Below are 288358 nucleotides of genomic sequence, written 5' to 3' on the forward strand. Positions count from 1 at the left end.
GCCACACTCAATGCCAGCCCATGAAAACAGCCAGGAGTGGGGCTGTACCCTTCAAAGCCACAGGAGCAGAGCTGCTCAAAGCCATGGGAGCCCACTTCTTGCATCAGCTGACCTGGATGTGAGACATGGAGTCAAAGGTGATCATTTTGGAACTTTAAGGTTTGATGACTGCCCTATTAGATTTTGGACTTGCATGGGGCCTGTAGACCCTTTGTTTTGGCTGGTTTCTCCCATTTGGAATGGGTTATTTACCCAATACCTGTATCCACATTGTATCTAGAAAGTGACTAAACTGATTTTGATTTTACAGGCTCATAGGTGAAAGGGACATTCTTTGTCTCAGATGAGACTTTGGACTTGGACTTTTGACTTAGTGCTGGAGTGAGTTAAGACTTTGGGCGACTGTTGGGAGGGATGATTGTGTTTTGAAATGTGTCCCCACCCAAATCTCATCTTGAATTGTAGTAACCATAATTTCCATGTGTCATGGGAGGGACCCAGTGGGATGTAATTGAATCATTGGGGCAGGTTGCCCCATGCTATTCTCGTGATAGTGACTGAGTCCTCACAAGATCTGATAGTTTTATAAAAGTCTTCCTTCTTCCCTCAGCTCTCATTTCTCTCTCCTGCTGCCATGTGCAAAAGAACATACTTGCTTTCCCTTCTGCCATGATTGTAAGTTTTCTGAGGCCTCCCTGGCCCTGCAGAAATGTGAGCCAATTAAATCTCTTTCCTTTATAAATTACCCAGTCTCAAGTATTTCTTCAAAGCAGCATGAGAACAGACTAATATACTTTGTCATAATATTCTGCAATTACAAAGTCATAAACATTTAAATTACTGTCATAAAGCTAAGAAGAAATAACTTGCCATATTCCAAACTCCTGGAGGAGCTCAAGCTTTGCTTTCTAAGTAATCCCTTCTCTGCCTTACTACTGGGTGATCACTAGACTAGGATCCCTGAGTGAGATGACTCAGTTACATTTTGGCTCTATCAGCAGCCACATGGCATTGGCTAGGGAAAAATAAAGATCAAAATAGTAGGCATTTGCACCACTAATTTTCTGCCATCTTGTATTTTCATAATTTGTGATTTATTTCCCTTTCTGACACCATAAGCTAATATAGTAAACATTGAAGAATACAGGAACATTATTAACTGGGCACATAGGAGTCTTTTTCCTTGTACCAAACATTCTCAAGCACTAAATCCAAAACTTAAAATGCAATAAAATCCATATACCACTTACTCATCACTCATAAATTATTTTTCTCTTCTTCACATGTTAACACCCAAAATCAAGCAAAAGCTATTAATAAATCTAAGTTCCAGTGAAATTTGCTCGTGCTGCTGAACAAATCTAAGTTAAATTATAGATAGATATTAGTAACTTAAGGTAAGAATTCCCAAAACTAGATGTATGGGGTGAAGAGTTAACTATTGATAACAGTAGAGAATCTCATTTCCAATTTCAGGGATAAATAATATTAGGGGAAATCCTGAGAGACAACAGTGGAAGTACAGAAGTAAAGATGAGAAAATAAATTACTAACTAGGAAGATTCTTCAATGAATGCTTCCTAGAGTATGGTCTATTATAGATAAATTGAGCAAACAGAGGATGGAGATAACAGAAATTAAAGGTACAGAGTACAGTGCTATCGTTTAAATGCTTTTGTCCCCTACAAAACCAATGCTTAAACTTAGTACGCAAAGCAACAGTGTTGGCAGGTGAGGCCTAATGGGAAGTGTTTAAATGATGAGGGCTCTGCTCTTATAAATGGATTAATGCCACTATAAAAAGAGCTTGTGGGGGTGAATTAGCTATTTTTTGGCTCTCCTGTCATGTGAGGACACAGCAAGAAAGCCTCATCAGATACTGATGCCTTGACCTTGGACTTCCAACCTCAAGAATTGTGAGAAACAAATTTCTGTGCTGTATAATTACCCAGTCTATGGTATTCCATTACAGCAGCGATATGCAGACTAAGACAGTGGGAAAATATGCCTTCTTCATTGCAGAAAGGGTCAGAGAACAATAGTTTTCATTAACCAGAAATGTCATTATCTCATATATTCTCCATGTGCCATGCAATGAACATGAGATGAATGGTGCCAGTTCTGGCTATGTACAGTATATTAGAACTTGTCCATATCATCTCTGAAGTTTCCATATGAATTCACTCTCCTCTCTGGCCCCAATACTAAGTCTCTCCTTTATTCCACTACTTTCCAAAGTAGAGAAATCAACCCTAGAACTACAGAAGCCCTTTCTGCCAACAGAATTTTCTGGAGTTTATGGTATTTGTTCAGGGCAAAAGGAAAATCAGGCAAAACCACAATATAGACTACAAAATTGCAGAGGAGAACTAGGTCTGAGAAGCATTCAAGTGGGAGAGGAAGGAATGCCACAGTTGTGAAAATGTGTTCTGGGTAGGTGACTGCAAAGTGAGGGGTAGAAATGTCTAACCCAACTGGAGAAAGCCTACTGGTGCCAGAATAACTGCTGCTTCCCAGAACACCCACCCTCCCCTAGGAATGTGGAACAGACTGCAGAGCATCCAAACAATACCCTTACGCAAGAAGCAAATAGACTAAGAGTGCAACCAGATGGCTTAATAGGCCATCAGTGCCTGTTTTTACCCTCTTTTCCCATTCCCTTTTCTTCTTATGGCTTAAAAGACAAGTCATGCATGTATTGCAAAGGCAGAGATCTGCTTCTTCTTGCTATTACCCAAGATGGCCTCACATGTATCCCCTGAATAAATCTTTGACTACCTACCAATTTGGAGTGGTCTGCTCCTTTCTTTGGTCTGAGCTTGCCCTGTTCTTATGAAGGGTAGATCTTGATCCAGCAGGGAGTTTTCCCAACAGTCACCTTGTTATTTAACTATATTCACTCACTGTGCAAGTATCCCACCTCCATTATTCCAACTTGTTTACAGAATTCAACTCTCTTTAAAACCTATTATATACATAAATCACAATGTATATGCATTAAGTAGAACACACTCTATGAAATACAGAATAACATGGAAAAAATTGATATAGTGGGGAAAATAAAGCATAATAACAAGATTGAGGAAGGAGATAAGCTTTGACTCCTAGTTTCAACAGTTCAGTGAAACAAAGATCAAAGCTGATATCTGACTTTCATAGTTTCATTCAGATGGGAGTCGGATAGACAAGTGTTAGCTTTGCAAAGGATAAAATAATTTAGTTTAGGCTTTGGAAAAATCAGATTCCTGTGTTTTAACATAAAATGTTCAGCCCAAGCAGGAAGCATGAGAAACCAATCAATGCCCTTGTGCTAATATTATAAGTGGCAAGGCTCTGGAATAAGATAGACCTTGTTTGAATCTGGCTCCAACCCTAACTAGTCACATAATTTTGGGAAAATAGCTTAAATGGTTGCTACAGACTGAATTGTGTCACCCAAATTCATATGATGAAGCCCTAACCCCCAGTGTGATGATATTTGAAAATATGAAGCCTTTGGGAGATAATTCTTTTATGACATCAGGGTCTTCATGATGTGATTGGTCCCTTTTAAAGAAAAGGCATCAGATCTCTCCCTGTCTCTCTGTGTCTGTCTCTGTCTCTCTCTCTCTCTCTCTCACACACACACACACACACACACACACACTCTCTCTCTCTCACTCACTCTCTCTCTCCCTCAACGCCCACCAAGTAATGACTCAGTATGAATATGGCTGTCTGCAAGCCAGAAAGAGGGCCCACACCAGAAACTAAGTTGGCTGGCACCTTTATCTTGGAACCCCAGCCTCCAGAACTGGGGGAAATGCCTGTCATTTAAACTACCCAGTCTATGTTATTTTGCTATAGTATTCTGAGACTCAAGTCGACTAAGACAATAGTCTTCTCTAAAATGGGGAAACTCTGCCTCATAGGGTTGATTTGAAAATCTAGTGACATAAAGCACATACATTATATTTTACAGTCTTCTAGTGCATCATGAGAAATCAATATGCGGTAGGAATCATTGTTCTTAGCAAGATAAAGACATTTAAATTATTGATACTATTGAGTATCAGTAGTATCAATAGCATTGAGAACTATTTCACACTATTGAGTATTTAGGACATCAAGGTCTTCAGGATGTGATTGGTCTCCTTTAAAGAAAAGGCACCAGATCTCTCTCTCTCAAAAGTGTGAAATAACTTTTCACGCTTCTCAAGATACTCAAAAGTGTGAAATAACACAAATAGTTCCACACAACTGAAACTTTGGTATATGCAGAAGGGTATGGAAAATGAGGTCAGAATGGTAAAACAGTAAGCTACCTTTTTTCATAAAGGGAGGAATGGAAGTTTCACTGTGAAAAAAACAGGTACATAATTGGGAGATTTTATGCAATAAGAGGATGAATTGAAGGCAGCACACTCATTCCTCAGCTAGAAATTAGAAAAAACAGATGATGATGATGATGATGATGATGATCTTTATTATTATTATTATTTTGAGATGGAGTCTTGCTCTGTTGCCCAGGCTGCAATGCAGTGGTGCAACCTCAGCTCACTGCAACCTCCACCTCCCAGGTTCAAGTGATTTTCCTGCCTCAGCCTCCTGAGTAGCTGGGACTACAGGTGCCTGTCACCACACCTGGCTAATTTTTGTATTTTTACTAGAGATGGGGTTTCACCATGTTGGCCAGGCTGATATCGAACTCCTGACCTCGTGATCCACCCGCCTCAGCCTCCCAAACTAGAAAAAAACAGATTATTAAGTATTAAGGAATTTTTCTGCTGGTTGTCAAATATTTTGCATTATAAAGGCAGCAGAGGAGGTGATATTTATACCACAGGAATCGGCAATTGCTACAAATCAGAGCTCTTCTATAGTTGTTATAGTTAGATTAATATCTACGGTTTTGCAACTACGTTCTATTTGTTACATTTGTTCTTTGTTTCTTTGCCCCTCTTTTCCTGCCTTTTATGGTTTTAACTGAGCAATGATTTTTTTCTTTTCTTCTCAACATATGAATTATACTTTTTAAAAAGTTTTTTATTGTTTGGCTTAGAGTTTCAAAAATATAGCTTTAACTAACTTAAATCTATCTTTAAATATTACTATATTGCTTTATGTATACAACACATACCATATAACAGAAAATCCCCATTCCTCCATTTTTTCCCTGGCTCATTTCTTGTATTTATATACTATAATGACTGAATACATCATTACTATTATTACTTTAAAGAAAGTTATCTTTTAAATCAATTCAGAATCAAAATTTTTAAAATTTAATTGACTTGCATTTATGCCTTCTCTGATGGTTTTCTTTTCTTCATGTAGATCTGATCTCCTTCACTTTTGAATAATAATTTTGCCAGATATAGAATTCTAGATTGCCATGTTTTTTCTTTCAATACATTTAAGCATTTCATTTTATATTCTTCTTTCTCTTATTGCCTCCAATGTTTCTGACAAAAACTCCACAGTGATTCTTGGAATTGTTTCTCTATATATAATACAATATTTTACTTTCCTGACTTTGATCAAGATTTTTCTTTGACTTTTCTGCAGTTGAAATATAAAATGTCCAGATATGATTTGTTTTTCAGCATTTGTCACAGTGGATAATATCTGAGCTTCCTGCATCTGAGGTTTTGGCTCCGGTTGGTTTTAAATATTTCTTGGCAATTATTTCTCCAAATACTGATACAGGAGATAGAAAGAAATTATCTTAGGCAGATAGTGAGGGCAAAAGAGTCCTTGGCAGAACTTCCCTTCTAACAAAAAGAAGCCCAAAAATCACTTATTTTCTAATAAAGAGCAGCCTGAAAGATCGAACTGCAAACATAGAGAAGGAAGCTGGGAGCCTGCATGGGGGGATGCTGGCAGCTGCACCAATAGAAAAGGCTACCTGGTACCAGGCGTGTTCACCATGGGGTTCCACCTTTCCTTTTTTGTTAGCATGTGTACAGTAAGAAAGAAATAAGCAACATGGAGTAGCTACCCACCTGCATAATAAAAGATGGGGGTAGGGGCAGCCAGAGATTTGGGCCCTATGCAGATGGCACAGCTGGTCCTAACCAGTTTTTCACACCCTGCATAGATCAGACACCGTCTCCCCACTAGCTCATCTATAAAAATCTCTGCATTTCACAGCAGATCAGCAACCATTTTTCCAGGAATCCTCTCTGTAGCAGAGAGCTATTCTCCTTCTTTTGTCTATTAAAATTCAGCTCTAAACCTCACACTTTGTGTGTGTCTGCATCCTTGATCTCTGTGGCCATGTGACCAAGAACCTCAGGTGTCACACCAGACAAAGAGACCATTTCAGTACTTTTTATGCTTCCTTCTTTCTTTCTTTCTGGCTTTTCGATTATGTATTTGCTACATCTTAAGATATCCCACCACAGTTATTAGATATTCTGTGGGCTGGAGGGTTTAATATTTTTTTCCTTTGCATTTAGTTTTGGAAATTTCTATTGATCTATCTTCAAGGTAACATTCTTTTCTAGATTATGTCTGGTCTATTGATTATTTTCAATTTCTGTTACCATTGTTTCACTTCATACATTTTTGTTTGATTTATCTCTTAGTGTTTTCTTCTCTCTGCTTATGTTACCCATCTGTTCTTGTATGCAGTCTACTTTTTCCATTAGAGCACTTAACACATTAATCATAGTAATTTTAGATTCCCTGTCAGCAAATTTCCACATGAGGATCATATCTGAGTCTGCTTCTAATGGTTCTTTTGACTCTTGAGACTCTGTTTTTCCTTGTCTTTAGCATAACTTGCTTTTTCTTTCTTTCTTTTTTTTTTTTGTCAAAAGGAAGACATATATGATCAGGTAATAGGAACTGAAATAAACAGACCTTTAGTATGAGATTTTTTGTTAGTCTGGCTAGTTGTTAAAACGTTATTTACTTTTTGTCCTAAATGTCGGTGCCAAAGGCTTCAGAATCCTTTACTGTCCTTTTTGTCTCTCCTCTTGCCTTTGAACTTCCCTGAGCATCCTCCTCAGAGAGTCTACCAAGAGTAATCAAGAAAAATAAGGGAGGATAATATAAATGGCCAGTATCAGGAATGTAAAGGGATGGCACTACAGATATTAAAATGGTAATAAAAAATTATGAAAAATATTATGCAAATAAGTTTACTTACGTAATTCCTGTAAAACAAAAATGTATTACAAAAAAAATCCTGTGAAACACAACTTACCAAAACTGTCTTGTAAGGAAATAAAACAACTAAATATTTTTATATCTATTAGAGAAAGAGAAGTTGTAACAAAAATCTTTCCGTAGTGAAAGTTTTGGGAATAGACACTTTATGAATTCCATCAGACATTTGAGGATAAAAGTTTACCATGTCTATACAATCTGTTTTAGAAATGCCAGTTTGCTGTCACACCAAAATTAAAGATATTACACAGAAACTAAACAAAAACCAACTCTCACATGAAAATAAATGCAAAAACACTTTTAAAATATTGAAAAATTATACTTACCAATATACTTATCAATATGACAGAAACTAAACAAAAACCAACTCTCACATGAAAATAAATGCAAAAACACTTTTAAAATATTGAAAAATTATACTTACCAATATACTTATCAATATGACAGAAACTAAACAAAAACCAACTCTCACATGAAAATAAATGCAAAAACACTTTTAAAATATTGAAAAATTATACTTACCAATATACTTATCAATATGATAAATTATAATGCATCATTAAAAGTGTTTTATCTCAGGGATATAAGATTGGTTCAACATTTAAAACTCAATCACCTTTCCCTCTTCCTTGAGAAAGAGAAATCTATTTACTTGAGAGACAAAAGGAGAAGGCACCTGATTGAGGTGGCTGATGGCCATGAATGCATAAAGCAATCTTGCTAACTGAGGCTCTCAACAAATGGGTTTTGTTCTGACTCTTAGGGATAATTAGAGAAAGGTTTTAACACTCTCCATTTCCATTTTCCTCTCTGAGATCACAATAATTATTACAAGGCTTTATCCAGGGGTTTACAATGGACTTTAAAAGTCCCAAACGTGGTTTCTTGGTGTGATTGTGTAAGAGAAAAGCTTCAGCTGACTTAAATTTAAAAGAGTTTAACTGAGCAGTGAATGTTATTCAGGCAGCCTCCCAAGCCAGAGTAGGCTCAGAGACTCCAGCACAGCCACATAGTGGAAGATTTATGAAGAGAAAAAGAAAAGTGAGATACAGAAAATGGACATGAGATAAAGAGCTGGATTGGTTATAGCTCGGAGTTTGCCTTATTTGAACGCGGTTTGAACAAGTTGGCCACATTTGATTGGCCAAAACTTGGTGATTGACACAAGCATATACTACAGTCTGTTTACACTTCCATTTAGGCCATCATTCACGCTGTATGAGAAACCTTTAGGCTGAACTTAGAATATGTAAGAAGGCAGCTTTAGGCTAAACTTGATTTAACATTGCTTTTGATTTAACAAAGCAAAAATAAAAATAAGTAATTATTTTTGCTTTTCTCCTTAGAGGCTTTCTGCCGTCTCCTAGACTGACGACTGGGTACAGATTGACAAACGTTTTCTATAATAAGCCATACAGCAAAATCTTTACACTCTGCAGCCGGATGGACTCTGTTGCTAGTCAACTCTTCATTGCACCATGAAGTAGATATTGACAATGCATAAGTGAGTAATCACAGTTGTGTTTCAATAAAATTTTACTTACAAAAGTGGATGGTGTGTTAGTATTGTCCCACAGGCAGTAATTTACTAACATCTTGGTTAGAACATTAATCGGGTGGGAACTTTTCCTGAGGACTTTGAATGAGCATCGGAATTAGTACTTCAGATGATAAAAAGTCATGAAGGTCCATCCAAGACTTTTACCCCCTTATCAGGAGCTCTCGTATGTTCTATTAGTGAGCTTTCTGTGTGATGGCACAAATTGCAAATTATTGCCCACTGCTTCAGAATCAGCACAAATGCACATTTTTAAAGCATTTCTTTGCTTCATCTATTACAATTTTATCTGCACAGTATGGATTATGGAGCAATGTTCTGAATTGTCTTCATTGGTGACAGTAATTTGTATGTTGTATGCTGGAGTCCTAACCAAAGGCATTACTCTACATGAAATGATTACCAAAAAGGGGAAACAAAAATGTCCTGAAACATGGTAATTTCTACCAAGTTTCCTCTACTCTCTGACCTTTGAATTGGGGTAACCTGACCTTCCTAATATCCCTCTCTACCTACTATCTTAAGACCAACTTAGTGTCTCTACATTAACAGCAACGTAAACCTATAAAAGAAAACCATGAACACTCGAAGGTATTTTTGTGGCCATCCTTCCAGATCCTCCTTGCTTTTTCTTAACTTACTTTTGCTTTGATAAAATTATCATATGGCTCCAAATCCAGACATCAACTATCCTCTCCATGACCCTAGTTTGTACTAAGGCGATCAGCTTTCTTCTGTTCTGTAGATGGCCTCAGATCATTTGTATTATTTGTGAAGGAAACCAAAAATACTTCTCAAAATACTTAGGACTGTTAAGTTAAAGACAGAAAATGGAGGGGAACATGCTGCCTCAGGCACTATTTGCCTGATGGCAGGACATAAATCCGTATTTACTGGAGAAAGCACTTGCTTTTCAGCCCGGAGAAGGCGCCACCAGGAACCTGAGGAATCTGGGAACAGATTTTACTACCTTCCCACGTTTTCCCACCTTTTAAATGACTGGAACTGCTTTCTCCTTTGCTTTTCACTATATAGAACGTATGGCTCTTTATTGAAATACTATTTAAACAAGGTTTCTAAGCCACAGCCTGGAGAGAGAAATACTTTTGAACTGAGGCCTATCCCTTGTGATGAGTAGAGCACACATTAATAAACTGCTTGTTTTTCTTTTGTTAATTTGACGTTTGTTTTCAGGAGAGTGTCAACTAATAACCTAAAAAGGGAAATTTAAAAAAAACTTGTTTTCTCCCCTACAGCTGTATTTCGGGCCCCATTTTCCACTCATGGCCACATCCTGCTTGCAGATCTGCTGCTGGGTTAACACAACATCATCTGCCAGTTGGTGTCGTTTATTTGACATCTTGGGGTTTTAGTACTCTGAAGGACACCCACTGCCCTTAACAGAAAAAATACTGCTGAGCAAAGGGTTTAACAGGACTCTCGGTCTACCAGAAGTTCAGTGCATTTTCCAGGATTTTCAAGGCTTCGATGCTGTCATGTTGTGAGCCCACTATCCACTTGTGTTTTTCCATGAATAATGAAGGAAACCTGAGGAATCATGAATGTAATCATTGAGGTAAAATAACCTAGTCATAGTCAAGAGGACAGCTAGTGTTAAACTCCTTTATATATATTTGAGAAAGGATTTATATATTCATAATAACTTTCTGATCTGGAAAGCCCTAGGTTTGTCAACTATTAATAACTGGGTGAATGCTTCAGGTAGTATTTAAACCAACTGCTATTTCATAGCAGACATTCTCCCATGCAGGAGATGCAGTAAAGTACTGGTAGCAATAGATGCTCCTACCAAGATCTCCCCCTGCAACCGCACAGGAAAGGAGGGAGAAGAAACCACCTTGCTTCTCTCATATTTGACAATCATTCATCGGAATAGAGGTCCCTAATGTCCCACATGTAAGTCTGCTGGTTAAGAAAGTTCTAAGATTGGAACTCCATTCAGATATCAACATTTGTAAGAAAAAAAATTTTAAATATAACTTTGATACAAATTTTACTTTGATTAAGATACCTACAGGAAAGAAACTGTTCATTTTCTCTAACAGGATGGAAAGCAAAAAATATGGGTGGGAGGAGTCTGCACGTTGTTTCACAACTTCTCTCTCCCCAGGGCAAAGCAGAGTATGAGGAAGCCAGCACTAGTCAAGTGACTCTAAGAAGGGCCATTTTCCCTTGTTGTCTTTGAAAATACTTCATTTTCTTAGCATTTCAGGAGATTATAACATCCTGTATTTCAGTTTCTGAGAGCTTTACTGACTGATTTCCCTATTCAAAACAATCCTCATTTCCTACATTTCTGAAGATCTCAAGATCTGGACTACTGTTGAAGAAATTCCCAGTAAGGTGAGTACTGTGGGTATTTTTTATAGAAAAGATCTAGATGCTTCCTTGAAAGCCACAAAATCACAAGGGAAAAATCGATATTGGTTCTTCAGGGCAGTGGGGTGAGGGCAGTAGGGCTGGTATCAACTATATTCAGAAAAGTGAAAACTGCAGTTAATACTTCCAATTCTTTACTTACTTCAAAGATAGTAGATATCCTTTATTCTACAACTGGGGCATGAATGAAGGAATATGCATTTTGACCATTGCAGATTTTAAAACAAATTCTCTGAGTATATATTCTCTGAGGTTAGAAAGCTTGGTGGCCATTGGGGTCTGGGCAAAAGACAAGATAATGATTTCATTCTTTTTTATGGATGCATAGTATTCCACGCTGTATATGCATAACATGGATACGGCTAGAGAACATTACCCTAAGTGAACTAACACAGGAATACCAAATACTGCATGTTCTCACTTATAAGTGGAAGTTAAACATTGAATCCATATGGGCACAAGATGGGAACGGTAGACGCTGGGGACTGCTTGAGAGGAAAGGTGGGAGCAGTATGTGGGTTGGAAGGCTATCTATCTGGTACTATGTCGCTACCTTGGTGATGGGATCACCAGACAACAAGCCTCAGCGACACACAGTTTACTCATTTAACAAGCCTGCACATGTACCCTCTGAACCTAAAATGAAAGTAGAAGATAAAATAAGACAAGATAATGATGTGCACAAAGTATCAGGAAATAATATTAAGTAAAAAACACATCTAGACATACAGCTGTATTTTACGGTATCTCAATTTTACAAAACATGTTCTCACACAAAAACATATGTGAGAACATTTTGTAAATAATATTATTCTACAAGTGCAAACACATAGTAGAAAATGTATCCATTTTGCAAACACAATTATTCAAATAATTCAAATAATTCAAATGTGTCAATATTTTCATAAGTATGTTTAACTTTTACATTAGCATCATTCTATACCAGATGTGAAAGGCAGTTTTTTATTCATTTTAAGATTACTTCCTGCCCTCCTGAAAGTTAATGATGTTTTATTTTTCTAGTGGCAATGTATAGGGGAGAGGCATGGAAGTCAATTTGAAATAGATTTATATTGTCAAAGTTCAGAATTTTTAGAAGACTTTCTGTATAGCCTGGTGCAATATCTCAGTGTACTTGACTAGAATATGAGATTTTAAATGTTGATTTCAGGATTTATATATGTTAGATAAATATTGCTATCAATTATGTTGCTCAAATTTGTAAAAATGTTTTTTTACCTTGTTCATTTAGTATTGGAAGATATAATATAGAACCTCCTATTATAAGACGGTATTTTCTTGTACTCCTCTCAAATTCATATATATAATATATAGATATGCTCACATGCATAGTTGTATAATGTATATTATGTGTGTATGTGATCATGCATACATGTTTCCAAACATAAACATACACATATAAATATATATATTTGTGGCACCGTGTACATATGTGTGTATATGAAGATAAATATATTATATAACATTATATTATCATGAAGGACTATACAATAATGAAAAATAATATACATTTATTATTATTAGATAAATCTATAATTTAAATTATTGTATCTTCCCAGGAATTCAACCTTTTACCATGTGGTATCTGATAATACTCTTTGTCTTAAGATCTTTTAAAAATGATTCTAGCATAGATAAGCTGGCTTTCTTCTAGTTTCTCCTTGCATGATAATTTAAATTTTTTTTCATCTTTCAGTGATCTTTTACTGACAACATACATATAGAAATTTTAAATCAAATTTGATAAAAGTTGTCATTTAACTAGTTAACCTCTTTATGTATAGGCTAATAATTAACATATTTTGGCCTGCTTCTGCTATCTTCACTTCAATTTATAACACTTCTATATTCTCCTACTTGTCTGTTTTTAAAACTTATATTTCCATCTCACCCTTTAAGACAATTACATTAGTAAACTCATATTCTTTTTCTTCCCTCCCTCCACCATGTTGGTATACTTTCTGTTTCTCTTTTCTTTGATCAGGGCTTTCTTTTTAAGTCATAGGCACACATAATCAAGTTCGTTTTTCATTCTTACTTGTCTTTTGGCCTGCAGCTTTTTAAAATTTTTTTTTAATTTTCTATTGAAAAGTACTTCCAAAAATGTTTCTGTGTGCATCTTTGTCTGGAAAAACTACTGAGGCCTTCAGGTTCAGAGAATAGTTTTTGAGGATCTTATGTTTAAATATCACTTTGTTTAGATTGAAATTCTAGTTTTAAAATTATTTTTTCCTTCAAGACAAGATGAGAGCATTTCTTTTGTACCTGGGGGGCTCGGTATGTTTTGAAAATCAGAACTTGGAGGTTTATAAAGATTACTTAATGCACATTTTTCTAGAAACCCCAGTGTTATCAGTGTCATTACTACAAAAGCAAAAGCACTAATATTTCAGCATCAAAACATATGAATATTTGTGTTTAAGTGGAATAAATAAAAATCATACATAGCCTTCTGTAAGCTCACATCTGGTTTCATTTTGCAAATAAATCGTGTTGTCATACTCACAAAACAAATCAAAACTTCCCATTTCTAAACTTTTTGTTTAGCAATTTATATGGGACTTTGGGCCAGCATTATATAAAAATGATTCCATTCTCCTCTTTCAAGTAGATTTGTTGTTGAGAATCAGTTTCAATCTAATTTTTGGATCTTTGCAGGTGATCTAAAGCCTTCATTCTCGGAGGCTTATGGAGTATTTATTTGTTTTTTATGTTCTTCAGTTTCACTATATGTCTTTGTATATATTTTTTCCTTCATTCTATGCTTATCAATCTGAGGACACTCATGTTCTCTCAAGAAGAAAGCAATTAACAGCCCCAGGAATTTAAATATCTAAATTACACAAGAGGTACACAAATACATGTTTTCTATAATTAAAATATTTGTTTTTGTATTTATTTTTATCGAGGTGGAGTTTTGCTCTTGTCACTCAGGCTGGAGTGCAGTGGCATGATATCTGCTCACTGCAGACTGCACCTCCCGGGTTCAAGCAATTCTGTTGCCTCAGCCTCCTGAGTAGCTTGGATTATGGATTACAGGCACCCACCACCATGCCTGGCTAACTTTTGTATTTTTAGTAGAGACGGGGTTTCACCATGTTGGCCAGGCTGGTCTTGAACCCTTGACCTCACATGAACTGCCTCCCTCAGCCTCCCAAAGCGCTATGTTAATTTAAAAAGGAAACAGGAATCCATAGCATGCTTTGAGTGTCATCATGTGCTAAAGTGCACTGGTGCTAAAGAGGTCCAGAGGAGTAACACTCTGTCCATAAGGGCACTCTGAAAATTTCTAGAAGACAAACTCTCAGTTGAGTCTAAAATGTTGTAGGAGAGGCAGTCAGATAGAGGAATGTGGGAATGGCTTTCCAGGCAATGAGAAGAGAATTAGCAAAGTCATGAAGCATGAAAATGTTTTATACTTCTGAAATGTAAGATATAAGGAACACACAAGTGCCAGAGGTTAAAAAAAAAAAAAAAAAGAATGCAGATTATTCAAAGTCTTCTGAAACAATACAAGAAGCAAGGAATGTATTGAAAAGAAAATGGGCAAATATTGAAAGATTTCAGTGGGATAAAAATGTGGTTTATAGAGAGAAATGTGGATCTGTGAAATGAAAATGAATTAGACAAATCAAGCCTAAAAGAAAAATCAAGCAACTATTGAAATATTCCAGCCAATAAATCCTGTGTTCCTGCAATAGAGAAAATGTAGATGTTCAGGAAAGTGATAGTTTTATGGGCACAGAGGACAAATATGGCAGGGTCCAACACCAAGGAAGAGGATACTGATGAGAGCTGACAAGAGAAGAGTTAAGGAGAATAGGGTCGGCGCCCCAGCATGAAACTGTAGTGCTGCGGCAGAAAGTTATTCATATAAGGTGGGAGGCTGCAGCCCATTTACACCTAGGCCACTCCAGTCATAGTGGTGGGTGTGGGAAGATTTAAGAAACAACAGGCAGGTTTTGGGGGATAGGCTCCAGCCCCAGTAAAGGATGGGAAGAGCAACCAAGCACTTTGACACTCCACAGCCCATACTCTAAACACTGAGACAATTGCTTGTTCACAGACCTCCCTCTAACACCTGGACCCAATTCAACTATCCTCATTCAATGGGATGAATTACTTGGACATTCCTAAAGCAAAAGTTCTTCACTCAATTTCTACAGTAACTCATTTGGTCATTAAGTCCTTCTTTATCACACATATTCATGGACAACTCTTTCTTTTATTATTATTATTATTATACTTTAAGTTTTAGGGTACATGTGCATAACGTGCAGGTTTGTTACATATGTATACATGTGCCATGTTGGTGTGCTGCACCCATTAACTCATCATTTAGCATTAGGTATATCACCTAATGCTATCCCTCCCCCCTCCCCCCACCCCACAACAGTCCCCAGTGTGCGATGTTCCCCGTCCTGTGTCCATGTGTTCTCATTGTTCAATTCCCACCTATGAGTAAGAACATGCGGTGTTTGGTTTTTTGTCCTTGCGATAGTTTGCTGAGAATGATGGTTTCCAGCTTCATCATCCTGATACCAAAGCTTGGCAGAGACACAACAAAAAAAAGAGAATTTTAGACCAATATCCTTGATGAACATTGATGCTCAATAGAATACTGGCAAACCAAATCCAGCAACACATCAAAAAGCTTATCCACCATGATCAAGTGGGCTTCATCCCTGGGATGCAAGGCTGGTTCAACATACAAAAATCAATAAACGTAATCCAGCATATAAACAGAACCAAAGACAAAAACCAAATTATTATCTCAATAGATGCAGAAAAGGCCTTTGACAAAATTCAACAACCCTTCATGCTAAAAACTCTCAATAAATTAGGTATTGATGGGACGTATCTCAAAATAATAAGAGCTATCTATGACAAACCCACAGCCAATATCATACTGAATGGAGAAAAACTGGAAGAATTCCCTTTGAAAACTGGCACAATGAACAACTCTTTCTTATGGGCCACTTATTCACATAGGCATACATCTTCTTTTAAATTCTCTGTATACATGTGTAACACTATATACCATTTTTCTCTTGCAGGCTCACTTATATCTTTAGAGATGGCAAATAACTACAAGAAAATTGTTCTACTGAAAGGATTAGAGGTCATCAATGATTATCATTTTAGAATTGTTAAGTCCTTACTGAGTAACGATTTAAAACTTAATCCAAAAATGAAAGAAGAGTATGACAAAATTCAGATTGCTGACTTGATGGAGGAAAAGTTCCCAGGTGATGCCGGTTTGGGCAAACTAATAGAATTCTTCAAAGAAATACCAACACTGGGAGACCTTGCTGAAACTCTTAAAAGAGAAAAGTTAAAAGGTAATTGGGAAGAGGGAACACCCACTCCCTGCAATGATCCCCACCCTTCCCAACCTTGATTAGAACGCCACCTTGGTCGTAGCTGATACATCCTTTTCCCAATTTGTGACTCACTGGCCATGGCAATGTTGGTACTTCAGATGCCAACAAGTTGACAACTTATGGCATTCCATTACTAAAGTGGATTGACGTATATCGGAGTTGAGGTGCAGTAAAAGAACAAAAAGGAGAGGGAGTTGAAGAGAGACTGAGACTTCTAGTACATTCGAAAGATTACATAATGACAAAATAAAATTATAAAAATTGTTGTTTATATCTGAGATATGTACATTTAGTCAATTAATGTGTTCATTCTATTGAGAATATTCAACACACCATCATCCTTTATAATACAAAAGATAACAATACTTAAATGTAAGCATTGCTCCCGGAAGTGTGAAGACCTCCCCTCTTGTCATGTTATTGAGTTAAAATAATTAAAACAAACTCAGCCTGGCGCTGTTGCTCACGTCTGTAATCCCAGCACTTTGGGAGGCTGAGGTGGGTGGATCACGAGGTCAGGAGATCGAGACCATCCTGGCTAACAAGGTGAAACCCGTCTCTACTAAAAAATACAAAAAATTAGCCAGGCGTGGTGGCAGGCACCTGTAGTCCCAGCTACTCGGAGGCTGAGGCAGGAGAATGGCGTGAACCCGAGAGGCGGAGCTGGCAGTGAGCCGAGATCGCGCCACTGCACTCCCGCCTGGGCGACAGAGCGAGACTCCGTCTCAAAAAAAAAAAAAAAGAAAAAAAGTCAAAACTCACCATATCTCACCTCACAAACCTATTTAACATCTCCTTTCACTAGTTTCTGTAATTTAAATAGATTATCTGGAGAATATGACTAAGCAGTCAGCATCATGAGAACCTTACATTTTAAAAGGAAATGATAGAATAGGATTGGGAAAGGGTTTGACTGAGCACATGGAGTTCAGAGGACAGGAAGGATGTTCTCACTGCACAGGGGAGGAGTGATGAAAGCACTGAGGAGTGTGAGTCAGTGTTTGTGCCTTTGTTTCTCCTGCTGGCCTCCTGGAAGCCAGACTAGGCTAATGCAATAGAGATAGACTAAAATACACCTGAACCCTCAAGCAGGAGCTAAGAGCAAATAGTATTGAAACTGCTTCGGGTGTCCCCGATCATCTGCTCTGGGTTTATACATCTTCCTTTTTTCTGCATTAGTTGCAAATAAAATTGAATCCATTCCAGTCAAAGGAATAATCCCATCTAAAAAGACGAAACAGAAAGAAGTGTATCCTGCTACACCTGCATGCACCCCAAGCAACCGTCTCACAGCTAAAGGAGCAGAGGAGACTCTTGGACCTCAGGTAAGCTTCAGGAAGAGGAGCAGGCTTCAAGTCTCACAGTGGAAGCTCTGCTGTGGCTGTTCCACTCAATCTGTCCAGCAGGCAGTTATTTCTTCATATGTTTCCCATCAAGTTTCAGATTTATCAAATTACATAATAATTGATCATCTTTCTGCAAGGCAACAAGTTAAACGCTTTAGTAAACATAATGTAAATATACATAAAATAAATATAATATTTTCATCTCCAATAGAGAAGGATGTTAACTTGAGAGTCAGATAAAAAAACGTTTGCCTATGTTTACAAAAGCCTAGTTTCTTAACTGCAAGTCAGCATATCCCAAAACACAAGTAATTAAGGAATGATGTGTGTTACTTTCTCTGCTCCCTTTTTAAAAATGAAACCATCTATGCCATGTTCTTTCAATTGGCCTGGGGATGTACTTAAGTTTCCAAGAAAAACAATTTATATACAATAAATATATTACCTTGTAATGAAAATGTGCTCTGCTTCATTTGACACTGAAAGTAATTAACAAGAAAAATAAACTACTTGTAGAAAAGAAAAAAACCATCTGAAGAAGAGACTGGAACCAAAAGGAGTAAGATGTCCAAAGAGCAGACTCGGCCTTCCTGCTCTGCAGGAGCCAGCACGTCCACAGCCATGGGCCGTTCCCCACCTCCCCAGACCTCATCATCAGCTCCACCCAACACTTCCTCAACTGAGGTACACTCTTCCTGGTCCCCTTTTGATTCATTTTCTTCAACCCAAAATGTAGGAATCTGATTTCATCTTCTACTGAAAAATGACATCAATCATCAGCCAGTAAATCAAATGTATAGACTGAGAATTCACTGCATTTTAATCTTTTGCTTCCACAGGCATATTTGATGAACTTGACATTATCTCTGACTGCAGGAAGTTTTCTGTCCTGTGCTGTTTGGGGAAGAGACAGAGAACTGCGGAATCTGGAACTTTCAGCAACAGACTCACTGTCTACTGCCCCCATCTATTATACACCCATTCCCTTTGCTCACTAATTTGTTCAAGTTTCTCTGACATACACCATGCTCCTTTTTCCTTTAGGATTTTCACACACCATATTTCTTTCACCTTTAAACTCTTACCTGGCCAACCCTATCCACCCTCTGGATCCCAATATTGAGATCTTATCCTCAGGGAATCCTCACTTAGACCCCTGTAACAGGTTAAATCTTCATGGTGTTCTGTTTCCTAGGAACTTCTTTCTTTTCTACTGTTTATGACAACTGAAGTTAATAAGTGTTTATCTTTCCCACCTACTCAAAGTAGTTCCAAGATTAGGGCTAGTTTGTAATTCTGTGGACCACTGTAAACGAGGGCCTAGTTCAGTGTCTGCCTCATGGGAAGCTTCCAATAAATACCTTTGCTCAACGAAAAAATGAAAACCCAGTGGCTCACGCCTGTAATCCCAGCACTTTGGGAGGCCGAGGCAGGTGGATTGCCTGAGGTCAGGAGTTTGAGACTAGTCTGGCCAACATGGTGAAACACTATCTCTACTAAAAATACAAAAAAATTAGCTGGGTATGGTGGCTTACGCCTATAATCCCAGCTACTCAGGAGGCTGAGGCAGGGGAATTGCTTGAACCAGGGAGGTGGAGGTTGCAGTGAGCTGAGATCGCACCACTGCACTCCAGCCTGGGTGACAGAGCGAGACTCCATCTCAAAATAAAAAAGTAAAAAAAAAAAAAAAAAAGGAAACCATATTCTAAGATATGAACCACTACAGCTAAGCAAATGACAAATAAAGGTCATCTGACTCAGTCAAAGATACCTATTGTGAGGCCAAAAGGTTGTAAAAACAAAGGGAAGTGATGGAATAGGGAAGAGAGCTCAGGAGTTTGGGAAAATGTAGGCAGGCAGAAGACGATACACCAAGACTTACAAATGAAAGAAAGTAAATTACAATTAATAATTGCATGATTCTGATAATCCTTATAATGCTGTACTCATCTCAAATTTGGACAGGTCAGCCTTACTATATGCATGTATCAGCAATAGTCTAAAAACTAATTGAAACTCTAATGAGCTTTATTATTAAAAAAATGTTCTATATTTCTGATACACAATAAAGGGGATCAATTATGAAGGGCAACAAGTGATGAAACCACACCACCAACCTTAATTTGCTCTATTCCCTTTTTTCTTACATTTGATTTTGTATTAATGTAAGACTATTTCAGAAAAAAAGGAATAAATGCAGACAAACCAGATCAAACTTAATTAACTTTACGTGAAATTCCAGCATCCATAACATGCCACATTTCTCTATATACCCTCTCATATTTACTCCTATGTATACACATATTTTTTCTGAAAATATCATCATACAATGTAATGTCCTATTATGTCTCTCTGAGCAGTTATATGATCCCCTTCATGCAGGTCTTGTATTCATGTGGCTCCTTGTGATGTTGCATATCAGTTACTATTAATATTCTCATGGATGGATCTACGGTTACTGATTAACTTGTGTTGGGAAAGGACTTTTCTGTTTTAGGCTGAATGGGTCACATGGATGAAAAGTCAGATCAAATAAAGTCCAGTCACTCACAGATGATCACTGTATATGGTATTCCAGATCAGACCACTCCAGGAGCTGCTGGTTTGTGAATGAAACAAACCTACCTATTCCTCCAGTGCTTTTTCTTGAAATTGAACAACTTTCCCTTCATTAATGTGTTCTGCTGCAAATTAAGGAAACCTGGATGTTATAGAGAAAGGATATTAAAGACAATCCACTCTGATCCTTGCTTTTCTGTCAGCATGCTACCTCCTAGAGCCCTGACATTGAGAAAGACTGCAATGGTGGTAATGACACTCTGTAGAGTGTCTGTAGCCTGAACCTACTGAGATGAGGGCATTCTGAGGGGTTTAGCCCACAGGTGTTCTCACCTGCTTTAACAGCATTTATCTTAGGCAGGAAAAGTATGAGTTGTATGCTAAAAATTGCCCTGTCTACATTGGTAATAACTAAACACTGTTGATGTATGTGGTTTGTGGTGGACACCCTTTACCATTTTCAGCGCTATTCAATTGTATTTTGTCTATTTTTATGCTCTGGCATTTTAAGCTGGTAAGAGTAAAACTACAACTCATTATTTTATCCTAAATTTATTTTAAGTTAATTCATGATGATTGGCTCAGCATCCACTTGTCTTTTGTTGCTATTATATCTTACATTTTAAGGATTATTCTGTTTAAAGAAAGTCTTCTTTTACTATGTGGTCTCCTATATTACTTCCTCTGGCTATGAGACTACTTCAGAATATCCTCTCCTTCCCTGTATCCTGGCCCCAGCTCTACACATCTACAACTTTTGGGGGCCCAATGTTGTGCCTTGAGGTCACTGAAGAGCAATTCTGTATTCCTCACTCAAAAATTTCTTTTTTGTATTCCTTTTGTATCATGCGCAGAGCCTAAAACCATTGGCCAACCGTCACGCAACTGCCAGTAAAAATATTTTCCGAGAAGACCCAATAATCGCGATGGTACTAAATGCAACAAAAGTATTTAAATATGAATCCTCAGAAAATGAGCAAAGAAGAATGTTTCATGCTACAGTGGCTACGCAGACACAGTTCTTTCATGTGAAGGTTTTAAACATCAACTTGAAGAGGAAATTCATTAAAAAGAGAATCATCATTATATCAAATTATTCCAAACGTAATAGTCTCCTAGAGGTGAATGAAGCCTCTTCTGTATCTGAAGCTGGTCCTGACCAAACGTTTGAGGTTCCAAAGGACATCATCAGAAGAGCAAAGAAAATTCCGAAGATCAATATTCTTCACAAACAAACTTCAGGATATATTGTATATGGATTATTTATGCTACATACGGTAAGGCATCAAAGCTATTTTGTGGCATTTTCTACAATAACACTTGAAATTAAAAGCCCTGATGTGCTAAATGGAAGTTTGCATATTACTTAACATTAAAACTCAGGACTCTCTCAAAACTACTGACAAGTAGATAAAGTCTTCTTCGAGGTTAAGACCAGGATTAGGAGAACTATTAATGTTCTCATTCTTTCCAAAATATCACCCTGAAGTTCTTTAGTAAAACATTCACTGAGAAACCTTGAGACTTCATCAGCTGTGACTATCTATTATGAGTCATAACGATCAAAGATAGTGAGGGATCTAGATCCATACAAACATAATACTAAACTTATTTCTTTGATTATAATCTCAATTGTAGCAAAAATCACATTGTTTTCATTTTGAATACAGTATTGTTCTTTGAGGCTTGAGTTCCAGTTTTGACAATCAGGGCAAGAAATGAATTGACTGTTTATACCTGGAAATCAATTGCAGTAAACAGGTAGGACAATGTTCTGACCAAATGAAATGCATTCATCAAAAAGTATTGAAGGGCTGAGAAATATAAATTTGGGTGATACTTGGAGAATCAGGTAATCTGTACTCGTATATTAGATATGTCGCAAAAAAAGAGCAGAAAAAATTTTCTGATATGTTACTGTCAAAATTCACGAAACTAGTTAGCTTGAGACATTCCAACTCAGAAAACCATCTATACCTGGCTATTGAGTCCAGTAATTTCTTAGATGACTGACAGCTCATGATCTGTTATATTTATTTTCTAGAATGACCTCTTATTTTACCAGCATTGCTTTCTGTACACACTCTTAAAGAAATTCTTAGAAATACACATCCAGAACGATGAGTAATAGCCTTGATGAGCAAGAAATTGGAATGTTTGAGCTTAAGGACCTGAGTTCAGGATGGGAGCAGATGTTGAAAGAGATTCAGTAAATGGAGAAAGTCAAAAAAGTAATTAGATAGTTACTAGAAGCTTGTTTTTTATTACAGATTCCTCATAACATAGTGAATGATGAGTTGTGACAGATGCCCATTCTTTTTGCATAGGGGCAGAGGCCAAATAAGCCTACCAAGGACTTCAGTTTCCTTTGTATCAAGGTGCTTTGGGAAGCATAGCAGTCTTGGAGGTGAAAGAAGTTGAAAATGGGAAGATAACTCATTGCTCTAGAACTGTAATAGAAATACTTAGAACATTAAGGACTTAAACAAAAAGGATATTGAGGGAGAGCTCTGTGAGATGGTCTAGACTAAGGCATATGTATTGTATGTCGATACAGTACTAGGAGTTGCTGTCTTGCATCTTGTTTTTAATCTGTCACAAGAGACTTTCCTATATGCACGGTAGTTACTATGTTCTCACAAACATGATATTAATTTTTTGTTGCAGAAAATTGTAAATAGGAAGACGACAATCTATGAAATTCAGGATAAAACAGGAAGTATGGCTGTAGTAGGAAAAGGAGAATGCCACAATATCCCCTGTGAAAAAGGAGATAAGCTTCGACTCTTCTGCTTTCGACTGAGAAAGAGGGAAAATATGTCAAAACTGATGTCAGAAATGCATAGTTTCATCCAGGTGAGAAATAAAGAAACAAATATTAGTTTTCCAAAGATGAAAATCATTTGCTTTAAGTTTTAGGAAGCCATACTTCTGTTGTTTTACACTTAAAATTCTGCAGAGTTCATGAGAAACCAAATAATGCCCTTGCGCTTACATTTAAATAGAGAAAATTATTAAAATATATTAAGAGATGGACAATTATCTTCTTCAAAAAGACATGAAACTTGTGCTAAATATTAAAATATTTGAAGAAACTAGGAGGCCACGGGCCTAATTGCAGTTAGTTATCAAAACCAAGTTCTTTGCAGTAAGATAGGCTTGGTATATATCTTGCTCATTGGTTGCATGATATTGGAGAAATAGCTTACATGTTCCTCACACAATTGGTTTGAAAATTAAATGAGATCATGGATATACATTTTGTAGCCCATTGCCTTCCTTGTACCTTGTGACAAACCAGTATGCACTAGATACTACTGCTCTTAACAAGGTAAAGACAGACATTGGAAAGACTTCAGGCAGAGAAAATGTTGCATACAAACATTAAAAGTGAGAAAAAGCATAGTGAGTTCTGTACAACTTTGGCATATGTGGAAAGGTATGAGAAATTCATGCAAGACAGGTAACAAGCAGCCCTTTTCTCATCTGTCTTATGCCATAAAGACAAAAATGGATTTCATTTTAAAAAATAAGTGAATAAAGATTTTATTTTACTAAGAATGTTAGATCATTTTACATTTTAGCAAAAAAATATATTGGCAGTTGCCTGGAGGAATACATTAGATAGAGGCAATCTTTGAAGGTAATGACATCTATTAGAATTTAATAAAGGATGATATTCTCACATATTTAAAGATGTTTTGCTTTCCCTAATATTAAAAAACATTAAACAAAAAAATGAATACTTTCAGATACAGAAAAATACAAACCAGAGAAGCCATGACTCCAGGAGCATGGCACTACCCCAGGAACAGAGTCAGCATCCAAAACCTTCAGAGGCCAGCACAACCCTACCTGAAAGCCATCTCAAGACTCCTCAGATGCCACCAACAACCCCATCCAGCAGTTCCTTCACCAAGGTACAATATCCTGGGTCCCATGACTCTTATCTCCCAAATATAAATTACAAGGATCATTAGATTGTTGAAAGAGTTTCTCTTCTAATCCCTAACTGTGTACAATCTCTAGATAAAATTAAATCACCCATGTATTTATTGAATGCATACAGTGAGATACTACCACATGATAGTCTTTGCTATCTAAAAGATATTTATTTGTGCAACGATTGCTGACCACAAGAGGGCTAGTATCTTGTCTTGCTCCACCTATGGGAGGGGTAATGGCCAGAGAAGTAGAGATGAAGACAAAGAGTGTGTTATGACCCACATTCCAATTTCTTTCACAACTTTCCCCTTTGCTTATTGGTATTATTTCTGAATTTATTTTCAGCATTCCAAGTTGAAATAAATATTCGAAGTATATATTTGGAAACATGCTATTTCATTGTTGGGAATCTATTTCTCCCATCTCATCACTGGCAAGAATTTCCTTAAATTTCAGACACCAACTTAAGTATTTTCCTCTGGCAAGTCCTCAATGATACAAGATAGCAGAACTGTTGAGTCCTCCTATTGTTTGCTTTTACAGGGCCTCCTGTCAATGAGAGTAAAGTACTAATTTCACAGAAGTGAACAGAGAGGCTTATCATATAAGATGTTTTCCATACTTCCTTGATCTGGGGTTTCCCTTAATAGGGTCAGTGTAGCACATGATATATTTGTAGAAAAGAAAAAAACTACAAGTCCCAGCATAGAACATGTAACGACAATGTTCTGTGTTTGAGCATTTAACTAGGTGTTTGGTCTTACATGTTGTTCCTGATGTACATTATCTCATTCCTTCTTCATAACCATCAAGAGGATGCTACTTTCTGTCCCAATTGACATAGAAGAAAATAGACACACTCAAACATAAAAAAAAAGTCTTCCTCAAGTTCTCAAAGACAGTGTTAGAGTCAGGATTCATATCCAGCCCTATTGAAATGTAAAACTTGAACAATTTATGATTATATGGGGCTTTAGATTAAAAGTTGAGATATACTAATGTCAGCAATTTATTTTACAAATTTCAGAATTGACAGTGTCATTTAATGAATATGTTTGCATAGCCCAGGCTCTGCAGGGCTTCTCAAAAATAATGAGGTACCCAGAATGAACAAAGTGTACTGTCATACAGAAGCCACTCTCCAGAATTAGAGTCCTCTCATTCTTCTCTATAACAGAGTGCTTTTTATATATTACATAACTGAATTCTAGAAGTGGTAGAACTATGGAAAGTAACCTATTAATGAATGGTAAAAAAAATCAGTGAAAATAGAGAAAATTATATGATTGAGGAGACCTATGTCCTTGCTTTTGGAAAAAAATGTTAAAAAACATTTACTGCAAATGCTCAAGTAGATTGTTAAGTATTTCTAAATATGATTAACAGCCCTGAGGATTCTGGCTAACTTATGCAGACTACAAAACAGCAGAATTCTGCATCTGGAATTGTGGATTTGAAAGAATCCTTCTAGCACAGTGATTAGATAGATAGATAGATAGATAGATAGATAGATAGATAGATAGATGAAACATAAAGCTGGATTTCCTACAATCTAAAGAACAGACAACAGGTACCCATTTGTGTATTTCCTTGACTAGAAAGACTTAGTTAATAAACACCCATCAGACATTTTCAGAGTGAAGTTTGTAATTCCGGTTTCTGTGTATGCAGAAGAGGAGATTTAGGGAATTTACATTTATACAGATATTCCAGAGAACATTCACAAAGAGAGGGTCCTGTTAAAATGGATAAAATATTTATTATGTTGTGACTCATATTGAAAATTATTGACCAGAAAAAAATAATCTATTTTCCTCCCAACAATTAAGGACACAAACACTGAAACTCCTGACCTCAATCTCCTAATTCAGCCCCAGAGCAGAGTGAGCCTCAGCAAACTGCAGTGAAGAACTCATTTCCATATGGGTTCCAGCATCAGGTTTCTCAGTTATGCCCAAAAACCACATCATGCAGTTTCTTACACAAGATACTATCTTGTATTTCCCATTCCTGTGCTTCACAACATCATAATTACTAGGGTGATTGGATCATGACAGGTAACTCATTGATCCCAACTGAATACAATCTTTTTAATAAAATTTATTATCATTAGTTAAGTATATTCTTTGAGACCTTATTAGATTTTGTCTTTTGGTGTTTACAAAGTATATGTTCATGAAATCATTCCTGACTCAAGAGGATTACTGTCTTTTGTTGGTCCAGGTGTAGAGAGAGATTGTGGGGATATAGCCAGATAAAGGAAGATGAATACAAGAATGTGTTCATTACCTATATTCCAGTTACCTTTCATCCTTTCACTTTGTTTATGGCCATACCTCAGGTTTTATTTTAAACTATCCATGGTCTTTTCCAAATCAGAAGCTTTGACAAAGATTGCTTCCTTTGCTGGGATCATTTTCTCCAGTCTCTTCTCTAACCCACCTCTCCAGCCTAAATCCCTTCCTAGGACAAGTTCTCACTGGTACCTGTGGGGGTTTGTCCTGCAGACCCTGACCCAACAACAGATGAATAACATACACTGACACAGATATTCTGCCTGTCAGTTCGGCTAAGGGTCCAGACCCATCACAGACACCAAAGAAGGTGCTGTAAAGAGTAGCAGCCACAGCCTCCACTAGCCAGCCCTGCGGGCATTTATTTAGCACAGATTTAATTGACAAAGGCTTTGAGTCAACACACCTGTAGGTAATTAATCTGATCACCAACCCCCAAGTAAAGAGCGATTATGCACCCACAGTTGATCAAAGGTTGGTCTTAAGACCACAGAAGTAAACAAGCTATTTAGATAAACTACCTCCTTTGTACCCACTTTAAGCTATTTACTCAAGGTAAGGATTAGGCTGCTTTCAGCCATAGCCCTATCTTGAGACTTTTACAAAACCTTCCAGCCTTCCAAGAAGATTTGTGTCTATGTCCTAGAACTTCATCTTAAAATTTTTCCACCAGCCTGACTGAACTACAACATGTCCCCCTTTTCTGTTTTCTGCATCAGGTTCTCTTGACTGAAGCATACAGATGTGTGCAGCAACAAGTCTGTTGGGTGGGGCGGTCATTGCTATTATTCTGGCTTTGCATCCTAGAATTAGCAAATAACATAAGATAATCATGAATATAATTAGCAGCATTCTTTTCCAGTCAGAGTGACCCCCAGGAACAGGTGTCAAACCAGTAGAGATAATCTTGCACACCCTTCCATATGGCTGTTTGTTGGGTGTGTGGATCTATAGTGTGAAAGGATTCTAAAATTTTAGTTTTAAGTTGCTTTATGTCTGCTGCCAAATTGTCATGAAAGGTTTCCCAGAGGTGTTGTTTCACCTCATTCCAACCATGTATTGATTGATTCCATGGTAGAGAAATGATACAGATATGTTTATGCCCCCAGTTGCAGTTTCATTGCTGTTGGAATGCCAGTGCGTCTTGTTGCTCCCCCACATATTCTAAGGCAGCCTCGAGGGATTGCAGTAGTGCAAGAATCTTTTGATCTATACCTTGCTGTAAGAGAAGTTTATTAGACACATTTCTGGCCATATTATCTATAAAAGCAGCTGTTTGTACTGATTCAGTAATAGATGCAACAGCCATACTAGCAGTTGCCAGGATGACTATGGCTGAGACCATAAAGGCTATAAGTGTGCCTACGAATCTTTTGAGTCTGACCTGGGACAGGGGACGTTCTAAGGTGGCAAGGGCAGAGGAACCTTGCCAATCATGTGTCAAATTGACTGGTAGGAATGCCTCAGATTGTCTCCTTAATATCATAACACTAGCAATATTTAAATTAGATATATTGTCATTAGTGATACATGAGGCAAACCAAGCCTGTCCCTGCACCTGGGTCACAAAGGCGGAGTTTTGGGGTGTCATGGAAATATCAGTTCCCATAAGGAAAACATATGGATGGGGAGTGCAAATTAGGCACTGATCAGTGTGATTACAAGTGAAGGCTATAGTGTAATTGTGACTGGAATTATGATATGTCCCATGCCAGGTGTCAGAGGAGGTGCTAAGATGTCCTAGGCACCATAAAGTGTCATGGGGTGGCAAGGACTTTACTTGGGGTCTGGGATAACCCATCCCCCCATCAGCCCAAATCACAGGGGAACGTGATGAGGTTACAAAACTGTGATTGATGCCATGATGGATGAGGACATCAGTAAGGCTGCCCTGCAAACAGCTGTGTGGGCTCCAGTCTAAGATGTTATAATTGCCTAGTTGGAGGCTATAGGCTTGTTCCCCATGACAGACCTCCCAGCTAAAGTGGAATTCATTACTTTCCTGGCTTTTTTTGTTTTGTTTTGTTTTTATTATTATACTTTAAGTTTTAGGGTACATGGGCACAATGTGCAGGTTAGTTACATATGTATACATGCGCCATGCTGGTGCGCTGTACCCACTAACTCGTCATCTAGCATTAGGTATATCTCCCAATGCTCTCCCTTCCCCCTCCCCCCACCCCACAACAGTCCCCAGAGTGTGATGTTCCCCTTCCTGTGTCCATGTGTTCTCATTGTTCAATTCCCACCTATGAGTGAGAATATGCACTGTTTGGTTTTTTGTTCTTGCGATAGTTTACTGAGAATGATGATTTCCAATTTCATTCATGTCCCTACAAAGGACATGAACTCATCATTTTTTATGGCTGCATAGTATTCCATGGTGTATATGTGCCACATTTTCTTAATCCAGTCTATCACTGTTGGACATTTGGGTTGGTTCCAAGTCTTTGCTATTGTGAGCACAGGAAGGAATGTTTGGGAAAGCGGCATTAATTGCATTACCCAGTTTGAGGCTGCCTGCAGCTAAGACTGTTAAGGCATTTCTTTTGCCATGATGTAGCCACAATTGGGTTTGGGCAGGTACACATTAAGGGTTAGAACCTTTATAACTTACACACAGTGGAAGGATAGTGGAGTGATATGTAGTGTTATCTGGCACCTTAGTCCAATGTGTGCCATTATTGAGAGACCCCATTGGGTGTAAATCTAACCCTCCTAGCCAAGCAATCACGTTATTAAAGGCTGGAAAGGGAGTGTCTGCCCAAGTGACAGGGCGAAAGAGAGGCAGATCTAAGATATGAGCCCAGTAGAGTTTAGCAGGTACAGGTTGCAGACAAAGCGAGAGCATAAAAAAGGAACAATACCCTAAGTGATTTGCAATGTACAACAGAAAGCATAGCAAGAAGCAAATTATCTGGAGTGAATGGTGTCTGTGTCAGGAGCAGGATTCATTCAGCCTCCTGAGTTGTCCTCTTCAGCATCCCCCAGGTAATGTCCGGGGCTTGTGTCATCCGAGGAAGCCACATTGTCCAGGGCTGCGGGTCCTGCAGGGTTAGTTCCTTCATTTCTGGTACCAGGTTGGGTCCTAGCCACGCTGTGATATGGTTTGATGTGTCATGCTGGAATCCAAAGAGGACCTGAGGGTGTGTGGACACAAGCATACCCTCTTCCCCACGTTAATAATTCACTTGGACCACACCGTACATTACCGTTGACATCTTTCCATAAAACTGAAGGTTTTATGCCTAGAGAGGTTTCAGCAAAGTGCTTTTCTACAGCTGATTGAAATGTGTCATCTCAATTTTTAAAATTAAGCATAAATAAGGCTTGTGCCAATAGCGTGGCAGGGTATTTACCCATACTCCCCCTTTTCTGTTTCTTGAGCATATTTTTAAGGGTGGAGTCGGCACGTTCTACCATGGCTTGTCTTTGGGGGTTATATGGGATGCCTGTGGAATGTTGGCTATTCCACATGTGACAAAATTGTTGAAATTGTGAGCTGGCATAAGCTGGACCATTATCAGTTTTAATTTTTGTGGGCTGTCCCATAAGTGCAAAAGTTAATGACATCTCCAGTGGATTTTCCAGGAAGAACGTGTGCACTAATTAGATGAGTGTTAGTATCAACGGATACATGTACATATCTTAGTTTTCCAAATTCAGGGATGTGTGTAACATCTGTTTGCCATAACTGATTAGGTTCTAGTCCTCTAGGGTTAACACCTGTTGAAGGAGGAGATGTGCCTGTGAGCTCGAAATCTGGGCATTGTAGGATAATTTGTTTAGCCAGTCTCTGGGTAAGTTGAATTTGCTTAGATAAGTTTCTCCAATTTTGGTGGAAAAATTGATGCCATTAGGTGGCTTTGTCAAGCAGTGATGTCATAACCTGAATGTCTGCTTGTTCATTGCCATAAGCCAATGGGCCAGGCAGTGAGCTGTGGGCTGGAATGTGTGTAATAAAAATAGGATGTGTACGTTGATCTAGCAATTGCTGAAGTCAGAGAAAAACAGCATACAGGGCGGGCTCCAGAGTGGACTTAATTAGAGCTGTCTCAAGGTTCTGCAATAAATAGAGTAAGCAGAATCGCTAACTATATTGATGGGCTGAGTGGAAAAAGTTTCCAAGGACAATATCAGAGCCCCAATCTCAGCTCTCTAAGTGCTAGTAAACCCAGATCGAGTGATTGAATTACGTGGTCTCCACCAGACTAGCGCTTTTCCATGTTTACCCAAACCATCAGTAAACAGTGTTAAAGCATTAGGTGTGTGGGGAGTGAACTACTTTTGTAGTTAAAACATTTACTAGACTTTTTGGGAATGATGAAAATGGGTGAATCTCAAGGACTATTAAGAGAGTATCATCCATAAAATGAATAACCTTGCAATCAGGAATTTTTTTTTCTACTGGGGAGCAAAGTTTGCTCTTAATTGCTCCTTAACTAACTCATGGGCCTTTTGTGATTTTTCTCCCTTTAGAGGTTACCGTTTTACTTAAATTGGATTTGGAGAGAGTCACGTTAGGGGTAAGAGAGAGATAACAGTGGCCATTATTAGAAAGAAGTTTTTTAAATTTTAAATTTTTTCTTAAATCTTAGCATAGAATTATAATCTGGGATGTCGCTTGTATACAAGGAGCACATGAAATTTTGCTGTGGTCCGCCTGCGGAGCTGGAGAGCTAAGCAGGTGGGCCCCAGGGTGGTGGCTGCGTTGCGCTTGCCTAGGCGCCGCTTTTGCCTGTGTCGGTTTTTTTTTTTTTTTTTTTTCCTGTGCCGCTCCCTCCCGCTGCCTGTTGGGTGGACCTTTCTGCAAGTGCCTCCTGCCCCTCCCCAGCAGTCTAGCTCCTGCAGCTGGGCCTGGCTTCCTGTCGCAGCAGCTGTGCAGGCTGAGTTCCTAGGAGCATTAGCTGGCTGCGGATTTGTGAGCTTCCCCGCTGCCGAGCCTTTCTTTCTACCTACTGCTTGCTTGGCCGCACAACTCTGGCCTCTGATGCTTTTCAAAATCTTTTTATAAGCGTTAAAAAAAAAAAATGGGTTTATGATTGCCTCGTTGATCTTGCATTACTGGGCAGGTGAACGGCTCCCCTTTTAATGCCGCTTAAGACAGGGTTCCATACCTAGAGCATATCCCATTTTTTTTCCCATCTATTGGAGGAGGGAGCTCAGGCAAAACCTCCATTCATCTTTGTTATTTTGGCTTGGTGATATTGGGGCTGAGGGAAGAGGAAGTGGTAAGGCAGGTGATGGTTCCTCCTCCTTCCCCTTTTTAGGCTCTTCTGGTTGCAATGAACCAGAGCCGCTCTAACTAAAGCCCATAGCGTTAGGGCTGTTACTGGGACCCATTGCCCTTGAGCATAATGTTGTTTAAGATTTCTCCCAGAGGGAGGAGCCAAGATGGCCGAACAGGAATAGCTCCCGTATACAGCTCCCAGCGTAAGCGACGCAGAAGATGGGTGATTTCTGCATTTCCATCTGAGGTACCGAGTTCATCTCACTAGGGAGTGCCAGACAGTGGGCGCAGGTCAGTGGGTGCACGCACCATGCGCGAGCCGAAGTAGGGTGAGGCATTGCCTCACTTGGGAAGCACAAGGGTCAGGGAGTTCCCTTTCCGAGTCAAAGAAAGGGGTGATCGACGCACCTGGAAAATCGGGTCACTCCCACCCGAATATTGCGCTTTTCGGACCGGCTTAAAAAATGGCGCACCAGGAGATTATATCCTGCACCTGGCTCCGAGGGTCCTACGCCCACGGGTCTCGCTGATTGCTAGCACAGCAGTCTGAGATCAAACTGCAAGGCAGCAGTGAGGCTGGGGGAGGGGCGCCCGCCATTGCCCAGGCTTATTAGGTAAACAAAGCAGCCAGGAAGCTCGAACTGGGTGGAGCCCACCACAGATCAAGGAGGCCTGCCTGCCTCTGTAGACTCCACCTCTGGGGGCAGGGCACAGACAAACAAAAAGACAGCAGTAAACTCTGCAGACTTAAATGTCCCTGTCTGACAGCTTTGAAGAGAGCAGTGGTTCTCCCAGCACGCAGCTGGAGATCTGAGAACGGGCAGACTGCCTCCTCAAGGGGGTCCCTGACCCCTGACCCCCGAGCAGCCTAACTGGGAGGCACCCCCCAGCAGGGGCACACTGACACCTCACACGGCAGGGTACTCCAACAGACCTGCAGCTGAGGGTCCTGTCTGTTAGAAGGAAAACTAACAAACAGAAAGGACATCCACACCAAAAACCCTTCTGTACATCACCATCATCAAAGACCAAAAGTAGATAAAACCACAAAGATGGGGAAAAAACAGAACAGAAAAACTGGAAACTCTAAAACACACAGTGCCTCTCCTCCTCCAAAGAAACGCAGTTCCTCACCAGCAACGGAACAAAGCTGGATGGAGAATGACTTTGACGAGCTGAGAAAAGAAGGCTTCAGATGATCAAATTACTCTGAGCTATGGGAGGACATTCAAACCAAAGGCAAAGAAGTTGAAAACTTTGAAAAAAAATTAGAAGAATGTATAACTAGAATAACCAATACAGAGAAGTGCTTAAAGGAGCTGATGGAGCTGAAAACCAAGGCTCGAGAACTACGTGAAGAATGCAGAAGCCTCAGGAGCCGATGCGATCAACTGGAAGAAAGGGTATCAGCAATGGAAGATGAAATGAATGAAATGAAGCGAGAAGGGAAGTTTAGAGAAAAAAGAATAAAAAGAAATGAGCAAAGCCTCCAAGAAATATGGGACTATGTGAAAAGACCAAATCTACGTCTGATTGGTGTACCTGAAAGTGATGGGGAGAATGGAACCAAGTTGGAAAACACTCTGCAGGATATTATCCAGGAGAACTTCCCCAATCTAGCAAGGCAGGCCAACGTTCAGATTCAGGAAATACAGAGAACGCCACAAAGATACTCCTCGAGAAGAGCAACTCCAAGACACATAATTGGCAGATTCACCAAAGTTGAAATGAAGGAAAAAATGTTAAGGGCAGCCAGAGAGAAAGGTCGGGTTACCCTCAAAGGGAAGCCCATCAGACTAACAGCGGATCTCTCAGCAGAAACCCTACAAGCCAGAAGAGAGTGGGGGCCAATATTCAACATTCTTAAAGAAAAGAATTTTCAACCCAGAATTTCATATCCAGCCAAATTAAGCTTCATAAGTGAAGGAGAAATAAAATACATTACAGACAAGCAAATGCTGAGAGATTTTGTCACCACCAGGCCTGCCTTAAAAGAGCTCCTGAAGGAAGTGCTAAACATGGAAAGTAACAACGGGTACCAGCCGCTGCAAAATCATGCCAAAATGTAAAGACCATCGAGACTAGGAAGAAACTGCATCAACTAACGAGCAAAATCACCAGCTAACATCATAATGACAGGATCAAATTCATACATAACAATATTAACTTTAAATGTAAATGGACTAAATGCTCCAATTAAAAGACACAGACTGGCAAATTGGATAAAGAGTCAAGACCCATCAGTGTGCTGTATTCAGGAAACCCATCTCACATGCAGAGACACACATAGGCTCAAAATAAAAGGATGGAGGAAGATCTACCAAGCAAATGGAAAACAAAAAAAGGCAGGGGTTGCAATCCTAGTCTCTGATAAAACAGACTTTAAACAAACAAAGATCAAAAGAGACAAAGAAGGCCATTACATAATGATAAAGGGATCAATTCAACAAGAAGAGCTAACTATCCTAAATATATATGCACCCAATACAGGAGCACCCAGATTCGTAAAGGAAGTCCTGAGTGACCTACAAAGAGACTTAGACTCCCACACATTAAAAATGGGAGACTTTAACACCCCACTGTCAACATTAGACAGATCAATGAGACAGAAAGTCAACAAGGATACCCAGGAATTGAACTCAGCTCTGCACCAACCGGACCTAACAGACATCTACAGAACTCTCCACCCCAAATCAACAGAATATACATTTTTTTCAGCACCACACCACACCTATTCCAAAATTGACCACATACTTGGAAGTAAAGCTCTCCTCAGCAAATGTAAAAGAACAGAAATTATAACAAACTATCTCTCAGACCACAGTGCAATCAAACTAGAACTCAGGATTAAGAATCTCACTCAAAACCGCTCAACTACATGGAAACTGAACAACCTGCTCCTGAATGACTACTGGATACGTAGTGAAATGAAGGCAGAAATAAAGATGTTCTTTGAAACCAACGAGAACAAAGACACAACATACCAGAATCTCTGGGACGCATTCAAAGCAGTGTGTAGAGGGAAATTTATAGCACTAAATGCCCACAAGAGAAAGCAGGAAAGATCCAAAATTGACACCCTAACATCACAATTAAAAGAACTAGAAAAGCAAGAGCAAACACATTCAAAAGCTAGCAGAAGGCAAGAAATAACTAAAATCAGAGCAGAACTGAAGGAAATAGAGACACAAAAAACCCTTCAAAAAATTAAGGAATCCAGGAGCTGGTTTTTTGAAAGGATCAACAAAATTGATAGACCGCTAGCAAGACTAATAAAGAAAAAAAGAGAGAAGAATCAAATAGACACAATAAAAAATGATAAAGGGGATATCACCACCGATCCCACAGAAATACAAACTACCATCAGAGAATACTACAAACACCTCTATGCAAATAAACTAGAAAATCTAGAAGAAATGGATAAATTCCTCAACACATACACTCTCCCAAGAGTAAACCAGGAAGAAGTTGAATGTCTGAATAGACCAATAACAGGAGCTGAAATTGTGGCAATAATCAATAGTTCACCAACCAAAAAGAGTCCAGGACCAGATGGATTCACAGCTGAATTCTACCAGAGGTACAAGGAGGAACTGGTACCATTCCTTCTGAAACTATTCCAATCAATAGAAAAAGAGGGAATCCTCCCTAACTCATTTTATGAGGTCAGCATCATTCTGATACCAAAGCCTGGCAGAGACACAACCAAAAAAGAGAATTTTAGACCAATATCCTTGATGAACATTGATGCACAAATCCTCAATAAAATACTGGCAAAACGAATCCAGCAGCACATCAAAAAGCTTATCCACCATGATCAAGTGGGTTTCATCCCTGGGATGCAAGGCTGGTTCAATATATGCAAATCAATAAATGTAATCCAGCATATAAACAGAGCCAAAGACAAAAACCACATGATTATCTCAATAGATGCAGAAAAAGCCTTTGACAAAATTCAACAACCCTTCATGCTAAAAACTCTCAATAAATTAGGTACTGATGGGACGTATTTCAAAATAATAAGAGCTATCTATGACAAACGCACAGCCAATATCATACTGAATGGGCAAAAACTGGAAGCATTCCCTTTGAAAACTGGCACAAGACAGGGATGCCCTCTCTCACCACTCCTATTCAACTTAGTGTTGGAAGTTCTGGCCAGGGCAATTAGGCAGGAGAAGGAAATAAAGGGTATTCAATTAGGAAAAGAGGAAGTCAAATTGTCCCTGTTTGCAGACGACATGATTGTATATCTAGAAAACCCCATTGTCTCAGCCCAGAATCTCCTTAAGCTGATAAGCAACTTCAGCAAAGTCTCAGAATACAAAATCAATGTACAAAAATCACAAGCATTCTTATACACCAACAACAGACAAACAGAGAGCCAAATCATGAGTGAACTCTCATTCACAATTGCTTCAAAGAGAATAAAATACCTAGGAATCCAACTTACAAGGGATGTGAAGGACCTCTTCAAGGAGACCTACAAACCACTGCTCAAGGAAATAAAAGAGGATACAAACAAATGGAAGAACATTCCATGCTCATGGGTAGGAAGAATCAATATCGTGAAAATGGCCATACTGCCCAAGGTAATTTACAGATTCAATGCCATCCCCATCAAGCTACCAATGACTTTCTTCACAGAATTGGAAAAAACTACTTTAAAGTTCATATGGAACCAAAAAAGAGCCCGCATTGCCAAGGCAATCCTAAGCCAAAAGAACAAAGCTGGAGGCATCACACTACCTGACTTCAAACTATACTACAAGGCTACAGTAACCAAAACAACATGGTACTGTTACCAAAACAGAGATATAGATCAATGGAACAGAACAGAGCCCGCAGAAATAATGCCGCATATCTACAACTATCTGATCTTTGACAAACCTGAGAAAAACAAGCAATGGGGAAAGGAATCCCTATTTAATAAATGGTGCTGGGAAAACTGGCTAGCCATATGTAGAAAGCTGAAACTGGATCCCTTCCTTACACCTTCTACAAAAATCAATTCAAGATGGATTAAAGACTTAAACGTTAGACCTAAAACCATAAAAACCCTAGAAGAAAACCTAGGCATTACCATTCAGGACATAGGCATGGGCAAGGACTTCATGTCTAAAACACCAAAAGCAATGGCAACAAAAGACAAAATTGACAAATGGGATCTAATTAAACTAAAGAGCTTCTGCACAGCAAAAGAAACTACCATCAGAGTGAACAGGCAACCTACAAAATGGGAGAAAATTTTCACAACCTACTCATCTGACAAAGGGCTAATATCCAGAATCTACAATGAACTCAAACAAATTTACAAGAAAAAAACAAACAACCCCATCAGAAAGTGGGTGAAGGACATGAACAGACACTTCTCAAAAGAAGACATTTATGCAGCCAAAAAACACATGAAAAAATGCTCATCATCACTGGCCATCAGAGAAATGCCAATCTAAACCACAATGAGATACCATCTCACACCAGTTAGAATGGCAATCATCAAAAAGTCAGGAAACAACAGGTGCTGGAGAGGATGTGGAGAAATAGGAACACTTTTACACTGTTGGTGGGACTGTAAACTAGTTCAACCATTGTGGAAGTCAGTGTGGCGATTCCTCAGGGATCTAGAATTAGAAATACCATTTGACCCAGGCATCCCATTACTGGGTATATACCCAAAGGACTATAAATCATGCTGCTATAAAGACACATGCACACGTATGTTTATTGCGGCATTATTCACAATAGCAAAGACTTGGAACCAACCCAAATGTCCAACAATGATAGACTGGATTAAGAAAATGTGGCACATATACACCATGGAATACTATGCAGCCATAAAAAATGATGAGTTCATGTCCTTTGTAGGGACATGGATGAAATTGGAAATCATCATTCTCAGTAAACTATCGCAAGAACAAAAAACCAAACACTGCATATTCTCACTCATAGGTAGGAATTGAACAATGAGATCACATGGACACAGGAAGGGGAATATCACACTCTGGGGACTGTGGTGGGGTGGGGGGAGGGGAAAGGGATAGCATTGGGAGATATACCTAATGGTAGATGACGAGTTAGTGGGTGCAATGCACCAGCATGGCACATGCATACATATGTAACTAACCTGCACAATGTGGCCATGTACCCTAAAACATAAAGTATAATAAAAAAAAAGAAAAGAAAAAAAATAAATTAAAAAAAAAAAAAAGATTTCTCCCTACTTGCTCCCAGAGCTCTACATCTAGCATGCCTTCTTTTAAGAACCATGGATTATGGGTAACAACAGTTTGCATTAGTTCCCTTAATTGAGCCTGTGAAACTGAGGCTCCGCTAGCCTTAAGCGGCTGTTTCAATACTTTTATATACTGTTTCTGTTGAGCTGATAAGTGTTGTCCAGTGATGAAACCCTGGTCTGAACAATCCCCACCCCCACCAAACTTGGAAATCCCAAGCGGGCACTAATGACTTACTGACTCACTGACCGTGCAGTTTTTTTCACCTTCGTTTTTGGGAGGTCCGTTGCACTCCCTTTGCAGCGTTCCTCACACAGGGCACCAGCTGCAGGGGTCCATCCTGCAGACCCTGACCCAACGACGGATGAATAACAGACACTGACACAGATATTCTGCCTGTCAGCTGAGCTAAGGGTCCAGGCCCCTCAAAGACACCAAGGAAGGTGCTGTAAAGAGTAGCAGCCACAGCCTCGACTAGCTGGCCCTGTGGGTATTTATTTAGCAGAGACTTAATTGACAAATCCTTTTGAATCAACAAACCTGTGGGTAATTTGGTTGCCGACCGGACCCTTTAGAGAGCAATTATGCACCCGCGGTTGATCAAAAGTTGGCCTTAAGACCACATTAGTAAACAAGCTATTTAGATAAACTACTCTACCTTCCTTTGTACCCACTTTAAGCTATTTACTCAAGGTAAGAAGTAGGCTGCTTTCAGCCATAACCCTATCTTGAGACTTTTACAAAACCTTCCGGCCTTCCAAGAAGATTTGTTATAACTTCATCTTAAAATTTTTCCTACCAGCCTGACTGAATTACCACAGGTACCCACGTTTCAGATTAGATGAGGTCCTCCCATTGTTGGTTCTCTCAGGTCCTTCATTTATGAGTTTCCTAGCACCCTTTACTTTTCATGATAGCGTTTGAACAACTGGAGTGAAGGAGTGATTTTCCCCCTTTCTATACCATAAGCTCAGATGGTAGGTAGAGTCTACCCCAGAGCAACAGAATACAAGAGGGGAAAGGTCAGTTCATGCTATGTGCATCAATTCTTATTCCAGATTACCTTTTCCTCTGACATGATGGGGTACTTACCTGCACTCAGGGTTCAGAAGCCTGTATTTATGGTGAAAGGGCAGGAAACTTGGAGGAAAAGCAAAAGAATTAAATCACTATTTTTACATTCATTTCTCACCCAAGCCCTAAGCTGCATTCTGACCCAGCAACAGACACCTCCACCACCTTATATACACCCTGGAAGATAAGCTTCCTATATACAAGCTCTCTATTTTGTTTTCATTGTTATCATTGTAGTTCTTAGTTTTAATTAACTATATTGCCTCAATAGTTTATTCAAGTATTATTTGAGCTAGCAGCCTGTGTCTTTTTGCCAACTTGGCACAAGTGGCTATGAATGGAGCCCTTGCTCAATCATTGCAACCGCAGATCCATATTCTCTTGGCCACTTCAATATCCACTTAAATGAACATCTCCAGACAACAATGCCTTTCTCACTTACACTGATTGAATGGGATTATGTAGGAATTTCTAAATCTTACCTGCCAAAATCTTAATCACAACCCTTGCTAAAGCTGTACAGATTATTCTGCTGTACATGAACATCTGTAGAGCACAGCAATCCCAGGAGGATATTATGCCTTTATGGCCTCAAATACCTAAACACATCATGCAGCCATTTATTCTTGGGTGTCCAACTACCACCCGAAAAAAAGAGTATCCAACTACTTACTTATGGCTCACTAGGTGAGCAGGAAAGTCTTGTGCCACTCATCATGGGTTTGCCAAAAGATTTTGTCTGATATAGGTTCTATATGGATTGGGACTTAAAACAAGAAGCAGCCTATTCTTATCATTGATGTCTTATGTTATGTTAACCTAAAGCCAAAAACTCAAATTGACATGAATCAGGACCAGGGATGGTAAGGAAAAGAATTACTCTGAGAAAATTTTTTTAATAATTTAAAATACTAGTCAACCAGAGTATATATTTTCTCATCTAAATTCCACCATTGTGATGGACTGTTTTATTTGGCTGTTTTTGAGAAGATAGTAACTCAAGATGTTTTTGTCAATAAGTGGTAGATATGAATAAAGAAGTTTCTTTAATAAAATACTTTCTATACCAATTTGATCTAGGGTTTCCATGAGAAAGGTAAACAGGGAGTATGAGACATAAGTGATCAGAGTAGACATCCAAATCCCTGCAGAATGAGTATGATACCAATCATAAATGATATTCTACTTTCTGAGTATTTACAGGGTACTGGTTTTTAAAACCTGCATTCTATATGTATATGTATATTATCACATCTCTTTTTCATAACACAGTCATGAGAATGCTACTCACAGCCTTATACATAAGAGAAAACTGAAATACATAGGATTTAAAAATATTCCCCAAGTTCACAAAGATAGTGAGTGTGCTAAATGTAAATTATATGTACTTTATGTATCTTTTCTTATTTGTTCTTCCTTACACTAACTTGATGATGTCATTATTAGTCACATTTCATATTTCTAAATACTGAGGAAATGAGAGGTTAAATCTTCATTTAAGATACTGCTTTTGAGGGCCAAGATGACTAGCTAGAAACAGGTAGTGTGTACCACTCTTGTAGAGAGAAGAGAGTAGCAAGTAAATGCTAGATCTTCAACTGGAACATCCAGGTGGACCATTGAGATCCACCGAGAAAACAACTTTACCCATGGAGAATAGAGAAGAGTGAGACAAGACAATTGCTCACCTGGGAATGGCACGGAGCCAGAGGAGGCTTCTCCACTGCAGGGAAATGGTGAGTGAGTGAGAGTCTCTGGGGACCCATACTTCTGCCACGGACCTTTGCCACCCTGGGCTCAGGAGATACCCCTATGAGACCACCCCACTGGAGCCTTCAGATTGAGAGGGAAAGCTAAGTGGAGCCTGGGCAGAGCCACCACTCAGGCATACAAGGAACCCTTGGAGCCTTGGATCCAAGTATCCTGGAATTAGCGGCTGCAGCTCTGGCAATAGGGGAGGTCAGGCTGCCTCACAGGCCTTCAGAAAAGGAGCTGAATCCAGGGGACTAAGCAGCACTGGACTCTAAGCCTCGCCTCCACTGCACCTCACAGGATAAAGTCCACTAGCCTAGTACTCCAGCCACCCCCCTGCCTGAGCTCATGGGCCGGTAGCAGCTCTGCACTTCCCTGGGTTGGAGCCCCCAGAGGGAGAGGAAGCCCACCATTTTTGCTGTTTCACAGCCATTGTCACGGCTGCCTTCAGGCCCTGGAGAGTGTGTGGTGATTAGGGACTGGCTGGATCCCCAGCACAGCACAGATGCCTCATGAAAAAGTGGCCAGACTGTTTTATACGTGGATTCCCGATGCCAGTTCTCCTCACTGGGCAGGACCTCCTGACTTCAGACTCCAGTTACTCCCTACCTGGGCTTTGGTGACTATAGCATCTCTATACTTCCCTGGGATGGAGCTCCTAGAGGGAAAGGTAGGCTGCCATTTTTTCTGTCTTGCAGCCCTTGCACCAGTTGCCTTCAGGTTCTGAAGGATGGGCAGTGATTAGTGATGGGCGGATCCCCAACACACTGGAGCCACCCCACGGAGAAGTGATCGGACCGTTGTATCCGTGGGTCCCTGTTCACATTTCTCCTCACTGGGTGGGGCCTTCAGGCCTAGGACTCGAACACAATTACCCTGCCCCCTCCTGAACACTTCAGTGGAAAGCAGCTTTGCATTTGTCTCAGGAGAAAATCTCAGAGACAACCCACAACTCCTCCACCATTGCAGCTGCAGTGGCACTGCCCTAACTGCTCTCGAGCTGGGAAAGAAACAAAGGGCCTGGTCACTACACTGGCACCTCCAGCACACAGCAGCGAGCATTGGAGAGGAGTCCAGTCTCTCTTCCCTATGAGCTCCCAGCCCTACTCTTCATCAGACAGGGCTCCTGGCTTTGAACTGCAAAACAGCTGCCCCACCCATGGCTAAGCATACGGTCTGCTAGTAACTCTGTGTTTCCCTGGGGAGGGGGTCCCAGAGGCAACTGACAGCCCCACTGCAACGGCCACAGCAGTGGTTCTGCCCCTGATCCCCTTAGTTCAAGGAAGAAACAAAGACCCCGAGAGTTTCACCTGCGCTTCCAGCACACCACAGTCACCATACAGGCAGCAAAGCACAGTCCCTCCTCCCTATGAATCCTCAGTGCCCCACTCCTCAACGAGCTGAGCCCCTAGTTGTGGCCAGCAATGTAACTTCCCATTCTCTAGCTGAACATTCCCAGTAGCAGCGGCTCTGCATCTCTCTGAGGTGCAGCTCCCAGAGGCAACCAAAAGCCCCTCTGCCACTGCTGCTGCAGTGGTACTGCCCTGCTGCCTTCAGACTGGGGAAGGAACTGCAGTTGCCCTAAGGAGAAGAACTCAGTCTATCTCTCTTGTGACCCACCCGTAGCCCTGCTCTTCACCAAACCGGGACCCTCTGGCTTGGGCCCACAGCACAGCTGCCCCATCTTTGGCCAATTGCACTGGCTGATAGCAGCTCCTCGTTTCTCTGGGGTGGACCACCAAGAGTCAAGTGAAAGGCCCTCTGCCATAACCACTGCTAAGGTTTCTTCTGCTGCAGCCTTCAAGCTGGCGAGGGAACATAAAATCTGAGCTCATCCCAGAGCTGCAGTGTGCCAAGCCAAGATCTGGAGCCAGTACTCAAGTGGGAAAGGAGCCCACACTTTCAGAGCACTGAGAGGGAGCATGCCCTGCATATGGCAGAGCAAGAGCCTACCTACTGGCCAATACACTTAAGCACCACCTACTGGATCACAGCCCAAAACTTCAACACCAAAAATATTTTGCTAATATAGACCCCTGTGTAACCATGGACAAGAATTTAGCTAGAAATTAAAACCCTGCACAAAGCCTCAGCTCTCTAACAACATCCAGGAAAGAAGGTTTCTAACTACTCAAAAGAAACAGTGCAAGAACTCTGGCAATTCAGAAAGCCAGAGTGTCTTGTTTCCTCCAAAAGATTGCACTAGTTCCCCAGCAAGGGTTCTTAACCAGGCTGAAATGGCTGAAATGACAGAAATAGAATTCAGAATATGGGTAGGAATTAAGATAATTGACATTCAAGAGAAAGTTAAAACTCAGCTCAAGAAATCTAAGGGTTTCAATAAAATGATACAGGAGCTGATAGAAAAAATGGCCATCATAAAAAAGAACCAAACTGATCTGATAAAGCTGAAAAATACATTACAAGAATTTCATAATGCAATTGCATGTATTAAGAGCAGAATGAAATAACCTGAGGAAAAAACCTCAGGGCTCAAAGAAATAGCTCAATCAGAAATGAAATAGAGAAAAAGGAATTAAAAAGAATGAAAAATCTTCTGAGAAAAATGGGATTATGTAAAGAGACAAAGTCTAGAACTCATTGGTGTCCCTGAGAGAGACAAGGAGAAAGCAAACACCTTTAAAACATATTTCAGGATATCATCCATGAAAAATTCCCCAACCTTGTTAGAGAGGCAAACTTTCAAATTCAGGGTACATAGAGAAATCCTGTGAGATACTACACAAAAAGACCATCCCCAAGACACATAATCATAAGCTTTTCCAAGGTCGAAATGAATTTAAAAATGTTAAAGACAGCTAGAGAGAAGGGGCAGGTCACTGGGAAGGTCACCTACAAAAGGAACCCTATCAGACTACAGCAGAACTTTCAACAGGAGCCTGACAAGCCAGAAGAGCTTGGGACCTATATTCAGCATTCTTAAAGAAAATAATTTCCAAGCAAGAATTTCACATACAGCCAAACAAAGCATCAAAAATGAAAAAGAAATGAGATCCTTTTCAGACAAGCAAATGCTGAGGGAATTTGTTACCACCAGACCTGCCTTATAAGAGATACTGAAAGGAACACTAAGTATGAAAAGGAAAGAACATTACCAGACACTACAGAAACACAATTAAGTACACAGAATAGTGACACTATGAAGCAACCACAGAAACAAGTCTGCATAATAATCAGCTAACAACACAATGACAGGATCAAATCTGCAGATGTCAATATTAACCTTTAATGTAAACAGGCTACACACTCCACTTAAAAGTCACAGAGTGGCAGGCTGGATAAAGAAGCAAGACCCAATGGTATACTGTCCTCAAGAGACCTGTCTCACATGCAATGACACCCATTGGCTCAAAATAAAAGGACAAAGAAAAATCTACCAAACAAATAGAAAGCAGAAAAAAAAAACAGAGGGTGCCATCATAATTTCAGAAAAAACAGACTTTAAACCAACAAAGAGTTAAAAAGACAAAGAAGGGCATTTCATAATGGTAAAGGCTTTCATTCAACAAGAAGACCTAACTACCTTGAATATATACACACACAACACAGGAGCACCTAGACTCATAAAACAAGTTCTCAGAGACCCACAAAGAGACTTAGAGTCACATACAATAATAGTGGGAGACTTCAATACCACACTGGCAGTATTAGATCGATCATTCAGGCAAACAAAAAAAAATAGCAAAGATATTCAGGAACTGCACTCAATACTTGACAAGATGGACCTAATGGACATTTATGGAACTCTCAACCTAAAACAATGGAACACACATTCTTCTTACTGCCACATAGCACACACTCTGAAGTCGACCACACGATCAGATATAAAACAATCCTCAGCAAATTCAAGAAAACAGAATCATACCAACCACCTTCTCAGAACACAGTGCATAAAAGTATAAATCTATAGTAAGAAAATGGCTCCAACCATACAATTACATGGAAATTAAACAGCCTTCTCCTGAATGACTTTTGGGTGAATAATAAAGGCAGAAATAAAGAAATTCTTTGAAACTAATGAGAACAAAGATAAAATACATCAGAATCTCTGGGACATTGCTAAGTCAGTCTTAAGAGAGAGGTTTGTAGCACTAAGCGCTCACATCAAAAAATTTAAAAGATCTCAAATTAACAACCCAACATCACAACTAGAAGAACTAGAAAAGCAAGAACAATCAATCCCCAAGCCAGCAGGAGAAAAGAAATAACCAATATCAGAGCTAAACTAAAAGAAATTGAGATGTGAAAAAAACAGACAAAGATCAACGAATCCAGGAGTTCATCTGTTGAAAAAATTAATAAGAAAGATTGCTAGATAGACTAAAAAAAGAGACAAGATCTAAATAAACACAATTAGAAATGACCAAGGGAAATTACCACTGACCCCACAGAAATACAACAATCCTTCAGAGACTACTATAATCACCTCTATGCACACAAGCTATAAAACCTAGAAGAAATGGATAAATTCCTAGACACATACAACCTCTGAAGACTAACCCAGGAGGAAACTGAATAACTGAATAGACCAATAACAAGTTCTGAAATTGAATCAGTAAGAAAAAGTCTACCAACTAAAAGTAGCCCATGACCAGATGGATTCACAGCCAAATGCTATCAGATGCATAAAGATGAGCTGGTACCATTCCTACTAAAACTATTCAAAAAACTGGGGAGGAGGGACTCCTCTCCAATTCATTCTATGAGGCCAGCATCATCCTGATAACAAAAGGCAGAGACACAACAAAAAAAGAAAACTTCAGGTGGTTATTCTTGATGAACATACATGCAAAAATCCTCAAAAAAATACAAGTAAACAAAATCTAGCAGTACTTCAAAAAGCTAGTCCAACACAATCAAGTAGGCTTTATCTCTGGAATACAAAGTTACATATACAAAACAATAAATGTGGTTCATCACATAAACAGAACCAAAAAGCTACATAATCATCTCAATCGATGCAGAAACAGCTTTCAATAAAATGCAACATCCCTTCATGTTAAAAACCCTAAATACTCTAGACATTGAATGAACATACTTCAAAATAATAAGAACCATTTCCAACAAACCCACAGCCAACATCATACTTTATGGACAAAAGCTAGAAGCACTCCCCTTGAAAACTGGAACAAGACAAGGATGGCCTCCCTCACCATTCCTATTCAATAGAGTACTAGAAATCCCGGCCAGAGGAATCAGGCAAGATAAAGAAATAAAAGGCATCCAAGTAGGAAAAGAGAAAGTCAAACTATCACTTTTTGCAGATGACAAAATCCTGTATTTAGAAAAACCCATAGTCTCTGCAGAAAAGCTCTTTGATCTCATAAACAACTTCAGCAAAGTTTCAGGATACAAAATCAATATACAAAAATCAGTACACATTCCTATAAACCAACAACATCCAAGCTGAGAGTCAAAACAGGAATGCAATTCCGTTCACAATTGCCACAAAAATTGACAAAAGGATTTATTGTATTCATCAAGGTTGGAAATCACCATACTACATTTTTTTCTAGAGCAGGCTATTTGTGGGATGAGAGGGTTTTCTTAGAATGTAGTCTGTTTTGTATATTGTGTCTTATGTGACAGGCACTGTGTACATCACTTTGGATCCATTTTTCTCATAATCTTCAAATCAAAATAATGAGGCAATCATTTCATTTTTTACATAAGGAAACTGAAGCTTGGAGAGGTTAGGCAATCACAGAGAGGCTAACCAAGGAGGTAGTTATTAACAATAAGAATTACAAAACACTGCTCAAAGAAATGAAGGAACACAAACAAATAGGAAAAGTTCCATGCTCATGGATAGGAAAAATCAATATTATTAAAAATGGCCAGATTTCCCAAAGCAATGTACAGATTCAATGCTATTCCTATCAAACTACCAATGACATTCTTCACAGAATTAGAAAACACGATTTTAAAATTTATATAAAACCAAAAATGAACTTGAATAGTCAAAGCAATCCTAAGCAAAAAGAACAAAGCTGGAGGTATCACTTGACCCAACTTCAAACTATACTGCAAGGTTACAGTAACCAAAAGAGCATAGTACTGGTACAAAAACAGACACATAGACCAATGAAACAGAATAGACAGCCCAGAAATAAGGCCGCCCACCTACAATCACTGGATCTTTGACAAAGTTGACAATGACAAGCAATGGGATAAGGACTCCTTTTTCAATAAATGGTGCTGAGATAACTGGCTAGCCATATGCAGAAGATTAAAACTGGACCCCTTCCTTACACCATATACAAAAGTCAATTCAAGATGAATTGAAGGCTTCAGTGTAAAATCTAAAACTATAAAAACCCTGGAAGATGACCTAGAAAATACCATTCTGGATATAGGGCCTGGAAAAGACTTCGTTTTGAAGATGCCATAAACAATTACAACATAAAGAAAAAATGACAAATAGGACTTCATTAAACTAATGAACTTCTGCACAGCAAAAGAAATTACCAACAAAGTAATCAAACTATCTACAGAATGAGAAAAAAAAAATTGCAAACTTTGCATCCAACAAAGATCTGTTATCCAGAATCTATAAAGAATGTAAACCAATTTACAAGAAAAAAATGAGCCACCCCATTAAAAAGTGGGCAAAGGATGTGAACAGACCCTTCTCAATAGAAAACATACACATGGCCAACAAACATGAAAAAATGCTCAACATCACTAATTATTAGAGAAATGCAAATCAAAACCACAATGAGGTAACATCTCACACCAATCAGAATGACTGTTATTAAAAAGTCAAAAAATAACAGATACTGGTGAGCTTGCAGAGAAAAGGGAACACTTATATACTGCCAGTGGGAGTGTTAATTAGTTCAGCCATTGTGGAAAGCAGTGTGACAATTCCTCAAAGAACTTAGAACAGAACTCCCATTTGACCCAGCAATCCTAGTACTGGGCATATGCCCAAAGGAATATAAATTATTCTACCACAAAGACACATGCATGCATATGTTCATTGCACCACTATTCACAATAGCAAAGACATGGAATCACCCTAAATGTCCATTGACGTTAGACTGGATAAAGAAAGTGTGGCACATGCACACCATGGAATACTACACAGCCACAAAAAACAATAAGATCATGTCCTTTGCACCAACATGAATGGAGCTGGATGCCATTCTTATAAACAGAGCTAAACAATGAGAGAACACACGGACCCAAAGAGGAGAACAACAGACACTGGCGCCTACTTGAAGATGGAGGATGGGAAGAGGGAGAGGATGAAAAAACAATTCTTAGTGGGTATCAAGCTTAATACCTGGGTGATGAAATAATCTGTCCACCAAACCCCTGTGACATGCAGTTTACCTATGTAACAAACCTGCACATGTACCTCTGAACCTAAAATAAAAGTTAAAAAAATAATTTTTGGTCTTACAGTCAACATTCAAATCCAGCCTTAATGAACTCTAAAACTTAAGTATTTCATGGTCATATATTGCTTCCAGAGTCAGAATGTAGATGTTAAAATTTCTGAAATATTTTTCTATATATTTAAAGTCAGACATCGTTATGGTTTGAGTTTGTTTCCATAATTCAGGTTCTGCAAGGCTTCGCATGAGAAATTAGGTAACTGTGACTCACTATTTCGTTCTTTCTCTTTCACTGCCATGTTAAGGCCTATGAATCAGATGCCTATATCTTCAGTAAATGGGCAGGCAACTTGAAGCTAAGGTAAAAGGAAAACTGAGTCACTATCTTCCAATCTAGTATCTTACCCATTACCATATTGCACTCTGACCAACCTTCTTTCTGCATCACTAATACATGTGTACCAGTTGAAGACAGGACTCCTATGTAAGGAGTTCTCATTTTTACATTTTGTTTTGTTGCTGCTTTTGTTCTTTTTGACTGGTGAATTCCAATAATTCATATTTCTCTGTACACTTTCTAAAATTACTATTTGTGGATAGTGCTATCAATCTAACCTATTTGCCATCTTACTTCAGGTGGTTAGATGGAGCCCATTCCTGGTCATTATCAGCTCTGATCCATTTACTCTCTGCTACTTCAAAGACAAACATTTAAAGACAATCCATTTTCTGACGCATAATGGCTTAGACAAAATGGAGTGACAGTTTCTAAGTTCTTTTGTCTAAATATGTAATACAGCCATTTCTACATTCATAGGAATTATTCTGCTGTACATAAACTCCCTTAATACAATAATTTTAGAAAGAGGCATGTATCTCCATGGCCACCTACACCTAAATGTATCATGGACCTTTTCTGCTTTGGTGACCCACTCCAAGGTTGTCTCACCACTCAATCTATGATTCACCAGGTGAGCAGGAAAGCCTTGCCCATTTACTCATCAAGGGTTCACTCAAAAATTTGTGTATGATATAGGTTCATTATGCTTTGGGATCTAAACCCCGAAGAAGACAGAAGCATGACCATCTGTCATGACTCATCTAAAGCATAGATCACAGAATGGCATGAGTCATGATCAGGGATGCTATTAGGGAGAAATTACTATGAGGAAAATAATCAGCAATGATTTAAATTAATATTCAACCAAAGCTAAGATCTTAGGCATCCAAATTCTGCTTCTGTAATGAAAATGTTTTTGTTTATATTTTATTATGTATATTTGTTAATGATTTAGGGGGTACAAGTGCAGATTTGTTACATGGTTAAATTGCGCAGTGGTGAAGTTGGGACTTTTAGTGTATCCATCACCTGAATAGTGTATGTTGTACCCATTAGATAATCTCTCATCCCTCACCCTACTCCCACACTTCCACCTTTCTGAGTCTCCAATGTCTATTATCACATCCCCTCTACGTCCAATATCACTTCTTGGCCTTTCCACTAAGATAACTGTAATATCTGATCTTATCAGTTTTGACTTATTTTGAAGAGATACTTGTTCAATTCACTTTTATCAATGAGATTAGACTACTAGCTTTGGTAGAAGGGAATAGAGACTAGCTTATTTAATATTTTACCCATACCTCCTCAATGAGATTTTCTACAACTGGGTCAACATAAAGCATAAAATATCTGTGAATAGAGCAAACACACAAACACTGCATATACTATAACAATGAAAATAATAATGATATTTCTTCTTATTGAGCATTTACTGGATTCTGAAGTAAAGCTGTGTTTATTATAAAATGTATAGCATATATTCTTTATTGCATATCCATGAAGATACAACCTATATCTCATTTCACATATGAGAATCATGAGGTTCAGAGAAGTTAGAAATCTCTCCCAAGCTAATAAAGATAATTAGTATTAGTTGAAAGATTCATATTCAACTTAGTCAACTAAAAAGTTTTTGTAGTTGAGGGAGTATGTTTCTTCCAGTGAGAGAGAGTAGATATTAAAATATCTGTAATATATCAATAAGCATTTCAAATAGTGTTGAATTTTACATTTGTTTTTATAATCCAGACTCTTCAAGCTTCTAAAACAGGATGAGGTGCACAAGATGGCTAGGGTTTGTTGTCCTCACTTGGAAACCCTCATAAGCAAACTGATCTTTCAGCACTTTCCTTCCATCTCCTTAAGGACAAAAGAAAAATATTATGGAAATCTACAAATAGAAATGAATGAGAGTGATTTGATATTGGAAGTAGAATGTCCTTAATTATTTTCCTTAGTAAAGAGAGTGATTTGATATTGGAAGTAGAACGTCCTTAAGTGCTTTCCTTAGTGCTTAGAGAGAATCACATGTGATTTTCCAGACACCCATTATCCTTACATTAACAAGATATATATATATATATAAAGACATGTTCTGGGAATGCCCTAGTGAAATCTGAAACGGTTGTGATTGCTGTTGGGAATCCTGAAGGATTTTGGATACCTGATGCAAATCACTGGATAAACAGAATCCTGACTGGAACTGTGCTTTCAGAGAGTGCTGATAGCAAAATGAAGATCAGTATCCCCAAACAACTGACAACTGATTTTTCTGGGTCCTGAAGTGCAAACTACAGGAATCCTTTGTGTATTTGCTTGATGAAAATGGCTTTCATCCATTTGGCTAACATTGTTCTGAAACTTACTACCCTTATAACTTAGGAGCATTACTTAACAAAAATAACTCCAGCAGAGGTGCTTGACCAAGTTAGCCTAGATGAGTTTTCACCAGAAACAGAGCCAGGACCCAATCACACACCTACAGAATTTCAGTCAATAAAACGAAGGCCAAAATGCCATTTGTGAATGTGCAGGTGAAGAGGTTAGGATATCTAAAGTTATGCTGCTAGCCAGAGAAAATGCAAGAAGGAAGACAATGTAAAAAGAATAAAAGAAAAAAATAAATTAAAAAATCAAACCAGATAGATGATGATATAGATACGTATAGATATAGAGGCAGATACATAATCAGGCTTCATCTCATAGTGAAACCATTAATCAGAAAAGTCGATCTTTTCTTCAGAACACAGATGCCAGAATCACCCAAACATATGACTCCAATAAGATAGTATCCTTTCAAAGTGTATAGTCTGCATAGGTAAAATTCAGTCATCGGAGAACCTCCAACTCTGAACCATCCTCAGATGTCACAGAAAATGTCACAAACCCCATCTGGTAGTTCTTTAACCAAAGTACCAACTTCTTGTTGCCATTCTTTGTGCCTCCCTTTATTATACTTAAAGGGATAATCAGTATCTTGACAGAGCTTTTCAATCAATCTCTGACTAAATAGTTTTTTATTTTACTATATTTCTCATTCATTTATTAAGTATATAATCAGAGATGCTACTAGATTCTAGGATTTTTATGATTTACAAGGGATACATTGATAAAATCATTCCTGACCTAAAGACATTATTGTGATTTATGATCCAGATATAGAGAAAGAGTGGAGGAGAGTACACAAAGATGAAGAAATACAAGAGTGTGTTCCTCTCTTACATTTCATTGTTCATTCACAGATTTCCCTTTTGCTTCAGAACCATAACTCACAGTTTATTTTCAACATTCTTACTCTTTCCTACATGTTTTTGTTTCATACATGGTACTCCCTTTGTCTGGAATCTTTTTCTCCTATTCCTTCACTGGCCTTTATATATTTTTGGGCCAGCCTAAAACTGTCTTCAAGCAAGACCTCCTGATAACCCCATCCAAAAATAAGACAGATCATCTCTTTGTGTCCTTCACATGTCCATTTATTTCCTTTATAATACTTGTCACCACAGTAATTATAGTATATTTTCAACCCTGTAAGTAATTGAGATTATATATGCTACCTGCTCAGGTAAGTAAAAACAAAGGTCCATGAATGAGTTTATATCTGTGTGTATGAAATCCTATTCCATGCTGCCTTTTACTTACCAGTAAGTTGGACTGTGTAGTCACCTGCCTCTGTGCCACAGCACCCTCTATCAGCAGTGAACAAGAAGTCAACTTAGAGAAAGAAAAGGGGAGTATTAAGTCTTTATTCTCTCATCTAGTTTTTCACCCAGGCCCCAAGATCCACACTGACCCAGCCTACAGCCTCAGTGACTCCCCCACACCTATGAGTTGAAGACAGACTTATTCTTTACAGGAGTTTGCTATATGTGACTGGATTTTTCTTTATTATTTTGTTATTGTTACCCAAAGTTCATATTTTCCTGAAGAGTGTCTACAGATTTTATCTGGTGGATCAGTAAGCAGGCAGTCATCTTGGCAGAAGTGGCCTCAAATAGACCCCATGCCTAATCATTTCCAGCTCAGATCCATTTTCTCTTATACTATATGCTAGTTTCTGTGTATGCTGAAATGTGGGTTAAGAAAACTAAATGTATGCCAGCATCCAGAGAGATTAGCAGAGGGAAGATTCTATAAAAAGGGATTTTCACACACACACACACACACACACACACACACATATACACACATGTATTACATCCAACTTATATAGGAAAATATTAAGCAGAAAAAACCAGTTCTTTCTGTCATAAAGTGAAAGACTAAATTACCCAAATTTATGACTCCAGAAGGATGAAACCCACCCAGGAGCACAGTCATCGCCTGCAAACTTTAGAATCACCTCACCAACTGTGGCCCCTCCTCTTTCTTCTGACACTTCCACCAACCGCCATCCAGCAGTTCCTTAAATAAGGTACCACCTTTCTATTTGCATTGCTGTACCTCTAAAATATAATTGTAGGGGTAATCAGAGTCTTCAAAGGGATTCTCATTTAAATTCTGACTATATATTATTTCATTATTTTACTACATTTCTCATTCATTTATCAATATATAATTGGACATGCCACTGGATTCTAAGTCCTTCAATACTCACAAAATATGCATTCATGAAATCATTTCTGTCTTCAGGAAGATTACTGTTTTTCATTGGTGCAAATATGGTGTATGTGAGGAGGTATCCAGACAAGGAGAGATGAATACAACAGTATGTTCGTACCTTCTATTCCAGTTTCCTTTCACAATTTTCCACTACGACTAATGACCATAACTTAGGATTGATATTCAAAATCCCTGTTTCTTTCCATAGCTAGTGTCTTGGCATATGCTACTTCCTTTTTTTAGAATCCCTTACTCTCATCTCTTCATTTGCCCCAATATATTTCTGGGCCAACCAAAATCCCCCTTCCTCAGAAAAATACTGCACTGATATTCTCCTCCTGCCATAGAACACATCATGCCAAGGTGTCCTGAACATTTCTCTTTATTTTATTTAGAACATTTATTAAAATTCTAATAATAAAGTGTTTTTCAACCACACTTGATAATAAGTACAGTTTATAGATTTCTTGTCCAGAGAACATCAGACAAAGGTGAACTAATGAATTTATATCTAAGTGTTCCAATTGAATCCCAGCCTGCTTTTGGTCATGATATGACCAGTGGAGTCACCTCCACCTAGGGAACAGAAGACTATGATCTACAGTGAGAGGGAAGGTGATGAAAGAGAAAGGCAAGAGGAGAATCATGTCACCACTCTTTTAGTTGAAGACATGTCACCATACAGACTAGTTGAAGACAGATTACCTATATACAGGAGTTCTCAATTTGTGGTCGTTTTTTGGTTTGTTTATGTTTTTGTTGTTTTTGATAAGCCCGAGAATCACATTTTCCTCAATAAATTATATGTAATTTATTTGAGAGTCAAAGCTAGCACGTCCTCTTTAGCCATCTTGGCTTAGGTGACCATGGATGGAACGCATATGTAGTCATTACCAGCTCAGACCCACTTTTCTGTTACTTAATAGACATAATTGAACATCCCAGGACAACATTCTGGAAAAGAACTTATTTTTCCTGCATTTTGGCTTTGAAGGGACTACGCAAAGTTTGCCTAGGTTCTACCATTTTAAATACGCATTATGGTCTGTTTCTATAGCCGTTAGATTTATTTGACTGCATCTAAACCTCCCTTAGCCCAGGAATCTCAGCTAGGGTCCTATGTCTCCTACACCTAACCTCCCATATAGCCATTTCTTCTTTGATATCTAGCACTTCCACAGGATGCCTGGAAAATACATCCTGTTACTTCCTCTGTGATTCACTAGCTCTGAAAGAAGTCCTTGCTTTTGTATATCATAGATCATCCCAATAATACTGTGTTTGTATTAATTATTAATTTGTATAAATTTTTCTATGCTTTTGGATTTAAAGTCAAAAGCAGACCATTCTTATTTTTCATCTTTTGTCATGACTCTCCTAAATCAAAGAGCCCAGAATGGTTGGGAAAACAAATGGAGATATTACTGGCTCAGAATTACTATATGGGAAAAAACGAAGCTATTAGTTTTATTCCCAATCACTACAACTTTATCTGGGTTTTCCACAAGAGGATCAACATAAATCATAATTCATTTCTGGATCAGGCTGACATAAAAAACTTGCATAGTCTTTAAATAACAATGAAAACAATATTTTTCTAACTGAGCTTCTACTGGGTAAAGCTGGAAGTGAAAGTTATGTTTTTATGTATATGATTGCATTTACTCTTCAATACACCTCTTATGAGCACAGTAGAAAGACCATGTTCCAGGGAAAAAACGTGTTCTGCTCTAGACAAGTTAAGTTTGAGATTCCCACAGGACATCTAAGAATTATCCATCTGATATATAGAGCTTAAACTTGGGTAATTTTGGCTGGGCCTTTTACTGAATTACATCAATAGAGACATAGTTGTTAAAACAGTGGATGTGACTAAAAGTACCTAATAGAATGGAAATAATGATGTCTCTCATTTACTGAGTATGCAGAATGACTCAGACTATTCTAAGGGTTTTTCAATAATTATCTTCATTAATCCTTTATAATCCAATTGTTTCACATATTAGCTCATTCAATTATTTGTGGTACACAATGAACAGAAGAGGGAGTTAAATTTGAGGGTGGCCAACATACCTCATAACAGTCCTAAATTACCAAGGATGTCCCTAAGCAAATCAGAACACAAAGGTAGCTGTCTTTTGTGAGAAACATCTCTGTGTAGACAGAGATGGTTGGATCTACATGACAAAGTTTATGCTGTTTGTCACATATATTCATGTGGGATTCTTGGAACAAATAAAGGCTAATATTGGAATGCAAAAAGATCAGAATAAAGGCTAACACATTCAGACACACAAAAATGCAAAGGCTTTCTGATTGCTCCAGTTCTCAGGGCCATTAGTCAAAAGTCCCAAGCCTTCCTTGACAGCAGTTGCACCAGGAATACATTTTGTACGCTCCTCCTACCTTTCTGCCCAATGAGAAGTTTCCCTTTAGCCCTTGTCGTTGGACACACCAGCTCCTTTCTCTATCTTATTGTTCCCTGACATCTCCTGCCCTTTCACGTGGGCTCATGCTGGGTAGGAGTGAATATCGCATTTCATGGTCCCAACAGAGGGGGAAGATGTGACTCCAAGGACAGGATTCATTAAAGGAGATAGATGAGAATGAGAAAAGAGTGCTTCAGATGGAAATAGAAGAAGAGATGTGGCTCACAGGGAGGAGAGGCAGTGTGATTGAAGAAAGAAATGTATGACTCCCTGCATCTCAACGGGTTTATTTTTATCTCTTTATGCTTCAAGGTCACCAAGGACAAGGATATCAAATAACTACTGTTCAATCTTTACTCAAGTGTGGAAATTTTGCCTGAAGTCCTCCACCTAAAAACCTGATGCCATTGGTAATGATGTTTATGAAGATAAGATCAAAGCACAGAAAATAATATATGTATATATATCTGGTTGAAATACTATATATATATATATATATATATATATATATATATATATATATATATACCAGCTATTAATTCTAGGAAATGGAGTATTAAGGGTGCATTTTATTTCATTAGTTTTACTTTTATGCATTTTCTTCATATCATATTTTGCATTCAGAATTTTCATAATTTGAAAAAAAATAAACTTTTTTTTCTTAAAGAGTGCTTCCATAGGAGTTTCTTTAATCTATCTGTGAGTTATGTAAAAGCAAATAAACTGTGGCCTGCAAGTCAGGGTGGGGCACACAGATTTATAGTTTGGATGGGATCTTTAAGGAATAGGCCCTGGTTAAGACTGAACTGACTGTGCCCTGCCCAAAGAATCCAGACCAAGGGGCAGGTAGGGGTGAAATCCAGCCTGTGATTCTGTTGCAAGCACTGTGTCCTGGGAAGGAGTTGCTCTAGCCAAAACTAGAGATATCTTTTCAGAATTGGACTCCTGGAGGGGGAATAATTGGGTAATTTTCTTGCCAAACCAGGCACTTTCTGGTGATGTGCATGAAGGCACTTGCCTATGTTAGAGGAATTCCTGGCCCTGTTTGATGTAAATTATCTGGTTCTATACATTTCCTTCAGCACCAACAGCTCCTCAGGAGCTCTCCCACCATATTCCCTCTTCTCACATTCCACTATATGAATCCATCAGAAAGTTGCCCAGGCAGACAGTTAACTTAGGCAAACTGAAGAATAATTAATTTATTTTAGAGTAGAATGGCAGAAAGTCAGTATCTAAAACTTACAATGTATTTATGGATCATATATTTGGCACCTGGTGTAATTATTTTGTGTCATTTAATCTTCACCGTAGCTCTAGAAGGTTGACAGTTTTCTCCTTTTTACTCTCCATATATAAAGAAAAAAGGGCACAGAAAGCAAATTTACTTTCGAAGTGACACTTAGGTGGTCTTATATAGTCCTTGATTTAACATCCAGGTCTGTTGTTCTGGCTTGGGTTAGGTGTGCTAATGTTAGGAGAACAGGGATAAGATGCAAATTAAACAATGAATAAGACGGATTCCACCTAAGATGGAGAAAGCTGAAAAGAGCCTCACTCTCACCCTTAAAATTATGAAAAAGTAGATAAATGCAAAATAGCAATCTTCTGTACTCATCAGAGAACTGTGGTGATCTGAAGCTATATATGCCCAATTAATCTAAGGAAAAGAGGCATTAAAGTTCTGCCTTTATGGTTTGGACCAACAATCCAAGGAATAAATGTAGTTTTTTTTTCCTCTTGCCCTGCACCTTTCCGATTATGTCTTTTATCAGACATAAAGGTAAGAAAGTATGATAGATTCAGATACCATGAATAAGTTTTTTCAGACATTCTTTATTGCCAAATATCATTGCTAATATTCATATGTGTGTGTGTGTCTATACATATATATATATATATATATATATATGATAATTTGGTTCACTTGGGAAAATCAAATTTTGAAGGATGTTTTGAAGCCACCGAATTTTTTCCTCATGTGCAGTGAAAAAACTGAAATTCAGAGATTGAGTGAAGTGGTCAAAATCACATCATTCAGCTAGTTAGGAAACAGATTTCATCTTGAGAAGATGTCACAAACTGCTAAAACATCCTCCAAATTCAAATTTGACTTATGGACACTGAGAAAATAACTGCTTTATATGCAAATGATATTGGTATTCTGAGCTACTCAAATACATAATATTCATATTACTTTACATAAACTAGGTATAATGGACCACTCTTGAGTATGTAGATGATGGTAATTAACAGTTAGAGAATGGGTCATTTAGGTGCTTTGTCTAATGTGTTTGCTGATTTCTCCCTGAAATTTTAACTTCTAAGGACAGTCATGTCTGTAAATGAGATAGGAAAGAAATTATCTTCCACCCGAAAGAATTAGCCTGTTCACTGTGTTTTAATTTAAACAGCGTCAACCTCTAATGCCTTGACCCCACTCTATCTTATATTTTTATATCTTACTACACATCAGAGCTCCTACTTGGGACCACAAGTAGGTGAGAATCTGGGGCTTCCCCTAACTTTGAAATGTGTGAACCAAAGAGAAAGACAGAACAGCTCACAGAGATCTAACCTACCCTCATAGACATCTTAGAGATCAGTTTGTACCAAGTGGTTCTCTGCAAGAGGCAGTGAAATAGCTCTGAGAGGATCTCTAGTGTATTAGCAAATGATTATGATTGGAAGAGGCAAATCCAACACTGTTAGCAACATTATTTCTCTAAAACCACATAGTGAGGCATGTATTAGAATTTTATGATGATAAGAGCACGTGAGATCAACCACTTAACAAATTTCAAGTTTACAATACAGTATTAGGAACTATAAGCACAGTGTTGTGCAGCAGATCTACAGAGCTTATTCATCTGGCATATCTGAAGTTGTATACCCATCGAATAGCAGCTTCCATTTCCCCCTTCCTCCAGCCCCAGCTAACCACCATTTTATTTTCTGCTCCTGTAAGTTTGGCTATTATAGATACTCTACATAAGTGGACTCATGCAGTATTTATTCTCTTATGAGTGGCTTATTACACTTAGCATAATGCCCTCAAGTTTTATTCATGCTGTAACTATTGCAGAATTTCATTCATGCTGTAACTATTGCAGAATTTCCTTCATTAAGAAAGAATAACATTCCATTATATATACACACCACATTTTCTTATCTATTCATTCAAAACTGGGACATTTAGGTAGTTTTCACATCTTGTCTATTTTGAATAATACTGTAATGTACATGGGAGCGCTAGTAATATCTCTTCAACTCCTATTTTAATTATTTTGCATAAATACCAAGAAGAATAAATCTTGGGTCATATGGTATTCATATTTTTTTCTTCCAACTTTTATTTTAGATTTAGGGGCTACATGTGCAGGTTTGTTACATCAATACATTACATGTTGCTGGGATTGGCATACAAATGATTTTGTCACCTAGGTAGTAAGCACAGTACCTGATAGGTAGTTTTTCAGTCTTCACCCTCCTCCCACCCTCGACCTTTAAGTAAACCACCAGTGTCTATTGTGCTTCTTTTTGTGTCCTTGTGTACTCAATGTTTAGCTCCTACTTATTAGTAAGAACAAGTGGTATTTGGTTTTCTGTTCCTGTGTTATTTTGCTTCAGATAATGCCTTGCAGCTGCATCTATGTTCCTGCAAAGGACATGATTTGTTGCAGGAAGTCAGGGACCCCAAATGGAGGGACTGGCTGGAGCCACAGCAGAGGAACATAAATTGTGAAGATTTTGTGGACATTTATCAGTTCCCAAATAATACTTTTATAATTTCTTATGCTTGTCCTTACTTAAATCTTTTAATCCTGTTATCTTCATAAGCTGAGGATGTATCTTATCTCAGGACCACTGTGATAATTGTTAACTGTACAGATTGATTGTAAAACATGTGAGTTTGAAAAATATGAAATCAGTGCATCTTGAAAAAGAACAGAATAGTAGCGATTTTTAGGGAAGACAACCGTAAGCTCTGACTGCCTGCGGGTTTGGGCAAAACGAGCCGTATTTTTCTTCTTGCAGACAGCCTATAAATGGATGTGCAAGTAGGAAAGATATTGCTAAATTCTTTTCCTAGCAAGGAATGTTAATATTAATACCCTGGGAATGGAATGCGTTCCTGGGGAGAGATCTATAAATGGCTGCTCTGGGAATGTCTGACTTGTGCAGTTGAGATAAGGACTGAGATACACCCTGGTCTCCTGCAGAACCCTCAGGCTTACTAGGGTTGGGGAAACTCTGCCCTGGTAAATTTGTGGTCAGACCGGTTCTCTGCTCTCGAACCCTGTGTTCTGTTGTTTAAGATGTTTATCAAGACAATACATGCACCGCTGAACATAGACGCTTATCAGTGGTTCTGCTTTTACCCTTTGTCCCGTTCCCTCAGAAGTATGTGATCTTTGTTAGACCTTTACTAGTGGTTCTGCTTTTTGCCCTTTAAAGCATGTTATCTTTGTACCTACTCCCTGTTCTTACACCCCCTCCCTTTTGAAACCCTTAACAAAAACTTGCTGGTCTGAGACTCAGGCGGGCATCATGGTCCTACCGATACATGAAGTCACCCCTCGTGGCCCAGCTGTAAAATTCCTCTTTGTACTGTCTTTATTTCTCAGCTGGCTGACACTTGTGGAAAATAGAAAGAACCTACATTGAAATATTGGAGTCAGGTTCCCCCAGTAATGATTTTGTATTTTTATGGCTCCGTAGTGTACCATGTTGTATACGTACCACATTTGCTTTATCTAAACCACTGTTAATGGCCATCTAGATTGATTCCATGTCATTACTATTATGAAAAGTGCAATAAGCATACACATGTACTTTGGGAGGCTGAGGTGGGTGGATCATCTGAGGTCAGGAGTTCGAGACCAGCCTGGCCAACATGGTGAAACCCTGTCTCTACTAAAAATACAAAAACTTAGCCTTTTGTGGTGGCAGGCACCTGTAGTCTCAGCTACTTGGGAGCCTGGGGCAGGAGAATCGCTTGAACCTGGGAGGCAGTGGTTGCAGTAAGCCAAGATTGTGCCATTGCACTCCAGCCTGGGGGACAAGAGCGAGACTCTGAATCAAAAGATAAAGAAATAAATAAACAAACAAACAAAGAAACCATATACAAGCACGTATCTTTTAGTAGAACAATTTATATTCCTTTGGGTATATACCAGTAATGGGATTGCTGGGTCAAATGTTAGTTCTGTTTTAAGTTATTTGAGAAATCTCCAAACTGTTTTCAACAGTCGCTGAAGTATTCAGCAAATAGCATCAGGATCACTGGCTAGCTGTATGAAGAAAATTAAAACTGGACCTCTTCCTTTCACCATATAAAAAAATATGGCATATAATTGGCATTTCCACCCTCAATGTATAAATGTTCCCTTTTCTCTACAACCTCACCAGCATCAGTTATTTTTTGACTTTTTAATAGCAGCTATTCTGACTGGTGTGAGCTGGTATCTCCCTGTAGTTTTGATTTGCATTTCTCTAATGATTAGTGATATTGAGCATTTTTCACATGCTTGTTAGTTGCATGGATCCTCTTTTGAGAAAGATCTATTCATGGCTTTTAACCATTTTTAATGAAACTGTTTGGTTTTTGCTTGTTGATTTAAGTTCCTTATAGAGTCTAGATATTAGACCTTTCTCAGAAATCATAGTTTGCAAATACTTTCTCCCATTCTGTAGACTATCTTTTTATTCTGTTGATAGTCTAATTTGCTGTACAGAAGATCTTTAATTAGATCTCACTTGTCAATTTTTGTTGTTGTTGCTACATTTGCTTTTGGAGTCTTTGTCATGAAGTCTTTGCCAAGGCTAATGTCCAGAATAGTATTTCCTAGATTTCTTCTAGGGCATTTACAGTTTTAGGTTTTACATATATAAGTTTTTTTTAACTTTATATTGAGTAGATTTTTTATATGGTGAAAGGAAGGGTTCCAGTTTTAATTTTCTGTATATAACCAGCCAGTTATCCTGACACTGCTTGTTGAATAGGAAGTACTGTTTCCATTACTTGTTATTGTCAACTTTGTTGAAGATCCAATGGTTGTAGGTGTGCAGCTTTATTTCTGGGTTCTCTAACCTGTTCCATTGGTCTATGTATCTGTTTTGTTCTAGCACCATGCTACTTTGGTGACTGTAACTTTGTAGTATAGTTTGAATTTGGATAGTGTGATGCCTCCAGCTTTGTGGTTTCTGCATAGGATTATTTTGGTTATTTGGGATCTTTTTTGGGTTCCATATAAATTTTAGAATAGTTTTTCTAATTCTGTGAAAAATGACATTGGTAGTTTGATCAGAATAACATTGAATCTGTAAATTGCTCTGGAGAATATAGCCATTTTAACAATATTGATTCTTCCTATCCATGAGAATGAAATGTCTTTCCATTTGTTTGTATCATCTCTAATTTCTTTTAGCAGCATTTTGTAACTCTTGTTGTAGAAATCTTTTACCTCCCAGGTTAGCTGTATTCCTATGTGTTTATTCTTTGTGTGGCTATTGTGAAAGGAACTATGTTCTTGGTTTGGCTTTCAGCTTGGGTATTATTAGTTGTATAGAAATGCTACTAATTTTTGTACATTGATTTTGTATCCTGAGACTTTGCTGAAGTTGTTTATAATTTCTGGGAAATTTGGGGCAAAGGCTATGGGGTTTTCTGGGTATAGAATCATATTACCTGCAAAAGGAGGTAGTTTGACTTCCTTTCTTTCTATTTGGACGTCTTTTATTTTTTTTTCTCTTGCCTGACTGCTCTGGCTAGAACTTCCAGTGCTATGTTGAACCAGGAGTAGTGAGAGTAGGCAACTTTGTCTTGTTCTGGTTCTCAAGAGGTATGATTTCAGCTTTTGCCTATTTGTGATATGATGTTGGCTGTGGTTTTGTCATAGATGTCTCATTTTGAGGTATGTTCCTTTGATACCTAGTTTGTTGAGGGTTTTTAACATGAAAGAATGTTGAATTTATTGAAACCTTTTCTGCATCTATTTAGATAATCACGTGATTTTTGTTTTTAGTTCTGTTTATGTGATAAATCACATTTACCAATTTGCGTATGTTGAACCAACTTTGCATTCCAGGGGTAAAGCTTACTTGATCATGGTGGCTTAGCTTTTGCTGTGCTGCTGGATTTAGTTTGCTAGTATTTTTTTTTGAGGACTTTTGCATCAATATTTATCAGGCATATTGTCCTGAATTTGTTTTTCCTTTGTGTTTCTGTCAGGTTTTGGTATCAGAATAATGCTGACCTCATAGAATGATTCAGGGCAGAGTCTCCGCTCCTCAATATTTTGGAATAATTTTGGTAGGATTGGTATCAGCTCCTCCTTATCTATCAGGTAGAATTCAGATGTGAATCTGTCTGATCCATGGCTTTTGTTGGTTTGTAGGTATTTTATTATGGATTCAATTTCAGAACTTGTTATTGATCTGTTTAGGTATTCAATGTCTTCCTGGTTCAATCTTGGCAGGTTGTATGTTTTCAGGAATTTATCTGTTTCTTCTAGATTTTCTAGTTTTTCAGCATAGAAATTGTTCATAATGGTCTTTGAGAGTTTTTGTATTTCTGTGGGTTCCATGGTAATGTCCCCTTTGTCATTTCTAATTGTATTTATTTGGATCTTCTCCTGTTTTTTTTTTTTTTTTTGTATATTAATCTGGCTAGTGGTCTATATATCTTATTCTTTCAAAAAACCAATTTTTAGTTTTCTTAATTATTTTTGTGAATTTTCACATCTCAATTTTATTTGGTTCAACTTAGATTTTGATTATTATTTTTCTTCTGCTAGTTTGGGGGTTGGTTTCCTTTTGTTTTTTCTAGTTCCTGTAAATGTGATGTTAGGTATAAATTTAAGATATTTCTGACTTTTTGATGTAGGCCTTTAGTGCTATAAACTTTTCTCTTAACACTGCTTTAGCTGTGTCCCAGAGACTCTGATATATTGTATTTTTGTTTTCATTAGTTTCAAAGATTTCTTGATTTCTGCATTAATTTAATTTATTACCCAAAAGTCATTCAGGAGTAAGTTGTTTAATTTCCAAATACTTCTATGATTTTCAGAGATCTTCTTGGTATTGATTTGTATTTTTGTTGCACTGTGATCTGAGAGTGTGGTTGATATAATTTCTGTTTTTTGAATTTCCTGAGCATTGCTTTATGGCCAAGCATGTGGCCAAGCATGTGGCACAGAGTATGTGCCATGTGCAGATGAGAAGAATGTATATTCTGTTGTTGAGTGGAATGTTCCTTATATGTCTGTTAGGTCAATTTAGTCAAGTGTGAAATTTTGTTCCTGAATATCTTTGTTAGTTTTCTCCCTCAATGATTTATCTAACAATGTTAGTAGGGTGTTGTATTCTCCCACTATTATTGTGAGGTTAGCTAGTTCTCTTCATAGGTCTCTAAGAACTTGTTTTATGAATCTGGTTGTGCCAGTGCTGAATGCACACATCTTTAGGATAGTTAAGTCTTGTTTGTAGAATTGAACTTTTTATCATTATGTGATGCCCTTCTTCATCCTCTTTGATAGCTTTTGGTTTAAGGTCTGTTTTTTTTTTCCTGAAATAAAAGAGCAACCCCTGCTCTATTTTGTTTGTTTTCCATTTGCTTTATAGATATTCCTCCATCCATTTAATTTAAGCCTGTGTCTTTACATGTAAGGTGGGTCTCTTGAAGACAGCATGTAATTGAGTCTTGCTTCTTTATCCAACTTACCATTCTGTGCCTTTTAAGTGGAGTGGTTAGCCTGCTTATGTTCAAGGTTAATATTGATATGTAAGGATTTGATCCTGTCATAGTGTTATTAGCTGGTTGTTATGTAGACTTGATTGTATAGTTGCATATTGTGTCAGTGGAATATTTACTTAAGTGTGTTGTTTTGTGGCAGGTAGCAGCCTTTTGTTTCCATGTTCAGCACTCCCTGAAGGACCTCTTATAAGGCAGGCCTAATGGTAACAAATTCGCTTAGTGTTTGTTTGTCTGAAAAGGATTATGTTTCTTTTTCACTTACAAAGCTTGGTTCGGCTGGATATGAAATCATGGTTAGAATTTCTTTTGTTTAAGAATGCTGAATGTAGGCCTTTAATCTTTTCTGGCTTGAAAAATTTCTGCTGAAAGGTCCACTGTTAGTGTGATAAGGGTTCCCTTTGTACATGATCTGCCTCTTCTCTTTTGCTGCCTTTCATATGTTTTATTTACCTTGATCTTGGAGAATTGGATAACTATGTGTCTTAGGGATTGTCATCTTGTGTAATATCTTGCTGGGGTACTCTGAATTTCCTGAATTTACATGTCAACCTCTCTAGCAAGGTCAGGTAAATTTTCAGGGACAATATCTTCAAATATGTTCTCCAAGTTGCTTGGTCTCTCTCCCTCTCTTTCTGTGATGCAAATCAGTTGTAGGTTTGGTCTCTTTACATAAACTCATATTTCTTGAAGTTTCGTTCATATTTTATTATTTTTTCCTTTATTTTTATCTGACTGAGTTGATTTGAAGAACTGATCTTCAAGCTCTGAGATTTCTTTCCTCAGCTTTCCTCAGCTTCTGCTGTTAGTACTTCCAATTATATTATGAAATTTTTGTAGTGAGTTTTCAGCTCTAGTAGGTTAGTTTGGTTCTTTCTTAAAATGGCTATTTTATCTTTAAGCTTTTGTATTATTTTATTGGATTTCTTAGATTCCTTTGATTGGGTTTCTGCTTTCTCCTATATTTCAAGAATCTTCATTGCCATCTAGACTTTGCTGGGTAGGTAGCATGGTAGTTTGGAGGTAAGACACTCTGGTTTCTACAGTGCCAGAGTTCTTGCACTGGTTCTTTCCCATCTGTGTGGGCTAATATTTTGCTAGTCTTTGCAGTTGCTGTTCTTTGGATGGGGCTCTTTTATTTTATATTCTTTGATGTCCTTGAGTGTCTAGCTGTGCTATAAGTTGGGTTTAGTTGATCGGCTTTGTTTCTGGATAATTTCATGGGTCCAAGGATCAGCTCAGCACTGTTAGGCTGTGTGCTCTACCCCTAGGGGTCTGAAACTAGGCCAACACCTTTTTTTCTGACCACTTGAGGTAAAGGACCTGCTGCACTGAAGGGGCTGAGGTGTTCTCAGTCTACTGTCTAAACCATCTATGTGGGGACATGCTGGCAAAAATGCTTTGGTGGGACAGCAATTGTGGGTCAGTGCTGCCAAGGCCATGCTGAAAGTTGGTGCAGCGAGGCAGAAACTCTGAGAGAGGCCAGCAGATGGGGACACTCTGATCAAACCAGCCCCACCCTTTGAGCAGATAGTTCATTTCTATCCAGCCCTTGCAGCCAACAAAGGCTAAAGCCACCTAGAGGAGTATGGCAAGACTTAAGGGATGGGCGTCCATGTCCATGCTCCACTGCAGCCATTCCTGTGCCAAACCCTCTGTCTGCGCAATCTGGAGTTCTGTCTCTGCCAACTCTCTTGGCACTTTTAGCCAGCTCAGATGTCTGTGGGAGTTATGGGATCTCCTACAGCTAGGATTCTGGAAGTCCATGGTGAGAGTGGGCCACTCTACACCTATTTCATGCAACACTTTCCCACATTTTTAATTTTTTAAGAAACCTCTATAATGTTTTCCTTAGTGATTATACCATTGTGCATTCCCATAAATAGCATATAAGGGTTACAATTTCTCAACATCCTTACCAACACCTGTTATCTTTTTTGTTTGTTTGTTGATACTAGACATCCTAACAGTTGTGAGGTGATGGGATATTGTCAGAAAGTCTTCCAAAGTGGCTACAACAATTTACATTGCCACAAGCAGTGTAGAAAAGTCCTAATTTCTCCACAACCTCATCAACACTTGTTATTACATAATTTTTTATTCTAGTCAGCCTAGTGGGTATAACCAACCCAGTGGGTATAAAGTGATTTGCATTTCCCTGATGACTAATAATGTCAAGCATTTTCAAAAATACTTATTGGCTGTTTGTATATCTTCTTGGAGAAATTTCCTATTCAGAGTCTTTGCCTATTTTTTATTTAGGTGGTCTTTATTATTAAGTTGTATAGTTCCTTATAAGTCCCTTATTGAATATATGATTTGCAAATATTTACTTTTATTCCACTGGTTGTCTTCTCATATTCTTGATAATGTTATTTGATACGTAAAAGTTTTTAATTTTAATAAAGTCCAATTTATATTTTTTTGCTTGTGCATTCGATATCATATCTTAGAATCTATTGCCAAATCCAAGGTCATGTGGATTTACACCTATGTATTATTCTAAGATGTATATAATTGCAGTTCTCACATTTAAGAGTTTTGATCCATTTTGAACTAATTTTTTCATATGATATGAAATAATGAATCCAGTTTATTCATTTGTATGTGACTATCTAGTTGTCCCAGTATAATTTCTTGAAAATGACTAGTCTTTTCTTTCTAGAGAGAAAGCTGCAATACCTGTGGATTTTAAAATAGTGTCTTCCTGGCAAAGCTAATTCAGATAAAGTCTTTACAGTGGCCTCCATTTCATATGACTATGCCTTATAAAAAGGGAAAATTTGAACACAGAGAAGGACATACTATGGAGAATACAGTGTGAACATAAAAACAGATAGTAAGGTTATGCATCTATAAGCCAAAGAACACTGAAGATTTTCATCAAACCGCTAGAACCTACGGAGTAGGCACAGGACAGATTCTTTCACAGCCATCAGAAGGAATCAAATCTGCTCATGCTTGATCTTGGACTTATAGCCTCCAGAACTGTGAAACCATAAACTTCTGTTGTTTAGGCCACCCAGTTTGTGGTATTTTCTTTTAGAGGCCCTAGAAAAGTAATAGTTTGGAAAAGTGACATGGGGTATTATTGTAACAAATACTTAAAAATGTGGAGATGGCTTTGGAATTGGAAAATTGGTATCAGCTGGAAGAATGAGGTATATAATATAATGAGTTTAAACTGGAAGAATGAGGTGTGTAATATAAAAACTATAGGTTGCCTTGAAGAGATTATTTGTAAACATGAACATTAAAGGAGGTTCTGGTATGGACTTAGAAAGAAAGAGAGGAGAGTCAAAGAGAAAGCCTCTATGATCTTTTAGAATAAACATGTCATCATCAACATCATCAACAGAATGTTGCTAGAAATATAAATGTTAAAGACGGTCTGATTAGGTCTCAGGTGGAGATGAGGTAAATGGGAAGAAAGGCAATCCTCATTATATAGTGAGAGAGGACTTGGCTCTCTTGGCTGTATTGAGTTCTGTTGAATAAAAAGTAGACTCTGTAAGTGATGAACTTGGATACTTAGCTGAGGAAACTTCTAAGCACAATGTTGAAGGAATACCCTAATTTCTTCTTACTGTTTAAAATAAAATGAGGAGAGAGATAAACTGAAGAGAAAATTTTTTGAGAAAAATAAATGAGAATTTGAATACAAGCATTTGAAAAATGCTTATTCTATTCACATTGCAGAGAGAGAGACTCTGAAGAGAATACCAAGACACACCCCCACTGGGGCTGGATAACCTCTTGCTAAAGAGCTCAGGTATATGACAAGTGGACACCATCAACCATTTCAGCTGACATGCTGTCAGCCTGTACCAAAGGATGTTGAACCTGGATCCAAAGAGCCTTAAAATCTCATATAATTTTCTCCACTGGTTTTTGGACTTGTTTGGGACCTGTATCCCTTTTCTTCTGTCTGGTTCTTCCCTTTTAAAATGGAAATTTCTATGCTATGCCTGGCAGATCATAGTATTTTAAAAGAGATAACATATTTTCTAGATTTTCAGGTTCACAGATGGAGAGGACTTTTGCCATGGAATTAATCATATCCTGAGTCTCACCCATATTTATTTTGATATTTAGTTGAGATTTTGGACTTAGTTAATTTTAATGAATGAGTTAAGACATTGGGGAATGTTGAGGTGAGGTGATTATATTTTGCATTTCATCAGGATATGAATTAGTGAAGGTCAAGAGCGGACTTCTGCTGGTTGAACTGTAACCTCCCAAAGTTTGTGTGCTCAGTTCCTCACTTCTCATACCTAAAAATGTGACTTTATTTGGAAATAGGTTCATTACTGATGCAATGAAGTAAGCTGAGAGCATTAGGCTAATTATTGTCTAATTCAATAACACTGGTGTCCTTGTTTTTTAAAAAGGGAAATTCCAGAGGCATATTTACAAGTGGAACATCATGTAACGATGAAAGTAAAGATCAGAATAATGCATTCATAAGCTAAAGAACACCAAAGATTTCTGGCAAACCACCAAAAGCTAGGGAAGATACATGAAACAGTTGCTTTCTCAGAATAAGTCAACCCTGCTGACCTCTTGATCTCAGGCTTAATTCCTCCAGAGACATGAAACAATAAATTTCTGTTGCTCAAGCCACCCAGTCAAAGGTACATTATTACAGCAACCCTTTAAAACTAATACATTCTTAAAGGACCATCTTCCTTTTCATCAGAGCATTTATCTCAGTTTATAACATTTATTAATTTCCTGTTAAAAAAAAAACTACCTTCCAAGTTCAAGTATAATTTCCATAAAACTTGTATTTGTTTTTAGTTTCCTCTTTTATCTACAGAACCTTAAAGATTCTCTGGTAGCTATTAAGAACACAATAGAATGGATAAATGCATAAATGTGTGAATGAGTGTATGGCATGCTGGCTTCTCATCAATGCTTCATGATGAATAGTCAACTTCCACTCATGATGTGAATATGACCATGTATCAAGATGGCCAAATTTAATTTTTTAAGGCACGCTGAGACAGAAGAGGATAAGAGAAATTGTTAGATATTGTTTCTGATAGAACTTGAGCAGTTCTAGGCTGAAGAAACAAGGTGATCACCTTGCATTTAATAGAAAGAAGAATGATTTAGTTATTAGATTAATTTAATATGACTGTCTAGGGGTAGAATGAGCTGTGTTATGAGATGGTGAGTTCTCTGTTGTGACCTTTCTTTTTGGGAGGCCATAATAATCTATTATTTCTTTTTTTTTAATTTTCTAAGTTGACAGACAACATTATATGTTTTTATCAGGTACAATATGATGTTTTGAAGTATATATACATTGTGAGGTGGTTAAATCTCTCTGATTAACAAATATATTACCTCACAGCCAACATTTTTGTCATGAGAAGACATAACATCCACTCTCTTTATATTTTTCAGGAATACAATATTTCATCTTTAGCTATAGTCACCTTGCTATAAAATAGATTTCTTGATATTTATTACTCCAATCTAACTATAATTATATCTTTTGACCAACATTTTCCCATTTCTCCCTCCCCTACAACATCCCTACCCTTTGTTTACCACCACTCTACTCTCTACCACTATGAGATCAACTTTTTGAGATTCTACATATGAATGAGTGATACAGTTTGGCTCTGTGTCCCCACCCAAATCTCATCTCAAATTGTAATCCCTGTAACCCCCAAGTTTTGAGGGAGGCACATGGTGGGACCAGGGGCCAGTTTCTCCCATGCTGTTTTCATGATAATGACTGAGTTCTCATAACATCTGATGGTTTTATAAGTGTTTGACAGTTCCTCCTTCACACGCTCTCTCACCTGCCATCATGTAAGATGTGACTACTTCCCCTTCTGCCATGATTATAGGTTTCCTGAGGCCTCCCCAGCCATGTGGAACTGTGAGTCAATTAAACCTCTTTTCTTTATATCTTTTTCGTATGAATTACCTAGTCTTGGAAAGTTCTTCATAGCAGCGTGAGAACAAACTAATACAATGAGATAATGTGATATTTTTCTTTCTGTGCCTGGCTTATTTCACTTAACAAAATTTCCTTCAGGTTCATCCATGTCATCACAAATGAAAGGATTTCCTTCCTTTTTATGGTTAAAAGTATTATATTTTGTATACATATTTTTTCTTTCTTGTTGTGGGGGTTCAGGGATTTTTTTTTTTTTTTTTTTGGCATTTGGGAGACATCATCTTCCTTCCCCAGGAGAGGGCAGAGAGAGTTGCCTGGATGTTTATGGGCAAATGGGTGCCCCAAAAGCCCATGAAAGCAAGTAAGATCATTGAGGATTATGCGATCTTGTGTTCAAGTCTTATGTGGTCTCCACCTTTCTGAGTTTTTAAGAATAACAGCAGAGGTTGCAGTAAGCCGAGATGGTGCCACTGCACTCCAGCTTGGGTGACAGAGTGAGACTCTGTCTCACAAAAAAAAAAGAAAAGGAAATCTTTGGCCACACATGGTGGTTCATGCCTGTAATCCCAGCACTTTGGGGGGCCAAGGCGGGTGGATCACTTGAGGCCAGGAGTTTGAGACCAGCCTGGCCAACATGGTGAAACCCCATCTCTACTAAAAATACAAAAATTGACCGGGCATGGGGCAGATGCCTATAATCCCACCTACTTAGGAGGCTGAGGAGGGAAAATCACCTGAATCTGGAAGGCAGAGGTTGCAGTGAGCCAAGATGGTGCCATTGCACTCCAGCCTGGGCCACAAGAGTGAGACACTGTCTCAAACAAACAAACAAACAAACAAAAAACCAGGATAACAAACACAAACACAAGTCTATTACATAGTCGTACATTTCTCAGCTTTGTCTTTAAATGCAAAGGCTGACCAAAAAGCTAGCAGTGCTGCAAATGTGATGCCCAGACCAGCACCTCAGGGCTCCATTCTCTGTTTCCATTATCAGCCTACACATGTGTGGACCTGCCTCACTCCATTAGGGCAATAGGAATATTCCATCCACCTGTGCTAGTTGAGTAACGCAAATGACCTCTGACCTGGTTTTCTCTACTGGCCTTTCACTTTGGAGTTCAGTAGTGTATGTCAAGTTTGTTAACTTAAACCACACACACACACACACACATACACAATTTGTCTCTGGCCAAGGCCAGAGACAGGCACTTCAAAGGAGGAGGGGTTGGGGTAAGAGCTTTATGCTGAATAGACAGGCTAAACATACATATTCAACAGGTTACAGAAAGAGCTATAAATATGCACGAAGGTGGTTGCCCAAAGCTGTGGGGTCCCATCTCTTGCTTCAGCATGACCTGGATGTGAGACATGGAGTATAACATTTTGGAACTTTAAGGTTTAACGACTACTCTATTGGATTTTGGACTTGCATGGGGCATGCGGCCCTTTTGTTTTTGTCAATATCTCTTATTTGGAACGAATGTATTTACCCAATACCTGTAGCCCCATTGTATCTAGGAAGTAACTAACTTGCTTTGGATTTCATAGGCTCATAGGTGGAAGGGACTTGACTTGTCTCAGGTGAGACTTTGAACTTGGAATTTTGTGTTAATGCTTGAATGAGTTAAGAATTTGGGGGACTGTTGGAAGGGCATGATTGTGTCTTGAACTGTGAGGACATGAGATTTGGGAGGAACCATGGGCTAAGTGATAAGGTTTGGCTCTGTGTCCCCACCCAAATCTCACCTTGAATTGTAATAATTGCCATGTGTCATGGAAGGGACCCAGTGGGAGGGTAATTGGATCATGAGGACAGTTTCCCCCATGCTGTTCTTGTGATAGTGAGGGACTTCTTACGAGATCTGATGGTTCCATAAGGGGCTTCCCCCTGTGCTTGGCACTCATTCTCTCTCCTGCTGCCCTGTGAAGAGGTGCTTTCCGCTATGATCGTAATTGTCGTGAGGCCTCCCAGCCATGCTGAACTGTGAGTCAATTAAGCCTCTTTCCTTTATAAATTACCCAGTCTTGCATATGTCTTTATTAGCAGTGTGAGAATGAATTAGTCAGTAGTCTTGACACATGCACATGCATACAGAACAAACATTCATGTAGTATATGACCCATGTTCACTTTGTGGTGTAGAGTTAATATTGAAATGTATTACAATTAGAACATATACATCAAAAGGTCTTTTCAGGACACAAAGGTACACAATTGCACAGTCTCTGCAAACTGGCCAGTCAGCCCATGTTTGGTCATCTTCTTATCAGGATAACAATATTGAAATCAGTATTTTGTCCAATCAAAGCTGTAGCTATGGCTGATGGAACAGGAGCTCAGTTAATCAGCACCTGTGAGCTGGATGAGTTGTAATTGTTTTAATATTGCTTATTTCAAGGTCAGTGCTTGTTTGGCTGCTAGATATTTAAAAAAATAACTTTGTCACACTTAGACCATAGTTTATCCTTTTTTAAACATTTATTTTAGGTTCAGGGTTACATTTGCAGGTTTGTTATATAGTTAAACTCATGTCACAGGAGTTGGTTGTACAGATCATTTTGTCACCCAGGTACTAACCCTAGTACCCAATGGTTATTTTTTCTAATCCTCTCCCTCCTCCAACTCTCTACCCTCAGGTAAACCCCAGTGTATGTTGTTCCCTTCTTTGTATCCATAAGTTCTCATCATTTAGATCCTGCTTATAAGTGAGAACATGTTGTATTTGGTTCTCTGTTACTGTGTTAGTTTGCTAAGGATAATGGCCTCCAGCTGCATTTATGTTCCCACAAAAGACATAATCTTACTCTTTTTTATGGCTGCATAGTATTCCATGGTGTATATATACCACATATTCTTTATCCAGTCTACCACTGATGGGCATTTATGTTGATTCCATGTCTTTGCTATTGTGAATAGTGCTGCAATGAACATTCACATGCATGTGTCTTTATGGTAGAATGATTTATCTTCCTTCATGTATGTACCCAGTAGTGAGATTGCTGGGTTGAATAGTAGTTCTGTTTTTGGCTGTTTGAGAAAACACCACACTGCTTTCCACAATAGTTGAACTAATTTACACCCCACCAACAGTGTATAAGCATTCCTTTTGCCCCACAACCTTGTCAGCATGTTATTTTTTGATTTTTTAATAATAACCATTTGGGCCAGGGGCGGTGGCTCACATCTGTAATCTCAGCACTTTCAGTGGCCAAGGTGGGTAGATCACCTGAGGTCAGGAGTTCAAGACCAACCTGGCCAACATGACAAAGCCCTGTCCCTACTAAAAATATAAAAAGTAGCTGGGCGCAGTGGCGGGCACCTGTAATCTCAGGTACTAGGGAGGCTGAGGCAGGAGAATTGCTTGAGCTCAGGAGGCAGAGGTTGCAGTGAGCCGAGATTTCACCACTGCATTCCACCTTGGGTGACAGAATGAGACTCCATCTCAAAAAAAAAAAAAAATTAAAAATTAAAAATAAAATAATAGCCATTCTGACTGGTGTGAGATATATCTCATTGTGGTTTTGATTTGCATTTTTCTCATGATCAGTCCTATTGAGCTTTTACTCATGTGCTTTTTGGCCACACATATGTCTTCTTTGAAAAACATCTGTTCACATTCTTTGCCCGCTTTTCAACAAGGTTGTTTGTTTTTTTCTTGTAAATTTGTTTAAGTTCCTTATAGATGCTGGATATTAGACATTTGTCAGATGCATAGTTTGCAAAATTTTCTTTTATTCTATAGATTGTCTGTTTACTCTGTTGATAGTTTCTTTTGCTGTACAGAAGCTCTTACGTTTAATTAGATTCCATTTTTCAATTTTTGCTTTTGTTATGATTGCTTTTGGCATCTTTGTTATGAAATCTTTGACCGTTCCTATGTCCAGATGGTATTGCCTAAGTTGTCGTCAGGATTTTTATAGTTTTGGGTTTTACATTTAAGTCTTTAATCCAGCTTGAGTTGATTTTTGTATATGGTATAAGGAAGAGGTCTAGTTTCAATCTTGTTCGTATGGGTAGCCAGTTCTCCTAGCACCATTTATTGAAAAGGGAGTCCTTTCCCCATTGCTTGCTTCTGTCAGCTTTGCCAAAGATCAGATGGTTGTAGGTGTACGGCCTTATTTCTGAGCTATCTATTCTGTTCCACTGGTCTGTGTATCTGTTTTTGTACCAATGCCATGCTGCTTTGGTTACTGTAGCCCTGTAGTATGTTTGCAGTCAGGTAACATGATGCCTCCAGCTTTATTCCTTTTGCTTAGGATTGTCTTGGCTATTCGGGCTCTTTTTTGATTCCATATTAATTTTAGAGTAGATTTTTCTAGTTCTGTGAAGAATGTCAATGGTAATTTGATAGGAATAGCATTGAATCTGTAAATTGCTTTGGGCAGTATGGACATTTTAGTGAAATTAATTCTTCTTATCCATGAGCGTGAAATGTTTTTCAATTTGTTTGTGTCATCTCAGATTTCTTTGAGAAGTGTTCTATAACCCTCAATGTAGAAATCTTTCACCTTCCTGGTTAGCTGTATTCCTGGGTATTTTATTCTTTTATTGGCAGTTGTGAATGGGATTGAATTCCTGTTTTGGCGCTCCGGTTGGCAGTTGTTAGTGTATAGGAATACTACTTATTTTTGTACATTGATTTTGTATCCTAAAACTTTGCTGAAGTTGTTTATCAGCTGATAGAGCTTTGGGGCTGAGACTATGGTTTTTTAGATATAGAATCATGTTATCTGCAAAAAAGGATAGTTTGACTTACTCTTGCCCTTTATTGTTTTTTCTCTTGCCTAATTCCTCTGGCCTGGACTGGAAGTACTAGAACATTATTTATTCTTTAAGTGTTGGAGTGCACGACTTAATCTTTGCCTGGCATGGCCCTAGGTCCTGTGTATAATTTGGTATTTTTTGGCCATGAAGAGTCTGTTCTGTCAGTTTTATGATCTCTGTTTTAACAATCCTGATCAGTTGTTGTGTCTAAACCATAAAAGGGAGGTAGGGTATAGTGAAGTGTGTCTGACCTCCCACCCATCATGGCCAGAAACTCAGTTTTAAGGTTTTCCTGGGGTCCCCTTGGCCAAGAAGGGATCTGTTCAGTCAGTGAAGGGCTTAACATTTTACTTTTCATTGATAAGCCACACGTCTTTCTCCATGCTTTTTGTATGTGTGGAACAGTCCTCAGTTACCTGGACCCAGGTGTTTCTAACTTAGGGGTTCATCAATCATGCCCTGTCAGGTTCTGTAGATTCAACTAGAACTGGCCAGAGCTGCTGACACCAGTGTGCATAGCCTTCCTTACAAAGGGCCATTTGTCTAGCCACCAAAGCCACCTTTTGCACTCAATGTGCACTGATTCTGCATGGATGTCCTTTCTACCAGGTACCGTCTTACCCAAACCACACTTTCAATTTCCCCAGCCTGCCCTGAGGGCACAGACCTGGGCTTTCTTCCTCTATAAAGAAAACACTTTTATCTTCCCAGTCAAACTGAAACACAGTTGTCTACACCCATGTCACATGTTCAAAAAAAGAGTACCTATCTTTTTGTTTGTTTGTTTGTTTGAGACAGAGTCTCGCTCTGTCGCCCAGGCTGGAGTGCAGTGGTGCGATCTCAGCTCACTGCAAGCTCCACCTCCTGGGTTCACGCCATTCTGCTGCCTCAGCCTCCCGAGTAGCTGGGACTACAGGCACCGGCCACCATGGCCGGCTAATTTTTTTTTTTTTTTTTTTTTTTTTGTATTTTTAGTAGAGACGGGGTTTCACTGTGTTAGCCAGGATGGTCTCGATCTCCTGACCTCGTGATCACCCGCCTTGGCCTCCCAAAGTTCTGGGATTACAGGCCTCAGCCACCGCACCCAGCCAGGAGTACCTATCTTAATTGAAAACCTTTGAGCAGTGGGCAGCCTTCTCACATTTTGGTGATGGCACTTGGGCTGGAACTGATTAAATTTCTGGTCTGGTGTTGACCATATGGAAAGGGTCACATGAACCTGGCAATGAAAGAATCCCATGGTCTGTTCTACATTCTTCCCTAATGGAAGTTAGCAACGCAGTCCAGTGATTTTTAGTATAAATTTAAGTGCATCTGTATGTTTGTCAGCATGTGCCTTCACATTTTCTTTATCCATTCATCCACTAGTGGACACTTAGGCTGAATCCACATCAATCAATGTGAATTGTGAATAGTGCCATTCATAACCGTGAATCGTGCTGCAATAAATACGAGAGTGTAGAGAGCTCTTCAACATACTCATTTCATTCTTCTTACTATAAGAAGTGGGACTGCTACATCATATGGTATTTCTCTTTTTAATTTTTTGAGGCGCCTCCATACTATTTCCCATAATGGCTTTATGAGTTTACATTCTCACCAACAGTGTAAGGAGCTCCTTTTTCTCCACATCCTTGCTGACATTTGTTATCTCTTGTCTTTTTGATAATAGCCGTTCAAACTGGGATGAGGTGAAATCTCATTATGGCCTTGCTTTGCATTACTCAATGTTTGGTGATGTGGAGAATTTTTCATATACCTGGTGGCCATTTGTATGACTTCGTTTCAGAAATGTCTATTCAGGCTTTTATCTACTTTGTAATCAGGTTATTTTATTTTGTTTTTGTTTATTTTATACCAAGTATTGAGTTCTTTGAATTCCTTATATGTTTTGAATAATCACATGAAGAAGAATAAAATTAGACTCTTATGTTTCACAACATGTGAAAGTCACTCAAAATGAATTAAAGACTTAAAGGTAAGATCCAGAACTATGAAACTACTAGAAGAAAACACAGAGAAAATGCCTTAGGACATTGGTATGTGTAAGAATTGTTTGAATAAGACCTCGAAAGCACAGGCAGCAAAAGCACAAATGGATAAATGAGATTACATCAAACTTAAAAACTTCTGCACAGTATACAATCAACAGAATGAAGGGACAGCTTACAGAATGGGATAAAATATTTGTAAACTATATATCTAACAATATGTCACTACATTTCAAACAATAGAAAGTCATGGACTCTGTCAGGGTTAGTGTAAAGGAATGTCTACTCTAAGAAGTAGTAAAACTAACTTTCAAAGGTAGCTTAGTTTCATGAAACTGGTTTCAGAGAGGTATGAAGATAAAGTTTCCCTTCTGTGTTGAGAGTATACGAGAAAAAACAGAGTGAAGGGAGGCCAAGGGAATCAGCCTATCATTCTACCACATCACATCAGTCATATTTCATCTCCCACACAGTGGTACCGATATTTGTGGACGAGTATGTCTGCCCACTGTAAATCTCTTTTTCATTAATAATCAGATGCAGAATTCTCACTTATTATTTCATTTATCATTTTCAACTTTCTATTTTAATCTTGCAGGACTTTTACAGAATTTGATCACAAGCTCTCTCAGCTTCCTTTTTCCAGGCTTAAGTGTCCTCATACTTTGTCATCTCTCTTTCCATCTACTGATCTTTCCCATAAAATGATTATTAACCGTCTTCATTAAAGATTTCTCCAGATCTCCTCTATCTTCCATGAGGTGAGATCGTGGGTAGAATACTGTATAGTGCTCCACATGCAGGCATAGCACTGGTTATGCAGAAAGAACTTTCAAGAAGGAATGAAAATTGAAACCTACAGAAAACACAACAAAAAACTGGTTTCCTCCAGGGACAGTTAAGGGTAGCATGGGGCACAAATAAATAAATTTGCTACTTTCAAAGTAGGCCTAGGCGTGATCTAGAATAGAAATTTAGAGCTGTAAAGGAACTTAATTGATTTCTGCAGGTCGGTTAGTTGCTTCCGCACATTATGTGAAGTTACTGCCACCTTGTGGCAATACCTAAGCACTACACTTTCTGACTTTGAATAACCTAGAAAAATATAATGCATAAGACAACAAGCCCTTTCGCTAAAGCGCCTTAAATATTGCCTAACAGTTTATATCTGTATAGATCTGTGGCTTATATTATCACTTACATGGTTTCATCTCGACTTCATAGAAATCATGTAAACATAGAAACCATGTTATCCATGTTGCGTGCCTGCGTGCGTGCGCGCGCACACACACACGGAGTAAAAGATGTCGTATAAGTTTTGCTGTTAGAGTTGAACTTAAAAATCTCTAAATTGTTACATTTGGAGGCTCTCATTTTGGGGGATCCTAGTGTGAGATGCTCCTTTGTTGGTCAATTTTAATTATACAGACATAAATAAAGGATATATTAATTATAGAGAAAAAGATCAGAAATGTAAACAAAATGCAGATAAGATGGAGACATTCAATGATTTGTCCAATAATATAAAAACAGTTTTTGTGTGCGGGTAGTTTGTTGTCATTAGTGGAAGGAAATAGAGAGAAGGATAAATAATATTTGAATTTGAAAGAGCGGATGTATGAATACAAGACTCCCTTGAAGAAGAAAGGATCGTCTGGGACCACAGCAGGCCGGGGACAGGGAGAAGAATGAGCAGGCTGTGTGGAAGAACAAAACGACCTAGTATCCCAGTTTATTTTTTTTCCAGTGCTATGATTTCTTTCCTTTATCTTAAAATCTTTGGTAAACATGTAAATGAGGTTTTGAGAAGTTAAGATTGAAATTCCATGTTCATGTTCGCTGCAATTGAACTGGAGAAGTGAAAATATGACAAATGGAAGTGGCAGCCCTAAGGGCTGGAACAAGAGATGCAAACAAAGGCTGGGATGGATTTGTGGAATTTGTAACAAACACTTCCTAGGAGTGATTTCTCAGTAAAAGGGGGCAACGAGGCTGGTGTAGTAAGTTAGCAAACAAATTCCAGCAGCCTTCCCTGGGGGACTTTCATGCTGAAATGCAATCCCTAGTGTTGGAGGTGGGGCCTGATGGGAGGTGTCTGGATCACGGGGGGTGGATCCCTCATGAATAGCTTAGTGTCATCCCGTTTCCCTCATCAACATGCATTCCCAGAAATGCCATGAAAGGAAAGACCAAGTCTTGACTGAGAAACGGACCGGGCAGATGAGGGACTCCCACATATACCTGTTTCCTGCTCTTCCCGAAGACATTTTGCCACAAGCATATAATTCAGCTTCTGAAAAATACGGTCTTCCTCACTGCAGACACCATGCCAGCGTTTTAAATCAAGTTGGCTACTCGTGCTGTTTAGAGTATGCAGTTTGCCTGTGGCAATATTAAACTCATCTGGAAGAAAGCACTTAAACCTATCCAGTTCCTCATCGGTGATGTTATCCAGGCTGGTTAGCAAGAGTATCTCCTTATATTTACTCTCCATCTCACGACTTTTCAGCTTATAAGGGATCCAAACTATGTAAGATTATACCACCAAAAGTGATTCAACATTCAAAATGAAGCAAGGTGAGCTGTTACTATTTTTTAAAGGGAAAATAAAATGTTTACAGTACAGTAAAAGAGATTTTGGTGAAATATAAGAAATAACTTTTTAAGCAAGATAGTCCTTCTTCCTGGGAAAGACATCTTCAGAGGGTATACAACCACCTCCAGAATTCTTAGAAAATGGGATCCATTTTCCTGTTATTTTTAAAACAGAGTTATTCAGGCATAACTGACATACAACACAATGCACATATTTCACATGTGCAATTTAAATTTTTTGACATGTATACAGTAGATAAAGCTCAATTTTTCAATTTCTTCTTTCATGGATCATGTTTTTGGAATCATATGGTTTGGATATTTATTTTCCCCAAATCTCATGCTGAAATGTGATTCCCAGTGTTGGAGGTGGGGCTTGACGGGAAGTGCTTGGCTCATGGGGGTGGATCCCTCATGAATGGCTCAGTGCCATCCCCTGGTTGATGAGTGAGTTCTCCTCTGAGTCACAGAGATCTGATTATTTAAAGTGTGTAGCACATTGAAGACCTAATGTGACCAGTAACCCATTAGAAGAAAACAGGATAATCTCAATATGTTGAGGTAGGGGAAGGTGTCTTAAGCACAAAAGGTGCAAGTCAGGAAGGGAAAGTTTATTAAATTTGATTGCATGTAAACTCTAAATTTCTTTATAAAAAAGAAAAATTAAACATAATACTTCCAAATCCTGAAAGAAAACATAGGCAATGTATATAATTCAGAATGTGTGTAGAACTACATATTGTCCCATTTGTACAGCCCATGTGAAAAATGGACAATAGGTATGAATAACCACGTTACTCAAATGTCCAACACACATATGAACAGGTGCTCAAAATTACCAGTATTTAGTAATTTTACTTTAAAAGTAGCAACCTATATGGTAGAGGACTTGAGCCAAGAACAAGAAAGGATGTTTATGAGCTGAAGATAACCAACTGTGACTTTTAGGGGAGGCTCCCATTGATAGAGACAATGTTAATGAATTCTGAGTTATTACTTTTAATATGAACTTATTATTTTTTCCTATAGACAGGTGATAGCTAGAGAAACCCTATTTATACATGTAGAATTTATAAGCAAAAATTGAAAGTATTTATAAAGTATTTTAAGGGACATTTTCAAAATAAGGAACACATTTCAAATACTTAAAATGATTAAACTACATGAACGCCCCTGTCTTACCAGTGAAAGAAAAGAAGGAAATTTGCATTTCCTGAGCATCTATTATATGCTAAACACAGTCAACTCAGCATGTTTCCCTACTTATCTATAAGAATGCAACCCTCCTACAACCCTATTACGTGCTAACATTCACATATCAATAACAATTTATATATAAGAAAATTAAGACACCTTTTATCACATAAATATAAAATTTACATTTTACTCCATGATATCTGTTTACTTAAAACATATTTTAAAGTATTTGCTATAGGGTAAAATGTATACCCAAAGAAAATGCAGACAATTGATTTGGTGGCTTCATGTCCCAGGGGTGTACACACTGTAGTTGAGAAGTATGGTCCTGTACCATGCATAATAGCTGACACTGGGTAGCAACTTACTGTGTACAAAGTGCTTTCACATGAAGCCTGGAAGACACAAAGAAAAGAAAATGTTGAGGGAGCATATAATCATCTCTGAATGGGGATGATAATTCCTATCTCCAGGTTGTAAATACACAGTATGGTATGCCTGATACAAAACAGCTGGCATTTATTATAGTCTCTCAATTGTTACATTTTAAATTAGGTGGCATGAGTTACCTGGAACCAAACAGCTAGTAAAAGACAGTACATATTACTGAATTCAAGTCTTCTGAATCCAGGAGCTCTGCTTTTTCTTATGCCAACAGCCTGCTTATCATACAGAGAGTATGGAATGATTCTCTGTTTAAAAAAATTAAAAAAGAAAGAAAAAAAAAACTAGTGTTATTTGCTTCGAAAACACCAACCCTCAGATATATAGTAGTGTTATAATTGAAGCATTAGCAATTATTTTCTTTGTCAAATCATTTATTTCTTTTCAACCAGAATATTGGCAAAGCTTGCTCCTTCACTCTGTTCAGATTTCTGCTTGTTTTTTTCTAAGCTCATCCTTCAATGAACACATGCTGCAAAATAGCACGATACCGTTACTATTACCTCATACCATTTGTATTTCTTCATAGAATTTATCTGCTTGTAATATATAAGCATTATATTATATATGACATTATAGTATAAATGCTGTTGCTATTTGTTTATTCTTTAATGGCCAGCCTGCTGAAATAGAAGTGCCTTGTGGTCAAGCATTTGTGTGCTGTTTATTGCTGTACTCCTACCACCTAGAGTAGTAGGTCCTCAATAAACATTTGTTAAATAAACATATGTTGAATCAACTGTCTAGGCATCCCATCTAAGACTTCAGCCCTGGGAATCTCTACTTCCTAGGCTCTATTCATCCATATGGCTTGATTACTCAAGAGCCAGAGTTACCTGAGAATGCACAGAGCAAATGTCCTCACTGCACATTCTTGAAGAGGGATGTTCAAGCCAGAAATAGCATAGATAAAAAACAAAATTATAATCAAACCATATCTATCTACTTGTAGAATGATTTCAAAAGACAGCAAGGTTAAGAAGGCTTTTCAAAATCCAAGGCATTATGCCAAATATATAACATATATTTAATAAAAGTGGAAAATTTGGAAACTTCCATCTCTGGTGGGAGTAATCCAACTTCCTATGGTTCCACTGTGCAAGATACCCTAGATTCTAAGAAGGAAGTAAAACATGGTGTATTGCAGGGAAACTTCAAGTAATTGAATTTGTGTGAACTTTCAGACTAAGCTGATAGAAAATCGCATGGTTTATTTTAATGTTTCTGCTATTAGTTATTTTTTCACGATAATTTAACTGGTGAATCCAGTTATCTATTTAGACAATAGATGTATTTTTATTCTGGCTATGTCATAATATTCTGCAATTACAAAATCACATAACACTTAAATTACTGCCGTAAAGCTAAGAAGAAATAACTTGCCATATTCCAAATTCCTAAAGGAGCTCGATCTCTGTTACCTAAGCAATCCCTCCTCTGTTTTGCTCTTTTGTGATTCTTAGGCTGGAATCACGTTTTGGCTCTATCAGCCTAAGGAGCAGTTAGCCACCTGTCACTGAGTTAGGGAACAAAAAGACCAAGGCGATAGGTATTTGCACCATAAACTTCTCCTATCTTGTATGTCCATAATTCTGTATTATTATTATTATTATTATTATGTTTTGAGACGGGGTCTCGCTTTGTCGCCCAGGCTGGAGTGCAGTGGCATGAGCTCGGCTCGCTGCAAGCTCCGCCTCCTGGGTTCACACCATTCTCCTGCCTCAGCCTCCCGAGTAGCTGGGACTATAGGCGCCCGCCACCATGCCCAGCTAATTTTTTGTATTTTTAGTAGAGACGGGGTTTCACTGTGTTAGCCAGGATGGTCTCGATCTCCTGACCTTGTGATCCGCCCGCCTCAGCCTCCCAAAGTGCTGGGATTACAGGCGTGAGCCACCGCGCCCAGCCAATTCTGTATTATTTTGCATTTCTGACACTCATGACTTGATACCTTAAACATTCAAACACATAGAAGCACTTATTTGTGTGAACAGCAGTTTCTTTCCTTGAACCAAAGATTGTCAACCCTTAATCTAAAACATAAAAGGAAATAAAATTCAAACACCACTTCTCCATTACTTGTAAATTTTATTTCTCTCTTCTTAATATATTAATACCCAAATTCCAGCCAAAATATTAAGGATGGATGTGGTGGCTTATGCCTGTAATCCCAGCACTTTGGGAGGCTGAGGTAGGTAGATTGTTTGAGCTCTGGAGTTTGAGATCAGCCTGGGCAACATGGCAAGACCTTATCTCCAAAAGAAAAAAAAAAGGTTAAGAAATCTAAATTTCAGTTAATTTTGCCCTTATTGCTAAGTAAATCTGAGTAAATTATAGATGTTAGTAATTTGGGGTAAGAATTCCCAAAACCAGCCGGGCATCGTGACTCACGCCTCTAATCCCAGCACTTTGGGAGGCCGAGGTGGGTGGGTCACTTGAGATCAGGAGTTTGAGACCAGCCTGGCCAGCATGGTGAAACCTTGTCTTTACTGAAAATACAGAAATTAGCCAGGCTTGATGGTGCATGCGTGTAATTCTGGCTACTTAGGAGGCTGAAGCAGGAGAATCACTTGAACCTGGGAGGCAGAGGTTGCAATGAGCCGAGATCGTGCCATCACAACAGAGCAAGACTCCGTCTCAAAAGAAAAAAAATTCCCAAAACCAGATGTTTAGGGTGGAGAGTTCATTACTGACAACAGTAGAGAATCTCATCTTCAATTTTAGAGATAAATTATATCAAGGGAAATTTTGACAGCCAAAGTGAAGTCCTGAAATTAAACAGAGTAAAGAAATTATCAATCTAGTAAAGATCCTCAAAGAATGCTTTCTGGAGAACAGTTTTAGATAAAATAAGCAAATAAAGAATGAAGATAGCAGAGATAAAGCCGGAGAAGTAGAAACTATCAATGTTTTTACCCCCTTCAAAAATAATGTTGAAACTTAGTACCCAATGCAACAGTGTTGGGAGCTTGGGCCAAATGGGAGGTATTTAGATCATGAGAATTTCACTCACGTAAATAGACTGATTAATGCCACTCTAACGGGCATGTAGGGGGTGAATTCGCCCCGTTTGTCATGTGAGGACACAGCAAGAAGGCCTCACCAGATACTGATGCTTGACCTTGGACTTCCACCTCAAGTACTGTGAGAAATACATTTCTGTTCTGTATAAATTACCCAGTCTATAGTATTCCATTACAGCAGCACTAAATGGACTAAGACAGTGGGAAAGTATGCATGTCCATTACAGGGAGGGTCAGAGAACAGGAGTTTTCATGAACCAGAAACTTCTTTCACTCATATTTTCTCCATGAGACATGCAATAAACAGATGAATGATGCCAACTCTGGCCTTGTACAGTATATCATGACTGGTTCACATCACTCCCCAGGTTTCCATATGCATTCACTCTCCTCTCCTGCCTCAACACTGAGTCTCTTTTATTCCACTCCAAAGTAAAGAGGTCATCCCTAGAACTACAGAAGCTCTTTCTGCCAACAGAGTTGTCTGGAGTTTATGGCATTAGCTTTGAGCAACAGGAAAAGTAGAATACAAAACTGCAATACAGAAACTACAAAATTTCAAGGAAGGACTGGCTGAGAGAAGCCTTGAGGTTGGAGGGGAAGGAATGGCATTGTTGTGAAAACGTGTTCTGGGAACTGAGCTTAAATTGAATTGTAGGAGGCTGCAGTCCCACTGGAAAATGCATACTGGCACCAAGATGACTGCTGCTTCCAGGAACATCCTCCCACTCCTTAGCAATGTGGAACAGATTGAAGGAAGCTCAAACAATCCATTTAAGCAGGAAGTAAATAGATTAAGAGAGCAACCAGATGGCCTAAGGCACTATCGGTATAGCTATCCCCACCCCTCAGCGCCCCCATCAGCTTTTCCTTCCTTGTTTCTTCTCACTGTCTGAAAGACTACTCAGGCGTGCACTGCGAGGTGGAGATCTGACTTCTCTTGTTCCCGCTTAAGACTGCCTCCTGTGTAAGTTTCTGCTATCTAGATCTTTGACTACCAACCAGCCAGGAGTGGTCTGCCTCTTCTTTGGTCTGAGCTTGCCTTGTGCTTATATTGTTGTACCCAAGCGAGTTAAGAAAATACCCCACACTTTGAGACGAATTAAGAGTCCTTTAGTAAGCCAGTGGCCAAAGAGACGGCTAATGCTCAAAATTCTCTCGGCCCCGAGGAAGGGGCTTGATTAACTTTTATACCTAGGTTTAGGAAGGGGAGGGGGACTCAAATGCAATAATTCTACAGAAGCAAAAACATGCCTTAAAAGACAAATGGTTACAAGAAGAGCAACGGTACCAGGTGCAAGGTTGTAAATCTTTCATTGTAATTAGATATAGGGTCTATGCCGGACACGAACTCAAGGTTTTATGTTGTTATCTTTTTGAGAAAAAGCCTGGGAACTTCATACATTGTTGGTGTTACTACCTTATCAGTTAATTGGGCTCTTTTGAAACGCTGAGGATCTGTTTACCCAGGCCAACTCCTTACTAAAGGGGGTTGGGTAAGGAGCCCTTAGTGTCTTGTAAATTAAGGGGTCAATTGGAGTTTGTCCGACCTTCCCAGCTAGAGAGAGTCTTATTTACATGAGAAGCAAGGCTGGGTGATTAAAGAGACAAGCAGGACAAAATTCAAAGTAACGAGTTAGAGTAAAAACAAGGTTAGGCATTTCAATATAGGGTGGTTCTTAGTCCAGCAGGGCGTTTTCCCGATAACCACCTGTTTAACTACATTCACCCTTGGTGCAAGTGCCAAAAAACAAACAAACAAACAAAAAGACCAAGGCGATAGGTATTTGCACCATAAACTTCTCCCATCTTTTATGTCCGTAATTTTGTGTTATTTCGCATTTCTGACTGTTTATAGAATTGAATTGGCCTTTACCTTATCATATAATAATATACTTTAATTTTAATCACAAATACATATGTTAAGTAGAACACAATCTAGGAAATACAAGATAATACAGAGAAAAATGGAAGTATTGGGGAAAAGGAAACAGCACAAAACCAAGTGTGACGAAAAAGATAAACTTTGACTTCTAATTTCAACTGAGAATCAATGGACAAAACATCAAAGCCATTATCTGAAATGCATGGTTCCATTCATGTGAGAGTTGGAGAGACAAATGTTAGTATTCCAAAAAAGAAAATAATTCGGTTTAGGCTTTGGGAAAATCAGATTCTGTGTCTTAACAGCAAAGGTCCAGCCCCAGCAGGAAGCATGAGAACCCAAACAATGCCCTTGTGCTAATATTGTTAAGTGGAGAATCTGTAAAGAAATAATGAAGAAAATGACATTCACACAAGCTTAAAAGGACATGGATGTTTTGCTAAAGAAAAAAATATGTGTAGAAATTAGTAAATCAAGGAAGTAATTTTGCTTAGCATTCAAGTGCATGGGCTTTGGAATAAGGTAGATCTGGTTTGAATTTGGCTCCAACACTAACTAGGCGCCTAGTTTTTAGAAAATAGCTTCAATTACTGCTACACACTGGATTATGTTATCTAAATTCATATGATGAAGCCATAACCTCCCAGTGTGATGATATTTGAAAACGAGGCCTTTGGTGGGTAGTTTATGAGGGTGGGGTCCTCATAATGTGATTAGCACCCTTATAAGAAGAGGTATCAGAGAGTGCTCTCTCTCTCTCTCAACACTAGGTGAGGACCCTGCATAAATATGGCTATGTGCAAGCCAGGAAGAGGGCTCATACCAGAAACTAAGTTGGCCATCCTTGATCTTGGAACCCTCAGCATCCAGAAGACCCAAATCAACTAAGATAGTAGTCTTCTCTAAAAAGGGGAAACTTTGCTGCATAGAGTTGATTTGCAAAACAAGTGAACAATGCATATGCCACAGTCTATTGCATCATGAAAAACCAGTGTGCAATAGGTCTTTTTGTTCTTAGCAAGGTAAAGACATTTGCAATACTGACAGGAGAAATGTCACCTACAAATACTCTAAAGTGTGAAGTGACATAAATGTTTCTGCACAGCTAAAACTTTGGTATATGTGGAACAGTATGGAAAATGAGGCCAGAAAGGTAAAATAGTAAGCTGCTTTTTGTCATAAAGAGAGAAATGGAACACTCATTGTTCAAAAATAGGTACATAATTGAGAGATTTTATTCAGAATAATGCCTGATTAATATAAATTTAGTCACTGTAATAATGTAGCTACATAATTTATATATATGTATATATATTCGCACATTTTTTGCTTTATCAGGAATTTTTGTATATTCTACTAATGACTTTTCTGTATGATAGCACAAATTGCAATTGTTGGCCACTGCCACAAAGTGGGGGAAAATGCACATTTTTAAGCATTTCTTTGCTTCATCTATGAAAATTTCATCTTTGTGGTATGAATTATGGAGCATTGTCCTGAGTTGCCCTTATAGGTGACCGCAGTTTGTGTGTTGTATGCTGGAGTCCCAATTGAGGACATTACTGCATATAAAATGATTATAAGTAAAAGGCAGAAAATGTTCTGAAGGGTCATAACTTCCAAGGGTTCTCTACCCTTTGACCTCTGGATTGGGGTTCCCAGTGACTGCCTTAATATCCTTCTCTACCTACTGCCTTAAGGCCAACTCAATGTATCCACGTAAAGAGTACCCTAAAGCCAGTAAAAGATTATCACGAACACCCAGAGATGTTTATGGCCATCATTCCAGATCCTCTTTGCTTTTTCTTGACTTACTCCTTTTTTGATAAAGTTATTCATATGGTTTCAAATCCAGAATTCAGCTATTCACTTCATGGCCCTAGTTTGGATTAAAACAATCAGCTTTCTTTTGCTCTGTAGATGGCCTTGGACAGTACATATTAACAGTCTATGGGGCCCCTTTTCCACTCATGACCACATCCTGCTTGCAGATCTGCTGCTGGGTTAACACCACATCATCTGCTAGTTGATGCCATTTATTTGACATCCTGGGGTTACAGCACGCTAAAGGGCACCCACTGTCCTTAACAGAGAAAAATACACTGCTGAGCAGAGGATTAAACAGACTCCTCACACTACCGGAAGTTCAGTGCATTTTCCAGGATTTTCAAGTCTTCGATGCTGTCATGTTGAGAGTCCACTATCCACGTTTGTTTATCCAGGAATAATGCAGAAAATCTGAGCATTCGTGAATCTAATCATTGAGGTAAAGTAACCTAGTCATGGTCAAGAGGACAGCTAGTGTTAAACTCCTTCATATAAATTTAAGGAAGGATTTACATATTCATAATGACTTTCTGATCTGGAAAGCCCAGGCTTGTCAGTTATTAATAATTGGATGAATACTTCAGGTAGTATTTAAACAAATAGCGATTTCATAGCAGACATTTCCCCAACCAGGAGATGCAGTAAAGTATTGGTAGCAATAGATGCTCCTACCAAGATCTCCTCCTGCCACTGCCACTCTGTGCACAGGAAAGGAGGGGAGAAGAAGCCATGTTGCTTCTCTTATATTTGAGCATCATTTAAGGGAATATAAGTCTCTAATGACTCACATGTAAGTCTGCTGGGTAAGAAAGTTCTAATGTTGGAACTCCTTTCAGCTATCGAATTTTGTAAGAAAAAAAACTTATTTGTGTTTATATACATTTATGAGATACAAGTGTAATTTCGTTACATGGATATATGCCATATTGGTGAAGTCAGAGATTTCAGTGTGCACATCACCCGAAAAATGTTAACTGTACCCATTAAAGTAATTTCTCATCCCCCATTTCCCCTCACCACATGCTCCAGCCCTTGCCAGGAAACTGTTCATTTTCTCTGACTAACAGAAACGAAAGCTAAAAACACTGGTGGGAGGAGTCTCCACATTGTTTCCTACTCCATTTTCTCTGGGGCAATAGCAGAATAGGAGCAAGCCAGCACTAGTCAGCTAACTAAGTGACTCAACCAAGGCCTTTTTTCCTTGTTATCTTTGCAGATACTTCATTTTCTTAGCGTTTCTGGAGATTACAACATCCTGCGGTTCCGTTTCTGGGAACTTTACTGATTTATCTCCCCCCTCACACAAATAAGCATTGATTCCTGCATTTCTGAAGATCTCAAGATCTGGACTACTGTTGAAAAAATTTCCAGTGAGGTGAGTACTGTTCCTGATTTTGTAAATATGATCTTGTTCCTTCCTTGAAGTCCCCAGAATCACAAGGGGACAATCAGTATTGGTTATTCAGGGTCATGGGATGATGGGAGTAGGGCTGAGTATTCAGAAAAGTGAAAACTGAGTTGCTTGATATGAATCCTTCATTTACTTAGGAAGATAACAGGCATCTTCTATTCCACCACAACTGAGGACTGAACAAGAGAAAATGCATTTTGACCGTTGCAGATTTTAAAATTAATTATCCGAGTGTATACTGGCATAAGTTGGTACTTAGAAGAGGGCTTCTGTTATTTTGGCTGGAAGAAGTGTTGGAAACTCGGTAGCTGTGGTGGGTTCTCAAGATAGTGACATGAAAAAAGTATCATGAAAGAATATTAAGTAAAAAACATATCTGAGCATAGAGATGTATTATATGACATCATCCCAATTTTACAAAACATAAGAACAAATGTACACAGAGTAGAAAATTTTTTTCAGTTTCACAAACACAGTTACTCAAGCACATGGTGTCTTAATATTTTCATAAGTATATTGATCCTTTACTTTAGCTCCATTCTGCACCGGGTGCTAGCGGCAGAATTTCAATCATTTTGGAATTACTCTCTGCCCTCCTGAAAGTTAATGATTTTTTTTTTCCTTGTGGCAAGGTATAGGGGAGTGGAGGGGAAGGCAGTTAGGAAAAGGTTACTATTGTTTACTTTTCAAATTTTTAAAAGATGTTTTCTATAGCCTGGTACAATATTTCATGTGTGCTTAAATGGAATGTGAGATTCTTAAATGTTGTTTTCAGAATTTTATTAGATAAATGTTGTTAATTACGTTGTTCAAATTTATTATATCATTACAGATTTTTTCACCTTGTTCATTTAGTAATTGAAGCATAAACTGAAATCTCCTATTATAAAGTTTGCTTTTTTGGCCGGGCACAGAGGTTCATGCCTGTAATCCCAGTACTTTGGGGGAGACCAAGGCGAGCGGATCACTTGACGTCAGGAGTTCCAGACCAGCCTGGCCAGCATGGCGAAACCCTGTCTCTATTAAAAATACAATAATTAGCCGGGTATGGTCATGTGTGCCTGTAATCCCAGCTACTCAGGAGACTGAGGCAGGAGAATCGCTTGAACCAGGAGGCAGAGGTTGCAGTGAGCCGAGACTGTGCCACTACACTCCAGCCTGGGTGACAGAGCAAGGCTCTGTCTCAAAAAAAAAAAAAAATTTTTTTTCTTTGTAGTGCTCTCACAATCACATACATGTTATGTGTATATATAATATACATTCACACACAAATATATGTATATATAATCATGTATACAAACAGGTACACACATATATGTGTGTAGTGATGTCTGTACATGTGTGTATATGAAGAGAAATATATACTAATTATAGTACCATGAAGCACTATAAAATAATAAATAATATCATTAGATAAATTAGATAAATTCATAACTAAAACATAATTTTCTAGGAGTTGAAACTTTTATCATGTGGTATCTGAAGTTACTTTTGGGCTTAAGGTATATTTAAAATTACACAAACATAGATAAACTGGCTTTCTTTAGTTATTCCTTGCAAGATAATTTTTAACAATTTTTTTCACCTTTTGTTAACAATATATATGTAGATTTCTTAAATCAAATTTGATGAAAGTTGTCACTTAACAGGTCAGACCTTTTAGGTATATGCTGGTAATTAACAATCTGCTGTCTTTACTTCAATTTATGACACTTCTATATCATCTCACTATCTAAGACAATTGCTTTAGTGAATTGTCATGTTCTTTTTCTTCCCTCCCTTTACCATGCTGTTGTAATTTCTGTTTCTCTTATATTTGATCAGGGTTTTCTTTGTAAGACATTAGGAACACCTAAAAAAGTTTATTTTTCACTCTTCTTATCTTTTGGCTGGCAGAATTTTTAATTTTATTCATGTTTTCCTATTAAATATTATTTTCAATAGATGTTTTCTTGTGGTATGAGTCTTTGTCTTGCAAAAAGACTGAGGCCCTGAGTATCACAAAATAGTTTTTGAGACTCTTCTATTTAAATATCATTTTGCCTAAATTAAAACTCTAAAATGTAAAATTATATTTTCCCTTAAGACAAGATGAAAGCACCTCTTCTGTGCTGTGGAGCTAGATACATTTTGAAGTTAAGAATCTGGAGGCTTCAGAAAGGCTATTTAGTGTATATATTCTAAATAGTGTCTTACTAGAAACTCCATTGGGATATAAATAATTACTCCAAAATCAAAAGCACTAATATTGCAAAACAAAACATGTGAGTGTTCACATTTCAGTGAAATAAAGATTATACATAGCCTACTGTCATCCCAAATCTGGTTTTATTTTGCAAATAAATTGTGCTGTCACACTTGTTGGAAACAAGTGCTCAGTGCCACAAAGAAAAACCAGCACTTAAACAGGAAATTTCTCAGCAAAGCATATTTGCTTCTACAGAAGGGTGCTGCCTGCGTCAGTCACAATGCACATTCTAAGCTGACCGGATTGGCTACTGCTTTAAATTCTATAGGGGTAATTAGGCGGGAAGGAAGACACTGTCCTGTACCAATTAGGCGGGAAGGCATGTCTGGGGCGGCAAAGGAAGGAAGGGTTGTTTACAGAACAGGAAAGAACAGGAAAGTTTGAAGACGAACTTATTGTTTCTAGCACACTCACAAAATAAGTCAAAACTTTCCATTGAAAATTTTTTTTGGTTTTGCAATTGATATGGAACTTTGGACCAACATTATATAAAAATAACTCCATTGTCCTGCTTCAGGCAGTTTTGATATAGAGATTCACTTTCAATTTGATTCTTGAATCTTTGTAGGTGATCTATTCCTCATTACCGAAGGCTTACAGAGTATTTTTGTTCATTATATTCTTCAGTTTCACTATAATGTGTTTTTGTATAGATTTTCCCTTCATTCTCTGGACCTTTTCAGTCCAAGGATCCTCATGTTCTCGTAAGAAGGAAGCTTTTTTTTTTTTTTTTTTTTTTTTTTGACGGAGTCTCACTCTGTCACCCAGGCTGGAGTGTAGTGGCACGATCTCCGCTCACTGCAACCTCCGTCTCCTGGGTTCAAGCAATTCTCCTGCCTCAGCCTCCCGAGTAGCTGGGACTGCAAGCGCTTGCCACCACACCTGGCTAATTTTTGGTATTTTTAGTGGAAACGAGGTCTCACTGTGTTAGCCAGGATGCTTTTGATCTCCGGAACTTGTGATTCGACCACCTCGGCCTCCCAACATGCTGGAATTACAGGCGTGAGCCACTGCGCCTGGCCCAATTAATAGCCCCTGAAATTTAGATATCTTGGTTATACACAAAGACATCATTCCTAAAATTAAAAAATTCATTAATTTAAAAGTTTTGGAATCCATACCTTGCACTGTCATCATGGAAGTGTACAGGTGTTAAGAGGTCAAGAGCAGTGACACTCTGTCCATAGGGAGACTCTGAAATCTACCATGAGACAAAGCCTCAGTTGAGTCTTAAGGTTGTATGGGAAGTAGTCAAAGAAAGAAATGTGGGAATGGCTTTCCAGGCAGTAAGAAGGAACTAGCAAAGTCATGAGGCATGAAGACACAAGGTGTCCGGCATCTTTGTGAAGCATAGATACAAGGAGTACAAAGGTACTAGAAGTAAAAAAGATGCAGCTTATTCAACACTTTCTGAGACAGTATAGGAAGCAAGGAATTTTGGGGAAGAAAAAGGAGAAATATTGAAGGATTTCAGTGGAATATAAATGTGGCTTATCGAGAGAAAACTGATTGTGCGAAAAGAAATAATTAGACAAATCAAGTCTGAAAGAAGAAAAATAAAACAACCAATAAAATCATTTCAGTGAATAAATACTGTGATGCTGCACTAGAAAGCATGCAGATTTTCAGCAAAGTTATGGTTTTATGGGTACAGAGAACAGAAGCCATGGTCTAGCACCAAAGAAGGGAGGATGCTAATGAAAGCCAACTAGGGAAGAGTCAAGGAGAATAGGGTCAGTGCCACAGCATGAAACTGTAGCGCTGTAGCAGAAAGTTATTCATATAAGGTGGGAGGCTGCAGCCCATTTACACCTAGGCCGCTCCAGTCATACTGGGTGTGGGAAGATTTAAGAAACAACAGGCAGGATTTGGGGAATAGGCTTCAGCCCCAGTAAAGGATAAGAAGAGGAACCAAGGGCTTTGACACTGCAGAGCTCATACTCTTAACACTGAGGCAATTGCTTGTTCTCAGACCTCCCTCTAACAACTGGACCCAACTCAACTATTCTCATTCAATGGGAATAATTTCTTAGACATTCCTAACCCAGCAGTTCTTCACTCAATTTCTACAGTAACACATTTGGTCGTTGAGTCCTTCTTTATCACACATATTCATGAACAACTCTTTCATATGGGCCACTCACTCACATAGGCATACATCTTTTAAATTGTCTGTATACATGTGTAACACTGTATATACCATTTTCTCTTGTAGGCTCACTTATGTCTGTAAAGATGGGAAAAAAATACAAGAACATTGTTCTACTAAAAGGATTAGAGGTCATCAATGATTATCATTTTAGAATGGTTAAGTCCTTACTGAGCAACGATTTAAAACTTAATTTAAAAATGAGAGAAGAGTATGACAAAATTCAGATTGCTGACTTGATGGAAGAAAAGTTCCGAGGTGATGCTGGTTTGGGCAAACTAATAAAAATTTTCGAAGATATACCAACGCTTGAAGACCTGGCTGAAACTCTTAAAAAAGAAAAGTTAAAAGGTAATTGGGAAGAGGGAACACCCACTCCCTGCAACCATCCCCAAACCCTCCCCAACATTGATTAGAGCCCCACCTCGGACATACTTGAGATGTGTTTTCCCCAGTTTGTGACTCAACAGCTGAGACAATGTTGGTACTTCAGAGGCCAACAAGTTGACAACTTAGTGCATTCCATTACTGGTGTAGATTGAAGTATTTCAGAATGTATATTTGGGATCAGTGAAAGAACAAAAGTGAGAGGGAGTTGAAGGGGGACTGAGACTTCCAGTACATTAGAAAGATTATATAATAATAAAATCATAAAAACTGTTTAAATTCAAGATATGTACATTTAGCCAATGAATGTATCTGTTCTATTGAGACCATTTAACCCATCACTACCCTTTATAATTTAAAAAAATGCAATACTTACATGTGAGCCTGCCTCTCAGAAGTGTGATCTCCTCTCTTGTTATATCAAGTTAAAAAAAAGGATTTGAAAAAGTCTAAGTCCAAAATCAGTATATCCTTCCTCATGGAAACCTTTGGCTGGTTTCTATAATTTGAATATCTTTACCTGGGGAATGTGACCTAGCAGTCTCCATCATGAAAACATTAGTTTTTAAAACAAAATGATCGGAGAACCGCATTGGGAAAGGGTTAACTGAAGCACATGGAGTTCAGAGAACAGGAAGCATGTGCTCAGTGCACAGGGGAGGAGTGAGGAAAGTGCTGAGGAGCATGAGTCAGTGCTTGTTCCTGTCTTGTGACTGCTGGTCTCCTTAAGGCCAGGCTGGGCTAATGCAGTAGAGCTAGACTAAAGCACAGCTGAACCCTCAAGCAGGAACTGAGAGCAAATTGTATTGAAACTGCTTCAGCTGTCGGAGATCGTTTATATGTCTTCCTTTTTTCTGCATTGGTTGGGAATAAAATTGAATCTATTCCAGTAAAAGGACCAGCCCTATCAAGAAAGAGGAAGAAGGAAGTGGATGCTACTTCACCTGCACCCTCCACAAGCAGCACTGTCAAAACTGAAGGAGCAGAGGCAACTCCTGGAGCTCAGGTAAGCTTCAGGAAGAGGAGCAGGCTTCAAGTCCCACAGAGGAAGCTCTGCTACGGCTCTTCCACTCAATCTCTCCAGCAGGCAGTTATTTCTTCATGTTTCCCATCAAGTTTCAGATTTACCAAATTGTATGATAATTGATCATCTTATTGATGCTCAAAGCAATGCACCAAACACATGAGTAAACATAATGTAAATATATATAACATAAATGTGATACCTTCATTCTAGTAGAGTGGAGTGTCAACGTGAGAATCAGGTAAGTACTTTGTCCATGTGTATAAAAACCTAGTTTCTCTAATCCCAAGTCAGCACATCCCATAACAGAAATAATTAGAGAAATAATGTGTATAACATTCTCCTCTTTCTTCGTTTAATGAAACCATCTATGCCCATCTCTTAAACTGGCGAGAGATGGGCAGCAACCTCTCAAGTTTCCAAGAAACATCTTCTTAGGAATAATAAAACTACTATCCAATAATGAAAATGTGCTCTACTTCATTTGGCACTGAAAACGAATAACAGGAAAATCAAACCACTTTCAGAAAAGAAAAAAATCAACCAAAGAAAAGGCTGGACCCAAAGGGAGTAAGGTGTCCGAGGAACAGACTCAGCCTCCCTCTCCTGCAGGAGCCGGCATGTCCACAGCCATGGGCCGTTCCCCATCTCCCAAGACCTCATTGTCAGCTCCACCCAACAGTTCTTCAACTGAGGTACACTCTTCCTGGTCCCATTTTGCTTTGTTTTTTTCAACCCAAAGTAAAGGACTGATTTCACCGGTTACTTAAAAATTGCATCGATAATTTGCTAGTTAATCCAATGTACATATTGAGAAACCACTACATTTTGATCTTTTGCTTTCACAGGGATACTTGATGAACTTGACATTATCTCTGACTGCAGGAAGTTTTCTGTTCTGTGTTGTTTGGGGAAGGGAGAGAGAGCTATGCAGTACAGAACTGTCAGCTGTGGGCTCACTGTCTACTGCTCCCATGTCCTTCATACCTCTTCCCTTGGTTCACTATAGTATTCCATGTCAGACCTCTCCAGCACCTGCTAGTTTGTGAATGAGGTTATCCATACCCTCAGCTCTTTTTCTTGTAGATTAAACAACCTCCCCTGCATTAAAACTGTTCTATCGCAGTTTAAGGAGACTGGGATGTTAAAGAGTAAAGATGTTAAAGAAAACCCTTTCTGAGCCCCAGGTTTCTGTTAGCATGCTACCTGCTAGAGCCCTGACACTGAGAAAGGCTATGGTGGTGGGAATGACACTCTGTAGAGTTTCTGCAGCCTGAACCTACTGAGATGATGGCATTCTGAGGGGTTTATCCTACTTGTGTTCTCACCTGCTGTAAGCAAACTGAATCTTGGGTAGGAACACTATGAAATGTGCTCTTTAAATTGCCCTGTCTACACTGGTGATAACTGAACACTCTTTGTGTCTATAGTTTGTGGTGGGCACCATTTTTCATTTTTTTTTTATTTTTATTTTTTTTTAGTATTTATTGATCATTTTAAATGTCATTTAACTTTGTCTATTTTTAGGCTCTGGCACTTTAAGCTGGTAAGAGAAATAGTATAAGAAATTATTTCATTCTAAAATTTATTTATTTATTTATTGTTGTTGTTGTTGTTGTTGAGACAGAGTCTCGCTCTGTCACCCAGGCTGAAGTGCCGTGGCATAATCTCGGCTCACTGCAGCCTCCACCTCCCGGGTTCAAGTGATTCTCCTGCCTCAGCCTCCCAGGTAGCTGGGATTACAAGCGCCTGCCACTACACTCAGCTGATTTTTGTACTTTTAGTAGTGCCAGGGTTTCACCATGTTGGCCAGGCTGGTCTCAAACTCCTGATCTCAGGTGATCCACCCGCCTCGGCGTTTCAAAGTGCTGAGATTACAGGTGTGAGCCACCGCGCCTGGCCCTAAAATTTATTAAGTTACTTCATGACACTGGCTTTCAGTATCCACTGGTCTTATGTTGCTCTTATGCTTTATTTCTTAAGGTTGATTCTGTTTACAGAAAGGTCATCTTTTCACTATATGGTCTCCTCTGTTACTTCATCTTGCTATTGTACCAGTTTAAGATATCTTCTGCCCTGGCTCGCAATCCCTCTCTATCCTGACTCCAGCTCTAAACATCTGTGCAAGTTTTGGGGCCCTGTGTTATACTGAGGTCACTGAATAGCAGTTCTGTATTTCTCAATTAGACATTTTTCTTTGTTCTCCTGTGCTATCATACACAGAACCCGAAAACAGTGGCCAAATGTCAGGTAACTCCCAGAAGAAATGTTCTCCAAAAACGCCCAGTGATAGTGAAGGTACTGAGTACAACAAAGCCATTTGAATATGAGACCCCAGAAATGGAGAAAAAAATAATGTTTCATGCTACAGTGGCTACACAGACACAGTTCTTCCATGTGAAGGTTTTAAACACCAGCTTGAAGGAGAAATTCAATGGAAAGAAAATCATCATCATATCAGATTATTTGGAATATGATAGTCTCCTAGAGGTCAATGAAGAATCTACTGTATCTGAAGCTGGTCCTAACCAAACGTTTGAGGTTCCAAATAAAATCATCAACAGAGCAAAGGAAACTCTGAAGATTGATATTCTTCACAAACAAGCTTCAGGAAATATTGTATATGGGGTATTTATGCTACATAAGGTAAGTCCTCAAAATTGTTTCGTTTCATTTTTCCACCAACACCTGAAATTAAAAGTCTTGATGTGTGAGATGAAGCTTTGCCTATAAACTGGATATTAGAATCCAGGACTCTGAAGACTAATGACAGGTGGATAAAGACTTCTCTGAAGATAAGACTGGGATTAGGGGACCTGTTAATATTTCTTTCCCATGTTCTCCTTCCCAGAGCATTAAACTGTAGTCTTTACAATAATGTTCACTGAGAAACCTTAAGACTTTATCAGTTGTTATTATCTATGCTAAGTGATCAAGGACATTGTGAGGTCTACATCCATACACACATGATACTAAGTTTATCCCTTTGATTATTATCTCTACTGTCATAAAAATCACATTATTTTTATTTTGAATGAAGTATTGTCCTCTGAGGCTTGAGTTCTGGTTGTGACAGTCAGAATAAGAAATAAATTGACTACTCATGGCTGGAAAACAAATGCAGAAAGTAGGTAGGACAATGTTCTGACCAAATGAAACTAATTCATCATAAAGAAATGGAACAATTGGGAAATACGAATTTGGATGATACTTGGAAAATCAGGTAATCTAAATTTGTCATTTATATATAAATAACAAAAAAAAAAAATAGAGTACAGAGTGCTTTTCCTGATATGTTCCTGTCCAAATTCATAACCAGTTAGCATGAGACATTCCACCCCGCAAAAAAGCATCTATCCTCTGCTATTGATTCAAGCAATTTATCTGATCAATACTTCATTACCCATTATATTTGTTTCCTAGAACAACTCATTAACCTGCGTTACTTTCTGTACACAGTCTTTTTTTTTTTTTTGAGACGGAGTCTCTGTCGCCCAGGTTGGAGCGCAGTGGCGCGATCTCGGCTCACTGCAACCTTCGCCTCCTGGGTTCAGGCGATTCTCCTGCCTCAGCTTCCCAAGTAGCTGGGACTACAGGCGTGTGCCATCACGCCTGGCTAAATTTTTTGTATTTTTAGTAGAGACGGGGTTTCACTATGTTAGCCAGGATGGTCTTGGTCTCCTGACCTCGTGATCTGCCCACCTCGGCCTCCCAAAGTGCTGGGATTACAGGCATGAGCCATTGCGCATGGCCTATATACACACTCTTAAAGAGATGATTCTTACAAATCCAGTTCTAGGATGATGAGTAATGAGCAAAAAGCTGGAATGTTTGAGCTCAAGGACTTGGTTTCAGGAGGGGGTACAAATATTGGAAGAGACTCAGTAAATGCAGAAAGTAGAAAAAGTAATTAGAGAGTTACCAGAAGCTTGCTTTTTCTTACAGATTCCTCATAAGTCACTGAATAAATAGTTGTAGCAGATATCCATTCTTTTTGCATGGGGCCAGAGACCCAGAAAGGCTATCAGAGATTTCAGCTTCCTCTGTATCAAGGTGCTTTGGGAAGCAAAGCTGCCCTGTAGGTGAAAGCAGTAGAAATTTGGAAGAAAACTCATTGTTCTAGAACTGTCATAGAAATATCTCAGATATGAAAGACTTAAACAAAAAGGATATTGAGGGACGGCTTTCTGCAAAGATGTGGCCTAAGATATGTGCATATCTGTACTAGGAGTTGCTGTTGTGCATCTTGTTTAACTCTCTTAGAAGGGACTTCAGCCTATATGTGGTTGTTATTAATTACATTCTCAGGAACAGAATATTAATTTTCTGTTACAGAAAACAGTAAATCAGAAGACCACAATCTACGAAATTCAGGATGATAGAGGAAAAATGGATGTAGTGGGGACAGGACAATGTCACAATATCCCCTGTGAAGAAGGAGATAAGCTCCAACTTTTCTGCTTTCGACTTAGAAAAAAGAACCAGATGTCAAAACTGATTTCAGAAATGCATAGTTTTATCCAGGTAAGAATTAAATAGGCAAATATTAGTTTTCCAAAGTGGAAATGATTTGCTTTAAGTTTTGGCAAAAACAAGTTTGTAGGTTTTTTTTACAGAGTTCAGCGGGAGGCATGAGAAAACAGATATTCTCCTTGTATTCACATTTACTTTTTTTAATTTTTTTTTTCTGGATGGAATGATGTGATAGGATACAATTTTAAAAAGAAAGAAATCTGAACTTTATCAAAAAAATTGAACTCTGAATTTTATGTAAACTTTTAAGTGATTGTAGGGTTGGGATTTAAAATTACATGTTCTCCATTTGTGAATTAGAAAACGTCGTGTGTGTGTGTGTGTGTGTGTGTGATACTTTCTAGTTTGTAACATTACAATACACATATGTGTGTATTTAGTCCATAAAAATACCTAATTTGAAACTTAAAATTATTTGCAGTGATCAAAATTATGTCCCACTGACAAAGTTTTATACAGAGGAAGCTCTCCAATTTGTTAATTTGAATTCAAATATTCACGTGTTAAGTTTCCTTACAGTACATGATTTTACGCTGTTGCCATTTTGAATGTTGTAAATTATTTTTTATTTCAGTAGGTTTTTGGGAAACAGGTGGTGCTTCGTTATAGGAATAAGTTCTTTAGTGGTGATTTCTGACTTTTTGATGCACCCATCGTCCAAGCAGCGTACACTGTACCCAGTGTGTATGTAGCATTTTATCCCTCACCCCCCTCCCACTCTTTCCCCTGAGTCCCCAAAGTCCATTGTATCATTCTTATGCCTTTGTGTCCTCATAGCTTACCTCCCACTTATGAGTGAGAACATACAATGTTTGGTTTTCCTCTCCTGAGTTACTTCACTTAGAATAATGGTCTCCAATTCCATCCGGGTTGCTGTGAATGCCGTTATTTTGTTCCTTTTTATGGATGAGTAATAGTATTCCACGGTGTATACATACCCCATTTCTTTATCCATTTGTTTACTGATGGGCATCTGGGCTGGTTCCATATTTTTGCAGTTGTGAATTGTGCTGCTGTAAACATGCATGTGCAATGATCTTTTTTTGTATACTGACTTCTTTTCCTCTGGGTAGATACCCAGTAGTGGGATTGCTGGATCAAATGGTAGATCTGCTTTTTAGTTCTTTAAGGAATCTATACACTGTTTACTATAGTAGTTCTACTAGTTTACATTCCCACCAGCGGTGTAGAAGTGTTCCTTTTCACCACATCGATGCCAGCGTCTGTTTTTTAAAATTTTTTGATTATGGCCATTCTTGCACGAGTAATGTGGCATCATTTTGTGGTTTTGATTTGCATTTCCCTGATCATTAGTGATGTTGAGCGTTTTTCCTTATGCTTGTTGGCCATTTACATATCTTCTTTTGAGAATTGTCTATTCATGTCCTTAGCCCTTAGCCCTTTTTTTTTTTTTTTTTTTTTTTTTTTTTTTTTTTTTTTTTTGAGACAGAGTCTTGCTCTTTTGCCCAGGCGGGAGTGCAGTGGCGCTATCTCGGCTTACTGCAAGCTCCGCCTCCCGGGTTCACGCCATTCTCCTGCCTCAGCCTCCAGAGTAGCTGGGACTACAGGCGCCCGCCACCGCCCCCGGCTAAATTTTTTGTATTTTTAGTAGAGACGGGGTTTCACCGTGTTAGCCAGGTTGGTCTCGATTTCCTGACCTCGTGATCCGCCCGCCTCGGCCTCCCAAAGTGCTGGGATTACAGGCGTGAGCCACCGTGCCCGGCCCTTAGCCCACTTTTTGATGGGATTATTTGTATGTGCAATGCTTGTTCCCTGGTGCCATAAATAAATAGCATTTGAATATCAATTTAATTTTTTCAGCAAGGCCATTTTTATACTTTTTGTAGAAAGGGTACACTCGCCAGCAGTTTTGCCACAAGAGTATACGGAACAAAGGAGACAGGCTCATTTATAATCTGACGCGGCCACCCTCCTGCTGCGTTCGGTTTCCATTGGCTGGGACGGGACCTCACCTTCTGTATTTGTCCCGACTGGCTAGCACTTAGAACTTTTTAAAAGAGGCAAAGGCATAGGAGAACAAAGGAAGGAGGAAGTAACTTGTGGAATATTGAGAAAGGTAAAAACACCTTTAAATAAGGAAGAGGAACAGGCTATGACCTAATGCTTGCTTGGATCAGTATAAGCATGTTAGGGCAAATATTTAGGCTAAATTGTGGGAGCTAAGAACATAAAGTATATTGATTTTTTATTATGGCTAGCAGATATTTAAGAATGTTTGTACAGGTCTTTGAATAAATTTTGCTTTTAAGAGAAGTTACTATTTATTTCTAATTAGATGGGGAGGAAAGTTTTTGAAGAGGAACCTCTACTTTTTACAATTTCCCCTCATTTCATAATTCTTCTTTAAACTTGTTTAATATGTTTTGACTTAATTTTTTTTTGTCCTTTTAAGAGAAGTAATTTTTCAGAATAGGGTGGAGGAGAATTAGGAGTTAACTCTGCAAGAGTGGCAGAGATAAGTTTTTGTATAAAATTTCAAAGGCAGGGAATAATATAACAGCCTACAAGAATAAGTACACCAATAACAAGAGCAAACGAGGTGAGAATTGAAGTTAAATTTTTTTTTTATCCGCTGAACCAATGTTTTATTATTTTAGAAAAAGAGTTATTTATTTTAGAATTGTTGGCAAGTTTATCGGATAGGGCTGTTAATCCTTGTAGCACTTTTGTTATAGTTCTATCAGGGGCAGTATTAGGAATAAAGGTATAACATTGAGTTTTAATTATGACACAAACTTCTTTTTTTGCTAATATTATATTTAAAGCTATTTTATTTTTCTAGACCATCTGGCTGGTAGGTCCTAATTGCTTAGCTTTCTCTTTGATGGCGTCCTCAGTGTAATTTATGAATCGTTGCTGATTATAGTAGATATAGTTTATTTAGTCTACTTAAAAAAAATTTATAGTTACTTAACAGAGCAACATGGATTTAAACTCTGCAGCTATTTGATTTTGTGCTTTAAACTTATTTGGCACTTCTCATAGGACCTTAATAGCATTTATGTAAACCTAACGTTTAAAGGACTCATGAGGAGTTTCCTTTGGCCTGCAGTGTCTTGTTTTTACCTTTTTTTTTTTAGGTTGGTGAAATGCCAGGGTGCAGGGGATAGCCAGTTGGATTAGAGCATAAGTACTGCTCCAATTATTTGGCAGAGTGTCTAGTAAAAGTCCTCTACAATATCACCATACATTTGCTTGGGGATGGCTAAGCGTGGACTGATGGGCAAGCTCTTGGAAAGGCTTGAGCTCCTTGCATCCTTTTATGCTTCTAAGGAACACCAAATTTTACTCTTGCCGTGAGAGGCACAAAGTAAACTTGGCATTCAGAGGTGGAAGCAGGCTTGCCCTCGGGGGCGGACCCCCGGGGTATTGAGTTTCAGGAAATAACAGATAGAGAGCTCAGCATGATGGATTATCCTAAACTGTGGGATTTTGCAAGAGAGCCACCATATGTCCATTTCTGGTCAATGAGGAGACCGTCCGAGTGGAAAGGGGATAATCTGGCCCTCTGGGCTACCATGCGTACAAGCGTGATAATAATTTTTATTTAAAGTGCGAAGGGAATATTTAATTCATTCCAGCCAGGCATTTGCATCTTGATATTTTGTCTTAATGGCTAAGGTCTGTCTTAGATGTCTTATTTTTACAATAGACAACCTAGTTTTATTATTAGATGTAGGGGCAACTGGTGTGGGATCTAGAACCGAGGCTACTGAAGAAGGGGAAGATGGGGGAATAATGCGTGTTTTAAAAACACCTAGGGGGTCTTTTTCATTTATGTCAATCCCCATGCCATCTAAGCGACCAAGGGCAGGTCTAGAGTTAGTTAAGGTGGAGGTGGTGATAAAGAGAAGGACAGAGTTACATTGATAAGGGCTGACAGTTAGAAGGGGTAGCCCTTTTGGTGAAATAGATGAAGGGTTTTAGATCTGCACAAACCTTTTTTGTGGAAGTCTAACTTTGCTCTTGAGTAGTTTAAAGGATGTAGTCCCATTTACTACAAGGTTGCCAGGCTGTAGGAGCAGAAAATCGATGCCTTGGCTGCAGGTGCTCACAATGATGAGTGCTACGGGTAATTGTGTCAATTAGAGGGCCGGGACATAAATATTTGTGTGAAAAGGCTAGCTGTCGTTAATCTTTTTTTATTTCCACAAAGTATGAGAAAACAAGCATTAAAGACAATGGTCTAAGGTGAGTTAGACTTAGTTATATTTATAACAAAGGAGCTAATAACAAAAGAAAAAAATATATAAAAGATGTATTAAAATGAAGCTTTCTTTAACTTAGAAGGGCTTAATCTTAGTACAGTAACCCATAATTCTAACGAAGAAGATGTTTTCTTGACTCAAATATGATGGGTCCATTCTTTCTCAGCTGTGCGGACGGCGGTCTCAGTGGTTAATACATAAAATAGGGTCCTTCCCAGGCTCGAGTTTTTTTTTTTAATCTTTTTTCATCTTTTAATAAGAACATGGTTTTCAGGCTGGTGCTGGTGTACTGGAAATTCTAGGGGTGGTACCTGTGCTAAAAGACTTTTAGTTCTGAGGGAAAAGAAAGTGGAAAATAAGCATATAATTTTTGTTGCATATCCTGGGGCTTGAAGCCCCATGGTGACGCCTCCCGCTCCATTCCTGCTCAGCGCCGCCCAAGGGATGCTGTGGCCCTGGCCCCTCTTGAAGTCTTGGCCTTCTTGTGGCCTTCACCACCCCCGCGTGCTATGGCCTTGGGGATGAGGGGCATTGTGACTTACCTGGCCACCCTCGGGACTTAAAAAAAAATAAACACCATTTTATATTTGACTATTTTTTGTATAATTTTATACTAAATAAGTTAAATTTTACCTTTATATTAATGTGCTATTAATGTTAAATTTAATTTTAGTAAAATATTGTAGACATTATTTATCCAATTTTAATGTCTGACCATAAAGTAAAACTTTTATAGACTCATTTTAATTTTTTATATTTGTTTTTTTCTTGATGATTTGCTTGAGTTCCTCATAGATTCTGGATATTAGTCCTTTGTCAGATGCATAGTTTGTGAATATTTTCTCCCACTCTGTGGGTTGTCTGTTTACTGATTATTTCCCTTGCTACGCAGAAGCTTTTTAGCTTAATTAAGTTCCATCTATTCATCTTTGTTTTTGTTGCATTTGCTTTTGGGTTCTTAGTCCTGAAGTCTCTGCCTAAGCCACTCTCTAGAAGGTTTTTCCGATATTATCTTCTAGAATCTTTATGGTTTCTGGTCTTAGATTTAAGTTCTTGATCCATCTTGAGTTGATTTTTGTATAAGGTGAGAGATGAGGATCCAGTTTCATTCTTCTACTTGTAGCTTGCCAATTATCCCAGCACCATTTGTTGAATAGGATGTCCTTTCCCCACTTTGTGTTTTTGTTTGCTTTGTCAAAGATCAGTTGGCTGTAAGTATTTGGGTTTATTTTTGGGTTCTCTATTCTGTTCCATTGGTCTATATGCCTATTTTTATACCCAGAACCATGCTATTTTGGTGACTATGGCCTTATAGTATACTTTGAAGTCAGGTAATATGATGCTTCCTGATTTCTTCCTTTTGTTCTTTTTCCTTAGTTTTGCTTTGGCTATGTGGTCTGTTTTTTGGTTCCATATGAATTTTAGGATTTTTTTTTCTAGTTCTGTGAAGAATGATGTTGGTATTTGGATGGGAATTGCATTGAATTTGTAGATTGCTTTTGGCAGTATGGTCATTTTCTTTATTTCTTTCTTTTTTTTTTTTTTTTGAGACGAAGTCTCGCTCTTGTCCCCCAGGCCTGGAGTGCAATGGCGCGATCTTGGCTCACTGCAACCTCTGTCTCCCGGGTTCAAGCGATTCTCCTGCCTCAGCCTCTCGAGTAGCTGGGATTACAGGTGCTTGCCACCACGCCTGGCTAATTTTTGTATCTTTAGTAGAGATGGGGTTTCACCGTGCTGGCCAGGCTGGTCTCAAACTCCTGACCTCAGGTGATCCACCTGGCTTGGCCTCCCAAAGTGCTAAGATTACAGGTGTGAGCCACTGCGCCCGGCCAATATGGTCATTTTCACGATATTGATTCTACCCATCCCCGAGCATAGGATGTGTTTCCATTTGTTTGCGTCGTCTATGATTTCTTTCAGCAGTGTTTTTAGTTTTCCTTTAGAGGTCTTTCACCTCCTTGGTTAGATATATTCCTAAGTGTTTTATTTTATTTATTTTATTATTTGCAGCTATTGTGAAAATGGTTGAGTTCTTGATTTCATTCTTAGCTTGGTTGCTGGCCGTGTATAGCAGAGCTACTGATTTTCATGCTTTAATTTTGTATCCTGAAACTTTGCTTGAAACTTTGCTGAATTCATTTACCAATTCTAGGAGCTTTTTGAATGAGTCTTTAGGGTTTTCTAGGTATACAATCATATCATCAGCAAACAGCAACAGTTTGACTTCCTCTTTGCCGATTTGGATTTCCTTTATTTCTTTTGTCTGATTACCTGGCTAGGACTTCCATTACTATGTTGAATAGAAGTGGTGAGAGTAGGCATCCTTGTCTTGTTCCAGTGCTTAGGGGGAATGCTTTCAATTTTTCCCTGACCAGTATAATGTTGTCTGTGGGTTTGTCATAGACGGCTTTTATTACCTTAAGGTATATCACTTCTATGCCAATATTGCTGAGGGTTTTAATCATAAAGTGATGCTGGATTTTGTCAAATGCTTTTTTTTTGCGTCTACTTAGATGATCCGGTGATTTTTGTTTTTAATTATATTTGTGTGGTATATCACATTTATTGACTTGTGTATGTTAAACCATCCCTGCGTCCCTGGTATGAAACCGACTTGATCATGGTGCATTATCTTGACATGCTGTTGGATTCTGTTAGCTAGTATTTTGTTGAAGATTTTTGCATCTATGTTCATCAGGGATATTGGTCTGTAGTTTTTTTGTTGTTGTTGTTATGTCCTTTCCTGCTTTTGGTATTAGGGTGATACTGGCTTCATAGAATGATTTAGGGAGGATTCTCTCTTTCTCTATCTTGTGAAATAATGTCAATAAGACTGGTACCAATTATTCTTTGAATGTCTGATAGAATTTAGCTGTGATTCCATCTGGTCCTGGGCTTTTCTTTATTGGAAATTATTTTTTATTACCATTTCAATATCACTGCTTATTATCACTCTGTTCAGAGTTTCTATATCTTCCTGGTTTAACCCAGGAGGGTTGTATATTTTCAGGTTTTCTACTTTATGCACATAAAGATGTTCATAGTTGCATTGAATGATCTTTTGTATTTGTGTGATATCAGTTGTAATATTTATCATTTTGTTTTTAATTGAACTTATTTTGATCTTCTCTCTTCTTTTCTTTGATAATTTCACTAACGGTCTATGAGTTTTGTTTATTTTTTCAAAGAACCAGCTTTATGTTTCATTTATCTTTTGTGTTGTTCTTTGTCTGTCACAATTTCATTTAGTTCTGCTTTGATCTTTGTTATTTCTTTTCTTCTGCTGCATTCGTGTTTGGTTTGTTCTTGTTTCTCTGGTTCCTTGAGATGTGACCCTAGATTATCTATTTGTACTCTTTCAGACTTTTTGATGTAGGCATTTAATGCTATGAACTTTCTTCTTAGCATCACCTTTGTTGTATCTCAGAGGTTTTATAGGTTGTTTCTCTATTATCATTCATTTCAAAGAATTTTTTAGTTTCCATTTTGATTTCATTATTGACTCTATGATCATACGGGAGCAGGTTATTTAATTTCCATGTATTTGCATGGTTTTAAGGTTGCTTACAGTTGAGTTCCAATTTTATTCCACTGTAGTCTGAGAGAGTACTTGATATAATTTCAATTTTTTTTTTAAATTTTTGAGACTTGTTTTGTGGCCTATTATATGGCCTATCTTGGAGAATGTTCCATGTGCTGATGAAAAGAATGTATATTCTGCAGTTGTTGGGTAGAATGTTCTGTAAATATCTGTTAAGTCCATTTGTTGTAGGGTATAGTTTAAGTCCAAAAATTTTTGTTTGTTGACTTTCTGTCTTGTTGGACTGTCTAGTGCTTTCAGTGGAGTATTGAAGTCAACCAGTATTATTGTGTTGCCATCTGTCTTATTTCTTAGGTTCAGTAGTAATTGTTTTATAAATTTGGGAGCTCCAGTGTTAGGATTGTGACATTTTCCTATTGGACTAGTTCTTTTAGCATTATGTAATGTCCCTTTTTGTCTTTTTTAACTGCTGTTGCTTTAAAGTTTGTTTTTTGGTGTCCATTTGCATAGTATATCTTTTTCTACCCCTTTACCTTATGTTTATATGAAACCTTATGTTTATGTGAGGCCTTATGTGTTAGGTGAGTCTCTTAAAGACAGTAAACACTTGGTTGGTGAATTCTTATTCATTTTGCTGTTCTGTATGCTTTAAGTGGAGCATTTTGGCCATTTATATTCAATGTTAGTATTGAGATGTGAGGTCCTATTTTATTCATCATGCCATTTGCTGCCTAAATACCTTACTTTTTTATTACTGTGTTATTGTTTTATAAGTCCTATGAGATTTATGCTTTAAATGTTTTATGTTCTATTTTGGTGTATTTCGAGGATTCATTTCAAGATTTAGAGCTCTTTTTAGCAGTTCTTGTAATGCTGGCTTGGTAGTGGCTAACTCTCTCAGCATTTGTTTGTCTGAAAGAGACTTGATCTTTCATTTATGAAGCTTAGTTCACTGGATACACATTCTCGGCTGATAATTGTTTTGTTTAAGGAGGCTAAAGATAGTACTCCAAACCTTTCTAGCTTGTAGGATTTCTGTTGAGAAATCTGCTTTTAATCTGATAGGTTCCTTTATAAATTACCTGATACTTTGCTTCACAGCTCTTAAAATTCTTTTCTCCGTCTTGACTTTAGAGAGCCTGGTGACTATGTGCCTAGGCGATGATCTTTCTCCAGGGTGTTCCCCGGGTGTTCTTTGAGCTTCTCGTATTTGGATGTCTAGATCTCTAGGAAAGCCAGGGAAGTTTTCCTCAATTAATCCCTCAAATATGTTTTTCAAACCTTTAGATTTGTCTTCTTCCTCGGGAACACCAGTTATTCTTAGGTTTGGTTGTTTAACATAATCCCAAACTTCTTGGAGGCTTTGTTCAGTTTTTTTTTTTTTTTTTTGAGACACACTTTAGCTCTTGTTGCCCAGGCTGGAGTGCAATGGGGCGATCTCGGAACACTGCAACCTCCACCTCCCAGGTTCAAGCAATTCTCCTGGCTTAGCCTCCCAAGTAGCTGGGATTACAGGTGCCTGCCACCACGCCCAGCTAATTTTTTGTATTTTTAGTAGAGCCAGGGTTTCACTATGTTGGCCAGGCTGGTCTCATACTCCTGACCTCAGGCGATCCACCTGCCTCAGCCTCCCAAAGTGCTGGGATTACAGGCATGAGCCACCATGCCCGGCAGCTTTGTTCATTTTTAATTCATTTTTCTTCATCTTTGTCAGATTGAGTTAATTCACAAGCCTTGTCTTCAAGCTCTGAAGTTCTTTCTTCTACTTGTTTGATTCTATTGCTAAGACTTTCCAGTGTGTTTTGCATTTCTCCAAGTGTGTTCTTCATTTCCAGAAGTTGTGATTTTTTTTTATGCTCTCTATTTTTTTGGAGATTTTTCCATCCATATCCTGTAACATTTTTTAAATTTCTTTAAGTTGGTATTCATCCTTCTCTGGTGCCTCCTTGGGTAGTTTAATAATCCACCTTCTGAATTCTTTTCTGGCAATTCAGAGATTTCTTCTTGGGTTGGATCCACTGCTGGTAAGGTAGTGTGATCTTTTGGGGCTGTTAAAGAACCTTGTTTTGACATATTACCAGGATTGTTTTTCTTCTTCCTTCTCATTTGGGTACACTATATCAGAGGAAACATCTGGGACTCAAGGGCTGCTGTTAGGATTTTTTTTGTCCCACAGGGTGCTCCCTTGATGTGGTGCTCTCCCCCTTCTCCAAAGGATGGGGCTTCCTGAGAGCTGAACTACAGTGATTGTCAACACCCAGCAGAGCTACTGTGCTCCAGGCTCCAGGCTGGTACTGGGTAGTGTCTGCAAAGAGTCCTGTGATGTGGTTCGTCTTCAGGTCTCATCCATGGATATCAGTACCTGCTCCTGTGGAGGTGGCAGGGCAGTGAAGTGAACTCCATGAGGGTCCTTGGTTTTAATTTTGTTTATTGGGATAATTTTGTGTTGGTTGTCCTCCAGCCAGGAGGTGGAGCTTTTAAGAGAGCATCAGCTGCAATAGTATAGGGAGGATACAAGCTTGCCCTAGGGTCACTTGAAATAGGATTTGAGTTTCTCAGGTGGTGGGTGGGGGGGCCACAGAGCTCCCAAGAGATTATGTCCTTTGTCTTCTGGCTACCAGGGCAGGTAGAGAAAGACCATCAGGTGGGGGCAGGGTTAGGTGTGTCTGAGCTCAGATTCCCCTTGGACAGGGAAAGCTGATGCTGCTGTGGGGGATGGGGTGTGATTCTCAGGCCAATGGAGGTATATTCCCAAGGGAATTATGGCTGCCTCTGCTGTGTCATGCAAGTTGCCAGGCAAGTTGGGGAAAGCTGGTAGTTACAGGCCTCATCCAGTTCCCACACAGCCTGAAAGGCCAGTCTCACTCCCACCATCACCCACCAACAACGCTGAGTTTATTTCCAGGCAGCAAGTGAGCAGAGCTGAGAACTTGCTACCAGCCTCCCTGCTGAGAAAGCAAGCAGGGTTTTCAGAGTTCAAGCCTCCCTGCCTGCTGTGGCTTCTGTGCTGGTGTCTGCACTCCCAGATCACCCCCACCCCTGGGTTCTGTCCAGGAAATTTTGTGTTCGGTCGAAACTTCAGCTGGAAGTTTTCTTCTCCCTGTGGTATTTCCCCAATTCTACTGGCAGCCCTCCTGAAGGACCTTTGTGAGACAAAGTCAGTAATGGCTTCCCTGGGGACTGAGAGAGCCCATAGGGCTCTTCCCGCTGCTTCCTCTACCCCTGTATTTCGCTCAGCTCTCTAAATTCACCTTAGCTCCAGGTAAGGTCAAATCCTTCACTTGTGATCCAGACCTTCAGGTTCCCCAGTGAGGATGTATGTTCATGGGTGGATGATCCCCTTTCACACTTTCACACTTTGGGCACTCACAGTTTTTCTGCTGTCTCCTGGAGCCTGCAGCAGCAGTCCGCTTTTTTTCAAACGTGCCATTTTGAATATTCCACTCACATTTAAATGGAAAAGCCTATTAAGATATATTAGGAGAATGATGTTCCTCATAGGCTTCAAAAGGATATAAAACTCGTGGTAAATAATAAAATATTTGAAGAAATTAGGAGGGTGGGGAACCAATATAATGCAGTGGCCAAAAGCAAGGACTTTGGAATAGGAAAGACTTGTTCTACATCTGGCACATTAGTTTCCTGATATTGGGAAAAATAGCTTTTAAATATTTCTCATAAGATTGGTTTAAAAATTAAATGAGATAATGGAAAAATATTTCTTATTCCATTGCCTTGTACATTATGGGAAATCAATGTGCAATAGGTCCTATTGCTCTTAGCAAGATAAAGACAAACACTGGAAAGATTTCTAGGGAGAGAAAATGTCACATGCAAATGTTAAAATGTGAAACAGCATAGTGAGTTCTGTATAAATTGGTATATGTAGAAAGGTATAGGAAAATGATGCAAGACAGGTAAAAAGCAGCCCTCCAACAAGCTGGCTTTTGTCATAAAGACAGAAATGGAGTCTCCAATGTAAAAACATCAGTAAGTAGATATTGAAAGATTTTAGGAAGAAGAGTACTTGATCATTCCACATTTTAGCAAAAAAAATATTCTGACAATTGCCTGGAGGGATACATTAGAGAGAGACCATGTTTGGAAGTAATGAGACCTATTAAAATCTAATAAAGGATGATATTCTCACAAATGAAAAGATGTTGTGCTTCCTCTAATATTGAAAACCATTAAACAGAAAATGAATACTTTCAGATAAAGAAAAAAACAAACCCGAGAAACAATGACCCCAAGAGCATGAAGCTACCCCAGGAACAGCGTCAGCTTCCATATCCTTCAGAGGCCAGCACAACCTTCCCTGAGAGCCATCTTCGGACTCCTCAGATGCCACCAACAACTCCATCCAGCAGTTTCTTCACCAAGGTACAATTTCCTGGGTCCCATGCCTCATGTCTCCCCACCATAATTTACAGGGATCATTAGACTGTTGAAAGAGCTACTGCTGTAATCTCTGTGAATGGATTGGTACAATCTTGGTATGAAATTATGTCACTCAATCATTTATTGAATTCATACAGTGAGATAGCACCACATCATAATCTTTACTATCTAAAAGGCATTCATTTATATAATGATTTCTAACTTTAAGAGGATTACTATCTTGTATTGCTCCAGTTGTAGAGAGGGTAAGAGAGAGTGGCCAGACAAGCAGAGACGAAAACAAGAATGCGTTCAGATCCTACATTCCCGTTTCTTTTACCCATTTCCCCTTTGCTTATTAGTAATATTTCTGATTTTATTTTCATAGTTCCAAGTTCCTACCCCCATTACATATTTTGACACATGGTGTTTTCTTGATGGGTATCTGTTTCTCCTATGTCATCACTGGTGAGAATCTCCTTAAATTTTACATGCCAACTTAAATGTTTTCCTCTGGCAAGTTCTCGCTGATACAAGATACTGGAACTGATGAGTCCTCCCATTCTTTGCTTTCACAGGGTCTCCTGTCAATGAGATTAAATTACTAATTTCATAGAAGTGAACAGAGAGACTTACTTTATAATGTGTTCCCCATACTTCCTTGATCTGAGGTTTTCCTTAACAGGGTCAGCATAGCTCAGGTTATATCTGTAGACCAGAGCAAACCTACAAATTCAGCTTAGAACATGGAACAACAATGACAATAATTATATTTCCACTTTTTGAGCACTTAACTAGACGTTGGTTCTTACGTGTTGTTCCTGATGTACGTTATCTCATTCTTTCTTCATAACCATCAGGAGGATGCTAATTCTGCCCCAATTCACAGAGAAGAAAATAGAGGTACAGAAAGGTTAAAAATCTTCCTCAAGCTTTCAAAGAAAATTAGAGTCATGATTCATATCCAGTCTTATTTAAACCTAAAACGTGAAAAATTAATGATTATATATGGCTTTAGATTAGGAGTTTATATATGCCATGTCAGTAATTTATTTATTAGTCACGTAACAGTTACATAGCCCACGCTTTGCAAACCTTCTGATAACAAATGTGGCCAGTGGTGATCAGAGTGTGTTCTAATAAGTAAACCACCCTCCAGAAGTAGAATCCTTTCATTCGCCTCTCTAACAGAGTGCATTTTCTATATTAAATATCTGAATGACAGAAGTGGTAGAACTATGGAAATTAAACTAATATTAATAAATAACAAAAAAGGTTAAAAATAGTCAAAATAAAGGAAGTTATACTTCCTTGCCCTTGGTAAAGAGTATTTTTAAAAAATCACTTACTTGGTAATGCCAAGGTAAGTTCTTCAATATTTCTAAATACATTTGAGAACCTTGAAGGATTCTAGCTGGCTGATGCAGACTACAAAACAGCAGAATTCTGCATCTGGAATTGTGGATTTTAAAGAATCTTTCTAGCAAAGTGATGATCAAAACATCTAAAGCAACATAAGGCTGGGTTTCCTGGAGCCTGAAGAGCTGCAGGAAAGAGAAAGAGTAATTTAATCAAGTAAAATGTATGTGATTAAATTTCTCACTATTAATTAAGTATATTCATTGAGACCCTACTAGTCTCTGTGTCTTTTGATATTTACAAGGTATGCGTTCATGAAGTGCTTCCTGACTCAAGAGGATTACTGTCTTTTGTTGATCCAGGTGTAGAGAGAGATTGTGGGGAAGTAGCCAGATGGAGGAAGATGAATACAAGAATATGTTCATTATCTTTATTCCAATTACCTTTCATCCTTTCACTTCGTTCATGACCACATTCCAGGTTTTATTTTAAAATATCGATGGTCTTTTCCAAATGAGAAGCTTTGACATATAGATTGCTTCCTTTGCTGGGATCACTTTCTCCAGTCTCTTCTTGAACCCAACTCTCCACAGGCCCCAGCCTAAATCCCTTCCTAGAGCAAGTCCTCACTGGCAACCACGTTTCAGATTAGGTGAGATCCTCCCATAGTTGGTTCTCTCTGGTCCTCCCTTTGTGAGCTTTCCTAGCTCCCTTTATTTTTCCTAATAGCATTTAAACAATTGGGGTGTGGGAGTAATTTTCTCCTTTTATATACCATAAGCTCAGATGGTAGGTAGCGTCTACCCCAGAGGAACAGAATACAAGAGGGGAAAAAGTCAGTTCATGCTATGTGCATCAATTCTTATTCCAGATTACCTTTTGCTCAGCAGTGATATGACCCTTGTAGTCACCTGCACTGAGGGTTCGGAAGCCTGTACCTGTGGTGAAGGGGCAGGAAACTTGGAGGAAAAGCAGAAGGATTAAATCATTATTTTTTACAGTTGCTTCTTACCCAAGCCCCAAGCTGTATTCTGACCCAGCAGCAGATACCTCCAGCCACCATGTACACATCCTGGAAGAGAAGCTTCCTATATTTAAGGATTCTCTATTTTGATTTTTTTTTGGTTTGTTTTCATTGTTGTAATTTTTAGCTAGCTTCAGAAAGCTGTATTTCCCTCCATAGTTTATGCAGGTGTTATTTGAAGAACAGAACCTGTGTCTTTTTGCCATCTTGGCACAGGTGGCTGTGGAAGGAGCCCTTGCTCAGTCATTGCAACCTAAGATCCATTTTCTTTGTGCCTTTTCAGTGACTAAAGTGGCATCTCCAAACAACTATGCTTTTATCACTCATATTTCTTTGAAAGGATTATGTGAGAATTTCTAAGTCCCACCTGCTAAAATATGAATCACAACCCTTGCTACAGCTGTACAAATGATTGTGCTGTATGTGAACTTCCCTGGAGCACAGGAATCCCAGGAGGATTATATGCCTTCATGGCCTCATGCACCTAAACACACTACGCAGCCATTTATTCTTGGGTGTCCACTATCGTCTGTAAATACAGTTGTCTGTCTAACTACTTTCCTAGTGACTCGCAGGTGAGTATAGTCTTGTTCCACTGATCATAGGGTTTCCCAAAGATTTTCTCTATGGTATACGCTCTATATTCATTGAGATTTAAAACAAACAGGCTATTCTTATCATTGATTTTTTTTTTTCTGTTCTGTACACCTAAAGCAAGAAACATAAATTGACATGAATCAGGAGCAGGGATGGGAGGGGAGATAATTGCTCTAAGAAAAAAAATTACATAGTGATTTAAAATATTATTCAACCAAAGATTACATTTCTCTCATCTAAATTCTACTCTGGTTATGGGACTGTTTTACTTAAATGAATTTGAGAAGATAATACTCCAAGGTACTCTCGTGAATAAGTGGCAGAAATGAATAGAGAAGTCTCTTTAATAAAAAGCTTCCCATACCAACTCGATCTAGGGTTTCTGTCAACAAGGTAAACAGAATATGAGACGGCAGTTAATCAGAACACACATACAAATCCCTGCAGAGACAGTGTAACAACAGTGACATAAATCGGATTTCTACTTCGTAAGCACTTACTAGGTGCTGGTTTTAAAACCTGTATTCTTTATGTATATTGTTGCATTCTTTCCTCATAACAGTCATGATTGATGCTATTCTCAGCCTCATTTTACATAAGAGACAACCAAGATAAATACAGTTTTAAAATATTTCTCAAAATTCACAAAGACAGTGAGTGTGCTAAATGTAAATTATGTGCACTTTATGTAGTTTTTCTTATTCATTCTTCCTTACATCACCCAGATGATGTTATTGTCAGTCACATTTCACATTTCTAAACACCAAGGATCTTAGAGGTTAAAACTTTACTCAAGCTGATAATGATTTTTAGTGTTAGAGCCAAGATTCAAATCCAGCCTTAATGAACTCTAAAGCTTGAGCATTTAATGATCATATACTGCTTCCAAAGTCAGAATATAGATGTTGAACTGTCTCATATATTTACACATATTTAAAATTAGACATTGTTTTTGTTTGGGTTTGTTTTCATAATCTAGTCTCTGCAAGGCTCCTAATGAAAAATCAGGTGCTGTAAGTCTCTGTATCATCCTATGTTTTACATTGCCACGTTAAGACCCCTGTGTTCATCTGCACCCAATAATCAGATGCTGTATCTTCAGTGTAAGTCAAAAGAAAAACTAGATGACAATTTTCCAAGTTAGTGTCTCATCTAGGTGCCAACTGCACTGTGACCACACAGTTTTCTAATCACTCATCCATGTGTACCAGTTGAAGACAGGCCTCCCATGTACAGAGTTCTCAATTTTTCATGTTGTTTTGTTGTTGTTATTGTCCTGTTTGACTGGTAAATTCCAAAATTCTATACTTTCTAAGAGTTTTATATGTCGTATAGAGCTACCTATCATGACTGTTTGCCATCTTGCTTCAGGTGGATAGACAGAGGCTATGCCTAGTGAAGTCATTATCTGCTCTGATCTTCTCTGCTATTTCAAGGACAAAATTGGACATCCCAGGACAGTCAGTTTTCTGACGCATAATGACTTGAAAGAAAGTTAATGACAGTTTCAAAGTTCCCAATTGCCTAAATATGTGATACAGCAATTTCTGCAGCCATAGGAATCATTATGCTGTGCCTAAAGACCCTAGGACAGGGATTCTAGAAAGAGGCACGTGTCTCCATGGCCGCCGATGCTTAATAACACAGTGCATTACTTCTGCTTTGGTGACCAGCCCAAAGGTTGTCTCACCACTCACTCTAAGATTCACCAGCTGAGCAGGAAAGCCTTGTCCTTACTCATCATGGTTTCTCCCGAAGATTTTGTATATGATATGCGTTCATTGTGCTTTTGGATTCAAAACCTGAAGAAGACAGAAGCATGACTTTAAGTCACGACTCCTCTAAAGCATAGATCATATAATGCCTGAATCATGATCGGGTATGGTAGCAGGGATTATTTACTATGAGAAAAACAATCAGCTACTATATTAAAATATTACTCAACGAAATCTACAATCTGCTGAAATCCAAATTCTGATCATCTAAATTCTGCTGAAATAATGAGAATATTTGTTTCAACTTATTTTGAAAAGAAAATTACTCAAGACAGTTTTATCAATGCTATTAGGCTGCCACATTGTAGAAGGGAATAAAGAGGCTTTTTTGATAATCTTCCTATACCCCCTCAATCAGGAGCTCCCTACAACTGGGTCAACATAAAGCATTAAATATCTTTAAATAGGGCAGACATTAAAAAAAATGCACAGAACATAAAATAACAATAAAAATATTGTTCTGCTTATTGAGGATTTATTGGATGCTGGTCTGTAAAAACTGTGTTTGTTACAAAATTATGCCATATATTCGTCATTGTATCTCCATAAAGATAAAATTTTCATCTCATTTCACATATGAGATTCATGAGATACAAAGAGGTTAAAAATACCATTCAGGCTAATAAAAATAATTAGTGTTAGAGTAAGGATTCATATCTAGTTTTAGTCAAGTAAAAAACTTTGGTAATCATGCAAATATGTTTCTTCCAGTATGGGACAGTATATATTAAAATTCTGTCATATATCCATAAATATTCATATATGTAGTGTTGAATTTTGCATTTGTTTTCATAATCCAGATGCCACAAGCCATAATAAGGTGCATAACGGGCCTATAGGGTTGGGTGTTCGAAACCATAACAAGCAGGTTTTATAGCCCTTTTTTCAATCTATTTAAAGACCAGAGAAATATATTTTATAGACGGGTCTCTATATATTGGAGATGGGTCTCACTCTGTCACCTAGGCTGGAGTGCAGTGGCGCAATCAAAGCTCACTGCAACCTCAGACACCTGAGCTCAAGGGATCCTCCTGCCTCAGCCTCTCAAGTAGATGGGACTAAAGGTGCACGCTACCAGGCCTGGCTAATTTTTTAAAATGTTTTGTAGAGATGAGGTCTCGCTATATTGCCCAGGCTGATCTTGAACTCTTGGCCTCAAGTGATTCTCCTGCCTCAGCCTCCTGAGTTGCTGGGGTTACATGCACAAGCCACTGCATGCAGCTTAAATGTTCTTAAAGTCTTTCATTAGTGACATTAGGGGAAGTCACACATGATTTTCCAGACACCCTCTATCCTTTCTTTAACAAGGTATAAAAAGACAGGTGCTGGGAATGCCCTAGTGCAATTTGGAATGATCCTAATTACTGTTGGGAATCCTGAAGGATTCTGAATATCTGATGCACACACACCACAGGACCAACAGAATCCCGCCCCTGGAACTGTGCTTTCAGGGAATGCTTCCAGCAAAGGGAGGATCAGTATGCCCAAACAGCCAACACGTGAGTTTCCTGGAACCTGAAGTGCAAATTACAGGAGTCAGTTTGTGTATTTGCTTGATGAGAATGGCTTCTATCACTTTGGTTAATGTTGTTCTAAAATTTGCTGCCCTTATAAACTGAGAGGGTTATTTAACAAAAATAACCTCAATGGAGGGGCTTAACCAAGTTGGCCTAGATGGATTTTCAGCAGAAATAGAGCCAGGACTCAATCACACACCAATAAAATTTCAACCAACAGGATGAAGGCTATAATACTGGTTTGTGAGTGTACAGTTGAAGGAGTTAGGATATCTAAATTGACACTCTTCTTCCATAGAAAATACCAGAGAGATGACAGTGAGAACAGAATAAAAGGAAAAATAAGAAAACCAAACCTATATAGATACAGACATGGATACATTAGGTTTTTGTTTGTTTGTTTGAGATAGAGTCTCGCTGTCACCCAGGATGGAGTGCAGTGGCATAATCTCAGCTCACTGCAACCTGTGCCTCCCGGGTTCAGGTGATTATCCTGCCTCAGCCTCCCAAGTAGCTGGGACTACAGGTGTGCACCACCATGCCAGGCCAATTTTTGTATTTTTAGTAGAGACGGGGTTTAACCATGTTGGCCAGACTGGTCTTGAACTCCTCACCTCAGGCAATCCTCCCGCCTCGGCCTCCCAAAGTGTTGGGATTACAGGTGTGAGCCACTGTGCCTGGCCGGGTTCTATCTCATTCCGAAAACCACAAGACAGAAAAGACTCAATCTTTTCCTGAGAACCTGGAGGCCAGAATCACCCCAGTTGATGACTTCAATAGAATAAAGTCTTCTCAAGACTTGAAACTGCATCTGCAAACTTCTGGCTTCAGAAAACCTCCAGGAGTGAGCCATCCTCAGACTTCACAGAAAATTACATAAACCCCATCCAGCCATTTCTTAGCCAAATCACTAGCTTACTATTATCATCCTTTGTGCCTCTTCAAAGGTGTATTTGCATTGTATAATGCAATAGGAACCATTGCTGAAGAGGTACAAATTAGTACAGACATTTTGAAAACCAATTTGGTGCTATCTTAAACCTGAAAACATGCATACTTTACCAATGCTGCAAATCCAACTGGGCATATGAATAAATAAAATGTATACAAATAGTCACAGCAGCATCATGTGAACTGGAAAAATCTTGGAAGAACCCATGACGTATGTCAAGAGAATGGGTAAATTAGGGAACATGATGTTGAATTGAAATTAAATAAGCTGCAGATGCATGCATCACAGATGCATATGAGGCATATAATAATTGGAAAAAGCAAATCACAGTAAATTTTAAATAGTATAATAACATTTTTGTAAGCTCTGAAACTAATAAAACTAAATATCATATTGCTTAAGAATAAATGCCTTGTGTGGTAAAAGCTATTTTTAGAGCTATTCATCATGATTCAAGACTGTCCTTACCTCTGGGAGCTAAAGCTGATAGAGGATGAGTTCAGAGAGAAGCATGTTGTTAATCTTTTCTTTCTTAAATTGTTTGAGTGTTTTCATAGCTACTCATGCTACGAAGTATGTAGTTTTAAACACTGAACAAAAAGTTTTATGTTCTAAATTTAGAAATATACTCCTTTCAATAAGATTCCATTAATACATGTGGCATACTTAAATAGAGAAACATTTTTAATGAAACGATTTTCATCTCACCTTGATCTGGGGTATCCATCAACAGAGTCAACATAAAGCATGGAAAATGTGTGCATCAGGCAGAAATTCAAATCCTGCACAGGCCATTATTAACAATGGCAATAATTATATTTTTGCTTGTTGGGCATTTACTAGGGTCTAGGCTCTAAACTTATTAGCTATGTATATTATGTAACTTATTCTTCATTACAACCCCATAAATATGATATTGTCAGTCTCAATTCACATATGAGAACACTAGCGTTCATAGTTTTGGAATAATGTTTCTACCAGTGTGAGAGAGAAGATTTAAATTGTCTCCAGTATATTTACATGTGTGTGTACACTAACATTTCAGAATAGACAGTGTCAGGCTTGGGTTTGTTTAATAGCCTGAACTCTGCAGCCTTTCAGTGATGGAGGAGGTCCACGAGAGTGGCCAGAGGCTGTTCTCATCAGAGAGCCACAGCACTGCAGCAGGCTCCTGCAGCCCTCTCACCTACCACTTTTTCAGCTAACGGTGCGATAGAATTATATTAGTGAAAGCCAGAAGTGAGAAAAACAGTGACAAATGGACATCACATGTAAATGGTTAGAAATGGGTTTTCACTATTATAATTAATGGTATTCAAAGTATATGATTTTGCAGACACTCTCTGTCCTCACTTGAACAAAGTGTAAGAAGCCAGCTACTGGGAATTCCCCAGGTGGAACGTGGAACCCCTGTGATTACGATTGAGAATCTTGACGATTTCAGTTTGCCTCATATAGACAGCAAGGGCAACATAATCCTGACTCTGGAACTGTAGCTTTGAGAGGATCCTCGCAGCAAAGATCAGTTTGCTGAACAAAAAGATGGAGAGGTTGGTGTACTAGAGCCTGAAGAGCAGATAACTATTACCTGTATGTGTACTCATTTGATGAGACAGGTTTACTTATAAATACTCCTCAGTTTGGCTGATTTTACTCTGAGTCATGCCCCCCTCATCACCAGGAAGAGTTATCTACCAGAAAATGACATTAAGTGGTCTCAGATCAGCATACAACACAGATAGATCCAAGAATCTAAGGCCAGTGAAAGAAACTTCAGTCATCTGAATCTTGACCATTTCAGACTGAAGACTATAATCCTGGTCCTGTGTAGGCTGAAATGTGGGCTGAGGAAACTAAAGTTATGTCAGTATCTAGACACATTAGCAGAGGGAAGAGCCTATAAAAAGGGGGATTTTGAAAAAATCATATATGGAGCCCATACCTACTCGTTAATAGTTCAGACCCATTTTTTTGTCTTCTACTTCAAAGACGTAAGTGAATATTCCTGGAAAATTCTGATTTCTCCTACATACTGGCTTAAAAGGGACATGTGATGTTTTCTTAGCTCCAACCCTTCTAAATAAGCAATGTGTCCATTTCTGTAGCCATAGGAGTTATTCTGCTGCACCTAAACCTCCCTTAGCTTAGTAATCTCAGCCAGGATCATATGTCTTCTACCTCCGGTACAGCCATTTTCCCTCTGGTGTCCAGCCAGCCCCATAGGAGGCAAAACCTGTCTGACTACCCTCTATATGATCCAGTAGCTCTGCAGGAAAGCTTTATTCTTATTGATGATAGGTTCTCTCACAAATTTTGTGTGTGATATGGATTATTCCTGGTTTTGATTGGAAACCCAAAGCATAACAATTTTATATTTGATATCTTCTGCCATGTCTCCCTTAAAATAAACAACAAAATGATTTGAATTATGAATAGGAATAATTGCTATTTTTTCCTGAATAATAAATCCCCCAGTATTACTATACCAATGTGTTCATCCTCTATATTCCAGTTTCTTTGCGATCCTTTCTCCTTTGCTCTCTCACCATACATCAGAGTTCAGTTTCCGTATCCATGCTCTTAACCACATCGGGGGTTTGGATACTTCTTTTGATGTCAATTTTTTCCATCTCAGTTCTGTCCCCAGATATCTTCAACCACAAGGTACCAGTCTAATCTATTCCTTGAGCAAGTTCTCACTAATACCCTCCTCCCAGAATAGATCATATTTTCTCATTGTTTGCCTTCATAGGTACCTTTCTATTTCTTTAGAGCATTTATCATAGCTATAATAAACCTATGACTTTCTTCCCTACTCAGCAATAAATGTAGATTATAGATACCCTTTCCTAGGGGAAGACAACACAGGGGTGGGAAAGTGAGTTTACACTTGTGTGTTGTCAACACTTACCCAGCTTGCCTTTTGTTCTGCCCTGATATCACCCCCTGTGTTACCTACAATCCAGCGTTATGGGGCCTATACCCAAGGCAAATGGGCAGGGAAGGTATGGGCAGGGAAATACTGACCCATGGCAACTTGAGGGATAGGGAACACTAAGATTTACATTATTATTCTCCAATATCATTTCTCACCCAAGCCCCAAGCTGCCCCCGGCCCAGGTTGCAGACCTGAGCACCATCACACATGTCAGTTGAGGACAGGCTTTCTACATGTGGGTTTTCTCAATTTTTTAGACAGTCATTTTTTTGGTTATTAATTTCAAGATTTCATATTTCCCCCTATATAGTCTTTCCTGGTTCTTCTTGGGCAGAACTAGCTGCTTGTAACTGTTGCCATCTTGGGACTTACCATCAAGGCCACAGGTAGAGCCCATGTGTAGTCATGAAAATCTCAGGCCCACTGTCTCTCTGTTACTGCAATGACATACATAGACATCATAAGACAACTACTCTGTCCATGCATACTGGCTTGGAAGTGACACTTTCTAAGACCTTGCCTGCCTAAATATGCAGCACAATCATTTCTACTTGCATAGGAATCATTCTGCTGCTCTGAAAGCACAAGATCCAAGGCAGACTCATCCACCTAAACATACACCACGTAGTCATTTCTTCTCTGGGATCCAGCCATCTTCACAGGAGGCCTGCAAAAATGGTGTCTGACCAATCAGTCTGTGATTCGCAACGTAAGCCGGGAATCCTTGCTCTTATACATCACAGCTTCTCCCAAGTAGTTTTTCTATAATAGAGTTCTTTCTGACTTTTTAATTCAAAGCCGGAAACAGACTATTACCTTTGATTTATGCTGTTACGTATCCTGAAGTGAACAGTACACAAGGGCATAATTCATGAACAGGGTAGGGTAGAGGAGGATTTATTCTGAGGGAAAACAAATGCTTGCACTTTTAAAATATTATTCAAACAAAGATTATAATTTCATCATCCAAACTGGGCTATTGTGATGACAGTTTAAGATTTCACTTATTTTTAAAAGATTATATCTCAAGACAATCTTGTCAATAAAATTACATTGCTACACATGGCAGATCTGAAGAGAGGGGCTTCTCTCCTATTATGCTTCCTATATTACCTCCATACAAGGTTTCCATCAACAAGGGCATCATAAAGCATGAAATATCTGTTCACCGGAGCAGACATGCAAACCCCTAATAGATCGTGGAAAAATAATAGCAACAAAGATTTATTTATTGAGCATTTACTGAGCTCTGGACTCTAAAACCCATTCTTTGTGCACATTACCTAAATTATTCTTTATAACACCATAAAAAAATGCTATGGCTAGTCCCATCTCACATGTGGGAAAACTGAGGTGCAAAGAAATCTTCCTCAGGGTCACACAGATAGTATTAGAGTCAGGATTCAAATGCAGCCTTATTGAACTTAAAATGTTAACATTTAAAATGTGAACCTTTAATGAGCATAGATTGAATCCACAGTAGGTGTGCAAATGTTAAAATGTCTGCAGTTTATTTTTAAACAATTTTGAAAATACAGTGTTTTGTTTGGGGTTTATTTCCATAGTCCAGGTGCTCAGTGGTGGTCAGAGACTGTTCTAATCAAGAAGCTGTTCTCCATGTGAGCTCACTACAAGCAGTTCTTTTGTGTACCTCTCTATCAACAATTGCCACTTAAAAAATTAGGTTACTGAATGGGAAAACTGCTAAAATAATGTGCCACATTGGCCAAATAGGATGAATATTTTTTGGACTTCCATTGGTTTAATTAAAAGTAGTCAAGGTATGTGATTTTAGAGATATTCCCCAATTTTACTTGAAAAATGTATAAAAATATAGCTAATGGGAATGCTTTAGGTGGAATATTAAATTCTTCTGAATACAGCTAAAAACTCTGAAAGATTCTGATTGCCTGATCCATACTGTAGTGATCATAGAACCTTCCCTGAGGAATTGTGAATTTGAGAGAATCTTCTTATTATGGCTATGATCAGAGATCCCTAAAGGATGGAGATCTGGGTTTCTTGTATGCTGAAGAGCACTTGAGAGAGACTGGTTTGTGTATCTAATTGATGAGAAAGGCCTAGTTAATAAATGTCCATAAATGTAGCCAACTTTATTGCAAGCCATGCTGCCCCCAAAATAGCCCTAAGAGTTGTACCTGACCAAATAACTCAGTCCAGTTTTACAGGACGTGAAGACTGAGTATTCCATCCCCAGACAATGCAATTTCAGTTATCTGAGTTTTTAATCCTGACTGGGATGAGAGAAGGCTGAGTGATAGAAGTATCTGAATATGTGGTATTATTCCTCCTGCAACTCAGGGAAAAACAGAGAAACTGGCAAAGTGAACATCCTATTTAAAAAAGAAAAAAGGAAAAGATGTGTTTCATCTGATCTTGAAAAACATTAACTAGAAAAAAAGAACAAACATCTATTTTCCTTTAGAAAAGTGAAGACACAATCTCCAAAATGAATGACTTCATGAGGATGCAGATACTGAAGGAAGGGAGTCATTTTCCAGGACCGTTCATGACCAGCATAGGCCCAGCTGAGAGCCATCCCCACACTCCTCAGATGCCTCCATCAACACCAAGCAGCAGTTTCTTAACCACGGTACAAGTTCCCTCTTCCCAATACATTCCCCTCACTACAATGTAATGACAAGGATTAACACAACCTTGAAAGCACCTCACCAATCCCCTACTACATACAATGCTTTAATTTAACCAAATCAGTCATTTATTTATCAAGTGTGTATTTTGAGGTCCTATCCAAAATTAAAATTCTATTTTTATCATCTCTATTCCATAGCAGGTATAATTAGATATCTTTTTAATTTTATTTTCCTTTTGGCTTACCTTTTTGTTTTTCCCTCAATACACCACGAAAATAATACTTTAAGGTAGAACAAGGTGGGAAAAAACAGAGCCAACCATAACACTATCACTGATTCTTTCTCTTTCATTTATTATAACTCAAATAATACCATCTTTAAAAATTTAGGAAAAGAAGGTACATAAGCAAAAATAATTAATTTTTAACTATCAGAAATCTTTATCTAATGCCACATTTCAGTACATGGTCTTTCTGACTTTACACCTTTCATTATGTATATACAAAGAGTCTTATTATATTCTCTCAGAGTAAATCACATTACGCATATTTTTCTATAACTCATGCTTTTTATTAATATATCTTGAACTGCCATTCAACCATACAATATAGATTTAAATTACTTTATTGTACCAGAAAAATTGCATGGTTATTCCATACATTATAAAATGATCCTACGTTATTTGGCTTATGTTGTTTCTAGTATTCTGTGAATTTACAATGAACATAGTAAGAACAAATGTCTCTCAGATCTTCTTTCATTACCCTCAGAGTAGCTTTATAATTATTTCCTTAGGTCCTGTGCACCTTGTGTCAGGGTACTAATGTCATGGCTATTGTAAGGTGATTTGATACTGATTAACTTCATTGGGAACGGGTTTCCTAATGTTATGGAAAATTGGCCACATTGATGAGTTTTGTGTGTGATATGCGTTATTCCTGGTTTTGATTTGAAAACCAGAAGGATAACATTTTTATATTTGATATCTTCTACCATGTCTCCCTTTAAATAAACAACATACAATGATTTGAGATATGAACAGGAATAATTGCTATTTTTTCCTGAATAACAATTCCACCAGTATTATTATTACCAATATGTTCATCCTCTACATTCCAGTTTCTTTGCAATCCTTTCTCTTTTGCTCTCTCACCATACATCAGAGGTTAGTTTCACTATCCATGCTCTTAACCACATCAAGGGTTTTGATACTTCCTTTGATATCAAATTTTTCCATCTCAATTCTGTCCCCAAATAAGTTCAACCACGAGGTACCAGTCTCATCTATTCCTTGAGCAAGTTCTCACTAATACCCTCCTCCCAGAATAGATCATATTTTCTCATTGTTTGCCTTCATAGGTACCTTTCTATTTCTTTAGAGCATTTATCATAGCTATAATAAACCTATGACTTTCTTCCCTACTCAGCAATAAATGTAGGTTATAGATACCCTTTCCTAGGAGAAGATAACACAGAGGTGGGAAAGTGAATTTACACTTGTGTGTTATCAACCCTTATCCCAGCTTGCCTTTTGTTCTGCCCTGATACCTCTGTATGACCTACAATCCAGCGCTATGGGGCCTACACCCAAGACGAATGGGCAGGGAAGGTATGGGCAGGGAAATACTGACCCACGGCAACTTGAGGGATAGGGAACACTAAGATTTACATTACTATTCTCCAATGTTGTTTCTCACCCAAGCCCCAAGCTACCCCCGGCCCAGGTTGCGGACCCGAGCACCATCCACACACGTCAGTTGAGAACAGGCTTTCTACATACAGGTTTTCTCAATTTTTTAGACAGTCTTTTTTTTTAGTTATTAATTTCAAGATTTCATATTTCCCCCTATATAGTCTTTCCTGGTTCTTCTTGGGCAGAACTAGCTGCTTGTAACTGTTGCCATCTTGGGACTTACCATCAAGGCCACAGGTAGAGCCCATGTGTAGTCATGAAAATCTCAGGCCCACTGTCTCTCTGTTACTGTAATGACATACATAGACATCATAAGACAACTACTCTGTCCATGCATACTGGCTTGGAAGTGACACTTTCTAAGACCTTGCCTGCCTAAATATGCAGCACAATCATTTCTACTTGCATAGGAATCATTCTGCTGCTCTGAAAGCTCAGGATCCAAGGCAGACTCATCCACCTAAACATACACCACGTAGTCATTTCTTCTCTGGGATCCAGCCATCTTCACAGGAGGCCTGCAAAAATGGTGTCTGACCAATCAGTCTGTGATTCGCAACGTAAGCCGGGAATCCTTGCTCTTATACATCACAGCTTCTCCCAAGTAGTTTTTCTATAATAGAGTTCTTTCTGACTTTAATTCAAAGCCGGAAACAGACTATTACCTTTGATTTATGCTGTTACGTATCCTGAAGTGAACAGTACACAAGGGCATAATTCATGAACAGGGTAGGGTGGAGGAGGATTTATTCTGAGGGAAAACAAATGCTTGCACTTTTAAAATATTATTCAAACAAAGATTATAATTTCATCATCCAAACTGGGCTACTGTGATGACAGTTTAAGATTTCACTTATTTTTAAAACATTATATCTCAAGACAATCTTGTCAATAAAATTACATTGCTACACATGGCAGATCTGAAGAGAGGGGCTTCTCTCCTATTATGCTTCCTATATTACCTCCATACAAGATTTCCATCAGCAAGGGCATCATAAAGCATGAAATAGCTGTTCATCAGAGCAGACACGCAAACCCCTAATAGATCGTGGAAAAATAATAGCAACAAAGATTTATTTATTGAGCATTTACTGAGCTCTGGACTCTAAAACCCATTCTTTGTGCACATTACCTAATTTATTCTTTATAACACCATACAAAAATGCTATGGCTAGTCCCACTTCACATGTGAGAAAACTGAGATGCAAAGAAATCTTCCTCAGGGTCACACAAATAGTATTAGAGTCAGGATTCAAATGCAGCCTTATTGAACTTAAAATGTTAACATTTAAAATGTGAACCTTTAATGAGCATAGACTGAATCCACAGTAGGTGTGCAAATGTTAAACAATTTTGAAAATACAGTGTTTTGTTTGGGGTTTATTTCCATAGTCCAGGTGCTCAGTGGTGGTCAGAGACTGTTCTAATCAAGAAGCTGTTCTCCATGTGAGCTCACTACAAGCAGTTCTTTTGTGTACCTCTCTATCAACAATTGCCACTTAAAAAATTAGGTTACTGAATGGCAAAACTGCTAAAATAATGTGCCACATTGGCCAAATAGGGTGAATATTTTTTGGACTTCCATTAGTTTAATTAAAGGTAGTCAAGGTATGTGATTTTAGAGATATTCTCCAGTCTTACTTGAAAAATGTATAAAAATATAGCTAATGGGAATGCTTTAGGTGGAATATTAAATTGTTCTGAATACAGCTAAAAACCCTGAAAGATTCTGATAGCCTGATCCACACTGTAGTGATCATAGAACCTTCCCTGAGGAATTGTGAATTTGAGAGAATCTTCCTGTTATGGCTACGATCAGAGATCCCTAAAGGATGGAGATCTGGGTTTCTTGTATGCTGAAGAGCACTTGAGAGAGACTGGTTTGTGTATCTAATTGATGAGAAAGGCCTAGTTAATAAATGTCCATAAATGTAGCCAACTTTATTGCAAGCCATGCTGCCCCCAAAATAGCCCTAAGAGTTGTACCTGACCAAATAACTCAGTCCAGTTTTACAGGATGTGAAGACTGAGTATTCCATCCCCAGACAATGCAATTTCAGTTATCTGAGTTTTTAATCCTGACTGGGATGAGAGAAGGCTGAGTGATAGAAGTATCTGAATATGTGGTATTATTCCTCCTGCAACTCAGGGAAAAACAGAGAAACTGGCAAAGTGAACATCCTATTTAAAAAAGAAAAAAGGAAAAGATGTGTTTCATCTGATCTTGAAAAACATTAACTAGAAAAAAAGAACAAACATCTATTTTCCTTTAGAAAAGTGAAGACACAATCTCCAAAATGAATGACTTCATGAGGATGCAGATACTGAAGGAAGGGAGTCATTTTCCAGGACCGTTCATGACCAGCATAGGCCCAGCTGAGAGCCATCCCCACACTCCTCAGATGCCTCCATCAACACCAAGCAGCAGTTTCTTAACCACGGTACAAGTTCCCTCTTCCCAATACATTCCCCTCGCTACTATATAATGACAAGGATTAACACAACCGTGAAAGCACCTCACCAATCCCCTACTACATACAATGCTTTAATTTAACCAAATCAGTCATTTATTTATCAAGTGTGTATTTTGAGGTCCTATCCAAAATTAAAATTCTGTTTTTATCATCTCTATTCCATAACAGGTATAATTAGATGTTTGTTTAATTTTATTTTTCTTTTGGCTTACGTTTTTGTTTTTCCCTCAATACATCATGAAAATCATACCTTAAAGTAGAACAAGGTGGGAAAAAACAGAGCCACCCATAACACTATCACTGATTTTTCCCCTTTCATTTATTATAACTCAAACAATATGTTTAAAAATTTAGGAAAGGAAGGTACATAAGCAAAAATAACTTTTAACTGTCAGAAATCTCTATCTAATGCCACATTTCAGTACATGGTCTTTCTGATTTTATACCTTTCAGTATGTATATACAAAGAGTCTTATTTTCTCTCAGAGTAAATCACATTCACATATTTTTCCATAACCCATGTTTTTTATTAATATATCGTGAACTGCCATGCAATCATACAATATAGATTTAAATTATTTTATTGTACTAGAAAAATTGCACAGTTATTCCATACATTATAAAAATGATCATTTTTTATTTGGCTTTATGTTGTTTCCAGTATTCTGTGTATTTACAACGAACATAATAAGATCACATGTCTCTCAGATCTTCTTTCATTGCCCTCAGAGTAGCTTTATAATTATTTCCTTAGGTTCTGTGCACCTTGTGTCAGGGTACTGATGTCATGGCTATTGTGAGGTGATTTGATACTGATTAACTTCATTGGGAATGGGTTTCCTAATGTTATGGAAAATTGGCCACATTGATGAGTTCATTAGAGTTAAGTCCATCAGAGTTAAAGCCATCACTCACAGGTGGCCAATATCATCTTCCAGGTCAGATCACATTGCTGGTCTGTGGAGGCAGCCGTCCTGCCTCCATGTTCTGGTCTCTAAGACTCCCTTGATCCCTTCTTGCCTCCATACCTCCTCTTCCAGATCAGCAGCCCCTCCAAGTCAAAGTGCTCTCCTACAACTCAGAAACAGTGCAGGCCACTGTGGAGACAGGAGGTTAAAGAAAAGTCCCCTCCCGCCTAATTTTTCACGTCCATGACTCTTTTTAGTTCCTGCCATTATTCAGATTGGAGAGCCTCTAACCTGGGCCCCTTCAGATTAGGAAAGTTTGTGGAGTCTTCCAGTGGCTGCCTTAATGATGTTTTTGCAACATAGTGCTGCTTCATTAGAAAGGGCTTTGCAATTTGGTTCTTTAAAATGCCCCTATCTACTAGAATGAGTTCCAACTGAAATCTCATGAAATCTAAGGTTTGTGGTTGAGACTATTCCTTACTCTGAATGCTAGTAATATGATTTTTTTCTCTATTTTTATTTTATTTGGTCACTGTCATATTAGGCAGGAGGGAACTTTTCTTTAACCTCCTCTCTCCACAGTGGCCTGCACTATTTCTGAGTTGTAGGAGAGCACTTTGAATTGGAGGGGCTGCTGATCTGGAAGAGGAAGTATGGAGGCAAGAAGGGATCAAGGGAGTCCTAGAGACCAGAACATGGAGGCAGGACAGCTGCCTCCACGGACCAGCAGTGCTCAATATGACCTGACCTGGGTAGAAAGGAGTAAAACTGAGATTCTTCTAAAATCTCATCTCTTTTGGGAGTCACTTCATGGCAGCTTTGCCTTTACCCTCTGCTTCCCCATACCTCTTGATAGGGGATATGCCTTTTCTTTATGGGTTAATTCTCATTAAAAAAGAAATATTCTTCCTTCCACTCTCATAAAACAATGAAGATAATAAAATTACTCCTTACATCTTTTTCATTTCTTCCGTTACCTAAATCATACTATCTCAGTGATCTTTGTCTAGTTTTCCCTACTTTACCCAGTTAAGGTGATACTTGAGGACCAACACTGAGGCTGAGATGACTCTCACTAGAGAATGACCCTGTTTTTCCTGTTTTAATTGTGCCTATGTTTTGGTCTCTACCTTCTAAGTTGAAACCAAGACTGAAGACTGAACCTGAAGAAGTTTCCATAGAAGACAGTGCCCAGAGTGACCTCAAAGAAGTGATGGTGCTGAACGCAACAGAATCATTTGTATATGAGCCCAAAGAGCAGAAGAAAATGTTTCATGCCACAGTGGCAACTGAGAATGAAGTCTTCCGAGTGAAGGTTTTTAATATTGACCTAAAGGAGAAGTTCACCCCAAAGAAGATCATTGCCATAGCAAATTATGTTTGCCGCAATGGGTTCCTGGAGGTATATCCTTTCACACTTGTGGCTGATGTGAATGCTGACCGAAACATGGAGATCCCAAAAGGATTGATTAGAAGTGCCAGCGTAACTCCTAAAATCAATCAGCTTTGCTCACAAACTAAAGGAAGTTTTGTGAATGGGGTGTTTGAGGTACATAAGGTAAGCCCACACCATTGTTTTATAAAATTTCTCCTGCAACCTCCAATTTTTAAAGTCTTAACTTGTCAACTGGAGTTTGGTCAACTTACTCAACACAGAAAATCAACCCCTTCACCCTTCCCCCAGCACTAGAGATAATTGAATAGAGTTCATTTCAGGATATGGGGTACGTTATATTGTAACATTCCTCTTCTTAAGGTATCATCATGCAAGTTATTTAGACAGTCACTAGGAAACTTGGCATTTTATTAGTTTTGATGATCTATTCAGAGCCACCCTTGTCCAGGACAGTGCAGAGTTTATATCAACACACATATCCTTAGGATTTTGTTTCTTTGAGTTCTTCTCCATCTGTATCAATGACAACTTAATTTAATTGTGAATAAAAGAGTTGCTCTCCCAAGCCTGAATCCTGATTGTGACAACCAGAGTAAGAAATAAAATAGACTACTCTGCTTTAGAATGCAGCTATGTCTAACAGTTAGCTAGAATTCTGATCATTTGGACTCCAAAGTTTCTTGCCTCTTCTCATTCATTAATTCATCAGGAGACTGTAGAGCAACTAACTTCTGCATTAAATAATAAGAGAAATACGAAGCAAAAAGACTAAAAAAGTCACGTAGCTTAACTGCTCAATTTATAAATGGGGCAATAAAATGCAAAAAAAAGAAAAAAAGCTTGGTGAATTCTTAGGCTTACAGTGTGCCTTTCAGTCTCTACACATCATGTAAATATTATGCTTAGCTGATTTAACTTCTTGTTTGAAGTACTGTTTCATACTCCATTATACATGTCTTCTAGGGTGGCTTACTTTTAATTGTGCTGTTTTCTCTACACTCAGTTTAAATGACTGTACATATATATGTGGTTGTAGAGTTAATGAATAATGAGCTACAAACCAGAACAATGTGACTAGATAGATAGGATGATCTAGATTTGAGATCTGGGCAGATTGGGAAAGAGTGACTATATGGAGAAGAAAGAAGTAGTTACATATTGAAATAACAGTCTACTTAATGAGGACGTGCAACATTCTTTCTCAAACTTACAAAGTGCCATAAAAAGCCTCTATTCTCTGCTCTTGGGCAGGTGTGAAAGAAACCTACCAAATTAATCAGATTTTTCTGTATCCAGGCTCCTTAAAAAATCCCAGCTGTGCTGATGTGGAAACAGGAAGAATTAGGAAAGTAATCAATTTTTTTTCCTAGAAAAAATCCAGCAGACAAAGAACTTCAACAAAAGAGGCTCAAGGGAGGAGTTGAAAGGCAGGATTCAAAGACCAAGTATCTTAAGCTATTTGGTACCTGTTATTCAGGACCTACAGCTCTGTTTACTCTATCAAAGACAAAAGTTTCCAGAAACACCCTGTATTTCTCATAGATTTGAAAATTATTGATCCAGTTTCAGAAGATAAGTGTTAATTTTCTTTTGCAGAAAAATGTAAGGGGTGAATTCACTTATTATGAAATACAAGATAATACAGGGAAGATGGAAGTGGTGGTGCATGGACGACTGACCACAATCAACTGTGAGGAAGGAGATAAACTGAAACTCACCTGCTTTGAATTGGCACCGAAAAGTGGGAATACCGGGGAGTTGAGATCTGTAATTCATAGTCACATCAAGGTTGGAACTTTATAGGAACATCATTTTTCCAAGTGGCGAATCATTTTGTTTATACTTTAAGAAGACTAGACTGCTACTATTACAGAGAGTCTAGCAAGTGGAAAAGGAACAAAGCCTTGCACTTTACTGGGTGTAAACTTCCCACCATTGTTTTTAAAGAAGGATACTTGTAATCATAATAAAAAAAATTACAGAGACTTTCAAAGGCCATGATACCTAAGTTAAATAAGAAAGAATTGGTTGCTTTTACCACAATGTGGAGATAATTTAATAAGAATTTGGGTTTGGTTAAGGCACATTTGTTTCAACTAGCTGGTTCTGTGACTTTCTAGTTGACTAAAGACTTACACTAGGAATCTCAGGTTCATCATTTGTGAAATGGGAGAAATACTGTCTACCATAGAGGGTCATCAACTTAGCTCACAGCAGCCCTGAATTACCAAGAATGCATCTGAGCAAATCAGATCACAAAGGTACCTGCCTTTAGTGAGATACATACACTGGTTTACATCAGACAGAGGTAGCTGGGTCTACATAACAAAGTCCATGCTTTTTGCCACACTGACCCATACATTCATGTGGGATTCTTGGAACACTAACAAAGGCTAATATTAGAAGGCAAATAGTTCAAAACAAAGGCTGACATATTCAGGCACACACATGCTCTCAGATTGCTCCAGTTCTCAGGACCAGCAGTCAAACATTTCAAACCTTCTTTGATAGCAATTGCACCAGGAATACCTTTTGTACTCTCCCCCTTCCTTCTGCCCAATGAAAACCCTCTCCTCAACTCTTGTCATTGGGTGCACCAGCTCCTTTCTCTCTCCTGTTGTTCCCTGACATCTCCTGCTCTTTCACTTGCACTCATGCTGAGTAGGAGTGAATATCTCATTTCACGGTCCAAATTAAACAGAGAGGCATGACTCAAAGGTCAAGAATTTATTAAGGGAGATAGATGAGAGCGAGAAAAGAATCATTTAGAAAGGAATAGGGGAAGAGATATGGTGCAGGGGGAGGAGATACAGTGTGATTGAAGGGAGAAATGTAGGATCATCAGCATCTCAACTGGTCTGTCTTTATCTCTTTCTCCTTCAAGGTCATCAAGACCAGGAAAAACAAGAAAGACATACTCAATCCTGATTCAAGTATGGAAACTTCACCAGACTTTTTCTTCTAAAATCTGGATGTCATTGACGATAATGTTTATGGAGATAAGGTCTAAGTGCCTAAAAAAATGTACATATACCTGGTTGAAATACAACACTATACATACACACCACCATATATACTAGCTGTTAATCCTATGGAATGGGGTATTGGGAGTGCTTTTTTAATTTTTCATAGTTTTTTTTTAATAAAATGGCATATTTTGCATCTACAACTTCTATAATTTGAAAAAATAAATAAACATTATCTTTTTTGTGAAAGGAATGCTTCCCCAGCAGTCTCTTTAATCCATCCATGAGTTGCTTAAAAGCAAATAGTCTGTGGTCTGCAAATCAGGGTGGGGCACACAGGCCTCAAGCAATATTTGGATTTATACTTTGGGTGTGATCTTTACCGGGTAAAGCCCTGATCAAGAATGAACAGGCTGTGTTCTGCTGAAAGAAACCAGGCTAAAGGGATAAGTAAGCGTGAAATCCAGTTTGTGGTTCAGTTGCCAAGTGCTGTGTTACTGTTTTAGCCCAGAGCAGTAGATATCTTTTCAGAATTGGTCTCCTGGAGGGGGCATAATTGGGTAATTTTTCTGCCAAATGAGGCACCTTCTGGTGATGTGCATGAAGGCACTTGTCTGTGTTAGAGGAATATCTGGGCCTGCCTGATGTGAAATATCTGGTTTTATGCATTTCCTCAAAACACCGACTGCTCTTCACGCACTTTCAAACCATATTCCCTGTTCTCGCAATCCACTATAGTGATCTGATACATTAGAAAGCTGCCCTAGGAAGAGCTGCATTAGGCAAACACTGAAGATAATTAATTTTATTCAGAATAGAATAGCAGAAAGTAAGTATCTAAAACTAAAATTTAGCTAAATTTATTGATTATATATTTGGTACCTGGTACTTGGCAATTATTTTGTGACACTTAATCTTCATATTAGTTCTAGAAGGTTGATTGTTTTCTCCTCTTTACTCACCCTATAATATGTGACAAACACGGAATAGAAAGGCAAAGTCACTTTCTTAATGACCCTTAGATGGTAAATTAGAGAGCTTGATTTAGAACCCAGGCTGCTCTTCTCGTTTGGGGTGTGTACGTTAGGAGAGGGTTGTGGGGATGTGGTGGAAGCTGTGAGGAATGGAATGGGGAAGTCTACTACTGTTGCAGGAATTTTCCTTTGTTCAGCTAAACATGGGAATCCTTATCATGGGGCCATGAAAAGTTAGGCTCGCAGACAATTTGAAGTGTGAGGAGGGCAGCGTTTATTGGGTGAAAAGGAAAAGAGGGAAACGGTCCTTCTGCAAAGCCAGACTCCCTGCTTGTGGGCTTCCCACCTGGCAGTTTGAATTTCAGGTTCCACCCAGGAAGAGGAGGGGCTGGGCTCTTCCCCACTGGAAATGGCGCAAACTTCTGTGGCTTCACCCCAGTGCACACTCCTCCCAGTGTGCAGGCTGGAGTTTCTCTGGGGACCCCTTCCCACCTGGCTGTCTCATTGCCCCCTCTAAAGAAATGCATCTAACTGCCATTAGAATAAGGATAAGGATAAGGACAAAGACCGATCTTAACTGCTTCCTGCTGACAGGGGGTGCTGTTTCGGCAAAACAGCAGTCAAAGTCCCTCAGAGGCCTATTTAAGGGTTCCCAGCAGAATGGGCCATTGTCCGCCTCTCCAGTTGCATGACTGGAGTTTGATGGCCTGAAGGCAAGAAGAGACAAATTGTGTTATTAGAAAACATGTATCTAAACAAGGGGAGGGGTAAGGACAGCTCAAAAATCCTGAGGCCTTTTATCAGTTTGCACAAGGAGAGGGAGGCCAAAAGCCCAACCGGCAAAAAAAAAAAAAAAAAAAAAAAAAAAAAAACTACCCTTTAGCTGCCATGTTGGGCTTCTGGGTTCCCTTCCCCTGAGCCCAATCCTAAGCTGACCAGTTTAAGGTTTTAAACTCTTCCCAGTTTGGAGGATGCATCTGACGGGAGTGTCCCGTAGTACGGAGACACAATTGCCTATCAGTGAAGAGAGAACTGAGGGGGGAGAAAGGAAAAATGAAAGGTGTTTTTTCAAAGGAGTCCCAAAGGTTCAGGATGCTTTCAAAAGGGGTACAGATTGAAAATGAATGGTTACTCATCTAAAAAGAGGGGAGCAGGCATCCCTGGTTCCCGTCTCTTCCTAGCAGATACCCATGGTACATGAGGGAGAGAAGGAAGAGCATCCTCTTTCCCTCTTCCATCCTCACATCCCCAAGTCCCAGCAACCTTGGCAGTCAGCACCATGGGTGGTAAAGCGGCTTGTACCCATGAAGCAGGGGAGCCTAGGGGATACCCATGTATGCCCTATTCTCCCCTGCTGTCAATAGCCTTGATTCCCTAGACCTAATTTATGAATTGAGTTTGGGACAAAATGTGTCTTGAAGGATGTTGCATGGACTCTTTATCATAAGCCGAATGCTAAACTGAAGCTGTGGAATTGAGTCCTCCTCCAACAAGGAAGAGAAAAAGATGTCTTGTGACACACCTAGATAACTGGTGGCTACAGTTAATGCTTGCTAGGATTTGGGTGCATGGTGCTTGGCTTTGGTTAGCTCCCTTGGTGTTACTTTCCCAAAGAGGAAACCTTCGAGTGATGGGCATCCTATTTATTCCCATCACCTGGCAGGATTTTGCAGGATTATTGCTCAGAACTAGGATGCTGACGGAGATTTTTACATTACCCATACCTTTTGTTCTTTCTGAGCTGTAGCTGGAGCTTGCTTGTTGGTTCACAGGAACAAGCAAGGTTCATCTAAACTGTAGGCAAAAACTTAAAAACAACTAGTGAGTTTAGAATTTAATGGCAAATGTATGATAAGTTTTGAAACACAATTTCTTTCTCTCTAGTCCTCATTTTTGGAAAAAACAAACAAAAAAACATAAATCATGATAGGACTGAGTTGTTTGCAAAATAGATTGTAGTCTTACACTTGGTCTGATTATTTGCATAAAGTGCAAGAGGAATAATTATTTCTACATAGGCCTTTTGGATTGGCTTTGATGGAACTGTTTCACAAGGAGTCTCAGATAAGACCTTTTAAAGCCAAGCCCAGTCATGGGTTTGTATCCTCAAATGCCTGTGAGTTGAGTGATTCTCTTCTCTTAAGGTCCCAAGATAAACTTGGAGTTCTTGGACCTGTTAGAAAGTGACATTCTTAGGCTGGGCACGGTGGCTCATGCCTCTAGACCCAGCATTTTGGGAGGCCAAGGCCAGCAGATCACTTGAGGTCAGGAGTTCGAGACCAGCCTGGCCAACATGGTGAAACTCCATCTCTACATACAAACATTAGCCAGGCGTGGTGGTGCATGCCTGTAGTCCCAGCTACTTGGGAGGCTAAGGCAGGACAATTGCTTGAACCCGGGAGGCGGAGGTTGCAGTGAGCTAAGATCATGCCACTGCACTCCAGCCTAGGTGACAGAGCAAGATTCTGTCTCAAAAAAAAAAAAAAAAAAGGAGTGGGGGATGAAGCTGGCCTCCTTGACCTGGGGAGGGAGAGACTTCATGGGCCCATGGCAGTAAACACAGCCATGTACCTGGGGCACCTTGGGATGTGTATCCCAGCCCCAGCAGGGAGGGGAGGGTGATGAGGAGCCACTGCTCACCGGTTCATCTGGAAAAAGGAAGTAAAAGGCCATGGAGACAGGTCGACCATCCCAACCCCTGGAAGCGACAACGGGGGTGGGGGCATGATTTCCCCTACCCTCAGAAGTCTGAGGATGAAAGGCTCAGAAAGGAGAGGGAAAAAGATTCCTTGGTTTGCAACTCACCCACCGATTCTCGAGCCCCATTTTGGGCACCAAAAATGTTGTGGGACTTTTCCTTATTTCAGCTAAAGACAGGGGTCCTTATCACATGGCCATGAAAAATTAGGGTCACAGACAACATGAAGCATGAGGAGGGCAGGGTTTTTTGGGTGAAAAGGAAAAGAGGGAAAGAGGGATGGTCCACAAAGCCAGAGTCCTTGCTAGTGCACTTCCCGCCTCACAGTTTGAATTCCAGGTTCCATCCAGGAAGAGGAGGGGCCAGGCTCCTGTCCACTGCAAATGGCGCAAACTTCTGTGGCTCCACCCCAGTGCACACTCTGCCCAGTGTGCGGGCTGGAGTTTCTCTGGGGACCCCTTCCCATCTGGCTGTCTCACTACTGCGAAGGTCCAAAGCTATCTATGCCCAATAAGGAAAAGAGACGTTAAAGTTTACCATTGTGGTCTGCCGTCAAAGAGTGAAATAATAAAAACGTACTGTTTTACACTACCTTTCTGCTTATGTGTCTTTCATTATAGTAGGCTTAGATGCCAATTAGACATTTTTATATTTTTTTGCCCAATGCTATTCTTATACACACACACACACACCAAACACACACACACACATATATATATCTGTGTATGTATATGTGTGTGTATATGTGTTTAAGATTATTTTGCTCATTTTGGGAAACCAGATTCTGAAGAAACTTCAGATGCTACAGAAGCCAGTTTTCTCATCTTTGAGAATACTGAAGTTCAGAGAGATTGAGTGAAGTGGTCAAAATCACAGTATCACTCAGCTAGTTAGGAACAGATGCCATACTAAGATGTCATAGACTGCTAAAACTGCCTCTAAATTCAAATTTGACTTAATGAACTCTAAGAAAAAGGACTGTTTTATACACAGATGATGTTTGTATTCTCAGCTAGTCTAATATTTCATATCACTTGAGGTAAGCTTTCTGTAATTGCCTATTCTTGAGTACCCTGGATGATGGTGATTTGGAGTTAGTGTCATTTAGGTGGGCTGCTACATCCCCACCTTTGCTTGCTTTCCTTAACATCATGCTGATTCCCCTTTGAACTGTACTTCCTAAGGACAATCTATCTTTAAATGAAATAAGAAAAAAATTACCCTCTGCTCAAAAGAATTTGCCTCTTCAATTTTGTTTTCACTTCAATAGCTTCATCCTCTAATGCCTTGATCGCACCGTGTCATATTTTTCCACCTTACCACATATCAGAGCTTCTCCATGGGACTCAAATCAAGCAGATGAGAAGCTGGAGCTTCCCCTAGATCTGTAGTGTGTAGACCAGAGAGGATAGAACAACTCACAGAGATGCTAATCTGTCCTCATAAACATTTTACAGACCAGTTTGTATCAAGTGGTTTTGAGGTATGCAATAGCACCAAAGCCGACATTTTAGGTTAAATACCTATATGTGGAATTACTGGGTCAAATAATATGAACATAATTACTAGTAATGTTGCCAAACTGATGTTTCAACTAACACTTCTGAGGACATTTTCCTTAATCATATCATCATCACATTCACAAATCCTGGACATTATTAACCTAACGGATAAGGAATATTCATTGTTTTAAAGTCCCTGATTTCTGTGAGTCTCTTTAAAGTTTCATCTTTCTTATTTATTATAAAAGCAATGAGTATTTATTCCAGAGAAATAAAAAAAAATCAGAATATCAAAAACATCCATAATTCTATCTTCCAACCTGATGCATGTTTTCCATGTTTATCATGGCATAATCTACAAACAATCATACTTATTTCTGTGAATTTTTACAAATGCATGTAGTCATGAAACTACCACAAAAGTTAAGATAGAGAATAGTTTCATCATAACAAAAATTTCCTTCCTGCTGCTTTGTTGCCGGCCTTCCTCTCAACTCCAAGCTCCTAGAAACCACTGATCTAGTCTTTACTATACTTTTGCCCTTTATGGAATGTCATAAAATGAAATTAAAATGTATGTAGAATTTTGAGTCTGGCTTCTTTCACTTAGAGTAAAGATCTATCCATGTAGATGTGGGTGTCAGTAGTTATTCTTTTTATTGCAGAGTACAATTCAATTATGTGGATCTACCAAAGTTTGTTTATTCATTTTTCAGGTGAGGGATAATCGAGTTTTTTGCACTTTTGCATAATTACAAATAAACTTTCATGAATATTTACATGCAGATTTTTGTGTGAACATACATAATTATTTCAAGTGGATAAAAAACTTACAGCAAGCTTGCTGTGTCATGTGGTAAGCATATGTTTAAATTTATAAGAAATTTCCAAACTCTTTTCTAATGTGACTTTTCATTCCCACCAGCAATAAGTAAGAGTTTCAATTGCTCTGTATCCTTCTCAGACCTTAGCATTGTAGATGCATATTAAGTTTTTAAAAATGGACAAACTCTTTTGCATAAAGGTTATACCATTTGACATTCCCACCAGCAGTGCACAAGAGTTTCAGTTTTTCCAAATCTTTGTCAGCACTTGGTATGGGTAATCTATTTTAATTTAAATTTTAGCTGTTCTAATAAATATATAATGGCATCTCACTGTAGTTTTAGTTTCCATTTCCTTAAAGATGAATTATGTTGAGTGTATTTTTATGTGCTTATTTGACATCCATGTATCATCTTTTTGCCCATTTTAAACATTTAATTGGTTGTTCTGCAATTATTGAATTTTGAGTGTTCTTTATAAATTCTGGATACAGGATCTTTTTGTTTTTTGAGACAGAGTCTTACTCTATCACCCAGGCTGGAGTGCAATGGCGCAATCTCAGCTCACTGCAAACTCCGCCTCCTGGGTTCAAGTGATTCTCCTGCCTCAGCCTCCCGAGTAGCTGGGATTACAGGTGCCCACCACCGTGCCCGGCTATTTTTTTTTTTTTTTTTTTTTTTTTTAGTAGAGATGGGGTTTCACCATGTTGGCCAGGCTGGTCTCAAACTCCTGACCTCAGGTGATCCACCCGCCAGGGCCTCCCAAAGTGCTGGGATTACAGGTGTGAGCCACCGTGCCTGGCCTGGATACAGGGTCTTCAGCAGCTGTGTGACTAACAAATATTAAGCCCCAATCTATGGTTTGCCTTTCAATGCTCTTAATGGTACCTTTTGAAGAACAGAAGTTCTTCATTTTGATGAAGTTCAAATTATTAAGCATTTATGTTATGTAGATTGTGCTTTTGGTGTGATATCTAAATCTTTAATCTTTGCCTACACCAAGATCACACAGATTTTCTCCCATGTTTTCTTGTAGAAGTTTTATGGTTTTAGCTGTTTATGAAAAGCCAATGATCTGTTTGGAGTTTATTTTTGTATAAAGAGTGAGGAATGGCTCAGATTCATTTTTTTAAGTATGGATATCTAATTGTTGTTGTAGCTTTTTTTTTAGTCTTTTCTCCACTGAACTGTGTTGTACTTTTGTAGAAATCAATAGACTGTAAATGTGCAAGCCTAGTTTTGGCTCTCTAGTTTTCCATTGGGCTTTATGCTTATTCTTTCTCCAATAACACAAAATTGTGTTATTATTTCTATACCTTTTAAAATATTTCTAAATCATTGCCCTATGGGACAAAATATACATCTTTAATTATTCAGTATCTACTTTCAAATAATACTGCGCTGCTTCACATGTTGTACAGGATCTTCTAACAGTGTACTCCTAATTCTTCCCTCTTGTATTTTGTGCAATTGTTGTCATATAGTTTACTTTTAAATTTGTATAAACATCATATAATACATTGATAAAGTATTTTCGCTTGAGACAAGGGATTGACAAACTAAAGGAGATAGTGGGACTGTAATGAATGAGAAACAGATGTTTATTGTGATCATCTGTTGATATTCTGAATTTGTTTATCCAGCAATTATTCTATCCTAATTTGGTGGAGAGAGGAGCCTGTGAACTGCAGCTTTCAGGTAACTTACAATCTGATTGAAGAGGCTGTATCACATATTCTTCAATTAAATGCTGCTTAGACCAGTTGGCTTGAATTGGTCCTTTTTACTTCTCTATGTTTTTTTTTTGGCCTTAATAACCTGGATGGAGAAAAAAAACATGCAGTCTGAGATGCAGTCGATGAGTGGCCCCTCCACTGTTTGCAGTCACTATGGCCTTCTGAAGTGTATGTATCATCTTCTCATAAAATTATTTTGTTCCCACCCTTCTAATACATTGGTCTGCCTTGGATCATACTCCTGAAGTGAATATCTGACCTGAGAAATACACTCCCACTTAGCAAGGTCACATACGCATATTTCTCAAATCTTGGCCTCCACTCTTACAGAGATAGCAGGCAGTGCAACCAACACTGAGACCTGGGGAAGAGCACCAAGTAGTGGCAGGACACGGGTAGGAGGGTGTGGTGGAAGGTCAAGAGTAGGGGTTTACATGGACTTAACTGCACTGGACTATGGTAGGTGCAGACGTGGTGGGACTGGCTAGGGAAATGTGTCCTCAAAGTATTTATTGTCTGTCTACTTTCAAAGACATTAGTCAGAATGACTTTTCCGACTCTGGGCAAGCTTTCTGCTTTAGACTTGTAGTATAAATAAGGAGCTCTTTTTTGGGCTCTGTGGGCACAACAATATGCGCCTCTGCCTTGAAAAGCCCATGTTCTCTTAACTGTGTATCTAGAATACATGTTTCCTAAGAGGGAGGTTCCTCAGTTCTGTGAGATGAACGTGTACTAAATATCAATGTCTTCCACTCTATATCCTGTTCAATGGCTCCAGTCCGGCTTTCTGATAGAAAACAAAAAATATCACCCCCTTGGAGAGTTGACTTTGTTCCATGCAGTTCCCACCTTTATGGTGCTATGAACTCCAGATGTCAGCTGTAGTTTTTCTCCATTTTTTGACAGTGTGAAGAATGTAAGTCGAACCTTATCTCCTTCCTTACATTTCATTGTGTCCTCGTTTCTAACCCCCAGTACTTCCATTTTCCCAGTGTTGTCACTTAGGTCAAATAATATGTTTTTCTTCTTTTCTGTTACCTATAAAAGAAAATCAACACCCAGCCTCTGATAATCGGATTAATGAATGCCGCATCAGTCACACATCAGACATGCCAGAAGAAGGCTCTAAAAAGAAATCAGTTGATTCTTGAACAACACAGATTTTACCTGTGCAGGTCCATTTATATGGGAATTTTCCTCTGTCTCTGCCACCCCAAGATGGCAAGACCAACCCTCCTCTTCCTCCTCAGTCTACTTAACATCAAGACAATGAGGATGAAGAACTTTATGATGATCTACTTCCACTTAATGAATAGTTAGTATATTTTCTTTTTTATAATTTTATTAATAACATTTTTCTCTAGCTTACTTTTTAAGAATATAGTATATAATATGTATAACACAAAAATATGTGTTAAGTGACTGCTTATGTTGTCCGTAAGTCTTCTGATCAAGAGTAGGCTATTAAGCAGTTAAGTTTTTGGGGAGTCAAAAATTATATGCAGATTATCAACTGCTCAGGGTCAGAAGCCCTAATCCCTACATTGTTCAAGGGACAACTTGAAAAAATGTTTCTGCTTTGAAACTAGCAGGTATATATCTAATAGATGTTAGCAAGTTCACACAGAGGAGGCAGACGTGTCTTACTTAGAACATGTTGTCTCCTATGCCTATCTTTCCAGTCCTAAATTCCCTTCCTTTAGGAGGAGGCCAGGGTGGCCCATAGAAGCAACAACTGCTGGATAGAGAAGATGGAGCTTCTCCAGGGCCAGCAGCCAGATTAGTCAAGGGAAAAAAGAAGACCCTGGGTTGGAAGAGAGCTATTTATTCTATTTGTTTATTTTTTGAAATGGAGTTTCGCTCTTTCACCCAGGCTGGAGTGCGATGGCGCAATCTTGGCTCACTGCAACCTCCAACGCCCTGGGTTCAAGCGATTCTCTTGCCTCAGCCTCCCGAGTAGCTGGGATTATAGGTGTCCGCCAATACACCCGGCTAATTTTTGTATTTTTACTAGAGACAGGTTTTGCCATGTTGGCCAGGATGATCTGGAACTCCTCAACTCAGGTGATCCATGCGCCTTGGCCTCCCAAAGTGCTAGGATTACAGGCATGAGCTGCCGCGCCCAGCCTGAAGAGAGCTATTTAAAACAAGTCCAGGAGAGACATGAGGTAATGATGCAAGACCCAGCCAAGAGTCTAGTAAGTAATCAAAGACAAGAAACAATTCACAATCAAGTCTAGATCCAAAGGGAACAGGAGGTTGGTCAGTTATTTAGGAGATTGATCGTATTTTAGGTTTAATTTTATGGACTAAATCAGTATATATGAGTGGATAGCTGGCCAGATTGAAAGCTGAAAACTGGGATAAAGAACATGACTTTCCTATCCAAGGTCATTTTACACTTGAGTTTTCCAGGAGGACTGGAGAGTCTTCCTATCAATTCCTTCTGAAACTAACCCAGGGCAGCAGAGGTTATTCTGAGGCTCTGAATGCAGGGGCAGCAGGTTCTCTCTCTATGGTTCTTTAGGTCCTGCCCTAGACCAGAAAAAGTCATCCCACAAGGCTAGTTCCCTGAGGCTCAGAATCATAATAAATACTTTATTATTTCTCACTTCTAATAAGTATCCTGGAGGAGCGCCTCTGCCCCGCGGCCCTGTCTGGGAAGTGAGGAGCGCCTCTGCCCGGCCGCCGTGCAACCTTCCAAGTGTGAAGTGACAGCCTTGTGTGTGATCTTTTCTGTCTTCCCCCAGTTTGCATTTTTGACATTAAAGTTTACTTTTTAATTAAAAAAAAAGTCTCCTCAGGCTAACTCTTTCTTCTGTTTTCTTCATTTAATCACAGTTCTTTAATCCTGCCTTGCGTATTGGTTTTTCAGGTCATTAATCTGGTTTATTACTCAACTACACTTACTTTGCATTCACAACAATAGTCACTTAAAATAAAGATAATCACAACTATAGTCACTTAAAATAAAGATAATATGTACAAAGTACAAAAATAATGCAGAAATAAAAATTATGTGAATGAACTAATTCCTTTTTCAGAGGCTACTGGGGTAAGTTGAAATAGGATCGTGACATTTTTGACAATAAAAACAATTTTTGAGTTTTTGTATGAATTTTGGCATGTTTACTCTGCAGCTCTTTAGAACTTTGTATTTTTTTATTTTGTCTATATAGAAAGACATTAAAACCATTTCCAAAGTTTCTTTAAGATCAGATGGGAAATACGTTATTCTTACTAATCAATATGAAATTAGATATGAAAACTTACCTTCTGGACTACAAACAAACCATTCACAATTGTTCCAAGGGGCTGAGTTTGAAGCGTGTTGATCTTCGGGGTTTCACCAGCTTTTCTGATAATGTTCAGCGGGACATTAACCTTTTGGTCAGATTCAGCATCTAACACACGTGAGGCGCTATTTACCTCTAAGAAACCACTGTGCCGATAATATCTTGCTATTATAATTATTCTCTTTGGAATGAATTTATCTTTCAGCAGTGTATTAAAAACTTTTACAAAGAAGAATTCCTTTTCTGTAGCCACTGTAGCATGAAACATCTCCTGCTTGCCTTCTTGGGTCTCAAACGTGAAGGGCTTCTTTGCTTTCAGTACCATAACTGGCAAACAGCGCTTCTGAAACCCTTCTCTGATAGATTCCTGCTGGGCCACCATCTGTTTCTGTTCAGGCTGAAGACAAGAGAAGAAAGATATCAGCTGTGAGTCAAAAAGGTACTATTGAAAGGACCTTACTTCACCTACAGTGCTAAACCTCAGAAAGCCAGCAGAAGATAGGTGGAATCAAGGGAAGAGATACAGAGGGGATACGAAGAGAGTTGAGGCCTAGAACGATCCAGATAGAACAGAGAGTGCAGAAGGAAGATTTCGACTCCTGTATTCAGATAAGACGGTGTAACACGTTTTGGAGGTAGGATCCCTGAAACCAAATCCTTGCTTTGCCATGTACTATATATAAAGACTTCATCAGATTTCTGAAATACTGCTAAGCCTCGGGGTAAATCTGACAAATCTGATTCCATCTTCTATCAATTCCATTCGGGCATGTGTCCTTGTTTCTCTATCCAATACTGTCCTAAATGTTCATTTTACTCTGGTATAAAAGTGAGGGAGCTCAGTGACCAGCACAGGGCTCCCCAAATTCCTAGGGAGCATTGTACATAACAAAATGCAGATTACATTTAATGTGAGTTAAGGGGGAGACCTAGTTCAGAGATCTTATGAGTGAGTTAAAGGAGAAATTTAAAAGGAGAATTAATACTACATTTATGGATTTACCCTTAAATAATGAATTATGCACTAAGGTTTATATTTAAAAAGTACATCTTATTATTTGAAATTATAAAAAAAGAAATAATTTAAATACCTAAAAAATAGATTTGGTTAAATAAAATAGGTATAGTCACAAAAAGATTACTGTGCAAATATTAAAAATGCTTTAGAGAAATATGATAAACTGTTATAACTGATTCAATAAAGGGAAAGGTCCTAAACAGATAAACAATCTGTTTCTTATTGGATAAATAAGCAGTTAAAGCACACACACAAACACACTAGAGAGATATTTACCAACATCAATGTATTTTTTTCCTAGACGATACAATTATAGATAATTTTATTCTCTTCTCTGTGTTTTTTATTTTTCTGAATTAACAGAGATAAGACACCTCTTTTTGGTTTGTTTTGGGAGAAAATACTACTTTTTAAAAGCCACTTGCCATTTAGAACCAAAGGGAAATACAGGGCAAAACAAACAGAGGCATAAAAAGCCAAGCGTAGGAGTCTCTGAAGGGTGTCTCTGATGTGACCTGGAGCTTGGGGCAGTGGAGCTTGGGCCAGTAAGGGGCCCTGATGGGCAGCATAACTGACTGCATTTGGATCAATGCAGGGAAAGGTCAGCTCCACTGAGGTCCACTACAGAAGTCCTTCTCTTTGGTCCATGTATCTTTATTTGGGTCTTCCAGACTGAAAAATGCATATTTTCATTACTGATGAGGGAATCACACCATTTATACTTGAACCTTGTTTTCCTGAAAAATCCAGAAGTTTCTGGGCCAAACCCAGAGGAAATGGTTCCTCTAGACAAAGAGAATGAAGTATATATCATCAGTTTTTAGAGCTCACACAGGTATAAAATAATGTAATACCTGCTTCATAGGAAATGAAACTGCATGTGTGGTGGATTCTGTGCTGGGCCTTTCTAACGTTGTCTGCCACTCCCTCAGGACTAAAGTAATCATTCTCACCAATGACACTCTCCAGCCACTACTCTCTCAGCTAAATGGGGCCACCTCACCTTGTCCATGCAGGTGTATAAAGGGCTTTTTTACATTACTTTTAAAAAAGCAATTTGCTGTCAAGAACCAAGCAGAAAACAAACAGAGGCATGCCAGACCGAGTGTCAGAGTCTCTGAATTGGATCTCTGATGTGACCCAGAGCCTGGGCCTGTACAAACCACAGACTCCCTCACAAATCTTGGGAGCCCTGAAAGACATTCTCAGCTCCCGAGCTCCCTGTAGGGTAGGCCAAGGCCTCTATTGCAACTACATTGGACTTGACATTCTTCCTCTTCTTCTCCTTTCACTTCCTCACAGATATTAATTCTGAAAGTGCTCTAAAATAGACTTCCTGTAAACAACGGTCTATCTCAGAGTTTTCTTCTTATAGAATCCAAAACATAACAAAGTGTTAATGTGTCCAGAACCTGGCAGAGATTAGAAGCTCAACAGGTGTTTAATCTGATGAATCAAAGGTAGTTCCTGTTTTTGTGACTCAGAATGCTTTTCATGCTGTGGCCTTGCTTCCCTTATTTGCATGCTGTGAGATAAAGAACAGAGAACAATATGGGAAGTGACAGTGACAGTGATGCTCTTACAAGGACAAAGACCACTCCACTCTCCTTATCCTACCTTAACATGAGGAGAGACTTTTGGTGCAGCACGTTGCTTTGCGACATCATTTCTGATGGCTGCAGATGCAGCAGGACTCATTTCAGCTTGACTTAGTGGCTTTGGTTTTGTTACCGATTTGTATTGCTTATCAACTGATTAAAAAATGAAAGACATGGCCAATAAGCATATAAACATATGAGCAGTGCACATTTTCAAATGTCACCAGGAATAAATACTAAAACCATATTAAGATATCTTCAAGAACAGCTAATTTTTCTTAAAAAAAAATCATATTTTAAAATGAAAGAAACTGGACCTGGCACAGACACCAGTAATCCCAGCACTTTGGGAGGCCAAGGCTGGAGGATCACTTGAGGCCAGGGGTTTGAGACCAGCTTAGTCAACATAGGGAGACCCTATCTTTACAAAAAATATTTTCAAAATTAGCCAGGTATAATGGCACATGTTTTTAGTCCCAGCTACTTGGGAGGCTGAGGCAAGGATAACTTAAGCCCAGGAGTTCAAAGCTGCAGTGAGTCATGATTGCACCACTGCACTCCAGCTTGGATGACACAGTGAGACCCTGTCTGTCTCAAAAAAAAAAAAAAGACAAGAAACAAAAACTATGAAGTAGTAGTCGTCTTAAATTGGTATAACACTTTGGAAAATGGTTTGGGACGCTATTTATTAAAATTCAATATCTACTTACCTTAACATCCAGTAATACCATTCACAGGTGTACAGTCAAGAGAAACACACATACAAATACAAACATACAAAGATAAGTATATAAGGCTTATAATGTACATAAATATTCATAGCAGCATTATTCATAATGGCCTCCAATGACTAAAATAACAATAAAAATACACCAATTCTCTCTCTCTATATATATGTATATCAGTTTATGTGTATATGTAATTATCAATTAAATGGAATCTTATGTAGTAGTGAAAATGAATAAACTGCTGCTATGAAACAAGGGCTGATTTCTTTCTTTTTTTTTTTTTTGAGACGGAGTCTCACTCCGTCACCCAAGCTGGAGTGCAGTGGCGCAATCTTGGCTCACTGCAACCTCTGCCTCCTGGGTTCAAGTGATTCTCCTGCCTCAGCCTCCTGAGTAGCTGGGATTACAGGCTCATGCCACCACGCCTGACTAATTTTTGTATTTTTTTAGTAAAGATGGGGTTTCACCATGTTGTTAAGGCTGGTCTTGAGCTCCTCACCTCGTGATGCGCCCACCTCAGCCTCCCAAAGTGTTGGGATTACAGGCGTGAGCCACCGCGCCTGGCCACAGATTTCTAATTATGTTCTACAAGGCCTTGCATTTTCCTTCTGTCGAGGGGACCCCATCCTGCCCTCTGAAGATTCTCTGTACTGCAGCCATACTGGCCTTCTTTCAGTCCTCAAGCAAGTCAACACCTGCTGTCAGAGGGATTTTCACACAGTGTTCCCTCTGACTGAAGGTACCTTTAACTCCTATGCATTTTTCACAGCTTAGTGCAAGTCACTTCCCCATGGAACCCGCTTTGACCAACACCAACTCTAACTCCTGGCTTATGTTAATGCTCCTTTGACACATGCTGCTGAAGAACCATCTTCCTTTCCATCAGAACATTTGTCTCAGTTAGTTACCTGTCTCAGTTAATTTGCCTGTAAGAAAAATATCTACTTTCCCTTTAGAGTATAAACTGTACAAAATTTGGATTTGTTTTTAAAACCTTGTTTTATCATAAGAACCTAAAAGCTTTCCTTGTACCTATTAGCAATTCAATGGATATTTACTGAATGGATGAAGAAATGGATGGATGGGTGGCATGTTGGCTCCTCACTAATGCCTACAAAATGCAGTCGTATACTCTGGCTGGGCTCCTCCACGTCTATGGTCAGGTTATATGTTATCGTGAAAAGCCAACTCCTACTCCTGATTTTTAAAAAGACCATGTAACAAGATGGCCATGTTTGATGACTTAAGGCACTCTCAGGCAGAAGAGGGCCTGGGAAATTATTAGATGTTATTTCTGATAGAATTTGAACAATTCTGGACTGAAATAGCAAGGCAATCACTGATTTTACTAAAAAGAGAAACGATTTAATTATTAGAGCTAAGAGTAGAATGAACTGTCTTATGAGGTAGTAGGTACTCTGTCATTACCTTTCAAAGATCAGAAAGTGGTTGACTGTCTGACAGGGATATTGTAGCAGGATCTCTGCACTAGGAAGAAGTTAAACTAACCTTCCAATGGTAAGTTAGTTCCATGAAATTGGTTTCAGAAAGGTATGCAGATAAAGTCTCTCTTCTATGTTCACAGCATCGGAGAGAAAACAGCATCAAGGGAGGCGGAAGGAATCAACCTACCATTCTACCACATCACATCAGCCATATTTCATTTCACACACTGTGGTACCAATGCAATATTTGTGGACAAGCTTGTCTGCCAATTATAAATCTCTCATTTGCCTTAATAATCAGGTGCACATTGTTACTGATTATTTCATTTATCATTTTCAGCATTTTATTTTAATCTTGCAGGACTTTTGTGGACTTTGATCACATTTTCTCTTAGCTTCCTTTTTCTACGCTTATGTGTCCTTATATTTTCTCATCTTGCTTCATACAAAAGCTTCTCCTGTCTACTAATTATTGCCTCTGTCTTCATTAAAGATTCTCCAGGTATCTTCTACCTTCCATGAGGTGAGGTCATGAGTAGAATAGCATATAGCACTCTACATGCAGACATGCAATGGCAATGGAGAAGGATCACTTAACCAAGAATGACAGATTAACTGTTCAAAAAATAAAACAAAAACTGTTTTCCTAAAATAATAGAAATAGCATGGACACACAAAAATTTCCTACATTCAAAAGCGGCCTAAGTATGTCCGTGGATAGAATTTTAGAGCTATGAAGGAACTTAACTGCCTTCTTGTATAGCATGCAAGAAGCATACTTTGTGTTTTGTTGTTGTTGTTGTTTGAGACAGGGTCTCACTGTTGTTGCCCAGGCAGGAGTGCAGAGGTGTGATCTCAGCTCACTGCAACCTCTCCCTCCCAGGTTCAAGTGATTCTCGTGCCTCAGCCTCCCAAGTAGCTGGCATTACAGATGCCCGCCACCATGCCTGGCTAATTTTTGTATTTTTAGTAGAGACAAAGTTTCACTATGTTGGCCAGGCTGATCTCGAACTCCTGAACTCAAGTGATCCACCCGCCTTGGCCTCCCAAAGTGCTGGGATTAAAGGCGTGAGCCACTGCGCCTGGCCCAAAAGCATACTTTGAATCCTACAACTGTTACATTTGGAGACTCTCATTTGGGAGAGTCCTTGGATAATCTACTCCTGAGTTTCCAAGCTAGTCCCAAACTGGATCTTTTTTAGCTAAGCAGAATAACAAAATCCCAGAATCATTAGAATAGCAAAATGGGGAGAAGATTGTAGAAGGGGAAATTTTGTTCTATCCTGGTCAAAGAGAAGAATTAATTCTTGATTTATTACCAAAATAAAAGATATTTCTAAATATCTCAGCCTATGTTTGCCAATATGCCTAGATTCCTGGCTCATCCCAGATAAGAAAAACACAGGGCAATGTTTTGGTTGGTTACTTGGAAGTAACATGTGTAGTTACTGCCATCTAAGGGCCATCTCTAAGAACTACACCTTCTAACTTAAAGCCTGGGAAAACCACCACTCCTTTCTCTTTAGTGCCTTAGAAACTACCTAACAGTTTATATCTGTATAGAATTATGAATGTACATAGTATCACTTATGTGGCTTCATTTAGCCTTCCTATAACTCATGTGTGAGAAGCCATGTCACCCTTGTTGTACACCCACAAATGCTACTAAAAGCTATTATAATTTTTGCTGCTACTGTTGTACTTTGAATCCTAAAACTGTTGCATTTGGAGACTTTCATTTTGGAGAGTCCTTGAGTGATATGCTCCTCTGTTAGCTCCTTTTTGTTCTTCAGACATAAAGCTGGGACATATCAATTGTTCTTAGTAAACAAAATCAGGAATTTAAACTAAATGTAGATAATTCAGATGGAGATGAGTGATTTATTGAATAATGTAAAAAAAATCTTTGTGTTGTGGGTAATTTATACTGTCACCTGTACTGGAGATAGAGAGGAAAGAAAATCCCTGAAGGTGGATTCTCCCTCCCTTCTGAAGAAGGAGGAGATCATCGCCTAAAGAAGGATAGTCTGGGACCACAGAAAGCTGGGGACAAGGAGAGGAATAGACAGACTGTGTGAAGGAAAAAAGGTGCTCAATATCCTGGTTTACAGTTTTCCAATGCAATAATTTATACTTTCAAGACTTCAGTAGAATGTGACAGCATTACATACTGTGTAAATGGAGTTGGGAGAAGTTAACTTTGAAATTCTACGTCCATATTCACTGCAACTGAACTGGAGACAAAGATGGGCAAGGAGAAAAGATGTTAAATGGAAGTGGTAACCCTAAGGCTGGAAGAAGAGATGCAAACAAAGGCTGGAATGGATTTGTGGAATTTGTAACAAACACTTCCTAGAAGCGATTCTCAGTAAAAGGGGGCAAAGAGACAGGTGCACTAAGTTAGCAAACAAATTCCAACAATGTGCACTGGGGGTCATATCCCAGGGATGCCATGAAAGGAAAGGCCCAGGCTTGGCAGAAAAAGGGACGGGGCAGGTGTGGAACTCCCACATTACCTTTCTCCTTCTCCTCCTGAAGACGTTTTGCCAAAAGCATATAATTCAACTTCTGAAAAATACGAATGGTCTTCATCACTGCAGACACCGCCCCAGCATTTTGAATCATCAAGGTAGCTACTTGTATTCTGTTTGCAGTATGTAGTTTGCCTGTGGCAATATTAAACTCGTCTGAAAGAAAGAACTTAAACCTATCCAGTTCCTCATCAGTGATGTTATCCAGGCCTGTTAGCAAGAGTATCTCCTTGTATTTACTCTCCATCTGACAACTTTGGGATCAGCCTATAAGGAATCCAAAACATGTAAGATTACACCACCAAAAGTGATTCTACATTCAAAATAAAGCAAGGTGAGCTATTAATATTTTTTAAAGAAAAATAAAATATTTGCAGTAGTAAAAGAGATTTGAGTAGGACATAGGTAAGAACTTCTTAAGCAAGGTGATCACTACTCCTGGGAAAGACATCTTCAGAAAGTATACAACACCTCTGGAATTCTCAGAAAACAAGATACATTAGCTGGGCGCGGTAGCTCACGCCTGTAATAATCCCAGCACTTTGGAAGGCCAAGGTGGGCGGATCACCTGCGGTCAGGAGTTTGAGACCAGACTGGCCAATATGGCAAAACCCCATCTCTACTAAAAGTACAAAAATTAGCCGAGCATGGTGGTGGGCGCCTGTAATCCCAACTACTCAGGAGGCTGAGGCAGGAGAATTATTTGAACCTGGGAGGTGGAGGTTGCAGTGAGCCAAGATCGCGCCATTGCACTCCAGCCTGGGCAACAGGAGCGAAACTTCATCTCAAAACAACAACAACAACAACAACAAAAAGGAAACAGGATACATTTTCCTGTTATTTTTAAAATAGATTTATCGAGGCATAACTGGCATACAACACGGTGCATACACTGGAAGTATACAATCTGATAAATTTTGGCATATACATATACCTGATGAAGTGCAATTAATCAATCTGTTCTTTCATGGATCATGCTTTCAGTGTCTTATTTAAGAAATCTTTTCCAATCTCAAGATTAGAAGATTTTATGTCTTCCTGTAAGAATTTTACGGTTTGATCATTTCACATTTGGCTGTATGTACTGCTTTGAGTTAATTTGTATATGATATAAGTGATGATTCAAAGTTCATTTATTTTTCATATGAATATGAATTTTCCCAGAATCATATGTTAAAAAGACTGTCATTTTTAATGATTTTTTTTTTTACCTTTGCAAAAATCAGTTGTCCAAATATGAGTGAGTCTATTTCTGGATTCTTTATTCTGTCCATCAACCTATTTTTGTAACTTGTTGCCAAAATCACGTTGTAGTAATATAGTTGTTTATGTATAGTATCCAAAATAATACACAAAACATTATAAATAATAATTCAACAGTTTATAACTATAAGATTAATATACAGAAATGCATTCCTTTATTTTAGTACCACTCCAAGAGAGAAAAAAATTACATAAAAAAAGTAATTTCCAATAGCAACAAAACTACAAAGTACATAAGAACATCGAATACAATATATTTAAGAGTTTTAAAGGGAAACTTATAAAACTTTATTGGGAGATTTAAAGGACCTACTTAAGTGGGTGTATGTCTGATATTTTAAATGGGAAGATTTGATAAAATGAAGACAGCAGTGTTGTCAAATTAATCTATAAACTCCTATCCAAAATCTCAAAGGGTTTTTCATAGAATTTATCAGAATGATCCTAAAACCTAAATGAAAAAAATAAAGACAAAAACCTGCAAAACAAGTTGAATATGTTTATCAGGATGTACTATCCCTACTACTAGGTATCAATACTTACTACAAATGTATAATTATTAAATCAGTATGGCAGTGGCGTAGAAAAAAATGAACTAATAAATAGAGTGTGGAAACAGGACCACATGTAAATTAAAGCTTGGTATATAATCAAAGTGGCATTAAAAATCACAAGGAAAGAATGGCCAACTATAAAAAGTGTTCAGACAAATGACAATACACAGGGAATGATATATTCAGCCTTTCTCTTATATCATACACAAAATATATATCTGGTTGGATTAATTATCTAAATAGAATAGTAATGATGTTGAATAAAACACAGAATTTCTCAATACATTGAAGTAGAAGGAGGTTCCTTAAATAAGGCACAAAAAGGACAAGCCAGAAAAAAAAAATTTGTCAAATGTGATTGCATGCATATTCTCAATTTCTTTGTAGGAAACACACACATCCGTGCACACACACACACTAAACAAAGTGATTATACAAGGCAAAAACTGGGCAGATACCTGCAATACACACACACACACACACACACACACACACACACACACACATATATATATGGCTATACCTGCTATATATATATATATAGAGAGAGAGAGAGAGAGAGAGAGCTAATAGAGGTTTTGCTTTTGGAATACATGGAGAACCATGTATCAATAAGAAAACAACAGTCTATTTGAAAAGTGTGCAAAAGATGTGAATGAGCAATTTGCTCAAATATCCAATAAACATAAAAAAGATGTTTGACATTATTAGCAATTAATGACTTCCAGAGCAGCAACATATAAAGTGGAAGAAATAAGCCAAAGAACAGGAAAAGATGTTTATGAGCTGAAAATAACTGATTGTGAATTTTAGGGAAGCTTGAATACCCCCATCAGTAGAGTCAATGTTAATAAATTCTAAACTATCACTGTTAATGGCCTTATAATGTTTTTTCCTATATGTTGGTAAGCGCTGGAGAAACTCTACTTATACATGTAGAGTTCATGAGTGAAAATTAAAACTATTATCAGGACCATTTTCAAAATAAGGAATACATTAAAAATATTTGCAATGATAAAGCCATCCAAATGCCCCCATCCTACTGATGAAAGCAAGGAAGGACACTACCTTTGTTGAATATCTACTGTGACAATCAGCTTGGATGATTCCTACTTTTCTACTTGTCCATAAGAAGCTAATCTTCCTATAACCCTCTTATATAATAACAATCACATTTTAATCACATTTTATGTGATTGACTCAGTTTTTTCTCTGAAGTTATGTTGCCTTATAAATGAAAAACTTGCATTTTACTTCATAATATCTGTTAACTTAAAAAATGCTTGTATTTGCTATTGGCATAAAAGTCAGCCTTACAAATAGGCTGATAGACAAACCCCAAAGGAAGCCGAAGCTTAAGGAACACCAGCTCAGAGACACCAGAGGACATGGCTAAAGTGAATAAAAGAGAAATGAACCCATCCTTTCAGAGCTGATGTCCATGTTTGCAGGTTCAGGTTCTCAGAGGTGTGCACAGCATGGCTGGCCTTTCCTCAGTTGTCTTTTTCAGCAGAGAAACGGTTAAGTCTCTCGTCTCTAACCCAGCTCCTCTATGGTGCTTACCTCCTGATCCCTGGGGCGATCAGCAAACCGGGTCTGCCACCTTCTTTTCAGAGAGCTTAACTAGCAGAGGACTCAGGAGAGCATGCCCAAATAACCTAGGTGACTTTCAAAGCTACAAAGACTCTGACACTTCTGGACGGCTTCACATGTACCCCTAATAAACACTTCCCTTCACCCCCAGGCCCAGTGTGGGTAGGAGTGACAACTGGAGCTCTAATTGGCTGAGCTGGTTTGGGTTCTCACTAGCAGCCACAGAAGAAAATGTCTATAGAAACTTGTATCTGAGTCATGCCACATAGGAACTACACTGATTGGAAACAGAAAGTGGCCTAGAAACTGTAAAAAATGACCGCAGATGACTTCTTGATACACTTTGTGACTAAGGGGCCTGGTGATGACATTTTTCTGGTATAAACAAGCACACTGATCTCAGAGGGTATCTAAAAGTGTTGCCAGTAGGGCAGTGCAGGTTCTTGTCTTCAAAGCATAAGAGAATCTGAAAATGAGACCCAAGCGAAAGTATAGACATTTTATTGTGGAGCAAAACCAACGACACCCTCAAGGGAGGAGTGCAGGCACTCAAAGATTTGAGTCACAGGCAATGTGGTTCACGTACTATATGAATAAGCACAATGAAGGTATGGAGTACTCTGTAATCAAGGGGAGGGGTTTTCTGGGAAATGGGCGGGCAATTCCCGGAATCGGGGTGCCACCCTTTTCTTGACTAAAGATGGTTAATCCGGAACTGTCATGGCGTCAGGTGCATGATGGGAGTGGGAATTTCCCCATGGAAGTTTTATGATATTAAGGGCATAATGAAGCTAAGGGTCAGCAGTCAGCCAAGTTTTCGACCATCTTGGCTTTAACCAGTTGCGGCCAGTTTCTTCTGTGTTACATTCTCATCTGTGCCTAAGTAGGAAGTTTGCAATCTGTCTTCATTGTCACAGGCTGTTGTAACAGTTCCTATCTACTAGTGGGGCAATCCCTCTGCTAACCTTTTTGACCGCATTTTTATTGCTTGTAGCCACCTGCAAGTAATCATGCCTCATTCCCTCACTGACTGCTTGCCTCAAAAGCATATATACAGTCTTTCTTCCTAACCCAGGCTCCTAACCCTAAATTCAGAGCTTGAGGGCTTGATTCTAGTCAGCAATTTACTTGAGGTTTTCCTTTCTTATTCATTGAATTAACAATTATGCACTGAACATCTAATATGATGTATTAGATTCTGAGAATATAAAAGTTAGTAAGACAAAGTTCCAGATGTTGAGCGGCTCTGCCAAGTCATGAAAACAGACATGTGATTTAATAATCACAATAGGACATGATGATAAGTGTTATAATTAAAGCATGCTCAAGATGCTCAAGGAGCAGAGGAAGAGCACCTAACCATGCCCAGGTAATCAGCCCAGAGCTGCAGGACCTCCTTCACTTTCTACTGCAAGGCTTGTTTCTACACTTTTGCCAGCTTTCAGCTCAAATAGCACCTTATCTGTGGGGCTTCTCTGACCAGCATGTTCTCTACCTCTTCCCCACATTATCTTTTCCCACACGTGTTACTGACCATCATCTGACATACGGTATATGTCATTTGTTTGTTTATTCTCTGCCTCATGCTCCTAAAATGTAAGGCACATGAGGGAAGAGATTTCTGCCCACTGGCTCACTGCATCCACTTCACCTGACACAGTGCCAGGCACAGAGAAGGTGTTCAGAAAATATTCGTTGAATGAGTGAATGCATGAATGAGTGGATCACACAAGGCGAAAGAACACCAAAGAGAACAATATGTAAGAATTAAAAAGATGTGAAGTGTATGAATTTGGTAACCTACTGAGTAAACGAGAGAAAGCTCCCTGTTGAGGAAGAACCCAACAAGCACCAACCCCAGAGAGGCGTACTGATTTGAGGCTTCAGGTCCTGTAAAAGGTGAGTTAAGTGATTAAGCTGGGAAGTGGTCTCAATGAGGAGCAGGTACACTGCTGCACCTGGGGCAGAGAGACAAGTACTCATCGTCCAGCTTTGTTTTACCAAGAAATTTAATCAGAGAGATACCCAACTTGGTGACACAAGACACAGAAGGGAAAGGAGGCAACTGTGCTGAAAAAGGAGGTTTGTTAACAGTCTCACGGAGAAAAGTGGGATCCCCAAGCCCTTTCCTCCCTGACTTCTAGAGTACTGACAGCAAGGTTTATGCCATAAGCAGAAGACTGGAGGCTCCTACTGTAGCAACTGGCCCAAGAAGGGAAAAACTCTCACCGTTACTGACATTTTGAGTTTTCCAATACAAAGACTCAGGCCCTTTCGTGCCAATCCTATAATTAAACTAACTCATAAATAAACCAGGCCAACGCAAAAAGAATTCAAGTCAGTTTTGTGTGTATACATGTATGGACATTTCTTTCTTAAATATGAGTAAACAGACATAAATAACATTCAGAAAAGCCTCCAACTTAAAAAAAAAACAGAAAACAAATCAGAAGAAGGAACTTAAGGACAAAGCAGAGGGTAGAAGAAGAAATATATATGGTCATCAGAGAGATAAGAAAAGACATTGCATCCATGAAACAAAAAGACAGTGCTAATACTTGTAAAAAATGAACAAATTACAGAAGAGATTTTATAAATATATTTTCTAAATGTGATAGCAGAAAAGTTTTAAAGCTAATAGAGTGATAAAGCTGAAGATCTCTTTCTAAAAGTATGCCTAGAAAAGAATAAAATGGAAAAACAGGAGAGAAAAAAAATAAGAAATATACAGGTTTATGCCCCGATGAATAATAACCAGCTAATAAGCATTTAAACAAGAGCGAATGGAGAAAAAAGCAAGTTATCAAATAAATACCGAATTTGATGAATGAGAAAGAACACACACAAAAGCATGTCACTTTGCATTTTTTTTCCAGTTTTTTTCTTTTTAGTAGACTTTATTTTTTAAAGCAGTTTTAGGCTCACAGTAAAATTGAGCTGAAGGTACAGGTTTCCATATACCCTTTTCCCTCACACATGCACAGCCTCCCCATTATCAACATTCCCACCAGGGTGGACTGAGCATGACACATCATTATCACCCAGACTCCAGAGTTGCCACTAGGGTACACTTGGTGTTGTACATTCTGTGGGTTTGGACAAATGTATAATGAGTATCCACCCTCACAGTATCATACAGGGTGGTTTCCCTGCCCTAAAATCCTCTGTGCTCTGTCTAGTCATCTCTCTCCCGACAAATCCTGGCAACCACTGATCTTTTTACTGTCTCTATAGTTTTGCTGTTTCTGGAATTTCATATAGTTGAAGTCATACAGTATATAGCCTTTTCAGATTGTCTTCTTTCACTTGGTAATCTGCATTTAAGATTCCTCCATGGTTTTTCATGGCTTGATGGCTCATTTCTTTTTAGCACTAAAAAATATTCCATTGTCTCCATTTATCTGTTTATCCATTCACCTACTGAAGAACACGTTGGTTGCTTCCAAGTTTTGGCAATTACGAATAAACCTTCTATAAATATCTGTGTGCATGTTTTTATGTGGACTTAATTTTTCAACTTTGGGTAAATATCAAGGAATGCAATTGCTGTGTTGTATAATAAGATATAATAAGAGTATGTTTAGTCTTGTAAGAAACCACTAATTGGTTTTTAATACAATGATTTGGTCAATAAATGTTTATGAGCAAACGAAAGGTATCTAATAAGTACTGCATTGAACAGTTTTAAGAATAAGGAGAAAATCTATGACTCTGAAGACTTTCATATCTTGTCCATAGATTTCTTAAAAAGGTATACTTTAGAAATACATCATATAAAGAATTGTTCAGACTTGTTTAGTGATGCCTCAATTTCAGAACTTTTGTAAAGAAATCACAAGTAAAAGCAAACACCTCAATGCAATTAAATGCTAATTTTAAAAAATGTATCCTTTAAACAGTGGTTTCCAAACTTTAGCATGCATTAGAATTTCCTGGGGGAAGCTTGTGAAAAATACGGATTTTAGGCCTCACCCCCAGCATTTCTGACAGGTTCCTGGGTGATTCTGATGCTGTTGGTCTTGACACAACACTTAGAGAACCACTGCTTTAATATCTAATCTCTGGCATTTAAACTAATAAGCAATGTCCATATGCCTTTGCATTTTCTAATAGTAAATAAACAAAAGAACAGTTCTGATATGCCTTCAACAAACTTTAAATCTTCAGACTCTTGAAATGTTTTACTTAAGTGGAATAGAACCTATAACTTATTCATCTTGGCTCACAGTGATTCCCATGAGTTCAAAAGACAGAGCCACAGGCCAGTCTAATACTAGATAATCTATGACTTCATGAAAGCATTTGTTCACAAAATACATAACTATTAGGGTACAGGGACCTTGCTTTTATCTTCTCCATGCATCTTCTCTACAGAAAATTCAATAAGAAATTATGAAGATTTTTATACTCATAATGATAACTCAACTTATCATGAATGTACACATAAATATCACAGTGAATCATCATACTCAAGACTCAGATTCAGGAACTTCATCATCAGGGCAACAGTAATATTCCACAAAAGATATTTGCCCCCCTTCATTCTAAAAATATACCATAATGAAAGAAATCCTGTTATTTGTGTGAATAAAATACCTTACAAGATAGGACTAACGTTTTTGTAAAGGGGATTAGCAAAGAAATAAAATCTGTTGACCTGGGTCTGATTACAATGAAATGCTTGCACCACATAAAAATCTTTGGAAGTCAAATTGCAAACTTTCTAAATTTTCAAAAGTAGATAACCTGAAATAATGCTTGTCAGGAGACATGATAATCTGTAGGACCTCAGTCGTCACATCCAATCTGGGAAATGCTTCAGAGCCCCTCTGACTGCAGAATAATTTTATTAATAACATTGGTGCTGCAGAAGTCAAAATCCAGAGGCTCCTCAGGCTCTTGAGTATTGATTTTGCAGTCTGTCACCATTCGTCTTTCTTCCAAAAATAGCATCCAAGGGTCACCATAACCTTGGTAACACATTCAAAGTGCAGTTAAAATCCCTGGCATAGGACTTGATCCAAAAATAAAAGGACAATTAAGTTAACTTTAAAAAAAGTCTAAAAGGACAATTAAGTTAACTTTAAAAGTAACAGACTCTTCCTGACACGTAAACTCTTAAAATACTCCAGCCTTTGCAGTGTGGCCCAGATGCTAGAAAGCCCTTCCCAGCCAAGTCCCTGGGGAAGTAAGCTCCAGCTCCCTGAAAACAGGAGGCAGTGAAGCACTCTTAATTTTTGTTTTCAATTTCATTGATTTCAGCTCTAATTTTTTAAAACTGTATTTTCTTATGCTTACTTTGCAGTTAATTTACTCTTATTCTTCTAGTTTCCTAATGTGGGAGCTTAGATGATTGATTTTTAGGTCTTTCTTTTTTTCTAGCCACATGCTTTTAAAATTACAAAACACCAAGGAGAGAGAAGATCCTAAAAGCTTCCTGAGAAAGAATAGATCATATCTGAGGATTAGGAATAAGAATAGAATTGGCATTCTTGACAACAACACTAGAAGCTAGAAGAGAGTGGAGCAATTCCTTTAACATTTGAGGAAAACAATTTTCAGCCTCGTCTTCTATACCTAGCTGATAATTATAATAATCACATGTACATGTAAGGAAGGAACAAAATTATTCAGGAATCTCCATGTCTCAGTTTGTTTGGGCCTCTATAACAAAAATACTATAGACTAAGTGACTTATAAACAACAATTTATATACACATTTATTTCTCACAATTCTGGAGGCTGGGAAGTCCAAGATCAAGGTACCAGCATATTCAGTACCTGGTGAAGACTTGCTTCCTGGTTCAAAGACAGCCATCTTTTTTCTTTTCTTTCTCTCTTTCTTTTTTTTAAAGGCAAGGTCTTGCCATGTTGCCAAAGCTGGACCCTAAGTCCTGGACAGCAGGTGTGCACCACCACACCTAGCAAGATGATGGCTTTTTGCTGTGTCCTCACATGGCAGAAGAGATGAAAGTGCTCCCTGGGCACTATCCCACGTAGTATAAGAGCACTAATCCTATTCACGAAGCCCATACCCTCAAGATCTAATCGCCTCCCCAAAGCCCCACCTCCTAATATCATCACATTAGGGGTTAGGATTTTAACATATGAATTTTGGGGGTAACACAAACATTCAGTCCACAAGGATGATGTCACCCCAGGATAATGGTGACCAGAAGCCCTTGAACCTTGACTTGTACACAGCTAGACTGAAACTTGTTCAAAACAGGGGGACGGAAAGCTCAAAAAAGAATATTTCCTAAGGAAAAAGTGTGTGAGATATATGTGTAAGTTTTGCAGGTAGTGGGTGGTTGCAGAGAAATTACCTGAATTTATTTTGAGAGAAATTTTACTGTTTTGGATCTTTTAAAAGAATTAGCAATAAGCACGTCAAGATGGAACAAATTATTAAAGATATGTCACTGACTTCAGAAAAAAATAAAGATGCATAAAGAAGGAATCTAAACATACTACATGGCTTAACTATTAGTTTTATTTAGATAGTTATGGTAATGTAAAACACCAAACAGTGATTTAATCAACAATTGTGAAATGACCATATTGGGAAAGTGGAAAGAGAGATGATGTACATGTATTTGTAAGATGTAGGGTTCCAACAATGTAAGAAAAGAGGTGTAAGAAAAGTAAATTTGTATCTTCTATTGCAGCAAATCAATAGATAATGGAGTGGCTAAAATTGAAAACTAGGAATGTAGCAATATTATGAAAGGTTAAAAAATGTTGCCTTGAGTGAGTGGGAATTGGGAGTGGTAAGGTATGAGGCAGGGGACTACTCTTTATTATCATCCTTGTAATATTATTGAATTTCAATCAATAGTAATATATTAACTGAATGAAAATAAATTTAAAACATAAATAGCTCTACTAAATGCTCATTGAAGTATCTTCCTATTCTAAGGATTTATATTCTATACCATTTAGCTCTACTAAATTTTAGCTCTACTAAATACTCACCCAAGTATCTTCCTATTCTAAGGATCTATATTCTATACTATCCTAAGGATCTACATTCTACACCATTAATCCAAATATGACCTATGATAAAATATAATAATATTTCAGAAATAGAATTCTTTACTTCCAGCTAAGTGAATTTGGAAAGGTCCAATTAGAGAAAAACAATAGCACTTGGACTAGTCCTATTGGAAGGAATAAGAGTTTTAACATGTGGAAATACAAAAAGTGGAATTCTAGGCCAATGGAATTGAATAGTCAATATTTATGGACCACCTATATATAACCAATTATTGATGCATTCTCTAGAGTCCCTAATTGCCTCTGGCACACAGAGCTAACCTTTACCACTCAGCCAGTAAGCCAATAAGTGAGAGATCTTTTTCACAGGCTATCTCATGTAACCCTACCACTCTATGTGGTAAATATATTAATTGAAACCCATAAGTGAGGGAACAGAGTTTAAAGAAGTTAAGTCATTTGCTCAAGGGTACCCTGCTAGTATGTGGTAGAGTCAGAATTTAAATCTGGTTATTTTCTAAAATTCCAATTCTCTTTCCATCACTCTGCCCTGCTTTTTGGCATATTTGTACATAATTTATATATTCTATATAATGTGATCAAATGAAAAAACCCTGGAGAGGCAGGGCCTTCCCTCCTCCAAGCCCACTTATTTCTGGTTCTCGCTCACCACATCCTTCCCTTCTCCTTTCACACAGCTCAAAACACAGCTAGACTTCCTACTGGAGAGAAAGCAACAATCTTGAACTGTTCAAGATTCCTACTGCAAACAACATAAGCTTCCCTTGATAGTTTAAGGAGACAGAAACTTTATTAAAAATATTAAACCCAGGCCAGGCACGGTGGCTCATGCCTGTAATTCTAGCACTTTGGGAGGCCAAGGCGGGGGAATCGCTTGAAGCCAGGAGTTCAAGTCCAGCCTGAGCAAAAAACGGCGACCTTATCTCTCCAAAGAATTTTAAAAATTAGCAGGGCTTGGTGACACATGCCTGTAGTCCCAATTACTTGGGAGGTTGAGGCAGGAGGATCACTTGATTGTCTAGGAGTTTGAGGCTGCAGTGAGTGGTGATCAAACCACTGCACTCCAGCCTGAGTGACAGAGCAAAACCCTGTCTGAAATACACACACACACACACACACACACACACACACACACATACAGACACACACACACATCCCTCAGAGATCACTGGAGAGTCTGAAGGACTGAAGGAACAAGGTCAAGACTAAACTCACAGAAAAAACAAAAATGTGTTTCCCACACCTTCTCCCTCCACCCACATACACACACACCAAACCAGGCAACAAAACTATTCTGGATAAGTTCACTGTTTCTGCTCCCTAAACATATAATGCCAAGACCTGACTACACTGCAATTGCTAAATCTACAGAACAAATGCCACTTCCGTATGTACTTCGCAATTGCTGCTATTGCCTAAAACCCAGATGTCTGAAGCCAGCCGCATCAGCAAGATGGAAACTCCATGGAGAGCCAGGTTCTCATGTTGATGACTTCTAAATCAAGCCTCCCTTGGAAGCATCTGACAGGGCAAGCCTAGGTCACCTGTGTCCATCTGGGCTGCAAGAAAAAAAAAATGAGAATCTGACTCCTGTCTTCTGAGTTGGGGACGTGAGAATTATTACATGTGAATTATTTAAAAGGTTCTGGGAAGGTACAAATGTGACACATGGCCACTAAAAACTCATTCAAGAGAGATAAGGATTCCAGAATTATTCCCAGATTTCTGGCTCAGGAAAGTAGGTGAATGATAGTGTCATTACAGAGACAGGGAGTACCCAAGGAGGAGTAGGTCAAAGTAAGTGAGGAAAATGTGGGTTTAGCGGTGGAGGTGTTGCGTTTGAGGTGCCCAAGAGATATGTAAATGGAGATGTTTAATTGAATATATAAGCCTGGAGCTTAGACGAAAGGTCAGAACTCCAGACAGTAACGTGGGCAGCATCCAAATACAGATGGCAGCTGATGCTGCAGAACAGGATGAGACTGTCAGGAGAGGCCATCATGAAGGAGAAGGGGGCAGGCCTCCAAGCCACGTAGAGCTCAGACAGCAAGTGGTTGGGCTAAAGAGGAAGAGTCAACAAGGAAGACTTACAAAGAAAGGTCAGAGCAGTAGAGAAAAGAAGCCAGACCTGGTGGAGTGCTGGAAGGCAAGGCAAAGAGTATTTCAAGGAAGATGGCACTCAGTGACGTAGTGTGTACTTGAGTATCGCTAAGAGAGTAGATCTTAAATGTTCTAACACACACACACTATGTGAGGTGGCAGACATGTTTATTAACTTTATCATTTCATAATGTACACAAATATCAAAACATCACGTTGTATACTGTAAATATACAATTTTTATTTGTTGATTATACCTCAATAAAGCTGGTGGTGGAGTGTGAGGGGAAAGAAGGATAGGGCTCAGATCTAGCAAATCCTGTTTCAGATCTAGGAAACATCCAACAGATAATTATTTGCTTCCACCAGATTTTACCCATCATTCTATGATGTTTAATTTGGTTTGCTCTACTTATATTTGATATCAATGTACTGAAACAGGGAGCAGGTAAAAAGGCAACAAGGGTGAGGCAAAAATATTAATAAAAGCCAGAGAACAGATCCTAAAGCTCTTCCAGCTTCTGAACCACCTATCTTTGTCCTCGTTGTCAGTGTCTCTCCTCTTTCCACCTCATAAACATGGATGCTTTGTTTGTGACATGAGGCTGCCTCTGTTTTCCTGTTGGCCAGCTCATCAGAGCGCTCTGGGGCCAGGCCCTTCCTGGCCTCCCTCTGCCCACATACACTAGGCTCCAGGTGAATCTGCACATACCTCGCCCTCTACTTCTCCTCCCCCATCTGGCTAATTCTTACTCACCCCCAGGTCCTTCTTTATATCTCACTTTCTCCAAAATTGTTTTCAAATCCTGCAAGCCCAAGTCTGAGCTAAGTGCTCCTGTTGTTTATTTTCCCATCATCTCCAGGACTTTCCATCACAGCAATAAAGTGGAAAGAAGTAAACTCACAGGCTTGGGCACTACACCCGTGCAAGTTAAAATCCCTGCTCCACCAACCTGTGTGGCCTTGAGTAAGTCTCTTAGTCTATTGAAGGCTGTCAGTCCCTAATCCTAGAAGGTGTTGTGAAAATTAAGAGTTTACATGTTTAAAACACTAAGCAAAGTAACTGAAAGAAAGAACTCAGTAAACTCTATCCATTATTATTATGACTATCAATATATTGTTTTATGAGGGCTAATGTCTTGTCTGCCTTTTTCAGTGAAGTGTAAACTCCTTAGGGGCAGAAACTGAATCTGTATAAAATAATTGCAAACTCAAATCACCAAGACTCACCACCTTAAAACTCCAAGTGTACATTTGAAACTTTGTGCTACACATTTTTATTTAAATACATAATGAAAAATTCAACCTCTACATATCCTAAATCATTGATTGTCTTAGGACTCTAAGTACTTTCTCATTCTTACTTCCCTTTTACTGTTAATGGAACCACAACTCTCCCACTGACCTAGGCTCCCAACCCAACAGTCTCTACTTCTTCGCTTTTCCTTGACTCCTACACTACTCAATGTCCTTTATATTGACAATACTAGTGATAGGGCTGAGTCAGGGTGATGGTAAGGATGATGGCAGTCAGGTGAGGTTGTGATAAAAAAAAAAAATGATCACCATGGCTGAGACTAAGTTAACCTTTAAGTGTCAGTGGAAGGAACCATACTTGTGCTGAACTGTGGAAGTATACCTGAAGACAAGGATGGGGGGATCAGGAGGACGATTCTGGTATTTATAGCCCACCATTTATATTAATCAATTATTAATAAATTCTTAATAACCTATGATGCCATCTGTGTGTTATAAAAAGCAATGCCAGGCTTTTTCTTTATTCTGGATAAAGTCTTTTTTTTTTTTTTTTTGAGATGGAGTCTTGCTCTGTCACCCGGGCTGGAGTGCAGTGGCGTGATCTCGGCTCACTGCAACCTCTGCCTCCTGGGTTCAAGCGATTCTCATGCTTCAGCCTCTGGAGTACCTTGGATTACAAGTGCCCACCACCACGCCCAGCTAATTTTTGTATTTTTAGTAGAGACGGGGTTTCACCACGTTGGCCAGGCTAGTCTTGAGCTCCTGACCTCAAGTGATCCGCCTATCTTGGCCCCCCAAAGTGCTGGAATTAGTTGTGAGCCACCGTGCCCAGCCAAGTCTACTTTTTTTAAATGTAATAGTGATAAGTGGCAGAGTTTGGTAGATTTCTGCATTGCCAGAGTGATCCTTTGATCCCTAAGTTTTTTTGCATAATTAAAAATTTTTCAGTTTATTCTTGCTTCTTTCCTGTTTCTCATTTAACAAAGTAGATGAAGGGAAATTACAAAATAGTGGAAAGATTTAATATAACTGGTGATAAGTTGAGTCTCTAGGTGGAACATCGGGTGGACAGAAAAAGAGGAAGAGGCATAGATGAGGCACAGGATGCTTTTGATGTTATCAGGCCTGCTTGAGGTCTGGGGGTGACTGAACTGCCTCTGGAAAATGGCTTTGAGGTATGTGACTGTGAGATGTGAGACACAGAAGTTATGTCTCTGACACTTGGATCCTACATCTTCCTGAACATGTGGCCAAGAAGTTTTTTCAATAAAAGAACATGCCTTAGAACCATGAGAGGAAGGAATGCCAGGATTCAGGAGCTGCATGAGTCAGCTGGGCCCGATGTTTGCTGCTTCATAATGCCAAGGGCATGACTTACAGCTTCAGTCTGGTTTTCCCCAATTCAATATCAAAACATATGCCTCCATGGAGGCAAATGATGTTCCTCCACCAAGAACCAGCTTCAATGAAACTGCAGTGTCTAAGTAACTGCAGCTTTTTCTTTCTATGTATTGATGTCTGACATGATTTAAATATTTGTCTCCTTCAAAACTCGTGTTGAAATTTAATCCCTGATGTGGTAATATTGACAGGTGGGGTCTTTAAGAGGTGATGAGTCGTGAGGGTTCTGCTCTCATGAATGGATTAATGGCTTAATGGACTAATAGCTTATGATGGGGTGGGGCTTGTGGCTTTAAAAGAAGAGGAAGAGAGACCTGAGCTAGCTCACTAAGCTGCCTCTCCATGTGATGCTCTCTGCTGCCTGGGGACTCTGCAGAGTCCCCACAAGCAAGAAGGCCCTCACCAGATGGGCTCCTCAACCTTGAACTTCTCGGCCTCGAGAACTGTAAAAAATACATTTTGTTTCTTTATAAATTACCCAGTTTCAGGTATTCTGTTATAAGCAACACAAAATGGACTGAAACAATGACTAAGAGCAGCTGTGTTCACAGGTATCTCCATTTTCACATTTTAACTTAGTTCATCACCAAACCCATTACATCTTACTTCCCTCCTTCATACTTTATTCAAAGAAAACACTGACGAATTTCTTAAGAAAACTTGGTTAAGGACTGTCATTTGTATGAGATGGAAAAAGAGACCATTTCTGGCAAGTGAGACGAGCTGTGAGCTTCTGACCTAGGTGCTTATAAGCATTATTTCAATTTAATATTCCTAACAATCCTGCAAAGTGAGTACCGTCATTATTCTTATTTTATAGATGAGAAAATAGAGGCTTAGCGGTGTTTGTGAATGGACTAAGGTCATACAATTAGTGAATGGTAGAAATAAGATTTGAACTTCATCTGGTGTAGCCAAAGCACATCCTCCTAAGCACTAAAAAACACTGCCTCCTGGTGGCAAGATGAAGAAGTTCAACTCCATAACCAAAAGGATAAAAACCAAGGTAGATCAGGATAGAAGCACAGAAGGTAGACATAAAGCATGTCACTTGCTTAAAGAAGCCCCTGTGTTGGATTGTTTGTTCAACCCCCTTACCTACAGGCTCCCCTGCTTAGTTTCACTATCTGGTTCTCCCTTAAGAAGTTTCTTTCCTAGTTTCACTCCTTTACTCTCAGGATAGCTGAATGCAAAACCAAACAAACAAACACAGGATCACTCTGCTTAGTTCTTTAAATTATGTACCAGTCAAAACAAAAATGGCCACTCAAAACATGTACCCTGAGTCCCAGAATCACACAATCATAAGAATATACACATGGTTTCCTACGACGAAGTTATTCTTCTAAGCTTTCCATAAATCACTGCTCTTTCATCTCTGCCCTACCTATTCTATCGGTTTTTAGTTCAGTAACTATTTGTTTTCAGTAACTGGACCCTAGACCCTTCAACCAGACAACCAAAGTGCCTATTTTCCCAGCTGCTAGAAGTGTTACAGCTGACACCTGAGTCTGTGTTCCAGGACTGCCCTATGCTGAAGGGAACTGCCTTCCCCAAGGTTGCATCCTTCCATGGAGAAAGCCTGAAGCCAAGGATTTAGGGTCTATGAGGAGGTTCAAGGTCACAGCCTTCTTGCCTCACTTAGGCATAACTAGAGGCCATCCCAGCTCTAGGGTTCCCAGGGGGATTGGCTGCAGCCCTCACTGCAATTTAACTTCTCCCTCCGCCCAACCCAGTTTCCCTCTCTCCTTTATAGGTGTTCCCAAGAGCACCCTCTAATAAACTTCTTGCAGGCAAATCTAACAGTCTGTTTCTTGGGGACCCAACATAAGACAACATTCAACTCTTAACTTCAGTCATATTCACAAATACTGTCACTTTAAATAAAGTGCAGGAATGCAGTGTAAAGATACATACACCAGAAAAAGATGTGACTATAAAGTGCAAAAATATACCAGAATGTAAAAATAATACATGAATTTAAAGTCCATGAATCAGTCTCTCTCGCATACTGCTAGAAAGCGTGTGACTGCTTCACATTTCATAATTTTGTCATTGTAATTGTCATCACGCCACTAAAATTCCATGCCTTTCAATTTTTGTTTTTGTTTCTATCTCTAAATAAAAATGTTTATTTAAATGCCTTCTATGGACACTTCAGACCAAGTCCAAAACTTTACCTTAAGGTGAAAACTCTTACTATTTTTCCTACAAGGTTGTGTTTGGGAGGTTATTCATTTGTCTTTTATTTTTTACCATGAGCTGTTTGTCTAGTCTCCTGACATGGTAACTGGAGACACAGATCCCTCTGTCAGAGTCAGCATCAAACATGTGTAAGGCATGTTTTGACTCTAGCAAACCATCAGGGAAATAATTTTTGATCGTTCTTTGAGTTAAAATTGTCTTTTACATTGATGCTAAAGACTTTCCCTAAGCAACCTCTACCACATTAGCATAAAGTGTCTGAGTTTCAAAGATTCCACCTCAAATGGCTCCCTTGTGTTCAGCACCATCACTCCCTCCTGGTATTCTTCTTCCTGAGTAACTTCCTATTGACCTCCTTTCCCTTTCAGTCTCTTGCTGAAATGGAAACATCAGAATGAAGGGGCAGGCTGTATGTGGGAAAGATGAATCACCATTAAATGAGAAACCTCAATCCTAATGCTAGTCTTGTAGAAATTGGCTTGTATGGTCCTGAGAATGGTAAAAATAATTAATACAAATAACTTTAAACATTACTTAATAAAGTAACAAATAATACAGCTAGAAAAGAGAATGATAGGATAAAGGTTACATTTTTTATATTTAGCCATTCTTGGTCTTATAAGTGTAGAAGACAGAAAAGCTTGTGTCCAATCCTATTAATACCTTAAAGCCATGTGTGGCATTACAACCACTGAAAAAATGCTGGGTAGAGTCAGTCCACAATGACATGCTTGTCACGACGTGCTTTGGCAGGTTCTGCCTTTCCCTTTACTTATTCTAGGCTGGGTCCCTTTTGACTACTGTCAGCAGTGAAGAGGAGGAGAAACTCCTCTGATTTCTGAAGATTCACAAGTTACAAGACTATCTTATATGCTTGAGGATGGCCAGCATGTAACTGGTGACAATGAACAAAATTATATACTTACAAAGTGCAATCGTTACATTATCCTGATCATCTCTTGTGTTGACAGCAATCTGTAGGATGGGATGAATCAAGGCAGCCAGCTGAAGTCCTGCCCTCTGGATGCCCTTGGGGGAAGGTATTTGGAGAGTAACTTAGGGGGTGATGTATAAAGGATGTGGTAACAAATGTTATGAGTGTGTGTGTGTTCACTGACACACCAGCAATTGCCAAAGCAAAAATGGTGGCTTCGTCCCTCTCTATTGAAAAGGGCCTGCTTAGAATGTGGATGCTTAAACTGCTGTCACCTATAAAAATATTCTAGCATGAAAGGGGCCTCAAGGATACACAAAACAGAAAGTAAATGGTATCCACTGAAGTTAGCAATGTAGCAGGGCCACAGGAAACAGAGGGTGATTGCCCAAGGGCACACACACCCTAAACATAGTCCTATTTCTAATGTTCAAATTAAGGAAAAAAACAATTAAGTGAAATCCTTAGGTGAGTCATCTTATCATGAATTAAAAATTATTGAAAAAAGAGGGCAATTATAACCTAACAATTCTAATTCCTGATATTTGCTGTAGGAAACAAATATATAAACTCATTTAAATAAATGACTATTCACAATTTTAGCAGTAAAACATGAAAATATTATCTGAACATGCAAAACTAAGAGACTAACCACCAAAGTGACTCAGGAAATGATTCACCATGTTGCATAAGCTGAAAACAATTAAGTTACTACATAATATGTAGAAGATGGCCTAAATGTTATAAATATATATATGCAGCAGGAGTTTGTAATAGCAGATAACAATTTTAGCCCTAACTATGAATAAGTTAAACTCCAAAAACATACTCCGCAATTACACAGATTAGAGACTGGCCCCTCTTCTGGACCCAGGCCCACATTATCAGACTGAAGGAGGTTAAAGCTTATTTTCTGAGGACAAGGAAGAACACGGTGAAGGGTAAGGTGGGAGAGGTGGGGAAGCATAGGCAACATCATGTCAGGAAGTGGAGAAGGAGGTGAATCCTCATGTCCTAAGTATTCTCTAGGCCCAGCCACAACTCTGGGAATAGGAACAATTGTACCTACGTTCAGACAGAGAAACCAAGATGCAGAGGAAAGAGGATAGGTTACTTGCCTGAGGTTACAAAGGTGTAAGTAGAGGAGTCAAAATTTGATCCCAGGGGCTGGACACACTGGCTCACGCCTGTAATCCTAGAACTTTGGGAGGCCTAGGTGGGCGGATCAATTGAGGTCAGGAGTTCGAAACCACCCTTGTCAACATGGTGAAACCCCATCTCCATTAAAAATACAAAAAAATTAGCTGAGTATGGTGGTGGGCACCTGTAATCCCAGCTACTTGGGAGGCTGAGGCAGGAAAATTGCTTGAACCCAGGAGGCGGAGGTTGCAGTGAGCCAAGATCGCGCCACTACACTCCAGCCTCGGTGACAGAGTGACGCTCCGTCTCAAAATAAATAAATAAAAATAAATAAATAAATAAATAAATAAATAATTTGATCCCAGAACTTTTACTTCCAGAGGCTGAAATCTTAACCCCATACCATTCTGATTTCGCATAAATAAAATACTGAAAGCACATTAACCCATACAAATACACAAACACACGCAACTTCATGACACTAATGGAAAAGAAGTACTAATGACAGCATATATATAATTCTACAAGATCTAGCATGATACTTCAATTCCCCTTCTCAGCTATACAATATTAAAAGGCATCTAAATTTCCTGAGGGTCAGTGCAGTGACGTAGCCAGAACACACTGAATTCTGGGAGAAAAATTGGATTTAATATTTCTTACAGATTAACAAATCTTATTCACTGCTGGTAGCATAGGGAGATACAACTTGTTTGGAACATAATGCTGTATTATCTATTAATTTTGAAGACACATACATCTTATGACACAGCACTCCCAGTCCCAGCAAGACTTTTAGCAGCACTGTTAAAGCCAAAAAACGGGGAAACCTGTCAAAGGGACAAATAAATTGTGGCATATTCATGGATACTCATGTGCTGGAATACATTACAGCTGTGAAAATGAACTGCAGTTATGACATAATGAAGATCAGCAAGTTACAGAGGAATGTATATAACATTTTATTTATTTAGAAAATATATATATACATATATATGTATGTGTATATATATATACAGAGAGAGAGAGAGAGAGAGAGAGACGGAGTCTTGTTCTGTCACCAGGCTGGAGTGCAGTGGCACAATCTCGGCTCACTGCAACCTCCACCTCCCAGGTTCAAGTGATTCCCCTGCCTCAGCCTCCCGAGTAGCTGGGATCACAGGCGCCTACCACCATGCCTGGATATTTTTTTTTTTTTGTATTTTAGTAGAGATGGGGTTTCACCATATTGGCCAGGATGGTCTCGATCTCCTGACCTCATGATCCACCTGCCTCGGCCTCCTAAAGTGCTGGGATTACAGGCGTGAGTCACTGCACATGGCATATTTAAATTATAAAAATTTGTAAAAACTTAATATATTGTTCATTGTTATAAAACTTAAATGAAAAGCAGAGAGATAATAAGACACAAAATTTAGTCGTAACTTCAGGGAACTGGAAAGTGGCTAGAACCAGAGGACAGACGGGAACTTCAGAAATAATGATAACACTCTATTAGGTTGGTGCAAATGTAATTGCAGTTTTTCCCATTTAAAAGTAATGGCAAATGCCACAGCTACTTGTGCACCAACCTAATACTAATATTTCATAAATTGGGTGGTAGGTACATAGCTATTCATTGAGCTGGTGTACTTTTACATCTTAAACATGTGCTTAAAAGTATTCTGTATGCAGTATTCAACAATTTTAAGAAATCAAGGCCAGGTGCAGTGGCTCATGCCTGTAATTCCAGCACTTTGAGAGGCCGAGGTGGGTGGATCACTTGAGGTCAGGAGTTCGAGACCAGCCTGGCCAACATGGTGAAACTTTGTCTCTACTAAAAATATAAAAACTTAGCTGAGCTTGGTGGCGTGCACCAGTAATCCCTGCTACTCGGGAGGCTGAAGCTGGAGAATCGCTTGAAACTAGGAGGCAAAGGTTGCAGTGAGCCAAGATTGCATTACTGCACTCCAGCCTGGGCGACAGAGCGAGACTCTGTCTCCGAAGAAAAAATGAAAAGAAAACAAATCAAATGTTCTCACTGAATTTTTTTAAGTATTGGTAACTTGACATACCATACAAATTTTTTGCAATGATTTATGAAATTTACATTTTAAAAATCAACTTTCCAAAATTGAGAATGTCATTTTACCTTTTTGCTTTGTATGTCTAATTTATTTGGGGCCAATTATTCTTAGTCTAGGCTGCTTATGCGAAAAAGGTAAAAAAAAACCCTGAATATCAAAAAAATTATTATTTCTTTTATTAAGCCCATTTCTTTTTGTCTCTGTTACAAAAGCGGGCAATTTAAATCATTACTGAAAAAAAATCCAGAAAATGTAGCCAAACAAAAGCAGACAAAGAACAACACTCATAATCCCATCATCCAGAGAGAGAAGCACTACAGGTATTAACTCTTCTGCAGAAATCCCTTCAGATCATTTTCATTGCTATCCGTAAATTAATATAATTATGGAAAGTGTTTATTTTTGTTGTACATGCTTTATCATCAAGCATTATAGTCAGTCTAAATCAAAAGGAAGAAAACATTTAAATCTATCCCTTCTCTCTGTCTCTGTATCCTAAGGGATTTGTGAAATGATTCAGCCATTTCCCCGAGGCAGAAAAAAAAATAAAGCATGATAGAGAATAGTTTTTGTTACAAATGTCAACTCGAATCAATTTGGTAGTGGTTGCATGTACTTGAGCCATGAATTCTCAGTACTGAGGGCTCAGGAAGAGAAAGGTGAAGTAAGAGCATTGAGACCTTGTATCTGCCACCCGGGCCTACAGGGCCTCTGCTTATGTGACAGCTGTTACCTCTGTTTCCCCAGCTACGTGCTCAAGAATGCTCTCTGCTATGTTCTGCACTTTTTTCTGGACCTTCCTCCTTTGCTGAAAGATACCTAGTTTACTCTGTCTGATATAGAAAATGTATGTAAATTAAGAATTTTAAGGTACCACGTTTGTCTTGAAGTGAAAAAAAAATACTCTTAAAATATTATAAAGGATGCTTGGAAATCTGTAGTGGTTAGAAGTATTTAACATTTTAGTCTCTTAATTGGCAATATCATACATTGTATATTATCAAGAGTTCCCTAAGAAGGTAAGACCACTGAAAAGGAGAGCCTCAAAATTTCAATTCAATGCTTTATACTGGTGACTATGGATGTTCATTTTTCATTTCAGGGATATTATAGTGAAAGGAGGGATCAAATTGAGAAGAAATTGCAAAGAGTATGGAATTAGACTAGGGTCTCATATATTAAATCTCAATAAAATTTGAGACATCACATAATAAAGGTCCATTTTCATAAAATCTCATGTTACCACAAGCCAGATTATAAGCTGTCTTGGTAGAGTACATCTGGGCTTTGGGATGACTCCACTACCAGAGACAAGGGTGCTGGTTCCTGATTCAACATAAACACAATGCTACTGTAGGCTGAAAAGATCCTTCTTTAATTAGTTGTCCCAGCCTTCTCCTTTGTGCTTCAAGACAGGCAACTTTGTGTAGTAGAAAAAGCAGACACTTAAAACATTTTTAATGCATCTTCAAATCCTACTTCATTCACTAGCTAGTTGGCCTTGGGAGGGTTACTTAGCCTCTCTCTCTCTGATTCTTGTCTGTAAAATAAAAATATAATGCCTATCTTGCAGTAATGTTGTGAAAAGAAACAGGATAATGTGTGAATCACCTAGCACAATGAATAGCTCATAGTCTGAGCTTAATAAATGTTGGATGTGTCATGTATACCAGGGGAATAATAATATAGTATTTAATAAGTAAATTGCTATTTATTTTCATTTTAAAAATTTTATGGATTTTGGTGCTCTATATATCCACGGGCTCCTTTTCCAGCTTTAAGAGACAATTTAAATTTATTTCTTTGTAAGACTGCCTCTCTAAACTTTTCATAATTTCTGTGGCTTGCCATTTCTTTCCTGAGGTATGATCATAGACAGAATTGCAAAAGGCACTCTCAAGGCAGACACACCATGGCTCAGTAGACTCAGAGCTGGGACCAACCAGAAGAAGAATGCCTGTAACTATTTGTAGGTACCAGCAGGCTGGAGAGCACAGGTATGACATGGGCTGCTTCAAGACTTAGAGGTAACTTTCATTCCCTGAGGGTGAAGGATGATGGGGGGAATGGGGGGTATACAGAGACTAAACTGGCCTTTAGCGACAAAAACAAACAAAAAGTATTCCCTTCATCCTTCGATATTGTCACCTGCTTGTGATCTAGGTGATTTCCTACTCATTAGGTTGCTCTGAGATTTAGGCAGCTCCAAGGCACAGAAAATCTGGGATTGTAAAAAAGAAAATAAAGTCGGGAAGTAGGCAGATCCCTACCTCTCTTTCACCCCTACAAGGGCATGAATTCTTGAGCTGCAGGAGACAGAAAAGTCTGAATTCTGCCCCAGTCTCAGGCAAACCGCTAAGTCTTGTAACTGTGTAGTCTCTGAGACCTGACATTCCTTACTAGCCACTGTGCCAATACATCAGATTCTCAGCCCCTGCTCAGGATGAAGCCCTTTCACATACATATTTTATGTCATTTTAACAATAAAATTAGGAAATATCTCCCCAAATTTCATAACAGAATAAATTAGAAGGAATTAGAAGCAGAGGCTTCTAACTCCAAGGTGAATTATTGTCCCCTGGGCCATAGCTACATCCTCCCACTCTTTATTCCTTCCAGTCCCCTCACCTCCCAGCCTGCAACCCAAAATATTATCTTTAGGAAACTTTCACCAAATGTGGACACACACAATTTCACAGCCATAATGAAGAGCAGAATTATGCTAAGAACAGAGAGATAGTACAAGATAGTACAAGTAATTATACAGTAGGCAATCCAAGTGAGAATGGATTTTGGAACCAGAATGCCTGGGCTCACATCCTCATTTCTCCACTTAACTGAGTTATCTGAGTAATCTTGGTCAAGTCCCTTCCCCTTCTATGTTTAAATTTCCTTATCTGTCAAATGGAGATAATAGTAGTACCTATTTAATGAAGTTGTTGTGAGGATCACATAAGTTAATGTACATGAAACACTTAGACGAATGCTTATTATATGACACAAACTATAAGTATTAATTCACATTACCAAATCGGCAAATCAATTTTCTAACTCAAGAATTGCAGGCACTGAAACCACTCAACCACAAAGGAGAAATAAAGTGAAAACGCCATTCTGAGACAGTGTTACATTCCCAGTAAGGGTCTTCTTCGTTTTTCTCATTTTGTACACCTCCAGAGAATTTATGAAAACACATTTTTAAAAATCTCTATGGTATAGTTCAGAGTTGAGTCAGAATAAGCAATTTCTACAGTGAATTCAGATATCTTAAGCCTACCAGCTAATGCTAGCTATGTGAAGACCTTTCACATACCCAATAATGATCATTTAAATATCTTAAATCCATCAGTGTAGATATCCAAATCCTTTTGAGACAGAATTTTTTCACATTGAACTTTCATCTCACCATGGAAAAGAATAACCACTAAGAGACACACAATCTACAGATTATGTGCCCAACTTTCTTCATATTGTCGGCACAAGCCAGGCACTGTGCTGGCCCTGAGAAATACAACAGAGAGCTATACAGACAGTCCCTTACCTCATAGAGCTGAAAATTGAGAGTCGTGTGTGCTCTCCAACAGTTGCCACTAACCGTATATGACTATTTCAGCTCAAAATTAATTAAAATTAAATATTAATAAAAGTAAAAATGTATTTCTTCAGTCATGCTAGCCACATTCCAAGTGTTTCATAGTCATATGTGCTTAGCGGCTACTGTAGTGGACAACAGAGATATAGAATATTTCCAGCGTTATAAAAAGTTCTATTGTGTATTGCTGACCTAGAGAAAGATAAAAATAAGTACACAGGCAATGAGAATACAGTGTGAAAATGCTATGACAGAAAAACACGGGATGCTGAAGGAAAAATCCATAAAGTCAGACTTGGTAAGAGATAGGGATTAGAGAAAAATTCCTAGAGTTAGTGACATCTAAGCTGAGATTGTTTGTTTAACAAACATCTTCTGAGCATGTGCCATACTCCATATGTACCATGTGCTGGAGATACAGGAAAGAATAAACAAAGGCTCTTTCTCATGGAGCTTTAGCGGAGGAAGATAATAGACAAACACACTCCTGAGATAGTTTCTGGTTATGATGAGTGCTATGGAGAAAAAAACAGGATAACAAAAAGAGACTACTTCAATCCACTGAAAAGGTAGGACTCGGTTGAGTCTGAGAGTCTTAAAAACATAGTGGCACAAGCTTCATGGTTGTGTGATTTTTTTTTTTTTTCCATCAGTGCTCAGTCACTCTGGAGAAAGTTCAAGAAAGTCAGACTGTTGGGGTCTTGTAACAGTAGAATGGTGGGTCCATAGAATTAAGAGTATGGCAAGGGTTATTAATGCTCAGGACCATGAAATCCAACTTTAACAGAAAAGGCAGTGAAGACAGGTGGACTAATACACACTGAGAAAATAGGTCGAAAATTGCAGATCTGAATGGGGCAAGAGGAGACAAAGGGCAGGGACAACTGGCCACAGGATTGAAAGGACAGTCAGAGAGCCAGGTAGGCAATGGTTAGAGAGCGAAATGTTCAAATTTTATTGTTCAGAGAAGAAAAGTTCCAGGGAGCGGCCATAGAACTGGGTGGACAAAAGAAACTAGAGGTGAAAGCAATGCAGGTGAAAATGCATAGATGTGAGATTCTGACTTGCCCCTTAAGGCACGACTCAGGATTCATTCCACAAGGTCACCATAGACCTACTTTGTTTTTTTTCCCTCCCAAAGACTACTAGACCTATCACATCACTCTGTGCCCATTTCAGGGAACAACTTTTCTTTTTTCAAGTCACCTACTTGGATTGAAAGTAGGAACATAACTACATCTGTTAATGGGCTGGTGTCTGCTCAGATCAGCAACCAAGTACCCAAATTCCCCAGCTGGAATTGATTCTCCTTGATAGAGAATGCCCTACAGCTCTAGGATCCTCCCATGATCCCAGCAAAAGCCAGAGGATCACTTATTCTTGGCTTTCAGGCCTAACCTTGCCTGTAAAAACAAGATCAGTCTAAGACAACGGAGACTCACTTAAAGAGCAGCAAGAAAATCCCCTAGCCTCAAATAATTCCCCCAACTGGGTTTACATTTGCACATTGGCTTTAATAACTGCCTTCTCTGGCCTTAAAAAAAATGAGAGCAAAATGTCATTCTTACTCCCAGCCTTTCCCCTCATTTTAGCTTCTACCGTGAGAATCGTTTGTGCTTCAGCCAAGGCTCCATAGTCTGCAACCAAATTAGGAACCCTGACACCATGCCCACAATAAGTGAACTGGCAGATAAAACCTGGCAAAATCATCATGCAAAGTAAACTTTCCAGAAACATGGTCTGCCCTTTCTCTACCTTATAATGCCTAGGGTATTCCTACTTACCCTTCCAGACCTTGCTCTTTTGACTCTCCATGTTAATGAAGACTTTTGCAACCCTTAGCCACCTTCACCTATAAAACACTTTCTCCTATATGACACTACTGTTTCTCTACTGCAACTTTAAAAAAATCTATCTGGTCACCTTATAAAACCATTTGTGTTGGGAAATGATTTTTTTAAGTTCATCTTTATTTTTCTGGTACTCTTGTAATATCTAATACATCAAATGTATGTAATGAATATTTTTGGTAGAAAAGAAGAAAAAGTAGGACCAAGGGAAAGAGGGAGGAAGGAAAGAAAGAGTGCATGAAATCAGGAAGGAGAGGAACAATGGGTCAGTTGGAGAGAAATGATGAAATTCTAGATGTTCCTATTAAAAAAGGTGGAGGCAGGAATAAGTAGAGAAGTGGCTATGAAACCTATTCTGAACCTAAGTTGGCATTAGTCTCTAGAGTCTAGAAAGTCTATAATGTTCCTTTACAACAATTGAATCTGCATTCCTGTGTTGTCTTACATTTTACCTGTAGAGGAAAGCAAAGCTTAGTGAAGAGGAAGCTAAAGTCAAAGACCTGGTTCTTGGTTGTGTGGCTAGTTGGTCCTGTGACCCCGAATGAACCACTTAAACCCCCTGAATCTCAGTGTCAGCAGGCTAGTCATATCTGCTCTATGTCCTTCTGGGGAAGTTCAAGTGAGATAATGGAAGTGAAAAATCTTTGTAAAATCTAAAGGGCACTGAGGATGGATGAAATTTCTGTCACTGGATTTATAGCTACATGGCTTCCAGATCTACTGTCCCCCAGGCTGAAGTGTAGATTCAGTTGACTCAGGCTGTCTCATCTACATACATAACAAGAAGTACACCTCACTTTCACCTCACTTTCATCACAGATAAGTTAGACAACATCACATATACTCATATGATATGGTTTGGCTCTGTGTCCCCACCCAAGACTCACCTTGAATTGTAATAAGCCCCACGTGTTGTAGGAGGGACCTGGTGGGAGGTAATTGGATCATGGGGCTGTTGGGGGCAGGGGGCGGGGGTGGTTTCTCCATGCTGTTCCCATGATATCGAGTGGGTTCTCATGAGATCTGATGGTTTTATGTGTCTGGCATTTCCCCTTCTGGCACTCATTCTCTCTCCTGCTGCACTGTGAAGGGGTGCCTTCTGCCTAGATTGTAAAATTCCTGAGGCCTCCCCAGCCATGCAGAACTGTGAGTCAATTAAACCTCTTTTCTTTATAAATTACCCAGTCTCGAGTATTTCTTCATAGCAGCATGAGTATGAACTAATACGGTAAATTGGTACTGAGACAGTGGGGCACTGCTGTAAAGATACCCGAAAATGTAGAAGCGACTTTGGAACTAGGTAACAGGCAGAGGTTAGAACAGTTTGGAAGGCTCAGAAGAAGACAAGAAGATGTGGAAAAGTTTGGAACTTGCTAGAGACTTGTTGAATGGTTTTGACCAAAATGCTGATAGTGATATGGACAATGAAGTCCAGGCTGAGGTGGTCTCAGATGGAGATGAGGAACTTCTTGGGAGCTGGAGCAAACGTCACTCTTGCTACACTTCAGCAAAGAAACTGGCAGCATTTTGTCCCTGCCCTAGAGATCTGTGGAACTTTGAACTTAAGAGAGATGATTTAGGGTATCTGGTGGGAGAAATTTCTAAGTGGCAAAGTGTTCAAGAGGAAGCAGAGCATAAAAGTTTGGAAAATTTGCAGCCTGACCATGTAGTAGAAAAGAAAAACCCATTTTCTGGGGAGAAATTCAAGCCAGCTGCAGAAATTTGCGTAAGTAATGAGAAGGCAAATGTTAATCACCAAGTAAATGGGGAAAATGTCTCCAGGGCATGTCAGAGACCTACACAGCAGCCCCTCCCATCACAGCCTCAGTGGCCTAGGAGGGAAAAATCACTTCCTGGGCTGGGACCAGGTGCCCCCTGCTCTATGCAGCCTTCGGAAATGGTGCACTGCATCCCAGCTGCTTCAGCTCCTGCTATGGCTAAAAGGGGCCATTGTACAGCTCAATCCAGTGCTTCAGAGGGTGCAAGCTCCAAGCCTTGGTAGCTTCCACGTGATTTTGGGCCTGCAGGTACGCAGAAGACAAGAATTGAGGTTTGGGAACCTCTGCCTAGATTTCAGAGGATGTATGGAAATGTCTGCGTGTCTAGGCAGAGGTGTGCTGCAGAGGCAAAGCCCTCATGGAGAACCTCTGCTAGGGCAGTGTGGAAGGGAAATATGAGATAGGAGCCCCCACACAGAGTCCCTACTGGGGCACTGGCTAGTGGAGCTGTGAGAAGAGGGCCACCGTCCTCCAGTCCCCAGAAAGTAGATCCACAAACAGCTTGCCCCATGTGCCTGGAAAAGCAGCAGACACTCAACACCAACCCGTGAAAGCACCCGGCGGGGGAGCTGTACCCTGCAAAGCCACAAGGGCAGAGCTGCCCAAAGCCATGGGAGCACACCTCTTGCATCAGTGTGCCCTGGATATGAGACATGGAGTCAAAGGAGATCATTTTGGAGCTTTAAGATTTGACTGCCCTGCTGGATTCTGGCCTTGCATGGGGCCTGTAGCCCCTTCTTTTTGGCCAATTTCTCCCATTTGGAATGAGTGTATTTACTTAATGCCTGTACCCTTATTGAATCTAAGAAGTAACCAACTTGGTTTTTTGGTTTTACAGGCTCACAGGGAGAAGGGACTTGCCTTATCTCAGACGAGACTTTGGACTTGGACTTTTGGGTTAATGCTGAAATGAGTTAAGACTTTGGGGGACTGTTGGAAGGGCATGATTGTATTTTCAAACATGAGGACATGAGATTTGGGAGGGGTCAGGGGTGGGAAGTTATAGTTTGCCTCTGGGTCCCCACCCAAATCTCATCTTAAATTGTAATAATTCCCACATGTCGTGGGAGGCACCCAGTGGGAGGTAATTGGATCATGGGAGTTGTTTCCCCCATGCTGTTGTCATGATAGTGAGTGAGTTCTCATGAGATCTGGTGGTTTTATATTCTTCTGGCATTTTCCCTGCTGGCACTCATTCTGTCTCCTGACACCCTGTGAAGAAACGCCTCCACCATGATTGTAAGTTTTCTGCGGCTTCCCTAGCCATTCAGAACTGTGAGTCAATTAAACCTCTTTCCTTTATAAATTACCCAATCTTGGGTATTTCTTCATAGCAGTGTGAGAACAGGCTAATACATCACAGTTTTCACAATTCCCACTTTTTTTTTTCCTGCATCTACTATGTTGGTATGGGTTCACAATATTCCTCAGCTTAGTGTTCATCTCAGAAAGACAGTCAGTCACAGCAGCAAAACCTGCTCCAGGTCAATCTGGAGAGACAGCCATCTCCTCTTTCCACCTCACCTAGAGAGGAATTAAAACAAGGGGAGGTGGAGGAAGATTTTCATAGTCCTCAACCCATTGCTTTTGGATCTAGGCCTGGCATACATGAGCAAGGTGACTGAAATAATCATTTTCCTTATTTTTAAGGTGGTGCTTACCATTGACTAGAATACAAGAGAGATACACTAACTCCTGAGTCTTCCCTTTTTCCACTGCCTTGCACACCTCTCCTTTCTTCTCACTTTCACTTCCATAGCCTTCCCGAATAACAAATCTGCAGTAGCAAATGAAATTCTAGGGGGAGTTTTCTCCTTTCTCTTTCTGACAAATCACTTTTCTCTCCCAAATTCACCCACGCCAGCCAAAGGAGGATGTAAGGAGATTTAAAAAGTAATTGCAGGAGCTATTTTGGAACCTCATTAAGTAATGGGGTTTGGCATAAATCTGTCTGGCTATTATTTTCCCCCAGGATGGGTCATCCCAAATTTTCTGATCTAGTAAGCAGAAATAACAGGAAAAACCTACACTTTTTTTATTTTATTTTATGAAGTTTCACTTTCCCCAAGTAGGGAGTATGGTCTGTATAAACTGGGGTATTTGAATACTAATGCTGAATATGAGGATGCCAATATTAGGGGCTAAATGTCAGAAGATCTGAAAAGCCCATGAGAAGAAGATGGAAAGAGACTATTCCAAGATAGGGGAAATGGGGGCAGAGCCACGGTGACAAGAGGGCTTCTCCCCTGATATTGAAACAATATGGTATCATGGCTGCAGGCATGGACTCCAAACCCACACTGCCCACAGCAGCAGCCATAAGCCACACATAGCTCTCAAACATCCTAAATGTGCAACTGAGGAACTGAATTTTATATTGTATTTAGTTTTAATTTAAAACTCATATTCAATTCAGTTATTGAAAATAAGTATGATTGAAATAAGTTAAATATATAAACCTTCATTTTCAACTAAATTCTATGAAATCTATATACTAATGAAATATTTCTGATTAAAATTTATCATTCAAATTGAGATGTGCTGTAAGATTAAAATACACATCAGACTTCAAAGACTTAATACAAAAAATGTGAAGTGTCTTATGAGTGATTTTTATAGTGATTACATGTTGAAGTGATAATATTTTGGATATACTGGGTTTAATCAGATATATTAAATTGACTTCGTTCGTCTCTTTTTACTTTTTTGAGGTAGCTACTGGAAAATTTTAAATTACACATGTGCTTGCATTATATTTTTATTGGACAATGCTTTTCTGGAGCATGGACTACATGAGTTCAAATTCCATTTCTACCACTTTCTAGCTAGGAGATGTGCTCAAATGTGTTTTCTGGGCCTTTTACGAAAAATGGGCCAATAATAATACCTACGACATAGAGTTGGTGTGAAATATAAGTGAATTATATGTGTCACAGGATGTTTCAGGGGTTGTTTCACCAGCCGGAAACCCCTGTGTCCAGTGGCACCTTTGCCTGAGTCTTGCTTGGGCCTGCTGGGCTCATTCCACCCACTCAGCCTGGCAGGCTGTGCTTGGCCTACACTACCAGCCCAGATCCCATGCCTGCCAAGGGTGAGCCAGGCACAGAGCAGCAAGGGGTGTGTGAGCGAGCAAGTGTGGGGTCCAGCCACTGCACACAGCCAGGCACTCCAGCTGCTGCGGCAGGGCAGGCAGCTCCAGGCGCCAGCATAGGCACTGGCTCCATGTGAGGCTACGACTGGACCAGACGTACTGCAACTGGCGTCTGGACAGGGGGAATGCAGTAGCATCCAAAAGCTTGCAGATGCCAGAAACCACAGACCTCCAAAGAGGGTGTTACAGCCCTCGCCCGTGGACCCCCTTGGTCTGGGCCGCAGCTCCTCTTTCTCATAGCCTGCAACATAGTGAGTGGGGGGGCATGTTTCTGCCCTGTTTGTGTTACAGCTCTTTCAGTCTCACCATTCAGCGGTCCTGAATTCTTGCCCCATGTCCAGGAAGAATGAACTAAGTGGACAACTGGAGGGTGAGCAAGGTAGAGAGGAGCTTTATTGAGTAACGGAACATCTTTTGGGAGACCCAAAGTGGGTAGCTCCTATACACAGGCAGGTCGTCCCGATGAGTGTCCAGCTCTTAGCAGAGAGGAGACCCAGAGTGAGTAGTTCCTATCTGGAGGCACGTCATCCTGATGAGCTGAGGAGACCCGAATTGGGTAGCTCCTTCCGCAGCTAGTAGTCCCGATGTCTATGTGAGTCTAGCTGAATCTGTGGTTTTTATGGGCTCAGAAGAGAGAAAGTGTGTAGTTATTGGTCCATGGGTAGTCATAGGTGGGCCTGAAAAAAGCACCGTAAGTTCTCACTCCAGGCTGCAGACTCCACCCAACACTGACAGCCTGGCCCCCATGCTTCGGGCCATCCTTGGTTTGAAGATGGGGCTTCACTGAGGACCCACCCCTTTCTGCCCGGGATCCTGTCTTCCTCCTGTCTCCATTAATCATGTTGTCCACAGGCACCCAGGCTGTTCATGGCAAGGTCATGACAGTGCCTGGGCTCAGCTACAACTTTGCTCCACACTGGAGCAGATGCCAGGTGCAGGGAGAGGCCAGGGAGTGAGAGCAGGCACTTCTGAGACTGCAGGGGGAGAGGGGGCTTCCAAACCCCCAAGAGCACAGCAACGCTGGGTCCGGAGCTGCAGCTGGGTGGCTGCAGCCATGCCCAGGGAGTGCCGGTCTCCCACTCCACCAACTCAGAAGCAGGCAGGGCTCCCACCTGTTCCTGGCTCCCACAGGCTCTGTGGAGCACATAGGTCCAGCCACGCCTCCCCTGCTACAGCCAGCATCTTCACAGTGGCTGCTCTAGACAGGCTTCCGCTGCTATCACATGTAAGTGTGTAATTCATGAATAGTTCATGTCAGATGGTGTGTTCAATATATGTTACCTATTATTATGCTTATAGCTGTCAAGGTTGTGGGAACAGCAAGAAACTGGAAAAAGACTGTGAAATGTGAGAAAGAAAAAATTTTTCTCTTTCTTCTGAAAGCCTTGTAGAAAATATCCATTCAGATCTGGGTGGAAAATGACTGAGACCTTGCTCCCAGGGCATACAGCTGCACACTAGGACACCACTGACATCCCCTCATGGGTTGTGGATTAGAACATTCTCTGTCTCCTGAATACTTTCCTACAAAATCCCAAAAGGAACAACTAATGCAAGGTTGCCCTGATATAATTTAGAAAGTGATATTAGTAAAAATGTGGCACTGAACCACAAGTGTGAAGGCTCTCTGCCACAACTAGCCTTATACCTTTCAGAAAGTCCTTAGTTTCTCTGGGCTCTGTTTCCTCATCAACTAAATAGAGATAATAGGAAGTGCTATTATGAGGATTAAATAAAATGGCAGGGTAGAGAGAGGTCTGTAAACTACATAGTACTGTACCAATGTCAATACCTTTTACTTTTAGAACCATTACTGCAGGACTAGCTTTCCTCCTGGACAAAACATATAGATGCTTCTATAGGATTATTTCCAGAGATCATGAAGACCTACCAGTCTTCCAAACTTTCTCTAAACTGGTCTATGGTAAAGTGGTCAAATCCTATGCTGTAGAAAGTTCCAATAGTCCTTTGGGAAACAAAAATGCAAAAGACATCCAATTTAGGGATAAACTAGTAAATCGCCATCATCTATTAACATCTTGTCTCTTTAGAGCTTGCAGTGACCTGATAAGTCTTTGAGGAAATGAGCCACAGTTTAGGTAGGTTTTCATTTATTCTTTTACTCCTTAAATCAACAGATGTACATGTGTGTATGTGTGTGTGTGTGTGTGTGTGTGTGCGCGCACTATAGCATGTTACTGAAATAAGAATTACTAAAGCAGGATACGAAAAATGGATCAGGACTGCAGGGGGGAGTGGATAATGTGATTTCAATTGGGTAGTCAGACTATGCCTCACTGAGAAGGTACCAGTTAAGCAAAGACTTGAAGGAGTTGATTATGCAGCCACCTTGGGAAGAATGTTACAGAAAGAGGAAAAAACTCTTGTGAAAACTCTAGGACAGGAGCACACCCATGACTAAATGAAATTGAAACAAAAAAATATGAAATATAAACGAAACAAAAAGCTGGTTCTTTGAAAAGATAAATAAAATTGATAGACCATTAGCAAGATTAACCAAGGAAAGAAGAAAATCCAAATAAGCTAATAAGAAACGAAATGGGAGATATTACAACAGACACCACAGAAATACAAAAGAACATTCAAGGCTACTATGGACACCTTTACGTGCATAAACTAGAAAACCAAGAAAAGATGGATAAATTCCTGGAAAGATGTAACTCTCCTAGATTAAATCAGGAACAATTAGATACCCTGAACAGACCAATAAGAAGCAGCGAGATTGAAATGGTAATTTAAAAATTACCAACAAAAAAAGTCCAGGACCAGACAGATGCACAGCAGAATTCTACCAGACATTCAAAGAAAATTTGGTACCAATTCTATTGACACTATTCCACATCATAGAGAAAGAGGGAACCCTCCCTAATTAATTCTATGAAGCCAGTATCACCCTAATGCCAAAACCAGGAAAGGACATAACAAGAAAAGAAAACTACAGACCCAATATCCCCAATGAAATAGATCCTAAAATCCTTAACAAAATACTAGCTAACCAAATCCATTAACATATCAAAAAAGTAGTACACCACGTTCAAGTGGGTTTCATACAAGGGATGAAGGGATGGAGGGACGGTTTAACATATGCCAGTCAAGAAATGTGATAAAAAACAAAAAATCACATGATAATCTCAATAGATGCCGAAAAAGCATTCAACAAAATCCAGCATCCCTTTATAATTAAAACTTAGCAAAACTGGCTTACAATGGACATACCTCAATATAACAAAAGCCATCTATGACAAACCCACAGCCAACACAATACTGAATGGGGAAAAGTTGAAAGCATTCCCTCTGAGAACTGGAACAAGAAAAGGATGCCCACTCTCACCACTCCTCTTCAACATAGTACTGGAAGTCCTAGGCAGAGCAATCAGACAAGAGAAAGAAATAAAGGTCATCTAAATCAGAAAAGAAGAAGTCAAACTGTTGCTGTTTGTGGCGATATCATAATTTAACTAGAAAACCCTAAAGACTCCTCCAGAAAGCTCCTAGAACTGATGAAATAATTCAGCAAAGTTTCGGGATACAAAATTAATGTACACAAATCAGTAGCTTTTCTATACATCAACAGCGTCCGAGCTGAGAATCAAATCAAGAATGCAACCCCCTTTACAACAGCTGCAAAATAAAATAAAATGCTTAGGAATATGCCTAACCAAGGAGGTGAAAGACTTCTACAAGGAAAACTACAAAACACTGCTGAAAGAAATCATAGACGACACACACAAATGGAAACACATCCCATGCTCAGGGATGGGTAGAATTAAAATTGTGAAAATGACCATGCTGCCAAAAGCAACCTACAAATTCAATCAATTCCCATTCAAATACCACCACCATTCTTCACAGAATTAGAAAAAACAATTCTAAAATTCATAAGGAACCAAAAAACAGCTCACATAGCCAAAGCAAGACTAAGCAAAAAGAACAAATATGAAGGCATCAATATTACCTGATTTCAAACTATACTATAAGGCCATAGTCACCAAAACAGCATACCAGTACAGCATACTCTACTGGTATAAAAATAGGCACATAGAGCAATGGAACAGAATAGAGAACCCAGAAATAAACCCAAATACTTACAGCCAACTGATCTTCAACAAAGCAAACAAAAACACAAAGTGGGGAAAGGACACCCTATTCAACAAATGGTACTGGGCTAATTGGCTAGCCACATGTAAGAGAATGAAACTGGATCCTCATCTCTCACCTTATACAAAAATCAACTCAAGATGGATTAAGGACTGAAATCTAAGACCTGAAACTATAAAAATTCTAGAAGATAACATTGGAAAAAACCCTTCTAGACATTGCCTTAGGCAAGAATTTCATGATTAAGAACCCAAAAGCAAATGCAATAAAAACAAAGATCAATAGGTGGGATTTAATTAAACTAAAGGGCTTTTGCACAGCAAAAGGAACAGTCAGCAGAGTAAATAGACAACCCACAGAGTGGGAAAACAATCTTTACAATCTATACAACTGACAAAGTGCTAATATCCAGAATCTACAATGAACTCAAACAAATCAACAAGAAAAAAAAATTCCATCAAAAAGTGGGATAAGGATATGAATAGACAATTCTCAAAAGAAAATATACAAATGGCCAACAAACATATGAAAAAATGCTCAGCACCACTAATGATCAGGGAAATGCAAATCAAAACCACAATGTGACATCACCTTACTCCTGAAAGAATGGCCATAATCAAAAAATAAAAAAATAGTAGATGTTGGCATGGAAGTGGTGAACAGGGAACACTTCTACGCTGCTGGTGGGAATGTAAACTAGTACAACCACTATGGAAAACAGCATGGAGATCCCTTAACAGAACTAAAAGTAGAACTATCATTTGATCCAGCAATCCCACTACTGGGTATCTACCCAGAAGAAAAGAAGTCATTACATTAAAAAGATACTTGCACACACATGTTTATAGCAGCACAATTTGCAATTGCAAAAACGTGGAACCAACCCAAATGGCCATCAACCAATGAGGATAAAGAGACTGTAGTATATATACACAATGGAATACTACTCGGCCATAAAAAGGAATGAATTAATGGCATTCACAGCAACCTGGACGAGATTGGAGACTATTATTCTAAGTGAAGACCAAGACCATGGTCCACATAAAACCTCTCTCAGGAGCCATCCTATGGCATCTCATTTTGAGAAAAAAATCTGAGCTATCACCAAACTTTTGGGTGTGCAGGTTATCTGACCATAGTCAGACTGATGTTTTAAAAAATTCTTTTATATTAGAAGCACCGCTAGGTACAAGAGGCCCAAATTCTATGTTCCTTTAGACCCTCTAGCTGTGCCGTTGGTATACCAGGGTCTATGGACCTCAAAGTGCCATTAAAAATATTAAGCAGATTTCAAAGAAAAAAAAACTGACACGGTCAGCCCACCTATTGCCAAAGTGTGAGAAACTGATGGAAATGACTTGATAAGAGCAATCAGTACCTTTAATAAACTGTGCTACCCAAAATCTGTTTGCCTAAAATCATAGTTAGAAAAATATGTGTTCCTTCTCTATTTCCTGCCCCTCTAGATTACATAAATGGTATCTGCACCAAGCAGACAACTGAGATCAAACCCTTCACTGCACACATATTAATTTTTTTAGTGGCTAAAGTGTCATCTGTTCACATTCCTCTCTTTTGTACATAGGTTCAGAAGTTAGAACATCTAGAGCACATCAGAGAAGGGTTTGGGGTAGGGTGAGAGTGTGGGACTCTTGCAACATCACATTCCATTTACCATCTAGGGAATTATACTTACGCTAATGTGCTCTAGGTGAGGGTAAAGGCAGGTAGAGCTCTAATAACAACGCTTATTGGGGATGGCTTTCTTCTAATCTAGTATTTAGCATCTACAATGAACAGTAAGTAGGACAAGAATCTTCTTCATTAGACAAAACCACCCTAGTTAAATACCAGCTCACAAAAACAACCACAGCAAGAACAGGTAGGACTGGGTAAAGAAATCTTCTCTTTGACCTCAAATTAGACTAATGGTTATTCTAACAGCAAAGTGAATAGGAATTAGGCCAAGGACAGTCCACATCTCCTTTGGAAAGTGCTGGGTATGTGTAGCCTTGTTCAAGAAGGCTAAAATAACCTGGCGTAGGGTCTATTAAAATGCATTACAAAGCAAAGCAAAATAGACGTTGTTATTTAAAACTAGTTAGGTGGTGGTTGCACAACATTGTGAATGTACCAAATGCCACAGAATTGCTCACTTTAAAATGGTTACTTTTACATTACGTGGGTTTCACCTCAATTAAAAAGAGAGAAAGAGAACTTGCTCCTAAACAGTTACACAAAAAAACTACATCCGGAAGCAATTTACTTGTATTTTAAGAAAATGACTTGTCCCCACAGAGTTTATGACAGGATTTATGAAACAAAAATCAAAGAAAATATATATAAAGATTGGTCCTAGAAAAGATTTTTAAAAGATGAAAGCAAACATAGAAAAAAGCAGTATAATATAAAATAAATAAGATGGGGCCAAATGCAGTGCCTCACTTTGGGAGGCCGAAGCGGGTGGATTGCTTCAGGCCAGGAGTTCGAGGCCTGGCCAACATGTTGAAACCCGTCTCTACAAAAAAAAAAAAAAAAAAAACTATCTATCTATCTATCATCTATCTATCTATCTATCTATCTATCTATCTATCTATCTATCTATCTATCTATACATATATTAGCCGAGCATGGTGGTGGGCACCTGTAAATCCAGCCACTTGGGAATTTGAGGCTCAAGAAGCACTTGAACCTAGGAGGTGGAGGTTGCAGTGAGCCAAGATTGCCCCACTGCACTCCAGCCTGGGCGACAGAGTGAGACTCTGACTCAAAAAATAAAGAAAAATAAAAAACAAGATGGTAACACCAAATCTAAATATTTCAATTACCCTGATACGTATAAATTAAACTTGCCGGTTAAAACACAATGTCAGACTGGAATAAGACATACTCCAGTTCCTATGCTATTTAAAAAAGACTTTCCTAAAGCATGAAAATGCTGAAGGGTTGAAAAGAAAAGAATGAGAAAAGACACAGCCGCCAAATACTAACCAAAAGACAGCTAGTATAGCTATATTAATAATAATCAAAGAAGACTTCAAGACAAATAGCTTCATTAAAGACAGCATTTCTATGCAATGATTAAACATTAGGCACCAAAGCAATATAACAATTCTAAACTTGCATGCACCTCATTAAATAGACTTAACAGATATAAACAAAAATTGAGAGACCTCAAGGAATAAATTGACAAATCCACCATGAGAGTGGGAGACTACAACACTCTTATTTCAATAAGTTATAATTCAAGTAGCCAAAAAGGCAAAAATATGGAAGTCGAAGAATACAATTAACAACTTTGATCTGACGGAATACTTAGAAATATTTATTATATACTCAACAGGTCTATAAAAGATGTCACAACAAATTTCAAAAGAATAGTTTTATGAATCTAATTTGTTCCCTAAACCGTAGGAATTTAACCATGGCTATGGGAAAAGTGGGGTCCAATCTTAAATGAAATGAAATAAATTTTCTGACACCTAATGGACTAAAGGAAATAGAAGTTAAAATATGTGACAGAAAAATGTTTAAAGCCACATTTCTTGAATATGGAGTTTATGGAATGAGAGTTTTTCTACTAGACTTTTTTTTAACTGCAAGAATACTGTTTTCAGAATACAGTTTTATACTCTGATGTTTCAAACCTAATATATACATACATATATATATATATATAATTTTTTTTTTGGGACGGAGTCTCACTCTGTCGCCCAGGCTGGAGTGCAGTGGCGCGATCTCGGCTCACTGCAAGCTCCGCTTCCGGGGTTCACGCCATTCTCCTGCCTCAGCCTCCGGAGTAGCTGGGACTACAGGCATCCGCCACCACGCCCAGCTAATTTTTTGTATTTTTAGTAAAGACGGGGTTTCACCATGTTAGCCAGGATGGTCTCGATCTCTTTACCTCATGATCCACCTGCCTCGGTCTCCCAAAGTGCTGGGATTACAGATGTGAGCCACTGCACCCGGCCCAAATCTAATATTACATGATAGGCATTTTGTCATATCATTGTTATCTTTTATTTAGGAACTCTTCCCCAGGCCCTACATTTCTCTCTCCTTCAGCCAGAAATCAAAAGACCTCTTCTGAATATAAATTTGTCAATTAAGATACCTGGAGACCAACACACCTAGAAAGTTATAATTCCTTTTAGACTTCATCTTGGTCAACCCGTTCAACAATATATTCTAATTCCTGATGCAGCCAAATGTACTTTCTTTTGTTTAGGTCTCAGTTGTAGTGAAATAAAAGACGACTTCTATACTTTCAGTTAACTGAGGGTTTAAAATCGGACTACCTACAGCTTTTTCTTTTCTGGAATATAGTCAATACCAGCCCTTCTTTCCATCACAGAAACCCATAATTACTATTTCCTCCTAATTTTCTGATTAGAAACTTGTTCTTTGGGCTTTTTCTAGAAAACTTCCCACAGGCCTTACCTCACTGGAATCTCCTTCCACAGCAGCCTAGTCCTTAAGTCAGAGCTTCAGGGATGACCATGTATTTTGATAGGGTAAGAACATATATCAGATAGAGTTCTTTATTGAATAGTGGTGAGGCATGATAAGAAGTTTTGAAAGTTAGCCAGGAAGAAGTGCTACTGGCTATTTTCACTTAGAAACTTGACTAGCTCTTACTGTTTAACTGTGTGCTAATCCCTGGGAAAGAGAAGGCACAAGTGTTACAGGATTTTAAGGCTCCTCCCATTAAAATCCTTAGCTTTCTGTTTCCTTTTTCTGACAAGCCTGAACAGTTTTTCTCGTATTAGCTTGAGAGTTCAGCCAAAGATTATTTTAGGTGTAGAGAAATGAAAGCAAAGAGCTCTTCCTTTGTTTCCCAGATTTCAAGGGAGTTCACAACTTAGAGTAGTGGACAAGAGACTGGGTAACAGAAAGAACTCAAGTCAAAGCAAAGGAAACACCCCAAACAGTATAAGGGACTATGCTGAGGAGTCATGAGGGACAAGCCAACAGAATGCAAATAAGGGGAAAACACATGAGTACAAAGGGTTTCAAATGGAAGAGGAAAACTGAGCCTGGGAGAAGGCAGCAGTTTGAGCTAATTAGAACAACTGTGGCCTTGAGTTTAGTGGGAAAGGGTCCAATAAAGTGACCAGTCCTGCTTGGAAAACACTAGTGTACTTCCAGTCTTCTAAAGTCACTTGGGGACGGGCATGGTGGCTCATGCTTGTAATCCCAACACTTTGGGAGGCCAAGGAGAATCACTTGAGGCCAGGAGTTTGAGACCAGCCTGGCCACCATGGCAAAACCCTGCCTCTACAAAAAAATTAGACAGGCATGATGGCGCATGCTTGTAATGTCAGCTACTCAGAAGGCTGAGGCACAAGAATCACTTGAACCCGGGAGGTGGATATTTCACTGAGCCAAGATCGTGCTACTGCACTACAGCCTGGGTGACACAGGGAGACCCTGTCAAACCCACAGCCAATATCATACTGAATGGGCAAAAACTGGAAGCATTCCCTTTGAAAACTGGCACAAGACAGGGATGCCCTCTCTCACCACTCCTATTCAACATAGTGTTGGAAGTTCTGGCCAGGGCAATCAGGCAGGAGAAGGAAATAAAGGGTATTCAGTTAGGAAAAGAGGACGTCAAATTGTCCCTGTTTGCAGATGACATGATTGTATATCTAGAAAACCCCATCGTCTCAGCCCAAAATCTCCTTAAGCTGATAGGCAACTTCAGCAAAGTCTCAGGATACAAAATCAATGTACAAAAATCACAAGCATTCTTATACACCAATAACAGACAAACAGAGAGCCAAACCATGAGTGAACTCCCATTCACAATTGCTTCAAAGAGAATAAAATACCTAGGAATCCAACTTACAAGGGATGTGAAGGACCTCTTCAAGGAGAACTACAAACCACTGCTCAACGAAATAAAAGAGGATACAAACAAATGGAAGAACATTCCATGCTCATGGGTAGGAAGAATCAATATCGTGAAAATGGCCATACTGCCCAAGGTAATTTATAGATTCAATGCCATCCCCATCAAGCTATCAGTGACTTTCTTCACAGAATTGGAAAAAACTACTTTAAAGTTCATATGGAACCAAAAAGGAGCCCGCATCACCAAGTCAATCCTAAGCCAAAAGAACAAAGCTGGAGGCATCACGCTACCTGACTTCAAACTATACTACAAGGCTATGGTAACCAAAACAGCATGGTACTGGTACAAAAACAGAGATATAGACCAATGGAACAGAACACAGCCCTCAGGAATAATGCCGCATATCCACAACCATCTGATCTTTGACAAACCTGACAAAAACAAAAAACGGGGAAACGATTCCCTATTTAATAAATGGTGCTGGGAAAACTGGCTAGCCATATGTAGAAAGCTGAAACTGGATCCCTTCCTTATACCTTACACAATTTAATTCAAGATGGATTAAAGACTTAAATGTTAGACCTAAAACCATAAAAACCCTAGAAGAAAACCTAGGCAATACCATTCAGGACACAGGCATGGGCAAGGATTTCATGTCTAAAACACCAAAAGCAATGGCAACAAAAGCCAAAATTGACAAATGGGATCTAATTAAACTAAAGAGCTTCTGCACAGCAAAAGAAACTACCATCAGAGTGAACAGGCAACCTACAGAATGGGAGAAAATTTTTGCAATCTACTCATCTGACAAAGGGCTAATATCCAGAATCTACAATGAACTCCAACAAATTTACAAGAAAAAAACAAACAACCCCATCAATAAGTGGACAAAGGATATGAACAGACACTTCTCAAAAGAAGACATTTATGCAGCCAAAAGACACATGAAAAAATGCTCATCATCACTGGCCATCAGAGAAATGCAAATCAAAACCACAATGAGATACCATCTCACACCTGTTAGAATGGCAATCACTAAAAATTCAGGAAACAACAAGTGCTGGACAGGATGTGGAGAAATAGGAACACTTTTACACTGTTGGTGGGACTGTAAACTAGTTCAACCATTGTGGAAGTCAGTGTGGCGATTCCTCAGGGATCTAGAACTAGAAATACCATTTGACCCAGCAATCCCATTACTGGGTATATGCCCAAAGGATTATAAATCATGCTGCTATAAAGACACATGCACACATATGTTTATTGTGGCACTATTCACAATAGCAAAGACTTGGAACCAACCCAAATGTCCAACAATGATAGACTGGATTAAGAAAATGTGGCACATATACATCATGGAATACTATGCAGCCATAAAAAATGATGAGTTCATGTCCTTTGTAGGGACATGGATAAAGCTGGAAACCATCATTCTTAGCAAACTATCACAAGGACAAAAAACCAAACACCGCATGTTCTCACTCATAGGTGGGAACTGAACAATGAGAACACGTGGACACAGGAAGGGGAACATCACACAACAGGGCCTGTTGTGGGGTAGGGGGAGGGAGGAGGAATAGCATTTGGAGATATACCTAATGTTAAATGACGAGTTACTGGGTGCAGCACACCAACATGGCACATGTATACATATGTAACTAACCTGCACATTGTGCACATGTACCCTAAAACTTAAAGTATAATTAAAAAAAAAAAAAGTAAAGTCACTCGGCATTAGAAATTCTTCTGAAACTGTATTAAGGTCCCCTGAATGCTACAGGGAGAAAATTCAAGAAGGAAAAGGTACTGAATTTTTTTAAGCTGCATAAAGAGAAAGATATGTGAGTACAGAAAAAAAAATTGGATTTGACTATCAAGTTATTTTTTGTGTTATTTTAGTGAGAGTTGTTTCAGAAATGAATGAGAAAAATGAGTAAGTGGCCAGAAAATGGCAATAGCTTGTATGGACTGTAGTTAGCAGAAATATAGCTGTCAAGGGAAGAACAGAGATAGGGCAAAACATCTTGGAAGGCTGTGTAGTAGCAGAAAAAAGTTATTTTAAAAACGGAGGAGACAGGTGCATTTGTGTGCGCACGAGAGAGAAAGACACAGAGAGAGGCTGAAGGCCAAGAATCGACAAAAAGTTCACAAAGAATGTAGCTTAAAAAAGATCAGATTAGGATTCTAGAGGCATCAGAAAAACATGTGCTCTGGAGAAAAGGTATAGTTAACCTTAAGGAAGAAAAACACCTCCTGAGACAGGGCAGAAGAGGTGGGAAGATAGGAAAAATAATAATATATCAAGTATAACAAATAAATTTTGTATCCAAGATTTTTTTATAAAACAGAGAAGCACCAGGCTATCCAGTAATATATGGTTTCTCCAGGAGGCTCTGAGTCAAGTAAAGTGTAATTATTGACTCTTTCTCCTAAATTAGTGGATTATTCTTTGGACAAGGAAAAAATATGGAAGACATAGAAGTTCAAGAGCAATCATTCAGGCTCAGAGCTTTTAAAATAAAATGGTTAAAAATATAAAAGAAAAGGAAAACAGCTGAGGCCATGTTGACCTTACGAGACTTCTAGATCAGGATGACATTTTAGACACAGCTTTGAATTTCACTGACACACACACACACACAAAGACACACACACACACCTTTCCCCGTGCAGTGTCTTGCTTCATTTTGTTTCCTGCTTTATTACAAACAAATTCAAATTTAAATTTGACAGAATAAGATATGTACCCATCACTTAGGTGCAATAAATGTTAACATTTTGCCTTAACTGCAAAATTGTATGTATGTTTGTGTCCCTGTATAAATTTATTGATGAAGCATTTGAAACCGGGTTAGATATCATGATATTTAACCACTAACTACATCAGCATACATCTCCTAAACTAAGAAAAATCTCTTATACAGCCTCAATGCCTTTATTATACCCAGAAACATCAAAAATATCTTGATATCCCCCAACATCCAGGCCATACTCAAATTTCCCAAACTGAACAACAAATACATTAGTAGTTAGCTTTTTCAAACTAGAATCCAATCAAGGCTTACACACTGCATGTAGTTGTTCTATATCTTTTGCTAATTTTAAACCAGAATAAAACGAAGCACAGACTGTGGTTTTGTATCCCCTTGACATGGGCATGTTAAAGAGTCTCAAACAACAGCTTTATAAAATTGTCACTTTCCTGATTTGCTGTACAGCATTGTTTAACACATACCTGTGTCTCCTGTACTCCTTATGTATTGGGAATCTGAACAAAAGTCTTGATTACACACAGATAAAACATTTGAGGTAAGGGTAATTCAAAGGCAGTGATGTTACTTCATAATGCATTACCTCAGGAGGCACACAATGTCAAGCTGTCCACTGTCAGTGAGGTGTAGTTTCATGATGACAGTTTTATTTTAAAGGGTACTTCACCCATTATAAAGAGCAAATATCTGTAGGGTGGTACTTAGGACTCATTCTAATAGAATATTAGCAAATATTCTATTTCCTAAAATGTTTTTACCTAATGGTTCCAAAATTCATTGATAATTCTTTCCTGAACCAATTATTTCAGGATATCAAAATGGTGACTTCTACTGGTATTATTCCTTCTACACTTATTTGCTGGGAATCTTCTGCAATACTCACAGAGCTCGTCCTTTAAAACACAATACAGTTGTCATTTGGGCTATTCACCAATAGTCTGGTGTTTGTGTTTTTTTTTCCTTCTGCATACATAACGGGTGTATTAATCAGTTTTTGCATCGGTAACAAACAATCCGGAATCTTAGTTGCATATAATGACACAGATTTCTTGCTCACAGGTCTGTGATTTGGCTGAGGCCCAGCTGTGGCTCTGGTGTGCTTTGTTCCAGTCCCTAGTTTGGCATTACATATCTCTCACACCAGAACTCCGAATAAAGAAGCAATGGCTCCTTGGGATCCGCTCCTCTTTTACTGGATGGTATGAGTGCCAAAGAGTGAAAGCATGAGACACCTCCCTAAGTGAGTATGACATGAATCGGAACGCTTGTAACCCCAGGAGAGACACGCAGTGAAAGTGAAAAATACACTTTTTAGCTTTGAGCCACCGAGATTTTGAGGTTGTTTGTTACTGCAGCATAACCTCTCTATCCTGACAAATACAAACAGGGTGCAGCTTAATTATTTCCTTTTAATTACTAATTTTCAGAGTAAGGAGTTGGTGTACTAATAACCTCTACTGTGGCAAATAATCTTATATTTTATCTTTCCCTTTTTCCTTTTTTTGAATGTCATTTTGGACTTGGACATTTTTGTTAATATGATCAATCACAAACATTATTTTTTTGATGCTCATATTGTCCCAAACTCAGTCAGTGACAGCCCCTTCAAGCTGTACCCTTTTGTCAAGACCCCAATTGTTCTCTAGAAACTCCTGATACAATAGGAGATCTTAAAATCACTGTAAATATTCCCTGTCTGAAACCTAGAATCAGCCAGTTCCATAAGGAGCCCTAGTTCTTTTTAGAGAGAGTGGTATTTTAGAAAACAATAACCGAATGTCAGGTGTGCTCAATACTACTGGTTCATAATGGTTTCTAAGTTCTTTCATTGGACAGAGTGGATAAAGCATGTATTTTCGTTCTCACCCCCACCCTATGTGTGTGTGTGCATGTGTTTGTGTGTGTGTGTGTGGGTGTGTGTGCCACTCTCTGTCTCTGTTTCCCTATCCCTCTCTCTTTTTCTCCACATATGCACACTCACACATACAGAGAGACTTATAGATTATATGTAGATAAATTAGAGATACATTATATAGATGAATTATATTGCATATAATACATGATATACATTATATAGATCATGTGTAGCATTATGTTATATATAATCTTATGTTCATACTAACATTTACAACTTAGATTTGATTTTATAGAGTTATCTCCCCTCCTAATTTCTTTGTTTCTATATTTATTTCTCTTTTCTCATACATTGAAAACACTGGATCCTGATGTTATTAACCTATTTATTTATTTGCTTTATTCTAGAATATACGTAAAATAATTTCAAAATTATAATATCAAGAATAAAACTACTGGGTTAAGTTTACGATTTCCTTGAGTACTTTTCATCCTGAAAAATTGTGCCACCAAAAGACGTATAGTAAAAGGTCCTGTGTGCAAAAGACACTTAATATAATTCCTTTAATTGTACAGTCATGTTATCTATTAGATATGCAATTCAGTCAATTTTTTAGCCTTTAATTAGGAAGACAAGACGTGCAATTTTTCTTACACAAGCATCCTAGGACAGCTTGTTCTCTTGCCCTTCTGTGACTGCCTGTGTCATTATCACAGCTATTGTTGTCTTTTGCTCCTAAACTGTCGTCTCGTGCCACAGAGCTGGCTGTCAAAAACGTTAAGGATTAAGTATTCTTATTCCAGTTGATGAAAATCCTTCATCATTATAACCCTTGAACCAGATCTAGAAGATTGGATTAGCATGTGTAAAACTGCCATTGAGGGGAAAGCACTCAATTGCAAGGAAAATAAGAATCAATGGAGAAATGGAGAAGGAGAAGGAATTACAGCTCCACAGAAAAGGCTAGAGCCCAGCGTGACTGTTGGAAGGAAAGGCTGGTTATGGACATCCAGTGTTGTAAATACATTCTAGAGAAGGCTGAAGGAGTCAGAAGGCATGATCAACTGTGTTCCAGTCAAACAGAAGCTCAAACAGAAGGAAATGCATTTACCCCACAACAGAAAAACAACACGGGCAACAACTGATTCTTATTTAGCAGTTACTAGTCCAATAATTTGCTTCTATTAGGTCATTTAATTCCTTTGATGAATGTATGTGGTAAGTCCTATGATTGTTTCTATTTTACCAATGAAGAAACTGAGGTAGAGAGAAATATTGTAACTTAACCAACCTCCTAAAGACTGTAAGTGGCAGAGCCAAGATTCAAACCCAGAGATTCTCAGCCAGAATCCAGCACATCATAGCAAGCTCTTTCCCCAAGAGCAAGATATTCAGCTGTGGAAAGCTAAAGAATTATTCAAGACAAATGAGTTCTCTATTGCCTGTATAAACTAGTGATGGGAAGCATTGAGGGAGCCCTCAAAAACCATGTTTTCAATTCCAGTTAAGCCACTTAATCCCTAAGTAACTGTAGAGTAATTCTTATTTAGAAGCCATCATCTTACTCAATACTACTGCTCAAATAACACACTGTGACAATTGTTTTAGGTACAAACACTACTTGATCATATTGTGAGTGTACCTGTGAACACAATTTATATAAATGTATAAATGGGAAAATTATAAGATCTCAGAGACCAGTTTGACGTGCTTTTGTAAGCATGTTTTTTTTTCCTAAATTTTTGGTTCTTTGTTTACTTATTTTGTGTGTGTAATTTGATCTACTTCAACACCTGCGCTCTCAGTTTTCTCTCCTATCCAAGTATCTATACCTAGGCTCCCAGCACATAGCTTGGTTTTAGGTAGAAACCACTCTCTGAGTGTCCTGTGCCAATGTTATAGACCAGGTAATGACTGCAGGGTGCTCCACTGACAAAGCTGACATTTCAAGGGCACTCTGCCAATTGGAAAGTCAGAACTAAACAAGAAACTGATCCTATGTATGCAAAGTGTGAGAAAGTATCCTTTCTCTTGGCTCTCAATTTAAAATCATGTCACTGAAACTTAAAAGCCTTTACTGTTTATACCTTTTCCACTTCCAGCACAGGAGTTTAAGCCCACAAACATCTGTCCTTGATTTCTACTCAGCTTCTTGGTTATTCCCATGCAGTCAAATCAAACAGAAAAATAAAATAAATTAATAAAATAATCATTACTCCTCTGTTCTCTTGCTCTTTGTTGATTTCATTATTCATTTGAAGATATGATTGCAAAGAAAGCAGAAAGAATCTGGGGAGAGAAGTTAAAGAGTAAAGGGTACAGATCAAGCAAAAAGGCCAGCAGATCTCAATTTGCAGAACACAGAGTCATCTCAGGAGAAAGTTTAGTAATATCAGTAGTTGCATTAATCTCAGTGACACTAGTTGCTATATCAACCAAAAATCCCAATGGTTTAACACTAAAAAGAAGAATGTTTTGCTCACATTCCAGTCGGATGTAAGTGCTCCTGGTTTGGTGGCTCTCTTCCAAGCAGTGACTCAGACACAGTTTCCATCATTTCTCTGGCCATCTATCTTCAAGATTTGTTTGCCAATATTGCCACTGGCATCAATATCCAGTAAGCTGACAAGAAAAAGCAGAGAAAGAGCATCTGCTTTTTAACCACCCTGGCCTATAAAAGATGTGTCACAGCCATGCCCATGCCATTGGCTTCCATTCCCAACTGGAAGCAAGGGAGTCTGAAAGCAGTGGCCCCTGGATGGGAAGCATGACTTGCTGGTGTAAAGTTAGCTGTCCAGACCACGATTGCTCTAGGAGGATTACTTGGGACACAGTCCTGGGATCCACTTGTTCAGAAAAACAATGGCACTGAGAAGGAACGCAAAGGAACAAAGATCAAAGGCTGCCATCTCTCAAAGACCTTGGTTCTCGGCAGAACAAACCAGCCTGAGTCAAAATTGTGAAGTCACCTGCAGAAGGCCTTTCCTCTCTTCTTTATGCCTTGCTCCTCTAATGTGTTCTCTTGATAGGCATTTACTATTTTCACGGTGACCCCAAGTTCTTTGGGCCACCCTATTTAGTGGCAATTCTGACCCATTCGCTTCATACATTGCTAGGTGACTAGTTAGTCAAGAGCTTAGATGTCTACAGTTGTGTTGAGCCCTGTTTTTGATAACATTTGCATCTTAATGTTCCTAAATCAATTAACCTGAGGCTATAAAAACTTTGGTCTCCATGAAAACGATTTAGTCATTTCATCATAGTCTAATTTAGGAGAAATCTGACAGGCAGAGAATCCTTTGGAAACCCCTCAAGTCACTGTACACAAGTGGCTTCCTATTATGCAGGAGTAAAGTCAACCCACAAATGAAATAGTAAGACTAATAAAATCTCTGTCATTATCATAGTTATTTATAGCTTACAAGCCCTTTAATATTTACATACAAATAAAAACACCATTATAAAAAAAATACTCTCTGCATTTCCCTGATGAGAAAACTGAGACTTGGATAATCTAAATTGCTTTCCTAAAGTCACAAGACTTGCAAGGAGTAGGCTAAAGGCTGAAGCCAAGAGACCTTAACTCATAATTCAGTGCTTCATCATAATTCTGAGGGAAGTTGGCCCTTTCTTGTGATATCCAATATTTCTAAGGTATTTAGCAGTCTCTGTCTTTCAAATTACTTCAAGCTAAAAGTATCCTGTTGTTCTGTTTTCCAACTTCGTCGTATATTTGAGATTCATTTCCTTGTTTTCTCTATTACCTCAGTCTGTGTTCAGATGTTCTTCTTTCTTCATCTGTAAATGTTTCCTGATAGTTAAGTATCTGGGAAAAAAGATTCGTAGTTTGGCAAAAGTTAGATGGCTGGTATTAGTGAATTTGCTTCACAATCCATAGAAAGCTGCCCAGATTTATTGCTGTGCATCCTTCCCACCCATCCACCAATCCTCGCCAACCTACAACAAGCGGGTGTTTCACACTTTCCATTCTTTTTAAATCACAACAGCTAACTGAACAAGTGCTAAACCACAGTGTCGGAAGGTAGCAGGAAAGCCAGTAAAGACCTACGACCTGCCACATATAGTCAAAAGAAGACTGTAGTTATAAACAAGATAACAGTAGATTTTTTTCTCAAATACCCATACAAATTCACTCTATTACACAGCAGGGCTGGGGTATATTTGCCACTAACTATGCTAAGGAGAAAATCTGCCTCATTTACTCCACTTTCCCAGATTCTTTATTTTGCTCAAGACACTGTTCCATTCTCATTCCGTATCTGTCTCTTTCTCACACCCCTAACTCCTTTCAATTACTCCCTCATAATCTCTGTCCTCCCTTTCATTTTTGTCTTCTAGAAATTCTTACCTAATTATTAATGCTTGTTCCTAATATTTCTGCTCATTGCTTACTCTCAAAATGTACCATATTACATCTCTTTTTTTAAAAAAAATGATATTTTATGGTAGTAAAACTGAGAATGAGCTTCTAGAGTTTGCCTTGGCAAACTACAAGCAAAATTCAGCCTGCAATGCAGTTCGATATGGACTCCAAGATGAAAATGTTTTTTACATTCTCAAAGAATGGTAAATAAAAACAAATAGTAATATTCGACAGAGACAGAAGGACCCAGAAAACCTAAAATATTGTTCTCTGGCCCTTTCTGGAAAAAGCGTCCTAGCCCCCGTTCTAGACTATGTAAAACCTCTGTTCTCTCGTCTATTGCTGTACTCTGTAATCTTTACTATTCTTTGGAATCCTCTCCCCGGTTTATTTACTAAAGTAGAGGCTACAGTGTTATAGGGCAACCAGATGCAAACAGGAACTGAAACGTAAGGCTCCTAATATCTTTCTTCATGTGGCATGACGATTATTAGAAGAGTTAAAAATCTCCTTTTATTTCAGTTTTCTGTTTTGAGAGTAACGTATTTTTGTTTACAGAGAACAACCCCTCAGATCACAGCCTTGACCTTCCCAGTGTTTCAGAGGTCCATTGAAGAACCACCAGCGCACCTCTCTCCCCAGCTCAGTAGAGCAGGAGGAAAACAGGTGAGATGGTGATGACGTTGGAGGCAGCAAGAAGGTTGTGCAGGAGAAAAGTCTGAATAATTTACCTTCCAGGTGCATCTTAGGTGGTGGCAAGGGATCTTTCCAAACCACATCAAGCTAGAAACTGATTTTATTATTTTTCCCACCTTCGAGTGATGCCTCCTCTCTGCTTTTGACTCCCCTGTTAGCAGGCTGAGGTGCAACTGGAGAGGTAAAGTGTCTGGGAGACAGCGATAGCAGTGTCCCCAGGGAACAGGCTATTGGCATGCTGGTTGTGCTGCCAAGCCTGACTGCTTCTCTGAGACAAGTATCAGAGCCAGAGTATGTTGTGAGTTGGTAACAGCATATCCCGGGAAAGCCTCCACTAAAAATCGTGACCATTATGAGAGGAAATATGCTCCCAGTCAGCAAAACGGTATAAAAGCAAAATAATAGATAAGCAACAATACACTGGAACATGCTTTATAGAAAAGACCTACCTAACCGTAGGCACATATTAGCTGTAGAACAAGCTAAATTCACATGCTTAGCCAGAGGCTGTGAGCTTAGATTTAGGAGACAAACATAACAACATTTCTCCTACTAGAATGTAAGTCCATATAGTGATTTTCATTTTTAAATAAACATTTATTGAGCCTACGTGAACTGTTATATTTTAATCTAAAGCTGAGACAGGGTAAGTCACTTGTTAAGCGCCACATGGTTATAAATGACAATACAAAGAATTAGAGGGCCACGGAAAGCCAGAGAGAGAGAGAACAGATGAATTTAGACAGATGTGGCTTTGACTGTCAAATCTGCTACTTAGAAGCTATGAAATTTTGTCCAAGTTACTCACTTCTCTGAGCCTTAGTTTTCCCATTTCTAATGTGGGAATAATATCTACTTTTCATGGATTTTGTGAAGATTAGAGGCTGTTTTTCTAATGTGAATGGTTCATGGCTGACCCTTTAGAGAAAAAGAGGAGAGAGGAAGGTGTTTAAGTAAAAAGTGCTTACTCCAGGAAATGCAGGGGTAAGGTCGGCCTGTGTGTCAAGGCATCAGAATTTCAGGTAGAGTTACATCCAGATTTCCATGACCTTTGTGGACAAGAGATTAGAAAACATGCAGTTCTCACAGTCACTCCTACTGTGACTATAAGAATTCATGGCTACAAAAAACACTTCCATTCTAGGGCCAGGAATTCTGAGCAAAACATTTGCAAGTCAGTCCACTCCAATCTATTGCTTGATGGCCATTCTAGACCCTCGAAAGCTGTGTGCAAAGGAATGTTCCTTCATTTCTGCCTCTAACTTGAATCTCTTGTTTTCTGACATTCTCAGCTTCTCAAAAGCCTTCTGAACACATTCATGTGATGAGAGCTATTTCCTGTCTGAGAATGGAAGTCAGGGAAGGACGAAGGAAAATGCAAGACTAAACTGCCACTGGCCTGGGAGTCTCCACCCATTTCCTGCACTGTGGCCACTGCTATAGGTAGTTACCAGGTAATATCTCTTCCTCCAGTTTGCAAAGTCTCTGGTATTATCAGTTATGAAAATGTAATCTAAAATTGATAGAATAGGCCGGGCACGGTGGTTCACGCCTGTAATCCCAGCACTTTGGGAGGCTGAGGGGGGCGGATCACGAGGTCAGGAGATCGAGACCATCCTGGCTAACACGGTGAAACCCTGTCTCTACTAAAAATACAAAAAAAATTAGCTGGGTATGGTGGCGGGTGCCTGTAGTCCCAGCTACTCGAGAGGCTGAGGCAGGAGAATGGCGTGAACCTGGGAGGCGAAGCTTGCAGTGAGCCGAAATGGCACCACTGCACTCCAGCCTGGGTGACAGAGCGAGACTACGTCTCAAAAAAAAAAAAAAAAAAATTGATAGAATTACTTTGGAAAGCAAGAAAGCATACCCTGGTGAAACCGAACAGGAATATAAACTATGACTCAGCAATCCAATTCCCAAGTGTATAATCTGAAATTGCTTGCTCTAGGAGATATAAGATTATTCCAACAGCATTGTTTATAATAGACAAAAAACCTGGAAAAAAACTGCATGTCCATCAAAGGCAGAATGCATTAATACATTGTGTTATACTCACACCATGGAGCATTATCCATTAATGAACATAAACTGTTGTATATTCAAGAACATGGACAAACCTCAAAACACAATGGTAAAGGGGCCAAAAACAACTCATATAAGAATATGTTTCCACTTACATAAAGTTTAAAAAGCAAAACAAAGTAATATATTATTTGGGGATAGCTATATGTGAAATAAAACTATAAACAAGCCAGGGGATGATTGGTTACCTACCCCTAGGGACTGAGAAAGAATGCAATTGATGAGGTTCACCCGAGAGTCTTCAAAGAACTAGTGATGTTCTCATTTTAAGCTGACTGGTAGGATCCTGAGTGTTTATTTTATTATTGTGATTATACTTTCTAAATGGTTCATATACATTCCATATACCCTAGGGTATGTATAATTTATTTCACAATAAAAAATTAATGTAACCCAAATGTGCACGGGGCCCTTAGGGTCGCCTCTGCTCTCACGCCACACTATCTTGAGTCAAGTAACAGATCAGTGTCGGCCCTGACTAGTGTTATGGTCTGAATGTCTGTGTCCCCACAAAATTCCTATGTTGAAATCCCAATCCCAATGTGATGGCATGGGGCCATTGGGAGGCAAAGTCTCTGGTATTATCAGTAATGAAAACACAATCTAAAATGGATAGTATCACTTTGGGAAGCAAGAAAGAATACCTTGGTGAAGCTGATCAGAAATGTAATCTATGACGCAGCAAAACTATTCCCTGTTGGGATCCTTAATGGGATCCCTAATGGGATTTCATAAGTGCTCTTATGAAAGAGGGACAAGGAAGTTTGTTCCTTGTTTCCACCACATGAGGACATAGCCATCTATGGGTCAGCAAGTGGGCCCTCACCACACACTGTATCTGCCTTGACCTTGGACTTCCCAAGGCTGGATTTCTCATAGCCTCCAGAACTGTGAGAAATAAATTTCTGTTGTTTATAAACCACCAGGTCTGTGGCACTTTGTTGTAGCAGCCCTTTCCCTGGAGTATTCATCTCCCTACTTCTCATGTCACCAACTGAAAGTGCCTTCTTTTTCATCTTAACCAAAGTTAGTCTGCCCATCAGTCTCTGCTGCAATCTCTTAATCTGTTCCCTTCATAACAAACTCATTACAAACTGCAACAACTTTGTTTACTTGTTTCTGTTTCTTTTCTTTTTGTCAGTCTCTCCTAGTAGAACACATGCCTCTGGAGAGTCAGGACTTTGTATGTCTTGTTTATTGCAACCTCCCCATCTCTCAGCACAGTGCTTAGTATAAAATAGTTGCCAGATATGGTGATAGGAGTGTGATAATAAAAAATGTATCATAAACCCACAATAAAATAATTGCTTTGTTATAAATTGTCATCTTATGTGCCAAGGCTTACACACACACACACACACACACACACACACCACCCCAAGCCCTGCCATTTTTCTGCATGACTCTGGGGTTACACGAGTGGCCTGTCCAGAATCCCGTCCTCTCTTTCCTTTGAGTTTTCTATCTCCATTAAACTTCTATTTGCCTTTACTGCAACCACTAATCCAGATTTTTTTGTGTGTTTAAAGTAATAAATATTCTGTACTTGGAGAATGGCCTAGTATCGTTATAGCGAGTTCACTCAGTTACTCCCACTCTTTTGACTGCTTTTGACCAAGCCAGTAGTCCTCTATCCGACTTCTTCACCTCTATGGCCTTCCATGGAAAGCCACTTGCCAGTATCCTAACCCCCTCTGCCTTTGTCCTTCCTTCCCTCCCACACCCCCTCTTTCCAGGATCTAGATACTTTAACTCTCAGCTTCCTCAGTGTTTGCACCCGGGCTGCTAATCATTGCTAGGGAAAATCACACAACTATAAATTCATGACAATAAACTTCATCTGGTTCTCCACACTGCTCCACAAACTACATTTCCTAGTCAGCTCACTCTTCATATTTTAATAATGATACTTCAAGATTTCTTCACTCCCCTTATATGTTTGATCCCTCTACATTGGGACACATTCTCAGCAAATAACCCACATTGTTACCTCACAGAAATTATCAAGTCCACTTGTCAGAAACTCATCCAATCTCCTAACTGCAGTGGATTGAACAGTGGACCCCAAAAAGACATGCCCAGGTTTTAACATTTAAAACCTATGAATGTGACCTCATTTGTAAAAAGCATCTTGCAGATGTAATTAATGTAAGGATCTTGAGATGAGATCATTGTAGATTTAGGGCGGGCCTGGAATCCAATGGCAGGCATCCTTACAGAGAAATGCAGAGAGAGATCTGAGACACAGAAAAGATGGCCAGGTAAAGACAGAGGCAGAGTTTGGAAGTATGCAGACCCAAGCTAAGAAGCTTGTTCAGAGGAGTGAAAATCTGCTTACATCTTGACCTTGATTTTGGACTTCTGGGTTCCAAAACTTTGACAGAATAAATCTCTGTAATTTCTGAGGCACCCAGTTTGGGGAAATTTGTTATGGCATCTCTAGAAAATTCATGATGCTAACTAAGCTGACAACTGCATTTGTACCTGCTCTATCCACCTTCTCTTCAGTTACAGTACTAAGGGTTGAGTCTACAGCCAGGTTGTGAACCCAACAATAGGACACTGTGGTTAATGGTGCAAGTCTCAAGCTAGATTGACTGGGTATCAATGCTGTCTCCACCACTTACTATGTGATGTTGGTTACTCAGAGTACCATTCTATGCCTCAGTTTCCTTATCTCAAAAAAACAGGATAACAATAAAAAGTACCTCTGTAGGAGAGGCTGTGTAGGAATTAAATGGAATCATGCCCTCAGAACAGTTACTGAATAAGAGGGGAACAACTTTCATTACTACTATTATCATTATCTCTGACTGCCTCCTCAAATACTAAACTATCTATTGATTACTCCTCTCTCTTGTTCCTTCAATGTTTGTCTTTATGAGATAACTTCCATGAGCATTTAAACATTCACTACCATTCCCTGTCAAACAAACCACTCCCTAAACCACACACTTCTCCCTCCAGCTCCCATCCCATCCACTAACTCCATTTCACAACAAATGTTTTAATTGTATACACTCCTTGCTTCTCCTTCCTCACTTCTCACTCACTTGGGAACTCACTAATGTCCACTTCTGTCACTCCACTGAAGCTTCCCTTGACAACCCATGTATTACCAAATCCTAAAGGAAACGTCGGCCCTTATCAGCAACATTTGACACTATGGCTCGTGCACCCTTTTTTAAAAGCATCTGTTCATTGATTCTGGCCCCAGCCCTCCTAGTTTTCTTCCTGCCTATCTGGCCAGTCTCATTTGCTCGCTTCTACCTCCTCTGATGATTCCTTAAATGATGGGTTCCTCAGGGCTTCTTCTTAGCCATTCTTCTTTTCTTATTTTACCTTCTATGAGATATTGACCACTCCCAAGACATCAATTTACTCACAACAGACTGATCATTCCTAACTTGTATTTCTGACCTAGATTTCTCTTCACAGTTCCAGGCTCATATATCTAGCTGCCCATTAGACATATCTACTGGTACATATTTGACACCTCAAATTCAACATGTCTAAAGTGGAAATACTCATCTTCCCTGGCCTTTTTGAGAATCTACTTCCACTACCTATCCCCTTTCTCATTAAAAGGCACTTCCATTCACTCATTTGCTCAAGCCAGAAAGCCGGGAATCATCCTGGGCTCTCCTTTTCCCTTTGCCTCTTACAGCTGATTTCCACTGAGTCTTATTCATTTGATATATTAAATGACCCTCAGTTTTATCCTCTTCTCTCTCTTTCTCTCCACTTCTCTAATACAAGCCAACACCATATCACATATACCCTCAAACTGTCTCCAACCTAGCTTCCCTTCAGTCTTTCTCCAAATTCTTCTGGAATAATCTTTTCAAACTGTATTCCAAACTATAAATCTAAGCCTGGTCACCACACACACACACACACACACACACACACACACACACACACACGCACGCACTCTTCAAATCTGTCATTGGCTGGTATTTTCTCTTAGGATAAAATCCTAACTCCTTAAGAAGGTTTATCAGTTCCTCCACAATCTGGCTCTCGGCATTAGATGTCAGTCTCACAGACTGCCTGGAGTGCTTTTTTTCTCTCCTTCCTTCACAGCTTAATGCCACTTCTTCCAGGAAGCCCTGATGATCCTCCAGCTTCCAGATGTTCCATGGTGTTCTCTGTACTTCCCCTAAGAGTGAACCCTCCATAATGTGTTGGGATGACCTAATCAATGTCTGTCTTCCACACTCCAGAGCAAGCAGTTTAAGACCCAGAACCATGCCTGTCTTATTCCCAATGCATCTCCAGTGCCTCTCAAAGTTCCGGACCCACAGCAGGCACTTCATAAAGACTGGATGAGTAGATGAACTAATGCTATTTTCCTTGGGGAATGATTCGGTACACTTTATACTGTGTTTCTCTAAATTCTGTGTGTATCATGACTGAATTTGTGCATATATATATGTATATGTATACATATGTGTGTGTATACATATATAATGATCATAATTAAGAGTTTTTGAATTACAGGAGAAGTAATTAGAATAATTTATCTCTGAACTTTGTCATACAGTACATTTGAAGGAAAGAAATTATTTAATGAAAATCTAGAAATTGGGAGCAGTTTAGTAGCGTGATGCAAGGATCTTAGAGGAAAAGTTTTAAAGGACACTATACTCAGGTTAAGACAAGACTATTTAAAAAAATAATTTGTAGCAGATTAGATTCCTTAGAGATCAGCTTGGAAACTATGAAGACATATTCATTTCAGTTGGAGAACCTAGAGGAGAATAACTTGGGATAGAAAGTGGGCGGACAACAAAATCCAAATTTTAGGAGACTGTTCAATAATACTGCTCAATCTACACAGTTGGATCATCTGTACTTTAAACACCTTTAACAGATAATCTATTTCTTATTAATGGTATTTCAGATAAAAGTCTGAAATTTTATTTCTCTTCTTGAATATATAGATCATGGATGAGATTTACAGACAACACATGCATTTAAACAGGCAAGACGTGGTATTTCACCAAAAGACCAAAATCAAGTCGGGAAAGAACGTATTTTAATGTTCCTGCTTTGACCCCAAAATACAGAAAATAAAATAGTATCTGAAAAACATGAAACTCAAACTTCATGGGGGCAAATGCTGTGTGTGCAAAATCACTGACTTGCCAGGCGTGGTGGCTCACGCCTGTAATCCCAGCACTTTGGGAGGCTGAGTCAGGTGGATCAACTGAAGTCAGGAGTTCAAGACCATCCTGGCCAACATGGTGAAACTCCATCTCTACTAGAAATACCAAAAAAAAAAAAAAAAAAAAGAAAATAGCTGGGAGTGGTGGCGGGTACCTGTAATCCCAGCTACTCAGGAGGCTGAGGCAGGATAATCACTTGAACCCGGGAGGCGGAGGTTGTAGTCAGTGGAGATTGCAGTGAGCGGAGATTGCGCCATCGTACTCCAGCCTGGACAACAAGAACAAAACTCTGTCTCAAAGAAAAAAAAATGACTTTACCAAGAAAAAAGATATTTTATTTAGAGTTTGCATTGGAAAAGCTGGCTGGTGACATTGTGCAAGCCTCCCAGCAGGTGGCGCCCTGAACCAATGAATGTGAAAAAGAACGGACTCAGACACACCCACATTTCAAGAATTAAAATCATCTCTTTTGCGATATATATATTCTGACCATACATTCAGTAGATTGTGGAATCCATATACCCTTGCCCTCTGTACAACACACATATACACATGCGTGTGGACACATTCCTCCACCAGAGAATAGAGTAACACCCTGTATTATGACGGCAAACATTGGCGAGCTGGACATACAAATTAAATAGACACCTATTAATATATGTATGTGAATTGCATCTGTTTATAAGAGGCAGTCCAGTACCTCCAAATGGGTCCTTAACACCGCCTAGTAAATATTCTGCATTTCTCTGCTATATTATTATCATCCTCTCACTCTCCACAGTAACTAATCCAAATTTCTCTGTTGTTTTCAAACATCCAACACCTTCTCTTTTTCTCAGTTATTCTCTGTTCAAGACATGGCTACTTACTTTAAAAGAAGAAGGATAGCCACTGTCATCAGATGGAATTTCCTCATCTTCCAGATATCAACATGCAAATCTTCATCTAAACATCTACCTTCTTTCCTTCCAAGGGTCACGGAGGAGCTGGCCCTCCAGCTACCCACTGCTAATGCCTTCTCTGGCACTCTGATCCCCTATCACATTCCCAAAAACCTTGGCTTCTATTTATGTACTTGCTCTTGTTCTCTCTCTCTCTCTCTCTTTCTCTCTCTCTTAATGATTTCCTTCCCAATAGCTTTCACAGAAACTCAAGTATCTCCCACTAAAAAAACAATTAAGATGTGTGGAACTACAGATACAAGTTTGGTCACGAGTTGATCACTGTTGAAACTGAGTGGTGGGTAAATGAGGATTCATAATGCTATTCTCTCTCATTTTATTTATGTTGGAGAGTTACCATAACGAAAAGTTTTAAAGTAAGGGAAAAAAAGATATTTTTGTTTGACTCCTCATAGCTTCCTCACCACCCTCTCTTCATGTCTTCATGCCCACACTTCTAAAAGTTGCCTATATGCATTCTTTGTTTCCTTACCTCCCACTCCCTCTGCAACTCCCTCCATCTGCTTTTTTTACCTAACACTCCAGAGAAATTAAAACAGCTATCACCCTTGACTTCCATGTCACATAATCTAGTGGATACATTTTAGTTATCATCACTACTGACTTCTCAGCAGCATAGGATACTCAAACAAGTTTCTTCTTATATACTTCTTTCCCTGGGCTTCAGAAATTATAATATTCTGCTTTTTCTTCTACCTCTCCCCACTACTTCTCCGACTCCTCTTACTCTGTTATTAAATGCTGAAGTTCCTCTTAGCTCATTCTTAGGCCCTTTCTCTTCTCACCCTGTACTTTTTCCTATGTGATCTTATTCATACTCTTGGCATTAAATTCCACCAACATGCATATGACTTCCAAAATTAAATCAGCAGTTCAGACCTGACCTGACTCTCACCTTCATACGTGTGTGACATCTCCTCTACTATATCTCAAAAGCACCTCAAAATTAGAAGCTCCAAACTGAACTCACCATTTTCTCCCCCAAACTTGGCCTTCTTCAAGTGTTTCTGATCTTAGCGAATGGTGTGCAAACCAGAAATCTTAGAGCCTTTCTTGTCAACTCTTTCCCCTTTGTACCATTTCTAATCCATCAACAAATCCTGCATGTTTTAGCTCATAAATACTTCTAAAACCCTTTTTCTTCTATATCTACCATTACCACCACCAGCACCATTATCACCCCCTTAATCCTGGCTAATATTGCTTTTCACAACAACCTCTGGTGGTAACTTCTAATTTAGCTCAAGCATCTATCCTGGCAGCCTTCCACTCTGTCCTCTGAGCAGCAGCTGGAGTAATCTTTCCAAAATGCAAATCCAATCATGTTATTCTTTGGCTTAAAATCTTTCAGTGGTTTTCCATTGTTTTTAGGATAAGGAGAGAAAAAGCTTACAGGGAATACAAGGCCCTTTGGGGCCTTGTCTCTCCAATTTCACTTCATGCGGCCTTCTCCCTCACTCTCTATTGTGAAACCAAACTCGCTTTACAGTCCTTCATCCGGCCGAGTGCGGTGGCTCACACCTGTAATCCCATCACTTTGGGAGGCGGAGGCGGGTGGATTACCTGAGGTCAGGAGTTCAAGACCAGCCTGGACAACAGGGTGAAACCCGGTCTCTACTAAAAATACAAAAATTAGCTGGGCATGGTGGCAGATGCCTGTAATCCCAGTTACTCGGGAGGCTGAGGCAGGAGAATCACTTGAGCCCGAGAGGCGGAGGTTGCAGTGAGCTGAGATCGCGACATTGCACTCCAGCCTGGGAAACGGGGCAAGACTCTGTTGAAAAAAAGAAAGAAAGAAAAAAAGCCCTTCATGCACGGCATTCTCCCTCCCTCTACAAAAGCTTCATTTATGCTGTCTCTTTATAGAAAGCCCTTTCCTTCATTCTTTGCCTAGTTATTTCCTTATCTTTCAGATTCAAGTCAAGAGACACTTCCTGGGGGAAGCTGTCCTTGATCTTCCTGAAGAGGTCAACTCTCCCAGCCACAGAACTTCTTTGCTCCATGGATCTCTCCTTCATTTACCATTGCAGCTTTACATGTTTTTCTGTGATCACCTCTGTCTCATTTGTTCATCATTGTACCTCGCTCAGTTCTTAGCACACAGCAGGTACTATAAGCATTTGTTGAGTGAGTAAATGAATTAATGATTATTATTCATTCAACTCTGTCAGTTTTCCCTCTATTTAACCTGTCTCTAGATTACTTTCACCTTCATCTCTGAGTGGATAATCAGGGACTACCCCTCATTTTTAATATTAATATAGTTCTGTGCTTTTATAATTTATGCATGCCAGGATCCCATATGTGGGGCATGCCAGGCATCACTTTTACTCTAATATTTGGAGCCAGATTATTATTTTTGTATTTTAAAAATGCAGACATAATGAAATAGAACCCTAAATCTAGAATGTAGCATAAAGTCTACGACTTCAGAGAAATGCTGTGCTTAGTACAGGCCACTTGAGGCCCGGCTTCCTGAACCTGGAAGTAAGCCATCACTCTCCTCAGCCATTAGAGACATGCTTAAGCACAAACCTTAAAAAGCACCGTTAGAAGTTTATACATAATAGAAAATTTTTTTAAGTTTCATGCTCCCTCAAAATAATATAACTTGTTCTAAGCAGTCGGATATTTTGGATGGTACCATTTCCTTATTTAAAAGTGGTCTATAGATGTAGCAAAGGAAGACAAGTTATCAGCAATTGTTAGTGATTGCCAGAAGATGCTCCCTTCAGATTCAGGACTGAGCTGGGTCCACAGCAAGGAATTCACCCAGAAAAAGATTTGTCCTGGAATACAACAGCCAAGCCCTCGTCTCCTGTCTCTTCCCAGCTCCCCAGGCATTTGTTTTTAGTCTAATTCCATCTCTGTAGACACCAACCTGCCTTCTCAAAATAGACACACTCGCCCTCATCCCAGGCTTTAAAGCCCGGCATTGCCCCACGCAGAGAAGTCCTAACACGACCCTTTCCACGGGGACTAGAATCTGAGGATTGTTGTAGGACTTCTCTGCTCGTAGCCCTAGAGAAAAATCTAGGCCTTTTACAGTGATCACTATGGGCAGAACGTACTCTTGGAGGGTAACTACTATTTAAAATACATTATGCATGTCTTGACTTCCACTAGGACTCCGCTTGAAGAAGAAGATGGTTAGAAACATGGGCCACAGATAAAATCTCTCAAGTCCTCACGCACAGCCTCCAAGAAACTAGCTTGATCCATACAATCTGAAGGTTTAGAAAGAATAACTACAAACAAGGAGGTTAGCATTTGTGTTTGCACCTCCTATGTATCTACCTCGACAATTTTACAGCTTACCCTATTTAATTCTAGGTATTAGTTAGATCATTTACTAGATGAGAAAATCAAGGGACTTAGACTTAGTGCATGTCTACATTCATACAAGTAAATAGCGAGACCTCAGATTCAGACTCAGATCTGTGTCATTACCATGAAGTTGCTGCTTCTACTATGCTCATGGTTATCAACTTCCCTTATCATAATACGCCATTTCTCACCATTCATTCTCTCAAAAGAATCATCACTGAACAATATTACCACCATGGAAGCAAAGAGATCCAACTAACTTCCAAGGAGCACATAGTTCAAAGATATTCTATTCCATTATAATTTATAGCAAGTACTAAGGACATAAACACTGCAATCATGTTTTCTGGGATAAGGTCTATTTGCTACAGCTTTACATATAAGCAAAATGAACATTTTTACCATTAGGTAATAACTATTGTAATGACAATAAATAAAAATAACTAGTTTAAAAATAAGTGATCTCGGCCAGGTAAGCTCTCCAGAGATGATAAATCACTTTTGTAGGTGGACTGTTACAAAACCCTCCACCTCTGGTGGTACAGCACTACGGCTTGGGAATCACCGTGCCACAGCTTGCTGCTTCTAAAGGCTTTGGGCCCAGGAGACCTCTAAACCTGCCTACATATCTGACTCTATTCTCTACCTGTCTATTCTATCTCTGTCTGTTCTCTACCAACAGATAAAATTTGCCTTTTAACATAGAAACCAGAACCTCCACTCAAACTCATCAGTGGTGCTCACTAACATTTAGAAAAGCCTCACCTCCAAGCCTTATGTCAGTGATTGCCAGTGGCACTAGAATTGCCCCTCAGAAGTGGTTTGAAAATTTGATGGAATAGTTTTTGTTGTTATAATGATTGGGGGCCACGGTTAGCTGTAGAGAGGAAGAGCATGCTGGACTTAAGAGTCCCAGAATGTGTAAGGGCATCTCTCACAAAGAGGAATTGACCCATGATGTATACTCCTGAATGACCTATTAAAACCTACGTGCTGGGGCTGGGCGTGGTGGCTCACACCTGTAATCCCAGCACTTTGGGAGGCTGAGGCGGGTGGATCACTTGATCTAAGGAGTTCAAGACCAGCCTGGCCAACATGGTGAAACCCCATCTCTACTAAAAATACAAAAATTAGCCGGGCATGTTGGTGCGCGTCTGTACTCCCAGCTACTCAGGAGGCTGAGGCAGGAGAATGGCTTGAACCCAGGAGGTGGAGGTTGCAGTGAGCTGAGATCATGCCACTGCACTCCAGCCTGGGTGACAGAGCGAGACTCCATCTCAAACAAACGAACAAAAATAAAACCTATGTGTTGGTATCTGAGCTTAGAGTCTAACTTGTTTTTATATGTTAGAGAGTTTTCTGCATGATTTAAAACTTCCTAAATTTTCCAGGAATGCAAAGTACTGCGCATTTTGCAAGAAGACTTACTTTGCTTTGATCAAAAATGTATCCAAAAGTGTTCACCAGTCTGGAAAACCAGGACGCTGCTGGTGAACGACATCCCTCATGAGATTTAAGTCAGCAGTGCAGCATGCCTGCACTGGTCTGCATATGTAGCTGTTGCGTTCAGGGTGGGTCTTCATATAGGTGCAAGGGTGCTGGTATGGCATTTATGTACTAAAATGTATACTATTTATTATAAGTTTATTTCTTTTTATTCCTCTCTTACATTACAATTAGGGTATTATATTGATTAGTTTTCATTATGGGCATGGGAAAGTTATGTTATCTATGAATTTCATTGCAGGTTAGTAGAGAAGAATTGAAGAAATAATGGACCTAACAAGGCAGAGTTGGATGTCATAGGGTTGAGAACATTGTCCTAGATGGTGTGCCCTGTATCAAACTCTAATCCCAACTCTTCCCATCACTCCCTCCCACTCCACCACACTGACCTGTCAGCTTTCCAATCAGGCTGGTGCCCACATCAGAGTCTCTGCTCTTGCTGTTTCTCTGTTTGAAATGCCCATCCCCTAAATCTCATTGCCCTCACTTCACTCAGGTCTTCACTCAAAAGCCACCTCCTCTGAGAGGTCTTCCACAACCATCATTCATCACATCACTCTCCATCCCCAAGCATCCTTTAAATTCCTCCATAGTACATATCACTACCTAAAATGCTATTAGCTATTATAATATTTATTTACCTGTCTGTCATTTGTCTTCATCATGGGAATATGTATTCCATGAAGAAGGTGGAATCTACTATTTTGGTGCCTGGAATAATGGGAAGTGGCATGAAGTGGGTGCTTGATGAATATTTGTTAAATAAGTGAATTAATGCCTGAAGATACTGTCTGTGCTCCTGCTCCCTGGAAGCTAGGAGTAATCTCTTTCTCTTTCCTATCTATATAATTTATAGTCAATTGAAGTCAGCATTAATTCTTTCAAATATATCCATCAAATGCCTACCATATTTCAGGCACTGAGAATACAATAATAAATAACACATATCCTGCCCGCATACTTTTCAATTAATGATCAGCTCCAGCATCTCTGAAGTATTTGAGTCCTACAGTGAAGTGACTTCATAAAAAACACACCCATTTCTATTTTACATTCTGAGTATCTTTAAAATACAGTAATTATGATATTCATAAATTAGGAGATATCCCTTATGTATTCAGAAGAAAATTGTTATCACACACAGAAGAATTTTTACTCATGTGGAAAATCTTTTCCCCAGTCCTGGTGATATCCTTCAAGTCTCCAAAACACCACCCCTCAGGATGAAGAGAGTTGAAGGCTAGGCAATAGTTAAATAAGCAGAAGCTTCTAGTTCCCTTGAGTGGGGTAGCCAGGAGGACCCTCTACCTACTTGGCTGAGATAAAGTCTCCTATCTAAGGCACAGAGGGACCACATGCTCTCTGAAGGATCCTGCCAGCTAGAAAACTCCAATCAGACCTCTTAGGGTAGCACAGGGTGGCATCTGCCCCTGCTGATGACACACAGCCACCCTGGATGTTCCAGGCAGGGGCTGAGCATTCAGACCCTTTCCTTTCCCTATTTTGTGTCCAGGTACCCTCCCCGTATGCTTAGGAGAAAGACAAAAGCAACTTGAAAACTAACATAGCCTCTATATTTGCACAGTGCTGTACAACAAACTTTTCATCCATTTTTTACACTTGTAGGAAAGACAATATACTCTTTTTTTTAATACATAAGCAAATTAAAGTGCAGATGTTCGGCAACTTGGCAAAGCTGCTTCTTATACCGAGGTCTTCTGATTCCAAGATAGGGAATAGAAATGACAAGACAAAATCAGGCTTGGGGAATTATCTGTGGATTTTAATTCTCACAGGTATAGAGCTTCACATAAAGAGCTGGCTCTATCAAATTCTGATCAAACATTTAAACAAATCCCAACACACTGTCTATTTGGGCACACATACCCGCCCTGTTTCCACCTCATCCCCAGCCCTCACAATTCCATGAAGTCTGATCATTATTTCCAGAAAGACTCTAGAAATGAGCAAACCATCGAGTGGGCCCTTGCCCCGAATTTTAACAGTGATATAGAAATAATATCCTTACCTTCTCGGAATTCTCATGGTTAAGCACCTCCATTACCATGCTATGATGGAGGGAGAATCAGGAAGATGTATGCAGTATTCTAGACTATGGTGGAAAAATGTGACATACCCCTTTCCTGAACTCCCTTCCCCTTCCCCTTCCCCCACCACTACCACACACTAATGTTTCCTTTCAGGCGAGGGCTTAAAGCAAAAATATCTAGGATAGGCTGAGTTAACAATAAACAAAAGGCTCCAGGAAAGAATGCCCAGGAACTTCTGGTCCACACCATGTCCTCCAAAGGGCATATCTATGGGACCAGTGGGAGAGAGATAACATCTGAATTGGCCTTCCACCAAGGTAACCCAGAAATGTAAAGCTATGTTAGCTCTTACTAGAAGAATTTTAAGTCTTTAAAGTACCATACTACTTCAAGAGAATTTCAAAAGTTTCCATTTGCTATAAACATGCACACATGGAAGCAGCAAACATCAATCTCCCTCCAGGGTCCTCCTATCTACACTGTCAATTCCCCTTACCTTTTGGCATGGCTGCTTTAAACTCCTCTGTGGACTTTCCCGCCTCCCCCACCTCAGCTTCCTTAGAGTGCAAGTGCACAGCTGTGTCCTCTGGTCGCCCGTCCAGAGTCCCGCATGGGAGAGATGCTGAGTCTCCCCAGCAGTCCTGGGACACGTATCTTCTCAGGTTTCCTGGGTTCACCTGAGGTGGAGGTCGGTTCCTGGCAGGGGCAGCTCCCTCTAGCTAATAAGCTAGAGGTAGCAATATGCAAGGGAGAGAGCCAGACCAGCCCAAAATAGAAATCCAAGCTACATCACACAATCTGACCAAGCTCCCAATCTGGCTAAATGTGGCCCATTAGACAAGACAAGGAGACAGCAAAAATGAACGCGGGAGGAGAGAGGTGGTGAGAACATGGCTTTTTGAAAATCAGGAATTATGGAAATAACATTCAGATACAACACTTGAAGTCTGTCCTACAAACAGAAAGGGGTACAAACTTTTCACAGTAAATAGCATTTAAGTATAAAACCTTCGAGTTTCTGGGGACAAGCTCATCCAGCTTGCTGCTGGTAATTAGTGTGTTGCTCTGTGGTTTATTCCACTGAGACAAAGAGCAATGATTACATTTCACCTGACAGATCAGAAAGTGAGTGATGAGCTTGAGCGCAAAAAGCCTCAGGAATGAAAAAGTGTAGCTGACAGACAGTGCAAGAAACTACCCTCTGCATGACCGTGTCAGGCAGAGACATCCTGACATCCACCAAATGATAACCCTGGTCAAGGAAGGTGTTACCTCAGAGGACAGTTGGACATTTTCTCATTGGCATATGGGACAATCTGCCTTTTTGTGGTCTCAGAGGTCAAAGGAGGGAATCAGAGTGGTTCCAAAACCTGTGACTTTCCGTCTTGGTCACTATGTGCCAATTATCTAACTGTGAAGTAAAGGATTCAAATGCTATGTCAGTCGGGCTGAACAGAGAGAAGCAGCAGACATCTGAGCCTCTACTAGACAATGAAAATCTGTAAGAGAGGAATACAGAAAGAATGAAGAGGGAGGGGACACAAAAAGAGAGAAGGTCCAGGATTCTCAAGGAAAAGGGTTTCCTTTCTCTCCCCTATAGCCTCCAGGGAGGAGTAAATATAATTATCAACCTAGCATGACAGTAGTCAAAATAAAAGAGGCACCTGCCAGGTGACCATCTCTGCCGGGACTCGAACCCGGAACCTCTGGATTAGAAGTCCAGCGCGCTCGTCCATTGCGCCACAGAGACCTCACCACACACACAGCATCAGCACCAGAACTGAAAAAGCACATACCTTCTGCATCACCGAGCCATCTCAGCATCCTGCTCTCTGAGCGGTGGGGGGGGACAGGGACAGCTGGAAAATCTGGAGTGGAGATCCACCAGCCGGCTTCATCAAAGCTTTTCTCAATACTCTGGGTCCGATGGTCCCCAGAGGATTGGGGGAATGTGACAGCAGTCAATTTCCCAGACTCAGAATCCCTGATGGAACAGGACAGAACTAGAGCCTTTGCTCTCCTTTCCTCTCCATCCCTTAGGGATGATACGAAAATCTCTCGATTCTCATGCTAATTAAGCAGAGTGCACCCAACCCTGCAGAAAACGCAGAAGCCATCTCTACCTCCACCCCCACTCCCTCACTGTGGTTTCATCCCAGTCCAGCTATTCTCAGACAGGGGCTGGGCAACGCTTGGGGATTCAGGAAAACCCTCGATCCCAGAGACAAAGGAGCTGCTTCCGTAAAGGAACACTGTGAACAACGGCAGCAGAGAATGGCAGCTGAGTTCTAAGAGACTGGTCTGGTTCTCAGCAATAAGAACTGTATCTGTCAAGCCCAGGCAAGAGGTACAGGGAGTCTGATGTGATGTTCCTTCAGCATCTTCACTAGAATTAAGCATGGGAGTGAAGAAAAAACAGTGTTCAGTGTGTGTGTTCAGTGTGTAAGTATGTGTGAACGTATATGTGTGAGAGAGTGTGTGTATGAGAGATAGAGGGAGGAAGAGTGGGTGTGTACACATAGGGTTGGAGGGTGAGAGTGGCAGATCTCTGATGAAGTAGATGTCCTCACACAGCCCTCCTGTATCTCTTTCCCCCACCTTGCTCAGCCCGGAATCCCTGACAGCCTTTTTCCCCAGGGCTACCTACTTTGAAGAACAAGGATTTCTCAGCTGTCTGTGCTTTTTACAACTATCCTAGTACAATCAAAGTGACCAACCCTCCATAACCATATATAAAGACCTCTATACCCAGCTCAGATCCAAGAAAATGATTTCTATTTTTAGAAGCCTCTCATAGAAGACAATTCCATAATCACCGTTGTTTATAATTTCCACTGAGCCCATTTTTCTGAATGTCTAATCCAAATCCTTCTTACCTCACTTTCAGCTCATTTTCTCCTATTTGGTTCCCAGACACATGGGAATAATTGGATTCTATGCTCCCGATGACAATGCATTGATTTAAAGACTGATTGTGTTCACCACCCCACTCCTCATCAAAAGGTTACAATAAAAGCAGGGAGCCAACTCAGATATCCCTCCTTCTCCCTCACTGTGTGTCTCCACAGCCCCCAGCTCTGGACACTGCCAGCCAACTCCAATCATACAAGATAGTTATTTCTAACCTGTGAGGCCAGGTGATGGCCAAGTAAAGAAACAATATGACTAAATGAAACAATTAGATTAGAAAACCCTTAAGGGCTTTCCGACTCTAAGAATACAATTACAACATCTCCCACTTCCCTACCCATTCATATAGCCCTAGGAATGAGACATGGCAGAGAACATAACCAAGGCAATTCAGTCAGATCAGGAATATAAGCAAAAGGCTCTTTCTAACACAAGGGGGAAAGCAGCTACTCCAACCAGGCTTGCCTTCCATCTACGACCTAGAGATGGGAGCTCAGAAAAATGAGACTGATTGTGTCTATTATAGACTTGAAACAAGAAGGCACAGAATAGACCTTTCTATCCAGAGACTGTATTACTCTGAGTGGCTAGTAACAAGGTGCTGATGAACGAGTTAGTCAAGGGGACTATATGGTTGTAAAGGGCAGGTTAACAGCACAGGCTAGCAAGGAACCATTCCAGTGTAAGGGAAAGGAAAAGCTAGACTCTCAAGATACTTACTGCCAGGCTCAGTGTGTACACACACACACACACACACACACACACACACACACACACACACACACACTGCTCTTCATAAATATATTGTCCTATATCCAAGAAATCTATCAGCCCCCTGAGTGACGTCCAAAGTATCACTGCTTCTTATAAGATCATGTGTTGTCTACAACCTGAATAAAGAGTCCCAGCTCTCCAACTCCCTCCAGGAGCTTCATTCATTATCTGTAATGTTCCCACTTGCTGCTGGGAATACAATGATGGAGAGATATATCATGGCATGGTTCTACTCTCGAGAATCCCATAGGCAAATTCCAACGTAGGAATGACCCTGAAACATGTATGGGAGAAAAGAAGGAATCAATCTTTTTACTCACCAAATAAAATAACAATTTGCAAGTCCACACAAAGGCTATAACCCTGGGAGCAGAAAGATCCATCTTCATAGGAAGTTGTATAACTTACTTGGTTTGAGACTCTGAGAAAATTGCTTAACTCTGATCTTCCATTTCTTTATTATAAACTAGGGGCACTAACATATGCTACTGATAAAGATCAGCTGAGATTTCATGAGGCAGAGTGTTTGTCCCCTTTCTTCCTCTATTCCATGAGTTAATTCTCAACTCTATTGACTGGATTGCTTCTTTCCCTTTGAATACCCTTCCTTCATCTTCCTCTCACCACTCCACAGACATCTCTTCATTCCAGCAAAAATGCCCCCCACCAACAAGTGTCTCCTTATACTTATAATGTATATCAACAAAAGTACTCTGGACTTTGTCTGAGGACTTTTTTCAAATAAGAGATGTCTCTCTGACATCTCATTTTGCTTTATCATCCATAAAACAGACAAAGCCTCTTGATAGTGTCGATAATGTCTTTAAACTAGGTTTTAATTTAAAATAAGAAGAGAAACAATCAAATAAATCTACAGTTTTAAAGGGCAGGAAGGGTGAAGTCAAGTCACTCAAAATGATTGAAGCCAGTACATCTTTTTCTTCTTTTAAACTGGCTGTATGTCATTCATGTTTACGTAAACTCTCTGGAAGAAAAGTACATTCACCTTCCAAAAAAAAAATCTGTATTGATTTAATTCTCCAAAGATCTGTGACTCAAACATTACTCATACCTCTAATTGAATACCACTTTGTGACCCTACAGACAAACTAGTGATGCTCATACACTATTTCATTCACAAGGTGTTGCTGGGATACATATGATAAATGCCCTTCAAATTTTCCCTTTGGTCCAATTAAATCCTACATCCTACTGTGGTCTTACTTACAGCTTCTCTAAAGGTTCCTATACCAACTAGTCCGTATTTTAAATTCTAAGGGCTATCGCATGGAGTAAGACAGTGAATTTGTCATTCAGATAGCACAGCCCTTACATACTATACTTTCATCTCCCAGGCCCTATGATGCCGTAAACCTTATTAATCCACATCTATTGTGAGCACAACTTCTAGAAGTGTTACCATATACCATCTTCTCATGTTCCTACCTGCTATCAGCTCCCTCTTACTATCTCACCCCTAAGGAGCTAGCCCAGGTCTTTCCTCCTGTGAGTACCTCCCAGGAAGGCTGGAAAAGGTGCTTTGCAATGTCAGGCCTATAGAGTGAGACCTACTGTGCAGATGTTCAGGTCATAACTCCTACCCCTTAAGGAAGGGTAAAATGGACATACATACCCACAATGCAAAAGCCCTTCAGTCCTTTTCCAGACACTTCATCTTCAGGAGGTCTTGCCCCATATTCATTTCTCCATGCCTATTATGCATTTTCTGACCCATCATAATAAAGCATTTATGTTCCCAAGTCTATCTTTCCTCCCTCCTAGCCTGTCAGCCTGACTGCAGATTGTTCCTTTCTCCTCAGTCCCCTTTCTCATACTTGAAGAGGGAAGAAATGAGATAATCCAGGTAACAATTCAGCATGAGAATCAAGCCAAGGAAAGACAAATACGGAGCAAATTATCCTTTCATCATCCCATCCAACTTTCAGAAACCATTCCAAGTCTAGCCCAGTCAAACTGAGCTATTGAGGCCTCTCAAGCCTTTCCAAAAGTAGACCCAGAACCAATCTATCTTAACAATGGGCTGGACCTCCAGGGCTAGTCAAGGTCACAAGAAAGTCCATACAGAGGTCAACTCCCTAAGGGAGTCTGAGAAATGCTGAGAAATCTGGAGGTAGAATCTCCCTTTCCTTATTACCTCCCACCCACCTCTGACAGATTCTCCAGGAAGCCATTTAAAGAGTTCTAGAGGCCAGGCATGGTGGCTTATGCCTGTAATCCCAGCACTTTGGGAGGCCAAGACAGGCAGATCACGAGGTCAAGAGATCAAGGCCATCCTGGCCAATATGGTGAAACCCCATCTCTACTAAAAATATAAAAAGTAGCTGGGCATGGTGGTGCGTGCCTGTAGTCCCAGCTACTCGGGAGGCTGAGGCAGGAGAATCACTTGAACCTGGGAAGTAGAGGTTGCAGTGAAGCAAGATCACGCCACTGCACTCCAGCCTGGTGACAGAGTGAGACACTGTCCCCTCAAAAAAAAAAAAAAAGAATTCTAGAGAGTGTGTCTCTAAGGACATGAAGTATCTCTTTGGTCAAGAAGGATGAGGAAACTAGTAGTGTTCAACAAATGGGAGGGCAGTAGGTTGTCATGTCCCATCAGATCTTTCTGGGAAGTTTGGGGGAAAACTTTCTGCTTCACCCAAACCCAAGAAATAAGATGATTCCTGGTGCTAACTTTCTAGCTCACTCTCCCTTATCCTCCTTAGAATCAGGACCCTCTATCCTGCTGTTTCTAACCCCAAGCCATCACCTGCTTGTGTAGATTCCCAGTCCTGTCTTCTTACATTTTCTTCTTGCCATCCCCATCAATGTCTCCTTCTTCCTTGGGGTATATAACCCTTAGTCATTTCCTGCTTTAAAATGTTCTTCTCACCTCTGTCCACGCCTTTGCTCATTTCTGTCCATTTCACTTTCCCCACTTTCTGCAACTGGCATTCCCTAATACTTTACTGTGTAATCTCTATAATGCCCAATTTATTGGCCAAGTCATTATCTGTTCTCATCTGCCCTAGGATCCATCTACACCAAACACATTGGCCAAACTCATTGTTCCCAGTCTTCCCTAGATTCAGCCCACTGCTCTTCTCTGTCTCTGCCCCCCTTAGCCATCAACCTCAAGGCACTCTGAGCTTCCCAGGCCTCTAAATTCCGCTGTCGTTAAAATCTACTGCTTGGACTTAGAGTCTTTGTTATTGTCAGCCCTTCATCCTCAGGCCTTCTTTTTCTTTTCACCAGATTTCATTCTTCAGACCACTTTACTTGCCCACCATCCTTTTAGTCTTTATCTCATCTCCTTAAATCTTCAACTTGTAGTACCCATCCTTCTAAATCTCCTTCCATCCCATCCATACAGCACCAGATTCCTGAGGCTTACCTGGAAGAACTTGCTGGTCCTTCCTTCTTCCCTACATTCATCTCCAGACGTTCTGGGTTCTGCCTGACTCTACAACACACCTATATTTGTTTTACTTCTTTGCCTGGGACTGCGTGTGCCACTGGCTTTAAAACTGGGAGGCCCTGAATAGGGCCCTGCTAATCCCCATGGCACTGAGTTGCCATGGGAATGGACTGGCAACCGGGCTTCTTAATCTTTAGCCACTATGGGGCCCCTGATCCTTAAAGGGCCAGATACCCTAGGCCAGATGCCAAAGAATTAGAAAAGAGATCCTTAAAGGGTCAAGGATTCTATGATTATAGGCCAAGGGATTCAAGAACATTGCTTTTTGCCTAATATTATAAGTAAATTAGGCTTTTGCTATTTGTCCCCTACTTCAGCCCCACTTCCCATTCAGCCTGGAAAAAGCCTTGAGGGTTACATAGTGAGGCAGACTCCTCGGCAATGGCAAGAGAAGAAAGGTGTTCATCTTTCACAGTCCATCACTTTAATTAAACCAAAGAGCGTGACCATGAAAGTTTCAATCCTAGAGACTAAACTTGTCCTTACACAAGAACCTTACGTCTGACAAATTACAGAAGGGTCTGTACATGGTCCTTATACAGCAGAAGTGGCTCTTTTCAAGTCTGTCCCTGAAGAACATCAAGTCCCCACACGGAAGACAGGGTCCAGGGGAAGCATTTTACCTTGAGTTGGCCAGCTCATCTCCTTCATGTTCTCCTCCTTTAGAAGGTAGTAGCTGAATTTCCAAGGGCTTCTCATGCTACCTATGATTCTAAGAAACAGTATCAATGATAGTAATAATGATAATAAAGATATTTTGAATTGTCTCATTTTATCATCAGAACTTTCCTAGATTGTTGGAAGAGTGATCATCATTATTTTTCTTTTACAAAAGAAGAACCTTAATCAAAGACATTAGGTGGCTTGCCCTAAGTACCTCAGCTTGTAAGAGGTGGGACTAGGGTGAGCTACCATACAGTGTCCTGACTTCTGTGACCTCTACAGGGAGGCCTCAACAGAAGGTGTCTGCTAAGAGGCACCAGCTGCCTTCATTACAATTTGTTCCAGGAAACAAAATTCTGAGACCTTTCCCCCAACTTTCTTCCCAGTCTTTGCAACCATCGAAGAGTGCCCTAAGCATAGGACAGGATGGCCAGCCAGCCCTGAGAAGGGCCACAGAGTGAGGTCAAAGGTTGTCCTGCTTAAAAGAGAACAAACAGCACAGGCAGGTGAGTAAGAGAGCTCTCTATGGGTTCTTCTTTAGTGCTCATTCTCCTCCCAGCTACCTTAAGACATAAGAAACTGATTTCCAGATTAAATAAAACAACTTGCTCAAGATCAGTCAGCTTGGCATTCACAAATCTGGTCCTCCATTCCAGGTTTTCCAACTCCTAATTTGGTGCTTTTTAAAATTTCACTACAGTGTTACTGAGTCACTCTTCTTAAATTTTTATTTTTATTTTTTTAATTGACCTATAATATTGTATGTTTTTACTATGCACAACATGGTACTTTGAAGTACATATACATTGTGGAATGGTTAACTCTAGCTAGCCGTTATGGAAAACAGTATGAAGGTTCTTAAGACATTTAAAAATAGAGCTACCATGGGATCCGGCAATCCCACTACTGGGTATATATCCAAGGAAATAAAATCAGTATGTTGAGATAATTGCTTGGAATCCCCAACATAATCTTTTTTTTAAATTATTATACTTTAAGTTCTGGGATACATGTCCAGAACATGCAGGTTTGTTACATAGGTATACATGTGCCATGGTGGTTTGCTGCACCCATCAACCCGTCATCTACCTTAGGTATTTCTCCTAATGCTATTCCTCCCCTTGCCCCCCACCCCCCAACAGGCTCCAGTGTGTGATGTTCCTCTCCCTGTGCCCATATGTCCTCATTGTTCAACTCCCACTTATTAGTGAGAAGATGTGGTGTTTGGTTTTCTGTTCCTGTGTTAATTTGCTGAGAATGATGGTTTCCAGCTTCTTCCATGTCCCTGCAAAGGACTTGAATTCATTCTTTTTTATAGCTGCACAGTATTCCGTGGTGTATATGTGCCACATTTTCTTCATACAGTCTAACACTGATGGACATTTGAGTTGGTTCCAAGTCTTCGCTATTGTGAATAGTGCTGCAATAAACATATGTGTGCATGTGTCTTTATAGTAGAATGATTTATAATCTTTTGGGTATATATCCAGTAATGGGATTGCTCGGTCAAATGGTATTTCTAATTCTAGATACTTGAGGAATCGCCACCTTGTCTTCCACAATGGTTGAACTAATTTACACTCCCACCAACAGTGTAAAAGTGTTCCTATTTTTCCACATCCTCTCCAACATCTGTTGTTTCCTGACTTTTAAATTCTAACTGGCATGAGACGGTATCTCATTGTTGTTTTGATTTGCACTTCTCTAACGACCAGTGATGATGAGCTTTCTTTCATATGTTTGTTGGCTGCATAAATGGCTTCTTTTGAAAAGTGTCTGTGCATATACTTCATCCACTTTTTGATGAGCTTGTTTTTTTCTTGTAAATTTGTTTAAGTTCCCTGTAGATTCTGGATATTAGCCCTTTGTCAGATGAGTAGATTGCAAAAATTTTCTCCCATTCTGTAGGTTGCCTGTTCACTCTGATGGTAGTTTCTTTTGCTGTGCAGAAGCTCTTGAGTTTAATTAGATCCCATTTGTCAATTCTGGCTTTTGTTGCCATTGCTTTTGGTGTTTCAGTCATGAAGTCTTTGCCCATGCCTATGTCCTGAATGGTATTGCCTAGATTTTCTTCTAGGGTTTTTATGGTTTTGGGTCTTATGTTTAAGTCTTTAATCCATCTTGGGTTAATTTTTGTATAAGGTGTAAGGAAGGGGTCCAGTTTCAGTTTTCTGCATATGGCTAGCCAGTTTTCCCAACATCATTTGTTGAATAGGGAATCCTTTCCCCATTGCTTGTTTTTGTCAGGTTTGCCAAAGATCAGATGGTTGTAGATGTGTGGCATTATTTCTGAGGCCTCTGTTCTGTTCCTTTGGTCTATGTATCTGTTTTGGTATCAGTACCATGCTGTTTTGGTTACTGTAGCCTTGTAATATAGTTTGAAGTCAGGTAGCGTGATGCCTCCAGCTTTGTTCTTTTTGCTTAGGATTGTCTTGGCAATGCGGGCTCTTTTTCGGTTCCATGTGAAATTAAAGTAGTTCTTTCTAAATCTGTGAAGAAAGTCAATGGTAGCTTGAGGGGAATAGCATTGAATCTATAAATTACTTCAGGCAGTATGGCCATTTTCACGATATTGATTCTTCCTATCCATGAGCAAGGAATGTTTTCACATTTGTTTGTGTCCTCTTTTATTTCGTTGAGCAGTGGTTTGTAGTTCTCCTTGAAGAGGTCCTTCATGTCCCTTGTAAGCTGGATTCCTAGGTATTTTATTCTCTTTGTAGCAATTGTGAATGGGAGTTCACTCATGATTTGGTTCTCTGTTTGTCTGTTATTGGTGTATAGGAATGCTTGTGATTTTTGCACATTGATTTTGTATCCTGAGACTTTGCTGAAGTTGCTTATCAGCTTAAGTTTTGGGGCTGAGACGATGGGGTTTTCTAAATATACAATCATGTCATCTGCAAACAGAGATAATTTGACTTCCTCTCTTCCTATTTGAATATGCTTTATTTCTTTCTCTTGCCTGATTTCCCTGGCCAGAATTTCCAATACTATGTTGAATAGGAGTGGTGAGAGAGAGCACCCTTGTCTTGTGCCAGTTTTCAAAGGGAATGCTTGCAGCTTTTGCCCACTCAGTGTGATATTGGCTGTGGGTTTGTCATAAATAGCTCTTATTATTTTGAGATATGTTCCATCAGTACCTAGTTTATTGAGTGTTTGTAGCTTGAAGGGATGTTGAATTTTATCGAAGGCCTTGTCTGCATCTATTCAGATAATCATATGGTTTTTGTCATTGGGTCTGTTTATGTGATGGATTATGTTTATTGATTTGCATATGTTGAATCCATCTCAAGGATGAAGCCGACTTGATCGTGGTGAATAACCTTTTTGAGGTGCTGCTGGATTTGCTTTGCCATTATTTTATTGAGGGGAATCCCCAACATAATCTTTACACAAAGAGTGCAGGGAAGGGAAGAGCAGAATGCTTTGCATTTATTCTTAACTGGTAAACTAGAAAATCAAAAGCATCAAATAACCTCTTATTGGAATCACAGAATGCTCAAAATGGAAAAGGGTTTTAAAATAATCAAGTCTCTTTTATTCATGGATCAGCTGAATTTTTGTCACATATTCTTATTACTTTTATAAATTTAGAGAAAAACTAATTTGAAGATCAAACCGATAATGCTAAGTGGGTGAATGTTTGCTCTTTATACTCTATATTTCTGTAGTCTGTAATTTTTGTCAAGCCTCTCCATCTGTAATTACATAGATTAATAAACTCAGAACCACAGAAATTAAATCATGTATCCAATATCACAAAAATAGACAAACAGTTATGATCCAATTAGAAAACTATAGACTTTCAAGTTGGGATACCCAGGGTTTGAATCTCAGCTGTGTATGATGATGGACACCTAAAGGCACCTAAATGATCTCTGAGATTCAAATTACTTATCTGATTTTAAAAATCCATAGAAGTGGCCGGGCGCAGTAGCTCACACTTGTAATCCCAGCACTTTGGGAGGCCAAGGCGGGCAGATCACTAGGTTAGGAGTTCGAGACCAGCCTGGCCAATACAGTGAAACCCCATCTCTACTAAAAATACAAAAAATTAGCCAGGTGTGGTGGTGGACGCCTGTAATCCCAGCTACTTGGGAGGCTGAGGCAGGAGAATCGCTTGAACCTGGGAGGCAGAGGTTGCAGTGAGCCGAGATCGTGCCACTGCACTCCAGCCCAGGTGACAGTGTGAGATTCCATCTCAAAAAAAAAAAAATTTACAGAAGTAATAATATCTATCTTGTAAAGTCATTATAAGAAATAAGTGTGATAAAGAAAGAGAAAATCTTTAGTAGACTAGCACCGAACGGTCTTTATTTTTAGGAAGAATAGTTAATGCTTTGGTTCTTTCCCCTTTACCCCATCCATTCCTCAACTGACTCCACTCTAGCAACTGTTAAATGTCCTCACTAAAGTCACTAATGGCTTGTTGCTAATTGTCAAATTCAATAGTTTCACTTCACGTTTCTGCAGCATTCCACACTAGTGACCCCATCTTCACCCTTAGAAATGCTGACTCCTCTTGCTTCTGGGGCATGCCACTCTCTTCTCATTCACCTCCTATCCCTCAGTCCCTCCTTCTCAATCTCTTTCACCAGCTCCTCCTCTTCCTTCTTAAATATCAGTGTTCCAAAGAGTGACACTTATCAGATTGCAAGCCAGAAGGTTAGCAGTACTTTTATATTATTAAATAGCAGAGAAAAGAGATGATAGAATAGGATATGACAGAATAGAAAAGAAAATAGCCGAGGGTATCACCCTCTAAAAAAACCATGTATTGTTTCATGAAATCTTTGTATCAGCTACATATGAATGTATATATATAGGTATATGAGTTGTGGTCAAAAACACTGCCATACATTGTACCTTGGTGCTCTTCTTTATATCTTCTTCCTGGGTGATTGTAAACGGCATATGTACCATATGTACTACCAGCTATGAGCTGAAAACCCTTAAATCTCTATCTTAAAATCAGACATATCACGTGAAATCCAGATTGGGATACTCAGCTGCCTTTAGATTGCCATCCCTATGTGACTCACAGTGATCTCAACTGCAAAATGTACAAATAAGAACTTATATTTCCCCATAAACCTGTTCTTCATAATCCACTAGTTTATTCATTTTTTTTTTTTTTGAGACGGAATCTCGCTCTGTCACCCAGGCTGGAGTGCAGTGGTGCAGTCTCAGCCCACTACAACCTCTGCCTCCTGGGCTAAGCAATTCTTCTGCCTCAGCCTCCCTAGTAGCTGGGATTACAGGCACCTGCCACCATGCCCAGCTAATTTTTGTATTTTAGCAGAGACAGGGTTTCACCATGTTGGCTGGGCAGGTCTCGAACTCCTGACCTCAGGTGATCCGCCCGCCTCGGCCTCCAAAAGTGCTGGGATTACAGGGGTGAGCCACAACACCCGGCCTAATCCACTAGTTTAATTAATGGTTACCATCATCCACCTACTCATTTATTAATTTATTTGCTCCATAAATCCATAAATACCTACTGTATAATAAGAAATGTGCTGAGTATTGGAGATATAAAGATAATGATGATATGTCTATTCTGAATAAAAATCACAGTCAAAAACAGAAAAATAAACAAAGTCATGAAACAAAGTTGCCCAACTCTAGAAATCATATGTCCAGCATGCTACAAAAACAAAAATGGGCAAATGAATCCAGTCTGAGGAGTCTAAGAACGTTTTCTAGAGCTGCAGACCTAAGCTGAGGTTCAAAGTAAGAATAGCTGTAAACAGAGCAAAAGAAGAGGTTAGGGAGGGATGGGGACAGAGATTTTGTGTGTGTGTGTGTGTGTGTGTGTGTGTGTGTGTGTGTGTGTGTTGGGGGAGCCAAGGAGATAAGACAGGAAAGCATGAGTAAAAATACAGCAAAAACCATCTTGTCTGTGTAAGAAACTACAAGAAATGAGAGATATTGCTGAAGTTCAAAATCCCAGGCAGGAAGTGACAAGGCATGTGGAAACAAAAATCAGACCATGCAGATCGACATATGTCATGTTAAAGGTCAACTGTAATCCTGTAGGAGATGCAGAGGCAGTGAAGGGTTTTAAGTAAGGGAGAACGATGATTTGATTTGCATTTTAGAAAGATCACTCTGGCTGTAGCAGATAATTTCAAGAGTGCACAGTGAAGAGGCTTTTTCAGTAGTCAAGGTAAGATATAATGGAGATCTGAACCACAGTAATAGAATTGGCTACATAACAGTAAATTGAAGGAAGATTGATTTGATAAAAACAGTTTTGGGGAGACAAAACTGGCCATCCAGTCTCTTAAGCCAGAAATGTGGAGTGAGTCAAGGCTCCTCTCCCTAAAACTTTATCTTCCAAATTTAATCAGCTACTAAGGTCTATCCACTCTGTCTCTTTAATAGCTCTCAAATGTATGCCTCACTTTCCATTCCCACTGCTCTTGGCTTAGTTCAGATAGTTTATCCTCTGTAGCCAGGACTATTTGTTTGTTTATTTATTTATTTAGTTATTTTGTTTTTTTTATTAGAGTTTAAGTTCTAGGGTACATGTGCACAATGTGCAGGTTTGTTACATAGGTATACATGTGCCATGTTGGTTTGCTGCACCCATCAACTCATCATTTACGTTAGGTATTTCTCCTAATGCTATCCCTCCCCCAGCTCCCCACCCTCTGACAGGCACCAGTGTGTGATGTTCCCTGCTCTGTGTCCAAGTGTTCTTATTGTTCAATTCCCACCTATGAGTGAGAACATGCGGTGTTTGGTTTTCTGTCCTTGTGATAGTTTGCTGAGAATGATGATTTCCAGCTTCATTCATGTCCCTGCAAAGGACATGAACTCATCCTTTTTATGGCTGCATAGTATTCCATGGTATATATGTGCCACATTTTCTTAATCCAGTCTATCATCAATGCTTATTTGGGTTGGTTCCAAGTCTTTGCTATTGTGAATAACGCCACAATAAACATACATGTGCATGTGTCTTTATAGTAGCATGATTTATAATCCTTTGGGTATATACCAGTAATGGGATTGCTGGGTCAAATGGTATTTCTAGTTCTAGATCCTCGAGGAATCGCCACACTGTCTTCCACAATGGTTAAACTAATCTACACTCTCACCAACAGGGTAAAAGCTTTCCTAATTCTCCACATCCTCTCCAGCATCTTTTGTTTCCTGACTTTTTAATGATCGCCATTCTGACTGATGTGAGATGGTATCTCATTGTGGTTTTGATTTGCATTTCTCTGATGACCAGCGATGATGAACATTTTTTCATGTGTCTGTTGGCTGCGTAAATGTCTTCTTTTGAGAAGTGTCTGTTCATATCCTTTGCCCACTTTTTGAGGGGGTTATTTTTTTCTTGTAAATTTGTTTGAGTTCTTTGTAGATTCTGGATATTAGCCCTTTGTCAGATGGGTAGACTGCAAAAATTTTTCTCCCATTCTGTAGGTTGCCTGTTCACTCTGATGATAGTTTCTTTTGCTGTGCAGAAGCTCTTGAGTTTAATTAGATCCCATTTGTCTATTTGGGCTTTTGTTGCCATTGCTTTTGGTGTTTTAGTCATGAAGTCCCTGCCCATACCTATGTCCTGAATGGTATTGCCTAGGTTTTCTTCTAGGGTTTTTATGGTTTTAGGTCTTATGTTTAAGTCTTTTAATCCATCTTGAATTAATTTTTGTAAAAGGTGTAAGGAAGGGATCCAGTTTCAGCTTTCTACACATGGCTAGCCAGTTTTCCCAATACCACTTATTAAATAGGGAATCTTTTCCCCATTTCTTGTTTTTGTCAGGTTTGTCAAAGATCAGATGGTTGTAGATGCGTGGTGTTATTTCTGAGGCCTCTGTTCTGTTTCATTGGTCTATATATCTGATTTGGTACCAGTACCATGCTGTTTTGGTTACTGTATCTTTGTAGTATAGTTTGAAGTCAGGTAGCGTTATGCCTCCAGCTTTGTTCTTTTGGCTTAGGATTGTCTTGGCAATGCGGGCTCTTTTTTGGTTCCATATGAACTTTAGTTTTCTCCAATTCTGTGAAGAAAGTCATTGGTAGCTTGATGGGGATGGCATTGAATCTATAAATTACTTCAGGCAGTATGGCCATTTTCACGATATTGATTCTTCCTATCCATGAGCAAGGAATGTTTTTACATTTGTTTGTGTCCTCTTTTATTTCCTTGAGCAGTGCTTTGCAGTTCTCCTTGAAGAGGTCCTTCACATCCCTTGTAAGTTGGATTCCTAGGTATTTTATTCTCTTTGAAGCAATTGTGAATGGGAGTTCACTCATGTTTTGGCTCTCTGTCTGTTATTGGTGGAGAATAGGAATGCTTATGATTTTTGCACATTGATTTTGTATCCTGAGACTTTGCTGAAGTTGCTTATCAGCTTAAGAGTTTTGGGGCTGAGAAGATGGGGTTTTCTAAGTATACAATCTTGTCATCTGCAAACAGGGACAATTTGACTTCCTCTTTTCCTAATTGAATACCCTTTATTTCCTTCTCCTGCCTGATTGCCCTGGCCAGAACTTCCAATACAATGTTGAATAGGAGTGATGAGAGAGGGCATCCTTGTCTGGTGCCAGTTTTATAAGGGAATGCTTCCAGTTTTTGCCCATTCAGTATGATATTGGCTGTGGGTTTGTCATAAATAGCTCTTATTATTTTGAGATACCTTCCATCAATACCTAGTTTATTGAGAGTTTTTAGCTTGAAGGGGTGTTGAATTTTGTCAAAGGCCTTCTCTGCATCTATTGAGATAATCATGTGGTTTTTGTCGTTGGATCTGTTCATGTGATGGATTACGTTTATTGATTTGTGTATGTTGAACCAGCCTTGCATCCCAGGGATGAAGCTGACTTGATCATGGTGGGTAAGCTTTTTGATGTGCTGCTGGATTTGGATTGCCAGTATTTTATTGAGGATTTTCACATCAATGTTCATCAGGGATATTGGTCTAAAATTCTCTTTTTTTGTTGTGTTTCTGCCAGGCTTTGGTATCAGGATGATGCAGCCAGGACTATTTGATATGTTAATAATCCCTCACTTGTCTACGTGTAACCATCCCTGCTGCCTTTCTGCCAATCAGCTACACCACCAACAGAGCAATTATAATTTTTCTTGAAGGCAAAACCCCTTAAAGTTCTCTCTTGTCTAAAGAAGAGACTAAAAGCCATCTGTGATCTGATTCCCGTCCATTTTTGCAACATCAGTTACTATTATCCCCCAGCCTCCCCTCTCAGCTTACATTTTACAATAAGTACTTAGAGTTCTCAAAATGAAAAAAAAAAGGTTCGTTTTCCATACTAATATGACTTGGTATGCTGCAATGGTTTCTCTTTTTGGAATGCCTTTCTCCTGTCTCCACCCTCACATCTGTCTGGAAGACTGTTCCTCCTCTTTGAAGACTCAGTTTCAATCACCTCATTTTTTATAATATCTTCCCTGACATCCACCACAACCCCAAGCAGACTGGATCACACCCATCTTCACACCATTACTGCACCCTGTGCATATGGCTATCGGAGGACTGAGCACTCTGTAACGTACTCAATTTTGTGAATCTCTGTTCCTACCAGAGAGAGAGAAACTTGAGTTTTTTTACCCTTGATAGTCTGGGCAGTGCCTGGCACATGGTAGTTGTTCAATGTATGTTTACCAAAGAAAAAGAATCAACAATCAAAACCACTAGAACAGGTCTTTGTCCTCCTAGACACATATCATCCTATAATACCACAGTTCTTGATTTTTGTAATGCAAGTATTAGATGGGAACTCTTAAAATGACACTGAGAACTTTAGGCTTCTTCTGCTGGTCTACTTCAAAGTGGTAGAACGTTCAACTTTCTCCAGAGCTCCAGTTTTCATATCCAGTCTATTCAATATTTCCTACTTGATGGGTTGCCCTCAGCTTAAACTCAATGTAATCTAACAAAATTGTTACAAATTGATTATGTCTCCTGCAAATTTAGATGTTAACACTCTAATCCCTCATGTATTTAGATGTGAGTCCTATGAGAGGTGATTTGGTCATGAAGGTGGAACTCTAATAAATGGAATTAGTGTCATTATAAGAAGAGACACAGGGAGACAATCTCTTTTTCCACCATGTGAAGACACATTGAGAAGGTGGCTGTCTGCAAACCACGAAGAGGACACTCAACAGGAATCAAATCCACCAGTACCTTGATCTTGGACTTCCCAGCCTCCAGAACTGTGAGAAACCAAAGTCTGTTGTTTAAGCCACATAGTTTATGGTATTCTGTTTTAGCAGCCTCAAGTAAGACACTAATCCTCCTTCATTCCAAAATACTAAACCCCACAAAAAGCTTCTCCTAATTCCACTATTTCTTTTCATGGTTCAGCATTTTCCAAGTCACTCAAAAGCCAAAACTGAGAGCTGCCTCAGCCTTCTCCCTCTGTCTTGCTTCCCATAACCAACACCAAACGTAGCACCTCTTTTCCATTCCCAATTCCACTGCCCTTGCTCAGGACTCTTTTACTTTGTTCCTGGATTTCTATAATCATCTTTTAACTCATATTCTTAGAATAAGCATTTAATTTAAAAAAAATTAATCATTCAATACATAGGCACACATTATAAAAATATGAAGTATATAATATGGACAATTATAGTCCCCCTTATGACTTAAGTCTCACTCCTGGCCCAGAAAATAATTTTCCAAGTTTAATATGCATCTGAACAATAGAAACACTCAAGTGCCTACTATGTGCCAGGCGCTATTTAAAGCAATTTAAATAGATTAATTTATTTAATTTTCACATCATACCACCCTAGGGGTCATGTAAAATTATCTCTATTTTCCACACAATGAAAAAAAATGCTGAGGCGGTTAAGTATCTTGCCTGAAGTCACACAGCCAGTAAGTAACTATTCATTTACTTAAACACATATTTATATGCATATAAGATTTTACATACACATATGTATATGTTTTATGCTTTTTTCCCATTTTACACAAAAGGGATAGCAGTATGTGTATTTTCTTTGTATTTTCACTGAACAACATACCTTCTGTATCTTTCTATGTTGGTAGATATAAATTTACCTCATTCTTTTTAACTGCAATGTGTTATTACAAAGTATGATATAGCATAATCTATTTATCCAATTCACTATTGATGAATATTTATGTTGTCTTCAATTTTTCACTACTGGAAAAAAATGATGTGATGCATATCTCTGCACATAAATCAGAGCACTCATGTGTGAACAGATCTATAGCATAATTTGTAGAAATAGCACTGCTGGTATTTCTATTTTTAATTCTGATGCATTCTGCCAAAATATCTCCAAAAAGGCTGTGCCAATTTACATCCTCCCTAACAATATATAAAGGTGCCTATTTCCCTAAGCACTTGCCAACACTGAGTATTATCCATCATTTTAATTTTTTAACAATCTGATGGGTTCTTTGATGCTTTTTAACAGTCTAGGATCTCTTTGGTGCTATAACTTGTATTTCTCAAAATCCAAATGCCGTTGATCATCTTTTCAAATGTTTATTAGACAACTGTATTTTTTTTCTGAGAATTCATACTCATATCCTTTGCCCAATTTTCTCTTGGACTGTTTGTCTTTTTTATGTTTATTTGCTGACTATTTTGCATGTTAGCAATTTTGATACTTTGGCATATATATTGCAAATAAAATCTTCCCAGTCTGTGACTTACTTTTACATTTTGTCTATGGGTCTGCAATTATATCAGTTTTAAAAATTATGCAGTAAATCTTATCGGTCCTTTCCTTTATCGACTCTAGGTGTTGTGTCTTGCTTAGGAAGGTCTTTCCCACTCTAAGATTAAGTATATTTTTCGACAGTTTTTGCAAACATTTTTAGTGTTGTTTGGTTTATAAAATTTAGCACAAGTCCACCTGAAATATATTGTCGTATATGGCATAAGGAAAGGCTAAACCTATCCCATACCAACTGACAAACAGATAACCAATTATTCTAATGTCTTTAAACAGTACAACCCTCTAGTCACTGATTAGAAGTGTAGTATATAATGAAGGTAGCACTCTTCATACACTAAATTTCCAAGTTGGTTTGTAACTACACTCTCTCTTCTGCTCCATGGTTCTATTTATGTATTCCTGTGCCAAGATTTCATGTTTTAATTGCTATAATTTTAAAGTTGCTTAGGATAGCTAGAAAATCATCCTCCCCCTTAGCCCCATGTGTTTAAAAAATTATGGCTATTTACTCTTGACTTTATCTTCCAAGGGAATGTTAGAATAGGCTAGTCAAGTTCCATAAAATATCTTATTGGAATTTAGCATAGTATTGCATCAAATTTATAAATTAAAAATTACCATCTTTACCACAATGAATCTTAGAATTAATATTTAAATACCAATTCAACAACATAACGTCCTGCTACAATTTTTTTTCCAACTGACATTGGGATAAAGATAAAGCTCTTCAGTGTCTAGTTTTCAAATCCCACCTCCCAAATTTGGTTTAAACTAGCCATCTCATCAAATTGATTTCCCTTATTTTTCATCCACAAAGCTTTTCAAACCAGTATACTGATTCTATCCTAAATAATCCTTCATTCCCTGTGCTAGAGATGCCATGCAATTAGGAAAGGGATAAAGCAGTTATATTCTTTGTCTACACATCCTCACTTTGAAGTGCTAACATTCTGGGTCTATCCAAGATCCATCATTACCCTTTAACAAGGCAAGAATAGGTATACTTTTCCTTATTAACTTAAACAGATTTGAGTTTGCAGGGGGAAAAATAGAGCTTTTTATGATTAAATAATCTACGACAATACAGTCATCCCTCAGTATCTGCTGGGGATTGGCTGCAGGACGCCCACACCCTTGCCACAGGATACCAAAATCTGCACATACTCAAGATCTACAATTGACCCTGTGAAAACAGCGGAACCAGCAGAACCAGGAAACTGGCATATAGAAAAAGTCTGCCCTCCCTATCTGCAGTTTGCCCATCCGGAGAATATTGTTTGGTTGCAGATATGGAGCCTGGAGATACAGAGGGCAAACTGTATTTATTGAAAAAAAAATCCATGTATAAGTGGATCCACACAGTTCAAATCCATGTTGTTCAAGGGTCAACTTGTTTTTTCGTCATTCATGGGAAAGAGAACTTGGTGTTGAGCAAGGAAACAGATAATGTGATCTGAAGCTTGAGGAGACCTCACTGGGTCCAAACTCTCAACATGCAGGAAAGAATTCATGCAGTCTTTGACAGATCGGTAAATATTAAAAAGAAGTGAGAAAAGGTTAGAAGAACTGAGATAACACTACCTGAGAAGAGAAGACTAAAATTAAACTGAAAAATGTTTCAAGTGTGTGTTAAAACTTGGAGGAGGTGGGAGTTGGGTCTGCCAAGAAGTCTGGGAGAGGCTGCATTACAGCAAAGTCACCACACTGAGGGAGCAGAGGATCAGGAATGACAAAGGGTCAGGGTGGCCACACGAGGGTAGCAGAGAGCAGGTTAACAGAGAGACCTTGGCGAAAGTGAAAAAAGTTATTGGAACTGAAAATCTAGATCCAAGCAGTGCTTTATACTCGGACAGTGAACACAGGGCAAGATTCTATGGTACACTCAGAGAAACAGAGGAACATCTCCCTGCTCTAGGGTGAAGAGGTCACAGAGAAAGGTAACTAACAAACATGTATTGGGTTCTATGCTAGGAGTTTTACATAAATGTCCTCATTTAATAATCTTTATAAGCCTACAAGATAGACAATAACAATGTCTGATGTTTAACACATGAAAAGACTGATCTCAAATGACATAAGTGGCACAGCTGGTATTTAAGCCCAGATGAGTCCACTTTCTAAATCCAGGCTTTCTCACTCTCCTGCACTCTTCTGCCTTTCCAATGAGTCAGAAGTGTCTCCTTGGAGCTGGGCCCAGAACCTGGTTAACTTTCTCAAAGCAGCACACACAGTCGTTCCTAGGCCTTCACAGTCCACATGAAAAAAAGCTATGGCCTTTTGTGAACATGGTGAGAACACCAAATGTATCTGCATCCATTCTTGGCTTAGCCACAAGGAATAGCAGCAGCAGTCATCAGCCTGACAGGTATGGGCACACAGGCACAGCGGTCCACAAGGAAGCCCTGGGACTGGAAACTGGTGGCAAACCTCAACAGATGTCACCTTGCTAGGGCATACTACTTTCAGTAATAGCAAGCTCTGGGATTTTAGGGTTTAAAAAGATTTTAAGACCAAAATGCACCACAAGAAACAGATTAAAAATAATCTGAAAAGAAACAGGTTAAAAATAAAGAACAGTAAAAAACATACAAGAGGGCATGGAATAGCATATCATAGCTTATCATGTTCAACTCATGACCATCAGCCATAGCCTCACTCACCTACTGGACCTGTCCTGAACAAAACTATTTAAGTGAAAAGGATCAGAGAAAAAGTACTAAAATGATAAAAGAAATGGCAGAAGGTTAAGAATTAGGACATTTCACCTAATGTAGAGGAGGTTAAGGGGCAATTTAATAACAGTCTTAAATCCTCTAGAGGGACATTATATAGAGGCTCATAAAAAGAAAGAGATATCTTATTTCATGAACCAGAGGAAAAAAGTCTTAAATGGCAGTAGGAGGTTTACTTTGGACCTAAGACAAAAGTTCTTGCTTGTAAAAATCAAAGTGTAAAATCAAAGAATGTGAACGCTCTTCTCTAAATAAACCAGCATTTAATAAGCACCTATTATGTGCCAGCTACTGTTATGTGCAATATCCCCTAAGTTCCTGGCAACTCGACTTTGATCAAAGTTGACAGGGTTTGTTTCCTCATGGAATTTACATTTACTGGGAGAAGGAATAAAGACAATAATAAACAAAAGATAAATTATTAGGAAAATAGAAGAAAATGACAAGTGATTGCAAGGGAATGAGATGGCCTTTTTGAGGAAGTTAATTTAGGCTGAGATGTAAAAGCAGAAGTGGCTTAGCATGAAGCAGGGCAGGAGCGTTCTGGTTCAGAAGGAAGAGCCAGTGCAATGGCATAGAATGGGAATGGGCTTGATGTGGTGGAGATACAAAAAACAAACAAACAAACAAAAAACAGATACTGTGGCCATGGGGTTACATGAGGTTAGAGAGATAGGGAAACGCCAGATTACACAGGATCTTACAAACAAGGTCAGCAATTGCTGGAGAGGAAGAGTCAAGAAAATTTGTTGAAAGACTCAGTGATATTTTTTGGTTTTACACCTTAACACAACTGTGTTCTAATGAGCTACTTACACGTATGGTTCCCTCAGGAGCTAATGAGCTCTTGTCAGTAGACCCAGGCTATGGTGAGTCATTTCTCAGGCTTGTCAGGGCATAGGAATCACCTGGGAGCACCTGTTAGCACTATGGTCAGCAATCTTTATTGTTAACCTAGAACCGAAATATCCTAAGCATCTGTATCATTTGTAACAGGTGGCTCCAGGTAACTGTTTGGATCAGGCACAGATGGGTATGCTGGTTTACTGGCATGACCAAGTTTTAGAGACACACCTAAATTAAGATCTCAGCCCCACCAGTTAAGGTGTGACTTGTAGGAAGTTACAAAATTCCTGTGCCTCATTTTCCTCATCTGTAAAATGAGAATAATACTACCTACAAGTCATGTGGTTGTGCATAAGACTAAATGATAGAGCATAAGCAAGGTGCCAAGTGCATAGTAGGCACTCCATTAATGCTGAATACATAAATACATGCATGAACATATGAAACCTATGGGTAAATAAAAAGCTAAATATATTCACATTCACTCTTTGTAATGCTTGCTGTTTTGAGCCTGCAATGTTCCTTACCACCAGAAAGAGCCCAAGATCTCAGATAATGAAGGTAGGATCCTGGATAAGAAAAAAAACCTCCACATTCTGCCTCCTACTTAGCCTTTCTTCTTCTCTCTCCTCCCATTCAATTGGCCTAGCTATTCTGACTCACCACCCCCTACCCCTTTCCCACCTCTACCCTCCCCTGAAACGGAAAAAAAAAAAACCTCACTTGGCTTTCCTCCCCCTCCAATCTGCCCTAGAGATGACCCCCAGCTCGTTGCCAGGGAGATGGTCTGGGTAACAGGTGCTACTGAGGGAAGGCTTTTTCTGTCAGGAACTGCTTAGGGTGACCAACCATCCCAGTTTGCTCAGGACTTTCCCGATGTTAGCACTGAAAGTCCTGAAAAACGACTCAGTCCCTGGCAAACTGGGACAGTGCTCATAATCCTTCACGCTTTACTCTACAAAACCTTATGTCGCTGCACACAGTTGTCAGCATCTGTGTGCCCTACAGCACTGTCCACCCTGCGTATTGGTGTCTGGGTCCTGTAACAGTGTTCTGCGTGCTATCTCTACCTTACCCATAGGAGCTAAGACAGGACCACACTCACTGGGTCCTATTTAATCTCATGGTACTGGATTTGGGTCTCCAGAAGGGTCAGGCTTCTGTATCAAATGATGCGTATCCCTCCAATCCATCCATCCACTACTGCCAGAGTTATCGCTCTAAAATGTAAATCTGGCACTGACATTTCCCTGCTTAAAATCCTTCCTTGACTCCTTGTCTGCAGAATAAAGAGCAATCTCTAGCATAAATTCCTTTCAAAATTTAGCCACAACTAACCATGCTGCTTCCTGTTTTAGTGTTTTTGCATATGCCATACCCTCTTTTGTAATGTCTTTCATCCCTTAACCTGCCCCACACCTAGTCTTAAGGTTTTTCACAAATTTACTCTTTGCCTCCTCTCTTCTCTCACTGTGCCTTATACATAATTTTACTGTAGCACTTATCACATGATGTAGTGATTGTGTGTTCGCAAGCCTATCTTCTCTACTGAACTATGAGTTCCTTGAAGGTAGATTTCATGACTTACTCATCTTTGTGTTCTCAAGTGACTAGCACCAGACGTTGACATTTTGTTGTAGCATTTTTTAACATCCACTTCTATTTTATGATTCTGAAAAGAAAACCATGACTGTCAGATTGGTCTTAATTACCAAGTATTTTGCATCCCCAAATATTATCCTATCCCCAACCCTCGCATTATCCTTCACAGCTAAAATGAGTCTCAAAAATGGGGTGGTAATTGGGAATAAGGGTAAGACCACCCGCTGAATGTTTTATTCTATATATTTTTAAAAGCTAGGAGCTTATAAATTTTTTAATAGGCTGCAACAAAACATCCAGGTCAAAACAATTTCAACTAGCATTGTGCAGGCACATAGACACGCAAAAAATAAAATGAAATAAATCGCCAGGCGTGTTGACTCACTCCTGTAATCCCAGCACTTTGGGAGGCTGAGGCAAGTGGATCGCTTGATGTCAGGAGTTTGAGACCAGCCTGACCAACATGGTGAAACCCCCTCTCTACTAAAAATACAAAAATTAGCCCTGCGTGGTGGCATCCATGTGTAATCCCAGCTACTCGGGAGGTTGAGGCAGGAGAATCGCTTGAATCCAGGGGGGCAGGAGTTGTAGTGAGTCGAGATTGCACCACTGCACTTCAGCCTGGGCAACAGAGTGAGACTCATCTCAAAAATGATAATAATAATAAATTAATATTTTTAGTAAGTAAATAGTAAATAATAAATAAAATAAAACTATAAATGAATGAATAAATGATCAAGAAGTTCTCTTCTGGACATAATAACTTTTTGTGTTCTTATACACAAACACATTTGTTTCCCAGGCATGATATAAAATTATAAGACTTTTGCTTGATTTTGTTTATACTAACAAATATACCAGAATGACGCTGCTCGGAAACTTTCTAGAACTCCTATTTGGTAACTGCCTTAAGAACCAACAAATAAGTTAGCTTATAAGTCATTTACTATTACTTTACAGCCAAGTCTTATTTGTTAATATTACACAACACGAACCACCAACTTATCCATAAGGCTTGAATCTCAAAGATGTCTGGCTATTTATTAAATTAAAAGCCAGACTCAAAGGATAAACATTCTCCACAACTGAAGTCATGCAAAAGGCTGTGGCAGGTTCTAAAATCAATTCCAAAAATTATAAAACGTACTTCAGGTAAGTGGATGAAAATATTTGTATATTAGGATCAGTTACTTTATTTTGGGGCATATTATATCAATGTGATCACATGCATATATAGCTGCAGGGGGTATGCCAATGAAGTGTAGTTATATGCATGTATGTGCTTCTGGGAATAAAATGATTTGTCAAGCCTATGTATTTACAGACATATCATTTGGGATTACCTCAGAATTAACTAAGAATCTATACTTTTTCAGTTTCTACACAAAGCACTCGGATAAATGAGATTCACAAAATATCATTCCTGCCCTCAAAGAGCACATGGAGGAGAAAAACATAGACAAATCACTGCAACACAAAGAAGTGTAACAGTGGAGATATATATTCAATACAGTGGTAGCACCTAGCAAGGAGTGATTATATGTAGATAGGAAGCTTCAAAGAGAGGCAACACCTCATCAAAGTTTGGATGGATAAACATGAGCACAAGTTTCATCAGGCTTAATGAGATGGGCAATCCAGGTATAGAAAATAGTATGTGCAAAGACACTGAGGCATGAAACAACATAGTGTGTTTGGGAAATTACAAGCCATTTGATATTGCTGGAGCACAGAATCTAAGGGAAAGAATACAGAGATATTTCGTTGGAGAAGCGACTGATAGCCATGTAACTGAAAATGTGTATTTTGGTTTGCAGATGATTATGTGTGTCTACTGTCTTTCCATAGTACATCAATCAGCCTGTAGCTGGAGGAACAGTGACACATTTATTTATTACATGATTTTATTTTTGCCTGAATTTATCACAAAAAAATGTCCCTGGTCTCTGCTCATATTTGTTTTACTCCCCCATTACTCTCTCAACTTTTACTCATTTCCCTCTGCAATCTAGTTTCTAGCTCCCTTTCCCCTTGGAGTATCTCCTTCCATATTGATCTGAGTTCATCTACAGTCTCATAGGCCATTCTCTTTTCTAGTATCATGCAACTCCCATCTTTCCTTCAGAACCAAACTTATATGACCTCTTCTCTGAGAAGCCTTCTTGGCTAAGTGTAATGACTGAAAATTTAGAGTTTGCAGTAAGACAACCTGTATTTGAAACCTGAGTCTGTCATTTACCATCTTTGTGCTCTTGTACCAGTCATTTTGCCTCTTCAAGCCTCACTGTCATCATCTGTAAAATAGGGTAATGAATACTGACCAGCATGCTTGTGAATATTAAGACGGATAATAAATGTAAAGAACTTAGTATATAATTTGACCCTTAATAGTTATTGCTAATAATAAATTTAACTTGTCTAGAAATTCTCATGCCTAAGTCATATGTATATATAGGGTGATTTAATTTGGTAGATATTTACCTTGACTTTATCTGCTTTCTGGTAAGCCGTGGGAGGCAGTGCTGCTGCTTTGCACAACTCCAATTTGAACAATGCCCCCTGGAGTTGTGCAATATGGCAACTCTGGGAAAGAGGAGGGTTTTCAGTTTGTTTCCATTTATAGTTTGAATATTTTAACTTTATAAATAAATTAATGTCTTAAAAGTGTCAGTGGGGTCTCTGGGCCAGAAGATTTGGGGGCTTTTGTTGGGTTGGTTTGTATTTTGTATCACTATTTAAAAAGAAAAAAAAGACTAAACCAATAATAACATGCTTTGAAGAAACTCAGTCTTTTAGAAGTCATTCCAATCAGTATTAGTTTTTAGTAGAAGTTCAATTAAAAAGTATTTATTGACAGAAAGAAGAATGAGCACAAGCCTTCAGGTCAAGTAGACCTGGATTTGGATTCACTATTTACAAACTACATAATCTTGTTAAACCTTTGTTTCCTTGATTTGGTAAGGGAGCTAATCATTCCAGACACACTCAGGTACTTTCTGGTACTTAAGTGAGCTACTGTGTACATAAAGTACCCAGCACAAAATCTGGCATTTGATGGGTTCTCAATAATGGTACCTATGATCATTTTTATTATGTGCAAGTTGCTGCTCTGGTTGCTGGTTTAAAACTGGTTAGAACCAAGATGCTGGTTAAAATTGGTGATTAAATTCAGGTTGGTATTAGGATTAATAGTCAGAGCCTATAATAGATTAGGATTAGGACTGAAATTACAATTCAATTAAGGTTACAATTGTAATGCATACAGGGGTTATTATTAAGGTTGGTGTTAATTAAAACTGGATAATAGAAGTAAGAAGCAGTATGAGGAGTACTGGTTTAGCTGGGTAGAAAATTGAAGAGGAAAGCAATGTGGAAACCTATGTAGAATTTACTGATACAGAAAACTCATAGAGGAGAAAAAAGGGTTAGAGTACAAAGCAGAATCTGAATGGATATTAAGCCTTCTTAATTTTTTTCCCTACAGGTGCTGTCATCTTCTCCCTGATGAATATGTAAAATTCACCCACTCAGGCTGAGTTCTTTCCCTTTTCCCTCCCGGGCAGGAGCAGCATGGGGAAAGGAATGCCCAGTGCCCACACAGCTGCGTTTAGTCCAGCACCAGTGCCAGCATCACATTCCACACCCCCAGCTACCCAGGCTGTTGCTGAGTGGACAGGGGCACCTAGGAGGCAAAACCCGCCTTCTCTTCCCTCCCCTTCCCTGCTTCCTCAGATTTTCACTGTAGCTACCAGCTTTGTAATCCCACAGACAACCTACTCCAGACTTTGTGCACGTCTCTGGGAAATGCATATTGTATGTCACAGCGTTCAGAGTGGAAAGTAACCATAGAGATCACAATCCAACATGGATACTTTTATTTTACCTATTTTCATGATGGGGTTCATCCTTGTAGGTCAATCTTTCTTTGTAAAACTATATTCCTAGTGAGTACGGTGGGCACCTGTAGGATGCTGGGTGCACATGTAAAAAGGGCATTAGAATGACTACAGGCAAGAAGTTATTCCAAATGCTAACATCCACATCAGTAGGAGAAACTACCCTTTCACTCTGAAATATGCAAGGGTGAGGAATTCCTCAAATTGGACACCGCTCCAGAGTTTTGGGAATGATTCCTCTTATCCTTCCTGCCTCCAAGGGTACTATCTCCCATTCCCCACCCAGTGGTGGCAACCCTTCTACCAGCTAGCCGTATGAACACAGAAAGTCATTTAGCTTCTCTGAGTTTCATTTTCCTCATCTGTTCAACAAGCGGTATTAATTAGATAATCTTGAAGGTCCCATACAACTCTAACATTCTTTTATTCTATAATTCTAAAAGCCAGTGACTGTTTCCTATTCCCAGGACTTAAACTGTTGCCAAACTGATGCTGATGATGCAGAAAGGAGAAGAGGAGCCAGTAGGAAAAGAGCATTCCAGAGTCTCATTTGCTAACTCTTAATACTCTCTCCAAAACAGCTTTCCTCCTTACCTCTCACCCTTGGTTCTTGTCCCATGCAGTTACAGTAGAGAGTAGGGCCAGACCAGCAAGTATTTCAGAATTAAGGGGGTCAGGCAGAAGGGGATCACTGCAGAGCAGCAGATGGAAAAGACAGATTAATTAGAAGACTATGAGACCTAATCCTACATCCTGCCCTCCCTATCCCACCCATCCCCACTCTCACTCCCCTACCCCTGCATTAACCTGTTCTCTCTTAAGCCCACTTAGATGATCTCTAAGATGTCTTCTAGCTGCAAAGATAATACTCTTTATCCACTAAGACGCTTTAACTAGGGTAGTCTGATCTTTCTCTTCTGAAGCTGATTTGTTTTGAAAACACCCACATTACTGCCTGCTCTCTGCATAACTAACTTCATGCCAACATGGCCCCACCTCTGTGGGAAAGTTCAATCTTTCCTATATCTCTCCCCCACTCCCTAGCCCAGCCTCTTCTCTCTCTTACATCCAGGTTTCCACACCCCTCAAATATAGTACCCCCTTTATTTTCACTTTTTGGAGATTCCAAGATATCAACAAACCCTAGGAGACAGAATGGTCTGGAGTCACTGAGATATATCAAGTCAGGCAAGTCAGACAGCCAAAGATGGTCAACACTTCCCTGCAAGAAAATCTTAACTATCCAGGCACTCAAGAAATGTCCAAGAGGCAGGCAGAACTCTTCTCCCAGAAACCATCAACTCTAACAACCCTAAGAGAAAAACTGTGGGGCAGCATCCTGACAATCCAGAAGGATTTCCCTGGGGAATATTTCCCCTGACCTCTCCATCATTGCTTGTAATTTATATAGGACTTTACTGGTAACCAAGTACTTTCCACACCCCTGCCCGTGAGTTTCTGGGTGACAGAGACATTAACTACATCACAGAGGGCTGAAAAACTCTGTTTTCAAGAAGGAAAGATTACCCAAACATTAAGGATTAGCCCAGTGAGACAGTCATTAGCAGACAAAGAGAGCTGGTCTAAGAGTTAGAAGACATGCACCCAAATCCCTCATCTAGGGATAAAATATTAGCCTCACAGGATTGGAAGACACTTTAAAATCATATTGTTGCACATCCCAGCCAACACTTGTGTCTTCTACTATTAACTGTCAGTGTAACCTTGGTTCAGTTAGCCTCCTTTGAGCCTCAGTTGTACCTATATAATTAAGGGGTTGGAATAGACATTTTCTAAGAATTCTTAGATATCTAATATCATTTTATTCTAGAATTCTAACATTTAGAAATGTATTTCCAAAAGCTAAGTTTCAGTAAAACTGATTTAGAAAGATCCCTTTCTGAGATATATCAAGACTCGGAGATACTCAGTCACAAAGAATGGCAAACACCAGGGACTTGGGACACTTAAGCCAAGACCAAGTACAAACACCCTGCATCTCTCATCTTGTTATATCTGGCCTCAGGATTGACAGCAGCTTTGGTCACAGACGCAGGGGTCCTTGGAGGGTTTCTAGATCAGACTCTTCATCCATGAACCTTACTAACTCAAACTTGAGATGGGCGAGATCTGCAAAAGAACAAGAAAGAAGAAAACGTATTGGAGAAAGGGACCGGGGGTTAAAGAGATGTAATAGGGAGGGTTAAGAAAGAAAACGACTGAGTTGCTTTGTTAGGCTGCCAGATTGGGCAAGAGTCTGGGGTGAAATCATGTTTTCAGAGGGTGAGTTATTTCCTTGACATGAGATTGAGGGAGACATTGGTTCCCAAGGCCTGGGAGTTTGTTGGAAAATGCCTTTCAAGGGAGATTGCCTGGGGCCACGAATTGTTGCTGGACAGATAACTATGGGCTCTTGGGTAAGAGGAATCAGGGATGTTAGGGTTTAGGAAAATGATGAGAGTTAGCAATTATCCACTGGACAGGTGTCCCTGGGTACACTGTTGATAGGGGGACCCCAGGGCTTAAGGCCAGGGGCCACAAATTGTTGCTGGACAGATAACTATGGGCTCTTGGGTAAGAGGAATTAGGGATGTTAGCGTTTAGGAGAAGGCTGAGAGTTAGTAGTTATCCACTGGAGAGATGTCCCTGGGTACATGGTTGGTGGGGGACCCCAGGGCTTAAGGGGATCCCCAGTTGCCAAAGGATGGAGGGCGGAGCTGGAGGACCTCAGGCTAGTGAGCACGCCCTTGCCCAGGCCTGCAGTGGCTGCACTCGCCAGCTGGCCCATGGCCCTGTCCGACTCCCCTCCCTCCACCCCAAGCCTAAGAGGGGTGAGCGCAGGGTCCCACTGCTGAGCCAGCTCCCTCCCTCTGATCCACACCCGAGCCCGGCTGGCCGAGCTCCCGGGGGAGAGGGTGGAAGGCACCACGAAGGCAAGGAGGGGGTGTGGGAGGCGGGGGGTGTGGGGAATGCGGCAGCCTGGCCCCCCCGCGACCAGCCCAGCCCCCCGCCAAACCCCCTCCACCTCCAACCAAATGGTTTGCTCCGAGCGCCCTATTTAATCCCCGCGACTGCAGCAGCGCCGGCTCCCTCCCGGTCCCCACCTCGGCCCCGGGCTCCGAAGCGGCTCGGGGGCGCCCTTTCGGTCAACATCGTAGTCCACCCCCTCCCCATCCCCAGCCCCCGGGGATTCAGGCTCGCCAGCGCCCAGCCAGGGAGCCGGCCGGGAAGCGCGATGGGGGCCCCAGCCGCCTCGCTCCTGCTCCTGCTCCTGCTGTTCGCCTGCTGCTGGGCGCCCGGCGGGGCCAACCTCTCCCAGGACGGTGAGTGAGGGAGGGGGCGGCGCCTGGGGAGGTGGGGAGTGACCCGAGGCGGGGGCTGGGATCGGGAGTCTCGCGGAAGGAGCCTGTTGGCTTTGTTTGGAACCGGGGTTAAAGTCACCAGCCGCTGCTAATACCCTTGTGTCTGTCTCTGAGCATCCGTGTCTCTGTGGACTGTGGGTGTGCCGGTGTGTGCACCCTTCTGTGTACACCACTGAGCGTGTGTCTGCGTGTGCACCGGGGTTTGGCTCTCGGGGCTGATGTCCGTTAGGAGCAGCCCGGGGTCTGGATGTGTTGCTGTCCGTGTGCGCGCGCGTCTGTGTTGGTGTCTGGCTCTGCGTTTCTGTGTCAGTATCTGTGTGTATGTCTGTGTCAGTGTGTGTTGGGGGCGGAGTGAGATTTGTCGCTGTTTCAGTCAGGGCGTGTGTCGGGTGTTTGTGTATGTATGTCTGTAGGGGTTGGGTAGCCAGTGCAATCCCCCAAACTGCTGTATGCAAACATTTCTGCTCCCCCGCCCGTCCCCCACCACCCGCGGCGCAGCTCCGAGTGGGCAGAGAAGGGGGCCTGGGTGAGGCTGCTGAAGGGGGCGTGGGCAAAGAAGAGGGCCCTTATCCTTGGAGCAAAACAACAACACAGGGCGGAGGGGGCCCAGGATGGCAATATCCCTGGCAGTGGTAGAAGCTGGGAAAAGAAATCCGACAGGAGCAGAGGCGGGGTGGGGGTAGGGGGGAGCGCAAAAGAAAGAATCAAGATATTTGGGGAGGAGGATGCATGAGAAACCCAAAGCTTTCCTGGGCTAAGCACTGATTTTCCCAAATTTGGGATGGGGTAGCATACCTAGCCCCTTTGCCCCAGTCTGGAACTCAAACCTTCGCTGGTTCCTAATGGTAGAGAGATGAAGGAAGGGAGTCGGGGGAGAAAGGAGGCGGGGCCAGGGGTGAGGGGACTTGGGGAAGAGCCCCTCCCGCCCTGGGCCGGGCTATGTAGGTCAGCGCTGTGGGGGCACCTCAGCTTTCTTAAAGGCTACTAACGGTTAGTGGGATGCCAGAGGGGCAGCCTGTAGGGAAACCCGGAAGGGGTCCACAGCTCCGAGCCTCAGGTCCCTGAGGAGGGAGGGCAGGCTGTGAAGAGACTGAAGGAATGCATCCTCCTCCCCCCACCGCCCTGTCGGAAGAGGAGGAGGGCTGGGATGGAGGAAGGGGGAGAGGGAACAGGACCTCTGTGGAGCAAAGGGAAGTGGGGAGAGTGAAGGGGGAGGGTGGTGGCTATGCCCGGCCAGATGCCAACGAAAAACAGAAAGAACCGCAGGGGAGGAGAAAGGGGAGGTGGCTCCTGGGCGATGGACCCAGTGGCCAGCAGGGATGGGCACAGGGCGGGGCGGGGGTGGAGAGGGGAGGGGTTGAAACTGGGAAGGATGATGTAGAGAATTTCATCTGAGGAAAACAGGCGAAGAGCCAGGGTGCTGGAGGAATAATCGCTCCACCTCGCCTGACCTCCCCCATCCCTGTCTCCATCGTGATAAAGGAGCTTCCCCTGGTATGGGGACCCTGGGGATCCCCTCCCTATAGTTGGCTGGCTGGCTTACTCCTTCTGCCCTCTACCCATCAAACTCCCCAAAGGGAGTTCCCGCCCTAGTCACCACAGAGACAGCAGCCTCTCCTTTCCCCTACGTGGAATCCCCTTCCCCAGAGGACTGCACTGATGACCCCACTCACTGAGGAGCTGAAGGGAGTCCTTGGGGAGAGCAGGCTAAGTGCACGACAGAGAGGCTGCTGGGTGTTTGTGCTTCATTAATGACCCTGCTACTAGGCCTTGACTTTCAACTGCAGCCCCTGGCCTTCCTAACCTGCTGAGTTTTATGACGAGAGGCAAATATGATCCAAACTGCAACTGTTCAGCAATGGGAACTGATGGTGCTAGGCTGGGCCCCAAAAAGAGAGAAAGACGTCATCCAGAAAGCTGTGAGCTCTTCTACTCTAAGATGTAAAAAAAAACTATAGACTAGAGTAAATCAGTATACTAGCCAAGTCTTTCTTCACCAACTACACTCTTCTTTCTTGGTCCTCAAACTGGGGGTTCAGCCCCTATTCAGGCTTAAAGTTGAGAGGAAGAGAAATGTTACATCCTCATATTTAGAAATATGCTTCAGAGCAGTGGCCTGAGAGAAACAGTGGAAAGCAGTAACTTCTGAATGGGGAATTTCTAGAGAAGAGGTGGGGAAGTGGGAGATGAACAGGAGGGGTCTGTTTCCAAAGAAGAGTCAAACCAAGCATCATTTTCCTTGAAGAGCATTATCTTTACAGATAATGGACATCTGTCTGGTGTGCAGTATCTCAGGACACACTGATGCATGAGACATAACCACCATATCTTCTGTCTTAAATTAATTCTATCTTTTAGTTTCTGGATCTAAGAAGGCCAGTGCTGATGGTGGGAGGTAAATGCATAGATTTAATGCTCACGGACAGTAATCCTGAAGACTATTTTGCACACAATCATGGACATGTGTTTCGTACCCCTGAGTTGGCCTGGGGCCCCTAGGAAGAGAACTAGGCAATATGTATATGTATCTTAACTGGTAATGTTTGACCAAAACTATGAGAGATGTGGTGGGAAGGTTTAAGGACAAGATACTCTTATGGTGATGTTTGAATTGTCAAGGGTGTTGTGGTAGCATACCTATTCCCATTTAAAATAAGGAAAACAAACTTAATGTGCTGCTGGGGCATATCATTCCCTGGAGCACAGCATAAATTTTTTAAGCTTCATAAGGCTGAACAGGGATTGAGAGGGCAAGCAGCTGATAACTAAGACTGGCCATGAGTGTTGTGGCTAGAAGTTCAGGAACAGGTAAGACATTTAGAATGTCCCATCTGCCCTTCCTTCTCACATTTCCCCACTAGTTTTCACAGTGGTTGACAATTCTGGGTTTGGAGGACATAAGTCCTGTGAACTTAATGTGTCCTCTCTCTGGTGAGCAGCTCAATATTCAACACTGTGACCAGCTTTCTTGGGCTCTTCCTTCTGAAGTTATTTCCAGCACTCTGTGACTTGGCCTAGGGTAAAGATAGATAGACGGATAGCCTCTCTTTGTTTCAGATAAGGTTATAGCAATTTAACCTTGTACTGCACTGCCCCACACATGAACATCTATTTCTTCTCAATGACCTCTGTCCACTACCATTCATTCTACAGCCCCCTGGCCAGATGCCCAGTGAGGACATCATGCCCAATGTGCCACAGAAGTCCAGCAGGCATTCACTCTAGTGCTGTCCACAGATCTGTTTGGCAGATCAACTCCATCCAGTTTCTGTTCCTAGTTGCAGCTGTAACTGTTCTGTTGCTGTTCCTGTTCTCCTCCTAGTTGCAGCTGTAACTCTTGGGAAGGATATGCTCTCCTTTTAGACATGTGCATTTTCTGGCACAGAAAAGTTAAGACCATCACAGAGACACTTGCATAGCAGAGTTTAGTTAATTCCATGAAGAATCAGTGTGTTTCATGTAGGTCCTAATGTATGTAACGTCAACTGCCTACCCAGCAGTTATGCCATTCTATTCTAAGCTTCTCCATAGATCTGGATAGCACTGTTAGTTTTAATAGTTTCCTCTAGGGCAGCAGTTTTCTCATTTGTTTTTAAAACAAAGATGTGAGACATTTTTAACAAATGAGGAAAACATATCAAAGGAGAATGCTGTTGTTGAAATGGTGAAGTAAGACCTATATCCCTTTTCCCTGTCTTACTGGCTTTTACACATTCTTATAATCCTTAAGGAACTACCTGGGGTTCTACCACACAGTTCAAAATCCTCTGTCCTAGACTGATAGAATGAGCCAGCTTACTACCCTTAGGCTCTTTCTCTTTCCTCTTCCAACTGAAGAAGAAAGAAGGTCCAAATCTAATTGCAAGAGTGCCTTGTTGGAGATATTCACTATTCACTTGGAGAGAGTGACTCATAGTTCTGCAGCCATAAAATTCCAGAGACAGCATCGCTTTGGCGTTCTGGTTACTTTGAAATAACAAACTGAGAGGTTGTGCCATTGCTCTGTAAATTCTTAGATTTGATTTTGGTACTTCTTGATGTTACTACTTTCTTGCAGTCCAAATAATATGTAAAACAGGATCAAAAGTTTATTTTCCTTAAATCACTTGGTAGGAAAAAATATCACCAGAGAAAGAAAACCCCTGGGGCTGTGACTAGTCTTATTCTTTGTTGTTTCCTACTCCAGTGGAACTGCATACTGGCTCAACAATCCCTTTTTTGTCATCTAATTCTCAGTAATGGAATTTTACCTAAGGATGGTGATCTAGGTTCCAGATTCTTGTTGAAAGCAAGCTGTGGATTGGACCAGCTACTTACTGACTACTGAGTGAAAAATTCAAAGTTATTATAAAGTTTTGGTAATTATATTTTCTTTTATTTTTCATGTTAGAATGTAATGTTTCATGTTTAACACTGACTATAGGCCCATGTACTAGAACATTTTGTTTCCTGTATGGGGTCTTGTTTTAGAGGTCCACCCTTAATCTCTGAGAATAGCAATCCCCATGGAAATGCTTACAAAAGACAGAGAGAAACAAACCATCAGAAAAGGACCCTGGAGAAGCAAGCCATCAGAAAAAGATTCTGTTTCTAAGAACTTGCTCCGATTAAGTATAAATACTTCAGGTCATCATAAAATGAAGAAGAACAAGTTTCCAGGGCTAGAGACCTGTTTCTGCCTCTGGGATCAGCAGTAGTGATGATTTTTTACAAGGTCAGAACCAGCTGGTGCCCAGGGCTCCAATAACTACCCAAGTAAAAACCCAGTCCAATTCTGTTATATATGACAAGAAGATCCATCCCTTCTAGTACAGAGAAGTCGAGCTCTCAAGAGGCTTGAACGCATGAATCTGTTGAGATTTTTACACAATAGAAGCTAAGATGCTAAGAAGTAAAGGTACATATTCTTCACTGAAGCAGCAACTACTAAAGAATCATTTCTTTCTTTACCAAAATTTTCCTAAGCCTTAAGGCCGTCATCAAATTCCTCAACTAACAGAGAAACTTCTAAATCCTGAGAACAATACTCTTCTTAAGAGGCATGATTCCATACCTCTCTTCTAGTGTGATTGTCTGAACTACTTACAGCAATTTTGGATACATTGGGACATTCTGAGTCTGATACGTCTCATACCCTACCTGACGAAAATACATATTTTGACTTTCTTGCATCCTACTGTCTCTGAGGGGGCACAGGCTCTCTGTTCCCTCTTTAGAAGATAGGCCTAATTTTACTCACGGTAAGTTGTAGCACATTAAAAGCCCCTCCATCACCACTAATATCTAGGTATTTAACATAATCACAGAAGATCATGTTGACAAACTGAGTCTGGTGGTGGTCCTCATTTTTCAGCACAGTCTCTTGACTGTGTATCAACCAGACAGGTTCAAATAAAGCACTTCAGGAGGCCTTATAGAGCAAGTGATGAGCGTAGAGTGATCCTAATAGAAGCCATGATGTCTGTTCTTTTAGTTCCTGTGCTTGAGAGCTGGCTGCCTTACCCCGTGATCCCAGTTCCCCTGTTCTTTATGGAGCAAACTATTATACCTGTGCTTTGAGCTCTCCATGGTGCTAGCCCCTGACAGTGACACTCCAGGCTTTTCTTGTTGCTCTCCATGGTCCTGTTTTACCTCCAAGTTTCATAATCTCCTTATTCTCCACAGTGCAGTCCCCAGAACAGGGCTGAAATCTCCCTCCCTGCCACCACAAACACACAGGTTCTTGGTTATGCTCCCCGACCTGTTCCACCACAAACACATGACAAAACTCTGAGATATAGATCTAGAAAGTCCTCACAGCCATCTGATCAACTGCAGAAAGGGAACAGAAGGGCAAGCAATTCTTAGGTTAAAAAAGAAGTGCTAGAAGGTTTTTGTAAGATGCTCAGGAAATTGTGGCCTACAGTGACCTCAAATGGCCTCAAAAGAACTGAATGTTTTGTCATATCTGGATTCATAGATTAAAAATACAACTATATATAGTTCTGTTTTAGATTGAGATAGTATTGCTCTTATATGATAACAATATACAGTTGTACTTTGGTATCCATGAAGGATTGGTTCCAGGACCTCCCACAGATACTAAAATCTGCAGATGCACAAGTCCTTGATATCAAATGGAGTGGCATTTGCATATAACCTATGCACATTCTCCTGTATACTTCGTTATCTCTAGATTACTTATAATACCATATACAATCTAAATGCTATGTAAATAGTTGTTTTACTGTATTGTTTAGGCAATAACGACAGGGGAAAATGTCTATACAAGTTTAGTACTGGCACAGCTTTTAAAAATATTTTCAATCTGCAATTGATTGAATCTATGGAGGTGGAACCCATGTATATGCAGGATTGACTGTATACACTATAAGTGTGGAATGTAAAATGAATCCTACCCAGTTTATAAACATGTACCTCTTAATAGCACTCTGAGCATGACAACCAACTCTAACTTTCCTGTCATGGTGCTTTTTTACCCTTTTCCCTCAACCTTAGCAAAGACAATACATAACAATGGGTTATCAGAATAGATAATGGAGGAATCCAGTAAATGAGAGGCATAGAAAGCAAGTATCAAGTGTACATCCATACCGTCCTGAACGCACCGGCTCTTGTCTGATCTCGGAAGCTAAGCAGGGTTAGGCCTGGTTAGTACATGTATAGGAGAAAACAAATATCAAAATCTTGACTTAACTTCCCCACCTTTATAACCACCTTGTACAAAACTAAATGGCTTTAAATATAACCATCTTCTCCCAGAGCACAGGTCCTTGGCCATATCTCAGTAGATGCATCTTTAAACTCTACTCTGCTATGCTTTAAGGGTACCTTCCAATAAGCTGATGATATCAAACGGCGTAGGGAGCTGAGAGTGCTCAGCCCGTCAGTCTTAGATTAGCCAGCCTGTTCTTCACATCGCATCAGAACTACACAAGCTTCTCATCCCCTAAATGCTGATTTTCCCATGTCAATTTATGGATAAGAGTTAATATAATAGTTAATACTTATGAGTGACCTACAGCAGAGTCTAGTTGGAGAGGCAGGCTTCCAGGATGAATTTCCAGGACTCCTCTTTCATTTCTTCATTTGAAACAAGGAGAAACTTCATTCCTCAAGGACAGGTAATGAGAGTGATTTATCTCTATGAGCGAGGCTTCAGCAAGACAGAATTAGGGTTATAGTAACAGCTGGAGTGTCTCCCATCTACTCATCTTCCTAAGCCCCCTGTTCTCATGAAGAGCAGGCAGGTTTCAGAAAGGACTCAAATACAGAAATCTCAACATATTTTTCAGCACATATATCATTCTTTAATGTGAACTCTTACCCCTGGGATTCTTCAAGATTCTCTTCTCTCTCTCTCTTTCTCTTGGAAGTCTCCAAGAGAACAATAAGAAAGCTAAATAACTTAAAGAACAAACTAAAATGTTGTCTTCTCTAAGGATTTATTTTCCCTTTCCCCAGCTAGACTTACACTAACTGTGTATTGATTGCTAATTATAAGCACCTTTGGCTCATTTACTTCTAGTTCAGGGTCAAGAAGGTCAGGTGCATCACCTTGCTCTAGAGAGAAAAAAGAAAAAGTAATGAAGGCTGATGTCTCAGGCACTCATCTGTAGGCTAGCCATTATTCATTTCTCCCCTTTCTTCATATACTCCCAAATACTGGCAAGGTAGGATGAAGAACTAGTACTTCTGACAACAGATTTTATTGGAAATATGCAGATTCTTGTTTCATATTTTACTTTTACCCTTCTATGACCTGGCGCTTTGCTTCCAATTCTGATTTCAGTAAGTATATCAATGAGAGGTAACTTGGAACTTAGCATAGCAGTCAGTCAGTCTGAAGAGCCTGGAGCTGAGTTCTTGAGTTATTATAAAATGAGAAGCCAGTTTTACCATCTGCTCCTAATCATTTTTTTTTTGCCCAGCAAATGCAAAAATTACAGTGAAACAATTGCACTCACTAGTTCTTGCTGTAGTTCTTAAGGATGAGATCTTTCCAAATACATATTATATGTTTCTTCCCATAACTTCTATCTGCTAATCTCACACAAATATAAAAATTACCACCACTAAGCCCCTGAGCCTCCCATATTTTGATTTATCCTCAATTGCCACTTAATGCCAACTCTTTTCTGGTTTCCAAGCCCTGGAGTCCAATGTCAGTGACAGATGGACTGAGCCTCAACCCTGGAGAGGAGAGGATTCTGGCCCTCTCCTGGGGAGTTTGAGCAGAAGAGAGAGCCTGAATTCTGCTTTGGGGAGAATCTCTGAGTTTAAGCCATATGGTATTCTGGAAGTAAGGGGTTCTGATTAATATGGGCATGTGAAAAGGGCTCTGTATCTGGGTCATAATAAAATCTGTGTGTTCATGTCAGAAAAAAACCCCAGAAATATGATTAGTGAGAATCAGAGTGTCTTGTGTGTGTGTATTGAGGGGCACATGTCAAAATATGCATCTATCTTAGGGAACAAAAATGTGTGTTTGCCCCCATCAAATAAGAGACACTCAATGGAGATTTAAGAAGAGAGATAAGAGTTCTTTATGTCAGAACAATATTATTTTCCATTTCGGGGACTGTGAGATCTGTGGACTTGGGAGAATGTATCTATTTCACAGAAGAGTGAAATTCTCACAAAGTGAGGCTAATGCGAACAATGTACCGCAATTTTAAAAATACAGATTTTTTTTTTTTTAAGTGAGAAGAGTGCAGGGAGACTAAATAGCAGTTAGGATTGGGGGAATCAGTGAAACTAGAGTAGTGTGGGTGTGTAGAGCAGAACACATTTTTCTTCATGTAATGCTCCTAACCATTGCCCTGAACCTGTCATCCACACCCAGACTCTGATCATCCAGTGAAGGGAAACAGTAAAAACAAGTCAGGAAAATCAGAACCAGCAGAGATGAGTGCTTTCTTGCTTGACTTCTAACAAATTAAACTTTTCCACAGCATTGTTATCCCACCACACCAAGCCATCAGCCTGTAATATCTAAAGTGCAACATAAGGAGCATAGGAGAATAAGACAGAGCCCACTGAGAAAGGGAATTCATCCATGCCCTCAGACAGGTATTGGGGCACTGGGATGGGTAGTGCAGAGTATGAGCAAGTTGTTGGAACCTGGGCTGAGATTTTTCATCTCCAGAGAATATATTCTTTACTTCTGATTTTCTGGGATTTCTGGCCCATTCCCAGTCTCTATTTTCCCATACCCTTCCAATGAGCTAAATTGAATTCTGCGTTTGACTCTGTTATGTTTCCTTTCTCAAGTACTTTCCTAAGATGAGGAACTTTTTCCCCCCAGTTTTATTACATATGTGTGAAAACAGCAAGATAAATTGGGGGAAAGGGTATAAAATCCCTCTACTTAGTTTAAGAGGACAACTAAGAGTTCAAAGTCTGGCCTCCTGACTGTATTGCATTAGAATGCAGATTTCAAGTCATACCTGTCCGTATGTCTAAAGTGTTTGATCATAGTGAGAAGGGAATGAGGAGATGGGATAAACAGACACTCCTAAAATGGCTCAGGGCTGTTATCATCCTGTCTTCAGGGGCCTACTCCAAAACAACTGAAGACAGTCAGTACCTGCACAGAATCTGTGCTCTAGAGGTCCTCACTGAGCCCTCCCCCGTGCTCAGTTTCACCTCACCCTCTCATCCTCTTCAGGCAGAACACTAGATGCTTGTCTAGAGCACACAGCCCAGTCCCAGAAGGAAGCAGCTAAGGCAAGGAAGAGACTCTTTCGGGATCAAATCCCCTCCCTTTTTGTCTCTCAACTGCAGTTCTCCTTGCTACAACTCAGTATTGGCTACAGAGGGGCTTGTTTTGGTTGGGGGCCAGCCCAGGGCTCCCTCCTGGTGCTAATGCACCAAGAACACTGACTCAATAGCAAATCAAAGCAACAGCTGTCCCCACCTCCTTCCCTGCCACCCACTTCCCAGTCTCTGCTCCTCGGAATCTTAACTAAGTCTCTGAAGGCCCCCCTCAGCCTACCACAAGCCCACTTCTGCCTCCAGATTTTTTCTCTCTCCAGCTCAAGAATAGGACATGTTCCTCTGCTTTTTTTCTTCTCTTCTCTTCTGGCCCCTGTCTCCTGCTTCACAATCAGGTTAGCATTCCCTCAGCTCTTCACCTTGCAGATGCCAGCAAGCACACAGACAGACACACACACACACACACACACACACACACGCACACACACATGCCACCTGTCCTCACAGTCACCCTTTTTAGCTCCAAAGGGCATGGCAGTGACTTCTGCCCAATGGCCTCTTCTTCTGTGTGAACTGGAACCTGCCGGTAAAGCCCTGAAGTGTAAGAAGATGCCATCCGCCCCATCTTCAGGGACTCCCTCTTCATCATAACCAAACTTCTCCAACCTACTGGGCATTTAGTAGACTTACTTCTCTTAAGGTCCACGGTCCTGGAGTTCCTCAGTATCATGCACAGGAGATGAGGCATAGGAAGAGTGGGTGTCAGCGGAAATATTTGACACTTAGTGTCAAATTAACCACTGAATTAGCCAGTCCACAAGGACTGCTATAAACTATCAATGAGTACAGGTCTCACTCACTGCCTGTGTGACCATGCTCAAGTTCCTAAACCTCTCTGAGCCTTGGTTCCTCATCTTTAAAATAAGAGGATTGGACCAGATGATACTTAATATCTTGTCAACTATAAAAATCTACACTTCTAAGAATCATAGAGGGGAGAATATTTTGGGCAGAATTAGGTGCAACAGAAAGAAAAAAGGAATTACTGAACTTGGACAATAGAGAGTCAGAAAGGGCATTAGTTCCATCCTTCTGTAAAATCAAAAGGATCTTAGAAATAACCACCTCTGACCCTTAGGATTCAGTAGGCTATGACCAGATACGCAAGTTGGCTGCAAGGTTTTAGGAACTATGTAAAATATATGTATTCATAATACCTTAAAGTTTGGATAGGGGAAAACATTTGAATTTTCTCTTAAACTTTGGATATTAAAAAATGTTAAGAATAATTGTTTTTCAGTGAGAACCAAGGGTTAACTCTAAGATAAGCTTTTCATTTTAACCCCACCTTAACACCCACCACAGGCAAGCTAGCTAACTATCTCAAAGATTCCCTCCTCATTCAGCCTGGAAAAGCCTAGCCACACACCATTCCCAAAGCAGAAAACAAAAGCCTTTCATTTTTAACCTGCTTAGGATGGAACCAAAAGATGTCTGCCAAGGTGTAATAATAAACCTGTTTGAGCCCAGATTGGGTACAGGTTCCTTCCAAATCTAAATCTCTTAGATAATCTAATAGTGTAGGACCCCTGGGTCCATAAATCCTGGATCTCTGGCCCAGGCTTTACCAAGCTAAGCAGCTAATACACATGTTAGGACTTCTTATAGTGAAGATTCTGTTCTCCATTCCTACTGACCATCTATCTTCACTCATATCCTGTATGCCTCCTAGGAGAGTAAAGCAAAGCTGGGACAGAGTAGTTTATCAAGAGGCTGCTTGATAAACAAGACTATAGGAGGAAAAACCAGACAGCAACAGAAATAATAGAGAGAGGAAACAAGGAGGAGCAAGGTCTCAGTAGCCCAGCCAGAAAGAGGGTGGATGGGGCAGTGAGGTGGAGAGAAGGCCTAGATCAGGGAGGTAGGCAGCTGAAGCGTGACTGAGCTCTGAAGTTCCAAAGTGGATGTGAGCTGGAACGCATTGGAACTAAGGAAAGGAGATCCTTTAGGAGACTGCTGCTTGTGAGGGGACAAGAGGCCTTTCCCTGAGGAGCAATGAAAAAGGAAAAAATAGTATCTGGAAAGAAAGAGGGTACCAGATGACAGAATAACTCCCACCCCGTATGGCTCAGCTTCTATTTGACTACACTATTATATCGTGGCCATTAGGGAATTAGGAATTTAATGGGGGACAGACAGAGTTAGAAAGGAATGGAGGGTAGGAAGTAAGAGAATATTTTGACATTCAGGCAAAGCCTTAGATTAGGAAATTACAAAGTGACTTCAGTAGATGTGACATCGCTGCTGGCTGCCCAAGAACAACCGAAGGAAGTTAACTGTACAGAGTTCCTTCTGACCAGCGTTTTGTGCTCTAAAGTCAAAGCAACTCCCCCAAATTTTGAAGTTTTCAGCTAAATCAGAATTCAGATAGAAGTGGTCTGATTTCTTCCAAATGCACAACCAAATATTCACTGTCAAAGAAAACTGTCACTCTGAGCATAAAGAAAAGCTCCAGGGGCTGAGTTCTAATCCTGATTTTGCTATGGCCAGTCTCTTGTGCATGTGATCCAACTGTACATAGAATTCACTAAGAAGCTGGGGTTAGGGAAAAATGAGAATGACATAATCTGGACAAGGAGCCCAGCAATGGATGTAGATAAACCATTCTAAAAGTGGGTCCCTTCAGTATTCTGGGCCGCAGCCCCCAATATGTTTTTCCCTTGGAGATAACACTCCTCCACCCACCTGTCATGGTAGTCGTGAGGAATAACAAGTAGGCTGGGATGAACAGTATTTTTAACTCTGGAGTTAGAGAAATGCTGAGTCATCATCATCATCATCACCATCATCATCAACTCCTACTCAGGGAGCTTTTTTTTTCTACAGTCAGGGAAGTGGGACTCTGGACTCAAGCACTGGCAAGGCCAGCAGCAGTTATTCAGGAGAGCTCTGTCCTCCTGTTCCACCATCTGACCTGTGCACCTGTGACCCTGTTTATGGCTGTAAGGCCAATATGTTATAGGTCCCCAAAACAGACACGGCAGGGACAATATATAAACCAAGCAATCCGGGGTTATACTGGCAGACTTTCATAGACTTTCCACTAAAGTTGCTTAAATTCAAGACAATACATTTTTATTTATTTGAGTTACTCATTTATTTATTCAATAAATATTTATTGAGCACTTATTATGTGTGAGACTCTGTGCTATGAGTGAAAAACTGAATAACAGGTGCTTTAAAGAAGCACATTAGTAATTCTCCAATTCCCACCTCTGCCACTCTTAATATGAACAATCAATAAGAAGAAAATCAGTGGGTGAAAGGGCTACTTTGTCCTTTAAAATGCTGGAAATCCTAAAGATACTAGAACCCATGAGCAAATAAAGCAAGAGTTAAGAAACCTCCAAAGCAATTCAGAACAGACAAGAAGATAATTCTTTAGTTTTCAGCCTAGCTGCTAGAGTGCTATGAAAACACAAGGAGATTTTTTTTTAACTAGACATGCCATTTGCTTGGTTATCTGAAGAGTCCCACACGGTAAGGCACTTAGGGGTCCATGAAATAGTCCCAAAGGTATAGGTGCAGGCACATTAAGGCATCCAAGTAAAAATGTACATTCAATGGGTACAAACCACAGGACCGTCAACACCACAGGTGCGCATTTCCAATTTGCTATACTGTCGTTTTCATCATACTGCAGGTGAATGTTGTAAATATTGTTTAGGTGAGTCACCCCTGGCCACAATGCAACAAGGAATCTTTCCCAGTTTACGCTCTACCCTACCACCACACACACAAAATACATGCTTCTGCAGAGGGGGACAGTGTAGTAAAGATGTGCAGAAAGCCTGGGCTTTGTGGTCAGAGAGGTCTAAGTTTAAAGTCCATCCTATCCCAGTACTTATTAGATACATCATAAGGACAAGTTTCTTAACTCGGCTTTAACGTGTGTGTAATAATATCTAGCTATTAAAAGGTTGTTCTGGAATAATGAATATACAGCAACTAATTTGGATCCTGACATATAGAAACTGTTGATAAATACCAATTTCTTCTGTCTTATAGTTTTCTGGGTAGTCTACCATCTCCCTTGGCCTGTTTCTTCATCTCCTGTTTGGTTTGCTATTTCCTCTCTACCGGCAGATTTTGAACCTAACTCTTACAGTAGAAGATGCTTAGTATCTGATTCATTTAATAAAGAAATATTTATTAAGCACCTTCTATAAGCAATATGCTATATTAGGGCCAATACTGGATGCAAAATGCATCAGACCCTACCTATGGAATCGTTATAATTTGGGAGGAAAGTCAAACTTGCAGTACAAAGTAGAAAGAAATGCATAATTTAAGAAAAAGCAGATAAAGTGTGTAACTCAGAGAAGTGGGGAATTATTTCAATCTGGGACAATCAGGGAAGACTTCTGGAAAGATATGCCACAAAATGTAGGCTTTATTCATAGATAAAGTTTAGACATGTGAAGATGGGTGAAGGGCATTATCAGCAAAGTTATTGCAGGCAAAGGAACGGATGCAGAAAAACAAAGCGTTCATAGAGAGAATTCCAAAAGGCTTCACATGCCTGGAATGCAGGGTGAGTGGAGTAGAGAAAACACAAAACTGAAATGAAGCTCGGCATCAGACTGTACAGGACCTTGAAGGCTAGGCTGACAACTCTGGGTATTATCTGCAGAGAGTGGAGAGTCAGTGACGGTTTCTAAGCAGGGAAAGAATATGACCGATATGACTGAAACTCTCTTCATCTGTTCTTCTACCTGAGCAACCTGGGCCTTCTCTCACTAATGGTTGTATGGTCTCAATGACAGAAGCTCCTTCCGAGCTCCTATTTCCACCTCAAATTCCATACCACCCATTCAGAGTACTCCTAAGTTTTCCCTTCCAGTCTGCATTCATTGAGAGAATTCATGCTGATGTCATAAATGACTGACACAATCTGAATCCAAAGAAGGTACAAGTCTTTCACAACCCAGGTTATAATTTCTGCTACTTATCCATGTTTCTGTTGATAGCATTATAATCACTCATCCACTCCCTGGGGAGTGGCCATTCGGAATTTATTATACAGGCTTACAATTTTATAAAATGACAGGATAACTTTCAAGCGTATTAAGAGACAGTTCTCAAGAGAAGACATGAGATTATAAGTGCATTTCAAACTTAGAGGGAGAAATGTCACCCCTGGGGGAAGAAAAAAAAAGCCACCTCTTACACAGTTTCTTAAGACACCACAAACCAGAGTGAGTGCTCTGTAAACCCATAGAGGCAATACATCATGTACATCCCAAATATGACATTTATTGGAGATCATTTGGTTATCAGTCCTCTGATCTGAACAATTCAGTTTGGTTTGAATGATCTACATCACTATTTCACTTATTCATCCTATGCAGAAAAAAGATGCCTGTGAAATGCAGGAGGAGGGGAGGGATGAAAGAAATATGAGCAAGGAGAAAAGCAACTGAGGAGGATGCAGAAAAAAGCACAGATGAAAGAAGAAGCAGCAGAGTGAAGACTAAGCCCATGCTGTTGGACAGAATACATGCTCTGCCTGATTAACAATATACATAGCACAGTGCCAAGTGTGGCTGAATGAATTACCAGAGCCAATTAAATGTACCGAGAGCCCACTAGGGGCTAAGTGCTAACGACACAACGGTGAATAACTTAAGGCTCCTGCTCTTAACCAGCTCAAAGTTTAGATGAGGAGACTGATAACTAAACAAGTAAATCACACTGGAATGCCATAAGAAACACAGAATGTCAAAAAAGCCCCCAAAGCACCATCAGAGGCAGAAGGGATTCTGGAGAGGTATGCTATTTGTGTGCCTTTAGGTAAGTAATTGAACCTCATTGTAAAAAGCAGTTCTATCTGGCTGCCTATCTCTTGAGTTTGTTTTGAGATTAAATGAATTCGTGGTTGAAAATCCACTCTGCAAACTGAAAGTCCTATACTATGGTATGAGACGGCTATTTCCTCCACTCATTTGAGCAAAGGCCTATTTAGTACTCACTGTGCACTGGATACCAATACCGAGGGACTGAGTGTGAGTCCTCTCTGTCTTCTCCCTGTCCCTCTGCCGTCCCACACCTTGGCACAACCAATTTGGTTCCCTACTGTGTGTTGACGTTGACACAGTGCACCCACGAACACACAACCGGAAAAACAATATGAGCACTCACCACCTTCAGGTTGCCTCCATCCTCCATGTGCACAGAAGGTAGTAGGGTGAGTGTGGGGCACTCAGGGAGAGCCCCTGCTGGATGTGACAGTCCTGGCCCTCTCCCCAGCCCCCTTTCCTTCTCTCATTCTCATCCTGCTTGCCTCTCTTTTATCGACAGTTCCCTTTCCCGCCTTTCCTGCCTACTTCTCTCTATTTGTGACTGTTTTTCTCTGTTTTCTCCGCTTTACTCCTTCTCAGCATTTGGGCATTAGCGCTTCTCCCATTTAAGAACAGAGTAATTCCTAAAATCTCCTGGAAGCTGTCTGTGAGGAGCAGAGAAGAGGGGAGGTGCCTCCATGGAGGCCAGGGAACCTCCGCAGCTGTCTCAGAGTCCCATTCCCATGCTAGGACTCTCTAACGCTGCCTGCTTCCTGCCTGACTCCCTCCCCTCTCCGGCCTCCCATTCTCTCCCTTCCCTCTCCACCCCCTCTTTATCCTGTACCCCTCCTCTTCTCCCTCCCCTCTCCCCTCTCCTCTCGCCCCTCGCCTCTCTTTCCCTTTGCTTCTGATTAGGCAATTCTCTCCCTAGTCCTGTCCTTTTCTTCCTCAGGGACCCTAAGCCCACGTCCCACTTTTCTTTGTAATCTCGACCTCCCGGCCCCCGCGCGCCCTCTCTCGGTCCTAGCGCCCCTTTCTCCCCTCTCCTCCCCCACCTGCCTCTCCCCAGCTGGCTCTGAGTCGCGCTGGGACGACTGGCGAAGTTCACCCGGGACTCCAAAGCCCGGACACGTAGCAGCTCTGGGCTCTGCTCAGCAGCGGATGAGCTCACTGAATTTTGCGCACTTGATTGGCTACTTCGGGGCGCTGCGGCGGGAGACCCTGAAAAGATTCGCAAGGCCGGTTTCTTTGTCCCTCCGCCTCTTCAGGTTGGGCTAGGGACTTAGGCCATTGGGTATTTCTTGGAAATGGAATTCCAGTAACCAAGAAAGGAATAGGCAGACAGGTAGGGGTAAGGTAGGTGCCAAAGGGAGCATGGAATTGATTTAAAATTGTCTGCAGGGGGATGTAGGAAGTAAGTTTCTTGGTTTCCTTAGTTTTCCTTGCAATACCTCAAGAAAGGCGTTAGGAGCCACCTTATAGGAAGAGAGGTGAGGAGGTGACGCAGGCCCTGGAAAAGGGGTTTGTTGTCCCAGAGGAAGGAGCAGACTCAGTCATTTAGAGGGGCTAAGGGTAGAGTAGGGAAAAAAGATAATTTGAGTAGCCCATAGAAGGTAGCAATCTGGGAAGACATGGTACAACTTTCAGCCCTAACCATGATCTGTTTCTTCAATGGTGGGAGTCTCACATTGAAACAAATAGAGCTTTGTATTTAAAATCAGGCATTGAATTTCTAGTCTTCATCTCCTATTTGTATGACCCTGGGCGAGTCATTTCATTCTATTTCCACTCTGCAAAATAGGAATGATAATGTCCTTGTACTTATTTTACAGGTTTATTAAGAGGGTTACATGTGAAAGTATTTTCTAATTATTAAATGTGTAGTAATTTTAGTGAATCATATGGTGGAGCAGAAAGAATTCTGGATAAGGAATGAGAAATCTTTGGTGGTCTTTCATTTTTCTCTAGTGAACTTCACCAAGTCACTTTTAACCTTTAAGGGTTTCATTGTCCTCATCTGCGAAGTGGGAGAACTAGACTGGATGAACTCTTAAGATCTCTTTGGCACTAACATTCTATGACTGACTGATAAAAGTTAGCATCCTCCTTTAATTCACCCCTTCAGAGAAAAAGTCACTTCCTTTTTCAGAACTCTAGTTAATTTCGCCCCTTGGTAAGAACCCTACCTTCTCTTAGGTATCCTGGTGAACCTATTTTTCACAGGGACCTAGCCTTTCCCACATGCCCAGCAATGAAAGTAGAGCCCCACACTGTAGCAGGATACATGTAGGGCTCATGCTTGATGGAGATTCTCTCCCCAGGCTACTGGCAGGAGCAGGATTTGGAGCTGGGAACTCTGGCTCCACTCGACGAGGCCATCAGCTCCACAGTCTGGAGCAGCCCTGACATGCTGGCCAGTCAAGGTGAGAATCCAGGCCCCCTCATCTCAATGTCCCTCAGTTCCCTCACTCATCCTCACATCCTCTCCCACTCATGTTGCCTTCACCACATGTTCTCACTCCTCTCATTACCACACAGCACTTTCTCCTTTCCATCTGACATTTTAGTTCTTAGTCTGCACCACCAAATTCTGTTGCACCTACTCCTTCTTCCCTTACTCCAGTACAGAGACCTCTGTACACCCTACACTTCTTTCCAAAAATAAAATGATTCCAGGGGAATATATTACTCAGAATAAAGAGGTTCTGGGAAGACACAATCAGGTAGAATTCTTCAAAGGGAACCAGGGACAAAGGGATGACTGGTCAAAAATTGGCACGTGGCTATGGTAAATGAAAGGTTTCTCAAACCATTTGAGAGGTTTTAGGAATATATCACTTTCAGCTTTACTCAGCCAGCTCAGTCCATGGTACACTAATCTCAAAATCATAGTTTTAATGCTCAATTTAGATGATGACTTGAGAAGCATTTCAATGTAAAGGGCACCTTATTGAAAGACACAGGAACAGAGTTCTAGTTCTAACTCAGATTAGTACAGTGAGCTTAGGCAATCATTGCATCTCCATTGCCTCATTGCCTACATTTGTAAAATGAGGGATTCCATGATCCCAAAGATCTCACTCAGTTCTACTAATTTTTACAATTCTTAATGCTGAAACTAACCACCAGGCTTGTGCTCCAATTTGGGAACAGTCACCCTGAACAGTCGATGCTATCAGTCAATAGCATCAACTCCAGCACGCACATCTTCATTCCTCAGGGCCTCTGCTCTGCTGGGAGCACCCATTGGCTATTTCTTGGAAATGGAATTCCAGTAACCAAGAAAGGAATAAGCAGACAGGCAGGGGTAAGGTAGGTGCCAAAGGGAGCATGGAATTGTTTTAAAGTTCTCTACAGGGGAATGTAGGAAATAAGTTTCTTAGTTTCCTATTCAGACATAAGCAATGTTGGTGAAACAATTTAGTGTCAAAGAACAGATTTTTGTGGATGCATTAGAATCAGACCTGGAAGGTGTTGTCTATTTTAGATTTGTTCGGTGGGGATCAGTGCTACTGAGTCACAGAGAGTCAGTTCTGAAGATGAGGGAATCAGTACAGGAAATCAGAATCCATGCTGTGGGGAACAAGGAACAACAGGAATAGTGTCATGGAGCCTGAGGGGCTCCCCGGTAGGCGTGACCAGAAGGCACAGTTGAGATTTAAATGCCTCATCCATAAGATATCTTCCTAGTCCTTTTTGTTTTGTTTTGTTTTGTTTAACTTGACTAAGGAGAGAAGGATTAGAAAGCATGTTTTCATCACATTGAAGAGAAAACCTTAATCCTTCCCTCTTTAAAATGACAACATCAGGATGGTGATTTGGGTTGTGTGTTGGGAGGCGGGTAACACTAATACCACGGGGAATATGCTAAGGGCCTTGACTGAAGGGAAGTTATTGTTAGACGAATTGAAATGTATGTAAAAATGTTTCACTTTTTAAAATATTTTGTTTGTTTTGCAGTTTTCTACCAGCTACCTCTTGTGTAAATGAATGTGCAATCCAAGAGCTGGTTTAGCCTTTTCCCCATTTTAGTTTTAGGATTATTAGTCACAACTGCTTCTCCTGTTCTTGTTCTTATATGTAGGTGGTGGCAGGAAGGCCAAACGTAGAACAACAGATATGTCTGTGTGTTTTCAGAGGTAAATGGTAGAACCATATCAGAAAAGACACATGTGGAGTGGTATGTGCAGATTTGGGGTGCCTTTACTCCTCTAAATGTTCGTGGCCCTGTCAGTTCATTCAGGAAACATTTAACAAGTGACTATTTGTTTTTCTGTGTATTCAAAGTAAGTAAAACTAAGATCTGTCTTTCCCTCCACCGCCACCACCACCTCTTTTCCTTCCCCCATGAAACCTTACGGGTACACAGAGACCTTGTGTACACAAGGGCCTTGGATGGTCTGAACTAGATGAGGTGTACTTTGGCTCAGAAATGGGAGGAGGGGCTAGGGGTCCTCAGGAAACTAACACTCTTCTACTCCTGCAGACAGCCAGCCCTGGACATCTGATGAAACAGTGGTGGCTGGTGGCACCGTGGTGCTCAAGTGCCAAGTGAAAGATCACGAGGACTCATCCCTGCAATGGTCTAACCCTGCTCAGCAGACTCTCTACTTTGGGGAGAAGAGAGGTAGTATCTCATGAGTTATCTTTCTCCGTGAAAACCATGGGCTAGAGAAGGGGACTGCAGACACCGAGGGGAACTGTTCCTGTCATCCAGAGGCTGAGAAACATGGTGGTCTGCTGTTTGAGGATGTAACAAGCCATGAGTTCCCCAACTGGTTCCAGTATTGCAGCTCTGATTTACAGCATGCATAATCTTACAGGGTTCTGGAGTGACTTCACCCCACAGGAGGAACTCTAACAGGAAGCTGAAGTCAGTGTTGCCCTAGGTATCTGACAATGAAGCTCACGAAATCCAAACTATTTTCTGAGTAGCTCTTAGGCTACTATGTCTAATGACCCAGAAAAGTGATTGAATAACTTAAAGACTGCTTAAACTCAGGAGCAGTTATTTTTTCCCCACCCACCATACTAGACCCCTTCCCCCAAAGAAGCTGGCCTGGGATTGGAAGGTAAACATGAAAGGTGCCAGTAAAATCCTAGCTTTCCATTCTCTTGATTTCCCCAGCCCTTCGAGATAATCGAATTCAGCTGGTTACCTCTACGCCCCACGAGCTCAGCATCAGCATCAGCAATGTGGCCCTGGCAGACGAGGGCGAGTACACCTGCTCAATCTTCACTATGCCTGTGCGAACTGCCAAGTCCCTCGTCACTGTGCTAGGTGAGACTCCCAAACCCCAGTGTCTCTACAGCATGCTTCCTTGCAAACAAACCTCCCTAGATGGGTCCCTGAAGCAGCTGGGAGCCAGGCAAGTCTCCAAGCACTTTAGGAAAGTTCAGCCTGTGTTCCCCTGGCAATGGGATAAAATGTAAAAAGAAATGGGTTTTAATCCTTTGTGCTCTACTTGCTGTTTGATCTAGGACAAGGTTCTTACTCTCTTTGAGTCTGAATTTTCTCTTATAACAGAGAGATGATCATACCCCTTCTACTTACCTCCCAAGATGGTGTGAGGAAAACACAAGACATGCATGTGTTATAATTTCCAAAATAAGTACCCCAGTTGCTTACATGCTCTCATCTTCATCCTATATTTCATCCTATATTTCAACTTCCTTCTTTGCGTCTCTGAGACTCACACTATTTCTGTGGCCACCCAATTGTGCTGTAAGTGGAGGGTCATATATCATGCCTGTGCTATGGCATTGCTCCTCACTGCCATGCTGTCTCCCGCAGGCCTTCCTTTCTGGTCCTCAGGGAGGAGATCAAAAAGAAAGATGATTTATCTAGTCTTCTACCCATCAGAAATTATAGTAGAACCCAGGTACGCAGAGAAGCCATCTCCACAGGGAGAGCAGAAGTGTGACCCCATGGGGCCTCTCCTTCCTATCCTGGCCATCCCCTATCCATGGCAGGAATTCCACAGAAGCCCATCATCACTGGTTATAAATCTTCATTACGGGAAAAAGACACAGCCACCCTAAACTGTCAGTCTTCTGGGAGCAAGCCTGCAGCCCGGCTCACCTGGAGAAAGGGTGACCAAGAACTCCACGGTGAGTACCTCCTGCCTTGGGGTTACAGGAGAAAGTGGTGCTGGAAAGAGAGAGAAGTGCCTGTCTGTGAACGTACACAGGAGGCATGGTATGGAAGAGAAAAGGGGAATGACATATATTTTGTGTGCACTCAAGTGCCTATGTGTGTGTTGGGGCCTACATTCTCCCTGCCACAACTTTCTAAGTTTATCTAGGTTGAGACTCACCATCTGTACGTCTACAATGAGGCCCACATGATATCTGTATGTTAGGTTTACTCTGTGTCTCTCTCTGTGTGTTTGTGTGTGTGCCACTGTTTCTGCACTCTAGGAGAACCAACCCGCATACAGGAAGATCCCAATGGTAAAACCTTCACTGTCAGCAGCTCGGTGACATTCCAGGTTACCCGGGAGGATGATGGGGCGAGCATCGTGTGCTCTGTGAACCATGAATCTCTAAAGGGAGCTGACAGATCCACCTCTCAACGCATTGAAGTTTTATGTATGTCATGGGCTTGGGGATGAAGAAGGATGAGGTATGAGATGAGGACCAGGGAGAAAGAGAATGCAGGTGACTGTGCATGAAACAACACGCACAGTTAAGTGAATAGGTAAAAAATGAAACAAAGACTGCCAGGACTAGGCCAGGGTTGGCAAACTCTTTACAGAGGGCCCAGTAATGAATATTTTAGGCTTTGAGACCCATACAGCCTCTGTGTCAACTACTTAATTCTCCGTTGTTGTAGGGACGCAGTCATAGACAATATGTAAACAAACGAGCTGGGCTGTGTTCCAGTAAAACTTTATTTACAAAAGAATGCAGGTGGCAGGATTTGGTCCAAGGGGATACCAACCCGTGGTCTAGGCCAGTATAATGTAGCCAGGCTGCAAACTGTTGTCGTAACTGTGGTAACTCAGGATTCCCAGGAAGTAGTTTCTAGTCTGCACTCCACCACTTACTAGCTGTGTGATATTCAGAAGATTACTTTACCCCACTGAGCTTGATTCTATATTTGCTAAGTGAAAGAGATGAGCGTGGGGATCACTACAGTTTTATCTTGGTTTAACAATTTATGATTTCAAGAAAATATGGGTGGTAGGAAAGCACAGTTTCCCTGGCATCATTATTCCCAGATCTTTTCCTTACTGACTGCTCTTCTATTTGCCCCAGCTCCATGTATTTTCCTGGGATTCTGACCTGAAATGGCCACTGTCACTGTCATTACTCCTGGCCCTTCCCAGGACACTCACACCCTCTGTGGAATTTGCCTTTAGTATGGTTAGGACACTTCTGAGGAAGTTTGGAAACGGGAATTTCTCATCTGAGGAAATTCAGAAATTTGTAAAGAACAGCCTCTCTGGGTGGAGGAACCAAAGGGAAAAGAATCAGCTAAAGTCCAATGGGAGAAGTTAGAGTTAGGAAATGGTGTATTTCTTGTCCTAACTTACCTAAAAGTTGGGCAGTTTTCAAAATAACCAAAGCCCTTCATCCTCTTCTTGTGGAGTCGACCTAGGCCCAATTATTTTCCTAACTTCAGTGTTATTTAATCATATCTTAGACCCATTACTCAAACTTTAACCTGAGGTAGGTTTAGGGTGCATCACTATTCATTTGGCAGACTCAATCCACAGGCCGACAATCCGGACTCTAGCCGCAGTGCTGCCGCTTACTAGCTGTGCTCCTTTGGCCAAAGCATTTCATCTTTCTGTGGCTCCTGCTTACTTTGCTGAGTTATTGTGAGGATAAATAAAACAATGCATGTGAAAGAACTTTGTAAATGTCAAAGTTCTATATTCCTATAAGGTGCTTCTCTGATTATTAGTTCCTAGTGTGAGGCCCTGACCTGGAGCTTTTCCCCCCGCCCCTTGGTCCCTGGCCAGAGCTAAAGCCTTGGTCCCCTGCCTGAGCCCCAAAGACTCCTCTGTTAGATACCAGACCATCTGGCAGTTACTCGCCAGGGACCCTTTTAGCCCAACTGTGATCAGCAGTCAGTCAACAAATGCTATGCTCCAGGCACTGTGCTAGAGGTTTCTATGGCCATGGGGTCCCAGAACGCCTATTCTTTCACCTGGCCTGATTCTCTATGTCCCATTTGATTTGGCTGAAACACGTTCATTAACTGGTTGTTAAAGTTGGCTCTATCCTTAGGGGAAGCTCAGCCTCTTTATCTGTTGTTCTCGACCAGCATCTGGTTGTATTGTTCTGAGCGGCCATCTGGACCTAGCCTCCTAAGCAGCCCTTCGGCGTCAATGGCAGATGCCATTCTTCCTTCACAGAGCCCTTCTATATTGTGTCAGTGCCTTTTTGCAGCCAAAATATGACCCTGGTCTCTTGCTGTTTCAAAGCTCTCACTTCGTGTTTGCACTGACCATTCAAAATGATGTTTTGTGTTCAAGCATTGCTTCCAGTTCTAAGCTCCCTTGCAGAGCAGAGAGAACTGAGAAGTTGTGAGCTCAATATGTGACAAGTTCAACTTTATTTGTTCTGTAAAAAATATGTATTAGGTCTTTCCTATGTGCTAGGAGGTTTGCTAGGCACAGGTAAACCACTCATTTCCCTTCTCAGCTTTCTGTTAAGACATCTCTTAGGGCCCACCAAGGACAGACCTTCCAGAATCCTATCACACAAGGTTGCAAGAGAAGTTGCTCACATATTCAATAGCAATAATGGTCCTTGTTCATGAGAAGTAGGAGAAGGAAGGTCTTTGTTGCACTTCTTGAGCTGCGGAAACATTTAGAGGTAGAAGCTGTAGTGTGCAACTAAGTGAGGGAATCTCCTAAGCCGTGTGGGGAGGTATTCATTGATACCATTTCCTTCTCCACAGACACACCAACTGCGATGATTAGGCCAGACCCTCCCCATCCTCGTGAGGGCCAGAAGCTGTTGCTACACTGTGAGGGTCGCGGCAATCCAGTGTAAGAAGATCCATTTCCTGGTCTCCTCCTTACTCTCCACATTCTCAGATTGCCTTCTTCACATAACAGCTCCTTCCTATCTCCTCTGTATTGTCTGACCTGAGCCTCTCATTTCCCTGACTGTCCAATAATGTCCGCCTGCAATTAGTTCTTCTGCAAAGCAGCACAAATGGGAAGGGGCCACTCCCTAACTCAGTCCCTGAGTTTCCCACAAAGGCCAAGTTAAAGTAAGATACAAGTCTGGAGATCTACAGCTTCCCCAGAACGAACCCCAAGAGGCCACCTGGCGTATAGCAGCTCCAGTGTCTCTGGCCCCGATAATTTCTCCAGCCTCATCAAACAGTCCTTGACATCCCTGCTCCCAGTTATTTTTTTTTTTCTTTTAGCTCCCTGGCCTATGCTCTCCTGAGCTCTTCTGATTTGTCTGCCTCGACAGCCCCCAGCAGTACCTATGGGAGAAGGAGGGCAGTGTGCCACCCCTGAAGATGACCCAGGAGAGTGCCCTGATCTTCCCTTTCCTCAACAAGAGTGACAGTGGCACCTACGGCTGCACAGCCACCAGCAACATGGGCAGCTACAAGGCCTACTACACCCTCAATGTTAATGGTAAGCCCTCCTCAGTTCTCTTCCTCCAGAATCTCCTTTCTCTGTCCATCTTATTCCCTTTTTTAAAATGCTTCCTGATAACATCCCCAAACTGTGACGGGGAGTGGAGTAAAGGAAAACCAGCCCACCACTGGGGTCCCTGAGGGCTTAGGTCCCAGGTCCACTCTAGAATGTGTAATGGCCGCTTAGTGAAAAAACATTAGAAGGGTGGGCTCTCATCTGCCTTTCTTTGGTAGTGGTGGCCTGGGTGACACCATCTTCCATCCCCTGCACTTGTCTGACAACAAGAACAATAATTCTGTGTGCAGAGGCCCCAAAGCCTCTCAAGTGCAGGCGCAGGTGCATTTCCTTCTCTAACTGGCTCTTCTCAGAGTTGCTTCTCCTAAGACTAGGTATTGGGTGCATGCAACTGCTGTCATTTTTTTTTCTGCCCACCTTAAGCACAGTGTACTGGGTCTGGACAGAAAATAGAGAGAAGCTTGTACTATGCCAAGAGACAGAATCTTTTCTCAGATGCCATATCTTCTAGAAGGACCAGGTGATGCTCCTTCTCTGAAGTTCTTCTCAAAGCTGTGACCACAAAACCCAGCTTCAGGAGTAGTGACAGGGTGACACAGAGGCCCCTTTATGGAGAGTTGACGGGCGATTTTTTTGAAGATCCCAATGGCTGTGGGTCCCGCCAGAAAGTCTTATCTTTTCTCAGAATAGGGGAAATGCATTGTCGGGGAAACATCAGAGGCTCCCTTACTTGAGACACTCATTAAAACAGTTGAGGGGATAAGAGCCAGGCCTCCCAGCGATAAGAGGTCTGAGTTCTTGGGATCAGAATGTCTGGATGGGTGATTCCCACTCCAGGGGCAGACCTCAGCATGTGGGAGCTGCCTCAGCACAACAAGGCTATTGTAGGATGCCAAGAGCAAGGACAATGCACTGAGCTCCGGTCTCTGCCCCCAGATCTCTCCAGACCAATCTGATGATGATTGGCAGTGAGAGAAAGTTCTTGTGCCCTTGTGGTTGGTATCTTGCTGATCTCCCCTCTGCTTTGTGCTCAACAGCCAGGCAGAGGGAGTCCTGTTGGACTGCGTCTGTTTCCAGTGCTGACGCCTGGTGGTAGAAGGAGCTACTGCATCTTCTTCCAGGAATATCCTTAAGTGGGCGGGACTGGAACGAAATTAAATGCAGTTCTACCTAGAGACAGGGGCCTGTAATTGATGACCCCAGAGGTCGTTTGGCCATGGAAACCTGTGCTTTTCTAAGGAACTGCCATTTCCATAGCCTGTGGAATAAGTATCCAGGATTGATTTTCCATGTGGACTGTCTCGCATACTCCCTGAGAGAGAGACAGCAGGTAACTCACTCTGCTTCCTCCAAGTTACACCATCACCTCCACCCCAATCATATCATAGATTTCCTGGACTCATCCTCTCCCTTCCTCCCAAGCAGGGCATAAAAAACCAGAACACAAATGTTTTCTTTTCAAATAAGGTGTAGACAGGCAAGGAACTGAAACGCGGGCCCAGCCAAGCCTGAGGAGACATAAGGTAGGAAAGACAAAATATGTAAGGAGTCAATGAGGCATTAAGACTCAAGCTGAGTCCATGGAAAACAGCAGCTCTCCCATGGGTGGGAGAGTTATGTCTATGGCTACATCAGAACCGTGTGCTGGGCCCGTGCGAGTCCTCAGATATTTGGGACTCTGGCTGTGGCTGCTGATGTCTTTGCCACACCCGGCCCAGTCTGTGCTGTTGATCCTCTATACAGGTTGTCAATCCTCTACATAGGTTGCCAATCCTCTACCTAGGTTGCCATGGAGGACAGATGCTATATATTCAGTGGCAGAGACATCCACTAGCATGAGAGAAAGCATCTTTTCCTTTGCACAAACACTTTGAGGGTGGCAAAGTGAAGACGGAGTCCCAGGCCTCCTCCTTGGGAAAGACTAGAGGCTTGGGGTTTCACTGGAACACTAAACTCACCTGCCACAAAGGAACAGTGTTCTTTACATAGATGATAGATTGTGGCCCCTTACATCTATCATCTTTCGTAAGGTGCTGTCAAAGTGCCTAATTCTTGGCTCTATCAGGTTTTACTGTTCCTTCCCTATCTGATCTTAGGGCAGTGGGTGAATAGGCTGAGAAGGCCCTTAGAGCTAGGGGAGCTGGCTCAGAATATCAAGCAGACAGGAGGGTAAGAGGGAATGGGGACAGAGAAGGAACACTCTGATAACCCAGAAATTAAAAAGAAAAAGAGGGAGAAAAGAAAGAAGGAAACAGGGCAGGAGGAGAGAGGAAAGAAGGAAGAGAGGCAGGAAGAAGGAAGGAAAAGAAGAGGCGGAGGGAGGGAGGAAGGAAGGAAGGAAGGAAGGAAGAAATGGAGGGAGGGAGGGAAGGAAGGAGAGGCATTAAAGCAATGATCTTTGACCAAGGCCAAGCTTCAGTGCCAAGAACTCAACTTAGATGACTAGGTATGGGCAGATTTATTTATTCATTAATCCATCAATTTGTTTTAACAAATACTATAATACAGGTGTGGCGTATAAGCACAAGATAAGGCATGATGAATGACACTGCTCCATTTTCCTGATGTTAGTACCTGTTCCCTGCTGTGTAAGACTATTCATGGCCAAGTTGGAATGCTATAAGATAAGGGCTCTCCCCAGATCTGACTGTGTGTGTTGCCCTTTCTTCCAGACCCCAGTCCGGTGCCCTCCTCCTCCAGCACCTACCACGCCATCATCGGTGGGATCGTGGCTTTCATTGTCTTCCTGCTGCTCATCATGCTCATCTTCCTTGGCCACTACTTGATCCGGCACAAAGGTCAGAGGCACAAAGAGAGCATCAGCAGAACTTGGGAGGGGCAGGGAGACCAATCAGAGGCAGGCACGAGGAGAAGCAGACAGTGGAAAGGGCCTTCAGAGACTTGTCAGCCCTTTGGAGTGTTTAGGGAATTAAAAATGGAGCCAACCCTATCATTGCCAACCCTGTGATAACTGAGCACCACCAACCCCGCAGTAAAGCCTGATCACTTGGGGATCGTCCAAGTGAAATCAAACCTTCCCACTCAGTCAGCGGTTGCTCCCATGCTGCTCTACCTCCAGGTCTCCTGCTGCAAGACAGAGAGCTCCTGAAACTGCATCTCCATCTCATTGCTTCCTGCGCTTTCTTCCTTTCTGTCTGTTTAACCTCATTTTCTTTCTCCTTTGATCTCATTGCCTTTCTTTCCTCTCCCCCTTTTCTACCTTCTCTCTTATATCCATGCCTTCTCTCTACCCTCTTCTCACATTCCTTCCTCTCAGACTTCCTGCTCTGCTATTAATTCTAGCCAGCGGCCTGACTCCATAGGCTGGTCATACATAAGCCAGATCTCAATTGCTTTGCTCATGAAGCTGACATAGCAGATCCCCCGTCACCAAGTTGCGTGCACACGCATGCATACACACACACACGCATGCGTGCAAGCACACACACACACACACACACACACACACACACACACTTCTCTTTCTTGCTTTGTATTATAGATGAGATTCTACTTAGGGGTAGGATTCATTATTCATGAAGGGTGTGGTCAGGTGAGGCATGTTGGAAGCAAAATGCGAATTAGGTAAGGTGGAGTAGAAGAGAGCTATTGGCAAGAGAAAAATTACTTGAGCAGTGTGTGAGTGGGTGGGTGAGAAAGTGGGCAGGGTGGACTCAGAGGTTGGGAAGCTGCTCCTGAGAGGAGAAGCCTCTGTCTCTACACAGGAACCTACCTGACACATGAGGCAAAAGGCTCCGACGATGCTCCAGACGCGGACACGGCCATCATCAATGCAGAAGGCGGGCAGTCAGGAGGGGACGACAAGAAGGAATATTTCATCTAGAGGCGCCTGCCCACTTCCTGCGCCCCCCAGGGGCCCTGTGGGGACTGCTGGGGCCGTCACCAACCCGGACTTGTACAGAGCAACCGCAGGGCCGCCCCTCCCGCTTGCTCCCCAGCCCACCCACCCCCCTGTACAGAATGTCTGCTTTGGGTGCGGTTTTGTACTCGGTTTGGAATGGGGAGGGAGGAGGGCGGGGGGAGGGGAGGGTTGCCCTCAGCCCTTTCCGTGGCTTCTCTGCATTTGGGTTATTATTATTTTTGTAACAATCCCAAATCAAATCTGTCTCCAGGCTGGAGAGGCAGGAGCCCTGGGGTGAGAAAAGCAAAAAACAAACAAAAAACAAAACCCTGGAGTGTTAGGAGGAGAGTGAAGGTAGAGGGGTGAGGAAGGGTAAGGGGCAGGGCTGGTTTCAGCTGGGGGCTCTCACCAGCCCTCCTTTCAGCCTCTACAACAGAGCAGCTTCCCAGACTTCTCCAGGAACCCAGAAACGGGATGGTTGTCGGCAAAGGTTGGGAGTGGCTTTTCCTCTGGTAGCCACACACCTGAGCACTACGGACAGGGAGGCAGGTGCCACCTTGACACCTCTCTTCCATAGCAATGGGAAAGTGATGAGTGCGGGAGTCCTGAGGAGATGTGGCCTGCAGACAACATGCAGCCATGCAGGGACCCAGGACTGTAACCTGGGGAGGACGCGGGTCCCTGCAAGGAAGAGTAGATTTGGAGAGGAAGGATGGAGGTGGACTCTCACCCCATTCCCCCCGGAAATGAACAAAGCCGGGCCCTTTCCATAGGAACTGCCCTTGGAGATAGCAGAGTGTGGCTGCCCCTCCTTGCTCCAGCAGCAGTGGGAGAGGCACTGCTCTGGGGCCTGAACTGCCTCTGCTTCCCCCCCTGAGGGGCCCCTCACTCTTACCCAAGACTCTGGATTGTTGCACGGCAACCACTCCTCCCATGGCATTGCTCAGCAACTACTTCTCCCTTCCCGGCCACCCTGTGCCCCCTTCCTGGTCCCAACGCCAGCCCTTCATCCTTCCTCCCTCAGCAGCCAGGCAGACATAACAACAAAACTACTAAAAGGAGCTTCACTGCAGTGAGCTGTTTCCTGCCCAAACTAAGGGAATAATGTGAACTGTGTGCATGTGTGTGGTGTGTATGCATGTGTGCATGTGTGTGTGTGTGTGTGCATGTGTGTGAGTGAGTGAGAGGCAGAGCGAGGAACTGAGGAGGAGGGCTAAGAGCCAGGGGTCCTGGGCAAGTGGACAGGGCTGTGGGACATGTTGGGGAGGCTTTGGGAATGGGGTATTCCTAGTCAGGGTTCACACCTCACCTGGGATGTTGTTCCATGCTGGTATTTCCTCTGCCACCCCCAATGCCCATCGGTCTTGGAGAAAGGAGTCCCCGGGTGTGTGTTTGCCCAGCTGTCCATTCTATCTCTCCCTTAAACACAGAGCATTCAGCCCTTCCCTGGATTTCCCTCCTCTGAGCCATGGAGTCAGTGCCACAGCCTTTGCTATGCACCTCTCAGGCCTCTCCTTGGCGTTGACCCTGGAAAGACCTACCACCACCTATTTTTTCCCATAGTCTGTACCCAGTGAGTTGAAGGCTGGGTCCCCACCCTTCCTTTTGATTTCCTGTCTTCCTTCTCGTGGCCCCAGCTGGTTGCTGTGGAGATGAGGTTCCTGGTCCTCCCTGTCCTGGCTGGACTGCCCCGCCTCAGATCCAGGATGCCCTTGGCATCGCTCCCACCCTCCCCCAGCTTTTCCTCCCTGGTCTGACAATGGGCATGCAAAAAGGGGCAGCTGCAATCTAGCAGGCCTGCCCACCCCCTTCAGTTCAGGTAATACAGTTGTGAATCTTCCAGCCGCTGGTTAGGGCCTTGGGCACCACAGGCAGCCCCTCACCTAAGCCGGGGCCTACTCCTCTTACAACAGCAAGAGAGCCCTGGGGCCCCAGGCCTGTTGAGCTTCTTGTCTCCCAGCACCCGCTTTTGGGAAAATGACTTTTCCTCTTCAAGCTGAACCACTCTGTCCATATTACACAGAAGCCATATTTGTACGGGGGGGTGGGAGGGAGAGGGGCTGTTGTGCTGTGTGTGTCTGTCCAGGGGTGGGGGGGTGGGGGAAGGGAGCAGGGAGGGGACCGTGTATCTTTATAATCTTTCTAACTCTCCTGTGCTAATCTCAGAGGGGTCACCCTCAATATATCTGGATTATCCGTGTCATTCAGCTGCCTCCTTTCTGGTCCTCTTGCTGCTGCTGGGATGTGTGTATGTGAGGGTCTTCTTCCCATACCCCTTGCACCTGGTGCCTGGTGCCTCAAAAGGTGGTGTGTCCCTTGCCAGGCCACTCTCAAGAATATCTATGTACAGCAACAATATAACTCTACAAGGGAGAGAAGTGTGTTCACTTCCTTTTGCTAAGCCCTTCCTTTCCAGAGAGTGTCTTGGGGGGCATCTGACTGCTTCCCCCCACCCTCTGCCAGGCATTGCTGGAGAATGTTAAGACGGCGATGGAGATGCCATCAACCCCACCCTGCAGAGCATCACCAGACACCACCAGACCAAATTCACTTTCCAGCCCCTTCATGTTGAACCTGAAACTTGAGCTAGTGTCTTGGGAGAAAAGGGGGAAATCTCTACGAGGTACCCATCCTTCTGCACCTTAGGTCTGAGGTGCTTGGCCCCCTAGGAAGCCCTACATGAATGGGACAGAAGGTCCTTAACAACACTGGAGATGAAGCAGCCGATGCTGTTTTGGACAAATGAAACAGCGTCCCCTAACCAGCCCTTTCTATCTCATTGTTCTGACTTGGACACGCCATGGCTCACCGCTCCCAAAGTCCCCACTATGTCTCCCTAGCTGAGGAAATAAAAGCAGAGAGGGGTGATGAAACAGTGACGATCCTGGGGAAACAGCTGAGGAGGGGAGGGAGGGGGAAGAAGCCACTAAAAAAGTGAAATGTGCTTGGGAGAATCGGCCTGCCTGCAGGGTAGATGCCCTTTCTCTCTGCTGGCCAGCTCTGCCCCTCAGTGAGAAACTTTACATATTGCTAAGATGCCTGGCCAATGAAACAGTTCCAGAGACTTTATGTCCCCCAGTAGAAATATGAATAGAAATCACCCTGTGGGCAATGGTCCCATTTTAAAATATGCTGTCCCATTGTCCCCTAGAGCCTACTTTAACTTGTCAGACCATGTATTCCACTTCATATGCAAGAGGCATGCACTGAGCCCATAGGTGGCTAGGCAAACACCCAATAGCTCCCTGAAATGGCTTCATTATGCAGCCTCGACAGCCACCCCAACCCTCCCACTCTCACACTGAAACACCCAGACCTAGAGATAGCTAGACACACCCAGACACCCGCCAAGCCCCTCACATACAGATATGTGCACAATGATACACAGCAAACGTACACAGAGTTCAGTACACACAAAGAGCTCACGCCCACGTGCACACACCCCTCAGTTGGGACAGAGTTGACCACCACCACCTTTCTCCCAAACACATGGCTTTTGAACTGCCTTTCCTTGGATCCAGTTCAAGGGGATGGAGGAGCAGTGAGAGTCAGCCGCCCTTCCACTCCAATTTCCCAGCACCTCCCTTATCTCTGCCTCACAAGTCACCCAGCCCCCCTCTCTTCCTTCCTTGTGCTTGAAGAATCTCTCCTTGCTGGAAAGCCCCCTGTTTTCTCAATCTCCCTTTCCACTTCGGTAAAATCTCTACTTGCTGGAAAGCCCCCTGTTTTCTCAATCTCCCTTTCCACTTCGGTAAAATGCCCACTTTCTGGTCCCCACCTTTTTCCTGAGTGTAGTCCCAACCAGCCAAATCCAACCTCAAAACAGGAAGACCCAAGGCCAGTGACCCCCATAGGCCTGAGGCTTGTGCAGGCAGTGGGCGTGGGGTAAGGCTTCCTGATGCCCCCTGTCCCTGCCCAGAACCTGATGGCCCTCATTAGTCCTTGGCTCTTATCTTGGAAGCACAGGCGCTGACAGCCGTCCCAGCCCTTCTGTCTGCGGGCCTGAACCAAACGGTGCCATGGGGAACTGTCTGCACAGGGTGAGTATGGGGCCAGGCCCCAGAGTCCCTTATCCCTATGCCCCTCATTTCCCCTGCTGTTTGCCCCTCAGTCTTTATATCTCTTCCTTTTCCTCCTCATCTTTTCTCCCTTCCTGCTTTTTTCCTCTTCCTTCAAAGTCTTTTTCCTTCTCTCCTTCCTATGCTAGCCTCCTAGCTCCCTCTTGTGTCCCTCCCTTTGCCTTTGAGTCAGTTCCATCCTGGTCTCTTGGTGCCTTTTCCTTCTGACCTTGCACTGCTCCTCCAGCCCCAGCTGCCCTGGCTTCCCCAGGACTGTTCCTGCTCCGGCTCTTCAGGCTCCCTGCTTTGTCCTTTTCCACTGTCCGCACTGCATCTGACTCCTGCAGAGACCTTGTTCTCCCACCCGACCTTCCTCTCTGTCCTCCCCTCCCACCTGCCCCTCAATTCCCAGGAGACTCTTCCGGTGTAACTCTGATGGCCTCCTCTGGGTATGTCCTCCAGGCGGAGCTCTCCCCCTCAACTGAGAACTCAAGTCAGCTGGACTTCGAAGATGTATGGAATTCTTCCTATGGTGTGAATGATTCCTTCCCAGATGGAGACTATGGTGCCAACCTGGAAGCAGCTGCCCCCTGCCACTCCTGTAACCTGCTGGATGACTCTGCACTGCCCTTCTTCATCCTCACCAGTGTCCTGGGTATCCTAGCTAGCAGCACTGTCCTCTTCATGCTTTTCAGACCTCTCTTCCGCTGGCAGCTCTGCCCTGGCTGGCCTGTCCTGGCACAGCTGGCTGTGGGCAGTGCCCTCTTCAGCATTGTGGTGCCCGTCTTGGCCCCAGGGCTAGGTAGCACTCGCAGCTCTGCCCTGTGTAGCCTGGGCTACTGTGTCTGGTATGGCTCAGCCTTTGCCCAGGCTTTGCTGCTAGGGTGCCATGCCTCCCTGGGCCACAGACTGGGTGCAGGCCAGGTCCCAGGCCTCACCCTGGGGCTCACTGTGGGAATTTGGGGAGTGGCTGCCCTACTGACACTGCCTGTCACCCTGGCCAGTGGTGCTTCTGGTGGACTCTGCACCCTGATATACAGCACGGAGCTGAAGGCTTTGCAGGCCACACACACTGTAGCCTGTCTTGCCATCTTTGTCTTGTTGCCATTGGGTTTGTTTGGAGCCAAGGGGCTGAAGAAGGCATTGGGTATGGGGCCAGGCCCCTGGATGAATATCCTGTGGGCCTGGTTTATTTTCTGGTGGCCTCATGGGGTGGTTCTAGGACTGGATTTCCTGGTGAGGTCCAAGCTGTTGCTGTTGTCAACATGTCTGGCCCAGCAGGCTCTGGACCTGCTGCTGAACCTGGCAGAAGCCCTGGCAATTTTGCACTGTGTGGCTACGCCCCTGCTCCTCGCCCTATTCTGCCACCAGGCCACCCGCACCCTCTTGCCCTCTCTGCCCCTCCCTGAAGGATGGTCTTCTCATCTGGACACCCTTGGAAGCAAATCCTAGTTCTCTTCCCACCTGTCAACCTGAATTAAAGTCTACACTGCCTTTGTGAAGCGGGTGGTTTCTTATTTTGTCTGGGGAGAAGAAGGAGAATGGAGAGAGAGACATTTTTATGTCAGACTTTCTTGCCAGTGTCTGCTTCTATAGCTGGCTTGGGAAGAAGGTGAATGATGAATAAATACCCTCAGGGTACACAGATGTTCTCTTGAGGTGTGGGGTCACGGCCATCTCAAGGGAGAAGAGAAGAGGAACCAGAGCATGAGGGGAGTCATTAAACCAAAAAAAACAGAAGGGATGGCTTAGCTGGAAAAAAAGCTGTTCTGGGAAGCAAATGGAATAGGAACTCAAACTGAGAGATAAACAGTGAAGAGTGATGACAAAGCCCAGAGCAATACCACCTCCCCCTGTCCAACCTGCCCAGCCTCTGTCTTCTGTCTCCTCTCTGGCTTTGTTTAGTGATTAGGACAGTGGTGGGGAAGGTGAAAGAAGCATCCCAGGGGATGTTACTCAGTTCAGGGAACATATCAAGGTAATTTAAAAAGCCACTTCCTGGGAGTCATCTCTCCCAGGTTCCTCAGCATGACCTGAATGTGCGTGCGTGTGTGTGTGTGTGTGTGTGTACACATCTGTTTCTCGATCTGTTAGAATCTACCTTTATGTTAGATGTATGCATGTAAAAACATATGTCCACCCATGAGCTTGCATCTCTGTCAGCACCTGAACTGCGCACACCTGTGCGTGTGCACTGACTTTTCTCAGGACCCAAACCCCCACTCAATTCTGCACTCATCCCTGTTCACAGGATATAGAATCGGGATTTATGACTCACTCCTTACCCAAATGAGTTTTCTTTACCCTGGTTTTTAAGCCTAGTCTTTTCTGTGTAGGATGTGTGGAGGGAAGAAAAGATCAAGAAGTTGTGAAGGGTGGAGAAACTTGAAGGGGGAGGCCCTGATTTGATTCATCTTCTGCTTGGAATTCCCCGAATTTCCCTTTCAGAATCTCAGCTTTTGAAATAAACCTTTATTTCCCACATACATCTTTCCTTCCACCTTCCACACAATACCCCAATCCCCTGGGCACCTTTTTCCCAACCCCTGATTCTCTGGCTGCTTAATCATGACCTTTGAGATTTTTCTCAGTCTCTACCTACCCAAGTTTAGATGGCTGGAAGGACAGAAACCCCTCCTCATCAGGGGCACAGCTTTTACCACCAAGAGCAAATTCACCCTCTACCCAAGAGGCTACAAAACAGTTAGTTCCTACCTCTAACCCAACTAAAGGCTGGGGAAACTTGAGCAGATACGTTCTATCAGTTTGAACCCAATTACCATCTTACCATTTTCCAAAGATATGCTATACCTGGTTTCTTTACTAAAATGTTTCTGCTTGACTCTCTGGGCTTGGGAATAGTAGGCGAGTGCGGGAGAGGTGCAGAGATGAGTTAGAATAGCTTAGGCAGGAGGGTGCAAAAGGCTTAGGGAATTTTCCTGGGTGGGTGCCACGACAAGGCCTCTAAATCTCCCACCTCCTGTCTCTTAGCAACCACCAGGTTAGCTCCTGATTGGTTCGTCCTCAATTGAAAGGCGGGATTTAGGGACCGATTGAGACGCGGGAGACATTCTGAAACAGAAAGGAAGGGAGAGAAAATGAAGAGAAAGGAAATAATTTACAAACCTAAATTATGCTCTGGTTTCCAACCACAGTTCATGAATGTGTTCTAGTATTTTTTCCCCCGCTTTTTTTTTTCCAGGCTTCTCTCAATATCCCCCTCCCGTCCTTGACCACTCTTGCAATTCTACCAGATGTTGCTGTCCTCCCTTACAAGGTACTGATTTGGAAGCTGACCTAGTTGAGGGGGAGGAGAGGGCGTTTTTGACTCCCTGAATCTTCCAGTGTCAACCTGATGCAAGGGAGGCTTAATTTAAGACCAGTAGGCTTGTCTTATCTGCCCCCAACCCTGTGCCTCTGGATAGAAATCCCTGGTCAGTCAGTCCAGTTAGAGAGAACCCCAGACTCCTGGGTAATAGCTTGGCAGCTCTCATGGCTTTCACAAGGGAAAGGCAGCTGCAGAAGCCCGAAGCTGCTAAGAGGTTAGGGTGGGCTGGAGACAGTGCCCTACCCCCGCCCCCTGCTACATCCTCCTCATCCCCACCCCCACCGGGATTGCTCCAGGCCTTTTGGGCTGCCCTTTCCCTGCCATTACCTAGGCAGCACTTGGAGAGCTCCTCCTTAAGTCTAACCCGGACCTCAGTCATTTCTTTAAAGCTTTCTTGGGGACCTGCCACCCCATGCATTTAACCCACTGCATGCCATCAACCACTCTAAAATTGGTCTGAGTCTGGCATCTTTTCTGCAACCCTTCAGGAATACAAATCCTGTCTCCTTAAAGCCCTTAAGAATTTAATCTTAGGGTTGGCAGGGACTTTAGCTGTGTATGAGATATTGGGCATCCTAGCTAAAGAAAAAAATCCTCTCAGAAAGATGAGAGCCAGGGAAGCAAGCTCTTGGGAAAACACAGGACCCTGAGGAAGGTCAGTTTGCTTTGCTTTCTAAAGGAGAGAGATCTATTATTCAAGGGAAGTTTGAACATCACATTGACGCTCATAG

The 288358-nt window shown here is 40.2% G+C and overlaps 6 protein-coding genes, 2 long non-coding RNA genes, 1 other non-coding gene and 2 pseudogenes across 38 annotated transcripts, besides 13 other annotated features; 5 read left to right on the plus strand and 6 right to left on the minus strand.

Moving 5' to 3' along the window:
- Positions 10853-70171, plus strand: PYHIN1 (pyrin and HIN domain family member 1). 7 transcript variants are annotated; one of them, NM_152501.5, is made up of 9 exons: positions 10853-11077; positions 16192-16476; positions 17698-17843; positions 18381-18548; positions 21278-21700; positions 23091-23279; positions 24176-24343; positions 52948-53072; positions 56002-56360. In NM_152501.5, exons 2-8 carry the CDS (start codon positions 16212-16214, stop codon positions 53065-53067), a joined length of 1479 nt encoding a protein of 492 aa, NP_689714.2. In that variant the 5' UTR covers positions 10853-11077; positions 16192-16211; the 3' UTR covers positions 53068-53072; positions 56002-56360. The 7 variants fall into 7 exon arrangements, with proteins under 7 accessions (NP_689714.2, NP_945146.1, XP_011507544.1 ...); NM_198928.5 differs by having other exon boundaries at positions 17725-17843; XM_011509242.3 differs by lacking the exon at positions 56002-56360 and adding an exon at positions 53291-55995.
- Positions 17598-18797: an enhancer, noted in NCBI's record as "CDK7 strongly-dependent group 2 enhancer chr1:158908087-158909286 (GRCh37/hg19 assembly coordinates)". NCBI's record gives its function as "activates an origin of replication core promoter dependent on BRD2, BRD4, P300/CBP, MED14 and CDK7 cofactors, with strong dependence on CDK7, by STARR-seq in HCT116 cells {active_cell/tissue: HCT116}" and the evidence as "EXISTENCE:reporter gene assay evidence [ECO:0000049][PMID:35650434]".
- Positions 31966-32934: an enhancer, noted in NCBI's record as "H3K27ac-H3K4me1 hESC enhancer chr1:158922455-158923423 (GRCh37/hg19 assembly coordinates)". NCBI's record gives its function as "activates a minimal SCP1, AML or CMV promoter by ChIP-STARR-seq in naive and primed H9 embryonic stem cells {active_cell/tissue: H9 hESC(naive and primed)}" and the evidence as "EXISTENCE:reporter gene assay evidence [ECO:0000049][PMID:30033119]".
- Positions 38323-38501: a silencer, noted in NCBI's record as "fragment chr1:158928812-158928990 (GRCh37/hg19 assembly coordinates)". NCBI's record gives its function as "represses an EF-1alpha promoter that drives an FKBP-Casp9 reporter gene in an ReSE screen in K562 erythroleukemia cells {active_cell/tissue: K562}" and the evidence as "EXISTENCE:reporter gene assay evidence [ECO:0000049][PMID:32094911]".
- Positions 75680-75789: an enhancer, noted in NCBI's record as "active region_1900". NCBI's record gives its function as "activates an Ori minimal core promoter by ATAC-STARR-seq in GM12878 lymphoblastoid cells {active_cell/tissue: GM12878}" and the evidence as "EXISTENCE:reporter gene assay evidence [ECO:0000049][PMID:35858748]".
- Positions 79272-82052, minus strand: PYDC5 (pyrin domain containing 5). The gene has a single exon (NM_001320010.2). It carries the CDS (start codon positions 79611-79613, stop codon positions 79272-79274), a length of 342 nt encoding a protein of 113 aa, NP_001306939.1. The 5' UTR covers positions 79614-82052.
- On the plus strand, positions 79277-134452 carry IFI16 (interferon gamma inducible protein 16). Of its 13 annotated transcripts, XM_047419406.1 has the most exons (14): positions 85263-85342; positions 88352-88526; positions 89304-89462; positions 93962-94246; positions 95173-95288; positions 95834-96001; positions 97530-97952; positions 99642-99830; positions 111825-111992; positions 124598-124765; positions 128733-128900; positions 130980-131399; positions 132834-133025; positions 134122-134452. In XM_047419406.1, exons 4-14 carry the CDS (start codon positions 93970-93972, stop codon positions 134200-134202), a joined length of 2370 nt encoding a protein of 789 aa, XP_047275362.1. In that variant the 5' UTR covers positions 85263-85342; positions 88352-88526; positions 89304-89462; positions 93962-93969; the 3' UTR covers positions 134203-134452. The 13 variants fall into 13 exon arrangements, 12 of the variants coding, with proteins under 12 accessions (NP_001351796.1, NP_001363517.1, NP_001363520.1 ...); NM_001364867.2 differs by lacking the exons at positions 85263-85342; positions 88352-88526 and adding an exon at positions 79277-79696; XM_047419399.1 differs by lacking the exon at positions 88352-88526.
- Positions 84688-85213: an enhancer, noted in NCBI's record as "NANOG-H3K27ac-H3K4me1 hESC enhancer chr1:158975177-158975702 (GRCh37/hg19 assembly coordinates)". NCBI's record gives its function as "activates a minimal SCP1, AML or CMV promoter by ChIP-STARR-seq in naive H9 embryonic stem cells {active_cell/tissue: H9 hESC(naive)}" and the evidence as "EXISTENCE:reporter gene assay evidence [ECO:0000049][PMID:30033119]".
- Positions 85214-85737: an enhancer, noted in NCBI's record as "OCT4-NANOG-H3K27ac-H3K4me1 hESC enhancer chr1:158975703-158976226 (GRCh37/hg19 assembly coordinates)". NCBI's record gives its function as "activates a minimal SCP1, AML or CMV promoter by ChIP-STARR-seq in naive H9 embryonic stem cells {active_cell/tissue: H9 hESC(naive)}" and the evidence as "EXISTENCE:reporter gene assay evidence [ECO:0000049][PMID:30033119]".
- Positions 89065-89144: an enhancer, noted in NCBI's record as "active region_1901". NCBI's record gives its function as "activates an Ori minimal core promoter by ATAC-STARR-seq in GM12878 lymphoblastoid cells {active_cell/tissue: GM12878}" and the evidence as "EXISTENCE:reporter gene assay evidence [ECO:0000049][PMID:35858748]".
- On the minus strand, positions 91808-93351 carry LOC124904432 (uncharacterized). The gene is made up of 2 exons (XR_007066671.1): positions 92868-93351; positions 91808-92781 (listed from the first exon to the last, which is right to left on the minus strand). It is a non-coding gene; the product is annotated as an uncharacterized LOC124904432 (long non-coding RNA).
- Positions 91917-92026: a silencer, noted in NCBI's record as "silent region_1452". NCBI's record gives its function as "represses an Ori minimal core promoter by ATAC-STARR-seq in GM12878 lymphoblastoid cells {active_cell/tissue: GM12878}" and the evidence as "EXISTENCE:reporter gene assay evidence [ECO:0000049][PMID:35858748]".
- Positions 94318-95517: an enhancer, noted in NCBI's record as "CDK7 strongly-dependent group 2 enhancer chr1:158984807-158986006 (GRCh37/hg19 assembly coordinates)". NCBI's record gives its function as "activates an origin of replication core promoter dependent on BRD2, BRD4, P300/CBP, MED14 and CDK7 cofactors, with strong dependence on CDK7, by STARR-seq in HCT116 cells {active_cell/tissue: HCT116}" and the evidence as "EXISTENCE:reporter gene assay evidence [ECO:0000049][PMID:35650434]".
- Positions 134352-226433, minus strand: AIM2 (absent in melanoma 2). Of its 8 annotated transcripts, XR_007064924.1 has the most exons (12): positions 226311-226433; positions 211544-211657; positions 202821-202882; positions 201540-201678; positions 170870-170972; positions 152539-152820; positions 147869-148002; positions 145211-145630; positions 142787-142975; positions 141909-142019; positions 136902-139260; positions 134352-135884 (listed from the first exon to the last, which is right to left on the minus strand). XR_007064924.1 is itself a non-coding variant. In XM_047434809.1 (9 exons), exons 5-9 carry the CDS (start codon positions 152798-152800, stop codon positions 141993-141995), a joined length of 1032 nt encoding a protein of 343 aa, XP_047290765.1. In that variant the 5' UTR covers positions 152801-152820; positions 170870-170972; positions 202821-202882; positions 211544-211657; positions 226311-226433; the 3' UTR covers positions 141785-141992. The 8 variants fall into 8 exon arrangements, 5 of the variants coding, with proteins under 5 accessions (XP_047290765.1, XP_047290764.1, NP_004824.1 ...); XR_001737544.2 differs by lacking the exons at positions 170870-170972; positions 201540-201678; positions 202821-202882; positions 211544-211657; positions 226311-226433 and adding an exon at positions 155934-156067 and having other exon boundaries at positions 136902-138376; positions 139097-139260; XM_047434809.1 differs by lacking the exons at positions 134352-135884; positions 136902-139260; positions 201540-201678 and having other exon boundaries at positions 141785-142019.
- Positions 147227-147616: an enhancer, noted in NCBI's record as "active region_1902". NCBI's record gives its function as "activates an Ori minimal core promoter by ATAC-STARR-seq in GM12878 lymphoblastoid cells {active_cell/tissue: GM12878}" and the evidence as "EXISTENCE:reporter gene assay evidence [ECO:0000049][PMID:35858748]".
- Positions 156509-156808: an enhancer, noted in NCBI's record as "active region_1903". NCBI's record gives its function as "activates an Ori minimal core promoter by ATAC-STARR-seq in GM12878 lymphoblastoid cells {active_cell/tissue: GM12878}" and the evidence as "EXISTENCE:reporter gene assay evidence [ECO:0000049][PMID:35858748]".
- RAD1P2 (RAD1 pseudogene 2) lies at positions 160241-160994 on the minus strand (annotated as a pseudogene).
- TRR-TCT4-1 (tRNA-Arg (anticodon TCT) 4-1) lies at positions 220912-220985 on the minus strand. The gene has a single exon. It is a non-coding gene; the product is annotated as a tRNA-Arg (tRNA).
- Positions 250053-250553: an enhancer, noted in NCBI's record as "H3K4me1 hESC enhancer chr1:159140542-159141042 (GRCh37/hg19 assembly coordinates)". NCBI's record gives its function as "activates a minimal SCP1, AML or CMV promoter by ChIP-STARR-seq in naive H9 embryonic stem cells {active_cell/tissue: H9 hESC(naive)}" and the evidence as "EXISTENCE:reporter gene assay evidence [ECO:0000049][PMID:30033119]".
- CADM3 (cell adhesion molecule 3) lies at positions 250916-282614 on the plus strand. 4 transcript variants are annotated; one of them, XM_024448760.2, is made up of 12 exons: positions 250916-251154; positions 269072-269173; positions 269971-270062; positions 270835-270889; positions 271237-271377; positions 271879-272031; positions 272724-272861; positions 273171-273341; positions 275665-275755; positions 276192-276361; positions 279052-279177; positions 280105-282614. In XM_024448760.2, the coding sequence occupies exons 1-12, from the start codon at positions 251067-251069 to the stop codon at positions 280221-280223; spliced, it is 1446 nt and encodes a 481-aa protein (XP_024304528.1). In that variant the 5' UTR covers positions 250916-251066; the 3' UTR covers positions 280224-282614. The 4 variants fall into 4 exon arrangements, with proteins under 4 accessions (XP_024304528.1, NP_067012.1, NP_001120645.1 ...); NM_021189.5 differs by lacking the exons at positions 269971-270062; positions 270835-270889; NM_001127173.3 differs by lacking the exons at positions 269072-269173; positions 269971-270062; positions 270835-270889.
- On the plus strand, positions 257774-257860 carry RNA5SP60 (RNA, 5S ribosomal pseudogene 60; annotated as a pseudogene).
- Positions 267914-267993: a silencer, noted in NCBI's record as "silent region_1453". NCBI's record gives its function as "represses an Ori minimal core promoter by ATAC-STARR-seq in GM12878 lymphoblastoid cells {active_cell/tissue: GM12878}" and the evidence as "EXISTENCE:reporter gene assay evidence [ECO:0000049][PMID:35858748]".
- CADM3-AS1 (CADM3 antisense RNA 1) lies at positions 275286-281723 on the minus strand. The gene is made up of 4 exons (NR_037870.1): positions 281551-281723; positions 280113-280922; positions 279087-279160; positions 275286-277522 (listed from the first exon to the last, which is right to left on the minus strand). It is a non-coding gene; the product is annotated as a CADM3 antisense RNA 1 (long non-coding RNA).
- On the plus strand, positions 284176-285801 carry ACKR1 (atypical chemokine receptor 1 (Duffy blood group)). 2 transcript variants are annotated; one of them, NM_001122951.3, is made up of 2 exons: positions 284176-284281; positions 284712-285801. In NM_001122951.3, exon 2 carries the CDS (start codon positions 284735-284737, stop codon positions 285749-285751), a length of 1017 nt encoding a protein of 338 aa, NP_001116423.1. In that variant the 5' UTR covers positions 284176-284281; positions 284712-284734; the 3' UTR covers positions 285752-285801. The 2 variants fall into 2 exon arrangements, with proteins under 2 accessions (NP_001116423.1, NP_002027.2); NM_002036.4 differs by having other exon boundaries at positions 284762-285801.

The sequence above is a fragment of the Homo sapiens genome, chromosome 1 (assembly GCF_000001405.40).
Source record: "Homo sapiens chromosome 1, GRCh38.p14 Primary Assembly".
NCBI classification, from domain to species: Eukaryota; Metazoa; Chordata; class Mammalia; order Primates; family Hominidae; genus Homo; species Homo sapiens.

Excerpts from the sequence above, each read along its gene's own strand:
- PYHIN1 (NM_152501.5), top strand. The coding sequence starts at position 16,212 with ATGGCAAATAACTACAAGAAAATTGTTCTACTGAAAGGATTAGAGGTC. Across the intron at positions 16,477-17,697 it reads TAAAAGAGAAAAGTTAAAAG|TTGCAAATAAAATTGAATCC; the intron begins GTAATTGGGAAG and ends TTTCTGCATTAG. Across the intron at positions 17,844-18,380 it reads AGGAGACTCTTGGACCTCAG|AAAAGAAAAAAACCATCTGA; the intron begins GTAAGCTTCAGG and ends AACTACTTGTAG.
- PYDC5 (NM_001320010.2), bottom strand. The coding sequence starts at position 79,613 with ATGGAGAGTAAATATAAGGAGATACTCTTGCTAACCAGCCTGGATAAC.
- AIM2 (XM_047434809.1), bottom strand. The coding sequence starts at position 152,800 with ATGGAGAGTAAATACAAGGAGATACTCTTGCTAACAGGCCTGGATAAC. Across the intron at positions 148,003-152,538 it reads TCAGGAGGAGAAGGAGAAAG|TTGATAAGCAATACAAATCG; the intron begins GTAATGTGGGAG and ends TTTTTTAATCAG. Across the intron at positions 142,976-145,210 it reads GTTTGTTTGTAGTCCAGAAG|GTAACAGAAAAGAAGAAAAA; the intron begins GTAAGTTTTCAT and ends TTTCTTTTATAG.
- IFI16 (XM_047419406.1), top strand. The coding sequence starts at position 93,970 with ATGTCTGTAAAGATGGGAAAAAAATACAAGAACATTGTTCTACTAAAA. Across the intron at positions 99,831-111,824 it reads AAATGCATAGTTTTATCCAG|ATAAAGAAAAAAACAAACCC; the intron begins GTAAGAATTAAA and ends GAATACTTTCAG. Across the intron at positions 133,026-134,121 it reads TAATTCATAGTCACATCAAG|GTCATCAAGACCAGGAAAAA; the intron begins GTTGGAACTTTA and ends TTCTCCTTCAAG.
- ACKR1 (NM_001122951.3), top strand. The coding sequence starts at position 284,735 with ATGGCCTCCTCTGGGTATGTCCTCCAGGCGGAGCTCTCCCCCTCAACT.
- CADM3 (XM_024448760.2), top strand. The coding sequence starts at position 251,067 with ATGGGGGCCCCAGCCGCCTCGCTCCTGCTCCTGCTCCTGCTGTTCGCC. Across the intron at positions 271,378-271,878 it reads CTACTTTGGGGAGAAGAGAG|CCCTTCGAGATAATCGAATT; the intron begins GTAGTATCTCAT and ends TGATTTCCCCAG. Across the intron at positions 272,032-272,723 it reads GTCCCTCGTCACTGTGCTAG|GAATTCCACAGAAGCCCATC; the intron begins GTGAGACTCCCA and ends TATCCATGGCAG.